General features: G+C 36.1%; 4 protein-coding genes, 1 non-coding gene and 1 pseudogene across 10 annotated transcripts; 4 read left to right on the top strand and 2 right to left on the bottom strand.

The window, feature by feature from the left end:
- Positions 1-6,375: 6,375 nt before the first annotated feature.
- Positions 6,376-6,482, bottom strand: LOC130842598 (U6 spliceosomal RNA). Its single transcript, XR_009050488.1, has one exon. It is a non-coding gene; the product is annotated as a U6 spliceosomal RNA (small nuclear RNA).
- Positions 6,483-57,664: 51,182 nt separating this feature from the next.
- USP1 (ubiquitin specific peptidase 1) lies at positions 57,665-68,864 on the top strand. Of its 2 annotated transcripts, XM_057717600.1 has the most exons (9): positions 57,665-58,291; positions 60,374-60,612; positions 61,879-61,999; positions 62,543-62,647; positions 63,185-63,345; positions 64,728-65,413; positions 66,075-66,245; positions 66,926-67,127; positions 68,073-68,864. In XM_057717600.1, exons 2-9 carry the CDS (start codon positions 60,443-60,445, stop codon positions 68,806-68,808), a joined length of 2,352 nt encoding a protein of 783 aa, XP_057573583.1. In that variant the 5' UTR covers positions 57,665-58,291; positions 60,374-60,442; the 3' UTR covers positions 68,809-68,864. The 2 variants fall into 2 exon arrangements, with proteins under 2 accessions (XP_057573583.1, XP_057573586.1); XM_057717603.1 differs by lacking the exon at positions 62,543-62,647.
- Positions 68,865-68,943: 79 nt separating this feature from the next.
- On the bottom strand, positions 68,944-277,008 carry DOCK7 (dedicator of cytokinesis 7). Of its 5 annotated transcripts, XR_009050226.1 has the most exons (50): positions 276,825-277,008; positions 256,117-256,222; positions 244,697-244,872; positions 244,443-244,511; positions 239,781-239,910; positions 239,474-239,686; positions 239,073-239,158; positions 238,754-238,820; positions 237,761-237,910; positions 229,446-229,526; positions 221,638-221,803; positions 216,750-216,892; positions 213,038-213,131; positions 212,196-212,358; positions 178,348-178,465; positions 175,053-175,123; positions 171,151-171,289; positions 170,127-170,228; positions 162,181-162,267; positions 156,968-157,199; positions 153,962-154,126; positions 152,079-152,248; positions 144,913-145,005; positions 143,656-143,745; positions 142,609-142,704; positions 139,952-140,092; positions 139,746-139,859; positions 138,096-138,266; positions 135,975-136,114; positions 130,366-130,535; positions 129,187-129,341; positions 117,340-117,522; positions 117,099-117,234; positions 113,422-113,518; positions 110,787-110,883; positions 110,320-110,454; positions 109,242-109,394; positions 104,429-104,587; positions 103,664-103,764; positions 102,569-102,761; positions 99,647-99,790; positions 97,086-97,217; positions 85,939-86,073; positions 84,315-84,404; positions 83,964-84,200; positions 83,104-83,247; positions 81,789-81,895; positions 75,216-75,383; positions 70,629-72,179; positions 68,944-69,889 (listed from the first exon to the last, which is right to left on the bottom strand). XR_009050226.1 is itself a non-coding variant. In XM_057717585.1 (49 exons), exons 1-49 carry the CDS (start codon positions 276,860-276,862, stop codon positions 72,137-72,139), a joined length of 6,390 nt encoding a protein of 2,129 aa, XP_057573568.1. In that variant the 5' UTR covers positions 276,863-277,008; the 3' UTR covers positions 70,611-72,136. The 5 variants fall into 5 exon arrangements, 2 of the variants coding, with proteins under 2 accessions (XP_057573568.1, XP_057573577.1); XR_009050227.1 differs by lacking the exon at positions 144,913-145,005; XR_009050228.1 differs by lacking the exons at positions 256,117-256,222; positions 276,825-277,008 and adding an exon at positions 254,593-254,660.
- On the top strand, positions 124,531-125,025 carry LOC130841455 (peptidyl-prolyl cis-trans isomerase A-like). Its single transcript, XM_057717616.1, has one exon. The coding sequence runs from the start codon at positions 124,531-124,533 to the stop codon at positions 125,023-125,025; it is 495 nt and encodes a 164-aa protein (XP_057573599.1).
- ANGPTL3 (angiopoietin like 3) lies at positions 193,570-202,148 on the top strand. The gene is made up of 7 exons (XM_057717608.1): positions 193,570-194,142; positions 194,789-194,899; positions 197,324-197,438; positions 198,983-199,096; positions 199,537-199,632; positions 201,301-201,567; positions 201,916-202,148. The coding sequence occupies exons 1-7, from the start codon at positions 193,648-193,650 to the stop codon at positions 202,098-202,100; spliced, it is 1,383 nt and encodes a 460-aa protein (XP_057573591.1). The 5' UTR covers positions 193,570-193,647; the 3' UTR covers positions 202,101-202,148.
- On the top strand, positions 233,610-233,963 carry LOC130841466 (40S ribosomal protein S26-like; annotated as a pseudogene).
- Positions 277,009-288,358: the final 11,350 nt, after the last annotated feature.

Here is a 288,358-nt window from a genome sequence, read left to right as displayed (position 1 = left end):
CAGATGACATGATACTATACACAGAAAAACCTAAAGATGCTAGAAAACCAGAAAACTACTAGAGCACATCAATGAATTTGGTAAAGTTGCAGGATACAGAATTAATACACGGAAATCTTTTGCATTCCTATACACAAACAATGAAAGATCAGAAAGAGAAATTAAGGAAACAATCCCATTTACCATCGGGTCAAAAAGAATAAAATACCTAGAAATAAACTTAACTAAGGAGGCAAAAGACCTGTACTCTGAAAACTATAAGACATTGATGAAAGAAATCAAAGATGAGAAAAACAAATGGAAAGGTATACCCTGTTCTTTGATTGGAAGAATTAATATTGTCAAAATGACTATACTACCTAAGGCAATCTACAGATTCAATGCAACCCCTATCAAATTACCAATGGCATTCTTCACAGAACTAGAACAAAAAATTATAAAATTTGTATGGAAACACAAGAGACCCCAAAGAGCCAAAGCAACAATGAGAAAGAAAAATGGAGCTGGAGGAATCAGGCGCCCTGACTTCAGACTATACTACAAAACTACAGTAATCAAAACAGTATGGCATTGGCACAAAAACAGATATATAAATCAATAGAACAGGATAGAAAGCCCAGAAATAAAACCACACACATATGGTCAATTAATCTACAACAAAGGAGGCAAGAATATACAATGGACAAAAGATAGTCTCTTCAATAATGGATAGCTATATGTAAAAGAATGAACATTCTCTAACACCATACATAAAAATAAACTCAAAATGGATCAAACACCTAAATTTAAGGTCAAACACTATAAAATTCTTAGAGAAAAACATAGGCAGAACACTCTTTGACATGAATTATAGCCATATTTTTTTGGATCCATCTCCTAGAGTGATGGAAATGAAAACAAAAGTAAACAAATGGGATCTAATTAAACTTAAAACCTCCTGCACAGCAAAGAAAACCATAAACAAAACAAAAAGACAACCCACAGAATGGAAGAAAATATTTGCAAATAAAGCCACTGACCAGGGATTAATCTCCAAAACATAAAAACAGCTCGTGCAGCTCTATGTCAAAAAACAAACAACCCAATCCAAAAATGGGCAGAAGGTCTGAACAGACATTTCTCCAAAGAAGACATATGATGGCCAAAAAGCAAATGAAAAGGTGCTCAACATCACTAATTGTCAGAGAAATGCAAATCAAAACCACAATGAGGTATCACCTTACACCAGTCAGAATGTCCATCATCAAAAAATTCTATGAACAATAAATGCTGGAGAGGGTGTGGAGAAAAGGGAACCCTCCCACACTGTTGGTAGGAATGTAAATTGGTACAACCATGATGGAGAACAGTATGGAGGTTCCTTAAAAAAACAGAAATAAAACTACCATATGATCCAGCAATCACACTCCTGGGCATATATCCGTGAAAAACATAATCTAAAAAGATATATGCACCCCAATATTCATTGCAGAATTATTTACAATAGTCAAGACATGGAAGCAATCTAAATGTCCATTGATAGAGAAATGGATAAAGAAGATGTGGTATGTATATACAATGGAATATTACTAAGCCAGAAAAAAGAATGAAATAATGCCATTTGAAGCAACATGGGTGGACCCAGAGATTATCATACAAAGTGAAGTAAGTCAGACAGAGAAAGACAAATATCATAGGCTATCACTCATATGTGGAGTAGAAACTAACACAGCATTGTAAAACTATACCCCAATACAAAAAATTTTTAAAAAGTTACAAATGAACTTACTTATAAAACAGAAACAGACTTATAGATATTGTAAACAAATTTACAGGTTACCAAAGGGGAAACGCGGGGTGGGGTGGATGGATAAATCAGGAGTTTGGGATTAACATATACACACTACTTAGTATTTATAAAATAGGCAGCCAATGAGGGCCTACTGTATAGCACAGGGAACTCTACTGAATATTATGTGATAACATATATGAGAAAAGAATCTAAAAAAGAGTGGATATATGTATAACTGAACCACTTTGCTATATACCTAAAACTAACACAATATTGTAAATCAACTACATTCCAATAAAAAAAAATAATGAGGTGAAATGAAAATGAACTGAGGAATCAGGCAAAAACAGAAAGATAGAGAAAGTCACATGATGGAGAAACATGTCTGCCCTCCAAATTTTATACACAAATATTCAACACTTAAAAACATCTTTGCTGTAGAGACAAAGAGAGGATTACAAAACAAAAAAGCACACTTTTGAGAACAAGTAAGAGATCATTTTCCAAAATCTGGCTAAAAATTGCCAGAGAACTTTATAGAGACAGATGAGAGGATGAAATAAGTGATGACCAAGGCGTAGTGTAGCCCTGTTGTCTGATCCCATGAAATGGCTGAACAATGTTGTGAAACTTCTTGCTATTTCTAATACCAAGTGCATTTCCTGCTTTTTCTATTAAGGCACGCCCTCTTGTGGTGAAATTACAACGTTGCAACCAACTGCATTCCTCTTAAAGCAATAACTTTTCCTTCTCAAAATAGTAATAAAAAAAGCCTGTAATCTCTGCTTATTGCCAAGTTTGGCACTAAGTGCTTTATATATTATATAAGGTAGAAACTATTATACCCAACTTATAGGTACTCCAACTTTCTTATGGTCACACAGCAATTAAGTGGCTCTGAGGATTTCAAAAGAGGTCTGCTTTAAACCATTTTGGGTTGCATTAGGTACATAGTAGCACTTTAAGTAACCATCTGTTAGAGATTTAATTAACAAGTTATCAATAAATTAAATGGTTTATGAATTAATAAACCACCCCATTCCCTCTTTTGCAGCATGAACTTCTATTTGCTCTGCAGCCATCAGAAATTCTTTCATATGACTGGGAAAATGTTATACTTTTTTGGTGTATATATTAATTTAAAACTTTATTTTTAGGATTTAAATAGTTACCGGATAGGCCCCTCACTTATCATATGTGCAGAGAAAAGCAGGACCTTGTCTCTCTTCCTTTCTTTCTCTCTCTCCCCCTCACACACAGGCACACACACGCAAAGCTGAGTATCATCTAAGATAGTGAGGTTTATTTTTATCATTTTCAAGTTTACTATTTGTTTATAACTTGTTCCATGCTCACTTCTAACCCTAAATCCTTTCCAATATTAATAAGAAAAAGTCCACTCGTAGTATTCATTCTACTGGGACTGTTAAATCTCTGGCTTTCAGCCCATTACATTAAATAAGCACCCAGGACAGGTAGGTTCTTCAGCACACAAGTTCAGCTGTGGACATCTGAAGGTGTGCGTGTCCTGCTTAGGCTTTTGTAAGAGACAGAGTGGGGACAGGCATCACTGCAAACTGGAGGATGAATCCCCAACAGGATCTGTGCTTGCATGTGGAAATCTACATGCTCATGAGCACCAGGCTGGGACCGTCTGGGATGGTGAGGTGGCAGGTGGACAAGGCCCTTGCCGGGCATCCTCAGTGTCATGGGGTGAGACACAGATGGCCAGGCAGGAAAGTGTCTGGGAAACTGGGAGAGGTGCCTCTAACAATGCACAGGAACACAGGGCAGGGGTGCTTGCAAAGCAGGTTTTGTTTCATGGAGCAGTGGAATCAATATAATTTATAGGAAGATATTTCCAAGGGTGATAGTCTCTAGAAGGTCATAAAAATAATAAACAGAATAATCACGTATTTCCCAGAGTTGTTAGCATAAGCATGGTTTCAAGGGTGTAACAGAAGAAATGAAAGCATTGCAGCACCAGCTCTGGAGAGGGCCCATTATCCCTCTCCTCATCCAGAGGCTCCTGTCTCTCCCCTCCAGTCCACGCTGGAGGCCTTAGACTGGGGAGACTCAGCTGAAGAGAAGGCAGGCGAGCAGAGCATTGGCCTGCCTGTGTGAGAAGGAGAGAAGCTGGTTCCAACCAGCGCACAGCAGGATCATGTACCACCATCTGCCCATCCTGAGCCAGGAGCAGACCTACAGGGTGAGGCAGAGTTAGCGCACGAGGTCCTGCCTCCCCAGCTGACAGATGTGTGTTTGTAAACTGACCGGGTGGCCTGACCCCAAGCAAAACTGGGAGGTGAGCCACCTTGCTCCCCCACATCCCAATGGCATTCTTCCTCTACCCTCTCCTGCCAGGAAAGGGCCTGAAGTTTATATGCCCACTCACTAGACTGTTTGTATTTTAATCCTTCTCCCAAATGTGGAATCAACGGCTTTGTTACAATGTTGGGCATCAGTGTGCTCCAAGGGGCAAAGCAGGATCCACACACCTGTGACCACCACCATCAATACTGGCAGTGCCTGGGAGCAAGAGCCCTTTGTACCTGCAGACCCCTCCTGGACACACCAGGTGAATGGCCACATGTGTGGGTAACACTAGGCAGGGTGTGGGCAGAGCACGGGGTTGGGTAAGGAAATCAGAGTGATCTCCAGCTCTATGCGTTACCACTGTCATCCTGAGTGGACAACTCATTCACCTGTGACTTAACCAAGATACAACCCAGCTGGGTCTACCTAGCAGGGTGGCTCCAAGAAGAGCGCAAGTGAAATGCTTTGCCAATGATGAGCTTTCCTACTACTATGCTCGTAGGATATCGCCAGTGAGAAATAAGTGTGACCCTCCACCTGGGGTCCAAAGACCTCAAGAAGAACCTGCCAAGCCAATCATACAGAGAACAAGAAGTGTGTTTTCTTACCCTAGTGAGAAGAAAAGTATAAAAGAATGATGGGAAGGGAGGAAAAGTAATATATTGAAACAGGCAGGAAGGTAACATGAATTTATGAGCCAAATAATAATATTTCTGCTCTATGTATTCTGGAAAGTTATATATAGTTATATCTTCCTGTCTTATAAAGGAATTAGGTGATTTTTTTCAGAAAAACAATTCCATCAAATCAATAATACCTAAGAAGCGTATGATATAAAAATACTGTACCAGCTCTGTAAACTGTTCTCTTCCTTATTTCAATCAGTGGCATCACCATCACCTCCTCATCCCAGTCAGGCTCCTCCCTTTCTCTCAACCCCCCCCCCCCCCCACACACACACACTCCATCAACACCAATTTCACCCATTTCACCTCCACCTTGCATGCACTGCACCTCAGGTTCCCTCCCTTCTCACCCCTACCTCTCTACCCGCCCTCTAGCCCGGAGGCCCTTTGAAGGCACAGACCACACTCAGCTCCCTGTGGGTCTCCAGGTCTGGAAGGTGGTGCAGGAGCCGCACGCCAGGGGCAGCCCAGCAGAGCGGGAGGAGCGGGCCTCCCCCAGCAGCACGCCAAGGGGGAGGCTGCGGGGGTGGGGGGAGACGTGGCGCTCTGAGCCGGCCTCGCGCAGGCAGGAGGGCGGCTGCAGGAAGAGCTGCTGCCCCCCACACGCACGGTCCCTAAACGGCTCGGCCCTCCCTCTCCCCTCCCCCTCACGTCCTCCGGATGCCACCTGTGCCACCACCACGGTCCGGACCTCGAGCCCTAGCGTCACAAAGAACTGACCGTGACACCCGATGGCCGTATAACCTGGGGCAAGTTATTGAGCATCTAACCTGAAATGAGACTGATAATACCAATGAAATGGGGGGTGGGGGTGGAGGGAGGGCAGTGTGGGGAGGAGCCAGTGAAATGAGGCTTGTAAACAGAGGACCCCCTCAGCCTTGAGTCGCCCACGGGAAGCTTCTCCTCACCTTTCCCTGCCCGCGGTGCCTGCATCCTCAGGAAACCCAACTCCAGTCAGCTTGGACGTGGCCCCATGTTGTCCTGAAGCCAAAACCCGAGAGTCCTAAGGAGACTGAGCTCCTGTCAGCAGAGATGCTGACCCGGCGTCCCTGCCCAAGCCCCGGCGGTTCCTGCGGAGACACCGCTCCCCTCACCTGCACTCGGAGCCCAGGCCTGGAGGGTCGTGCGCGCGCTGAGGGCCAGAGACGCGGGCTCGGCCCCCCGTGGTCAGTGCGGGAAGTGCCGGCCGCGCCTCCCTCACATCCCTCACAGGTGGCTGGAGACGGCGCTCCCGCTGGCAGCACCGCTGAACCCATTAACCTGCGGAAATTCAAGCTGACATGGCGACTATATCCCATAACTTCTCCAAAAAGAGTTAACGAACAATTAATTGGAAACCATTTAGCGTGAAATGAATGGAGACGCAAAGTTTACAACCTACACCAAATTCACTCAAAAATTATTCACAGACAAATTTTAAATGCAAAATGATTCAAAATTATAGGAGAAACCATAGAAAGAAAAATACATGAGCTTGGGTTTGGTCATATAGATCATGAGCGCTGAGTTTTGTTTTTAATACAGTCACACATCTTAGTTTTTTAAAAGATTTTTCGATGTGGACCATTTTTAAAATCTTTATTGAATTTGTTACAATATTTCAAAAATACAGAACACTTCACGACTCTGAGTGTCATCCTTGTGCAGGCGCCATGCTCATCCTCTCTGAATGGATCCAATTTTAGCATATGTGCTGCTGAAGCAAGCACCATGAGCACTGAGTTTTAACACACAACACAGGAAGGGCAATCCACAAAGAAAAAAAAGTAATATTGTGAACTTTATATAGTTAAAGATTTCTACTCTGTGAAAGACCTTATTCTGAAAGTCAAAAGACAAGTCACAAACTGGGAGAAAAATATTTGCAAACACATATCTATTAAAGGATTTGTTTCAAATATACAAAGACATCTAACAAAGACCATTAAAATTAGGTAAAGAACTAAACAGACACCTGGCCAAAAAAGATATACAGATAGTACACACAAATATGCTCAACATCATATACCATCAGTAATTACAAGTTAACATAGGAATGATATATCACTGTTCACCTGTTAGAACTGTTAGCTGAAAACTGGGTTCCCCTCTTGGTGGGTGCCAAGCCAGAAGACAAAACTGAGCCACAGAAGGAAGGATTTATTGCTTAGAGCAAGTGAGGAGAACACTGGGGATCTTTCCTAAAGCAGTGTCTCCCTGAAAAGGAAAATGGGGTAAGTTTTCAACTGAGGATACATGCATATTAATGGAGGGGCTTGGGCAGTCTGTAGATTCTAAACTTCAGTTGCTTGAAGTCAGGAGGATCAGAAAAGGTCAACATCACCCCTTAGGTTCCAGCTGACCTGGTTGTGGAGCACTTCAGGCTAATCTTTACATTGAAAGAGAACTGGGAGTCTTTACAGCTGATATGTTATCTTTGCTATTGTTACTTCTCTTGCCTGATTAATAGTCATTTGTTTCTGCATTCTTTTGTCCTTTTAAGATAGTGATTACTGAGGGGTTTCTAGGTGGCGCAGTGGTTGAGAATCCGCCTGCTAATGCAGGGGACACGGGTTCTATCCCTGCTCCAGGAAGATCCCACATGCCGCAGAGCAACTAAGCCCGTGTGCCAGAACTACTGAGCCTGCGCTTTAGAGCCCGTGAGCCCCAACTATTGAGCCCACATGCTGCAACTACTGAAGCCCACGTGCCTAGAGCCCGTGCTCCGCAACAAGAGAAGCCATGGCAATGAGGAGCCCGCGCACCACAACGAAGAGTAGCCCCCACTCAATGCAACTAAAGAAAGCCCGCGCACAGCAGAAAAAAAAGACCCAACACAGCCAATAAAATAAATTAATTAATTTTAAAAAAGGTATTAATTACTGAGACCTGTTCAAGGGCAAGCATTGTGACCAGGCTGAGATCACAAAATGGCTTGGGCCAAAAATGGATTCTCTGCTGTCAAGAAAGTCATGACTGGTTTTCTTCCTCTGGGGAAACCTTACCCTATCTGCTTAAAAGCTCCCCCCTTGAGATATTTCACCCCTCAGTCTTGAGGGGTATGGTATTTTTTATATATTCTTACAATGTCAATTACTTAGCCATAAAGACAGATTGAACTGCTTATCCACACCGAAAATTGGATGGCACTCAAAAACACTACGTAAAAGTGTCAAACATAAATGTGTACATTTTGATTTATTTCATTTTTATGAATTTCAAGAACTGGCCAAACTGATGTATGTTTATACAAATCAAAACAGAGGCTGCATATGGTGGGAGTAAGAAGGTTTCCTCCCTAGGTTTACGAAATTCTTTAACCATAGCCCTTAGTTCACCCTTGGACCAAGGGGTAAAAATCCTGAAGCAGTTAGTCTGCAGCCTCAGGTAGCTTTGTTGTAAATGATAGCTGTGTAATAGTCCCTTCAGAGTAGAAATGCAGTTCGGACAGAGAATTAGTAAAACATGAGTACTCAGGGGAAAATGGAAAGAGGGAAGCAGTAGGGTTCATGTCAGTCCCTTGTATTTTGTTTTAGGTACCTTTTGTGTCTTTAATTTTACATCAGAATTTTGTAATGAGTCATTTAATGAAGCTATTGGGTTTCTTGGAGCCAAACCAATCAGCTTCCAGTATATCCGAGATCTCCATGAGCAACTAGCTTTTACTAATATCCACCCAAGGCCTCCCACTTGACCCAGTCTAGCTCAAATTGGATCCAATTTGATCCTGGACCCAGTCCATCTCCAGCGGTAACCACCAATAACTGCCATGGAACTGTGGACTGAGGGTGAGGACTGACCAGCATACCTCAGAGAAAGGGGGCTGCAGGCTGATTCCACATGAATGGAGCACTGCAGCTGCCACCCACAGTTCCTAAGGTGGAATTCAGGGAAGAATTCCAAACAAATGGGGAAATGCAGACAAAATGGTCACCAGTGCCCAGCATGGAATCCAGGGACAGTGCTTAGGGCTGGAGTTTTTCCCTGGGGAACCGTCGTCTAAAGCCAGTTAGATCAGGGGCTCAAACACAAAAACAGCAGAACTCAACCAAGAACTTACCAAGGGCTCTTGAAATGGCAAGAAAGACAGTGAACTCCAAATGAATTTTGTGTGGCATGATGCCTGTGATACTCCTGTCTCTGAATGTGGTCAGAAAACCACTTCAGAGCTTGTTGCTGCCACCAATCTGTTAGAAAATAAAATTCAACCGAGTACATTTGAAGATGTCATTGGCTTTGTTAAGTGATGCATGAATTGAGCAGCCTCCCATCTAGAAACCAGGAGAGTCTCCCAGGGATTGTACAAAATGATAAAAAGAATTTATGTAAACCAGGGTGAGACAAGGAAGTGATTAGCAAAAGAAAAGATTATTTTTAAAGGCAGAACAACTTTTTCAGGGGGAAGGGCATGGCAGCTGTTTCATCATGCAGGTTGTTTCTTCCTCCTCTAAGGGCTGGAAAGGACCTACAGGGCAGTTTGCTTCACTGGTGCTGACCAGAATATTCCCGACTAGTTGACTAAGTATACATTTCTGGTGAAGGCTGAAACTGCACTTAGATTAGGTATAAAGTCTAGGTTTGGTATTAGGGCTTTAGCGCTAATGATGCAATGTAAGGCCTGTGATTTTTTTGTTTTGTTTTGTTTTTGTTACCACCATCTACTTGCAACCTATGAAGCACAATTATCTTTCAGTGATTGGAAGCTCACCCTTGGGTAATGCACATAGTGTAGGATTTAACCAAACTTGTGAAAGAAAAATCTCATGCCACTTACTTGCAAGCTGTGTTCAGCAGAGCGCTGTTTCAATGACTAGAAATAATACTCATTTATGATATGTGTACTGAAGTGTTAAGAAAATTTAAATTACTTGTGTTAAGAAAACTTCTTAACAGTTACAATCTATGTTAGGCACAGTGTTCTCTCAGTGAAGTGTTTAATAAGACTTCTTTAAAGAAGTTTGTTACAAGCAAGTTGCAGTACAGCAGAGTGTGCTTTCAGTGAATGGAAGTGATACTGTTTTGCAAGGTGTTGTGAAGTATTTAACAAGACTTGTGAGGAAATGTTTCTTACAAATTCCTGGCAAATGGCATTGAACACAGAATTCTTCCAGTGCAGGGAGGTGATACCACTTCTGTCATGCATGGAGTGATGTGCTTCACAAGCCTTGTAATAAGGTAAGGTAGGTCATGAATACCCATTCTGTGAGCATGTACTGATGTGTTTAATAAGTAATTAAAGACATTTCTTATAAGCTACTTGCAAGCTGTGTTCAGCCAAGTGTTCTTTCTGTGCAATGAATTGATACTCACTGTGGAATGCATTTATTGTAATGTATAAGCAAACCTGCAATAAAGATTCTTCTGACAAGTACTTATAGACTGTGTTTAGCACAGCATTGTTTCAGTGAATGGAAATGATACTCGTCTAAGATACATGTACTGGACATGTGATTCACTGAATTTGTGTTAAGCAAACTTCTCACAGGCCAGTTACAAACTGAATTCGGCAGAGTGTTCTCTCAGTGAATGCATGAGATATGCTTTCTGTTGTTCATGCAGTCAAGTGCTTAATAAAAGTTCATTAGAGAAGTTTCTTATAAGCAAGTTGAAAACTGCTTACAGCAGAAGGTGCTTTAAGTCAATGGATAGGATACTATTCAGTGTCTGTGCAGTAAAGTAATTAACAAGACTTGTAATAAAATGTCTCTTATTACTCCTTGTGAATGGCATTGACTACAGAGTTCTTCCAGAGCAGGAGAATGATGCATCTTCCAAACTGCATGTAGTGATGGGCTTACCAAGAATTCTAATAAGATGTTTTTTAAGTCTATCTGCAAGGTGCATTCACAACAGAGTCCTTTCAATGAGTGGCAATGGTATCTACCCTGTATGGGAGGGAGTGATACCCATTCTGTGAGCATGTACTGATGTGTTTAACAAGGCATTGAAGACATTCCTCACACTTGCCAGCTGCATTCAGCTCACTGTTCTTTCTCCTAAAGGAATTGATAATCATCTTGTAGTGCATTTACTGTACTGTATAAGCAGAACTGTAATAAAGATTTTCTTACAAGTACTTGCAGTTTGTGGTCAGCACAACCTTGTTTCAGTGAATGAAAATGATTCTAATTCTGTGATATGTGCACTAAAGTGTTCACAAAACTTGTGTTAAGGAACCTTCTTAAAAGTCAGTTACAAGGACTTCCCTGGTGGCACAGTGGTTAAGAATCCGCCTGCCAATACGGGAGAAACAGGTTCAAGCCCTGGTCTGGGAAGATCCCACATGCTGTGGAGCAACTAGGCCCATGTGCCACAACTACTGAGCCCATGTGTCACAACTACTGAAGCCTGTATGCTGAGAGCCCATGCTCTGCAACAAGAGAAGCCACTGCAGTGAAAAGCCCATGAACCACAACTAAGAGTAGCCCCCACTTGCCGCTACTAGAGAAAGCCCACACGCAGCAATGAAGACCCAACACAGCCAAAAGAAAATTAATTTTTAAAAAAGTCAGTTACAAACTGCATTCCTGTTCTCTCAGTGAAGGGAAGAGATACACCCTCTGCTGTTCATGAACTCAAGTCTTTAATAAGACTTCGGTAAAGAAGCTTCTTACAAGTAAGTAGCAAGCTATGTACAGCAGAGGGTGCTTTCAGTCCATGAAAGTGATGCTTACTCTGTGATACCTGGAGTGAATTGTTTACCAAGATTCATAACCATGTGGTTTCTTAAAGTCTGCTTAGAAGGCAGGTACCCAGTTAAACCAGGTGAGAGACAATCGTGCCCTGCACTAAGGTAGTGACAGCAGAGACGACAAAGAGTTGAAGGAATTGAGGTAGTAGGATGTGTAGGGATAGGCTCCAGCTGTCAGAATCCTGTAAAGTGTGGTGGAGAGGAAGGAAATTGGGATGGAGAGTATAGGAGAATTGAGCATTTTGTACATGGGGGAAAGCAAAAGGGTAATTAAATCAGTGAGTGGTCTATTGAGCACGTTACTAGAGATTTCAATAGAGTTACACGTACAGGTGAAAAGCAAAGAGGGAGAGCTGGTCTGCAGATCCAGACTTGGCAGTTTGTTGCAATGTTGGCAGTCAGCTCCCTCAATCTGCAGGATTCAATATATCTTATAAATTGATAGTAGTGACATTTGGAAAACTTCTTGCTTTTTTTAACAAAAAAATGACTGCTGGGGAATTAAATTATTTAGCACTAAATTATGACCTAAATCAGGCAAAACCAATTGGAGATTTTATCAGATTCAAATCCTGAGACAAATAGAGACCAGCAATAAGGATCATGTCCTCGGATAGATTTTATTTATATATGTTATTTTCCTATTTTCTGATTAATCAAGCTGTGATCTCTTTCATACAGTGTCCAATGTTGCAGCTTGGATTAAAATGTAATTCAAAAGCTGTGAATAAGCATCAGCATTTTTCTTTTTTTATCTATGAACTTGGCTCAAAGAATAAGATTTTCATATTTTTTTTGGCAGAAGACTGTGAAATGCATTAATCATGTTTTTTAAAAAATTTCTGTTTTTATAATGCTTGACTTTATGACATCTTAAGAAGTGTGCTGGTTGAGGAGGGACTGCCCCTTCTGAGGCTAGCTGCTTCTTAACAGGGCTCAGAAGCACATCTTTCATGCGCAAACCAGTGGATTCAGAGTCTACAGCCCTAATCACCACCTTATCTAACTCTCACACATCAAGCCAATATTTCCCCTGCCCTACCTCATCTCAGGGCCAGGTCTCATGCAACTAGGGACCACCCCAGAGACTAAAGGCACTGGCATTGCTCAGACTAGGCAATCCTAAACATTTATTCTGCCCTGCCTTACATTTCCTTGGAAACCACAACAGAGTCTCTGGCTCAGGCTCTCCCCTTGCTCTTGACTCCTGCCCCTTGGTCAAGACCTGGTGCTTCCCCTGTGGCCCTGTGGGGCATGTGGTGAATCCCTCTCTGGGACCTGTGAGAAGAATAAACTCCTTTCTTCTAAGCCTGTTCTCATTTTTTGCTTTGGGCACACTGACTACCCTACCACATCGAATGTTTACATTCTTAGAACATGAAGAAAGAGTTATCATGGGGAAAATGGATTGTGGCAGATGTAAATAAATAATAATTGAGATGGGAAGTGAAAATGGACCAGAAGAAGAGCCCAGTGGGATATGTGCCTGTCATAGGGAAATGAGTAATTAAACTATTAAGATAATTTTTCTCCATCATTTCGCTATAGTTCCATAGATAATTACTTTGCCATTTTACTAATGTTTGAGGGACATATTTTTGTGAGTAAAACAGTTGCATATGAAAGACCATTTTCATGAATTTTGGCTGCCTGAAGCATTATCCAAGTAAGAATTATCTGAAGGCAAGATTGCATACCCATCTATTTACCTGCAGAAAAGTTGATGCATAAGTAATAAGAGGATAAAAAGTGAAAGATTCTACATTTCAAAGTTTGTGTTAATTCACAGATGTTAGAGTTGGAGCTAAATTACAGAATATCACTTAACAATGATTTCAGAAACGGGGATGTTAGGTCAATGACAAGTTTCTGAACTCATTAATTACACATTTACTCAACAAATCAATGTTATCTGTCTATTACATGTCAATCACTCTATCTATGGGCTGAGGATATAATAGTAAACAACAGACCAAATATTTTATCCCTAAAGAGCTTACATTACAGTGGGGTGGGACAGGTAAAAACCTAGTTACAGATAAGTACACTAAGAGATGTATGGTAAAGTTTTCAATGAAGAATAAGGGATTCATATTCTGGGCTCAAAATTAAATTTTAGACTTTCATTTTTGGCAATATGCTGGAGTAGGTTATCTCAAAAGTTTTTAGTGACAGTATTATAGAACACCAGAATAAGATATTTATATATCCTCTACCATCTAAAGACATAGTTCAGTTGACAAGAAAATAGTGACATTCTGAGGTGCTAAAAAGTGAACAGGGATTTGAAACACAAGGCAATTTTAATCCCTGAGTGGAGGGTGGGGAAAGTGGCTCTTTGTAATCCAGTAATTTAGGCAGATAGATAGGAGATGGACCCTTGCTTCTTTTGAAATGGGATGATAGAATTAAGATCCAGAAATAAAACTGAAACCACAAAAAAAAACTCTCCTCTCAGGTAAAATCTTTAGTGCAAAAACAAACAAACCAAAAACAAACAACAAAAAACAAAAAACTCTTTTGACTAATACAGAGAGACATAGGTGAACTTGTCAGTCTTGATTTAGATTCCAAGTTGGGATAATCATCATCCACATTTATCACTTTACACATTGGAGTTTTGGGTTGAATTTTTACCATCCATGACATTAGGAGCCCTAAGTGAAGGTACTAATAAGAAAATTTGTCTGTTGATGGCACTACCACTGGATTCCTTATCACAACCAAATCCAATGTCTCTGGATGGACAAGGCATCTATCTAGGTAGTACACTATTCCTACGGATTAAGCTCAGCTGAGTATGAGTTCAAAGTCAAAATTCCAAAAATTAATGCTGGGGGAAAATCCACCATAAATGAGATTCAGTAGCAAAAAAAAAAAAAAAAAAGCCCGAGTATTATAATCCACTTCTCCTCCCAAACTTGAGATAATAGAAGAGTTATACACTGAATTAAATGTTTGTTATTACTAAGGACACGAAAGACTTAAGTGCATAAAAATGTAGAGGCTCTAAAAAATGAAAAACCAGTTTTGAAAGAGAACCAACTCAAAACTTATGTAAGTAAAAATTGTTATTCATTCAAAATAAACAGAACTCTCAATGTATAAGCTTTACATGCAAATTATACACACGAAAAAAATTAATAAATATAGATCTGAAAAATATCTTTAATGAAGCATAGCGAAATTAAAGAGAAGGAAAATAAGAAACAGTGAAGGTAGAACGAGGAATGCACTATGCTTCAAGAAGTTATTTCAGAAAAAAAGCAATAGCGAACGGGCAGGACATACAATTAAAACAGACTATAACAGAGAGTTTTTAAGAACTGATAAAAGAAATATATCCTCAGCTTTGAAGATTTATGAGTCCTGAGCAAGATAAAAATAAATGCATATCTTGATATGTTGTATTGAAATCACAAAATTCAACAAGACAATATTTTACAAGCAGAAAGAAAAGACAGATTACTTAGAAATTAATGACCATGAGAATTATAGCTGGCTTCTCTTCTGAAAGAGTCAAAACTATAAGACAATGAGAAAATATCTCCTAAGTGGTGAGTTAAAATAACTGTTATATAGAATCATATGTTTAACTGTACCGTCATGGAAGAAGGGTGAATAAAGTTGTTTACAAACACAGACTGAGGGGGGAAAAAAAACCCTTACTGAAAGTAGTTATATTACTAAATGAATATACCTTACAAAATAAGAAAATGACCCTCAAAGTAGGGTGATATACCGAAAGAAATGGTCAGTGCAGAAATTGATGTGCATACTGGTCAATCTAAACAAGACTTGACAATTTAAAACAACGCTGATGCTGCCGACGGCCATGACAACAACGACCATGGTGAGCGTGAGAAGTCATCCGGAAGTGCAACGGTAAGAAAGACGCACCGTAATCCTGGACGGCAAAGGCCGGAAATTAATAGCAACAGTTAAAGAATTCACAAAAGACATTAACTGTAGACACGGTTTAGACTAGAAATACAAAAATGGAACAAAAATTTTAAGGATGAAGAAAGATCGAAAGAAAAAGAAATGATATACCTTAGCAACACTACAACTATCAGACTAAGTAAACTTGAAGACAAGGATAAAAAACCACCACATACTATCAAAGATATGGGTGCTAAACAATGACCAGAACAAAGCAATGTAATAGAATGACTATAATTTGTATGCATCTGAAAACATAGCTTCAAAATATCTAAAGCAAATATTGCACAATTGCAAAGGCAAACTTTGATAAGCGATGTATTAAAAAACGATAGGGCGACAAACTCATAGATTTGCTCTGGTGAACTGCATATAGGACCCTGAACTCAACATGTAGGAAAACACATTATTAAATAACTAAAACATTTACAAATTTGACCATATATTAGTTAATAAAGCTAATCTAAGCAAATATTAAAGCAAATATCATATACGCTATATTCCTTGATCTGAAATTAAACTAGAACTCAGTATAAATTAAGAACACCAAATAGTTTGCAAATTTTAAAGCAGACTTCAAAGTAATTCACAAGCCCACCAAAAAATCACATCGGATAAAATACATGTAAAATTCTATGTTTCCAAATAAAATTATGTTGAGATATTTATAATTTTAGATTTATTAAAAATAATAAAAACCTGAATCCATATGGCTGAATCCATAACACCATTGAAGGGATATGTTATAGCCTTAAAAGACATATATTAATGGAAAGTTTGCAACTTAGAAACCTAATCATTCAAATCATAAAGTGTGTCAAACAGCACACCTAGAAATGTACTTGGAAAGAAGTGCAAAAAATGAGAGCAGAAATGAATGAACTAGAAAATACAAATGAAATATAGGATCAGCATAATCAAAAACTGTTTCTATACAAAAGGACAAATAAAGTATTTTAAATGCTCTGTGAATAAAGACAGAAGAGTCTGTGATAGAATTATTGTGTGTGTGTATAAATATAATCAGTAGACGTTCTCCAGAGAAACAGACACACTAGGATACTTACATACACACACACAGACACATGATTTTGTATGTGTATATGTGTATACACATATATAAATTGTATAATATATAAATTGCATATATATAAAAATATTTTTTTATGGAATTTGTTCATGAAGTTGTGGCCAGTTCAAAATTTGCAGGGAAGGCAATATGATCAATATGCCTTAGGAAACCACAAATTAAAACTCAAGTGAGATACCAGTATTAAGTCATTAAAATATCTAAAATAAATGACTGACAACAAAAAACAGCAGTGAGGTAAAGTAAAACAATTCCTTATATATAGCTGTGGTAACATGAAATGATTTAATCACTAGGGTTTTGCAAGTATTTTTATAAAGTTAAACACCTATTCTTTGTGCCATAATTCAACACCTAGGTACTTACTCAAGAGAAATGAAAACATATATTAAATAAAAAGACTTATACAAAAATGTCCATAGCAATTACACTTATAACAGTCCCAAAGTAAAATCAACCCAGATGTCCGTTGACAGGAAAATGGATGAACAGATTGTGGTTTACACAATAATTACACAATGGAGTACTGCTCTGCAATAGAAAGAAACAGACTACTAGTAACTTCTGATACTCACAACATTAATAAATCACAAAATATAATAAGTAAAAACACTCACTTATAAACTATGCATACTGTACGACTGTTTATATCAAGTGCTCAAATAGACAACATTAATGTTTCAATTAGTGTAAGGCTTCCCTTTTGTATCCGTTTTGGTTCATTCTTGAGACAGAAACCACACAGTAATTTAAAGAGTGAAGCTTTAATATACAGAATCATTTTTTAGGGATAAAAGTAAATACTAAGCAGTACAAACACCTCTGAGACAACAGATAGTAAACATAGGGAGTGGTCCCTACTCTGGGGTTGAAGAGTAGCACCCTAGAAAGAAACACACGTAGAGAGGGTTCTCTCCTACGTGGCTGAGACCCACGCCTCGAGAGAAACACTGCGGCTCCAGCCCATGGAGGGTGAGGAAGGGTACTGAGATGCCTCCGGTCGGGGCTGGCAAGCAGGGACCCACTGTCTCGTGCTCGGTGTAACTCACTGGGAAGCCACCCAGTCAAGCTCCTGGGAGAGTTGCAGGGGTGCCAGCTGAACTCAGGAGGAGCTGACCTCTGGCATGATGGCAAAACTTGCTGGGAAGGTGCCCACGAAATTAACCCTAAAACTCACTACAAGTGAGCACGGATGCGTGTCCAGCGTGTGCCCCATGGCTGTGCACCATGGGAGCAAACTGGTGAAAGCACACCAGAGCCAGGGTGGGAAGACTTCTCCTTCTCCAGAATCCCTCTGGCTCCGCTGACTGATAAGGCTTCACACTGTGTGCAAGCTGGCAACAGAGAAAAGCATACAAAATCCAGCTCTGGTATTGCACCTCAGGGCAAAGAAAGGTGGGTTTGGAGCGGAGAAGCAATGAATTGATACCTGCCGAGTCCACCCCTTTGGCACTAGTCTTCCTATGCATCTGTCTATACTTGTGGTTCTGGTTCAGGGAACCAGTATTGGTCTCTGGCATCAGTGGATCTGAGACTCAGTGATAACATGAGGTGGAACATCTTGGAAAGGGGAAGTCCATGTTTTGACCCATCATAACTTCCATTCCTGCCACCATGGGCAATTTGTTCAAAGGCTTCTTGAAGGGTGACAGGGAAATGGGGCTGACTGACGTCCACAAAGCACATCACTTTTTTCCCCACCTGATTAACTAAGAATCTCTTTTGCAGTGGGTGCTCTTTGGTGCATATTTCTATGGGATACAATGTCATCGTGGTCTGTCCCATTCACCCACATAACTATTCCCTAGAATTCCTTGTCACTTATCTTATAATCCTATTCTTCCGGAGTCTTGGACATTCACCCAAACCGTTAGCAGTCGCCAATGAATCTGTGAGAGCTGTACTTCTGGCCATCTCTTCTTCCAGACAGAGGGAACCACCAACATACTGCTAAACGTTTTGCTTGCTGGGATTATTTCCCCAGGCATCCCTAGCTGACTGTAAATCTCCAGCTCTTCCCTTTCAGCTGCACCAGCATATCACGCAGACCCATGCACGTCAGGCATCGGGTCATAAGGAACTTGCATGGTGTCCTCTGCACAGGTTGACACAGAAGAGGCAATGCAGCAGGATGGTTGTAGAAGTGGTTGGATAGTCTCAACCTGCAAGTAAATTATTGATTTTTAAAATTTTAGTCTTGCATTGATTATTTTACTTTATTTTGTCCTCAATTTATATCTCTCCATCTTCCTGGAATGCTACATTCCGTCTGTTTCTTAAGATTTATTAAATTTGCTTGTATATGATGCTCCATAATTATTACAGTTTTACAGATTTTGCTTATAATTTTGTTGTCCATAATAAAAACTCCAATTTTTATTTCCTTCTCACTCTTGGTAATTATGGCCATTTCCAACTTAAGGTCTTCTTTATGGGCACATTACTCCACAAAGCATCAGCGTGAACAGCAGGTATTATTTCAGATCCCACAAGTTGTATTTTTTAAGGGTAACTGGCTACATAATTTGCAAAGTCCAGTGAAACATAAGAAAAATGAGGCCCTTGTTCAAAAGCAAAACATAAGGTCATTTCAAAGGTATTAAAATATAAAATGATCAATATTTTTCCTTTTTGCTCTATTCTCTCTCTCAACTTGCCATGGTTTTTAAAACTTGCTCTCTCTAGTGTCATTATAAGTAAAAAGTTATCATTAAGAATTGTTAGCATGAATAATATCATTCATCTTTATATTATGCAATGAGAATTTTAAATGCACGTATAAGGCCATTTAATTCAGATCCAGAATCACTAAACTTCCACAATTCATATTTCATAGCTTCTAAGTACACAGCTATTTCATTCCTATCAGAAGAGAAGAAATCCTGTATGGATCTCACTCTGCTGATTTTATTTCAAGTCTTGACACATGCACTTTCTACCGAAAGCTTTCTGCCTTCAGATTCCTCGTCAGTGAAGAAAAGGACCCCTGGGCTGTCCTCCTTCCTTCTGTCATCATTTTCAGTGTAAGTGGGTGGCTAATTTAGGGAAATAACAGAGAAAGGGTTTCTTGGGCACAGATGTGCCTTTGAATGCCATTTTCTTCTAGATTTGAAGCAAATTCTCTTTGTTTTTTTTGTATCTTTATTGGAGTATAATTGCTTCACAATATTGTATCAGTTTCTGCTGTACAACTGAATGAAAGAGCCACATGTTTACATATATCCCTACATCCCCTCCTTCTTGAGCCTCCCTCCCAATCTCCCTATCCCACCCCTTTAAGTCTTCACAAAGCATCAAGCTGATCTCCCTGTGCTCTGTAGTAGCTTCTCATCAGCCATCTATTTTACATTTGGTAGTCTGTATATATCGATGCTACTCTCGCACTACGTCCCAGCTTCCCCTTCCCCCAGTGTCCTCAAGTCCGTTCTCTCTGTCTGCATCTCTATTCCTACCCTGCCACTAGGTTCATCAGTTCCATTTTTCTAGATTCCGAATATATGTGTTTGTATATGGTATTTGGTTTTCTCTTTCTGACTTACTTCACTCTGTATGACAGACTCTAGGTCCACCCACCTCACTATGAATAGCTCAATTTCTTTTTCATGGCTGAGTAATATTCCATTGTATATATGTGCCACATCTTCTAGCAAATTCTGGTTTGAGTGCAAAGGGTTTGGTTTTCCGGATTGTTGGTTTCCGCAGGTATGGAGTCACAGACCTGACTTGTGCACCTTGGAGTCCTGCTGAGGGCCCAGGCATCTTGGGGCCAGCAGAATCCCGTGGCCTTGGAGCATCACAAGCTCTATGTGATGGTGGCCAGGCACACTGCACGTGTCCCCTAGCTCACACGTGGATGTGCTCGATTGTCCCGTCAGACTTCATGTACAAGACCTAAGTTCAGCCATCAAATAATTAAAGGTTTTAAGAGAACTACAAAAGCACACTGCACCAAGCACTGGACCCTGCGCATAGGCCATGTGCCGGGGAGCCAGCCCGTTGGAGAGGCACACGGCCTCTTGCTGTGCTGCTGAATTGTTTGAGTTAGGCGGCACTCAGAGAAAAAGGTGGCTTCTGCCACTAGGACTTTTCATCCACAAATTTCTTTCACAGACGTAAAACTCACTAAAATCCAAACTGTACAATAATTGTTTATAACAAAATATAAAGATGTCATTTTATATTAAGATTATAATTAAGGTAGTAATTTTGCTTTCTCAACCTATTTTACAAGTATATGGCCTTGAATCTTTTGTTTTTTATAAGTTTATTTATTTATTTTATTTATTGGCTGTGCTGAGTCCTCGTTGCTGCACACGGGCTTTCTCTAGTTGCTGAGAGCAGGGGCTGCTCTTCATTGTGGTGCGCAGGCTCCTCATTGTAGTGGCTTCTCTTGTTCTGGAGCATGGGCCCTAGGCGTGTGGGCTTCAATAGCTGCGGCACATGGGCTCAGTAGTTGTGGCTCACGGGCTCTAGAGCACAGGCTCAATAGTTGTGGTGCATGGGCTTAGTTGCTCTGTGGCATGTGGAATCTTCCCAGGGCAGGGCTCGAACCCGTGTCCCCTGCATTGGCAGGTGGATTCTTTACCACTGTGCCACCTAGGAAGTCCATGGCCTTGAATCTTTAAGAGATATATTGTTCTGTAAACCTGAAGGACTCATGTTTAAAAAGCTCTTTGCTCTAGTTAATGATGACTTTTTCAATGACAGATGTTTAATTTTTAAATTTATCAGAAATTTAATTTAAATGTTAGTGACATTTCAGTAAAAATTCCTGTTTTTCTTTTTACTTAACATGGAAAATAAGATTAATTTTATTTTCTTTAAAGATTGCTTTACCTATTGGCAAATCTTAGGTAAGAAATTCTTAAGTTCTACTGTTTTCCAAACACATTTAATTCTTTTTTTTCCTAGCCTGTAACGATTGCTTTCTTGGTATTTCCCTTTACTATGCTTAATTTCATTAAAAATTTTGTTGTCATAGTGTTGAGAAATAATTTCCCAGTGATTCTATGGAATAAGATACTATTTTTACAATAGAGGAATTGGGAGCCACTTCTCCTGAATCATCTGAGGTTTCGTTTCTCTACATCTATATTAATGTTTTGTGTATTCTCACTTGATTTAAACGCTGTCTGTGATCTGAGTTACCATGAAGGGAATAAATTTAAAGAAAATAAAGAAAGTAATTTCATATTCATAAATTCACTTACTATCTAGTAAGAGCTTTTCATATGATGGAGAGGAGATACTCCTTATTTAAACGAATACTTAATTAAATCATTATCCTGTAGTAAAAGTCCGATGTTAAAAAGAAAGTAAAAATAGAAAAATGAAAAAAGAAAAGGATAAAATAAAGATAGAAAACTTACAATACAGAGAATTAATCAAATATAATTTCCATTTTGGAAACAAGTTTGTTTTGAAAAAAGTTGTTTTTAGCAGTCATTACTTTTTCTATATTATTCTTTCTTATAGCATGGAATACATATGAGTTCTTGAAATATTGATATAATTTTCTGAGTATATTAAAGTATATTAATAAACATTGAGGGCTGAGCTTTAGCTTTTTTCCTATGACTTTTAAATTTAATAATTCCAATTGACTTGATGAAACAAATAAATCAGTTCAGCTGAACCTCAACTGCAATATGTATGTAAATATTCTTTGTATTCAAATTGTGAAAGGACCAGAAACTGAAGTGCCCAGAGCTGAGTTTTCTATTCTCTGAGGGATTGCTTGCAATAAACAAGGTATGTAATGAACTTTTGTAAAACATGTTGGAGACCCAGTGACCTGGGTGTCATGCATCTCAAATGGGTAGATTAAAAAACAACAAAAAAGTGGTTTTTTGCAGTAAGCTGTATGATAATATCAATCATCTTCATATGATCCAAGCTTTATATACAATTATTATATTTTGAATATTATGAGGCTTTTGACCATTTTCAATGCACATAAGGTCTCAGCACAAGATAACATTGGAACGTTCTAAAGAATGTCAGTTTGCAGAGGGGAGGGTTCTGTCACTGTAACTCACAGAGAGAATTAGCTGTTCTTCATGTGAAAGATGAAGAAAGGAGAGAAAAACTGTTTAGTTGCTGCCATTAGAACATTGTCATTAAGAGTGTTGGAAAAAGTCATCCAGTACCCTCTTGGTGGCAGAGTAAACTCTTTCAGTGGAGAAATTCAGAGTCATATCATTTCAGTATGTCTCCCTTTTGACCTAGAAATTCAATTTCCAATAATTTGTTATTGAAAAATATCACAGTCTGGCACAGTTTTCTTTTATGTTGAATACTCATTATAGTATTGCTTATATTGTGAAGACTCTTCAATGGGAGATTGAATAAATAAATTGTATGATGGGAAACTTGGGGGCCACAAACACATTTGTTGTAGATTAATATATAATACACAACACGTAATTATATAAAATATATTAACATATTAAACATAGAGCAAGTAACAAATAATGGATCATAATAATACACTTAATATTTATAACACAGGAAATACATATGTGATATAAACTGTTAAATGGGAAGATGATTATAAAATATTATTTTTACTATGTTTCAGAATGAGTAGAGATGGATCATATTTACGCATACCAGAATAATAAAGTGAGATGGACAGAGAAAAAGGTTTATGCACTACCCATCACAAGGTTAATGGTATCTGTATTTCAATAGGGCCACAGATGCCTTTTAATTTCTTTTTTATTCTCCAAATTTTTAAAATAAATGTATGAGGAATCAGACCAGTAAATGTTCTTTGTATAAAGGAGGAAAAAAACTGTGCCATAAACAAATTCTGGAATGGATACCACCAGAAGGAATTTTAGCTTCACTATGAACCCTCAAATGGGTCATGAATTTGTGTTAAATTCTTCATACAATGCTTACATCTTAATTATTAAATATATAACATTTTCCTGTTAATGCCCACAGTACTCTCCGCATAGGTGAGATATTGATAAAAGTTGAGATGTGTTGCTAATAAGAAAAAATAAATAAAGAAATGGATTCTCGTGTGACAAATTTTTAACGGTATTTAAGACAAAGCTTAACTTGACTTTATAGTGTATTTCCTGCTCATCTGTGTATCCCCCATGATCTTGTGCTCCAAAGTCAAAATGCCAGCAGCTGTAACTTGATTTCTGCTTTCAGTACTTATAGCTCTGTTAAATTCCTTTAACATCTTTTACCCTTCAGTTCCTCATATATAATTTAGTGTTATTAGCACTATTTACAATGCTTAAAAAGAAGTTATTTTCCCAAGGTCACATAGCAGACATTAGAGCCATCAACCCAATGTGGGTAAAGGGAAATTGAAACTGTGATGTTGGGGTTAGTAATTTTTTTTTGTTTTGGTGCACTCCGCAGCATGTGGGATCTTCCTGGAGCAGGGATTGAACTCATGTCTTCTGCATTGGCAGGCGGATTCCCAACCACTGCGCCACCTAGGAAGCCCAGGGTTAGTAGTTTTTATGCACCTACTTAAATGTGAGTAAAATATACTTGAATAGAAGAAAACTGAAAGAGAATAAAAGAAAAATCATGGTGTACATATGACAAGTAATCAGAAGTCCACATTTGAGAAAAATGTACCCATCCTCTGAACCTCAGCTTCTAAAGAAATATTTAAGACTATTTGTGTAATGCAATGTGACATCTGGGCCATGATTCTGGAACCAAAAAGGGACATTCATGGAAGAAGTCTGAAATCTAGATGAAGTCTTGAATTTAGCTAACAGTAATATATTAATGTTAATTTCTTAGTGTTGGCAAATGCACTATGGTTATGTACATGTTATCCTTAGGAGAAATTGGATGAAGAGTATATGGAAAGTCTCTGTGTTAACTTTGTAATGCTTTATAAATGTACAATTACTTTTTGAAGTTTATTTAATTAGTACTTCATAAATTAGCTAGCCATGCCTTTGTCTAATACCATACTGTCCTCTAATTTTATCTATCTGTATACTTAATTCTTTTTCTTTATTTAGTTTTGTCTTTTTTATTCTGGTAAATCCTATATAACATAAAATTTACCCTTTTTTAACCACTTGTAAGTGTACAATTCAGTGGCATTAAGTATATGCACACTGCTGTCCAATCATCACCACCATCCATCTTGAACCTGTTCATCATCCCAAGCTGAAACTCTGTAACCATTCATATATCTGGCTTTGATTTAATTTCAAACAGCAGGGGAACTGCATCTAACTGACTCTACCTTTTACCTAGGTAGATTCTTAAGTGCATGTATAGTAATTGATGTTTCCTTGTGGTAATGAGAGTGACTTTATTTAAAGATATAGAAACACCTCTGCTTCTAATTCTAAGCAAAAGAAAATTCAATTCATCCTTGATTTAAAAAATAATAAAATAGAAATGACCACTGTTATTTTCCCCCAAAGCGTAATTATACTGTATAAAGGAGTTATAGGAAATTTACTGTGCCGTGTGACTACCCTACACTTGCTATATCTGAGCCTGGTGTATCTTTGGGCTATTTTTTTTTCTTTTCTCCATTTATGTAGTGCAGTTTATCTCAGAATCGGAATATCTTGATTCCATTTGTTGGATCTGCCACAAACTAACTAGCTGTATTATACTTTGAAAGTCTATTGGGCCGCACTCCCCCCAACCCTGCCGCCCGCACATCCCAGCCGGCCAAGTCCTTTTCAAATTTAAAGGCGGTGAGGCTTTCAAGCCTCCCACCCCAGGTGACTTTTCAGGGGTCTCCCCGCTAGAGGTCTCCGCCGAGGAACATGGCGATTGTGGAGCAGGTCCAGAGCCTTGAGCTGCAGCACGAGCTCTATTTCCGAGTCTAACACCTATAACTCAAGGTGAACACATCCATGTAACCACCACCCCAGTCAGGACCAGCACATCCACAGCCCCCAAGAAGCCCCCCATTCTCCAGCCATTCCTCCTCCTGATTCCTGCCTCCTCAGTCCTCACCAAAGGTCACTGGGAAACTAATAATTTTGAAAATCTACATGGAATCAACAAATCCCTAGAAAATATAACAAAGAAAAATACTCAGGAAGTTTAAATTTTCCTATAAACAGTAAATAAACTGATTGAGTTTTCAAAAATATTCCAGCAAGGAGAGCCCCAGCCTCAGATGGCTTCACTGGAAACCTGTAAAAAAAAAAACCCTCAAAGAATGCTATACGATTTCTTCTGGAATGTAGATGCTACTGATCTCCTTTATGAGACTAACAAAACCTCAATGTCAAACCCAGTGGCGAGCATACTCATAAATCAACCAGTGTGATGCACCACATTAAAAAATTGAAGAATAGGAACTATATGATCATCTCAATAGATGCAGAAAAGCTTTTGACAAAACTCAACACCCATTTGTGATAAAAACTCTCTGGAAACTGGGCATAGAAGGAATATACCTCAACATAATAAAGGCCATATATGACAAACCAACAGTTGACATCATACTCAATGGTGAAAAGCTGAAAGCATTTCCTATACGATCAGAAACAAGACAAGGATATCCACCCTCTCCACTTTTATTCAACATAGGTTTGGAAGTCCTAGCCATGGCAATCAGAGAGGAAAAAGAAATAAAAGCAATACAAATTGGAAAAGAAAAAGTAAAACTGTCACTGTTTGCAGATGACATACTATACATAGAAAATCCTAAAGATGCCACCAGAAAACTACTAGAGCTAATCAATGAATTTGGTAAGGTTGCAGGATACAAAATTAATGCACAGAAATCTCTTGCATTCCTATACACTATCAACAAGAAATCAGAAAGAGAAATTAAGGAAACAATCCCATTTATCATTGTAACAAAAAGAATAAAATACCTAGGAATAAACCTACCTAAGGAAGAAAAAGATCTATACTCAGAAAACTATAAAACACTGATAAAAGAAATCAAAGATGACAAACAGAGGGAGAAATATACCATGTTCTTGGATTGGAAGAATCAATATTGTGAAAATGACTATACTACCCAAAGCAATCTACAAATTCAATGTAATCCCTATCAAATTCACAATGGCATTCTTCACAGAATTAAAACAAAAAGTTTTTACAATTCGTATGGAAACACAAAGGACCCAGAATAGCCAAAGCAATCCTGACAAAGAAAAACAGAGCTGGAGGAATCAGGCTCCCTGACTTCAAACTATACTACAAAGCTACAATAATCAAGACAGTATGGTACAGGCACCAAAACTGGAATATAGATCAATGGTACAGGATAGAAAGCCCAGAGATAAACCCACACACCTATGGTCACCTAATCTATAACAAAGGAGGCAAGAACATACAATGGAGAAAAGCCTCTTCAATAAGTGGTGCTGGGAAAACCGGACAACTACATATAAAGCAATGAAATTAGAGCACTACCTAATACCCTACACAAAATTAAACTCAAAATGGATTACTGTATTTGACCTACCTCCTAGAGTAATGGAAATAAAAACAAAAATAAATAAGTGGGACCTAATGAAACTTAAAAGCTTTTGCACAGCAAAGGAAACTATAAACAAGACGAAAAGACAACTCTCGGAATGGGAGAAAATATTTGCAAATGAATCAACAGACAAAGGATTAATCTCCTAAATATATAAACAGTTCATGCAGCTCAATATCAAAAAAAACAAACAACTCAATCAAAAAAAATAGGCAGAAGACCTAAATAGGCATTTCTTCAAAGAAGACATATAGATGGCCAAGAGGCACATGAAAAGATGCTTAACAGCACTAATTACTAGAGAAATGCAGATCAAAACTACAATGAGGTATCACCTCACACTGGTCAGAGTGGCCATCATCAAAAAATCTACAAACAATAAATACTGGAGAGGGTGTGGGGAAAGGAAACCCTCCTGCACTGTTGGTGGGAATGTAAATTGGTACAGCCACTATGGAGAACATTATGGAGGGTCCTTAAAAAACTAAAAATAGAACTACCATATGACCCAGCATTCCCATTACTGGGCATATATGCTGAGAAAACCATAATTCAAAAATACACATGTACCCCAATGTTCATTGCAGCACTATTTACAATAGCCAGGACATGGAAACAGCTTAAATGTCCAATGACAGATGAATGGATAAAGAAGATATGATACATATATACAATGGAATATTACTCAGCCATAAAAAGGAACAAAATTGGGTCATTTGTAGAGATGTGGATGGACCCAGAGTCTGTCATACAGAGTGAAGCCACAAAGAGAAGAACAAATATCTTATATTAAGGCATATATGTGGAATCTAGAAAAATGTTACAGATGAACCTATTTGCAGGGCGGGAATAGAGATGTAGACATAGAGAATGGACATGTGGACTCGGGGCGGGGGAGGGGAGGATGGGGAGAGTGGGACGAATTGGGAGATTAGGATTGACATATATACACTACCATGGGTAAAATAGATAGCTAGTGGGAGCATGCTATAAAGCACAGGAAGCTCAGGTCAATGTTCTGTGACCCCCTAGATGGGTGAGATGGGGACAGGGTGTTGGGAGAGAGGTCCAAGAGGGAGGGTATATAGGTATACATATAGCTGATTCACTTCGTTGCACAGCAGAAACTAACACAGCATTGTAAAGCAATTATACTCTAATAAAAAAATTTGGAAGAGGAAAAAAAAAAGTCTATTGAATCTAAGGAATTTTAGTTTCTTTAAACCTAAAATAAGGGAATAGAAGTCAATTACTAAGTGTATTTCCAACTTTAAAACTATGTGAATGACTTTTCATGATGTTATTCATTTATTTTGCTTTTCCCCATTTTGTCATAAATAGAAACTTTAAATGCTTTGGGAATTTTAAAACATATTTGCAAATCTTTTACATTTCCCATCATAAAGGTGGAATCGAATTCCCTTTCCCTTAAAGATGGATTGACTTCAATGATTCGTTTCTAACAAGTAGATTGGCTGGAAACTTGACTGTATGACTTCAGAGTCTGGGTCTTAAAGTCAAAATAGCATCTGCCTGGTTCTTAAGGGACCTAAGTTACTTGCCTTAGAATTCTGTCTAAGGTTGTTGTGAGGGAAACAAACAGCCACAAGGAAAGCGTGCTGGGAGGTGTTTTGGCCACAGTCTCCACTGTGGTCTCAGCCAGGAGCCACCAGCACCTGCCGGACATCTGATTGAAGGAAGCTTCATTTAATTCCAGCCCCACAGAGTCTAGCAGAGTAGAGAGAAGCCGACCCCACTGAGCCCTGCCCAAGTTACAAGCTCACAGGCAAAACATGCCACCACATTTGGAGATAGATTTCTATATAACTATAGAAAGTTGAAAACATGAGTGATAATCAAGTTTACATATTATATATTGTTAATATCATGCAAAAACAGTAAAGGTGAAAATGCATAAAGATATGAGAAGACATAAGAAAAAAGTGATATACAGAAAAAGAGTTATTCCAAATTGTGTTAAAGCTAAGACAGGGTGTGGTTCTGACAAGGCAGGGGAGAAGTACTACTTTCAGGATACTAGCTCAGTTTTATGACTGTAAAAATGATGAAGTAATAGTGAACAAAGAGCAGCCAACTTTTTATTAAATTCCAAAAACTGAAGAATGTAAGACAATTTTTTTTCTTGAAAAGTAACTTCATTTTTCTCCATTTGTGGAATAGCTTATTGAAACAGAGGGTTTTTTAGCTTAAATTAAAAACATAATAGGATTAAATTGTTTGACTAGTTTGACTACTAAGTTGCAAGTCCTCAGATATTAAATTATAAACCACTAAATAACTTACATTCAAAATGAAATATTTCTGGGACTTCCCTGGTGGTCCATTGGGTATGACTCCGTGCTCCCAGTGCACGGGGTCCGAGTTTGATCCTTGGTGAGGGAACTGGATCCCGCGTGCATGCCACAACTAAGAGTTCACATGCCACAACTGAGTCCACATGCCACAACTAAAAAAGATTCTGCATGCCGCAACTAAGACCCAGCACTGTCAAAACAAATAAATATTAAAAAATAATAAATTTAAGGGACATCCCCGGTGGTGCAGTGGTTAAGAATCCACCTGCCAATGCAGGGGACATGGGTTCAATCCCTGGTCCAGGAAGATCCCACATGCCACGGAGCAACAAAGCTCATGTGCCATAACTTGTGAGCCTGTGCTCTGGAGCCCGTGAGACACAACTACTGAGCCCACATGCTACACCTACTGAAACCGGCGCACCTAGAGCCCATGCTCCGCAACAAGAGAAGCTGCCGCAATGAGAAGCCTGTGCACCACGACAAGGAGTGTGCCCCGCCCCCACCCTACCGCAACTAGAGAAAGCCCGTGGGCAGCAACAAAGACCCAAAAAAAAAACAACTTATGCGAGGTCTCACTTTATATATTGGTTGGCCAAAAGGTGACTTTGGTTTTTAAGTAAAAATAAAACACACATTTTTCATTTTTACCAAGACCAAGAACTTTATTGAAAAATGTATCCACGATTTTGTTTCACTACCTTCTGCCATTTTTCAGGCAACTTCAAAATTTCATCTTCCCAAAACTTTTTATCTTTTTGAGCAAAGAACTATTCCAGGTGGCTTTTACAGTCTTCCAGGGAATTGAAATTTTTTCCATTAAGAGAATTTTGTAAAGACTAAAATAAATGGAAATCCAAAGATTCAATGTCTGGTGAATATGGTAGATGAGTCAGAACTTCCCAGCCAAGCTGTAACAGTTTTTGCCTCGTCATCAAATAAACATGCGGTCTTGCGTTATCCTAATGGAAGTTTATGCGTTTCCTGTTGACTAATTATGGATGCTTCTTCAAGTGCCACTTTCAGTTGATCTAATTGGGAGCAGTACTTGTTGGAATTAATTGTTTGGTTTTCCAGAAGGAGCTCATAATAGAGGACTCCCTTCCAATCCCACCATGTACACAAGGTCACCTTCTTTGGATGAAGACCTGACTTTGGTGTGGTTGGTGGTGGTTCATTTCACTTGTCCCATGATCTCTTCCGTTCCAAATTATCATAGAGTATCCACTTTTCATCATCCATCACAACTTGTTTTAAAAATGGAACATTTTTATTATGTTTAAGTAGAGAATCGCATGCAGAAATTTGGTCACGATGGTTTTTTTTTTACTTAACTTACGTGGAACCCAAACATCAAAGTGATTAACATAACCAAGCTGGTGCAAATGATTTTCAACCCTTGATTTGGATGTTTTGAGTATGTCCGCTATCTCCTGTGTGGTATAATGTTGATTGTTCTCAATTAATGTCTCAATTTGATCGCTATCAACTTCAACTGGTCTACCCCACTGTGGAGCATCGTCCAGCAAGAAATCTCCAGCATGAAACTTCACAAACCACTATGACACGTTTGGTCAGTCACTGCACCTTCTGCATACACAGCACAAGTCTTTTTTTGTGTTTCAGTTGTGTTTTTACCTTTCTTGAAATAATAAAGCATAATATACCAAAAGTATTGCTTTTTTCTTCCATCTTCAATATTAAAATGGCTACACAAAAATTCACCAATTTTTATGTTTTTTTTAAAATGCATGCTGATATGACAGCTGTCACAATACAATCTAAGGAAATTGTTTTGAATGAATTTAAAGACAACTAAGCAGTACTAGAGCCGTCTTACGGAAAACACTGAACAAACTTTTTGGGCAACCCAATATTTTCTCATCTTTCCTATCGTCCATGTTATGGTCTCTAACAGAATTGGGGCACTGTGGCAGCCATACACTGGACTACTTAGTAACAAGGATCTGTCTTGAACAAACCAATTTTTTCTATAGCAAATTTACAAGAATAGCAACATAAGCTATGGTAATTGGGTTGTTGTTAGTTCCAGATATGTTGATGATCTCATCATTCACTGAATGAGTTTACTCTACAGGCCATTTCATGTAGAAACATACAAACAGCTGTAGCTTTCCTGAAATCTCTTACCTACTTATGTCTCCTCTTCCTAAGAAAGGTACCCAAGAGCCCTTGGTAAATATTATCCTGTAACACAAGAAAAGTTGGCCAATAAATTTAAAACACGTCATCGTCAAAGGGAGTCCAACTCAAGGATGGAAGATGCCTTAGAGCACTGGGGCGGGGAGGGTGGGGGGGACTCGAGGGGGAGGGAGTCAAGGAAGGGAGGGAATATGGGGATATGTGTATAAAAACAGATGATTGAACTTGGTGTACCCCCCAAAAAATAAATAAATAAATAAATAAAACACGTCATCGTGCCATAAATCATCAACCCTCATGAAACTCAAACCACAACAAAATCTCAGCCAGATGCCTTTAACTTTTTGTGAAATATATTGGTGTTTTGGATTAACATTTGAGTTTATTTGTAACATATTTTAGTTGTAACAAGTGCTAGCAACTTTCCTCCTTTATAGGCATAATGATTATTTTTCCATAACATCTACATAACAGTCATATGTGTTTCTCTAATAGGTAGGGTGACCCAAACTCTGGTTGAAAGTATGAAGGCTCTGGTGGTAAAGCCGTGTGTGAGACACATAACACTACTGTTCTTATGGCATTATAGTTTCGCATGGAAGAAATAAACAAATTAATTATACATAACAATAAAAGAAACAAAGAATATTAAAGAAATCAATTGGACAAGGATTGAGGGGGTAGGGACTTCTCAGAGAGAAGAAAGATGGAACGGTGTGAAGGGGGCAGCTTCGCAAAGATTGGGAGATACTATTCCAAGCACAAAGGGGGCTGTATGAAAAAATGAGCCTGTTATTTGAGAATCAAAAAGAAGGCCAGGGTGCTGAGATACCCAATAGACTGCATGTGTGGTCAGGGAGCATCTCTACTTCTTTCTTCAAATTTACCTTAACCAGAGGCTTTGCTAAGGCTGTAGAGCAAGAGTTTTATTTTTGTTAAGATGCAGACCACCAGACACCAGAGAAACATGAGTGAATACGATGGAGACGATAGGTCTAGCAAAAAATTTTGAGCTATGTAACTAGAAAGGTGAATCCTACCTGAGCTACTAATGGACACATGTTATTGCCTACTTATACTGTAGTTTCATAAACGTCTAAATCATTAAATGTAGAAACTGACAACAGTTTCAACTATCTTCTTTGTAGCAAACTTCTCCAGCTGAATATCTATCTACTCATTCACCAGAGCTTCCCTTGTCTTTCTCTGTGCACACCCTTTATTCCTTCTTAAATGCCAATAACTCATGAAGAGGGAAGGTCCTACAGAGCTCTGACTTTCTTATGGAACAAATTATTCCTCATTATTCTTTAGCAGATTATGCCCCCCAAACCAAGCTCTTTTTCTTTTAATCCTAATATTATCACTTTGGAAAATATTCAATATATTTCCCAATTGAATAATGAAAACTGCTACCAATATTGCAAAAAGGGATTTAGAGAATGGCTTCCCCTTACCACATTCCACTTCATAAACAAAAATAAACCCATAAAGGAGAAACAATGGAAAGTGAATGTTGGGAATAGTAATAATTGGTTACATTAATTAATACCACAATCTTTTTTCATAGTCAAGTTTCTTGTTTTAATCTCATATTTATATTTGTTTCATTATTTTCTATATAGGCTGTTTTCTTAAATACAAAAGGAAATAAAATGAATATAAAAATTCACTGATGAACAAGTATTAACTTTTGACTCTGTGCTAACATTAGTGTTTCTGTATGTGTTTGAAGACAATTATTTAATGAATGAGTATGAGCGAAGTCTAGGAAATGTTCTCCAGAGAAATGTAGTTGGCCACAAAAATATTGTGGAAGTTGGAACAAGACTTACAATTCTCAGAGGGAGTTAATATATGTTACAATCATCACAGTTACATTGAGTTCCTCTCAGTCAGCTGAGGGAAAAACTGTAGGTAGCTGACATGTCCAAGCAGCGTCCAGAAGACAGCTACTTGGACATGTCAGGCAACTAATTAAAACGTTCCAGGCCCCCAAGCAGAGAAGGTGAGCTGAGCACGTGAAAACAATGCTGAGTGTGAGATGGCAGGAATCACAGCAGCTACTCTGCAGTCAGCAGCGGTTCCTTCATTACAAGGGCAATGACAGCCCACAAAGGAGCATGGAGCACAGAGCAACCGATGCCTTCTTTCAATCAGAGCCTCCACAACAGACACATAGGAGTGAGATTTGGGGGTATATATACCACAGATCATCATCATGACAGATAAACTCTCTGAAACTGTCTAGTGACAGATTGCTTGTTAATGACTAACTTGTTAATAAGCAGGACAACTGAGACTCGAGTGCTGATGCTGAGTCAGAGTTCAAGTCTGTCAATCTGTTCACCCTGAAATGTTTGTGCTGCACAGAATGACTACTGGTTTTCCTTAAATAAAGGTGAAAAAAATGCACATGCCATATTTGAAGCAGGTATTAATAGAGGAGTTTTCTTTTCAATAAGTCCTAGGAGGGCTTCCCTGGTGGCACAGTGATTAAGAATCTGCCTGCCAATGCAGGGAACATGGGTTCCAGTCCTAGTCCGGGAAGATCCCACATGCCGCGGAGCAACTAAGCCTGTGGGCCACAACTACTGAGCCTGCGCTATAGAGCCCACGAGCCACAACTACTGAAGCCCGCTTGCCTAGAGCCCCTGCTCTGCAACAAGAGAAGCCACAGCAATAACAAGCCTGCACACTGCAATGAAGAGTAGCTTCTGCCCTCCGCAACTACAGAAAGCCCACAAGCAGCAATGAAGACCCAACACAGCCAATAAATAAAAATTAATTAATTAAAAAAATAAGTCCTAGGATAAGGAAGTGCCATCTAAGCTCTAAAATGCCCTAACACATGTACTCTCAGCCAACATATACGTGAGACACATAAGAAAAAATGTCCTTTAAAATAATTTATCTTCTTTAACATGTTGACCCTATAATTACCATGGATAACTTTACTAAGTGGTCTGAGATGGTATTCCCAGCCAGGAAGTGAGTAGCAGAATTGGATTTCTGATGAGCTTTCATCGGGTTTTGAGCTTGAAGAGTTATTTAAACTGATGTTAAATAAGCAATTTCAACACAATGTTGTAAATCAACTACACTTCAATAAAATATTTTTAAAATAAGTAATTTCTGGACTTCCTAGGTGGTGCAGTGGTAAAGAATCTGCCTGCCAATGCAGGGGACACGGGTTCGAGCCCTGCCCTGGGAAGATTCCACATGCCACAGAGCAACTAAGCCTGTGCACCGCAACTAAGGAGCCTGTGCTCTAGAGCCCATGAGCCACAACTACTGAGCCCATGTGCCACAACTGTTGAAGCCCTCGTGCCTAGGGCCTGTGCTCCACAACAAGAGAAGCCACTACAATGAGGAGCCTGCGCACCACAATGAAGAGTAGCCCCCGCTCACTGCAACTAGAGGAAGCCCGTGTGCAGCAACGAAGACCCAACGCAGCCAATTAATTAATTAATTTAAAAAAAAAGTAATTTTAATTGTTTTAAGTCCCAAATAACCAGCAACCTCCACAAGGTCACTGAGTGAATTTCCTCAAATCTTGGGGAATTGTGTCTGGCTGTAAACGCGCAGCGCACTGTGGAGAGACGCCCTGTGGGCTCACAGAGTTGACTGTGGTCAGGTGCAAAGACGCATGAACACTTGCTGGCATCTGCCAGAAAATCAAGCTCTGTTCAGCTAGACCAAAGACGTATATAGAAGAAAGTAGGATAAAGAAGTGGAGAAAAAAGAAATCACCTTGAGAGAGGTCTAAAGAGAAGCCATGGACTATAAGATGAGGACATCAGTAGAAAGGCAAGCATCACGATGGTCACAGACTGTGCAGAGTGCCCTTGAACCCAACCCCACTCCCTCTGGTACATGTACATGCACTCATCTGCAGCAGCATCGTAGGTGTATGTCTTCTCTAACAGTCACACGTCTTTTACTACACAAACAGGACCTTTTTTTGTATATTGTAATAAAAAGTTCATGATACTTTATATTAAAGTGAAACAATATATATTTGATATATATTTTATTTTCAAGTGTGAAACGAGACTAAATCTGATATCCCCAAACGATTAAATTCATTCACAAAAATAGTAAATGTGTACCTGTCTTGGCTACTGACTGAAATGTTGTCAGAGGTAATCATGTCTTCTTCCTTTGTATTCTATTTCAGAAATCATTTGTTGCTGGTCTTAATTGCTGCATGAAGCAGGCACAGTACCCAGTAAAAATTGCTGAATATATGATTATTCTATGAGGTAAGCCTATCCCAACTGGGTTGGATTAGTGCCCATATTTGGAAAATTGCAAGTAGTCTTGAAAATAGCTTGTAATCTCCAATTACTGTCACAGACCTCCCCCGCTGCAAGCAATGGGGATAGGAGGCTGAAAACTTCACAGCCATGAGTAGTGGTTAGATTTTGACAACTTTGAAAGAGGATGCATAACGCATGTTTTTGTGGTTGGATATAACTGAAACATTTACTGATTATCTGTGATCCGTGTCTATTGGAACAAGACCTGCGCGTGTCTCCAAGATCAGAAATGAAAATAGGCACAAGAAAGACTTTTCTTCCTTTCGGAAGAGTTGATAAAAATTGCAAACAACTCTTAGAAGTCAATCAGTCAGATGGTGAGTTAGCCCATTTAAAAGGACACAGGGAAACTTTCCTTGGGCTTTCCTATGTTTTTCCCAACAAAGTAGTAAAGACTTAGGAATGAGTCTCTTTTAACAGAGCGCAAGCATGTGTGCACACGCGCACGCGCACATACACACACTACGAAGTAAGTAGGAAATGGATTTCAGAAGAGTTAAACTACTGATGTGTGTCAGAACTAAAACTCAGATCCACCTGTGACAGGCTCTAATACCTCTGCCCTTCACTTCTACTGCACTGTCGCTACCTGACACTCTTCAGATCTCCCAGTTTTAAGTGCTGACAGTGGCCAATCACCTTCTACTTACGATTACTAATCTACACACAAGTTTTACAAGGTGGCGATGGTTAATTCTGTGTCAGCTTGACTAAACTAAGGGGTTCCCAGGTAGCTGGGTAAAATATCCTTTCCAGGTGTGTCTGTGAGGGTGTTTCTGAAAGAGGTTAGCATTTGGATTGAGAGAGCACCTTTACTCATGCAGGTAATGGAACAAAAAGGCAGAGGAAGGGTGAATTTGACCTCTGTTTGAACTGGGACATCCATCCTCTACTGCCCTCGGACATCAGCATTCCTGGTTTGTGGGTGTTTAGACTCAGACTAGGACTTCCTCTATCAGCCATCAGTCCTCAGGCCTTTGTACTGCGACTGGACTTACACCACCAGCTCTCCTGGAGCTCCAGCCTGCAGAGGGCAAACCCTGGGGTTTCTCAGCCTCTGTAATCCTGTGAGCCAATCCCTCACAACAAATCTTTTTTTTTTAATATTTATTTATTTGGCTACGCTGGATTTTAGTTATGGCGTGCGGGATCTTTAGTGGTGGTGTGCGGGATCTTTAGTGTTGGCACGCGGGATCTAGTTCTCCTGACCAGGGATTGAATCCAGGCCCCCTGCATTGGGAACGTGGAGTCTTAACCACTGGACCACCAGGGAAGTATGTTGATGGAAAATTCTATTTGAGCCAAATTGAGGATTATAACCCAGGAACAGCCTCTCAGGAAGATCTGAGAACTGTGTCACTCATTAGAGGTCAAAACACAGTTTCTTGAGACAGAGGGCTATGTATTAAATGATGTATTATTGACAGTTTACATACTTGTCAAAACAGCTAAAGCTCATGGTACCATATTCTAAATGCAAAAATATTGCAGAGAAAGAAGCGAGTATATGAGTATGAGAATGTGTCATAGATAAGCTGGAGATTAGTGGACTTTAAGGGCTGAGTAGAATGTGCCCAGACAGGGGATATAAGGAGTGCAGGCCAAGGGTGAGAAGGTGAGGATGTTCCCCTAAGCAGGAGTGAGGAACACATCAAGCTCAGCTTAAACCTGCAGTGGGTGCACAGTATACTCCAGACCCTAGGTTAGTCTCTCAGAGTATGGTGATGAACCTAAAGGCTAGTGGTGGGACCAATTCATGTAAGTGGGAAGATATGAGGAAGGTCTGCTTACGGGTAATGGTAATATGGATATTCTTGAAAGCCAAGTAACAAAGTACAGTGCTGTCTTTGCAGGCAATAGGTTTGGCGCTAAGACTTTTTATATGATAAAGCCATGCAAAAAGGGTAAACGATCACAGGGTGTATGAATATTATTAGATATAAACAATTAAGAGGTTTATCACCACACACTTGTCAGAACTGCTATCAAAAGACAAGAAATAGCAAGTGTTGGCAAGGATGTGGCAAAAGAGGAACCTTAGTTCATCGTTGGTGGGAATGTAAACTGGTGCAGCCACTATGGAAAACAGTGTGGAGATTCCTCAAAAAATTACCAACAGAACTGTAATCAGCAGTTTCATCTCTGGGTTTGTATATGAAAGAAATGAAATCACTATCTTGAAGAGATTATTTGTATCCTCCTGTTCATTGTAGCATTTTTCACAAGAGTCAAGATGTGGAAACAACAGAGAGAGTGTTTCATCCAGATGAAAGTGTCCATCAACAGAGAGAGAGAGAGACTATTATATATAGACTATTACACAGCCTTAAAAATTGAAATCCTGGGAATTCCCTGGTGGTCCAGTGGTTAGGACTCTGCACTCTCACTGCTGGGTCCTGGGTTCAATCCCTGGTTGGGGAACTGAGATCCTGCAAGCTGTGCAGTGCAGCCAAAAAAAAAAAAACTTATCATTTGCAACTACATGGATGAATTTTGAGAGCATTGTGCTAAGTGAACTGTCAGACAAAGGCAAATACTATATGATTTCACTTATATGTGGAATCTATAAAACCCTAGCTCAGAGAACCAATCGTCAGGGGCAAGGGGTGAGAAAATGGGAGAAGTAGGAAGATGCTGGTCCAAAGATAGAAAGCTCCTTTTAAGGAGATAAATGTCTTGGGGTTATAATGTATAGCGTGGTAACCATAGTTAAAAATGCTGTGCTATATATTTGAAAGTTGCTAAGAGAGTAGTTTTTAAAATTTTCCCACCACATGCACAAAAAGTTACAACCATGTGAGGTGATAGATGTTAACTAACATTATTGAGGTGATCATTTTACAATATATACATATATCAAATTATCACATTATATACCTTAAGCTTACACAAAGTTATATGTCAATTGCATAGTGATAAAGCTGGATAAAAAGAAAGGTACCAGTTAGGAAACTCATTTCAAAGGATCTGAATAGGCATTTTTCCAGAAAACGCATACAAATGGCCAGCAGTCACATGAAAAGATGCTAAACATCACTAATCATCAGGGAAATGCAAATCAACACTACAAAGAGGTATCACCATGCACCAGTCAGAATAGCCATCATCACAAAGTCTAAAAACAAGAGATGCTGGGGAGGGTGTGGAGAAGAAAGAACCCTGCTATGCTGATGGTGGGAATGTAAATTGCTAACAGCCACTCAGGAGAACAGTATGGAGTTTCCTTAACAATCTCAAAAGCAGAGCTAAAGAGGATAAGGCACTTGCACTCCTGGGCGTATATCTTGGGAGAAACATAAATAACAAGACACAGGCATCTCACCGTTGAGTGCAGTCCTCTTTACAAGAACCTAAACATGGAAGAAACCTAAATGTCCTTGGAAGGAAGAAATGGATAAAGAAGCTGTGGTGCATATGTACAATGGAACATTACTCAGCTAAGGAATGAATAAAATATGGCCACTTGCTGCAACTCAAATGGACCTAGAGTTGTACTGCCTGATTCCGCACTACATGGGGCCCAAAGCTCTAGGTGCAGGAAAGCCTACCTACAGCTAAAAGATGCCTGGGACATCCAACGGGCAGGAAGAAATTTGCAAAGTCACCTAATCTCCACATCTCCTGGTGGCGGGCTTCCCCATTCCAGGGTGTTGTCCTTAGAGTCTCCCCACCTGGGGAAGATAGCACCCTCAACAGCCGGTTTAACACAGCTTGGAATTTGTCCAGGAAATGAAGGGGAAGGGGGGAAAGGAATGAGACACAAGCCCCAGTGTTTTTGGACAGGTACATGCTACTCAAATTTCCAGTCAGAAAGAGGATTTTCACGAAGGCTGAGATTGCCCCAGTAATTAGAGAGGGGAAAAAGCAATCCTGCTGCCTCGTGGCCAGTTCCCGAAACAAGTTGAAAACCAGTGCTCAGGGGCACCGCAATTCACAATGCCTAAAGAATTGTAAGTGCCCTAGAAAAATGTCTCGGGGTAAGTCATCAAAAAGCACTTGAAAACAAGGCAGAATTGCAGGAACCGGATTTCAAGAGGTGGATTGGACTAGCCATTAAAGCCCATGAAAAGCTGCTCAACATTGCCAGTGATTGTGCTGGCCAAAAAAGGCACTCAGGTTTTTCCATTAGATACTATGGAAAAACCTGAGCCCACTTTTTGGCTCACCAAATATGTGGGAAATGCAAATCAACAGGAGAAAGAGGTATCACCGTGCACCAGCCAGAATGGCCATCATCACAAAGCCTAAAATCAAAAAATGCTGGGGCAGGTGTGGAGAAAAGGGAACCATGCTACTCTGACGGTGGGAATGTAAATTGCTAATAGCCACTCTGGAGAATAGTATGGAGTTTCCTAAAAAATCTAACCAATAGAGCTACAGAAGATACAGCACATCCACTCCTGGGTGTATATCTTGGGAGAAACGTAAATCGACAAGACACAGGCAAACCAATGTTTAGTGAAGCACGTGTTAACAAGGACATTTAGGTTGGAAGCAACCTAAATGTCCTTGGAAGGAAGAAATGGATAAGGAAGATGTGGTACATATGTGCAATGGAGTATTACCCAGCCATGGAATGAATGAAATCAGGCCAGCTGCAGCAACTCAGATGGTCCTAGAGTTGTACTGCCTGATCCCCACTACTTAGGTCCAGGTGCAAGGGAGCCAACAACAACTAAAACATCCCTGGAACACTCAAAGGATTGTGGGCACTTTGGGCAGAAAGAGATTTAAAAAGTCTTCTAATCTCATCTCCCCTCTCTACTAGCCTCTTTCCTTAAAGTCTCCCCACAGAGGGAAGACAGCACCCTCAAAAGCCGGTTTTGCACGGCTTGGAATTGTCCGGGGGATGAACGGGAAGGGGGGAAGAAATGAGATACAAGCCCTAGTATGTTTGGACAGGAAGAGGCCACTCTCATTTCGAAAAAGCGGAGGACTTACCCAAAGGCTCAGGTTGCCCCCACAATCAGAGTAGGGCTCGAAGCAATGCTGCCACCTTGTGGCCAATTTCAGAAAAGAAGTTGAAAACTGGTGCTCAGGGGCAGGGCGATTCCCAAGGCCTAAAGGGTTGTAATTGACACATGCCCTGCAAAATGTCTTGGGGTAAGTCATCAAAAAGCACTTGAAAACAAGACAGAATTGCAGGAATCGGATTTCAAGAGGTAGATTGGACTCACCACTAAAGCGCATGAAAAGCTGCTCAACATCGTAATGTTTAGTTTGGCCAAAAAGGGCAAACGGATTTTTTCATAATTGAGTTTTTCCATAAGATATTATGGAAAAGCCTGAACTTCCTTTTTGGGCAGCCAAACATGCTGGAAACGCAAATCAACGTAACAGAGAGGTATCACCTCCCACCAGTCAGAATGGCCGTCCTCCCAAAGTCTAAAAGCAAGAAATGCTGGAGAGGCCAAGGGAAAAAGGGAACCCTGCTACTTGGATGGTAGGAATGTAAATTGCTCACAGCCACTCTGAAGAACAGTGTGGAGTTTCCTACAAAGTCGAAACCATAGAGCTACAGAGAATACGGCATATCCACTCCTGGGCATAGATTTGAGAGAACCATAAATCGATGAGACATAGGCACTCCAATGTTTACTGCAGGTCTGTTTACAAGGGCCTGCACCTGGAAGCAACTAAATGTCCTTGGAAGGAAAAAGTGGATAAAGAAGGTGTGCTACCTACATACAGCGGAATAGCACTCAGCCATGAAACGAATGAAATCAGGCCAGTTAAATAGCAACTCGGATGGCCCTAAAGTTGGATGCCTGATCCCTACGACCTGGCTCCCAAATCTCCAGGTGCAGGGGAGCCAACCTACAGCTCAGATATGCCTGGGACACCCAAAGGATGGTGAGCCCTCTAGACAGAAGAGATTGCAAAAGTCACCTAATGTCCACATCACCCCCCTCCAGCCTCTTCCCTCAGAGTCTCCCCACAGGGGGAAGACAGCACCCTCAGAAGCCCATTTCACACAGCTTGAAATTTCTCCTGGGGATGAACGGGAAGTAGGGGAAGGAATGAGACACAAGCCCTGGTGTGTTTGGACAGGAAGAGGCTGCTCTCGTCTCCAAAAAGCGGAGGACTTACCCGAAGGCTCAGGTTGACCCCCACCCCCGACCCCGCCGCCGCAACCAGAGTGGGGCCAGTTCCCGAAACAGCAAATTGAAAACTGGTGCTTAGAGGCACGGCAGCTCCCAAGGCCTGCAGGGTTGGAAAGGACACCAGCGGTCGAAAAGCACTTGAAAGCAAGGCAGAATTGCTGGAAACGGATTTAATGGCCAGTCAAATCTACCTCTTGAAATCAGGTTCCTGCAATTCGGCCTTGTTTTCAACTGCTTTTTGATGACTTACCCTGAGACATTTTTGGAGGGCAGGTGTCCTTTCCAACCCTGTTGGACTTGGGAATTGCCATGCCCCTAAGCACCAGTTTTCAACTTTGTTGTTTCGGGAACCAGCCATAGGCGGCAGCATTGCTTGAAGCCCCACTCTGGTTCCTGGGGCAACTTGAACCTTCGGGTATCTCTTCTGTTTATTGGAAATTAGAGGGGACTGTTCCTGTCCCAACACACTAGGGCTTGTGTATCATTCCTTATCCCCCTTCCAGTTCATACCCGGTCAAATCCCAAGCCGTGCAAAAACCAGCTTTTGAGGGTGCTATCTGCCCCCTGTGGGGAGACTCTAAGGAAAGGGTCTGGAGGGGGGGAGATGTGGAGATTAGTGACTGCCCAGAGGGTCCACCATCCTTTGGGTGTCCCAGGCATGTTTCAGCTGTAGGGTGACTCCCTTGCACCTGGAGATTTGGGACCTATGTAGTGGTGATCAGGCAGTACAACTACAGGGCTATCCGAGTTGTTGCAACTGGGCTGATTTCATTTATTTCACAGCTGAGTAATATTCCATTGTACATATGTGCCACATCTTCTTTATCCACTTTTTCCTTCCAAGGACATTTAGGTTGCTTCCAAGTCTAGTGTCTTGTAAACAGAGCTGCACTAAATGTTGGGGTGCCTTGTCTTGTCGATTTGTTTCTCCTGAGACATATGCCTAGGTGTGGCCGTGCCGTATCCTCTGTAGCTCTGTTGGTTAGATTTTTTTTAGGAAACTCCATACTGTTCTCCAGAGTGGCTGGTACCAATTTACACTCCCACCATCAGAGTAGCAGGGCTCCCTTTCTCCACGACCTCTCCAGCTTTTCTTGTTTTTTGACTTTGTGACGATGGCCATTCTGACTGGTTGAGGTGATACCTCTTTTTAGTGTTGATTTGCATTCCTATATTTGGTTGGCCAAAAAAGGGCATTTGGGTTTTTCCATAAGTTATATATTGGTTTGGCCAAACGCCATTTTTGGCCAAACCAATGACTGGCAATGTTGAGCAGCTTTTCATGGGCTTTAATGGCGAGTCCAATCCACCTCTTGAAATCCGGTTCCTGCAATTCTGCCTTGTTTTCAACTGCTTTTCAATGACTTACCCCAAGACATTTGGCAGGTGTCATTTACAACCCTGCCAGCCTTGTGAATTGGCATGCCCTAAGCACCGGTTTTCAGTTTGTGGAGCAAGAGTGAACTTCCTGCACTGTTGGTGGGAATGTAAATTGATACAGCCACTATGGAAAACAGTATGGAGGTTCCTCAACAAACTAAAAGTAGAGCTACCATATGACCCAGCGATCCCACTACTGGGCATATACCCAGAGAAAACTATAATTCAAAAAGACACACATGCACCCTAATGTTCATTGTAGCACTGTTTACAATAGCCAGGTCATGGAAGTAACCTTAATGTCCATCAACAGATGAATGGATAAAGAAGATGTGGTACATATATACAATGTTATATTACTCAGCCATAAAAAGGAACGTAATTGGGTCATTTGTAGAGACATAGATGGACCTAGAGATTGTCATACAGCGTGAAGTAAGTCAGAAAGAGAAAAACAAATATCGTATATTAATGCATATATATGGAATCTAGAAAAATGGTACAGATCAGCTGGTTTGCAAGGCAGAAATAGAGACACAGATGTAGAGAACAAACATATGGACACCAAGGGGGCAAAGTGGGGGGGGGGTGTTGGGGTGGAATGAATTGGGAGATTGGGATTGCCATATATACATAAATATGTCTAAAACAGATGACTAATAAGAAAAAATGATCAAATTGTACACTTTAAATATATGCAGTTTACTGTATGTCAATTATATCTCAATAAAACTCTTTTTGAAAGAAAAAAAATATGTCTGTCTTGCCTCTGGGAGTAAGAGACAATTTTGATTATGCAGATGTTCTCAGTTCTAATCTTTTTCATTCCCTCCCCAGCAATTGTTGAAGTGTTGGCCAAATTAAATTACGGCCCAGAAGCTGGTCTTAACAAACAGTGTGAAGCCTGGTGTATTTCAATAATTTATGGTCCTTTGATTGGAGTTACTTTGTTTAATAGATGGATAGTTGGATGAATATCCAGCATTGATGTCAAGAGCCTATGAAATCATTCTTGGGATCTTTCCATGGAGAGCCACCTGAGGGCCTAACTCCAGTCTAGGATCATGCCTTTTGCCGACAGATCACGGACTCAGTTTGAGTGTGCTGCTCTCTTGTGTAAACTGAGGAAATACCCTGGGTAAACCAAGGCTGAGTAGTCCAAAGGTACGTTTTTTCCTTGTGAGAACTGAGATGGAGGGCGGTTCCAAGGACATGTCCATTAACATATTAAATGTATACATAAATGTTCTTGATTCATGAATGTTGGAAATTGGCATACCATAGGGAATTTGTGACAAGATGTGGCTATCTTAGGGATGCATTAGAAACTCAAGGGAGCAGGACACTCCAAGAAAGCCCCAGTGGACTAGACTTTTTAATGTACGAGAAAATAATGACGTACCTGTAGAAATCTCAGGCAGGAGACTTCAAGAATAAAAGGGCCAGGTCGAAGTTCTTCAGAAAAACTGGATGTCAGCCCAACCTGCTTCTTATATCCCATTGACAAAAAAGACAAGAGAGTGACGAAGAGATGGCAGAAATTATTACAGATTTTATCATTCAAAATGAGGAGAAATTTTTAAAAAATTATACTTCTGAGTAACTTTTAATATAAGTTAATAAGTGTTTGCTTTTAAAGACAAGAAACTGAAAGAGCGTGACCTAAAAGCCATGTAATTCATGCAAATGTTCTGCTAAACTAATTGAGTTTTTAAGAGGTTTTTAAGATGTCTCAAGATCTCAAAAATGATTGCTTAGAAAAGGTTCCTTACGAGCAGCCAAATAAAATCCTTAATTGAAAACATAATCTTCTATTGTTAAAAGGCATAAAAACAAATTATTTTAAAATGTCTATTTGCAAGAATGAACATGCATAAGCATATTTTGCATTTTGTGCACAAATCTAAAGATATAACTTTTATTGGTATTGTGATTAAATTATAACAAATCCATCATCCTAAGGTGGTATGAATTAAATTGTTTTAACTACTAATTTTGTGTTTCAGCATAACCCTACATGAGAAAAAGAGTGACCATTTAAGCTCCAAACCAATGGCAGCATCCAGACAAAAAATTATGTTATGGTGTAATAATTATAAAATGCCAGTATACCCACATGTGCACACACGTAGCTACACATCTGGTAACTCATACCTCATTCTTAAGTGAGAAAAAAAGGTGTCACTTCGAATCTTGATTCTGAAGACCTTGGTTTCTAGGCTGATAATAAGGCAGTTAAGTTACTCCTTTATCTTTTTTGGTAGAGAGGAAAACTCAGAGCCTTTGGGTTTTTGTTTTTGATGTAAATTTTAATTCCAAATGTTATAAATTTCATACTAAATGTTTTAAGTTCAAAGGTAATAAAATATATGACACTGAATCTAGGAACATTAACTTTTATTACTGTGGAAATTGCTTTACTAAATGTTAATAAGTGAAATTATAAAGAAAATCTATTAGTAAAATTGTTTTTTTTTAATGAACTTTAATTTTTTAAAATTGACTTTATGCTTCACATCTGAAGGGAAAGTATAGATCCTACAGAATATAAAATTGGGAATACAGACATGGTTTATTTTATTCCTTGCAAAGAGCAGGATATTTTCCTAAAGTTAAAGTAGCTAAAATATTTTATGATGGTAAAAAGAGTAAATGTAAGGTAAATATATTACAGTTGAACTGTAATATAATCCATATACCCACTCTTTCTTAAATTCATTCTTTTTTATTGAAGCATAATTTTCTTTCAATATTATATTAGTTTCAGGTGTACAACAGTGATTCAATATTTTTATACATTATTAAAACGACCACTATGATAAGTTTAGTTACCACTTATCCCCATACAAAGTTATTACAATATTACTGACTATATTCCCTATGCAGTATTTTACATCTCTGTGACTTATTTTATAACTGGAAGTTTGTGCCTCCTAATCTCCCTCAGCTATTTCACTCATCCCCCCAACCCCCCTTCTAGCAGCCACATGTTTTTTCTCTCTATGAGTCTGCTTTTGTTTTGTTATGTTTGTTCATTTGTTTTGTTTTTTAGATTTCACACGTAAGTGAAATCATATTGTATTTGTCTTTCTTTGTCTGATTTATTTCAATTAGCATAATGCCCTCTAGGTCCATCCATGTCATTGCAAATGATAAGATTTCATTTTTTTTCTGGCTAATATTCCAGCATATATATATATATATTTACATATATATATGGTGTAAAATAGGTAGATAGGTAGATACAGATAGAGATACATCATCTATCAAAGGACACTTAGGTTGCTGTCATATCTTGGCTATTGTAAATAACGCTTCAATGAACATAGGGATGCATATATCTTTTCAAATTAATGTTTTTGTTTTCTTTGGAAAAATACACACAAGTGGAATTACTGGATTGTACGATAGTTCTATTTTTTTTGAGGAACCTCCATGGTGATTTCCCATAGTGGCTGCACCAATTTACATCCCCACCAAGAGTGCACAAGGGTTCCTTTTTCACATCTTCACCAATACTTGTTTGTTGTCTTTTAGATAATAGCCATTCTGACAGGTGTGAGATGATATCTCATCATGGTTTTGATTTTCATTTCCCTGATGATTAATGATGTTGAGCATCTTTTTATGTTGGCCATCTGTATGTCTTCTTTGGAAAAATGTCTATTCAGGTCCTCTGCCCATTTTTTAATTAGGTTGTTTGTGTTCTTGAAGTTGAGTTGTATGAGTTCTTTGTAGATTTGGGATATTAATTTCTTTTCATATATGTCATTTGCAAATATCTTCTCCCATTCAGCAAGCTGCCTTTTTGTTTTGTTGACAGTTTCCTTGACTGTGCAAAAGCTTTTTAGTTTGATGTAGTCCCATTTATTCTTTCTTTTGTTTCCCTTGCCTGAGAAGACAAATAAAAAAAAAATTGCTAAGACCCATGTCAAAGAGCAAACTGCCTATGTTTTCTTTTAGGAGTTTTATGGTTTCAGGTCTTACATTTAGGTCTTTAATCCATTTTGAATTTATTTTTGTAAAGTCCTGTTTGATTCTTTAGCATGGAGCTCTCCTGTTTTCCCAACATCATTTACTGAAGAGACAGTCTTTTCCCTATTGTATAATCTTGCCTCCTTTGTCATAGATTAGTTGACCATATAATTGGGGGTTCATTTCTAGACTCTCTATTCTGTTCCATTGATCTATGTGTCTGTTTTTGTGCCAGTACCGTATTGTCGTTGTGGTTGTTTTTAATAAATTTACTTATTTATTGGCTGTATTGGGTCTTTGTTACTGCACACAGGCTTTCTCTAGTTGGGGTGAGTGCAGGGTCCTCATTTTGGTGACATCTCATGTTGTGGAGCACGGGCTCTAGGCGCACAGGCTTCATTAGCTGTAACACATGGGCTCAATAGCTGTGGCACACGGGCTTAGTTGCTCCACAGCATGTGGGATCTTCCTGGAACAAGATCGAACCCATTTCCCCTGCACTGGCAGGCAGATTCTTAACCACTGTGCCACCTAGGAAGTCCCAGTACTGTACTGTTTTCATTACTGAAGCTTTGTAGTATAGTTTGAAATGTAGGAGTGTGACACCTCCAGCTTTGTTCTTCTTCCTCAAGATTGTTTTGGTTATTCAGGCCTTTTGTGTTTCCATACAAATTTTAGAATTATTTGTTCTACATCATGAAAAATGCCATTGGGGATTGCCATAGGGATTGTATTGAATCTGTAGATTACCTCAGGTAGCATGGTCACTTTAACAATATTAAATTAGCTCTTATAAGTCCCAGATAAAAAATATGAAATACAAACCCACAGAAAGCATTTCTTTAATCTTATTGGGTAGTTTTAAAACTGTGATATTTGTGATAATTTTTAATTACAATATTAATTTTATTATATTTTAATATTAAATTGTTTTTAAAATTCTTAATTGGCTTTTGAGGCTGTAGATGAAATATATATATGTATAAACACACACCAATATATACATATTTAAAGACTTTTTAAAGGTAAACAAATTTCAACACTGAACTGCCTTAGATAAAAGATTTAAAATGATGCTGGGAAATGTATTTTTGTATATAAAAACTACCTATAGTTAAGGGAATATTTAGACCAAATCTAATTTAAAATTCTGTATCAATATTAGGTCATCTGTCTGATACATGCATGAGTGGTAGGATTTATACTTTGAGATAATATTCACAGAAGACTGGAATAGGCTGTAACATTAATGACCCCAAAGACTTACCCATATTCATGCCCTCTGAAGACCCCTCCCATGTTGACTCTGGGCTTGGCCTTGGGATTTACTTTGGTCAAAGGGAGTGTAATACAGTAATACAGGCAGAGGCTTGTTACACGCTTGCACACTGGGGCCTGCCCTCTTGGAACGCTGCTGTAGCAGCCTAAAGGGAAGCCCCATGCAACCTCTTCAAGGAGAAGCAACCGGGGTAGTGGGAGGCCCCGCGGACCCCACTGAGCCCAGCCCCCATGTGACTGGCCAGCTGAATGCAGCCACCGAGGGAGCCCAGCAGGAGAACCAGTGTCCAGGCCATAAAATCTTGAGAAATAAGAAGTTGTTATTTTAGGCCGCCAAGTTTGGGGGTGGTTCCATACCAAGGGCTATTTAAAATCTAATGCCAAATTAGCTGGTTTGAAAGAAGGGGAAAATACATCATAGTTATCATACATTCTCCATATTAGAACCAACTGTATTCTTGTCTGACTGAAAAATACATGGGCTCTTTTCAGAGACCGAAATTAAATGGTAAAATAATGTACGGTGAACAGGAACTTAGGACATACTTAAATAAGATTTTGTAAAAATTACAGCTTTTAAACTTTTAATAATATTATGGTAAAGCAACATATTACACAGTATATTTAAATTAGAAGATATTTTTAAAGATGGACCTGGAATTTGCCAGGAGGCAAGGATGCTTTTCAAAATGTTGAGAGGACCTAGAAGCCTATTTAAAAACAGTCCACACAGGTTAAAAATATAACAGGTTTTGCTTCAAAAAAGAAATAAAAATTATACTTAATTTAAAAGACTGTAAAAAGCCATGAGTCCATAATGATACTCAAAAGAAAAGAATTAGAATTTATTTTCCCTTCAAGTACTTAGTACTTTATTCGAGTATATTTTATTCAGAGAAGGAAAAATATTGTTGTTGAAGTTTAAATGTAGGTCTGTTTTCAGGACAGGTTAAAAATTCAGAGGAGAAGAGAATCTTAGTGGCATTAGAAAGACATGACTCTCTTCCCGGGAAATATAAATAGGCTCATAAGTCTTCCTGTCACCCCCTCAGCACCCACCCACTTACCGGACATTCATCTACTAAATTGTTACCAAACATTAAGGAAGTGGGGTAAAGCATTCCTTTCATACGCTTTGGAGGTCCTCCCACTTGACCCTGGGGCTTTAAATTGTGGAAGAGAATTTAAAATTCTGAAGCCAAGTGGATTTTACCTTTTAACTAGACTTTAATTTGTGGAAAAGATAGTTTTTAATTTAAATTTAACTACTGGATAGTGGTCTTACCGGCTGTTTTGAGGTTGATTGCTGTTTGTGACTACTAAAGATGCTCGATGAAGGCCAAGGGTTCACATCCTGAGCCTTCCTTTACATTGTACCCGGAACCTGACGGCTGGAAGAATTGTCACCCCAATCCCAAATAATGCCCTCCTGTTGGGCCTGTTTGCTCTGACCTTTCCCAGGGTATAAAATCAGAACACAGTTCATTTACCATGTTTTTTAAAAAAATTTAAGTTTTTTGCTTTTTTCAAACTTGTACATGATTTAGAGTTAAGTGGTTTCTACAAGACTTCCCATTCCCTCAAGGCAGCCACTTGCAATTTTTAGCTCATTCTTTGGTATTTACCCCTATGTGTCTAGATAACATGTTCGTATTTCTACTTCTTGATGTTTCAGTTAGCCATCATCTATTGACTTCCCAAAAGGAAGGTAAGGATTTAGCACACTCCCCTGCACTTCCACTGCACATGTGTGCTTTTATTAGTCCTTTAATCCTACTCATACACATTTATAACATATTTTGCTCAACATGTGCAATCAGCAGGATATCACTGATGTCATAGATTAATGTGATGTTCTGCAGGGTGTCCAGAAGCTCCAGATCTCTCCAGGATATTTTATGACAGAGGGCAGGAATGTTAACATGACCTTGGGCCAAATTGTAAATGTTCACTTTTGTCTGTTTCATGGGAATGCCAACTGTTTCTGATCTTTTCTTATGATTGGAACAGAAAAGAATGCATTCACTAAATCAATGATGCATACCAAATACTGTATTAATCTACCCTAGCAAATATGCCACATCTGGGTATAGCAGCTGCCATCAGGGCTAGCAATTGATTGAGCTTGTAGTAATCTACTCTCATCCTTCAGGGACCATTTGTTTTTTGCAGGGCCACATGGTGAGTTAAATAGAGATGATGGGAATCGGCACCTCTGTATTTTTTAAATTCATGAGTGGCACTAATTTTTGCCACCCCCCCCTCCTGAGATACAATATTGTTTTGATTTCCCATACCATGTTTGACTGGAGAGGGGAGGCAATATCAGAGGCTTCCACTTGGCCTTCTGAACTATGATAGCTTTTACTCCACAGGTGTTTGTACCAATTGCCAAATAGGTCAATCCCTTTATACATGTGGGGACTGGGGAAAATGACCACGGGGTGGGGCCACACATCCAATGGGCCAGCTCTAAGTTGGACCTTGACATGATCCCATTTATTAATGGCCTCTCTGTGCCCCCACTCTGAGTGCCATAATGATGCTCTCTGGATATCAATGTCAGTTCAGACCCTCTGCTTAACAGTCCTTAAAATGTCTGGGTATTCCTATTCCCCAAGGTACAGTAACCCAAGTAAATGACCTAAGATACGTGAGGGATGGACTGAGGAAATTGTTACTGTTTCTACTTGTCAAAGTGTATCAGGGTCCTTCCACCTGGGGTCCTCTTCAGTTAGTGGGTTCTAGATGTACAAACTGGCTCAGCTGTGGAAACTCATTAAGGAACTGTAACTTTATTGGGTGACAGACCTTAACCTCTGGGTCATCTAACCTTGATTTTTTCTGCTGATACAAGCTAATAGGACCGTTGCTGGCTGCCTGTCTATTTTGCCTCTAAGAACACCATGTTCTATTAACCATTTCCATAACTGTGTGGGTCAGGTCCACATAATAATTGCAACCCCCTGGCTTCTGGTAGTTGAGTACTGCTATCTGGCCTCTATTTTTGAGGGTCTTGTCCCCATTGCTATTAGTGAGCCAAGTTCTGGGAGACCTCTGCTACCTTCAGCCATGACTTGCAGAGAGCCACCATTGAACTTTTTAGTGATGCTCATGCCCTTTGCACCAAAGCATTAAGGCATTCCTTATAGTCTTGGTAAATGGCGTGTCCTTTGGGCCATCCTTCAGAACGTAATTATCATAACCTTCCGGCTGTACGATGTATAGTACATTTTAGCACATCTACTTCCCTGAGTCTTTTAATCCCTTCTTGTCCTATCTGCTTGCCCTAACACTTCTAGCATTTCAGTTTCATTCAGTGGGGATTACTGTTTTTCCCATGTTCCTAGGAGCCATCGTAGTAGTATATATATATTTTTAACTTTTTATTTTTTACAATAAACTGCATGTATTTAGAGTGTACAATTTGGTATCCCAGTCTCCCAATTCATCCCCCCCCCCCAACCCTCCCCGCTTTCCCCTTTGGTGTCCATATGTTTGTTCTCTACATCTGTGTCCCTGTTTCTGCCTTGCAAACCAGTTGATTTGTCCCATTTTTCTATAGTCCACATATATGTGTTAATATACAATATTTGTTTGTCTCTTTCTGACTCACTTCACTCTGTATGAGTCTCTAGGTCCATCCATGTCTCTACAAATGTCCCAGTTTCATTGCTTTTTACAGCTGAATAATATTCCATTGTATGTATGTACCACATCTTCTTTATCCATTCATCTGTCGATGGACATTTAGGTTGCTTCCATGTCCTGGCTATTGTAAATAGTGCTGCAATGAACATTAGGGTGCATGTGTCTTTTTGAATTATGGTGTTCTCTGGGTATGTGCCCAGTAGTGGGATTGCTGGGTCATATGGTAGTTCTATTTTTAGTTTTGCAAGGAACCTCCATACTGTTTTCCATAGTGGCTGTATCAGTTTACACTCCCACCAGCAATGCAAGAGCATTCCTTTTTCTCCACACCCTCTCCAGCATTTACTGTTTGTAGATTTTCTGATGATGCCCATTCTAACCGGTGTGAGGTGATACCTCATTGTAGTTTTGATTTGCATGTCTCTAATAATTAGTGATGTTGAGCAGCTTTTCATGTGCCTTTTGGCCACCCATATGTCTTCTTTGGAGAAATGCCTATTTAGGTCTTCTGCCCATTTTTTGATTGGGTTGTTTGTTTTTTTGATATTGAGCTGGATAAACTGTTTATATATTTTAGGGATGAATCCTTTGTTGATTCGTTTGCAAATATTTTCTCCCATTCTGAGGGTTGTCTTTTCGTCTTGCTTATAGTTTCCTTTGCTGTGCAGAAGCTTTGAAGTTTCTTTAGGTCCCACTTATTTTTGTTTTTATTTCCATTATTCTAGGGGGTGGATCAAAAAAGATCTTGCTGTTATTTACGTCGAAGAGTGTTCTTCCTATGTTTTCCTCTAGGAGTTTTATAGCATCTGGCGTTACATTTAGGTCTTTAATCCATTTGGAGTTTATTTTTGTGTATGGTGTTAGGAAGTGTTCTAATTTCATTCTTTTACATGTAGCTGTCCAGTTTCCCCAGCACCACTTATTGAAGAGGCTGCCTTTTCTCCATTGTATATCCTTGCCTCCTTTGTCATAGATTAGTTGACCGTAGTTTATCTCTGGGCTTTCTATCCTATTCCATTGATCTATATTTCTGTTTTTGTGCCAGTACCATACTGTCTTGATCACTGTAGCCTTGTAGTATAGCCTGAAGTCAGGAAGCCTGATTCCACCAAGTCCGTCTTTCCTTCTCAAGATTGCTTTGGCTATTCAGGGTCTTTTGCGTTTCCATACAAATCGTAAAATTTCTTGTTCTAGTTCGTAGTAGTATATTTTGAGAGTAAGCTTTTTCCTACTTTTTAGAATGTAGACATGGTGGCTGGAACTTAAGCAGCCACACTGGATCATAGGTGGAAGCCACATGTTAAGAATGGAGAAAATTAGGTCCCCAATGGTCATAGAATCACCATACTAATCTAAACTGCCCCTGTACTGTTAATGTGATAAAGAGATAAATGTTCATCTTGGCTAAGGACACAAAATATTCTGCTTCTCATAGGTTAACCTATTCCTATCTGATGCAGAATTTGATCCCTATAAATTTATGTTACACATAACCTTAAAAGAAATATTGTTGACTTAGTGGAAGAATTTGGGCAGTGGGTGGTAAAGACTCAGATTCTGCAAGATGGAAAACTGGTGACCCTTGTTGTCCAGCTGCAAGATATTTGTGGCATGAAGAGAAATAATTGGAAAAATTTATGAACTTTACTGGCTTTTTCTTGCCACTTTTAGCAAAATCTTGTGAGCAATGAACTCAGACCTAAGCTAGCCGATTTGCAAGTAGAGATGGAAAGGAATATCACTTTGCTAAGAGGAAAACTCTGTAATTTAAGTGGATTAAGGGTCCCATAATTTGGAGCGTTAAAGGGCTAAAAAAGCCACTTCTTGTATACCTCCCAATCAAAGCACATAGAAACGGTGTGTGTGACTAAAAGCCTTGGAAGGAAATATGCCTGCCACTCAGTTATACAAGCCTGACAAATATTGGATTAAGAATGCTGTCAACCTGTTAAATCCCATTGTTTTAGTTGCCTCCAAGTTAACTGTCATTACGAGTGAGGTAGCTGCACAGCACACAGAAACAGGGAAATAAAAGATAGTCTTTGGCCTTGAAAACTGTATCTAGGCAAGAACTGTGGCTATACCTTCTCCTGGAAAGAACTGATTGAAAGCAAAAGGATCAGAAACCTTTAAACTTTTTGCATGAATTTTATTGGCAGAGATACACCAAGCCTGATATGCATCCATCAGCTTCCGTCATTGCTACTGACAAGCACAGTTGTGGAGGTGTTTGGTATTTCTGAAGCAGCATTAGCAGGACTCTCGGTGTCCAGCCACTAGTTCTGTGAGCCTTGACAGGCAAGACTTAGGACATGTATTGTGCTGGTGTAGATCACAGTGGGTACGGTGTGGTTCTGGAGTTGGCAACACAAGCAGCTTTCTGATGGCTGCAGTTTCCCAGGTATTGCAGGACCAGTGTAGTTTAGAAGTCATCATTTCTTGATCTTAAAACAGTCACTACTGCTTTGGTAGCCTGGTTCTGCAAAGACTTTGGGACTCACTCCTGAAAAACTATTCTTAGAGTCTGTTTAATCAACATCCCCAAGCACTGAATGCTCTTCCTGCTTATATCAGGGGAAGGATTCTACTCTTTGCAACTGAATGTTGACTGATACTGTAAATCATACAGGAAGAGTAGTGGCTGCTGACAATAGGACCTCAACTGAGGTTGGAAACTAGAATTAGGAAAATTAGAATAGGGAACTACAATTTGTTATCTATCCTGGTAAAGTTTGAAAATAGCAATGATTCTGTTAGTACCAGAGAAGAGACACTCCAGTTCATGGTACACAATGGCAAAGAGACTGACCTATAATTATATTTCTAATTCTGTTCTTTTGTATTTTGGGTAGCAACATTAGACTGGCCTTAGAATGAACTGGGGTGCTTTCTTTTCTGCTCTCAAATAGGAATTATCAATTCTTTGCAGGTATGGTAAAAACAAAAACAAACAAAAAACGGAACACCTAGTTTTGAGCCTGTTTTACCAAGTAATAGTAGCATTAACTTCTTTTTGGGTGGTTTAGAGATCACTGTGAGTGTCATACTGTTCCTTTTATAAACTCAATAATGAGAAGTGTCGATGCAAACTATGAACAATCTATACTAAGGAACAGAAGAGAGTTTCATTCAAGCCAAGATGAGGACTATAGCCCAGGAGACATAGATTCAAGAAGCACTTGAATAATGTTCCAGTGGATTACAAAATGGCTTAATAGGCAAAAACTGCAGTTACATAAATCGTTTGTCAAGAATTAGGATTGGAGCTAGCAAGAGGGCTGTCTGTTAAGCAAGGATTGGCTGGGGTCTGAAATGGTTGCATAGTTACAAGGAGAGACCTTGAGACCATAAGGTAGCAGCTGGCAGCAACTAGCAGATATTGTTTTAAAAACATGGTGGTGTCCTTGAGTTTGCTACAGTTCAGAAAATTCAAGTTCTCTGTGATGCAGAAACATGTCTGAAACCACATCTGCAATGGCCACCTGGCTCCATTTTGGATGCTTGAACCTCATTTACTTCATTTTGCTTTTTAAATGATCTTATATATGACATCAGGAGCTTTATAAGTCTCTCTCAAAATGAGTATTTGGGATGGATACTGATTCTAAAATGGGTATTAAGGAACAGTTTTCTAGGTTTAGAATTCCTGGTTTGGCAAGGGTAGAGGTCATTAGTGCCCTGCAGATTTTTTAGGATAAACATCATTCCAGGTGATTTCTTAAAGTCTTGTGGATTTAAACACTATTTGGTGACTCTCATACTATATCTCCTCATCTCAATTCTCTACTGAGCTCCAAACGAAATCTATTGGCTCAATATCTCTGTTTGCATGTGAAATACATATCTCAATCTTCATCTCTTAAGAACAAACCCTCCCACCAAACCCACTATTACCTCAATGTGCTCCATTTTAGCAAGGACCAACCACTATCCAATTGCTTTGGTTAAAAAACAAACACAAAGCAAAAAAAAACTTTGTCTTTTTTTTTTTTTTTGGTCTCTTTTTTTCTTATCCATCAGCAGATCCTGTTGGCTTTACTTCAAAATGTATCTTGAATCCTACCCGTTCTCAACATTTCCACTGCTACCACCTTATTCCAAGACACCCTAATTTATTCCTGGGCTGCTGGAATAGCCTCCTAGGTGATCTTACAGGTTGCACTTTGGAAGGTCAACAGTCTACCACCACAAGCAGCTGCTTCATACATTATGCCACTCCCCAGCTCAAAACCATCAAATGACGCCCATCTCCCTGCCGTGTTTAATCAGAGCCTCAACCATGTCACTAACCTCATTTCCCACAATCACCCCACCTAGACTCACTGTGCTCTGAGCACCCTGGCTCCTTGCTTCCTCCCAGAACACCAAACAAGTGAACCCTTCTAGCTTGCTTTTCTCCCTGCCGGGACCACTCCTCCCTCAGATTCCTCCAAAGCTGGCTGCGCTTTCATTCAGCTCTCTACTCAAATGTCAAGACTATAGTACGTAAAAGAGCATATACTCCTTATTTCCTCTCCCTATGACTAATGTCAAGCCCCTCTGGAGCAGGGAATGGCCAGGCACATACTAGGCACCTAAAAACAAGTTTGGTTAAATGAATTTGGACTGAACTTATCCCGCTTCACTGCCACACTTCTTTGTGAGGTCACCTCACCGAGGTAGGCATACAACAGACGGAAACAGAAACCTGAAGAGGCCTGCCTCGCCGTTAGTCAGAGCTCGTGCAGGAACCCCTTGCAGCTCCCCCAGCCAGAACTGGGCCTTAAGAATGGTCTTTCGTTTCCTTGTCTGGTCGGGAAGGGGAAGGGATAAATGGGAGAAAATGAGGCGTGCAGGGGCTCAGGAGGGAGCCTCAGCTCCGCAGCATTCGGTTGAGAATTTACTGGTACCCCTGGTGAACCTTGTTTTTACTGGATGGCCTAGGGGCTGGGGCTGCGATTCGGTACGGAAAGCCCAAGTCCAGAGCTGCAAGCAAGGCCGTCAGCCATTTTCCGAAACTAACTCCCGGGTAACCCCGCCCGAGTGTGTACGCATGAAACGGAGGCGGGACTTATTGTGAGGGCCTCTCTCCGGAAACCGCACCCTCGCGGGCGCCCCGCCTCCAAGGATTTACAAAACGCAGAGGAAGATTTAACAGTCTGCAGCGAAAGCGCGCACTCGAGCGCCAATGAGAGCGGAAGGAGGGCAACCGCGCCTGAGGAACACTCTGTATGTCCAACAATGATTGGCTGGAGCCCTCCCCTCTTCTTTTTGGTATTGGCTGGACTGCCTTTCCCCGCCCACCCAGTGGGCTTTTGTCTAGGTACTTCAGATTGGCTCCTCCTGGGCGGCGAGGGGCAGGGTAGGGGGGTTGCTCATCACGGATTGGTGGATTTGAGCACCTGCTGGCCCCTTTTCGAGAAAGGAGCCCATCCCATCTTGTCTCTGTCCCGTCTCCCGACCCGTACGCTCCTCCCTCAACTCTCGCTCACGAATGGTTAAAAAAAAAAAAAAAAAAAAAAAGGATGTGAGGCTCGAGCCCGCCAGCCAGGCCTCTAGCTCCGAGCGCGCGCCCTCAGCGAGGCCCCGCGCGAGCTGCCCGTGACGCTGCCTGCGCTGTTTGAAACTGCAGAACCCGTTACCAGCTTGGGGCAACTACCGTTCCAGCTGGTTCCGGAGCCCGTGCGCGCCAGGGGGACGAGTGGCGGGCGCGAGGTGGCTCTGGCCTTTCGCGTCTCTGCAGCGTGGAGACTAGAACCGGCACTTTCGTAGGACGCCACCTCCAATCGCAGCGCTGGCGCGGGCGGAGGCTAAAACACGGGGGTCCTGAGACTGAGGAAAACGCGCCAAGTTCCCGTCGGTGGTGGAGTGAGGAAGACCCTAGCGGTTCGGGCGCCCGGCGAGCGGAGCCGCTTCTGGGGCTCCTTGCCGTCCCGGGGCGGGGGCGGGCGCGGGCTGGCGCCGCTCCGGCGATGTAGTTGGTGCCGGCGCCGGGCAGGACCTAGCGGCAGCCCGGGTTCCCGCTCTTGAGAGCGAATGGTCACTCCCCCGCGGGGAGGACGATCCCGCCAGCTTTTCCGTGGGTCGACGGCCCCCGCGGGCTCGAGGCAGGGGCTCACCTGTCGCACCCGCACTCACCGCGATTGGACTCGCCGGCGTCGCCGCCGCGGACCTCGCTCTGGGCCATGACCAGGTGAGGGGGGGCCCGTGGAGGAGGGGCCGGTGTCCGGGCGCCGCAGCAAGTTGTGCCGGCGCCCGAGGGGGCCGCGGGGAGGACTCCGGCTCCTTCGGTGCTGCGCCTCTGCCCAGCTGCCAGCCAAGCCCTCCGCGCAGCGGGCGGCGCCCCCTCCTGCCGCCGCTGGGGACTCGAGGCAGGTGCGGGCCGGCAGTAAATAGGCCAGCTCCGCGGGCGAAGGGTCGGGAGCTGCGGTTCTGCTTAAAGACGCCTCCCGTCGGGTGGGTGCAGCGTCGGACGCGCACGGACATCGACACCGTCCCGTCATCTTCTCACTTTCTTTTCGTTCCTAGTGTGTGTGGGGTAGGGAGAAGAAATGTTTGCGCTTAACGTTGTCCTGTGTCGGTGATTGCTGAATTTTACCGCGCAGCTTAACTTTTATTTTTTCTACAAGTGTTTAGAACGCCACGTGTTTTAAAGCTTTGTCAAGCATGTTATCCTTGTTTTACATTTTTGCTGAAAAGTTGTAATTGAGTCGTGCCATCTTATGGAGGAAAGAACTTGAAACTGATGGCATTTAGTGTTCACGCTGTCATTTGTTAACAACATTTAATGTTCTGTTTATCGTGTTTTCTGCGAAACTTGATTTAGAGTTACGGGAGAAATATTTTTGATGTAACAACCCCCAGTGATAAGGACAGCCAGGAGCAAGAAACCGTATAGCATAAGATACGGCACCTGGTAAAATGTTATATTCTAGGCAGTATTAATGTTTCGTCATTGCTTTGAGGAGCCCGGTGGGTTGGTTTATTGATTAGGATTGATGATGTTATTTCAGCTGCTTGGTCATTTTTTTCTTACATTTAAGTCCGGTTGCTGTGTCTGTTAGGGAATCCAGTTTCCGTCATTTATTAGAATTGGTTCCCAAGAAGAATCTTTTACAAGAGTGACTAATGCTTAAGAGATCCCTGACACTGGTGCAGGCTGGTTTATCATTCGTAATAGCATTTCATCAGTAGCATTAAAGTGGCCAGGAGAGTAAATTGAGTTGCAGAGAGGATGGGGAAAAAGGTCGGCTTTCCAATTATTCCTGAGTTGTCTCGAAAAGGTGGTTTCACTGCCGAGTTCAGTGTTGTGAATTCCCAGTTCAGAGGCAGCGAATGACATGCTTAAGGATGAAATTTACTTCATCCTGTTACTCTCTACCTGTATTATAAAGTCATTGAGTTTTTGGACTCCTGCGTGATTTTCTGGTAATACTCCAGTGAGATAATTTTTCCTAACATCTTCCTAATGAAAAATAGGACTGAAGTGTAAAATAACTACTACAAATACAGCCTTTTTTTTTTTAAATCCAAAAGTTTTATTTTAAAACAGGGAAGAAAGTTTGCAGAAGGCAAACTTTTTTTTCCTGCTTAAAGCAGTATTTTTAAAAATTCTGTAGTTAAAAAAAGTTTGAAAAGTCAGTATATTTTGGTTTTTAATGCATCAGAATTTAGTATTTACAAAGTACAGCAGTTTTTTTACACCATTATCCCAACTTTGCATATGGTTTATTACTTCTCACACAAGTTTTTAGGTGTAAACTTAACACTAGACCTACGCCTTTCTTTGTATGCAGATTATACTTTAAACAGACTATTTCATACAACTAGAAAAGACCTTCGAAGGAGAACTCGGTCTCTTCTAGCACTCCTTTGATTTCCCATTCATCCCTCTGTTTCCCACCTTGTATTTTAGAATTAGAGATGGTAGTTGCTCAATGTTTTCTGAATGAACTAATAATAAAATTTTTACCCCTCAACGATACTACTTTACTATAGGTCTACTATTGAAATGGGGTATTTTGTGATGTAACCCTTAATCTAATAGCAGTCTAATAAAAGTTCAGTATCTGACTTTTTTTCGTTTAAGAAAGTTGAGGACAAATGGCAACTCCTTCATTTAAGCAATAAACATTGGCTGCCTGTTGTGGGCATTAGATTTTCAAATACAAAGTTCTAATTAGCACCATTCCTTGGTAAATTTGTTTTCAGAAATAATGATTTTATTGCCTACAGCTGATAATTGAAAACTAACAACCTTTTTTCTGGTTAACAGATATGATTGGTGATTACAAGGTCCCTGTATAAATTAATTCTTGTCAGCTCCTTGGGATTTGAAGAGAAAATGCCTGGTGTCATACCTAGTGAAAGTAATGGGCTTTCAAGAGGTAGTCCATCGAAAAAAAACAGACTTTCCTTGAAGTTTTTTCAGAAAAAGGAAACCAAGAGAGCCTTGGATTTCACAGATTCTCAAGAAAATGAAGAAAAAACTTCTGAATATAGAGGATCTGAAATGTATGTATGTTATTTTCAGTATATTTCTGTACTTTTAAAAATTCCATGAAAAAGCAGTGAATTTAAGATTGATATCTGCAGTCATTCTGACCTAATCTCCATAGAGGGAGATTAAAAAAGTCTAGCAGTGTATAGTAGAAACAGGATAAAACTGGTGGTTCCCCACAGGGATCACACCACAGTTAACATTATAACTCATTTAAATTGTGCTCAGCCAATTAGGCTTACTTAGAGAAATGTTTATTGACTAAAATTATTTTTCAATTTAAACTTCATTTTAGTGCAATACATTTTATGTAAGGGTAAAGAAATCTGTGGGGGGTTTTTTGGTTCAAGAGACGTGACGGTTACCTGAGATAAACTTTGTAGTCATATCTAGTACGTGAATTCTCAAACCTGTTGTGGGGGGTACAATTGCAAATTATATTTAAAATAAACTTAAAAAATAATAAATGCTTTTGATGCAAATCCTTCAGTGACTGAAAAGAAGTCAAAACAAAATGGAATACTTTATTCCACCAATAGTTGCTCTAGTTGGAGTCTGCACTTGCTCTGTATTCAACACATAGGCACTCTGCTATATGACTAAGGTAGATTTGATCCCCTGTGTAATTTCCTAATATTTACCAGTAATCAGTTTAGGAGATTGTGTGTGCACTTTTTGTTAACCAGCATTCATGCGTATAAATACCTTGAGGTTTTAGAGTAATAGCTAGCAGCTGTAAAATAAAAATGCTCTGAGGACTATTTGTTAAACTGAGGTAAAAGAATTATAAACTTGAACAATTCATTTTTTAAGTGACGGACAACTGTATAAGTATCTTCATAGACTCTGTTTCCTCTTTAATCTTTTATTAACAGAATCTGACTTGGATAGTGCAGCTTTTCCCAAATATTGTCATATTCAGGTTATTCTCAGGTTTCTATTCAGAGTTAAACTACTTGATTAAAATGTCATGTTGGCTTAACAAATCATAGTACCAGTTCTGCAATTTTCTGCTCTGTAAAATGGGATTAACAGTCTCTTAATGGAATTGTTTTGAAGTTTGTTGAGTGTAATATTTTTAAAGTGCTTGTAAGACTTTTATTCTGGGTATACAGCAATTTTTGCACCTGTATAGATTAATTCTCTTAAAATGCTATCTGAATAAAATCCACATACTTTTCAGGTCATACAACTTTTGGGAAAAGACTGAATCTAGGGAAGTAATATTTCCACTTTAAGATTCTACTTCATTATTCCTTTCTCTTCTCTGTACTTAATAGTGATCAAGTTGTTCCTGCAGCACAGTCCTCACCTATAAACTGTGAGAAGAGAGAAAATTTGTTACCGTTTGTGGGACTGAATAATCTCGGCAATACTTGTTATCTTAATAGTATCCTTCAGGTAAACTGACAGTTTTGCTATGTAATACAACTTTAGTAGGCAAAGAATGATTTAACACTTAATATTTTCTGAGAATTTAGGTTATTGAAGGATTTCAGTTGTCCATACTGTCTTTGTCTTTGATTGTAAATAAATCAGCATGGGGTAAAATAATCATGATTCTAAATTACACGTTACAAATTTCCTTTGAGGTGAGAGAAAGTGATATATTAAGTAAAACTGGGATAGCAAAATTGAGTAAACATTGGTTAAACTGAAGATGCCAAACTTTTAGTTTTTCTATGGTGATATTCATTTTAACCCTTGGAACTATCTGTTTCACGTTGTAGCCTTATATCTGGTCAGGTTCAGTGCTTTGCTGCACTGAGGGAAGATAGCAGGCTACTATGATGAAATAGAACAATTTTTGACACGATATCTTAATCTCAAAATTTTAAGTAATGCACATGTGAACATGCTCTACAAAAAAAAGCACGATAGTGTTTTAATGATTTTAGGTATATTGTTTGTTCAGTAAATACTCAAGACAATCTCACTTTATAGGTATTATATTTTTGTCCTGGTTTTAAATCTGGAGTGAAGCACTTATTTAATATTATTTCAAGGAAGAAAGAAGCCCTAAAAGATGAAGCCAATCAAAAAGATAAGGTAAAAAATAAAACTAATGGAAATTCACTTGCTCAGAAATGAAAAAGTAATAAATAGTTTTCATTTGGGAGGAGAATGACAAAATTATTTCTCTTAACAAATTACATCTGAGAATTAAATTTCTCATTGGCAATTTTTTTCATTCTTGCGGGGTAAGTAGCTAACTTGATTATCCCCTTTTATCAGTCATCTGATTTATTGTTTACCAGTAAACATTGTCTCACCATAATATATCGTACCTTTTTACCCCGTTACTTAGCTGTTGTGTTTTCAAACTGGCTAGCTTTTAGTATTTAAATAAATTTAAAGAAACTTTTGACTTACATAACTAGAAAACCATTATCACCCACATAATATGAAATAACCAAAAATATGCTTTAAAAATTTTTTTAAGTTTATTTTGTATACCTCCATAAAATTAGTGCTATGAAATTAGATTTAGAAAAGCTAAAAGTGGTGTCTGTTGAGAAGAAGACAAGAAGAGGGAAGGTACTTGATTTGTTCATAAATAAAAAATATTTGTGTGTTTCTTGACAGGGAAATTGCAAAGAAGATTCTTCAGCAAGTTATGAACTAATATGCAGCTTACAGTCCTTGATCATTTCAGTTGAACAGCTTCAGGCTAGTTTTCTCTTAAATCCAGAGAAATATACTGATGAACTAGCTACTCAGCCACGGCGACTACTTAACACACTCAGGTATAGTCTATTATATACTTTCAGGATTCCAGTTTAGCTACTTACCGCTTTCTTTGGAGAAGAGTGATATGTGAACAAAAGGCGGGAATAAAGGGCAAGGAAATTAGATACTACAGATCTACAGTCCTTAATATCCCAGAGGCTCCAAAGACTGGAAATTTTTTCATAAGATTGGTACTGAATTCATTGAATCTGAATTTGTAGGAGGCTGTTTATATGCTTTATTCATATTTATCTGTAACGTGAACATTCATACATGCTTCTGTAGACGTTGTGATGTGTGGGATTATGGGATGCTGTCCCTATCATGTTGGTGATACATATTTTACTTATGTGCCAGATTCTTTTTGAATCTGAAAAGTTCTGAGAATTACCACATTTGGTCCTAAGGAATCATCTAGGTCTGTGTTCAAAATAAATACAAGAACTGTAAATTCAAAGTGTTCTATTTTTGTTGTATGTACTTAGAAGAGAAATACTGGTTAACTGGATTAGATTTCTTTGTAGTATTGTCTTAAAAAATGAAACTTTATCCTATATACAGAACAGCTTTATTCAGAATATTACAGGGTTTAAGTCTTTAAGAAATTACTTAATCATTTACTTTAGGAATAGATCTGGATGTAATACATTGTCGTACATTTGTTAAGAGGCAGTGTAGTGTGGTGGCCAGGAGCAGGTTTTAAATCCTGACTTTTGCGTCTCTGTGACCTTGGGCAAGTTATCTGTAGATGGTGGTGATATAGTACTTACCTCATAGGGTTATTGTGAGAATTATACAAATAATATAAGAAGCATTTTGAGGGAATTCCCTCATGGTCCAGTGGTTAAGACTCTGCTTTCACTGCCAAGGGCCCGAGTTCAGTCCCTGGTTGGGGAACTAAGATCCCACAAGCTGTTAGACGTGGCCAAACAAAAATAAAACAAAAGTGAAAAGTTTGGGACTTCCCTGGTCCAGTGGTTAAGACTCCGCACTTCCACTGCAGGGGGCACAGGTTTGATCCCTGGTCAGGGGAACTAAGATCCCATATGCTATGTGGCAAGGCCAAAAAAAAAATTATACGTATATACATACGTATATATATATGGCATTTAGAATAAAGTGTGGTACATAGTACTGTATACATATTAGCTATTATTAACAGTATTTAGAAGATCAGAGTGTGATAATGAAAATTAGGTTAAATTTGTTTTTGTTTTTAGTTACAAGTTTAGGTAAGGAGTTTCAAATTAGTAGCTGAATAAATGTTTTTGGACTTTTAAATAATTTATGATACCCCTATAAATGAATTCATTTCTGTATGGAGAGATGGGTTTTTGTTTTTGTTTTGGTATTATATCTTCAAAACTAGAATAGATGAAATGGAAATTTTTATTTATAGGGAACTCAACCCTATGTATGAAGGATATCTACAGCATGATGCACAGGAAGTATTACAGTGTATTTTGGGAAACATTCAAGAAACATGCCAACTTCTTAAAAAAGAGGAAGTAAAAAACATGGCAGAGATATCTACTAAGGTAGAAGAAAAACATCAGAAAGAGGAAATGAGTGGTAATAACAGCACAGAGATGGACAATATGAGGCATTCTGAAGACTATAAAGAAAAACTGCCAAAAGGAAATGGGAAAAGAAAAAGTGACACTGAATTTGGTAACACGAAGAAAAAAGTGAAAGTCTCCAAGGAACACCAGTCTTCGGAAGAAAACCAGAGACAAACCAGATCAAAAAGAAAAGCTACAGGTGATTCATTAGATATTCCTCCTAAAATAATCCCCAAGTACATTTCTGAAAATGAGAGTGCAAGACCCTCACAAAAGAAATCAAGAGTTAAAATAAACTGGCTAAAGCCTGCAACTAAGCAACCCAGCATTCTTTCTAAATTCTGTAGTCTGGGTAAAATAACAAACCAAGAATCCAAAGGACAATCTAAAGAAAATGAATGTGATCTTGAAGAGGACTTGGGGAAGTATGAAAATGATAATACAACTAATGGTTGTGGACTCGAACCTCCAGGGAATAATGTTATGCCCGTTAATATTACTGAAGTTAAGCCCATAAACAAAGGTCAGTATAATTTATTCTTGGACATTGATAGGTAGGATTAACAGCTGCAGAACTGGGATTTTATCTTCTTAGATGCATATACGGTATAATATCTCACTAAAGTTTTAAGAGAAATTTAACACAGTGGTAACTAGTGTTTCAGGCACTACACTTAAAATATATTGTGTATGGATCTCACTAATTGTAAGGTAATAGTAATTTATGTTTATAAACTAGGGGAGTTCAATACATCTTAATGGCAAGAGAATATTTTACCACTTTATATATGTAGTATTTGACATAAACTCATTAAAGAAATTGCATTCACTAAGTAGTTATACCATACTTGAACTGGATTTCTACTTAGGTTCATACAGATCTCAGAAAATTTGTAGAATTGACGTGGTTAAATTTCATCCTTACTTTTAGGTATCTTTGGGAAGGAAGTTAAGAATTGACACAGTTGTGTTGAAACTTTTTAAGAGATAACAGTAATTCATTTTCAAAATTATCTTTACAGGGAGTTTATATTTCATGAGTAAGTCACCTCTTAGTGCCAATAAGCAAGTTGAGATATGAAAATCAGCCTTTTAGTCATGATATACTTTAAATGGAATAATGGTTATTCAGGCTATACTGAAATTCATCTGTATAGATTTGTGTTTTCCTTTTTTTGCTTTAGGTGCAGAGCAAATTGGTTTTGAGCTAGTGGAGAAATTATTTCAAGGTCAGCTGGTATTAAGGACTCGTTGCTTAGAATGTGAAAGTTTAACAGAAAGAAGAGAAGATTTTCAAGATATCAGTGTACCAGTGCAAGAAGATGAACTTTCCAAAGTAGAGGAGAGTTCTGAAAGTAAGCAAAATTGGAGTCTTACATGAACCACGGAATAATTATAGTTTTCCTCAACAAAGTGTAGTCTAATAAGTAGCTTGTATAATTACTGAGGAAGAAAAAGAAACTATCTTTTAGTATCTTTGGTATAATAAAATCTTGTTGCTTACCTAGCTTTGCTTGTTAATAGTTATTAGCATTTGGAAAGTTGTGGGATCTTTATTTTGATGTGTAGAGTATGTTATAATGGGAAAAGGAAATGCTTTAATGAGTTAATTTTTGGGTACCTAAATCTCTCAGAGCTACTGAGGATATTTTTGTTAACACCATATTGGAGCCAGTGTTTTGTCTTGTAATGTCATGGGACGTGATCATGAGACTGGTTTACTTGTTCAGATATTATAAATTGACTGTTAAAGGTCTGTCTCACATGGAGTTGGAGAGTAGGCTTATCTTGATTTTGCTGTCCCTATTGACTTCAAAAATGTTTTTTGGCTGACCAGATGTAAATATTTAGAGGTATGTGCACTGTTGAAGATGCACTTAAAAGTTTCTGAAACTTAAAAAAAATCTCTTTAGTTATTAGTTGGGAAGGATTAGTCAGTTAAAATTGCATGCTAATTCTGAACATAAAAATTTGTGACTTAAGTTTAATTTCTGAGAGATTTTTCATATGCGAGTGACAGGATTCTCTTGTATAGTTTCTCCAGAGCCAAAAACAGAAATGAAGACCCTGAGATGGGCAATTTCACAGTTTGCTTCAGTGGAGAGGATTGTAGGAGAAGATAAATATTTCTGTGAAAATTGCCATCATTATACTGAAGCTGAACGAAGCCTTTTGTTTGACAAAATGCCTGAAGTTATAACTATTCATTTGAAGTGCTTTGCTGCTAGTGGCTTGGAGTGAGTATTCTAAAGTTTTGTTCAAAATACTGTGATAGTAACAAAATAGTACAATAGTGTAATAGAAACTACTGAAATGAAGTAATTTTGGGAAAGTTCTTTAACAATTTCCCTGTAAAAAATGCATCAGTTTAAGTCCTTTTGGTATGAATGCATATGATTTGTTCACACATTTTTCATTTTCATTCCTTATTTGATTAATTAATTGGTTAAAGTAGGGAACAAATTTTGTGTATACATCAATATTTTTTTGAGGGCAGAAAAACAAAATTATTTTAATTTTAAGGTAAGGAAGCCAGGAAATAAAACTAGTCTGAATAATTTGAGTTGCAAATGTAAGTATCTGAAAGCAATTTTAAAATAGTAAATATAAAGATGCCAATTACATTTTAGATAGTCTCTGACTTTTTCTGACATGTATACATAATGTCATTGTAGGTTTTATTCCTTTTTATAATAATGAATTGTTTGGAATTACCATAGAGCTTCCCACACATTTTATTATGCCAGAAGATGACAGTCCTTTCTTTCAGTGGACTTTCCTTTGCTACAGTACAATTTTATTTATTTTTTTGTCCCCAGATCTTGGTTGTAGAGACAGACTTCAGATTAACATGATTTATTAAATGTAAAGGAAAAGGATTTTGAAGATCAGTATTTTTTTTTAATGCCATTTATTTTCTTATTGCACAAAATTAGAAAAATAAAGAAAACTAAGGGGGGAAGTGCCATATATTCTTCACAGAAGCACCTGAATATTAGTACTGATTTCAGTATTCTTTGTGTAAATGTTATACAAGATTGGGGTCTTCTTTGTATTTTGTGTTTTATTCATATGAGCAGTAAATATTAAGGATTCATTTAGACTTCATTTCACATTGTGTGTAAAACTGAATATATATAAAGTGGAATCCCAGAAAACTTTTTTTTTTCCCCTTTCCTAAGGTTTGATTGTTATGGTGGTGGACTTTCCAAGATCAACACTCCTTTACTGACACCTCTTAAGTTGTCACTAGAAGAATGGAGCACAAAGCCAACCAATGACAGCTATGGATTGTTTGCAGTTGTTATGCATAGTGGCATTACAATTAGTAGTGGGCATTATACTGCTTCTGTTAAAGTCACTGACCTTAACAGTTTAGAACTAGATAAGGAAAATTTCGTGATCAACCAGATGTGTGAAATAGGTAAGCCAGAACCATTGAATGAGGAGGAAGCAAGGGGTGTGGTCGAAAATTATGACGATGAAGAAGTGTCGATTAGAGTCAGTGGAAACACCCAGCCAAGTAAAGTTTTGAACAAAAAAAATGTAGAAGCTGTTGGACTTCTTGGAGGACAAAAGAGCAAAGCAGATTATGAGATATACAACAAAGCATCTAATCCTGATAAAGTTGCCAGTACAGCATTTGCTGAAAATAGAAATTCTGAGACTAACAATACTAATGGGACCCATGAATCTGATAGAAACAAGGAATCCAGTGACCAAATAGGCATTAACATTAGTGGTTTTGAAAACAAAATTTCATATGTAGTGCAAAGCTTAAAGGAGTACGAGGGGAAGTGGTTGCTTTTTGATGATTCTGAAGTGAAAGTTACTGAAGAGAAGGACTTTTTGAATTCTCTTTCCCCTTCTACATCTCCTACGTCTACTCCTTACTTGCTGTTTTATAAGAAATTGTAGAATGAGTGTATTTTCCCTGTGTATATATTAAACAGACCTGGACAAACATCGGTAAATTGATTACATCAAAGAGTCTTTAGCTTATCTTTTGAAGCTACTGGATATTATTGGTCTCTCTAGGTTTTTATATAAATAGTAAAATTTGAATTACTGAAAACCATGTTAATTTTTAGAATTCATTTTCCTTAGTAGAGACTAGTGATGCATTAGCTTCTGGGAGCAAACTTGTATAGGTTCTTAACTGAGTTATTCAAAATGGAAGCATTTAAACACTTTGAATTTACATCTATCTTTTGTGTTTGCTTTTTAAAATAAAGTGCTTGAATTTGTATCTCCATATTTTGGAGTAATTATCTACACGATGTTTATAGGTCCTTTGGTTTTTCAGCTAAGAAGCAGAATTTCATTTCAGTACATTTAGTTTTGTAAGTCATGAAGCCAAATCTTTGATGGGCTGGTAATCATTAGAGGCACAAAGTCTAGAATATGTATGCATTCACAACAGTGCACATTATGTGCTTTGAATCACTTTGAAAAGTGTCTCAGAAAACCTGGAGAGTCAGTCCTCTTCTATCTTTACAAGAATTTTATATGTATTTATGAAAATGATTCTGTACTCTAGTAAATCTTTTTGGGCATGGACTAATTTGTATCTCTTCATAGTCATACTCTGCACGGTCTGTGTATATATAGTACATCAAACTTAGAGGTGTGACCTTAAATTTAACTTTTTTTAAAAACCAGAAGGTCAATAAAATTTAAACTGCTTAACTATGTATACAAATGCTTGAGGATGTTTTTACTTGCATATTTTTTTTACCATAAATATAGCTGGATTATCTTAAAAAAACAAGTGTGTGTATATACACCCACAAACATACTATACACACACATGTATACATAAAAGAGAATAAACATGCATAATTACCTTTAATAATACTCAATACTTTCCAGCAGTTGGAGGTGAAAAAATTTCCAAATGGGAGAAATTGTGCTTAGTCCATCTTAAATTGTCATACCTAATTATCCTTTAGAGTGGACATATAACTTTATGGAATCCAAAACTGGAGAACATAAGAGGCTTTGGGCACACAAAAAACTTGGTTAAATTTTCACTTTAAATATATTAAACTGGTAAATGATTATGACTTGTTAAAGGACATTCTTGGTATTAAGGATATTAAAAATAATTCCAAAGATTATATAACTCTTGGAATAACACCACTATACCCCACTTCATCAAATAAAAGTACCTGTCAACTAATAAACAAACTATACAGTTAATGTCTTACAAATTCTTAGTCACAGTTCTCACCTCTTTCTACATTCAGAATCATTAACGGAACTTTAAAAAAAAAACACAGCCCTAAACACTACCCATAAGCAGCTGAGGGAGTAGGAGTCACTAATGGAACTTTTAAAATGAAACAGCCTTGAACACTACTCTTGCTTTTTATGAAGTAGGACAGTACTTGGCCTTCTGTAATATTCAAGAGACAGCCAAGAACTATGCTAGTTAAGAACTAGTATAGAGTCCTTATATGAGAAAGTTTGTTTTAAGAAAACTGAAGAACACAGTAAGCTAGGAAGTGCTCAGTTATACCAATGTGTTGAGAGGAAGCCTCTTTTGACTGAAGTCAGAGTTACTGCATGGTAAGTAAATCATAATTATATAAATCTTAAAGTTCTTGATACTGTCACTGAGGTGACAATCCAAACTCTTACATACGTGTAACCTTATGAGAAATGACATAGAAATTACTTAATATTCTTCCCCCCCCGCCCCACCCTAAAGAGGAGAGAGTATGTAAATAAGTTACCTTTTCTTGTTTGCTTTAAAGGATTTCTGTTCTTGACTGCCTTTCCTTATGGACCATCCAGATCCTCTGTTCCCAAATATGTTTTTGAGGTTATGCTTTTCTGACTCCCTAGTTCACCTAGGGGGTGAAAAACCTTTTTGATTTGGTCGTTGAATTCATGAGATAAGAGGAATCAGAAAATAATGCCTGTTGTAAAGGTAGGTTGGAGTGGGTAATAGCCATCATATCTATGCTCTCAGGAGAATGAACGTTATTAAGTGATTCGCTCTTAAGTGATTCATCTGGTCAGTAGATCAAAGGGATACATTACAAGGGATATCTTTCTGTAAGTTACAATACTGCACAAAGAGAAAATGTTCAGACACTTCCAGAAATGGTTAATATGTACTTCCTTGGAAAAACTTGCCGAATAATTGAAATATATGTTGAAAAATATCTGCATTAGTTTCTTATAAAGTTACAATTTTAAATTAACTCTTAACAGCTGATTTTACCTTTTACACGTGTACTTTGTAGAATCTATACAAGTATCAAAAAATAACTATAACTTCTTATTCAGCTGGTAGATTAAAATCAAACACCAGCTCTCTTGTTTTTATGGTGATACAAGTTTAAAGCAGATTTCTAATTTACCTGTTTAGAACACTAAACTGATGTAGTAACTGGCTTATTTAATTTAAAACAGAGGAATCATTCATTTTAGTCATGAAGAGTCAGCTCATACTACTATCATTACTATAATAAGGTTGAGAATCAAAGATCAAACTATTGTCACTCATATTAGCTATCCCAGTATGTATTTATTTATTTACAGAAGTTATCAGGTAAAGTTACTTCTGCAATTCTAAATCCCTCTTTTGGGTGTCTAAATGGAAAATACCTTAGAAACCAATTTTAAGACTTTACAAACCAGTTATCAATAATTTATTTCCACCCATTAATTTGTTCATTTATTTAATTTGGAGCTATTATCTGGGCCCATAAAATGACTGTCAATTATGATTTTCATTTTGCTAGTTCTGGAACTTTCTTGAATCAGCTCTAACTTATTCTTTGCTTTTGTCAATAAAAGTTTTTAAAGGCTCACTCAGTAAAATTAGTGTAAACATTCACATATTTAATAGTACCTTTAAAATAAGCATTACTACATTTAAAATGGTTCCAAAATGAATCTATAAACTGTAATATAAATTAAAAAATACAAACTTAAAAGTAAATAAATTTAACATTAGCTATGGTATAAATAATGGTAAATGTAAGTGTACCTTTGAGTCATTAAAATGTCTTTAAAAAGATAACAGCATATTACCAGAACATTAGAAACCACAGCCATGATTCTCAAACTTCAAAAATTGGCATTTGATATTGTTTGGCCACTGCATTCTTCCACGAGTAAATTAATGCAATAATTTCAAGAATTAAGTCCCAAGTCTTGAAAAAGCTCTTAAATTCTTTTCACAATGTTGAATACATGGCTTTTTTCAGTGAATAAAACAAGTGCATTTATATTAGAGATCCATTTTGCGCAGGCTCATTCGACTGAAGGAATCTCTGGAGAGAAAAGTGAACGGATATAATTATAAGTAAACAATTTTTATATAATCTTCTAAAATACGTTTACATGCTTTCTGCCAGTTATCTCAAAGTTTTGCCATCAAAAGCTTATTAACTTTAAAACTTTTTTCCCACCAAAGCTCTTAACTTACAAATTATATGCTCATCCTACACAATGCCTTATATATACTAACTTGTAGACTTCTCTATAGATCAGAAGTATTACAGTAGCCACTCTATCCAAGTCCACTGACCATTTATTCATTTGTCCACTAAATGTATTAGATATTGTGATTAAACAAGAAATAAGGGATAATGGGAGAGATTTCAGGAAAAGATTTACTTGGGGTTATTAAAAGGCAAAATGCAGGGGTTTTATTTTTTTTATTAAAGGTTTATTTTTATTATTTATTTAATTTTTTGGCTGCATTGGGTCTTTGTTGCTGTGCGCGGGCTTTCTCTAGTTGCGGCGAACAGGGGCTACTCTTCTGTTGTGGTGCTCGGGCTTCTTATTGCAGTGGCTTCTCGTTGCAGAGCATGGGCTCTAGGTGTGTGGGCTTCAGTAGTTGCAGTACGTGGGCTCAGTAGTTGTGGCTCACAGGCCCTAGAGTGCAGGCTCAGTAGTTGTGGCGTACGGGCTTAGTTGCTCTGTGGCATGTGGGATCTTCCTGGACCAGGGCTTGAACCCATGTCCCTTGCATTAGTAGGCGGATTCTTAACCACCTCAACACCAGGGAAGCCCAGGGGTTTTATTTAAAATATTAATTTCTAAGTCTTAAATCAGTGGTTCTCAAATTTGGGGGACTTAGGTCCTTTATACACTTAAAACTTGAGGACCCCCAAGGAAGCTTTTATGTGGATTATATATTGATATTTACCAAGTTAGAAATTAAAACTAAGAACATGTAAAATTATAAAATAACCCATTACATGTTACTATAAATAGCACTGTTTATTAAACGTAATTTGCAACAATTTTAGAAGAGTGGCATTCTTTAACCTCTAGCTTAATAGAAAACCTAGATTCTTATATCTGCTTCTGCATTCAATCTTTTACACTGCATGTAGTCTCTGGGAAACTCCACTGTACTCTCATGAGAAAATGAGTGAAAAAAGCAAATCATATTTGGCATTTAATGTGAAAATTTGTTTTGACTAAGGAACCTCCGAAAAGAGTCTCAGGGAACTCCTCTCCATGGGTCCCAGATTATACTGCAAGAACCACTATCTTAAAACCTCATAAGCTTTCTGCAAAATAATATTCCAGATTTTGTAGATCAGCAAAATTAAAAGTTCAAGTTCTATGGGAATTTTATTTTCTAAGTTCTAAAGAAATTAAGACAGAAGAGGATAATTCTTTACTACTTCTTAATGTTTTTTCCTTTTTCCTTAAGCTGGTTTGTTTTTGCTTATCTTCCCTGCCATTAACCTTAATAGTCTCTTACGGTTTACAATCTCCAGCAAAGGAGAGAACAGGTACAGAGAGATCATGTTCGGCTTTGAATCTCGAAGCTTGGTTTTTTTTGGAAAATAGCAGTCTTAAAAGATAAGACACTTCATCAAGAAAAAGGATCTTCTAAATTCCAAAAAACTGCCTGCAAATATTAAGAAATAAAGCTTGGAGGAATAACCATCATAAAGGAAGGCAAAACTCAGGATAAAGGTGTAAGAAAAAGCTTCCTTCAGATAGTAACAATACAGTCTTTCTATTGAAAGGAGCTGGAGAGATTTGATGTGAGACTAGCATTAGGAGACTTCCTGACTACTTCAGCACCCCAACCTAGGACCTTTGTCCAATGACTGTAAGACTGGTGGCAGTGGGTAGAGGCAGCAAGAAGTCAGAAATTCCAAAACGATTCAAAGGGAAGCCAAAAACTGGAGGGGACTAGTGTTGTTTCCCATCAAGAATTTCAAGAGGAAACCACCTAGGGTGTTTTGTATCATTGTAAGGATAGTGGAAGCAAAACATTTTCTGCCAGAGAAAGGATCTAAAACAGGTCTTCTGGTCTCCTCCTGTTCCTGTAGATGGTCTGTCTATGTGCTCCCTGTAGGGGACATGACATACAGCAGGCACTTGGTGTACAGTTTCAGAGGTCTAGAAGTACACAAATACTAGATCACTGAACAGCAGGGAATATTCCCAGATGATCAAATAGCCAGTTTAACTTTATTTTGTAGTATATTATACCTTGCATCTACATTCTGTTTAAGCAACTTCAAAGGCCTTCCAAATATTAATTGATCAAGTAAGTACAATTTAATAGCTTCACTGTTATAATTCAAAGAAAAGGGTGGTAAAATATTGTTGCCACAATAATTCAATAGGTGTATGCACATTTGGATTTCAGAATGCAAAGCAGGCAATATACTTTTAGCAATTATCATGCCCTGTCCAGGATTCAGGGGTTAAAAGTAAAAATGTTAAGCACTGTCCTTGGAACTTCACATGCCATTTAATTTCCACAAAAACCTCTTTAAGGTGAGTATTATTTTACAGCAGTGAAATCTAAAATTAGATTAAATTATCTTCTCAAGTAGAATTAGGGTCAGCTGTAGAAAATTCCAAGCTATTTCCACTTCTAATTTTATTTGTCACACTTAGAAAGTGAAGAAAAATAGTGAAGCCTTCTTGATACTCAGTGCAGTTATCTGTTTTAATACAAATCTAGAAGAACATACTATATACTATTTACTGTCAGGGATAAGGAAAATGAATACCTGGCTCCAGGTATGTTCTAGCAAATTCTCTCACAGAAATACCAGAAAGTGTGACACGATATTAAAAGAAGCAGTTCTGGGAGGCCAGACTTCTGTGTGGTGTCCTGGTTAGTATGAGTACTTAACACTACTCTTTATTACAGAAAGAACTGACTTTTATCTTGTAGGCTGATAAAAGGCTTACATAAGTTGAACTTGTTAGGTTTCAGAAAATACAATATTTGAAACCATTTAATAAAAGTTAAATTCCCTATTAAATAATTCAAGCATATTTCATTTTTCTGAAGATATCCAAAATAACAAAAATAAGCATACCTATGGCAGGTAACAGGTAATACTGCCTTGTATAACTGAGGGATCTTTCTGTTTATCAGAGGCTGTAGGGCCTCTTTAAGGCGATGATAGTTTCTCTCCAGTTCCCTTTGATACTCCTTTTGGTCTGTCCCAATTAAGCTCTTATTTTTTCTTAAGGCATCCTCACACCTAGGAAAAACAGTGTGTTATCAACAGATTTCTTCTGGCATAGTCTGAGGGCTTAGTGCTATATATATATTCACCACCACGAGGACACTCAGTTTTTCAGTTGTATGTTTAACATCCTCTCTTGCAATTAGGTTTAAGGCAGGAAACATGATCAGCAGAGTCCCTTTAAAATCTAACATCCACTTCCAGTTTTCACAATTGAAAATTATATGTTTTTTAATATTAAATCTGACACCCCTTTTTCCTCCCCATATCACCACTAGTCTAAAATTCTTTAAGGGATGTAATGGTACTCACGTAGCAACAATGGCATCTGGCACAGTGGTTTGCCTGTATTCAAATAAATGTTTCTTAATAACTGAATATATCTGATAATATCTTTTATCCAACTTATTTAGATATTTATGAAAAAAATAGTCTGGACTCCAAGGGATAAGTGGAAAAAGCGTGTTTAAAAAAAAGTATAGATATTAGTACTTGTAGAATGCAGCTAAAATGATACTTAGTGGAAAATGTATAGCCTTAAATGCTTACATTAAGGAAAGAAGGCTAAAACTGAAGAGCTAATAAGCAATTTAAAAAGAACAGAATAAACTCAAAGTATAAGGAAGGAAATAAAATTTTAAAGTATGATAGCTCTATATTAAAAAATGCAAAAATTGGTTGTTAGAAAACCTAAAAAAATTAATAGACTATGCTCTGGCAAGAATAAATGAGAAAAGGCCAAATCTCCTCCTCTAAAAATAAAAAAAAATGGGACATAAAGTCAAATACAGCAGTTTATAAAGGCACAGAGGATACTATGTACAATGTAATGCAAATAAATCTGAAATTCCACTTTTCTAGATTAATTTACCCAAACATTTATTAAGCAAAAATATGAATAATCCTAAAACCATCAAATCAGTCAAATCACAAATCTATCCACAAAGAAAACACTAAACATGCAAATTTTAGTAACCATTCTAAGGGCAGATAATCTCTTTGTAATACAACTATTCCAGAGTATATAAAAAATTATTCCAGACTACAGGGGAAGAAAGAACTACTCCTGAGAAGAGTTGCAAACTCATTTTTCAATGCTGGGATACCAAAACCTAATGGGGACTATAAGAAAAAACTTGAAATTCAATCTCACCCATGAAAACAGTTGCAAAACTCCCAAACAAAATACTAGGAAACTGTCATACTATATTACATCCTTACTCCCCACACACAACCCACTTGATAAAATTTTAATATGTGTCACGAAAAACTTTTAGCATAACTACAAATAGGTGGGAACTTCTTTCACCTAATTAAAAATATCTACAAAAACATGAAGAAAACATAATGATGAAAATTTTTCTTTTAGATCAGAAACAAGACAATGATGCCCTCTTATCATTATTCCTATTCAACACAGTACTGGAGGTCCTAAACATTACTGTAAGCAATGGATTCTAAAGATAAATTATTAGAATTAACAAGTAAATTTGGCAATATTCTCATGTAAAACATATAAAATTCAACTGCATTTCTGTATGCCAGCAAACAGAAAATAAAATTTTAAAAGATACCATTAACAAAATTATAAAAATATTAAATACCAAACAATAAGTCAAACGATACATAAGACCTCTACAGAAAAATTTTAAAAAAACATTTAGAAGATCAGTAAACGGAGAAATATACCGTATTCACGGACTGGAAGATTCAGTTCTCTTCCAACTGATCTATAGATTCAGATTCAGGTTATTATTTGGGGTGAGGTAGATGGAGGGATAAATTGATTCTAAAATTTAAAATTTATATCAAAGAAAAGGGCCAAAAGTAGTCCTTGAACAAAATGTGAGAGGAATTGACCTATCATATATGAAAGTTTATTACAAAGCTGTGGTAATTAAGACAGCATAATATTAGCTCAGAGATAAATAAAACAGTGGAAGAAAACAAAGATCCTAGAAACAGATGCACACAAAATAAGCACTTGATGTATAATAGTGTAAAGCAGTGCAGAAATAAGTGGTGCTGGGTCAACTGCACATCCTCATGGGAACAAAAATCTGACCCCATCTCACATCATATTCAGTTATCAGTATGGGAAAAAAACTGATCCCTACAGTGAAGCATATACAAAAAAATCAAGTTTAAGCAGATTTTTGTGAATAGTAAAAAGGCCTTTTCTGCCTTCTTCCCCTTTTGTTTAGGCTATATTGAATTTTAGAGATACCATTATATTGACTATTTAGAAGTCAACATAGAATGTTACTCTGACCTCGGGTAAAAAATTTCTTAAGAGACACAAAAAAAGTCATAACAGAAAGACTGAATCATTTAAACTATATTAAATTTAACAACCTCTGTTTATTTAAAAAAAAGTGCTAAGCCCCAAATTCAGAGAGATGTCTATGATACTTACAAATGATAAAGCATTACATATCCAGAATATGTAAATACTCTTAGAAATCAGTAAGGAAAAGAATCCAATAGGAAAATGGCAAAACAAAACAAAAGAAAACAAAGACACACCCCCCCCCCCAAACCCCTTGAACATATAACTTTACAGAGAGGAAAGAGAAATAGCTAACAAACACATGACAAGATGTCCAACCCTGTTGGTAATCAGGTAAATGCAAATTTAATCCATAAGCACATAATCCTTTCCTACCCACCAAACTGGTAAAAGTTAAACTGTTAGACAATATCAAATATTGGTGAAGTTACATAGCAACAAGAACTCTCTCAAACACTACTGGTGAGAATGTAAATCTGGCTTACACACTTTGGGAAAAGATGTGGCATTATCTCGTTGAAGTTGAACCTATGAAGCAACAACACTACTTTTAGGTATATAAGCCCTAGAATATCTCTTGTACATCCAAAAGTAGGTAAAGAAATATTTGAGTAGTATTCTTTGTAACTAAAAAAAAAAAACCAACAAAAAACAAAACCAGGAGACAACTAAGATATACATCAACAGAAGTATACATAAATCATGGTGTATCCATATAGTGAAACATATAAAATAAAGCAACATTTATTATAGCGACACCTCACAAACACTAAAACCAGCAAGTCACAGAAGAGTTCGTATGCTCCATTTGTGTAAAGTTAAAAAATGCAAAACTAAATAGTGTATTAAGAGATATATTCATTTATGATAAAACAATGAAAACAATAAGGGAAATCCACGTAGTGGTTACCTCTGAAGGAAGGGGGGTGATAATATCAGAAAAGGGCATTTCAAAGTAATGATAATGCTCTATTTCTTAAAAGCTGGGTGGTAGGTACATGATTTTTTTCTCCCTATTCTTTAATAGCAAGAAATGTTATAAATACTATTTTGAATCTACTCAAGATTTAATGAAAACAAGTTTTAAAAGATAAACCCACAAATATAAAGAGTAATACAAGAAAAAGTGTTTATTGTTTTTAGAAATAAAAGAATGCAAACTGAAGTACCATTTAAACTGATTAACAAGAGACATCCTATTCAAATGGCATTACTTATAGTAAGGTGTACTGTGACTAGAACACTTGCATTCTTGGCACTGTTAACACTTAGAGCCTTTATGGAATAGACTACATATTAGGGGCCAATAAAAATGTTCATGTACCTTGGCTCAGTCATCTCATGCTTAATATTTTAATTCATCAAAAGAAAAAAGATACATTTGATTAACTATACCACACTTAGATGCAACTTAAGTTCAGACATTTGATGAGATAATATAACTATTAGGATAATAGTTTTAACTTTAATTGAGAAATAAAAATTTAAGATTATATGTATATTATAACTGAGCTATGGTAAAACATGTATACTGGCATAAAAATGAATATATATACACAAAAATCAAAAAAGGCAGTATTTGCTATGACTTGTAAGGTTTATATCATGTAGTTTCTTTTGCTTTTTTGCCTTTTTGTAATTTAAAAGGAAAAAACTTTCTCTATAGTAACCCTTAAGGAGAACTACAGACTACAGGGACTCATTACCTTATAGTAAATATACACAAAGAGGAGGACATTTGTTTTAGAATTGTAGTCATAGTAAAAATTCCAAAAAAAAAAAAAAATAGCAAGAAGTATCTATTATTAAATGTCTATGACCTAAAGAAGTATGTATTATTCCAAGATCATCTGGCTCACAAACACAGAGGGGGTTTTTTGGTTCTTATTTGAAACCTCCCAAATAATAAAATTAATGCTAAAAGTCAGTCAATTCTATTCTTTTTTAAATTTTTATTGGAGTGTAGTTGATTTACAGCATTGTGTTAGTTTTAGGTGTACAGCAAAGTGAATCAGTTATACATATATATATATCCACTCTTTTTTAGGTTCTTTTCCCACATAGGCCATTACAGGGTATTGAGTAGACTTCCTTGTGCTATACAGTAGGTCCTTATTAGTTATCTATTTTATACATAGTAGTATGTATCTGTCAGTCCCAAAGGAAGTCAGTCAATTCTACAAGAACAAAGCAGCTTTCTTTCTTTCACTACGGCAGCTCATCTATACCATACATTATGAGCTATGTTTCCTATAACCAAACCTATAAGGTTGTCTAGCTCAATAATCAGATTACAAAATCCCAGACTTCCAATGAAGCTATCTGAAGTATTAGCTGACTCACTTCACTATACAGCAGAAACTAACACAACATTTTAAAGCAATTATACTCCAATTAAAAAAAAGATATTTACCATGTACATTCAGGAGAAACTGATAGAAATTCATGACAGCTATTGCAGTGAGAATAAGGAAAATACTGTCTCAAGAGACTTGAACGACAAAACTGATGTAAAATTACGTCTACCCCAATAAATCCTTTTAATGAATAATTTGATAAGAGAAACCATAGTTAATAATTTGATAAGCGAAACCATAATAGGGAGACAAAGACTGGGTTCTGACTATGGTTCTGATGCTGCTTTGTGAGGTGACAAGTCATTTTACTTAATGGTACACAAGGCCATTACAATCTAACTCCAGCCTACTTTCCCAGTGTTTGACTACTTGTCTTCATAGATTTCACAGTTCCAGCTTCACTAAACTATTCATCTTTCTCAGAACAGATTCTGAACTTTGCTCAGGTTGGTTAGTTGGTTTGTTTTTAGTATACCCTTCCCCCTCTTTTCTTTCTGAAAAATTAATACTCATCCTTCAAGGTCCATATGTAATGTTAATTCCTGTGTGAAATCTTCCCTGACATCATTAAGTAAAACTATCCTTCCCTCTTTGTGCTCACAGTGTTACTAAAGCAGGAATCAGTATCAAGTTGATGACTATTTTTCCCTACTGTTTCAAAATTTAGTATTTATTGAACACCTATTTATTATATGCCGAGTATTATTTGTGAAGAAAAGAGTTAACAGCAGGCCTGAGGCTGCTGTCCTTAGAAGGCCTATTTGCAAGGTGGCCCTTGGTTACTACCTGGGAATTTGGATTTGGGAAGGGCTGCTACCATATCCAGAGGATAAGAGTAGCTCACTGTGCCTGAACTACTTATATGAACACTATAAACACTACAGTTTCCGCTAAATACCTGCTTTCCTTTTGGGAGTCTGGAATTTTGGTACCTGTCAGGGAAAAGGTACCTACGTGACCAGCCTCCAATAAAAATCCTGGCTGGCACTTGAGTCTCTACTGACCTTCCCCAGTAGACAACATTTCACACGTTGCCACAACTCTGCTGGAACAATTAGTACCTCCTTTATGACTGCACTGGGAAGAGGACCTTTTGAAGCCTTCACCCCTTGTGCCTTTTCCCTTTGCTGATTTTACTTTGTACTCTTTTACTGTAACAAATCATATCCAGGTCTCCAAATATATGCTGAGTCCTGTGAGTCCTCCTAGCAAATCATCAAAACTGGGGGTGTTCTTTGGGACCCTGACACACCCATATATTATTTCACCTAATTTGCACAACCTCCCTGTGTGAGATAAGTATTATTATCCTTACTTCATACATTAGAAAACTGAGGATCATAAAGGTTAAGTGACCTGGAAAAGAGACATACAATGATAAGGATAAGATCTGAACACAAATTTTTTGCTTCCAAGTTTGCTGCTTGTATATTTTGTGAGGGAAGGGAAACAAACTCTCATGCTAAATGCTCACAACAAATAATAGCTTTCAAGTTAACTAGTTAAATGTTAAACTAATAATAGTTTCAAGTTAAAAAAAATTTCCTGAGTCTAGACTTTTCTAATCTTTAAAATTTAAAACATGGCATTATATAGCGTATTAGGGAACAGGGATATATATACATAAGGAATAGTAAGTTATACACAGACTACCTCTCATGGTGAACCATTTTCCTATAGTTTCTCTTTTCAATAGTCCCTTAAGACTCTTACATCAAACTGTGTATTGGACAGTCTCAATTTGAGTATCTTTGTGTAGGAAACCTTGAATACCTTTTAGTAAAATCTTTGAAGCAGAGTCGCAGTTTATTATGATGTCTGAAAAGCTTTGGGTCACTGGGTATTTCAGACAGGAAAACCTGGGCAACCTCCAAAGGTCCCTGTAAAATAAGAAAATAAAAAGTACGTTTTGTTTTCTATATAGTCATAGAGATAGAATTTACCAAAACCATTTTTCTTAGCACCAAGATGGCTGCATTTAAGCTTAATGCGTATATGTCTATTTCTATATTAAAACTTTTCAGAAACGATTCTGACAATACGTTTTTAGTTTTTCCTTATGCTCAATCTATATTCTTGCCCACGGCAACTGATGTCTCAGTTCACTTTTCAAAGAAAAAGAGTAGGAGCTAAAGGACTGACTATTGTATTCACTAATGCATTTTGCCTTCTATTTTTTATTCTTTAATTTATCCTAGACGTGAAAGATGTCAGGCTACTTACTGACAATCAGTTGTCAGTCCACTGATTATAAGACACTTGATTTTGCTAAAACAGCTTCCCTCAGCATTCCAAATGTGTTCCTAATACTGCGAAATAAAGGTGATCTTTTGTAAGTTATGTCATTTGGAAGTAAAACCTCCAAATCATGTATACTTTTGGGGGTAAAGGTCTTAAAATCTTTATTCTAGTTTTGGTAGGGCATTTTTTGGCTTCGTTTCTCTAACTCAAAAAAAAGGTAAGATATATTACATGAAATCTTACTGGAAGCTTTTTTGGATTTTCTCTTACCTTGGACTATTCACTAATTATCAGCTAAAGAAGCTGAATGAACCCCACAAGGAGATAATGAGGATGACTTTTAATCTGCATATGACAAAACAACAACATCTTGTGTACATACACTATTAAAAATTTCAAAATGATTTCACATTACTTATATACTCTTCTCAGCTCACTGTGAAGGAGATCTGGAGAAGATACTGTCAGGGAGGGTCTAAGAAAGTATATACATACACACAAATGCGTGTAACACATAGTTTTGAAAATGAGCCCTTCTTTTTAGATCACATTCTTTCAATACAAGCTTTTAAAGGAAAAGCCATTCTGAGTGAACCTATCCCTTCTTCATAGAATGTTTCAGAACAGAAAAACAGAGGCAGTATAGAAGACAGGTGTGAAAAATTTTTAATAATTGAGATTATACTAAAAGTTTTGTTTTTCAATTTATTTTATTTTCAGTGTCTTTTGCAACTACTAACATTTTCTCTTGCTTTGACACATTTCTTATCTCTGTAAAATATAATAATGAAATCATTCCAAATTCCATTTATAACTTAAATCGCACAGCATTAGCAAATGCTCCAACCTGGTTCACTGTTGTGCCTACAGATCCCTGGAGTACCATCTGAAGCATTTTGGGGTCTGCTGGATCCTGATGTGTTGCAAATGCCAACTCCTGTGTTTTTTTCTGCATGTCTTCAATAGCAACTTCAATTGGTGTTAAGATGATCTGAGTGAAATAACATCAGTGTATTGGTTGAAAAATATTTAGTGAGCTTTATATGTAACTATATACAGGGACTTCCCCAGTGGTGCAGTGGTTAAGAATCTGCCTGCCAACGCAGGGGATGTGGGTTTAAGCCACATCCGGGAAGATCCCACATGCCGCGGAGCAACTAAGCCCATGCGCCACAACTACTAAGCCTGCGCTCTAGAGCCCATGAGCCACAACTACTGAGCCTATGTGCCACAACTATTGAAGCCCTTGCACCAAGTCCATGCTCCGCGACAAGAGAAGCCACTACACTGAGAAGCTCGCGCACCGCAACAAAGAGTAGCCCCTACTCGCCACAACTAGAGAAAGCCCGCACGCAGCAACAAAAACCCAACAGAGCCATAAATGAAAAAATAAATTACATTAAAAAATTAATTATTATATACAATTAATTAAAATAAGAAAAAAGTGGTGACCAATTATAATCTATTATCTAATAATAAAATCCCAAAACTTTGGATCACTAAATGAAAAAAAAATCGACTTTTTAAAGCATAAGCTGAGGGTGAATTAGGGACTTAGAAGAGAAGCTGAAAGTTGATGACTTACAAATGAGTAAAGTTCTAGTATGTCACCATGAAAGGAAGGATACACAATGCTATATTCACACTGTTCTCACATGGCTCCAATGTATTTGCTCCGTAATTCTATTTCCCTATTCCGAGACCTACCTCCTCTTTGTGAGTGACATTGACCCTTGTCTTAATATAAGGGAAGGCATGAGAAGTAGTTAGAATGGTCTTCCGTTTGAATTGTTCATGAAGTTCCCCATGGGCACGACCATCTAAAGTGAAGGGTGTACAGTACATGAAACGACGAAGATTATAATTTTTGTCAAAGTATGTGATTCTGTCCTTCATCTCATATGTGTCAAAGTATGGCTCCACGTAGGTAATCTGAATATATGCCTGAGAAAGGAAAAAAGTCCTTCATTTTCACTGTTAAATCATCATTCAGTCTTTCTCCAACAAAATCAGTCTCAAAGATATACTGATGCGTCACTATAGTCTAATCAACCATACCTTGTTAGGGTCTAATTTACACTTGTCTACAGGATTAGAATCCTTGATTACTTCAACCACATCTTCTCCAAATCTTTCTCCATAAAATCCCTATAATAAAAAAAAGAAATCTTTCACATGAAGTTAACAGCAGTAGAAAATAGAGAAGACCTCTGAGGGAGACTCCTGAGAAAAATCAGGCCATTTAGTAAGCTCTTGTACAACCATGTCAATAGTTAGAAAATAATAATTATTCACATTCACAAAAGTTACATTTAGTCTACCAAATTAGCATGGCTTTAATCCATATTTATGTGATATTATTCCCACTCATTTTAAATAACACAAAATAGAAAAAAAAGGAAAAAAAAAATTTTACCAATGAAGATACAGGATTCCACAAGAGGTCCTCAAGAAAAAAAAAAAGGCAACAGAAAGCAGAGACGAAAGAAATTCACTATATTTGAAGTATAGGATATTAACTTTCATTGAGTTTGATGTAGCCTAATTTCTTGCAGACATGAGTCAATGAACAAGCATTCTGAATGACTAATGTAATGTTCTAGAATTTTCAAATAAAAGCATTGACTTGTTGAAGCTTTATATAGGTTCAGATTTTGAAAAGGTAACCCTGGGTCAAGCATGTAGTGACTTGTCCATATGACACTGAGTAGCGGCATAGGCAAAGGGTGGGGCTATTCAAAAGGAAAAATTAAAGCTCAGTCCTCAAAGGAGAACAGCTACTCCTCCTTCTAAGATAATTTTTATGACTAAGTTTGGGAAATAAGACTTACTTAATAGGTTCTTGAAAAACAAAAAGTCCAACTTATACCAATTTATGGAAGTTGAGCCCTGTGAAATCACTAATAAGAATATAACATTGAAGATATTAACATCAGCTGAGAACACAGACTAGCCTAGAGCACTTCTCAACCTCTTATGTCTAAACAATCACCTGGGGATCTTGTTAAAATGCAGATTTTGATTCAGACGGTCTGGGGTAAGGTCTGAGATTCTGCATTTCAAACAATCTCCCAGGTGAAGTCAATGCAGATTCTGTCCACAGACCACGCTTGGAGTAATGAGAATAGAAAAAAGTTGAAAAGGATAACTATAGCAGAAAAGATTGGTTAGTCTCATAAACATTAAAATTAATCATTTGTTGTGAAAATTAAGTAGCTGCATAAAGGTTAAGGGATTCTAAGAAGTGTTTTTAAAGTATAATTTCAAGTTCTAGTTCACTGGGAATCGGTTAAGCAAAAAGATAATGCACTTGGGTCAGAAATACCTTGGGGTTCTAGTTCTCCTTCCATGTTTATTAATTCCTTATACCTTTTTCAAAATGTGGATAATACCATTTCTCCACAAATCACAGTAATTCTGAAAGATAAAGGGTTTCTAAAATATGTGTGAAAATAGGCCCTCCAAAAAAAAAATCAAGTTAATATTATTTTTACTGTTGCCATAAAAGATTTGAAAAATCAAAAGACTATTACTGTACCTATCAAAAAATCCTTATACTCGAAAGGAGTAGTTTATTTGGCAGTATCAGACTTATTAAATGATTAGATCTGGATCCAAAAGTCTATTCATCACAGAAAATACAAATTAAAGATGATATTTTATGAACCACCACCGCATTCACCTCCAATCTGTGAGATATCTCTGCAAGTTTGGTTATTGCAGGCTCCTTATAAACAAATTCCTGTTCATCCAAATCCCCGAACTTGGTTCCATAAAAACCAACACGGAAATAGGTGCCAAACATCCGCTTACCATCCTAGGTATAGGAAAATAAAGAAACTTTAATACAAAGTCTTTTTGTTTTACACATTTTGTTTAGATTGCTATAGTAGAAAATTCTCAAAACATTGCAAAAAGGTCTAACTCAAAACTACAATATTTTATTATTTCTCAAATAAAAGTAAAAACAGTAATCTTTCTTTTTTTCATTATTTCTAACAAATAACATTGTGCAATTTGGGCTTTTACCAAATCACATGTGGCATATGTTTTCAAGGACTGTACCAAGTGATGGTCTCACATAGGTCTATGTGTTTTTTTTTTTAAGTCCACACGATTGAGATAAATCATTTTCCTTACTGCAAGAAAAGTTGCTTGGTATAAAACAAACTGTGTTTTAATTATCCTGAAATTAGAGCATACCAAATTTAAAAACAACACTAACATTTTCAGTTACCATTAGCCTTTATATTATCTCTTTACATGTATTAAATGAGATCATAAAGTTAGGAGCCAAGTATAGCACCTGGCACAGAACAGATGGTCAGTAAATGTCAAGACCATCCAGAAACACTGAAGCAAAATATTTACAATTAGTATCCCTCTGCTGATAAAAATATTGATATGTGGAAGAGTAACTAAAAATGAAATAGGAAGAAAAAAATGTATAAATGAAAGATAAAAAGAAGAAAAATTTTGAGAAGAGTTGGTTCTTCTAAAGCCCCCAAACCACCCACTACATACATTAACCACACATTCATCCCAAGTACAATGTACACTAAGGTCACCCTAACTCTTACACAGCACATTTGAAAACAAATGCCCTCAATAAAGATAATATACTTGGAAGTTTTCTACTCAATTCTTGCAATTTATTTACAAAGATGTTCAGAAGGATTTTGTGGTAGCGACCCTATACATAGCCACACATGAGTGTTTATATACCTCTGAATTCTCTTTAAGCCTGTAAGTTTGATACTTATTTTTCCTATATTGACTTCTTACTGCAAAGGCAAAAGGGTATGTAAAGTAAGTTACAAATGAAACAGATAATAAAGCAAAGTGGGAAATTCTGATTCTCAGTTTACCAGCCTTATAATAATAATTAAAAAAATACAGTGACTAAAAATATCCCCACATTTTTGTCCAGAAGAAATACAGTTTTAAAGAAAAATGTCTTTGGAGCTAAAGAAACTTGAGGTTGCTAATCAAAAAAATTTTTTTCAGTTATTTCAAAATATATTCAATCAAAATTCTGATTAAAAGCATCAATAAGCCAATGGAACAATATAATAATGTTTTCATATAATCAAGAAATGAAGGACCCACTGCATGGAAAATAAAAAAAGCATTTGAGAAAATTAACAATTTCTAACTGTTTTTTCCAAAATACTATACATGTACATATTTATTTTTTAAAACCACAAATATTAAAATACTGTTATTCTGGCTGTACTCCTCTCAGTGCTCCAATGTAAAACCCTATGCCAATCTTCCATATTACGACCTTTTAAATATTTGAAGACTGCTATTAGAACTTGTTTCTCTTAAACTTTCCAGTTCTCAACTCAATCATCTTCATATGATAGGAATTACTATGTTGTTTTCATTTTATTAGTTTTTTCATGCCACCTTTTAAAGTGTGGTATCCCAGAAATAGACACAATATTGCTGATGTGATATAATCAGTGTAGAGATCAGTGGGCTCACTGCTGGATGTAGACTTGAAGTTTATTAAAGGAACTTAAAACTGAACTAGTTACTGAACAACCATTTTAAACTCTTTAATTTCTCATACTGACATCCAGTTCAAGGAAAAAAAATTATTGAGCGCTTATATTGTGTTAGCCACTGTTCATCCTCAGGAACAGGAAAATAAAAATAAATAAGACTTGGCTCCTCAAGAAAGTAAAAAAATGTATTCAAATAATTACAGTACTTAGTACTAAGGGTTATATGCTATAATAAAAAGTGTATTGAGAAAGGAAAGATAAATCCTGTTGGAGCCAGGTCACAAAAGAGGTGACACACAGACAGGATTCTACAATTTAAAAGAATGGCTAAGTGGATGTGGGAGGGAAGGAAAGGACATTCCAGAGGAAGGAGGAAGGGAGAGGGAGGAAGGGAGAGGGTGAGAAACAGAGCTGGGGAGGGAGGGAGGGAGGAGGGGAGAAAGAGAGGGCGGAGGAAGGGACAGGAAGAAAAAAAGGAAGATAAAAAGTCATTAAACAGAATGTATGTGAGGGAAAACATTCATCCATTCACATACTTACTGAATGCCTACTATGTGTCAGCAAAGTGTTCTAGACATTGGTGAGAAATTAGTGAACAAAACAGAGTGGTCAGGGCAGGTCTCACTGAAAGGTGACATCTGAGCAAAGATGTGAAGGATGTGTGAGAGTCATCCATGTGGATCTCTGTGGGAAATGCATTCTAGGCAGAGGAAAGAGCCAGTGCATAGGTCCTAGGACAGGAGCCTACCTCGTGTGTTTGAAGAACAGGAAGGTGGCCAGAGTGGCTAAAGCAGAGTGTGCGAGGGGGAGGAGATCAGAGGAGATAAGATGAGAAAGGAGTTAATAGAATTGAAAATGAATGTGTGTGTAGTGTGGGGGAGGGAACAGTAATTTATTTTCAACTTAAAAAGAGTTCTCTAGTGTAAAACCACTGACTGTATCATATTCATGAAAGCCTAATCATATAGCTTTATCTTCAAGAAAAACATCACTGTATCTTATTTCCTCTTCAGAGTTTTGGACCACAGGATAGTACACTTTTTCCTTTGAATAAAAAAAAAAAAAAAAAAACAAAAAAAAAACACTTTCCTACAATCTAGCTTATATATTTCTAGCATTACCTTCCTTTAATGTCATGAATTCTTTCTGAATGTCCCATCATTCCCACACTCCAATTTATTCTTCCTTAGCAGTTCTTATTGAGTCCACCGTCATGTATATGATGGAACTATGTGCCAGACAAGGAAATCCATCTACTCATCTATCCATGTGTCTAGTGGGTGAAACTGTTTATGACAAATACTCCTTAAGTTTTTTCTAGTTTTGTCATCTTTATTTAGCAGGAAACTTCAGTTGGGCTATTTGTATATTTTCATAATGACATCACTTCTAAAACCTCTTCCATCTTCACCCATAGTTCTCCACTATGCTTCTGTAACAGGCAAGAGCAAAATCTGACTCCATGTTGGGTCTGTTTCTTTTACTTTAATCTTTGCTTTTCATTGCCTTTGTTATCATAATCACACATAATGGTCTGCCTCAGGGAACCTTGCCCCCCTGCCTGAATGTTAAGCTAACATGCCTTTGTTCAGCTCATAGGGAGACAATCTGACCCTGCCCACCTGTGAATGGCTGCAGAGAAGAAGAAATAAACACATCCCCTTCCTGGTCCTGGCCAAACCAGGAGATATTTTGTAAAACTAATGGCCTTTTTACTTTATTTCCTCACCTCCTCCCCCTCTCTGTTCTAGGAAAGAAACTGGCATCCAGACCCTGACAAGATGCTTTTGGGGGACAGAGGTCCATCATCTTCTTGGTCTGCTGGCTTTCCAAATAAAATCACTATTCTTGCCTCAACACCTTGTCTCCTGACTTACTGGCCTGTCATGCGGCAAGCAGAGCAAGCCTGGCCTTGGTAACACTTTCTTCAAGTTAACTGGTTTTCAAATAGGCATACCAGTATTTCACACAGTGATAATCTCCTTCTCTATTATAGTTATTCCTCTTAAAGAACATACACTTTTATCAGTTTATTTAGTCACAGATTTCGACCTGGGAACATAACACCTCTTAGATTTCATAGCTAAATTGTGTTAAGATTTCAAGTAATAGTGATGATGATGATGATGACATAATAAAAATAATAATCTCCAACATTTTAAAGTACTTACTATGTGCTAGACACTGATTATTCACTTTACAATTCTTATCACTGATTATTCACTTTACAATCCTTATCACAACTATGAATTACAATTATTTTTACCCTCTTTTTAGAGATGAGGAAAAGTAATCTGCCCAAGGTAACACTGCCAGTCAACAGCAGAGCTAAGAGTTAAATCCTAATATATTTTACACCTGAGTCCAAGCTCTTAATTAAGCTATGTGATCTTCATATTTCTATATACTGGTATACAAACACCAGGATATAAGTATGATCCCTGAACCATGTTTCACTTCTCTGATGTTTTCCTTGAGAATTCTTTAGAATTTCCTCGAGTTGTTGTTTGAGAATTACTGGGTACCTCCCTGCCTATGCTTTGTCTTCCTCTATCTTACAACACTGTCCTCTACTGTAATTGTTACTGCATGTTTGCATTTCCCTCCTGTAAACTCCAGTATGAAAATCAGATGGGTGGTTTACCTACCAGATATAGTCTTCTAAGACAGATCCTACTACATTTCTCATCAGTTCAATTTTAACCATTATATGTTCCAGTATAGAAAAAAAGAAATCATGTCCAATATCATCTACAAAGTAAATGTTTGCTGTCCATATTTTTTTCTCACCAAAAGCAACATACAGGGCAGAACCAAATCAGTGGTACAGCATCATCATGTGCTCAGTCATGGGTCTACACCAATTATTAGGGAGTCACCGACTATCAGAAAGTACCTCCTCATAGAGAAGTTCTTCTCACTTACTCTATCTTCCTTAACTTTCTTCATATCTAACTTCACCTCTTCACCTTTCTTGAGGTAAATACTCATGGATGTTTTATACCTACACTGGTCTAGTTTCTTCTTTGGAGTGTCATGTTTTCCCACTCAACTACTTGTTGTAAAAGTACTTGTTTTGACTATGCTCTTGGAATTTTTTTATGCCCTTCTTTCTGCCTCCTGCCCCCCAATCACCTATTAAAATCTGCTGTTTCTCATTCTGCTGTTTTACTCCCTTGGATGAGTTAATTTATCTCATGCAGCTTTAGCACAGATTAAAGCTTATAAAAATTCAACATAAGCCACTGCACCAGAACTATGGCTAGTACTTCTCAGCACATAAAAACCAACATATTGGCTCATATTCATGTCCATCCAATACAATGACAAGAGTTAAGATATAGTTACTTGGCATGCTTCAATCTCTAAAGTTAGGGTACCCCACTTCTCTTTAGTGACCTAGTAGAGAGAATTCAGCATAAAAAAGCTAAGCCCATCTTCTCAAGCCTTTCTGGAGACTATACTATATACCTAATAGGGTGGTGGTATTTCCCTGAGGACAGTGAAATATGTTGTAAGGTTTTAAGGAGAAAAATGGAGACAGTATTATATGACTACATTATCAATGGTTGGGGAATGATTATCTGAAAAACATAAACTTGCACTAATTTACTTCTGAATACAAATTTTGCCCTATTTGATAAACGGATAAACGTATCTTTTAAAATAAAATATATACACACAAAATATGAAATGGCTGTAGGTTTCCATACAGAAATTCAATATTTCTCTTTTTTCTAAAAATAATTTTAGAATACAATCATAAGAAAGAAATTACTAAACACACTTTATTTCCTATTATTTCAAGAAAAATAAATGGGTTTGGGAAACGAAAACATAAAGGTAAACATTAAACAGTTATTAAGATACTGAAATTGGCAGAGCAGATAACAGTCACCATGATTTAAGAAGGGTTCATGATTTGTTATTTTGCATGGTAAATACTTTACCAGATTACTATCAAGTTTTAGAGTTATCTTTTACACCCCCCCCCACACACCCCTAAAAAACTTTGCCAACTCAATTTGTACCAAATCAAGAAGCACAGTAAAAAATGAAATACAATGCTAATATAGAAGCCCAGAGAGCTTTCCTCTAAGTCAGGGAGGGAGTTTCAATTTAAAGAGCCTTTCTATAGTGTATCAGTTATCCTTATTGGATCTCAATCCAGTGAGAATTCTTTGAGAATACTAGGAAATTAGCTAGGAAACATAGCTTTTAGAAAAAATGAAATTACTGAAGTTTTCCCAGAGTCAAAAAAGAAAAATATTCACAAGATAGGAACTTACCACAATAGACAATAGTAAAAGTAGGGAGTAGGGTCAGCAACCAGGGGCAAGAGAGAAGAGAAAACAGAAAGCATTTTAATTAAGGAAATTTCAAAACAAATAAGCAGCAAATAGTAGCAATCATATTTTTAAAATGCAAGCATCCATTTAAGTTTTACAAGGGAAAAGCAAAAAAAAACGTGCAACAATTTTAGAAGCTACAAAGCTAAAGGTCCAGTGACAGGTAGTGACAAGAATATAAACAAGAAAATAAAGTCTGTGTGACTTTTACCATGCAGTAAACATGATGACAGAATATTAATGTCATAACCAGTGAAAATTATACCTTTCAGGGGTCGATTTAGCATCAAGCAGACTAGTAATAAACTGCTCAGAGGTTTCAATGTATCTTCTTTTAGGTCTACTTTTCACCTAATTCCATTTCATGTTAGGAAATCCATAAGGAACTTTATCACTCATAGATAACCAAGTAAAGTCTCTTTTTATAAGTCTTAATTGAGCCACAGAAATGAGAGGTTCTATACTAGGTATTAATAAGGTCATACACATTTAATCTGGAGAACTAAGGTAGATGTTACAGAGGTGGCTTCATCTGAAGAAAAACAAAAGGTGGCAATTAATTCAGAAATGGAAGAGAATGCAATAGCAACATTTATTCTGAAGGTTTTCTAGTTGGGTCTCAAAACAAGGACTGCAATGTAAAACCGAACAGAGAAAGCCTAAGCTGTTTAATCAACATAAAACTAACTACACAGTAAGAGGCAAAGCAGAAAACTTTACAAATATACTTAGCTTTAAAAAATCTTGGTTTATTAATACCTTGCTTTATACCTCATCAAAATATGTTGTTTTGTAGAATTTTATATTTTATAGAATTCTTTCCTTTACAGAAAGATTTAAAACAAAGGTAATCAATTCTTCCTGGCATTTTTCAGGTAAGATCTGATTTATACATAACTTCATGAGCCTAACTGCTTACTGCATAAAAGGAAGCACACATAGTCTTCACTGAACACTAATTACCAAACACTGTCAGAACATGAGGTCAAATTAAATTTCAAGTTGTCTCAATCTCTTTATCTCTCCCCTCAACAAAATTCAAATGACAAAAGTGAATTTCTTTCCTCAGTAGTGCTTACACTCAAGGGGAAGTGACTCAACCAAATTAACACAATATTTCATCAATTTTAAGATGCACATTTTTGGCCCATATTTTAGTATCTCTGAGGTTGGGCATTCAATCTTTCAACTGACAGGATGTTGTAGTTTAATACACAGGGTTTTTTTTGTTTTTTGTTTTTTCTTTCTTAAAGGCATGTAAAATAATGGGATTTCTTACAAATGATGGCATCTTAGATGAGATGAAATATTTTTTATTTATGCCTCTGAGCAATAACATATAAATCGACCTCTGTAAAATGAGGTGAAACAATATGGTTAAAAAAAAGATCTGTGTGTAAATGTTGATGAAAGAAAATGCTTCAAAGGATAAAAACAAACTAAAGTGATGACAAAGTGGCTCATTTACCAAAGAATCTCATTAGTGTAACATATGGATTTCCATGCACTGCCTACAACCTCTTAGTAATAAATTTCTTAACATAACTTACAGTATTTTAACAAAATTTCTTTGGTTAATGAATTCAGTTGACAGCAGACAGCAACAGAATGCCCACAGCTAGCACATGTGGGCAAAGCATTGGCATAAGAAATCTGATCAAATCAATCTATTAGTGTCTTTAACTAACTAAAACATTACCTACCTCCCAGCCAGTACTCTGTATAATAAAAAGTAAAAAAAAGGGCAAGTCATAAAAAAAAAAAACTGTTTAAAAAGAACAAAAAAAAAAAAAGCCAGAGGAAGCTCAGTACATAATTTTTTCTCCATACAGAAAACACCAGGGTATTTTCAATACCATATTCCTTCACTTAAGACCTGTGATAATTTTATAAATTGCTTATTCAAAACCTAGAAGCTAAAATTTCACCTTTTAAAACTTTTATAAGTGAAAAATACAAATTTGGGGAAAAGAAAATCAACTACTTGTTTCATTTGTGTCTAAATTATTGGGTTGGCCGAAAGGTTCATTTGGTTTTTCCTGTAAGGTGGCTCTAGCAGCACTTAGTTATCTTTAACTTCATTCAGAACAATTTTGTTAGATTGTATGTGACAGCTGTCAATCAGCCTACATTTAAAAAAAGATCTATCAAAAAAAAATCTATCAAAGTTGGTGAATTTTTGTATAACCATTTTAATATTGAAGATGGAAGAAAAAGAGCAACATTTTCAGATTATGCATTATTATTTCAAGAAAGGTAAAAATGCAAAAAAAAGGTTTGTGCAGTGTATGGAGAAGGTGCTGTGACTGATGAACGTGTCAAAAGTGGTTTGTGAAGTTTCATGCTGGAGATTTCTTGCTGGATGATGCTCCACGCTGGGGTAGACCAGTTGAAGTTGATAGCGATCAAATCAAGACATTAATTGAGAACAATCAACGTTATGCCACGCAGGAGATAGCCAACATACTCAAAATATCCAAATCAAGCATTGAAAATCATTTGCACCAGCTTAGTTATGTTAATTGCTTTAATGTTTAGGTTCCACATAAGTGAAAAATCTTCTTGACTGTATTTCCGCATGCAATTCTCTACTTAAACATAATGAAAATGTTTTGTTTTTAAAACAAATTGTGGGCTTCCCTGGTGGCGCACTGGTTAAGAATCCGCCTGCCAATGCAGGGGCATGGGTTCGATCCCTGAGTTGGGAAGATCCAACATGCCGCGGAGCAAATAAGCCAGTACATAAGCCTGTACACCACAATTACTGAGCCTGCACTCTAAAGCCTGTGAGCCACAACTACTGAACCCATGAGCTGCAACTACTGAAGCCTGTGCGCCTACAGCCCGTGCTCCGCAACAAGAGAAGCCACCACAATGAGAAACCCGAGCACTGCAACTAGAGTAGCCCCTGCTCTCTGCAACTAAAGAAAGCCCACGTGCAGCAACGAAGACCCAATGCAGCCAAAAATCAATGAATAAATAATAAAATAAATCTTAAAAAAAATTAAAATAAAACAAATTGTTTTATTTATTTCAAACAAATTGACCAGCGATGAAAGGTAGATACTGTCAATAATGTGGAATGGAAGGGATCATAGAGCAAGCAAAATGAACCACCAAAGGTCAGTCTTCATCCAAAGAAGGTGGTGATATATATATGGTGGGACTGGAAGAGAGTCCTCTATTATGAGCTGCTTCCAGAAAACCAAAGGATCCTTTCAAACATACTGCTTCCAATTAGACCAAATGAAAGCAGCACTCGATGAAAAGTGCCCGGAATTAGTCAACAGAAAACACATAATCTTCCAATAGGATAAGGCAAGACCACATGTTTCTTTGATGATCAGGCAAAAACTGTTACAGCTTGGCTGGGAAGTTCTGATTCATCTGCTGTATTCACCGACACTGCATCTTCAAATTTTCATTTATTTAGGTCTTTACAAAATTCTCTTAATGGAAAAAATTTCAATTCCCTGGAAGACTGTAAAAGGCACCTGGAACAGTTCTTTGTTCAAAAAGATAAAAACTTTTGGGAAGACAGAATTATGAAACTGCCTGAAAAATGGCAGAAGGTAGTGGAACAAAAGGGGGAATACATTGTTCAATAAAGTTCTTGATGGAAATGAAAAATATGTCTTTTATTTTTACTTAAAAACCGAAGGTACTTTTTGGCCAACCCAATAGATGTCTAACTCATGTAAGCTGCACTTCACTGAAATACCCAGGGTAAATTGGAATAAAAATTGAAATTTCATTCAAATGCCTTTGATACAAATGGATGAAAGTTTTTTGGAAGCTACTAGCTCTAGATGTTCCAGACCTGACATGTGTAATTTGCAATTTATAGCTCTGGAAGCTGGGATGAGATTTCTTTAATAGTATAGGTACAACTGATTATAAAAAGACCCACCTATTGTGATCAAGAATCCTAATGATCTTCTGCTACTTCAATATTTTAGTAAACCACAATAAAATTCTGGCTTAACAGTATAGTGGCCATATTTAAGACTGTTAAAGTTTTTCAGGTTATATCAATTCATCTAGAATAGCTTAGTCCAAGGCAAGAAAGAGGAGGTCAAGCCGATAGACAATAAAGTGGGACTAATACTGAATGCTAAAGTGGAAAACCAATATTCCACTTCCTTCTTTGATGATGGCAGTAGCAGACAACAGCATGGGTAGCACAGGGAAGGGAACAGAAAAGTACAGAAAGAGGAACCTCAATAGGATATTTCAGAGTATTTCAATGGAGCAGTGATTTAGCTTCAGGGAAATCAACTGTTAGTAGTCTACCTCATTTCTAAACCAAGTTTATTTTAATTTTAATTTTAGTGATAATATGTGGATTCCATGAACTATAAACAAGTACTGAAATCATACTATTTTAAATGAATAAACATGACAGCCATTTATTCATTATTTTCACTAAATGTTATTTTCATATTAGAAATATGTTAAAGGATGACTGAATAAAAATATATGGGAAAAGCAAACAAACAAAAATATATGGGAAAAACAGTTAAAAGTTCAGTTGAAATCATTAAAAATTATCAGGAGTTTATTAAGCTTTCATATCATTTAATAAAAAGTTAAATATAAAAACATTTTTGGCAGCAAATGAATAGAAATCAATTTAAAAATCAGATTCATAACTATAACTCACACTGTGAAACAGAAAATAACTCATAATTTAAAAAATTTAGCAACTAGTAATAATTCTAAAAAAGTGAAGAAAAAAAAAGAGAAGCTACATGGAAAGGTTATGATGATCATAATCTACTTTAGGTAAATTCATTTTTGTTAATGAGTCTTGCTTTGGCCATGAACAATCATTTTGACACTGTTCATTTGTAACCTGATTAAAATGGTCATTTCATGGGATCTAGTTTGACATTAGTACAAAGCAACACTAATGCTTGTAGACAGTTTTCTCCATTTATACTAGAGCTAGAAAGTACAATCATTACCTGATGAACAATTTTGCTGAATGCTTCTTGAAGTTTACCATGAATCGTGGATAGCTTCTTTGCATCCCGATTAGCTTCATGAATAGGAATAAGTACTTTGTAAACCTCGTTAACTGCTTCATACATGCCAGCCTATAAGAAGAATAAGAAATTGCTTTCTTTTACCTCCATAAGAAAGTGAATTACAATTTATGAATTCACAATATTTTTACTAAGACAATACTACTGTTTTCCAATAGGACATAAAAAACACTACTAATTTTTAATTTGATTAAGGCCTAATAAAATAATTTTGCACAATGTAATATTATCTCTTCTAGATGGATGAATAGATACGTGTGTGTGTGTGTTTGTATCTGTGCATTTAAAATATACACACGTACATATATGCATATTTATATTTCTATATAATTTGAAATGGACATTCTGCTTTTACTTACCCAGTAATTACTTAACTAAAATAAATGTGTGTATGTGTGTCTCCTTATAGATGCATATAAAATTTTGCAGAAACTGAATTCTGAGCAGAGGAATAAAAGAAACCCAATTATTACACTGGTCACAGATACACAAATATCAGATAACCTGTGGCCTCCTAGGACGCTAAAATTATTAACTTTTCCAAAATATTAAATTGGCACAGGAAATCTTATTAGAACTCTCCTACGGAAAAATCACTGATCTTTAACAAAACATAAGAAGGTTCTGAACCACCAGATTTATTCAAGTAGGGGCTAGCTGGCCAGTGGTTGGCCAAGGGCTGCTCTGGTAATAATCACAGTAAGGGACAAAATGTGTTCATACTGCTATCCCACTCGCTTGTCTTTAATAATGGATTGGTGGCTGTAGTCAAGGAAAAGAGATATTTTCCAAGAGCCACTGAGTTCCCACTGCCTCACACATCAACAAACGTATTTTCCCAAGGAAATAAACACGATTCTTATATTTTCTAGTCAGTTCACATGAGTATATGTAAGCAATCATGTAGCTATAATGGTAAAATATATTTAGTGTAACAAAAATGCCCTAGTAATTATTTTAATTAATATTAAGTAGATTAATTGAAAAAGAATGAAATTCATAATTATATGTATTGCAAAATACAGGCTTCTATAATATAGGCCACTGTACCCCAATTTAAATTCACTGCTTGTGAATTATTAAAATTATACACATATACACAGAGAATGTATATTTATTAAAATATCCCATTAATACCAAAAAAATTTTTTTCCTGCTAGTTCATATCACTTAAATTGAAACTCCAGGAACAGAGATTCAGGGTTAGAATCAAGACAATCAAGGTCTTGAAAAACAAGAAATTTTAAAATGGACCACCTTATATTCTTTGAGTTTCAGAATCATTATTAAACGAATTGCTTCTAAGTGCCAATAATGAAGAGAGGATGATAGAAAACACTCTAAAACTTACTTGGAGCCGGGCACTGTGATAAGCACTTTACATAGGTTAACTCATTTAACCCTGACAACATTCCTTGAAGTAAGTACCATTGGAACTCTTGCCCCCTGCATTGGAAGCAGAGTCTTAACCACTGGACCATCAGGGAAGTCCATGAAGTAGGCACTATTATTAGATGCATTTAATGGATAAGAAAAGTGAGGCACTGGTAGGTTGAGCAATTTGTGCCTGAAATGATTTAACTACTAAGGTAGCAGAGCCAGGATTTGAATTCTGGCTGTATGCCTTCTAAATCTATACCCATAACCAATATATTGCTGGGGAGAGTTAAGGCCAGGAGAAGCAATAACCAATTCCCAATAACAGCCCAATGGGGAAGGAGGGAAGCACTGCATATTATATCAAGCTTCCCTTTTACCCTAACGTGAACCTCACTGTCTCCCAAACCTTGGTGCTGGGACAGTAAACACTCCGCAGAAACCTCAGAGAAAGTAGGTAACCCTATCACCATGGTTCAAGAAAGCAAGCAGGGATTTGGCTAGCTATTTTTTCCTTCTCCAATAAACATCCCATCTCAGATCCACATGACTGCTTCAATTCTTCACATACAGATGGGCAGGGACAAGGATTAGAGTTATAGCATGGTAGGGTAGGTCAGACAGGGGATCTAAGATACAGTTCATAAAGCTCCTGATAACACTTCAATATCTACCTAATAGAGCTCACTATGCAACCAATGGGAGGAGTGGCCATAATCTTCCTGAACACCACAGGCTTTCTCTTTTGCTGTTTTTTATAAAATTTTAAGGTTTAGAAATGTTTGGTGGTAAAAGTTTTGTAAAGCAAAAAGAAAAATCTCTTATAGACTAAGTGTTGGTTCACAAACAAGTGGATGAAAAACACTGGAGGAAGTAACAGACTGTTAAGATAAAAAGGAATAAGCAAGGATGAATCTAGAAAGCAAATCTGTTACTAGACAGTTCTTAAGATACTTAAAGAAAACTATCATATAGTTCTTAAGGTACTCAGAGAAAACTATCCTAAAGGAAAAACAGGGCCATATGCAGAAAGCATAACTATACATGTCACTAATAATTAAGAAGTATGTAACTGTGGAAAGAAATGAATAAAAGTCATCTACCATAGAGAAAGAAGCAGCTGCTTGTTCCAGTAATCCCACAAGTCCTGACTCAGTAAAGTACTTTCCAGAGCAGATACCTTCTTCATCTGGAGATACCACGTCATCTGAGACTGCAGATTCTTCTAAAACATTAGATGAAATATTCTAGGAGGAAAAAATGTTTAAGGCTTGTGAAATGGAATTAATTTCTTAACATGAAAGATGTATATGAAGAAGTAATTGAAGATGAAATATAGTTATCAGCTTAAGTTAAAAAAGAAGGGGTAGTCAATGCAAAGATAAAAGACAAATCTCCAAAAACTTTTTCTGTTGTGAAGATGACAATAAATTGTAACACCACTGTTAGATAACTTTTCCATAAATAAAAAGCTGTAAGAAAGAAAATTAAGAAAAATCATGGGCTAAGGAAAATCATATCACACAGAACACCTAAGGAGAGTTAAACAGTCTTTATTTTTAATTTAATTGATCTTGCCAAAACTCCCTATCAGGGAAATTATGGTACAAAAATAGTCCCTTGGCTTGCCTAACATACATTAAGTTAATGAAAAAACTCAAGGTATAATAAAAGCCCTCTTACCCAGTGAGACTGGGATCAGCCACTATTTCTAAAAAAGAAATGATACACACATACCTTAAATATTTGATTTGAACCTAAATATTCACAGTTGATACTCAATTTTTTTAGATTTTATTTTTATTTATTTATTTATTTATTTAATTGTTGGCTGCACTGGGTCTTCACTGCTGTGTGCAGGCTTTCTCTAGTTGTGGAGAGTGGGGGCTACTCTTCCTTGTGGTGTGCGGGCTTCTCATTGTGGTGGCTTCTCATCGCAGAGCATGGGCTCTAGGTGCGGGGCTTCAGCAGCTGTGGCCTGTGGGCTCAGTAGTTGTGGCTCTCGGACACAGGGATCGAACCCGTGTCCTCTGCACTGGCAGGTGGATTCTTTTTTTTTTTTTAAGAACTTTTATTGCGATATAGTTAACAGACAATAAACTGCATATATTTAGTGTACAATTTGGTATTTTTTTTCTTATTAGTAATGTATATATGGCAATACCAATCTCCCAATTCATTCCCCCTCAATCCTCCCCGCTTCCCCCACTTGGTGTCCATATGTTTGATCTCTACATCTGTGTCCTACTTCTGCCTTGCAAACCGGTTGATTTGCACCATTTTTCTATATTCCACATATATGTGTTAATATATGATATTTGTTTTTCTCTTTCTGACTCACTTCACTCTGTATGACAGTCTCTAGGTCCATCCATATCTCTACAAATGTCCCAGTTTCATTGCTTTTTATAGCTGAGTAATATTCCACTGTATATATGTACCACATCTTTTTTATCCATTCATCTGTTGGTGGACATTGAGGTTGCTTCCATGGCCTGGCTATTGTAAATACTGCTGCAATGAACATTGGAGTGCATGTGTCTTTTTGAATTATGGTGTTCTGTGGGTATACGCCCAGCAGTGGGATTGCTGGGTCATATGGTAACTCTATTTTTAGTTTTGCAAGGAACCTCCATACTGTTCTCCATAGTGGCTGTATCAATTTACATTCCCACCAACAGTGCAAGAGCATTCCCTTTTCTCCACACCCTGTCCAGCATTTACTGTTTGTAGATTTTCTGATGACGCCCATTCTAACTGGTGTGAGGTGATACCTCACTGTAGTTTTGATTTGCATGTCTCTAATAATTAGTGATGTTGAGCAGCTTTTCATGTGCCTTTTGGTCATCCGTATGTCTTCTCTGGAGAAATGTCTATTTAGGTCTTTTGCCCATTTTTTGATTGCGTTGTTTGTTCTTTTGATATTGAGCTGGATGAACTGTTTATATATTTTGGAGATGGATCCTTTGTCTGTTGATTTGTTTGCAAATATTTTCTCCCATTCTGAGGGTTGTTTTTTTGTCTTGCTTATAATTTCCTTTGCTGTGCAGAAGTTTTGAAGTTTCATTAGGTCCCACTTATATTTTTGTTTTTATTTCCATTACTCTACGGGGTGGATCAAAAAAGATCTTGCTTGCACTGGCAGGTGGATTTTTAACCGCTACGCCATCAGGGAAGTCCCCACACTCAATTTCTTAAAGTAGATCTTAAGGCTTTTTCTTTGTGTATGAGTCTCGAGGTCAGAGTTCCATGTAATCTCTCTTGACTAAATACCCACAATGCAACCTTTATTTAAGATTTCCAGTTTTAGTTTCTTTAGAGTAAAAACTTGAACCTAAACGATTATCAAATTATCCTAGATTTCTAGGAGATTTTCCCCCAATCCTTTTGTATTTGTCTGATCTCTCTGCAAAACATTCAGCTCAGTTTTCAGAGAAACAATAACTCATTTTCTTTTTGCATTTAGATTTACCAAAGAACAAAACACATAATTAAATTTTTTAACTTCCCAAACCTGGCATTAACAGGTTCTGAAGAAACGCAAAGTATAACTTAACTCTTGGTGAGCAAAAAATTCAACTAGTGGGTCAGAGTATGTAACCCTACTAGAGCATAAATTATCATTTCTGAGTCATATATGAGCATATTTTATACAGGGAATGGAGAATGTTGGTTTACTCAGTATTTTAATTAAAAGACAATTGAAAGTTTCCACTAAATTCTGATTCTTAGTATTTTGAATGTATTTCACAGATGCTATAAAGTCCAAAGCAGTATAGGCAAACAGAATAAATATACACAGCAATGATAATTCAAAGGTAAGAAAACGTGGAATAGAATTAACAAGAAATACTCTTTAAAAATGTATTAATGAAAGTGATAGTGAAATGTTAATTCCTCTTGTGAAGTATCACCTTCAGTCTTCATGCTTTCCTTACAAGCTGAATGAATCTAAACACCAGTGAGAAAAGTTAAATCCAAAAAAGGACATACCTTGATTTAATGTAAACCTGGCAGATTCCTACCTGAAATGTTACACATCCCACAGGAAGATACTTCCGGTCCTCCAGCATGCTCAGATATTCAGCAACAAGTGCTGCGGAGTGAACGAGGCACTGCGCAGCTTCAGCATGGTTGCTGCGTTCCGAGTGTTTGCCAGCCATGTTCTGTAACCAGGTCAGCCGCAGATCTGGAGAGGTCTGGTAGCCCTTGGCAATTCTAGTTAAAACAGAAATTCTTCTCAATTAGCATTTGCTTCCCAAGCTGGAAGGGAGTTCAAATTGCTTGTTCATTGTTTAGGTTTCTGTTATTGAACACAATCTATTAAGACCAGTTTTTGGGTGGAATGAAAATGTCTTTGAGTATACTTAGAGAAATAACTGGGCCCATGGAATGGGTAATATCAGTTTTTTGCAGCGGGGGGCTAAAAAAGGACATTTTATATGAAAAGCTGGCCATTAAGGGAACAATCAGTAAGGGAAAAACTGTGGGAATTTACATGCTTACTATAGGAATATAAATGTTTTACATTCAAGGAAAAAGTTTATAAAACACTGTTTCATTGTATCATCTTTATTTTAAAGAAAATATTTGTTATATTTGCGCCTTTAAGAAGCTCCAGAACTGTAAAAAGAAGTCAAATGGCAAAGAAAAAGTCAAGTTTTACATACATCTTTTAAGATACAATAGGAATTACAAAATTCTCAAAATATCCTATAAATAATATCCTACAGGCAAAGCCATATTTAAAATCAGCAAAACTAATATTGTAGTAAAATATTAATACCCTGTATTTTCTTCCTAAAGAACTGATTTTTACATTTAAAATATGGGTCTTTGGCTTTCCTAGGAAATGTAGGGCCCAGGATCCCAAGGTGTTAGATGTGTCATTATTTTTAAAAATCTTCTTGTTTTTGATCATCAGTAAATATGCTGAATAATTATTCATAGTTCTTAAGAGAAGAAGTAACACAGGGGATCTGATAAAGCGCACTGTGACTTTTCAATTAATATTAGAAAATGACAAACAATTTTTGTATTTTTTTAATCTCATGTTTTGTGTGTATCGTACTAATTTAAGCTGCATTATACAAGGTACAAGTGAATCAAACAAACGCTACCTGTACATTAGATCAATCAACATTTCAGGATCCTCCTGGTGTTCCTTCATTTTAACAGTATCAGAAAGGATCATATGGAGATTGAAAACCAAATCTTGGACCTGTAGCAGAGAATTGTACGAAAAACATTCTTCAACTGTCATTCATTCACAACCATTAAATTAGTTTGGAAGATATTTCAGATAAGCATCTAAAGATTTCAAAACAGATAATATGATTTTCATACAGTTCTAAAGAGTGTGGGTATGCTGGGGTAAGGTGGGGGAAGGCTAGTAAACTTTATACAAATTTCTCAACAGACTGTTTTTTCAGTTCTGTCAGCCAGAAACAAGTAGAACTATCAGCAGAAACAAAATACATATAGGGATATGGGGAATATAGGAAAGGAACACAAAAAGAAATTCTATCCTATGTTTCAGATTTTCCCAAAAGGTAGCTTGTAGAAACTTTACTTTTTGAGGTAAATTACTGTTTCATTAATCAGTGGAAATAGTTTCATCATAAAGCTTTTTGTTTGTCCATACTGCCTAAGTTTACTTTTCTTCCTGGTACAAATTCACAGAATTAAACACCAAAGATATTAACCATTCTGAGAAGGGAGGGTGGCTTATTAAAACAAAGAGAGTCAGCCCTATCTATGACACATATGGAAGAAAGAAAAATATAGGTTCCTCCAATAAAAACCAAAGTTTGATTTAACAATTTGGAAAATGCCTATTTACAATTCCTACTTCAGTTAATGCTCTAAAAACTAGGATTTCTGACCTGATCAGGAAATGTTGTTTCTCTCAATTCCAAATCTTCTTCAGCATATGTCAGTATAGTCTTTAGAGAACGTCTTAAGAATTCTTCATTAAAATTCTGAGATGTGCCCACCAAGGAAGACAGTGACATGGTTACCTGCATTTTAACCCTGGCAAAGTTCTGTAACAGAGAAATTGCCAGGTAAACATTTCATACAGGAAAGCTTAAAGGGAAAAAGTATTTTTTTTAACTTCCTAAAAGGAAAAGGTTAGTGAAAAAAAAAAAATACCATTCTAGGCAAAATATTTTTGGGAAAGCAATGAAATGTTTATATTGAAATCTTATTTTTAAAAGGACATAAAGCTTAGAATCTTGCTCTAATAACAGCCTACACAATGGGGTTAAAAAAAAAGAACTGTGTGTTAGACTTGAATTAGAAGTGGTACTTAGACTTTACACTGATCTATTATGAGGTATATGTTATTAATAATAACACCATTTTCACGGGTGTGTTAAAGAAACTTGACCAACATCGCAAAATTCTTAAGTGTTAGATGTGGTCTTTGCACTCTAGCCCCTTTCATCAGGTTCACTAACAACTCACATCCTGTATAAAGTAACTTAAATCTTTGGAGTGATGAGTATAAGACTTTACAGTCTTTTTTTTTTTTTTTAGTGTAAATTCATCTCTGTTCCACCATTCCCCACTATGACACCACTCTTAAAGAGGTTATCAGTGACAACCTAGTAATCACCAAATCCAAAATACTTTTTTGTCAATATTCTTCTTGACATCGCTGTATATTTAAATGTATTGATTACTTTTTCCTTGAAAATGCTCACTTTATCTTCAGTGGTACCCCTTTATCCTGATTTTTCTATCCTTTATCCCCTCTTGTTCTCAAAGATTCTGTCAAGAAACCTTTTCCCTTGTCATACTCTAAACAGCCTCATCCATGTCTCTGCCTTTGACCAGTACAGATATATGTCTATGTCTTCAGTTCATATTTCTCTCTGGAACTTCAAGCTGTTATATTTTACTAGTTGGCTCCTTACGAATGCCACATGGGTACCTCAATTTTAACACTTCTAAAATACCTTCCTCCCCTACTGATTAAACAAATGGTGCTACTATTCTTGTAGTCAGTTACTCAGGCCAAAAATCTAGGAGTCATTCCATTGTCATTCTCCCCTCCCATTATTCATACCGTAAATCCAATCCACACTATCCTCTAGTCTGTTCCAATCTGTTCTTTTTCCATTCCCAATACCATTGCTTTAGTTTATGCTCTTACCATTTCTTACCTGGATTACTATAATAACTTCCCAATCAATCTTTCTGCCTTTTTTCTCACCCCCTAAGTATCATCAGGGAAGTTTTTGTAAAATGTAAATCTGAACATGTCAGTCTTCTTAAAATATTCCAACGGCTGCTCACAGCTTTGAGGATAAAATTCAAATATTTGACCAAGTAAATGTGTCAAATTATATGGTGGGAACTGAGAGTACAGTATTAAACAAGTATCTGCCCTATGACAGCTTAGTACAGACATTTCAATTACAGTTTTATCTCTTATTACTCTCTCTTTGAGCCATAACAATTAAGACTTCTTGGTGGCATAGGAAGACTTCCTGGGGGCACAGGTGGTTAAGAATCCTCCTGCCAATATAAGGGACAAGGGTTTAAGCCCTGGTCTGGGAATATCCCACACACCGAGGAGCAACTAAGCCTGTGCACCGCAACTACTGAGCCTGTGCTCTAGAGCAAGAGAGCCACAACTACTGAGCCTGTGTGCTGCAACTGCTGAACCTGCGCTTTAGAAGCCACCACACTGAGAAGCCAGCACACTGCAACAAAGAGTAGCCCCTGCTCACCACAACTAGAGAAAGCCCACTTGCAGCAACGACAACCCAAGGCAGCCAAAAAAAAAAAAAAGTGCTAAGAAGTTTTTCTCTTTTTGCCTGTTTCCTACTCTCATCTGAATGCATTTCTAATTATGTATTTGCCATTTTCTTTACCTAAAAAGTTCTACCTAACTACCTACCCACCTGATTGGGCAATTCTTCATCCTTAGTTCAAGCATCTCCTCTTTCTGAAAACCCATCCTTGAGAGCATAAGCTCTTTTTCTCTGTGCTTACAGTCCCCTGTGCTTACCTCTCATTATATTAACAGCAAACACTTATTGAGCATTTGCTCAGAGCCACTTACTGATGTGTTTTACTTAATGTGTTTTACTTAATTTATATAATCCTCACAAAACCATCTGAAGTAGGTACTTACTATTACTATTATTACCTCAACATTACCTGTTCATCTCCTACCCTAGTAGATGCTAAGCTATTTGAAAATAATGACTGTCCTTTCATCTGTTTTTGCCCAATGCCTACGACAGTACCTAGAACACAATTCAATACTTAGTTCTAATATCTCTTGACTTATAAACTATATAAAATCACTGCCAGTTATAAATTACCTATTCCTTTTTAGAGACACTACCTGACACTAAGATGATAAATTACCTATTTTTATCTTATTATATAAAGCTTCTGTAAAATAACAGAAGAATGTATCAAGAAAACTCCAAGTGTAGTCAAATTTTAGGGACTTTATTTCAAAAACTAAATAAGATCCATAAAGTAACTAGATTCTTCTGTTCTGAATTAGGAAAGAGGACTTGGCTTCCAGTAAAAATAGGACAATGTGGGATAGCAAGTTCCTACTTCCCCTGTGTTTCATATAAAAATAAAAGATGAACAGAAAAAAAACCCCATAAGCTCTATTTCAGCAAAATGAGGAGACTGTTATAATCTATACATTAGAAAAATGCATAAGGGTTGCCAAGAGAAGCTAAATAGGAAGCAGTTTCAATAGAAGGCAAGGAGGGGATAGTAAACAGTGAGGAATCCTAGGGTGCAGATTTAAGAAATAATGGGGAAAATACTTCTTTTAAATAAGAAACTCGCTGTGAAGTGATAAAACTATCTGTTTTGAAAACAAAATAACCTAAAAATCTGGAAGGACTGATTAGAAAAAGATTGACCAGAAACTTCAGGAAATTAGGTAAGATGTGTATGCAACAGCAAAATCCCATGAGAGACACATTCCTGAAGGAATGTCCTACAAACACCTGGGCCAATATAAACTATCGCATTCTGTGTTGACTAACAAAAAGGTAAAGAAGATCAGTGAAATACCAGATAACACTTAATAGGAAAATGTGGTCATGAAACAGATGAAAATTCTAATAAAATATTTTGCCTTAAATTACAAAAATTTTATGAAGCCAGTAACTTAGGGAAAAAAATTGCAGAAATAAAAGAACTCAAGGGAAGCCATTGTGATAGCTAAGATTTTTTTTGACCCCCAAGAACCAATATTCACTAGCTTGGTGGCAATACTGCCTTCACTGAGAATGCATGATTAAAGAAATAGAGAGCTGAAGGTAATACATAATCATAAAGGTAATCATTAGAGCAGTAAAAACTTTCTTAAATATAATAGAGACTACACCCAAAAAATAAGGTGAACTGACCATAAAAGTGCAAGATGAAAACAACCAACACATTTTTTAAGGAGGGAAGTGGGGAAACATAACAAAATAATACAGCACAACTGTATTCAAATTTCTTTCAAATTAGAAAGAAAGCAGAGGTATCAATACCATACAAGGCAGAATTCAGGCCAAAAATATAAAAATTTTAAATGAAACCAATTCAGGGTCTTTTTCAATTCTAAAGGAATAATTCACAGTAAGATATAATAGCTATGAATAGTAGTTTTCAATATACTAAGTAATTATCATATCAATTTACCAAATAAGACCTAAAGGAGGACAATGTGTAAGCTTTAAATTACCTCCTTTGGTCCAAAAATAAAGAAAAACAGAATAATGTAATTAATAAGATATATTTGTTTAACTCAATACTCTGAAAATAAAGAGTATCGCTTCTTTTTAAATGCTTGTATAACATTCATAAAAACATTATGTGATTGGATACACAAACACACACATCCACAGTACCAAAAAGGAGACACAGTATATTAATTGTATGATCACTTTGCAATAAAACTAAAACTTATCAGGAATTCCCTGGCTGTTCAGTGGTTAGGACTCTACGTTTTCACTGCCGAGGGCCTGGGTTCAATCCCTGGTTGGGGAACTAAGATCCCGCAGGCTGCAGTGCAGCCAGAAGAAAAAACAACAAAAATCCCCCCTAAAAATTATCGTCGTAACTTTAAAACCTTGGGTTAAAAAGAAAATATAAACTGAAATTATAAAATAACTACAAACCAAAAATACGGAGAATACTATATATCAGAACCAATGAGACACCAAAAACAGTGCAAAATGGAGTATTCTAGACCTGAAATGCTTACATGAATAAGAATAAATGCACTAAACATTTGACCCAAAAAGTTACAAAAAATACAACACATAAATCTATTATCAAAGGAAAAAAAAAACGAAAACATGGAATTCTTCAAAGACTGGGATATAAGCATAAAATATCAAGCCAAGATATTTAAACTTCTAATTTTTCTTATTATTACTTTCATTTCCCTTAACGATAATACTTAAAATTTACAATAGTTCAACATACATTTATATTCTAAATCTGTTCTATATACATTCTTTTTAGTATAGGAAGTAAAATTGGAGATTTGGTCTTTTATGAGATATGCATAGAATGAGAAATAGAAACACAGTCTAAGATTAGACTCAAAATATACCCAAAAATTTCCATGCTCTCCCTGAACCCATTTAATACATATCTATAGAAGTTCTATTTCATTATGAATCCAAAGTTACAATCCTGAGATAAAACACTTACATTCCCAATCTCAAAGTTCTGTCTCATAAGTAGGTAAAGGGAGGCACTAGCGTGTGACCGTATTGTACTGATGCTACTGCTACAGTGCCGGAGAAGCCGGAGGCACAAATCAGCACACTGCTCTGTCTCTTCTTCAAACAAGAGTTCAGGGAACTGCAAAGAAACAACACCAACACTGAATTTATGCAGTAAAAGTTCCAGAGATATGTTAATATAGACTGATGCAGAGATCTGTTGGTGTAGCCCAGGAATTAAAAGAATGGTTAAGGAGTAATATTTGCTAATGGTTAATAACATGGACCACACAGCCAAACAGACTGGGTTCAAATATGGATTATGCCAGTAGTGTGACCTTGGACAGATTTTCCCATCCATAAAATGGGCCTAATGATGTTATCTACATGGGATTTTATGACTACCTTAGATTAAATAATGTGCATAAAACACATACTAGAGTAACTAATGCATAATAATTCTATGAAATGTTTTCATTATTACAAAATAGTATATGTTATTTTCACTGGCTAAGTTTCATCAACAGCTCTGTATTTCATCTTATAAGATGACTAAGATGAAATATCTACCTTTACGAATTAAGAATACACATTTCTAGAGGAAAACACAGGAAATAAATATTTGAAGTAGTTTAACAAACAACAAAAATACCTTCCTTTCCATTTAACATAGGATAAGTTAATTTCAATGGATTGAACAATTATATATTTAATTCTTGATATATCAAGTCAATAAGGAACAGACAAAATAAGATAAAGAGAAAGCACAAAAAGCCCCATATTTAAAATATGCTATTAATTTCAGGCCTTTCTACACATCAGAAATACTCTTTTTTTTTTCAAAGCCAGAAAAACTGGTTAAAGGTAATTCTAATAAGAAAGAAATTCCAAAAGGCAAGCAGTAGGGAAAAGCCAAAAAAGAATCAAGAGTCTTATTAGGTTATTACTAAAATTTTAACTATAAATATATTTAAAATATAATCAATGAATGTGTCAAATGATCTTAGACAATGTCAATAAAGAAAGCAAGGTCTGACAAGACAGCAGGTACAAAAATAACCCACCTTTGAAACCAGGGCTCTCTGGGTAGCAAAACAGTGTTGTAAATAAACTGCACTTTGGTTACAGGCCATGCTATGTAGTAGCACTTTTAGCACCCCACCAAGGATGCTCTCTTTGGATTCTGTTACAGAAACTGTCTGCAATTTAAAAACAGAAAAATAAAATAGAGACGTTAATTGCAATTTGGTTAGAGAAATAGAATATGTATAAATAAATAATTTTAATGGGAAAAAGATAATGTAAGATCTAGGATGACCTCAAGGAAAAGAAGCTGAGAAGGATGCGGATAAAAAAAGAAAAGGGGAAAAAAGAATGGATAGGTTTTAAGAGAAATAAAGAGAAGCAAGGATATAACTTTTAGGATCTACTGATATTTAAATGTAATTATATGGTTCAATAACTACTTTTTCCCCCAATCCTAATTTACCAAATCTATACTACTTTAAATTCCTCTAATTTGTGTTCTTACCTGGACAACAATCTCTAATGTATCCAAAATGATTAGATTTGCTTCAGTAGCCAGATTTCCATCAATCAGTGCTTCATGTTCAATCTCTGCTCTTGACCTAATACAAAATATTATAAGAAATTATATTTATCTTTTAGAAAAGCCAATACCTCTACAATTCAAGAAAGACTTAAAGATGTACAGAAATAAAAAACCTTGGAGTCATTTTTCTTTTTCAGGGGAACCATTTTTCAATATTTGCCTGAATGCAAAGTTGCAAGAAATAAGGAAACAGTATTTGCATATTTAAAAATGTTTTGTTTTAACCTACATTTTGTCAACGATGCCAGTACAGACCTTCTCACCCCATTATAGTACTACAGTGCTACTAAAGGCAAAAATATTTAGTTTTCAGAGATGCACCAAACACAGGAAAACATTGTTTTATTCTGAATGATATGCAGACACTAGGTGGTGCTATGTAGGTTTGTATTTAGGGCTGCTTTCATGTAAAGCAACATCCAAAATGTTTAGTATTCATATTACCGTTTCAAGGATTTTCAACATATTTATTTAGGAAAAAAGACCTTTTTAAAAAATTGTTTTGTCTAATTTCCCCAAATTTTTGATACAAACATTTTAATACAGAAAATGATTTAACTCTTCAGTGAGATTCTGGAAGGAATCACTCATTAGAAATAAAACAACTTCATGTAATAAAGTGGTTTACTTGAATACTAATATTTCCAAAGTATTATTTAATGAAAATTAAAAATTTAATAACTACATATGATTTACGAGTAAAGTTGACATTTTAGTTGCAATACATATATAGAAACTATATATTACATCCAAGTAGCAAAAAAAATAACTCAAAGCAAAAATATAAGGACATATTAAATGCTAACTTTTCAAAGTTCTTAGATGTTAAAGTCTGAATCTTTATTACTGCCACTAAGAGAACAGTTCGTGAATTTACAAATTAAATTTAAGGAGAAAATACAACATACTTAGAATTAAAGAAAATATATAATGTTCGAACTTAAAATTCCAGTGAGATTTTGTGAAGAAACATGACAAAACAAGATGGTTTAAACAAAAGAATCAGGAAAACACCAAAAAAAAAAAAGGCTTCCTTAAACACATTCTACAAATGAAGAAATAAAGCAACATACTAATAGCGTAGTATCTTGGTGCTTTTTGATTTCTGAAAAAACACACATGGAAAAATAACGAAACAAACATGAACAAAGAGGACAGAAAAGCAAAAACTCAAACTTTAAAAATTTTTAACACAGTTATATTCAGTATCTGCTCTGGTCCGAGTATGTGAGTTCCTGCCAAATTCATACACTGAAAATCTAATGCCCAAGGCAATTAGGTGTTAGGAGCTACAGCTTTTGGAAGGTGACTGGATAATCAGGGCAGGGCTCCTGTGAATGGGATTAGTGGCTCTATAAAAGAAGCCCCAGGGAGTTTGCTTGCCCTTAAACTACAAGGGGACTCAGCAAGAAGTCTATAACCCAGAAGAGGGCCTTCACCAGATACCAAATCTGCTGGTTCTATGATCTTGAACTTCCCAGCCTCCAGAACTGCTAGAGAAATAAACATTTCTCACAGCCTTTAGAACTGTGAGAAATAAATTTCTGTTGTTTAAAAGTGACCCAGTGTGTGGTATTTTGTCATAGCAGCCTGAAGAGACTAAGACATTTTCTGACAATTCCAAGCTCATCCATACGGTACTGACACTGCCGCTTCTCTCTCTGCTGGCTCCCACAGGGATTTGCTTCTCCTGTGTTTCATGATTTTACTGTGTGAGAGCTAATATTTCTGGAAGTTCATCTGTGAGACTCCTCTAAAGCCTGGGCTGAAGATAGTTCTCAGATAGGGTGGCCAATCTTGGTTCGCTTTAGGACAGGACTGGGAATTTCCCCGGGGATGTGGAACATCCACTGCTAAAATTAGGAGTACTAGGCAAACCTGAATGAGTTGGTCACCATATTCTCAAAGTTGCGGGGGCCCATCAAATTACTTGAGGGCTACCTTGTAATTACAAATTATCAGGAAAAAATTTTAGCCCCTTGATACAATGCCAAGTTTCAAGCCAAGCAATTTTACCTGTGGTTACCTGAGCAGTGAGAAGGGTTCCCCTTATGCTGAAGATGCACTTCTTTAGGATACTGGACTCATGAAAGTGCATTTTTAGTTGTTTTTGGCAGTAGGGTGGTCAGTTAGTGTACCTAGTTTGCCTCTGTGCTAGAAACAGAAGACTTGTAGTGTTTTGTCTTTCTTTAACTAAATTTTAAGCTCTAGGAGAGCAAAGATTAGTTTTCTAATTTTTTGTAATCCTTGAAATATTTAGTTCAGTGTGACACCCAAAATATATTTTAAAAATAGTTGCTGAATGCATTTTCCAAGGGGGATTGTTGGGGAAAGTAGAGTAGCACTTAAATATGTAACCTTTCGTTTTATTATACCATATGAAAAATTCTTACCCCAAATCTTTTTTAATCTAATATTTAAAAATGCAATATAACTATTTTGTCTTCTAAGATTTGAATACCTAATATATATAAAATAACACTAAAATTAATCATTTTTGTCTTGCATTTGAAATTCAACAAGCCCATCAGTAAGGTAAGATAGGTTATATTACTTGTCAAGCTTCTCAGTGTTTTGACGCCAGTGAGTCATATCCTTTCTCCACCTCAGATTTTCTTGGCTTCCAAAGGCACTTCCAGATGGGCTTCTCTCTGTCAGACAAGTTTCAAAACCTTTTTTAAATGTTATTTCAGTTAGACCACATACATGTATATTTGCAAACATATAAGAAATACTACATAATGTTATTAATTTTATACATAGCCACTTTATCCTTAGTACAAGTGGAAAAACCTGACAATGGTGCTTTTTATTAAAATTTTTCACAACAGTTACAGAAGAAATATATTTGCTAAGTGTAATATAAAAAAACCAAACACCCTTTTAAATAAGCAAACTTTCTAATACTGACTTTCCCAAAATCTTAACCATGGTTTATAAGACCCTGAATGATATGACCTTATTTCCTCCCATTCTTGCTTACACTACCATTAGAGTGTGTGTGTGTGTGTGTGTGTATGTGTGTGTGTTTACAGTTTCACTAGATATGTTACTGATTTAGGATGTGCGCAAAAGTGGTTATTCCTTTTAACTGATTGTTTTTCCCACAAATTTTCACTGGCCAGTTATTCAACTCTGCAGAAAGGCTTTCCTCAACTCTCCACCACTTCCTTTCCTCTTAATTTACTTTATGTCTCTCCATAGCACTTATGACCACAAAAATATAAGCTATTTAAGAACAGAGATTATGTCCATTTTGTTCACCACTTTATGTCAGGTACTGACAAAGTGTCTGGCACATCTTGAGAATTCAATAACTTTTTGTTTAATAAATAAACACATTAAGGATTCCAAAAGTAATTATTTCTTCTGGTCCACAGAAGGCAGGACAGGAGGAAGATAGGGGCTTTCTCCCAAGAGGTTTCTAGGATCGAAGGCAAAGTGAATAGTATGCGCTCCTTTAAGGGGCAGCAGCAACAGAGCTGATTCATACCAATCCAGCAGAAGTGGAGAAGGCATTGAGAACTGAGGAGAAATATAAACAATGGAATCAAGTCAGGACTTCAAGCTTTCAACTAGAAACCTGATATTCCTTTGTGAAAAACATGAGACTTTAAACTGGCTGGGAGGACGGAAAGAAAAATGAAAGTAAAAATTCAGAGTTCAAACAAAAACTTTAAAAATACTGAGAAACAAATATAATTTGACACACAATAAAAGACATGTCTGGATATTCCTTCTGCTTTCTCTCCCTTCCCTTCCCTTTCTGTCTCTCTTTACCTCTTTGATTTTGAAACCTCTGTCTTTAAGAAATTTTGTGAAAGAAAGTAAAAAGATATGTCTACACTAAGACAGTTAACAAAATAAGTATCTGTGATCTATCTTCATTTTTATCATTAACTGTTTTTCTTTCATGAAAGTGTCTCTCATCTCCTGAGTTAAAAATGTCTATCATTAGGTGGCCTAGCTTAATAAGTGTCCAAATATAAATAAGAATTGCAAAGGTTTAATTTTTTGAAGATGAGAACGTCAATTCTTTTTTTTAAGTTGAAATATAATTGACATATAACATTATATTAGTTTCTGGTATATAACACAATGATATGATATATGCACATATTACAAAATGATCATCACAAGTCTAGTTAACACCCATCACCACACATAGCTTCAAATGTTTTTCTCTTATGATAAGAACTTTTAAGATATACTCACTTTGCAACTTTCAAGCATACATTTGTTAACTAGAGTCACCATGCTATAAGCTACATCCCTAGTACTCAAGTATTTTATTACTGTAAGTTTGTACTTTTTGACCCCTTTCACCCATTTTGTCCATCCCTACCCCCCACCTCTAACAAACACCTATCTGTTCTCTGTATCTATGAGTTTGGTGGGGGGAGGCAGGAGAAGGGCAGGGAAGGGGTGGAACGGTTTGCTTTTTTTTTTTTTTTTTAATTCCACATATAGAACTTAATTTCTTACATTCAAACAGTGGTATATGTCCAAAGATCACATGTTTAAAAATGTAACAAACATTAACAGCTCCACTGTTTCCAACAGTAAGCCTGAGAAAGAGCTATGGTATAATATAAAGAACAGTAAATTGGAAGTCAAAAGATGTTGGTTCCATCATTTAGTTTATGACCTTAGGCAAGTTATTTACCTCCCTGAGTTTTATTTTATCTTAAAGATGAGGATAATTATTCATTAGGTTTTATTAATAATTAAATGACCGAGAAAGTTAATTTCCATACTTTCTAGAGGGCTGTTGTACATACTAAATGAGTTACAAGAAAATCAATAGGTACACTGTAAACTGTATGTAACTTAAGTGAAAAAACAGTGCTCAATTAATTCCAAAGGCAAAGACTTTGTCTTATTCATTATTTAATTCCAAACACACATAGCATATAAAAGATATTTAAGTTTACTTAGTGATCAAGTTAAATGGCCTATCAAAAAACATTAAAAAATATTCATGCAAACATACAGTCACATTTTAAGTCAACAAATATATATCGAGCTGTTAGCATATGTCATGTACACAGATGACTAAGCCATGTCCCTGACCTTAAGAAGGTCTCACCATCAATATTACTTTAGAATTTACGAAATGTTTACACACGCGGTCACTACAAAGATGATATCAATTAGTTATACTACCTTTTAAAATCTCAAAACAATCACAAGTGGACGAAGAAAGGGAAAGTGGGGAAATTAAGTGTTTTGGCCAAAGTTATAAGGCTAATGGGTAGCAGACTAGGAATTAGACTTCAAATGCTACTAAATTGTTTTCTCTTCCTAATATTTGAGTTTAATGGGCAATATCTTTGCCTTACATACAGGGTATATTAATTCACTGCAAAACTAGGAAACTTTTTTTTATACATTTATTTATTTATTTGCTGCATTGCGTCTTCACATGGGCTTTCTCTACTTACGGCAAGTGGGAGCTACTCTTCATTGTGGTGCGCCGGCTCCTCATTTTGGTGGCAGAGTTCTCTTGTTTCGGAGCATGAGCTCCAGGTGTGCAGGCTTCAGTAGTTGTGGCACATGGGCTCAACTGTTGTGGCTCATGGGCTCTAGGGTGCAGGCTCAACAGTTGTTACATGGCATGTGGGATCTTCCTGGAGAGGGACTGAACCCGTGTCCCCTGCACTGGCAGGCAGATTCTTAACCACTGCACCGCCTAGGAAGTCCCCTAGGAAACTTTTAAGAGTAAAAAGTGACGCTACATAAAACGGACGACTAAGAGTAAACCATAATGTAAACTACAGACTGTGTATGATAATGAGCGTCAGTGCCGGTTCATCAATTGTAACAAGTGTACAACTCTGGTAGCTGTGGTTGATAATGAGGGAGGTCACGCATGTGTGGGGACAGAGAATATATGGGAATTATCTGTATCTTCAGCTCAATTTTGCTGTGAACCTAAAACTGCTCTTAAAATTTTTTTTTTTAAATAAGGGATACTATTAATAATCACACAAGGGCAAGAGAAAAAAGCTGAGATTATCCAGAGCAAATTATAAGTATGCTCACCCTATTCACATAGGAATTCTAACTTGCAAACAAATGGCTATTCAAGTTAATTCATAGATACATTTAAAACACTATTTTAAAAGTATAGAACTGTCACTGAAGACTTGCAAAAATGATCACTGTAATATAGTGTTCAAGGAAACTGAAAAAAATTCTCACCAGAAGGAGAAGATATTGTGTACGTACCAAGCTGTCCTCGGCTTCGGCGCACCATTTCTTGCCTAGCACCTATGCTTCCAAGAATAGCTTCCTCAAGTTTTGCTCTCATGTCTTTTGATTTCTTAAAGGTCAAGCTATTCATTCTTTCAAATACTTTCTTTCCCTAAAATTTAAACATTAGAAAAGAAGACACATTGAGGAAATTTTCTTCTTTCCACATTGTATTTCCCCTCTTATTCTTCTTTGCAACGGCACAATGATCACTTACTTTGTACTCAAAGCAAGATACACAAAGATAAAGCAGATCTAATAGCCGGTTTAGCTGCAGGACCGAGAGATCTGTAAACCACTTTTGTAGAACTGTCTCATCTGCATTCTTGAGAACCCAAAGCAGACAGATCAATAGACTTCGACTTGATTCTGCTGAAAAGGTAGTGTGTTGCCTGCCACTCTGAAAATAAAAAGCAGTAGAATGAGACACGATGATCAAGACCATTTCTTTTTTACCAGTTGTCAGCTATTTTCTTCTAAAAGCAATATAACAATAATTACTTAAAAATCAAATATTTCAAATGAACCATTTGATTTAGACAATACTTGTGTAACTCATATAGAACCTTAAACTTAAGGTCCTGAAATTTAATGAACCTTTCCTAGTAATAGAAGATTATTTTAATCTATGACAAGGCTTCCAGCAGACTATAAACGTTAATAGAAAACATAAAAGGAAAAACTAAAAGGTCCTATTATTAAAAACTAAGATACCTACCGAAGACTAAGATATCTACTGAAGACTACCAGACACGATATAAACAACAGAAGAAGAAAACCCCAAAACAAATGACTGTATAAAAAACTTATATAAGAAGACATAAATAAGAAAGCAGTGGATGGGATGTTGAGAGGAAATACAAAGGAAAGCCATGACCTCAACTACTACCCTAGTCTCCCCTCTACCATGGATGATGATAACAACAGCAGCCTAATCCTACATAAAGCTTGCTCTGTGCTAGGCACTGGACTAAACACTTTATGTATTTTAATTTACTTATCCTTTGAAACCATCTAAAGAGATAAATGTTATTACTGACCCCATCCTACAGACAAGAAAACTGAGAAAAGAAGTAGTTAAGTATCAATATTTTGTGAAAGTATTTTGCAGTAAATGGTGGAACTGGGATTCAGATGCAGAAAGTGTGGCTCCAGAAACCAGGCTCGTATCCACTATGTTTACTGCCTTTCATGGATGCATGTGCACGTAAATATACTCACCTACATAAACTCACCTAACCACTATGCTATACTGCACCTGACCTGGACACAAATAGCTTTGACTCCCACCCCCAAATCCACAGTCTCTCTGATAAGGGAAATGCTCCTTTATTTTAAAAGCAAGCACTTTCTACAGCAGAACTTTTAGGTATGCATAAATAAATTGACTAAATTCTCTATGACTGATTTTTTAAAACAAAGTTTTAAAATTATACTTAATATGACAAACAGGTACACACTAACATATCTTATACCCCCATATAAATTGCCAATAACACAGTGACATAGTTTGAAGAAAGCTAGACAAACACGAAAAAGACTCAGTAATGGAGAGATGTCAGTTTTCCCCCAAATTGTTCTATAGGATCAATGCAATTCCAATCAAGATACCAGCCAGGTTTTTCCTAGAAGCTGACAAACTAATTTTAAAACTGAATGGGTAAAAGCAAAGAGCCAAGAATAACCAAGACACTCCTGAGGAAGAATGTAGGTAGGATAGGGGACAAACATGCTCTACCAGGTAGCAACATTTACTAAACAGTTAGAATAATTAAGACAGTCTGATACTGACATGTGGGTGGACAAATAGTCTAATGAAATAATAGGAAACACACAAAAAAATCCTATGCATATGTGAAATTGAGATATATAGCTGAGCTGGCACTATGAATCAGTGGTGGAAGGATGAATTATTTAATAAATGTAAGAGATAACTGATTTCCCTAGGGAAAAGAAGTAGACTCCTACCTTTCACCATTGTACAAAAAATAAATTCCAGGCAAAGAAAGAACTTAAATGTTAAAAGGAAATATAAGAGAACATATTTATAATCTTGGGAGTAGGAAAGAATTTCTTAATAAGAAATAAAAAGCATAAACCATAAATCACAAAAACATGATCCCATAAATCACATCTGCCTACACTGAAACTGAGACTGTGTGTTCATTCATTCAAATAATAAATAAATAGATACACAGAAAAGAACACAATAAATTAGTAGAAATTTGCTGCATATAAAACTAACCTGAGATTTGTATCCAGAACAGTCTTTCTCAATAAAGTTTCTATGAGAGAATTAAGCTCTACAAAAAATCAGAGGGGCTATTTTCTCCATTCTCCCAAAGCATTAAAAAAAAAAAGATAATTCTGGTCCAGTATTAACCATCAATGAATCTTCTGTGAAGGAAGAAACCACAACCCCAGGACTCTTATTATACCTACAAATAATAATGCAAATATAAAGTCCAGTACACAGTCACAAACTAGGCACACAAAGAAGCAATAACATCATGAGTGAGAACTGACAAAACATACAACAGAAAAAGGTACACTAAGACTTGAGATACTGGGCTTCCCTCGTGGTGTAGTGGTTAAGAATCCATCTGCCAATGCAGAGGACACAGGTTCAATCCCTGGTCTGGGAATATCCCACATGCCATGGAGTAACTAAGCCCATGTGCCATAACTACCGAGCCTGTGCTCTAGAGCCCATGAGCCACAACTAAGGAGCCCACATGTCACAACTACTGAAGCTCCCACACCTAGAGTCCGTGCTCCACAACAAGAGAAGCCACTGCAATGAGAAACCCAACACATCAAAGAGTAGCCCTTGCTCGCCACAACTAAAGAAAGCCCATATGCAGCAATGAAGACCCAATGAAGCCAAAAATAAATAATAAAATTAAAAAAGACTTGAGAAATTGAAATTATCAGAGATTATAAAATAACCACACTTTCTATGCACCCTTGTCCAAAAAATAAGATTAAAAATCTTGACAGGAAACTTGAAAATATAAAGAGAAATATTTTAATGGAAAGAAATAGCAGAAACAAACAGAATTTAGAAAACTGAAAAAAAATTTACCCAATAACCAAATTAAGAACTCCATGGAGGGACTTCCTAGGTGGCTCAGTGGTTAAGAATCCGCCTGCCAATGCAGGGGACATGGGTTCGATCCCTGCTCCAGGAAGATCCCATGTGCCACGGATCAACTAAGCCTGTGTGCCACAAGTATTGAGCCTGTGCTCTAGAGCTCATGAACCACAATTACTGAAGCCCACGTGCCTAGACCTGTGCTCCGCAACAAGAGAAGCCACCGTGAGGAGCCCGTGAACCACAATGAAGAGCAGCCCTCACCTGCTGCAACCAGAGAAAGTCCGTGTGCAGCAATGAAGACCCAAGGCAGCCAATAAATAAATAAATAAATTTATTTTAAAAAAAAGAAAAAAAAAAAGAACCCAATGGATTGGTGTAATGTAACATCAAGTATAGTTAAGGAGAGGATAAGCAGACCAAAAGATCAAAAGAAACATTCCAGCATGAAGTACAGATTAAAAAAAAGAAGCAATACACAGAAAAGTAGAGATAAAGACAATACAATAAAAAGGACTAACATAAGTTTAACTGGATGTATGAAAGAGGAGAGACAGAATGGAGAAGAGGACATATTTGGACAGACAATAGCTGAGAATTTCATAGAATTGAAGAAAGATGTTGCATCATAAATTTAAGAAGCCCCAAAAAACTACCAAGCAGAATAAACATAAAGAAATTCAGGAGACTTCCTAGGTGGTGCAGTGGTTAAGAATCCGCCTGCCAATGCAGGGGACATGGATTCAATCCCTGCTCCAAGAAGAGCCCCCAAGCCGCAGAGCAACTAAGCCTGTGAGCCACAGCTATTGAGACCATGTGCTGCAACTATTGAAGCCCATGCGCCTAGAGCCCGTGCTCCACAACGAGAGAAGCCACCACAATGAGGAACCTGCGCACTGCAATGAAAAGTAGTCTCCATTCACTGCAACTAGAGAAACACTGTGTGCAGCAACAAAGACCCAATGCAGCCAATAAATAAATAAGTTTATTAAAAAAAAATCAAAACTAGACAATAGATTGAAACCACAGAAAGCCAATTCTAAGGAGAATATCAAAGAAATGACAGGAAAAAAAAGCCAAATTATCTTCAAAGAAGTAACAGTTCACCATAGCTGACTTCCCAAAAACAGCAATGGAAAAGAGAGGACAATGGGAACAATGTCTTCAGCATGCTGAAAGATAACTGAGGAAACTCAGACGCTATTTCTTAAAAAAAAAATCCTAATGACGGTTAAATAAAGACATTTTTCAAAGAAACATAGGGAGTTCATCACCATAGAACAGAAAATTCTAAAGGATGTATTTCACAAAGTAGAAAAACATCCTTTACAGAAGGTCACAAATTCGAGAAAGAATCAAGAGCAAATAAAGTGATGAACACATGGGCAAATCTAAATGATAATTGATTCTATACAGCCATAAAAAAATAACAATAATGATGGTGTCTTGTGAGGTTTAATACATAAAACGAAAAATAGCATTTAAGTAGAGAGAAAGGTAAATAAAGCCAACCTGTTCTAAGATCCTTCAGTTAACCAATGTGAAAGTAAAGGTAATGATTAATATGAGACTGAAATTTAAGGAAGCATACTCTTCTTTGTAATACAATCACAAAAAGGATAGAAACACGATGTATAACTTCCAAACCAGTAGAGAGGAAAAAGCAGAATGAGGAAAAAACAGAATGAGAAAAAAATGATCCAAAAGAAGATAATAAATGAGACAAAAAGAAATACATAATAGGGTGGGAAAACATGAAGTAAAATTAAAATGTTAAGTACATTAATTTAATTGTACTAAATGTAAATGGATTTTAAAACTCTAATGAAAGACAAAGATGAATAGACCAGATTTTAAAAATATAAAAAACTCTAACCACATGCTGTTTACAAAAGACACATTTAACCATAAGTTTCAAATATTTAAAACATGAGAAAAAACCCTGAAAGTAAAAGGATAGCAAAACTCATGCCATACACACACACACACACACACACACACACACACACACATACTAAGCAAAAGAAACATCATAGCTATACCAATATTATACAAAATTGACTTCAAGGCAAATAAAAAATAAGTATTACAGCTCATGTTGACAAAAGGTATAATCCACCAAAAACATAACAATTTTAAATTATTAGATATTTCATAGTAAGGCCTCAAAGGAAATAAAACAAAATCTGACAAAATGACAAGAAGAAATTATAACACCACAATTGTAGTGGGATATCAGAAAAAGTGAACAGAATTCAGTAAAGAGAAAGAAGATTTAAACAATAGGATTAACAAATTTTATGTAATACACGTAATGGATAAATACAGAACACATAACTAACAAATGAAGAATATGCATTATTTTCAAATATGTGAGATATCTGCAAAAAATGACCACGTACCAGACCATAAAACAAACTGCCATAAGTACAACAAACGAATTATATGGGGTAAGTTCTCTGATCATTCAATAAGGCCAAATCAGAAACAAAAGGACTGCTAGAAATTTTCATATGATTGGAAATTCTAAAACAAGAACAACTTAATAGTTCAAAAGTCTAAAAAAGAAACCATAATGAACTTTAGATATATTTTGATGAATAATGAAAATGTTACCTATACATTGTGGTATATAACTAAAACAATAATTAAAGGAAAATGTTTATGATTAAAATATGGATCAGAGAAGAAAGGATAAAAATTAGTGAGTTAAGCATCCATGTCAAGAAGTTAAAAAAAAGGACATCAATATAAACCCAAAGAAAGAAGAAGACGGTAAAGATAAACATTCAAAAGTGAGGATCAACACTGACCCCAAATTAGTTCTTTATACAGACTAAAGAAATATACAAATTTCTGCTGAGACTGATTTAAGACAAAAGGTATGAAAAGGCAGTCACAGAAATGAAAATGTTTACATCTACTATAGATATTATAGACATTAAAAAGATCATAGAAGATATTTGAAACAACCTTGTATGCCAAGAAATTTGAATAAATTTCTACTAGAATAAAATTTACAAAAATCAGTGTAAAAAGAAATAGAAAACCTGAACAGTCTTATAATCTTTAAAGTAATTATATAAGTAATTTTAAAACTTTCAAAAGAGAAAACTGCAGGTACAGATGGATTCACTCACAAGTTCTCCAAATATTCCAGGAAGAAATAATATCAATTCTAAACAAGTACGTGCAGGGAACAGAATAAAAGGGGAAATTCCCTAGCTCATTTTAATTGGCTAAACTACCCCAGATTCCAAAATCTGAATAGAACACCATGAGAAAGAAAAAAAATCTTACTAACACAGATACACAATCTTAGACAATCTTACAGCAAACGAAATCTATTGATATACAATCATGAAAAAGTTGAGTTTAATTCAGGAATTCAAGGTAGATTTAACACTAGAAAATCAATTTAAAGGGGTCACAGTAAAAGATTAAAAAACAATGGGGCAAAAAGGCATGATAAAATTCAACAACTATTCATAATTACAAAATTAAAACTTAGCAAACTAGGAACAGAAGGCGACTTCCATAATATAATAGAGGGTATCTAAAAAATACCCCTAATCCCCAAACCAAAACCTTTAGCACCTGTGTTTAAGAATGAAATGTTGCAAGTTTTCCCTTTAATGATGCCAACTATCACTACTTCTATTTAACACTGTACTCAAGGTTCTAGCCAGTAAATAAGTTATGAAAAAAAAACAGAAAGGAAGAAACAAAACAACAAAACTGCCAGATGATATGATTGTGTACATAGAAAAAAAAACTATACCTATGTTATTAGTCTGGCAATTCTGCTGGAAATAAACATTATTGGTCAAAATCAATTCTATTCCACATAAAAGCAATCAACAATTAGGGCGTTGCCTTGTAGTCTACTGGTTAGGACTCGGCACTTTCACTGACGTGGCCCAGGTTCAATCCCTGGTCAGAGAACTGAGATCCCATAAGCCCCGCGGCACGGCCAAAAAATAAAGAAAAAAAGCTATCAACAATTAGAAAACAAGTTTGACAAAGATGACATTTATGAGACTATAAGAATATAATATTAAATACAAATTTTATATATATAATTTATATGTATTATATATTATCATATTATATAATATTACTAAAATATTTTTTAAATATCAAGGACCAACAAGACACCTAGAAAAGACATTCTGGGCCTCTGGTGAAAGCTGTAAAAGTTTATCTATGTATAGATATTAAAGAAGGCCTAAATAGTGGGGAGATCTAACATATTCAAGGATTTGTGCTGCCTTGCAAACGCTGCCACCTCAGAACCTCACGCACAGCCTAGCCATGGTCAACCCGACCATGTTCTTCGACTTCGCCGTGGATGGCGAGCCCTTGGGCAGTGTCTCCTTTGAGCTGTTTGCAGACAAAGTTCCAAAGACAGCAGAAAACTTTCGTGCTCTGAGGACTGGGGAGAAAGGCTTTGGGTATAAAGGTTCCTGCTTTCAGAAAATAATTCTGGGATTTATGTGCCAGGATGGTGACTTCACATGCCATAATGGCACTGGTGGCAAGTTCATCTATGGGGAGAAATTTGATGATGAGAATTTCCTCCTGAAGCATATGGGTCCTGGCATCTTGTCCATGGCAAATGCTGGCCCCAACACAAACGGTTCCCAGTTTCTCATCTGCACTGCCAAGACTGAGTGGTTGGATGGCAAGCGTGTGGTCTTTGGCAAGGTGAAAGAGGGCATGAATATTGTGGAAGCCATGAAGCGCTTTGGGTCCAGGAATGGCAAGACCAGCAAGAAGATCACCATTACTGACTGTGGACAAATCTAATAAATATGACTTCTGTTTTATCTTAACCACCAGACCACTCCTCCTGCAGCTCAGGAGAGCACCCCGTCACCCCCATCTGCTCAAAATATCCTATAATCTTTGTGCTCTCACTGTAGTTCTTTGGGTTCCATATTTTCCTTATTCCCCTCCAAGTTTAGCTGAATTGAAAAGTTAAGTTTACGATCATGAAATAAAAACTAAACAACAACAACAAAAAAAGGATTTGGGGATGCAACGGTGTAAAAACATTAATTTTCCCAAAACACTGATAGATTCAATACAATCTTATTTTAAAATAAGACATTCTAACCACCAAATTCACAATTAAGTATATGAAAAAGCAAGTCACAAAAAAAGAGAGATACCTTTGAACCACTTATAATTGACAATGGGCTTGATCCAGACATATAAACTACTATAAATTATAAACAAAGGCTGACAATCCAATGGACAGGGGCAAAAAACACTCTAGATACTTCAAAAGAAAAAATCCAATAGCCATTTATATGAAAAAGTGCACACCCTCATAAGACCATCAGGGAAAAGAATGCTAAAATGAGATTTAACAATGTATTACCAAATTGACAAAAATTTTAATATTTGAATATTCTCCGTGCAGATGAACGAACATATGAACGAATGGAAACTATCATACTGCAGGTGCAAATATAAATTAAAACAAACCTTTTGTAAAACACCATGGCATATCTAGTATAGAGGAAGCTACATATATATGACCCAGCAAATTCCACTCCTAAGAAATACCCTAAATAAAAGTGTATACATGTATACAGGAAACATAAAAGAATCTATAGGATTGCTATCTGTAATAACCAAAGATCAGAAACCACTTATGCATCTATCAATAGAATGAGTAAATAAATTGATCTATAGTCAGACAATGGAGTATCAAACTAAAATGAAAAATCAGTGAATTATAGCTATACTTTACAACATGGAAGAATATTAAAGATGTAATGTGAAATTAAGCTATAGTATTTAGGGATGCAAACTTAGATGGTAAAAGTATTAAAAAATTAAGCAATCACTTCATTAGTTAGGACAGTGGGTGGCTTGGTGGATAGCTGCGGTGAGAAAGAGTAGGCTAAGTATTTCTGGAAGGCAGCCAATGTTCTATATTTTGTTCTGAATGGTGGTTACAAAGGTATTCATTTTAAAATCTTTTGTGAACATTTACATTTATGTTTCATGTCCTTTTTCATGTGTGGTATATTTCACATAAGCAAGGTTTTAAAAAATGAAAAGCAAGGCCAATAACATTGAGAATAGTGTCATTTTGAGGGGAGAAAGGAACTGAATTGAGGGCAAACTGGGAACTTCCATGGAAATTGCAATGTTCTATTCCTGAAGCTGAGTGGCAGGTACACCGCTGTTTCTCCTATTATTATATTTTAACTATACATATACTTTATACATTATTTTGTATATAGAATAGCAAAAGCAAGTAAAAGAAAAAATTGATAAACTGGAATTCATCAAAATTAAAAACTTTTGTACTTCAAATGACATCAAGAAAGTGAAAAAATAATTCACAGGAGAAAATATCTGCAAATCACATATCTGATAAGGAATTTATATCCACAATATATAAAAAATTCTTTCAACTCAATAACAAGAAGATGAATAACACAACTTTAAGTCATTAAAGGATTTGAATGTCTTTTTCTCTAAATAAGACATACAAAAAGATGTGCCAATAAGCAAATGAAAAGATACTCTCAGTATCAGCAGACATTAGGGAAATGCAAATCAAAACCATAATGAGATATCACTTCATACACACTAAGGTGTGAAATCTATACCATAAAAAAGAGATAATAAAAAGTGTTGGTGAGGATTTAGGGAAACAGGAACTTTTATTCATCATTGGTAAGAATTTAAAATGGAGCCACTGGGACGTCCCTGGTGGTGCAGTGGTTAAGAATCCGTCTGACAATGCAGGGGACATAGGTTCGATCCCTTGTCCAGGAAGATCCCACATGCCGCGGAGCACCTAAGCCCATGCACCACAACTACGGAGCCTGTGCTCTAGAGCCCACAAGCCACAACTACTGAGCCCATGTGCTGCAACTACTGAAGCCTGTGTGCCTAAAGCCCATGCTCCGCAACAAAAGAAGCCACCACAATGAAGAGTAGCCTCCATTCACCACAGCTAGAGAAAGCCTGTGCACAGCAACGAAGGGTAGCCCCCACTCACCACAACAAGAGAAAGGGCAAGACCCAATGCAGCGAAAAAAATATAAAAATAAAAAAACAATAAAAAAAATAAAATGGAACAGCCACTTTGAAAGAATTTAGAAGTTTCTCAATATGTTAAAGACAGAGATACAATATGACCCACCAAATCCATTCCTGGCTATCTACCTAAAAGAAATGAAAACATATGTGGACACAAAGACATGTACACAAATGTTCATAGCAGCATTATTCCCAACAGCCAAAAAGTGGAAATGATTCAACTATTCATCAACTGATAAATGGATAAAAGTCTGGTCCATCAATATAAAGGAATACTACTTGGCAATTTAAAAAAAAGTACTGATACATGTCACAAGATGAATGAACCTCAAAAACATCATGTTTAATGAAAGAAGCCAGACATAAAAGATCACAGTGTATAATTCCATTTATATGAAATGTCCAGAATAGGCAATCTATACAGACAGAAAGTAGGTTAGTTGCTGCCCGGGGTTAGGGCTATGGGGAAACAGAGAGTGACTGCTAATAGGTCTCAGAGTTCTTCTTAAGGTGATGGAAATGCTCTAAAATTAGATTGTGGTGATGGCTACATAACTCTGTAAAGATACTAAAAACCATGAAATTGTACACTTAAAATGGGTGAAGCTTTTGATACATAAATTATCTCAATAAATCTTTAAAAAATTTGTCAAGTAGGCCAGCTTCCATAAATATGATTGCAGTTTTCTGAAAGAAAGTCATTTAAAACTTTTAGAAGCTGATCAATGTTGCTCTACCAGCAATATTTGTTTCCTCCCTGCCTCCATGTTCTTCCCTCTTTAAGAGGGGAAAATGACAGGGCTAAAAAATATCAATTTATTTAATATAAAACAATATAAATCTTCATAGATTAAAAGTAAATATTCTCAACCGTTAAACAACTGAGAATATTTCTTAGGGCTGACGAAGAACAAAATGAATTTTGAAAATGAGAAAACAGGCTATATATTGAAAGTAGGGCAACTTTCAAAATTCTGAATGACAGAATATAGAACTTTATACCATAAAGACTGAGGTAACTAATAACTAAAAAACAGTACAAGATAGGTAATATTCTCAAAACCTTAATGTTTCCACAAAATAAAACTCAAAGTACTTTTGCATCAGCTAATACAATAATATCAGTTATTGCCATATGACCTAGTAATCCCACTACTGGGCATATACCCAGAGAAAACCATAATCGAAAAAGAAACATGTACCATAATGTTCATTGCAGCACTATTTACAATAGTCAGGACATGGAAACAACCTAAATGCCCATCAACAGATGAATGGATAAAGAAGATGTGGCACATATATACAATGGAATATTACTCAGCCATAAAAAGGAATGAAATTGAACTATATGTAATGAGGTGGATAGACCTAGAGTCTGTCATACAGAGCGAAGTAAGCCAGAAAGAGAAAAACAAATATTGTATGCTAACTCATATATATGGAATCTGAAGAAATGGTACTGATGAATCTGGTGACAAGGCAAGAGTGGAGATACAGATGTAGAGAATGGACTTGAGGACACGGGGCTGGGGTGGGGGGCGAAGGGGAAAGTGGGATGAAGTGAGAGAGTAGCATAGACATATTTATACTACCAACTGTAAAACAGATAGCTGGTGGGAAGTTGCTGTATAACAAAGGGAGATCAACTTGATGATGGGTGATGCCTTAGAGGGCTAGGACAGGGAGGTGGGGAGGGAGTCCTGGGAGGGAGGGGATATGGAGATATGTGTATGCGTGCAGCTGATTCACTTTGGTGTACTGCAAAAACTGGTACAAGAGTGTAAAGCAAATTATTCCAATAAAGAGCTTAAAAAAAATAATAATCTCAGTTATTAAAGGGTATTATATCCTTGTAAATATTTGTCTTTCCAGATAAAACTTCTGTAGGAGGGTTGTTTTTACCGTTGATGTGAGGAGGAAACTGCCGGGCCTTGTTAGTTGAGGAACTGATGTTCCTGCAATTGCCATGGCAACCGTCTGGCTTATCATGCTTCCGCTCTCACTCTCATAATCATCGGCGGCTATACAGATCGGTCTTCCTCGTTGATTGTGAGTTTCTGGGGAAAAAAATCATCCAAAAATAAATAAAGAAAACTTCTGTTTAACTTAATTAACAGCTTTGGACATGCAATTCCCTTTCTTATTCTCCTTTACTCTTTAAAAGAAACACCTACTAACATATACTGCTTATCATTACATCTACTTCTTTTAAAAAATAATTTAAATATTTTAAACATTAACTCATTCCTATAGTAATATTTATAGCTTTGTAGAGAACTTTAACTTGCTAGTAAAAGAAGATATAATATATACTAATAATAATATAAATTTCAAGGAGGGAAAAAAAAATATATAAATTTCTGCCTTCAGATAAGGGAACCCACACTAGTGATCGAAATACTGGGGAAACTATTCAACTATCAGTCCCTCAGAGGGAAGGAGTTGGCTATCTTTGTATTACCAACACCTACTGATAATACATATTAGATACCAGCAAATTTTTTTAATTGAACTGGAAGTACTTTATCAGGTTAACTGCTAGTTCAAATGCAACCTACCGTGTTTTCTTTAAGGCAAATGAAGGAATTTAAGTAAACTCTAAAAATGGAAAGCCAGAGGAATAAAACTTTGCGGATTCCAGTTTTTTAAAAGTAACATAACTTCAAATTGTTACCCGTATTAGCAATAAACATCATTCTTGTTACGTGGGTGAATATTAATTTCAATTTTATGTATATGAATAAAATTGAGACCGAGGGTCGAAGACATCTGGCAAGTTTTCTCATATTTTTTTTCAGATGAACAGTATACACTCACACCAAAAAACCCCCTATTTCCTATAGGTAGGTATAGAAATGCTATAAAATCATTATTTAAAAATGCGAAAGAAGAAATACAGAAACCTTGCAGTGAATTTTCTCACAGTCAAAAGTTTTTCAGAAATGTTAAGTATTTACAGTGTACCTATGTCAGTAAGTTTCTTTGTATTTCTTTTCCTAAAATAATATCATCTTTGAGATATTTTCTAATACTTTTAAACACTGAGATTTGCCTTTAGTTTGTCTTAAATATACTAAGTACCTGTAAAATCATACAGCTGAGGAACAGTTTCCATGATAATGCCAATCAGAGGTAGATACAACATAGCCACCCGAGCCTTTATCTGGGGGTCAGAGTACCGTGGGTCTGAGTCGTGACTGGACAGTAAATTGTGTACCATATTGATGACTTTCTTATGCAATCCAAATAGTCTATTTAAAAAGAAGATGAAGAAGCAGCTGCAGTAAGGTCACAGAGATTAGTTAATATCTTTAGAGCAAACATTAAGCCATGGCACTGAACCAATTTGTTCAACTTCTTAACTTTGCCACATATTTGCATGTATTTCTATAAAACACTTCTCATTTTAAAATTAATGAATGCCCAAAAAAATAAATTAATTAATGAAGGTCTCACTGTACAAAATAAGAATTGAGGGAAAAGGAAATACGATATAAATTCACTTAGGAGTAAATCTGAATATTTTTTCATTAACTCCTTAGTATATTTTAATATTAAATAACTTAAGACTAGTTAATTTTAAAGCAAAAACAGTAAATTTCACGTAGCTGTAGATTTTACTTCATCAAATTAAATCCTTTCATATTTACCCAAAATAAACTTTTATTTCCTTTTTCTAAAAGAAAAATCCTTTACTTAATAGGTTACAGCTGGGGTTGCCTTTGACATCTCTATTTAAACCGAACTTCCTTATTCATTTGGGCCCTAATAACTTCACAGACTCCCAATTCTGAGTTTCAACTGGGCTAATACACTAGTAAGGATCACTCTCATCTTCACAATTTTTGGCTTCTCTTCTTAGATTGAAGCTGCTTTGACTATGCAAACCATTCTAATGAAAAATTCATCCAACTTCAACTGCCCTTAATGCTGTACCTGGCAACTGTTTCAGATCTCATTCTCTTTCCTTTAAGCCTTTCACCATCAATCTCAATAGAAGACCTTACCTCCAACTTCTTTCTTTTAGGAAAGAAAAGCTATTCCGAATTTGCTCTGGCTAGGTCTTTTAACATATCTCCATCTTTATAGCTACCAAATCATCTTTCCTTTCATCTCAGAAAAAGTTGTACCTTCTCTCAGATAGTAGTTTCCCCATATGTTCAGTGAATCCTATCTTTCTTCAACAGCTTCAATGTCACTCCTCACTAAGTTCTTCCTTTCTTTCCTATCTTGAGAATACATGTTCATTTGAAACTAATTTGCTCTGGCTTATATATAGTATTTCTCTTAGTAATAAACTATTATATGATTTCTCTAGTAATAAACTTCCTGAATATGCAGTCTACATCAAGTGTTTTTTTTTTTTTCCATTTACTTCCTAATGTCTACTCTCTTCCTTTGAAACTAAAAGTTTTTGAGGGCTTACCACATGGTACTGTACCAGTTTCATCATTTAATAGCTAAATGATTTTTCAAAGATACTTAACCTCTGTTTCCCTATCTATGTATGAAGGTAATAACCTACCTCATAAAAGTGGCTGTGAGAATTAAGTTACATAATTTGTGTAACATGCTTATTCGCAAAGTGTCTCACACACTACCTTCTTCAGTAAATATTAGCTTTTCTCTTTTAAGATCACATAGCAGGTTTAAAAGCTATGATTTGGAACCAGGTATTCTTCCTCCAGGGCTCTTGATCTTATCTACCATTTTACATAGCTATATATAAACTCTACCTGGAGATTCTCCTTCCATCCAGATTTTTATTCAGAAAGTATATTTTTAAATACTGTCAAGAACTCCATCTAATGGACATATCTCAGATTTCATTTCCTAGCTCTTTTTTTGACGTTCTGTCATATTTTATGTTTTCTTCTCAGTGTTTTCTCCAAATAGTTCCCATCATTCCTCATATTTTGTATCATTCTTCCCAAGTCTTGAATTTTGGTTATTTGCTTTTCATGTTCTTCTTTTCAACTTGTATTACCAGTGATGATTCCTGAACCTGGGTATATATTTAACAACTCTCAGCAGCTACCAGCCCCAGGCTTCAACCTCTCTACTAAACTCTGCCCACTCGTCTTCAGGAGCCTTTTCATATGTCTACATTACTCAGTCACATTCAGCCATTACACACACACACACACACACACACACACACACACACACGACCTGTCATATTCTATGCTAGATGTTGGAGATAAGACACTGTCCCTGTTCTTAAAGAGGCTTGCTTTAGCAAGAGAAAAACACAGACACAAAAATAATAATTCAGTGTTATAAATGCTATAATAAATGTGCTAATCTTTTTTAGAACTAGGTCTGTACCAGGAAATTTGTGTTTAACCATAGTATAGTGTTTCAAAGTTGTAACTTTCTAACTACAATAAAAATTTCTAGAGAGCAAATCTTTGGTCAGTATTAGAACATATTATTGCTACTCAAGGAATTCTTTTTGGTTACTCAGCAAGCAGTAGTAAAAAGAAAAACATTCCTAAGGGTTTAAGATAATGTATACTGTATTTTATCTATGTAAATATAAAAAGAATGTAAAATTTAGAGGTGAGTCTCTCATAGTCAATCATTCATTCACTGAATTAACATTTACTTACCAAGTGTCCACTCTGTGCCAGACACAATTCTAAGGCAGTGGGAATACAGCAGCGAATAAGAAAGAAAGTGCCTGCTTTCATGAGTTCAAGAGGGGACAGATAATGAACAAACAAGCAAATTTCAGGTAAGTGCCTTGTAGAAAATAAAACAGGCTTATATGGTTAAGAATAATTGTGGCAAGGGCAACACAACTATAATTCAGAGTGGATGGCCAATGACAGTTTCATTGAGAAGATACTGTTTGAGTGGAGACCTGAAGAATCACAAGCAGGAAATGCCTATGTGGAGATCTCAGGACAATTTCAGCATTGCTTCAGGCAGAGAAAAATCCAAGTGCAAAGGCCCTAAAGTGGGACTGGGTTGGGCTCATTAGAGAAACAGAAGGCAGGCCAGGATGGCTAGATTGGAGTATGTAAGGAGGGAAGAGAGAGGCAGTGTAGACAAGAGCTAGATACATAGGGCTCTGAGGTACATTATTAAGTATGGATTTTATTTTAAATGTTACTTTAAAAGCACACACTTTTAACTATTTTAAAAGTTAAAAGTGTGCGCTATTAAACACATTGAAGAGTTTTTAAGCAAGGAAGTGATATAATTTAATTTTCATTTCTAAAAGACCACTTAGGCTGCTGTGTCGAAAAGGGATTTTAGGGAGGGAAGAGTGGAAGCATGATTAGGGGAGTAGCAGTAAAGATGGAGAGAAGTAGCTGAACCTGGGATATATTCTGGAGACAGTGCTAAGGGACTGGGTGAAGGAAAGAGTGAAAAAAGGAGGAAACAAGGAACAGTAAAAGCTTATAATCCTGTATATTACTATTTAAAGCTCTTCCAGTTATCTTTTTTTTTTAACTCAGTAGACAAAGTAGTAGTGAACACAGTTATCATTGCTTTTGGACTTTACAGAAAATCTTTCCAAGTGTCAAAGGACCAACTTTGAAGACTAGCGTGAAGAGGTAAAAAAGCAGTAAAGAAGTCTTTCATAAGTCCTATACCAATCCACAGAAATGTATCTATTTTAATAGAATTGAACCTTCACGTGAGAAAGAAACATCATCACAAAAATAGTTGACTCTGAGAATTCCCTATTCTTTATCAGACACTGCTGAACATTTACACAACATCTCCTTCCCCTGTCTTCCTTCCTAACAGAATGCAAAAATTTTCAGATATACATTCCTGCACCTGTGACTCAGGGGAAGCTGACTCCATTCCCCCAGTTTCTGAAATAGATCCAATCAGACTAGCCCTACTACTTAAAGCAGGCAGTCAGCAAGCTGTTTCATTACCAGTGTGAGAAGAGATAAATGTTAATCAACTAATTGCTTCCTTAATTGAGGAGGTCTACAAAGAAAAAAAAAATCATATGAACTAAACACTTTTTTAGTAATAGTTGATTTACATTTAGGAATGAGGTCCTTATCTTTTGCTTTGTAACAAACCACCCATGAACCAAAACCAATCTAAGCACCACATGTGAGTAGAAGTGATCTAATGCAGCCAGGAAGGTGGCATTGCTCTGGTGACTGTAATAGTACAAAACCGGCAAGTGAGCCAAATCAGTCCAAAGGAAAGATGTGCATTGGATGCTTAGAAAGAGCGTTTTTTCCCTCTCTCCTCTGCTGGACGTGAACAAGTAAGAATTTAATCTGAACTGCCAGAGCAAGTATCTTACAGTCATGAGAGGCACACGAGTAGAAGTAAGATATATAAAGAAACAGAACCCTGATAACATCATTGAGATGATTATAGTATGCTAAAAAGCTTATCTTTCTTCCAATTATAGAAAAATAAATATCCTTCCTTTAATAAAGCCAGTATGAAGAAAGGTTTTCTGTTTCTGGTAACCAAAATTATCCTGATATATCAAGTAAAAATACTGGTAATATAAAACTGAGACATAACAGTTATTAAAGAAAGGCAGAATGTGTAAAAGTTGTTTTCAGAGTGACTTTTTTCCAACAATGGATCCTTTTCTCCCCCCAAATGACATTATATTCATTTACCAATGCAAAATATAAGAGTGGTGGCAAAGCAGGGGTGGGACAATCGGAGTTACTGTCCTCTCCATGCTCCAACGTCTATACCCCAACCCCATCCTATATGGAAACGCATTAAGGACCTTTCAGCACAGTGTGAAAAACTGCTTCTTAAAAATATATTCCTAACATGAGAAGTTGCTGTTATGAAAAAACTCATGCCTTTTATTTGCAGACGATTTAGCCTTTGACAATTTATTAAGCATTAACTATGTCCCCAGTGCTAAGAACTTTACAAGCCTCCTCTTTCATTCATTCAATAAACACATCATAGGATTCTTACAAAACCTGCTCAAAAGCATCTCCTTTTTTTCTCTGGAGCACTTACTTCAGGATAAACTGCATTACAAACTCCCAATGATACTATTATGAGAAAAGTTGGGGAAAAAAAAGCAATTATCACCCAAATGTGTTACAGTCATACAGATTTTTGAAAATAGCTATTAAGATAGAAATACCCTATAGCGATCTTAGATCACAACACATTCACAGAAAAGCTATTTCTATAAATTCAAATCCCCAGACAATATACTCTTCTTACTATTCAATTTCCAAAAATTCTTTAAAAGTGTACACAATTTTGGAACTTTTTAAAACCTAAGTATATTTGTTTATAGAGCAAATTTTGAAGTACATGCTACATAGTATGATGGCAAATGATAAATTTTCCTCACAAGGAATCAAACAGACTAGTCTACCTTCCTTAACTGAAATGTGCCTGCGGTATATCAACAAATCTAAAAGCCCATCCACTAATATGCACAAATATTTTATGTACTACTAAGAAGGAAAAAAATGCCACCAACTAAACCATGATACAATGTTGATTTCGAGACAAACATCAAATTCAGAGATGACAAAAAATGTCTTTCTTAAAACTGATGAAACACAGAAATAACATGAGTATGGAACTTAGTGAACAGAGAAGTAGAAGAGTGGTAAAGAGTATTCTTTTGGTTCCCAGGAAGTTAAATGGGATACTTATGTCTCACTGTCCAAAATCAAATTGATATTCTGCATGGCAAAAATGGGTCTACTCACCCTTCAGCATCAGGATCTAAAATGACAGCCAGCTCTGTTAACACAAGTCCTGCCAAATAATGCTGTTGGCGGAAAGGCACAGACAATTCAAACATATTTGCAATCTTCTGGTCTTGCACATTGGTGGAGAAGCCAGAACTCTGTTTGGGAGTGAGGTAGAACAAAACTATGATAGCTATGCAACAAAACATTCTACAGACAGCATTACAACAAAGATGTGAGCATTATCTGAGAGTGAGGTAAACTTTTTAAGTTTATTTTTATATTACTATTATTAACATTGGAGAGAGTATCTGCTCTTACTTTTGGTATAGGAAACTATGATGAAATAACATTTTTAATTATTTTCAATTTCCTTTTTCTCACATTAAAACTTTTCCTTTATCTGCTTTTTCCTTTATACTTTTAGCTGCTTAATGTTTCAATATCATACTCTGAAGGGAAAAAAGGAACTAAATCTATATGATACATTATGCACTCACTGCTGAGTACACAAGAGAAATATTCATAGTCAAGACTATTGGTTTCCAGAGAAATTTCAAACACTAATGAAGTTGTTTTTCAGGGAAAACACTATCTATAGAAAATTATCATCTTTTGTTTGTTCAGTCACTGAGTTTTTAAAAGTTTTTTAATACTACAAAATAGCAATCCCAAGATATAGTTTAAGGCAAGAATGTCCTCAACCTCATCACCCTTTAATTCATATTCAAGACCACCCACGTGAGGTTTCTTAGAAGAACAGACTTCAGTTTTCTCTATGGAGAAATCATCTTCCTAGTAAGTATATAAAACTATTCTTGCCCCCACCTCCCAAAGAGTGATGTCTCTGTCATCTATTAGAATCTGAAAATTATGCAGTTAGATGAGAAAGTAGGGAAAAAGACAATGGAAGAAATTCTATTAATTTCTTGGCTGAATGAGATGTTTAGCAGGGAGTCAGATGTAAACAAATGTGTTTCATTAAACGTTTTAGGAACTGTACCTATGATTAATTTGTCCTTGACTGTGCAGCCACATCTTTGACAGAGGATGGGGGAAGAGAGCAAAAGACTAGCCTCATTCGTTATTGGAAGAAGTGTGTCCTAGCCAGGTAAAAGTATGTGGAAATAGGCTGACCCTTAAGTATTTTTGCAAAGGAAAAATAAAAAGTTGTGGGTGTTCTCTGATGTTTTCTAATCTTTCTAAGTAAAGTTTAAAATCTTTATCAAGCATCTGAGATTGATCTAGCATAGGGAATTACTTTCAGGAATTAAATATCTCAAAAATAAACTTACAAAGAGTTCAGATCAACTTTGACTTCAGACATTAAGAACCTAAGGAAGTAGCTTGTTTGCCTTAGGAATTATATAGCAAAAAGATGTTTCACTAGGAGGGAACATCCAGGCTTCTCTGATACGAAAATCACAAAATCCCTTCATTTCAGTCTGTATGACAGGACACATAATGATGGCTACGATAACCCTTTGTCATCTTTAGAGCAACTACTAGGCACCCTGTGAAAACCCATAAACACCCATCTAGTTTCCTTTGGGTTCTCTGGATACAAGAGAGGCAGGTAGGGCTTTGCCAGGACTGCACTGCAGTTTGACTTCTTCCTCTGCTAAATTATGCTTCATTCCCCTTCCTTTCACAGGAATTGACACCTAATAAACACCTTGTCCCCCAAACTCAGTCTGTGTCTCTCAAAAAAACCCAACTTGTGAAAACATCAGGTGAATTTGTGTAGTTGAATTCATTCCCTTGTGCATGAATTGGTAAGAAGGATACAACAAAGTAGTTAGAACTTGGGCCCTAGAATAAAGACAACATATCCCATGGTTCAAAGCCTAGCTCTGCCAGCTTTTACTTTGTGACCCTGGGTTAAGTTTCTGACTTTTCTGTGTTTCAGTTTTTTCACCGGTAAAACGGGGATAATAGAACTTACCTCCTAGAGTTGCTGTGAGCAGTAAATGATTAATACTTACAAAGCGCTTAATCATTTAATACTTATAAAGCACTTAGTATGGAGCCTATCACACAGCTATTATTCAAGTGTTACTTTTCACTTTTTCCACTATTTAGAATGCTTTTTCCATAAATGTGGACTTTAAAAATATTTTTTTCATATATTTTGCATACCTGAGATGTTGCAGAAGAAACAGAAGGTGATGGTGATGCAGGTGGGGTTAGCAGGCTGCAGGGTAAGTTTAAGGTAACATAGTGCTCATGGCTGCAAATGATTCGCAGAAAATCCAGCCTCAAGGACACCAAGACACTTGGAGTTGGCAATGAATAAAGCTTTGAAGACACCTTGTAAGCATTGTATAAATAAGAAAACACCAATTGAACACACCATTTCTTTAATACCAACACCAGAATGATGGATTAAAGAATTAAAGAAGAGTACTCAGTGGGCAGTTTTGGGGTTTGTGGTTTAAATAACAGTATCAGCTTTTTCCAGAGTTACTGCTAAAATAAATATGTGGAACTACTAGATTTACTGTATAAATCTACTGACAAGGTGCATTCTTAAAGCCACATTCTTATATTTCCAATATGGCATTAATAGTTTCACTTCTCAAAGATACACTTTATGAAGAAAAAGTATACCACCAAAATAACTTTATAAAAGAAATTATCCATTCTTTTTACAGCACCTTGTGTTAACCTATATTTATAACTGTCTATTTTCTCAAATACACCATTAGCTACTTAAAGAGACATATATAAACTGATTTATTTTAATAGTTTTAGCATCCCTAGAGTCTAGTTTAATGTTTGGCAAATGTAGGAGGCCAATGTTTGAAGAATAAAGACAGAACAGGTTTTGAGAGAATACATGAAATTTCAGAGAAAAAGTAAAAATAATACATAGTGTTGCAAATACTTGCAAATAGATCAGTGCCCACACACAATTTTAACATCTCTATTAAAAGAAACATACAATAATGGCATCCAATAAAACAGATCTTCAAAATTCTAAGTACTAGACTGCCATATAGCACTTTTAACCAGTAGTTCCCCAAAACTAATCTGTAGACCAGCAGGGAAATACTTTATAAGCACTGTTTCCCACACTTCCCACCCCAAACATGAGGATTCAAACTCCTCAATAATGCTGGATGGGACACAGAGATCTGTATATTTTTAAAGCTCCTTTAAAAGGTAATTCTAAGATGATTATATAGCTTACTACCCAAATGGTCTATAAGGACAAATAACTAATGTCTTCTAAAAGCCAGGTTTCATTAATCAGTTGATAAAAAATTTAAAACACAACCAGCTGTTTGTAGAAAAGTTCCAGGATACTTTTAGTTTAGAAAAAGCAAGATAAATGATATTTGAGACTTGGGTAAACATCTACCTATGATTCTAAACTCTACAATGTCTAGGGCTTCATCATGAAGAATATATGGCAAAATGCAGCTGCTTTAAAAATCACTTAAGACAGAAAAGGTTGGTTTCGCGGTTCAATCAGTAGAAATGCTACTCTTGCATGGCATTTCGGGGCTGCTTTACCTTTAGCCTACTGACTTGATGGTATACTTCTGAATGGGAATTAAAGAGTCTTGAGTGGGCCAGCATAACTCAAGGAAAAGCCAGCTGTATTGACAGCTGCTTACCATAGTTCTGTGTCCTGACAACTGTATTTATTTTTTGCCTTACTAATATAAATATGCCACTTCTTAAAAACATCACTATATAAATGTGTTCTTGAAAATCTCTTAGCTCCAGCCCTAAAAGAGCAAACACAGCGTTTAAATTATTTCATTACTAATTATACATTACCTGTTTATAGCAGGTCTTTATAAGGTTAAAGACAAATCCTCTATCCATAACAGACAACAGATCATTGAGAAAAAATGCAAGGCTTGTGTTGAGTCTCTCAACCATTTCTATGTCCTGGGAAACAAAATAATAGGAAAAACAAAAGTATGAGAGTTTAATGTGTGCTTGAAAGACAGATTTAGTTTAAAAAAATAAGTTATCATTACCTTCTGAAACCGTGAAACTATATCACTGCCAATTGTGCTGACAAGAGCAGCAATGTCATCCATGAAACGTTCTGGAAAACGACTTTTCCTTGGTGCATCAAGTTTATCATTAAAGAATAAATGGTGTACCATACTCTTTACCTGAAAAAAGAAAAAGCCATTAGTTTAATTTCTTATGGATGTAATTAACAGTTACAGAGACTCTAAACATTAGGGCTATTTTTTTTTCAACATAGCATGTGATTTAATAGATGGCTAAAATACTTTTAACTCCTAAAATATTTTGAAAAAGTTCCCTACAATATTTTGTAAGCTCTAGAGAAATATCAAACACAATACAACTCAATCTCTGTATCACCTTCATAAAATTATCCTGGCTATCAATGGGAAAAAAATTCTGGAAATGTCCACAGAAAAAAAAATTTCATTTTAAAATTATTGTAAATTAAATCTTTCCAAGACTCAACAATTGTACCATTCCATGTCCCCCTGGCTGTCAGCTTTGAGAAGTTAGAAACTTTGACTGCATGGAGTATCTTTAGCACCTAGCATCTCATGGCATATGGTGGGTGTACATTAAATACTGACGACTAGCTGTTAAGAATAAAATGTTAGGTAAAAATTAAAGTGATTTCAATTTACAAAATGCTTTTAGATATAGATTCTTATCACAACAATGTATTAACAGTAATAAAGAATTTTAAATTCTGGGAAATTAATGACAAGGTTTTGCAGTTGATAAATAGCAGAGCCAGGTCAAACTGCACCCTTTTGACTATTTTATGTTTAAGAAATCTGAACATATATGTAAGACTATTAAAAAAAAAGTCAAATTACTATTTTGATCTTATATTAAAAGCACATGAATTACAACTTGATGTTTATTCTCCAGGGGAAAAAGATGAGCTGACTATCGTTACATAGGGTCCCTGATTTATTTCTTTGTAGATCAGCAAATCTCTAGAAGAAATGTTTTTTTTTTTTAAATGTTTTGCTGAAGTATAGTTGATTTACAATGTTGTGTTAATTTCTGGTTACAGCAAAGTGATTCAGATATATGTATATTCTTTTTCATATTCTTTCCCATTATGGTTTGTTACAGGATACTGAACATAGTTCCCTGTGCTATACAGTAGGACCTTGTTTATTTATTTTATATACAGTACTTTGTATCTGCTAATCCCAAACTCCTAACTTATCCCTCTCCCACCCCTTTTCCCTTTGGTAACCATAATTTTGTTTTCTATGAGTGAGTCTTCTCTATTTTGTCAATAAGTTCATTTGTATCATATTTTAGATTCCACATATAAGTGATATCATGATATTTGACTTTCTCTTTCTGACTTACTTCACTTAGTATGATAATCTCTAAGTGCATCCATATTGCTGCAAATGGCATTACTTCATTCTTTTTTATGGCTGAATAGCACTCCAATGTATATATATATATATACCATATCTTCTTTAGCCATTCATCCGTTGATGGACATTTAGGTTGCTTCCATGTCCTGGCTACTGTAAATTGTAAATTAAATCTTTCCATCTAACTTTTCAAATTAGATTTTTCTCTGGATATATGCCCGGGAGTGGTATTGCTGGATCATATAGTAATTCTAGTTTTAGTTTTTTAAGGAATTTCCCTACTGTACTCGATAGTGGCTGCAACAATTTACATTCCCACCAAAAGTGTAGGAGGATTTCCATTCTCCACACCCTTTCCAGCATTTATCATTTGTAGGCTTTTTAATGATGGCCATTCTGACTGATGTGAAGTGATACCTCATTGTAGTTTTAATTTGCAGAAGAAATGTCTTCTTATCCTCAATATAAGTAACATTCAACACTGAGAATGACTATGGCATTGTTTCTTTCTTTTTCTGTCTCTTTTTTGTTGCTGTTTTGCTCTCCTTTGTTTCTTATTTATTATTTTACACAATTTTTTTGAAGAAAAAGTTTCAACGATTTCAGCTTTCTAGAAGCTAGAGACGAAGGTCCCTAGTGCCAGAATGCCTGAGTTTGAATAACAGCTGGGCTATCTACAAGCTGTGTATATTTTAAAAAGTTACTTCATCTCTCTGTGCCTTGGTATTCCCTAGCCCATAGGTCTGTGTCACCATATTATATGTACTTAATAAATGTATTACTGCTTTTGTGTATGTATGTGTTTATGCTATGTGTATACATATTTATTAAAATATTAATTCATTTATTTGTTTTTAATATCATTTACTGAATTAAGCAAAAAGCGTTGTTGTTTTTTATTGCTGTGACTGGCATTTCCCCAAGAGCTTTCTAACCATAAAAGCAGTGGGTATCTATAAAGCTCTTTCTATCTAGTATGAAATCAATAGTACTGCCATTATACACTAGCATGTTCAGACTAAGAAAGAACGTATCACAGGCTTCCTTTAAAAAGATAGCTAGCTTCTCCAATTATCCCTAAAAATATAGTTAAAATTAGCTTTATAATGCCATTTAAATTGTGCTGATTGTCCACAGTGTTTATGTAGAGATGTAGCAAAGGTAATTTTGTCTTGGAGGCACATGTAAAACCAGAAGATGGGCAACAGAAAAAGATTTCCAGGATAAAATAATGAGCTAACACAAAAGTGTTTAATAAGAAAAGCAATATTAAAGAATGTGTTTGGTTTGCTCACCATTAACTCAAAAAAGAACCAGGCTTGTTGCAAAGCTGATTCCCGAACGCTGCCACTGCAAACAACCCACTGCAAAGCCAGCTCCTCATGAAAAAGCTATCCAGAAGTAAATACAAAGTTATTATCAATGTCAGGTCTGCTGATAACACAAACCAAATAATAATGCAACTACAAATGAAGATATAATGAGAATAAGCAAAATAAGGCATGAGAACCATTCAATGATGCAGTGAGGACACCCATTAACGAAACGGCTATTTATATATGTAAGACAGTGGCATGTTGAACAGCTGAAAAAATTACATGTTATCTTGCAGTAAAATGTAATTTTAAAGGACAGGTGGGAAATAGCCTCCTAAATTGTACCTACAAACAGAAACCAGACCGAATACTCATAGTTACAAATAAATTCTGGCTTGTGCCTTACATACATATTTCAACATATGCAAATACATTCATGAACTTTGCTGGTACAATTTAGGAAATATTTTTAAAAATTTAAACTTTTATATCAGCCATTAATTTTCAAGTTTTCAGGTATTTAAAGTTTTATTATTAAAATAGCAGAAATTTCCTGCCTTATAATGGATATACATACAAAGCATTTCCAAAATAGCGTATATTAATATGAAAAAGGACTAACAAAACTGTGCATAAGGGAAGCAAATCAACAGATCTTACTAAGAGTGATAATTTTTCTAACTCATCTTCCTTTCCCTGGAGATTTAAAACACAAAACAGAAGCAGTTACAGAAACAGAATTGAGTTGATACATTTTTTTGGTACTAAAATTTGAGGATCAAATTTAATTCACTAAACTCTAAAAACAGTCATCTGCAAAGATATAAACATTATAATAATGTAAAAGAGTCTGCAATGGAAAGGTATGCCCAACAAGGCATCAGACGAGCAATGCCTGCTCAAATGTATTTTTAAAAACAGTGCAATTATCGTAACATCTCATACTGGTTATGTAAAGAAACCTTACATCTACTTAATTGTTGGAATTATTTTCCCCCTACGTGGATCATCTTCATATGAATCTACCTTTTTAGTTGGTAAGCGTCCCGTTAATGTTTGTAAGAAACTTGACGTCTCTGTGTGCGAAGACATACGATTACAACTTCGATCCATAGCCTATGGAGTGAAGATGAATGAATGACGAGATAACATTAAAGTCTGCTATGGATGACTTTGCAGCTCAAGGATTACATACAATTCTGCAGAACGATTTTATTGTTCATCCCACTTTCACCATTTCAAGTTGCTTTAATGACAATGCAATAGAAGTATCAAAATGGCTTCTATATATTTTATCTTTAAAAGATAAGTATTTTAATTATATAAATACAGAGTGCTGCAAAGAATGAAACTTTTATCTGTGTGATCTATACACATGCATGTATCTAGTAAGAAAATGTAAAAAGTAAAAACATACTTCTCACTGGTCTTGGACCAAAAAGAGAAATCAAGAATTTTATATTTAATTAAAAAAATTAAAAGTGTAGAATGGTTTCCTTCCTGCTTCACCATCGTGAAAAATTATGATTCAGGTATGCTGTGTACTATATTAAATATAAATCATTTATAATAATAAATCTGCAATTAAATTTTTTCTTCAAGGACGAGAGCATTTTCCTCCAAAGCCAATACACAGATGAGAAGTATATTTTGAGGAATCATGCAGTATTAGCTGTCAAGCAACTAGATTTAAGCAAGCAAAACCTAGTACAAATAAGTTACAACAAATTTCATACTTTGCAACACAGTACAGATTAAAACAGATTTTTGCTTCTGGTACTTAATCTTACAATATGGGGATTATGTACTGTTCACATTTAATTTCAGCTTATTACCATATTTCTAGTCAGTGATTATGAAGAAAATGACAAGACAGTAAATGCTAAATGACAATGATACAATAGCTACACTTTAAACGAAAAGCAAATGGAAAACTGTCAGGTTTTTTCCACACAAAAATTTTTTAAATTCCTACTGAAGATGCACTATCCCAAAAGTAGAAATTGTTATCAAAGCCATCAATTGCATAAACAGCAGGCACTGAAACATCAATGGGGTGTACAAGGAGGGAAGGAGAAGGAGACAGGAAATAGGAAAGGAGAGTATTACTGGTGCAATTGGTGGTATTCATGCATAGCAGTTGGAAAATGTGCTAAGTAAACAAAAATACACACTTTTTAATGATTAACAAGCAAGCCACTGAAATCACAGTATATACTAAAAAGTAATGTTCTAAAGGGAAACATCAGCAGCCAATAAAGAAACCTCTAATATAAACACCACCTGTGTTGATTCTGCACTTGGACTGGGGTTGGATCCCCATGGGGCAGCTTTTGGACCACCAGTGTTAACCCAGGAATTGGAGCGATCTAAACCCTAAGCATATAATAGAAAGCAGTTGGCAAGGAAAGAAATATTACATGTGGCATGCTATATTCTTAAAGAAATCCAGATTTTCCAATGCAAACATGTTTTTAATTAGTACTGTTAAAGCAACCAAAATTTTTAGGCATCTATAGAATATTAGTTCATCAAAATTATCTTATTACATAATATTTTAAAAATCACAAAGAAAATTAAGTACAGCATTTAAAGGTAATTTCTCTTTATGTAAAGGGATCACCTTGAAGTATCAACAACTAAAGTTTCCACAGCAGCATCCCCCCCAAACTCTCTTTAAAGATGATACAAGCTAGCAACAATTTCCTCTAATTTTAATTAGGGTTTAAAAGAAAAAACAAACAAAAAAACGGAAGAAAAACTTTTCAATCTTGTCTTTAGACTTTAATTTTATTCCATCTGTCATAAATGAAAACTTCTGTGTAGCAATACTCCATAATTCTATCTGAACTTGCCTCCTCTTTTAGGGACCAATAAGAAAAATTAAGTAAAAATTTAAGAAACAAAAAGATGCCCGATATTTGCTCCTTTCTAAAAATGATGGTAGATTTGGAGTTTTGTTCAGTCTTATTGTGCTTGTTGAAATTAAACATAATGGGCTACTATTTTATATAAAAATTTTAAGGAAAAACATTATGCTGGGGCTGTCTGTAGGAATTATATCTTCATCATCACTATCGTTAATTTGAAGTTAATTTAATACACTATTAATGTGTATGACCAGAAGTGGATTACGTCTGTCTTCTCTGAGAGAGGTTATTATGATCCCAGGTAAAGGGAACTGAGGCTTTACCTCAGTTTCTTAAAACTGACTGATCATTAGAATCACCTGAAATGTAAAATTCAGATTCTGGACCCTACCCCCAGAAATCCTGATTCAGCAATCTGGGCTGGGCCCTGGGAATCTACTAACAGAAGTTAGCAAGGTGTAAGAGATTTTTAGAGGGCTACTAAAGACAACATGACAACTAAAAACATTAGGGCCTGAGTATGAACCCAAACCAGAAAGCACCAAAGAAGGATAGGTAAAAGAAAAGAGTAAACAATAGTAATCAACTCTATGTAGGCATTCGTACCACCTGGGAAGGTTAAGGACCACCACCACCACAAACGTGCAGGGCCCTACCTCTAAACAGTTAAATAAGAATCTCTGCGAGTGCGGCCGGCCCATGCATCAATATTATGGGAAGGGAAGGGGAAGGAAAAGGGAGGGAAGGAGGAAAAGTGGGGAGAAGGAGAGGGCAGGAGGAAGGAGGGAAGACAAACTACTAGCTCTCAAGGGCTTAGCTTTTAGGGGGAATATTTCTCCTCCTTTTTTCCTTATTTTTTCCAAAAATACAGAGAAGTTGAAATGATGATACAATAACAACCTATTTCCCCTCATTTTTGACACAATGTGTAAGATGAGAGTTAAAGTTCAAATCCAGGTTCTACTGCTTACTACCTGTAACACCTAAGGTAAGTTACCTGATCTCTTTTTCAGTTTCTTAGCTACAAATTAGGAATAATGATGTGTCTCCCTCATATTGTAAACATCAAAGTAAATAATGGGAGTAAATCACTGAATACAATGCCTCAAATATAGTAAACTCTTAAAAAGTAGTTTTAATAAAAACTTGCCATACATGTTTTTTTTTAAAATGCTTCCTAGCAAAGGAAACTGGGCAATATTCAAATACTCATAAAATTATGTAATCAGTAGATTTGTTTAAAATAAAATACACCATTTTATGAGGTATTAATAAAGATTCCTCAGAACCCCATTATATTATTTCAAATAAAAGCAAATCAGCACACAATACATTTTTCAGATAAGTTAAAACAAAAATTTTCAGTCTCCCAAATTACGTCACTACTCATGTCACAAAAGTAACAAAATACAAGCATCTAATTTCTGCAAAATTACAACTATGTTCTCTCTACCATAAATTTCTACAAAAAGAAAAACAATAACTTTGCTGTACTTTTAAGTTCACTTTTTAACTTCCTGCTTAATAATTTTCTTTAAAACTAAGGCACATGCTAACGGGTAATGTGAGAATAAACAATAAATCTCTTTGTGCCATTAATTATACATTATATCCACAATTCTAAGACTCTGAGCAGTTATAATCACATCAAGTCAAAACTAACTATTTAAAGAAAACCGGTGGCCAATTTATCTGTAAAGCAAATTAGTTCCATAATTTAAATGTCATAAAGCTAAGAATTATATCAAACAGTCCTTAGTTAAGCAAATTCATCACTAATATTTACTAATATAACTATGTTTACGTATCTCCAACTAACAGAAGAGATTAATCAGATGTGTGTACATATGCATGAAAATGTTTTTGTTCTTTTTGCCAAATCTCTGTAACATTATTATTTTGTCCCTTACATGTAGACAGGCTCCTTCCTTGAATAAAGCCCACAGTGTATTTGACTTGACATCAATACTCATGTTTCAATACAAAGATTTGGCTTTATACCCACAAATACTCAGCCTAGTGGATTTAGTAAGCTATGCATACAGTAAGCTCTCAGTTTTTGAAAAATAAGTGAAAAAATAGGAGATGATGCATTAGAAAAAAACTATCAAGGTAAAATTGCACTGGCATTTGATTAAAAGCAATAAAATTCAAATCTGATGTAACTGTATATTTAGATAACTGAATGTTAAAAAAACATTGCTAGGATAAAGAAAAAATCAGTTTTGGCAAAATAATTATGAAAAAAGTCTCACAAATACGGTTTTATAGACACTAGAGTAATAAAAGCCTATAGTCAGTATTTTTGAATTTTAGGAGTTCTGCATTTTGTACTAGGAAATGAAGTCTAACCAAAACTTCCATAAAACCAAATCTCTAAAGATCTTTAAGTATTTAATTAATCCTTATGACAAGAGGGAAATAAAAGCATAATTCAATTTTTTAAAAGCTGTTTAACTCTTGCTAGAGATACTCAAGGCCTACTAACATTCATTCATTGGATAAATATCTTTTGAGCACCTTCCATATGCTGGACATTATAGTTGCTCTGGATACATCAGTGAACAAATATCTCCGCCCTCATGGTGCTTATACTCTAATAAATGGAGACAAACACTAAAAAATAAACATGACAGGTAACTAATTTATATGTTACATTAAAAGGTAGTAAATGTTATGAGTCAAAGAAACAGAGTAAGGGGATGAGAAGTCCCCGGGACAAGGCTGAGGAGAAACACACACTTAAACATTTAAACAAGGTGGTCAGAGTAGACCCCATGGAGAAGGTAGTCCCCTGTGTAAAGACTTAAAGGAGATAAAGGAGTCAGTCATAGGATCTTGCTCAGAGATATGACATAATCCAACTTAAGTTTTGTTTGTTTGTGATTTAAGTTTTTAAAGCAGCATTCTGGCTGCTATGTTGTGAAGTGAGTGTAGGTTGGACACAGGGAAACCATCTTTTAAGGCTATTGCATTAATTCAGGAAAAGATGATCGTAGTTCAGACCAAATGGCAGTACTAGAGGTGGTGAGAAGTGGCTCTACTTTTAACATACATGCAAATCTGAACAAAAGGATTTAGAAAAGGCAGCTGAGTTTAGAATTCTAGAGAGATCTATACTTGAAATATAATTTTTGTGAGATATCAGCATACAGTGATACAACAACAGGACTTCATAAGATCACCAAGTGAGTGAGTGTAGAGAGCAGAGAAAACAAGACAAGAGAAGACAATAAATAAGGACAAAGGCCTGGGGCATTTCCAAATTAAGAGATCAGAAAAAGAAGAATCTACAAAGGAGACAAAAGGTGTAATCAGTAAAGCAAGAGGAAAATCAAGAGAGCGTAGTGCCCTAGAAGCTAAGGAAACAGAATAAATCAACGAGGAAGGAGATTTAACTGCATCAAAAGCTGCTATAAGGTAAAGAAAGCCAAGTGTTGAGACTTAACTTTCAGATTTAAGAACATGGAGAGCATTGGGGGCATTAGAAGGGCAGTAAGGGTGGAAGATCAAAGGAATATGTTTGAAGTAGAGTAATGGGAGTTAAAGAACGGGAGTAAAAGAATTGGAGATAGCAAGTACAGAAAAAACTCTTAAGGAATTCTACTACAAAACGTGGCAGAGAAATGGCGAAGAAGCTACCAGCAGAAACACTAGAGAGGAGATTTTTTTTTAATGGGAGAAATAACAGCATGACTGTATGTGGATGGGTTGACTTAGTAGATGGGGAGAAACTGATGATGTAAGAGAGAGATGAAAGAACTGCTGGAGTGAGGATCTTGAGTAGGTGAAAGGGAGTTGTATACAAACAGAAGGAATGGACTTAAATGGATAGCATATGTATAGCAGAGTTTTAAGTAGTAGGTAGTAGTAGATGATAGTGGGTAGGTAGATGTGATGGTCAAATGTTACAAAAGTTTTCTTCTGATGGCCTCAATTTTCTTTATGAAGTAGGAGATAAAGTGAGAAGGAGGATTGGTGCGGAGCTGTTAGAGGGTTTGAGGTACAAAAGAAGGCATGAAACCTTTTTCTGGGAAAATGGGAAAGTAAATGCAATAAAGAAATATAGTAAAATTGCTTGACAGCATTAAGGGCTCTCTTGAGGTTCATGGCCTTTAATTTCGAATGAGTCCAGTCATCATGGCATTTCTCAAATCATATTTAGCAGCACAGGTGCTGACATGCACAGGCAGTCACCTGAATTCAACTATGGTTTGTGGTTTGGCTAAGCAAGTAAAATAAAGTGAGAGAAAGATAAGGGAATTGACATTTGTTTATAATGGTAATAATTATAATGACTGATCATGGAATTTAAGCTGGCTAAATTGGAAGAAAGAACATTAAGGGCGTGAGGTACAGTAAGTAAAAAGGTCATAGGATCAAGTGACCAGAGGTTGCAGAGCAGAGAAATTGCTGGAGTTGGGGTACTAGACAGAAAAATATGAGCTAATGGTTAGAAAACAGATGCATGAAATTGAGATTATGAGGATTAAGGTTATCCATCATGACAAGACTAAGGGTATGACCATGGCTAAAACAGAGTGAAAGATAAAAATCATTAAAGAAGTTTCTTGAATTTCCAAGCCAATAAAATCAGAATAAATGAAGAGTAGCTATAAATAAACTTCAGATTCCTTATAATTTTTCAATGAGATAAAATTATATACCATTATTATTAGGGATTATGACTAAATGATAGTCCAAAATGAAGGTAGCTATCAAAAATTATGAAACCAAAAAAAAAAACCACTATATAAAAACCATTTAAATAAAATTTGATTAGGACAAGGCCGTATTGTCATAAGACAAAGTCTTATGATGGCTTTCTCAGAAGTTTATATATATCATAATATCAGAAGCAAGTTTACATCATTATTATGTCCCATTTTATGAACCACTTGAAAAAAGGCAAATAATCATTCCAATATACGTACACTTTTGTTCTAAACCGTGATGTTATAATCTATCAAATACATCATATATAAAGGAAAACTCTAGAATTATGCTACATGAAGCATAATGCAAATCTTACAGAAATTAAGAGATGTTTCAAAAGTAGCACCGTGAGGAAAATGGTGTCTGTAGCTCTTTAATAAGAAAATGTCTTATAATTCACAAATGAGATTCATTCTACTGAGGAACTGTATTTACAGTAAGTAAATTATGCTAAGTATTACCTCTATTTACAATGAGAAAAGATCAAGAATGAAGACAAGGATAAAAAAAACCTTCTTTTCCTAGACATGGAAAGATATGTGGGGGGAGAAAAGCTTTCTATTTTGCAGTTCTTATATTACTCAAGTTACTCTGCAGTATCCATGTAAATACATCTGCACAAGATTCTCTCAGAGAGTTCACAAAAAGTGCAAGTTTGTTTAGAGTAACATCTATTTGGATCTTTAAGTTATTGAAATTCATGTTTAATTTATCCTTTAAATTATAAGGCTACAAAATATTTTTTTATCTGTGAGAAATTACTTTAAAAAATATATTTTTGATCTGAGAAATTATTACTTAAAATTACTTTAAAAATTACTTATAAGGTACTTTAAAACGAACAATGCTAACGTTTATTAGAAGCTTCTGAATGCAAAATTTCTGTAACTATATGAATAGATTTAAGTAATTCTGATGTTTGATCAATATTCAAGTATTTCAGGTAACAAGTTCAGATCATTCATAAAAAAAAAAGAAAAAAGTCTATTATAGTTCAGGCTAAGAGTTAAACATAGACCCCAGAACACATTTACTAATTCTTCCTTATATCCTAATTAACAGAGTAAAATGTCAAAGAAAAGTTGGCTATGATTCCATAACAATGGTATCTTCCTCCTTTCCAATAGCAAAAAATCCATTTAGAATGGTTTGGTCAAAACCCAACATAATGCGATTTCTTGGCCTCAGTCTTGTTGTTCTTTTTTCCAGTTTGATTTTCAAACTCTGGGTTATTTTTGTACTTTAACTACAGAAAGGTAATGACTACTTGTTCCTTAAGCATATTGGGGGGGGGGGGGTAATAAAAATGGATGCTTAAATAAAACATAACTGGATCTTATACTGGCTGGCCTCTCCCTTGTTGTCTGGGATAATCATTAACCATGATTAAATAAATCACATTTTTCTAATCCTGATGTACCTTACAAAGAGTTCTGCATGTGAAATGTAGTTCTATAACCAATTAATTGTTAATCATTGTTCTTGACATTTTTGGAGAAGGGAGACTCATATTTTGTCAATAATATGTCCCCACTACATGGCAGTCACAGGTCTCTTTTAATCCCGTAGAAAATCAATCTAATAATTTCTCACATGATGATCATGTGACTGGTCACCCTGGACAAATTTTTGAATTTGGCAGATTTTCTTGAGCAGAGTGCACAAACCAGTTTGCAATAGCAAGCACATTTAATAGAAACATCAAACACTTATGTGTTCACTGACAGAACAGAAACGTACAATTTCTTTCTTATTACTAACTTAAATACATTTTAAAATTAAGAATAAAGTAAAACAACTGGACATTTCTCATTTGTTCATAAATTGAAAACCAAATTTATTAGGCACATGTCTTCAGCTTACCTTACTGCCGATGATTGACCGTACTTCATCATCTGGTGACGTGGGAGTCCCAGATATATCTGGATTACTATTACTAAGGCTCCGAGAACGATTTAAATTAAGGCTTGCAGGTCTCACAGCAGATCTAGCCATTGTGGCATAATGCACTGATCCTCCCAAACCCCCGGAACCTAGAGTTGTATGTAAAATAGCATATAATTAAACAAAATAATCAGGAAAGGACCTGAAAAAATCTCTTCCACTTTACAAAATTCCACAAAGATCATAAATTGCTTTTATTTCTAAATGACAATACTATAAATAAGCAAAGCACTCCAGAACTAATGATAGCTATACAAAGATAATTTATTTTACAGCAGCTGACAAAACCATGTGAATTATAAGTACAATCATTATCTCCTCAATGTTTCTATGATTATATATTACATATCCAAAAAAAACCAAAGTAATAAGAAACATATACAAACATTATCTTCACTTATATATGAGGGTATCTAGGACCTAAAATGCTCCAGCTAATATTTTTTCCTTTTTTCCCACCCTCCTGCTCTGCCTCTTGATACACAGTCACTGAGAGAGAGAGCCACTTTACTGCCAGTATCTCTTAAATGAAACTATGGCTTATATCACTATCTTCATCAGCGACAATTTTAACTATAACAAAATGACATCTTTATAATATACATACATAAATATATACTAAAGCTAATTCTCCGAGGAGCCCGGTTATACAAAAAAAGCAAAGAATCCCTTTTTTGTCTGACACCATCATTCAGCCAGGATCTATGAACATAAAATACCCTACAACTGTATCTCCATTTTTCTTATTTAAAGAAATCTGAGTGTCATATGGGCAAATGACATACACCTGGCAACTAGTTAATTTATAATCCTCAGGTCAGCATGAAAAAAAAAAAAAGACACTCTGCAAAATCTGTGAAATTCTAATCCTGTACTGAACGAAACAGTAAACAGAGCAGCATTATATATGGTCCACAATCACTTATATACTCAGAGACTCAAGTACTATAATTTTAGAAATCGAGATAGGAAATTATGAATAAGACTGTAAGAGTCAATTAGTTCTCTTTCTGCAATTAAGAATTAAATGTGTTAAAACTTAGATTACTATTATGCCTAGTTTTCAGAGTGATTGTCATAATTACTTGTCACCACTATTAATGTTAACACTGACAACAGCTTTGAAAAGAGCACTTACCATTATCACTAGTGATGAATGATGACTCATACAAATATGTAGACAGGTTGAAAGGTATGCACAACATAATCATTAACCGACCAACTGAACAACTAAAGAGTGACTCAAACTACTCCCTCACCACCCACTACCACCAATGTCACATAAAACACAAGTGAGTGACTACTTTGGGCTCTAATATTCAGAAAGGCTATATTATTTTATTGACCATGAAGAGATCAGAACTTTTCTAGAGGATAATCTTTTATATTATTGTGGGTTTCACAAGGTTATCAGGAAACTACTGAGCCACGATTATTTCTTCTTTAATGTTCAATAACACACTGAATAACAAATACAACATTCTATTTATCTTATCTTAACAAGGAATGATAAAATGCTTCCAGAGACATAAGTTATTTTCAAGGTTCACTGCCAAAAATTAATTCAACCAAGATCTCTCTAATTCAGTTTAAAGGAAGCTGTATAAATAATGATGATTTAAAATGTAACCTATTTATCCTTTTAACTCCAGTACCTAGCATAGTCCATGGCACTTAGCAGGCATTCAACAAATGTTTGCTGTTGAATAAATGCATCACACCATGGACTACAAGATTATTTCAATCCTGCTATGAACACATAATCTATGCAAGACAGTTCCTTAGTAAGAAGAATAAAATACCTGGTGATGGTGAATTAGGGTAAGTATTTGGTAGGCGAAAAACATAATAGATATATGATGCAAGAAGGCTGTTTCTGCCATGCTGGTCATGATTTCCTTCCAAGTTTTTGTGAAGCCGATTTATAATTGATGCCATGGCTTCAAACGATGCTTGACCTAGATTAACTTTTAAGAAGGAGGAAAATATTTTTGCATTAACTTTTTTAGACTGTAAGTTCCAAAAAGATCAAGGTTTTGCCTTCACTTATGCACTAAGTATAGTGACTACACACAGTAAGTGTATAAAGATGATATTTGATATTAATTTTATATCTATTTATGATATTGTATTAACTGAATCAAAAATATTTTTCTCAAAATGAGAAAAAACTAATTTTAATAATTTAACATGAAAATTATGTGGTTTTGCTTAGTCAAAAAAAAAATCATCAAACAGCTACCCACTATTTTGTAAAACAAAACAAAGCACACAGTAAGAAAAAAAATCTATCTTGTATATAACCTTTGAGAAGTAGCATTTTAAAGATGACTCTGAGAAACTAAATACCATACACTAAGCATGTTACTTTTGTTTAAAAAATAAAGATTAACAATAAAAGTGGATTATTAAAAATATTAACTTAATAAGAAAAGAGTTGATAAGCAACTTAACTGAAATGAGTAACTCTGTAAAAGGATTAGAAGGAAAAAAGGGTAGAAAACCAGGTTGAGGTAAGACTATAGCACATTAAATGCCAGGCTAAGTAAAACCTACCCAGCCATTCAAGCCAGTATTTAACAAGAATTTTGCGAAGACTGGGAAATTCTGGTAGCACAATGAATAAATGGATAATCCAAACAGCCATTCTGAGCAATAGAGCCTCAGATTTTATGATTTATTTAATCAAGACAGGAATTTATGAACAGATAATGAGGCCAATTAAGTTTTCCTGAAAGTGGAATAATCAGATGGAGTGGTCATTTAGGAAGATTAATCTATATACACAGAACTAGAGAAACTAGAGACAGAGAAACCTAAGTAGGGTTTAGCAATCCAACCTGTGTTCCCAGTTGACTCCTTTTCCTTTTCCTCATAGTAGCTATTCCAAACCATCAGAATCCTTCTCAAAACTAGGTCCACTTTACTCCTTCTCAGCAAATCTTGCTTTTTATCTCACAGTAGAAATTTATAAAGCATCAAAGTCCTGAAGTTTTTACTATACATTTATTAGAATCTGAAACAATTTTTACTTCCTTTCCAAAGGAAGCAGTGTTCGTCTCTTATATAAGAATGATCTATCCACCTTCATTTTTGTCCTACAAGCTTACTTCATTAATTAAACCCTTCACACCTCAATATAGATTCTCAAAGCATATAAACATGCTCAAATCTCTCCATTCTTAAACCTAATCAACCTTGCTTCCTCTTCTAACTAAATTTCTCAAAATAGTATACGCTTTTTGTATCCCTTTTGTATCTACTGTTCATTACTTAATTCTCTGTAATCTGGTTTCTACTTTCACTATTTGACCAAAACTATTCTTGTTAATTTCACCAGTGGACACTTCTTCTGTAAGAAGAAGAGTGGGATTCTGGAATCAGTTGCTTGGGTTTGAATTCTTAGGTAAATTTTTAAGTGTATTTTCATCATTTTACTCATGAGATCATGAAATTCATACCTATACCTAGAGTTGTAAAGACCATACGTTAATATAAAGTACATACCACAATTTCTGGCACAAAGGAAGTGTTATGGAAATGTTTGTTACTACTGTTATTATTTTACTTATACAACCTACAAAAATGAACACTGTTAACTTTTTTTTCTTAAAACCTTCTCTGACTTCGATAACATTCTTCTCTACAACATCTCTTCAATCTCTCTTAAACCACCCTCTCTTTTCTATCCCACTATCACTGTCTTTTATCAGGACCACACAGTTTTTTGTACAAAATTCAAGATTTCAAATCTGTCTTCCTGCCTCTAGATTATCTCACTTTCAATCTATCTCCACGCAAAACCATCCTTACAAAAGCCAAACTGGGTCACATTACTTCTCTAATTAAGACCAAACCCTTCAAAGACCATTGATTCTTTACAGAATAATAGTTCAATTTCCTAATGTGTCAAGGACCCTACTTCATCTCCCCTACCACCAATATCATCTCTAATCACTAACCCTCTAATTTATAATTAATTACTTATAATTCCCCTGAAATTTCCAGATTAGTTTATCTGTTTGTGTACTATACACATACTGTTTCATCTCCCTGGGCTAGTTATTTACCTGTCAAATCCTACTCATCTTTAAATGCTCAATCCAAGAATTACTTCCACTTACAAGTCTCCCTAAAAAAATCTCAAGGAGTTGAATACTCCTCTCCCTTGTGCCACCACTTAATATGAAATTTCTACAACAAGTTAGCTGGAATTTCTTACAAGCTCAACTACTTTGCAGGATCTGGGTGGAAGCCGTTAGCAAAAGTAAAGGGATAAATCTTGGAAAAAAGACAGGAAACAAGAACACCTCTCCTTCCAGAACAACTCACAAGAAAAAGATAGAGGTTTTGAACTAATGAAGAAAAATAATAGCTATATTAAATAAAGGAGAGCGGATGAGTGAAAAATGTAAATTATAAATCAGGTAAAACACAGTATGATTTATTGGTTGCATGTTTTCTTAACTAGTCTATGAGATCCTTAAAATCAGGAACCATGCCTTGGTCAGTGTCTATCAGTGTATAGAACACATTAAGTGCTTCATAAATATTTGGTAAGTGAATAAATAAATTTGTTTTCATGATTTGGGTAGGGTCTATAAGACACATTTTATAGAAACAAACAAAAGAAAGTTTTCATTTTCCAGCATTAGAAACAAATATGTAACAATACCCTCCCCCCCGCCCCGCCCCAAATCAAACACAGTCCTTATAGAGATACCAAATAGACATCATGGTTCTATTTCTATAAAAGTCAGAAATGTCAAATGATAAATTTCATGATTCCCCAAACACAGGTAAATTACCTATTTGGCCAGCAATGACAGGAGGTCTAACAACTAAAAGTATCAGTTTATCAAGCAGAAGATGAAGAAATCGGACCACTGGTTCCAACTGAGATGAATTCAATGCTGAAATACTGCTCTTCAATTCATTCTCTAAGTTATTTTCCATGATTCGCATGTCTCCAATTCGGACTGGGAACATGTGTTCATCCAGAGCATTCACCAGAGCAAAAAACTTATCAAGATAAGGATCCTAAAACAAAGAATGAACAGAGGCACTAGACGATTATAACTCTGTACATTCCCCAAACTATGGACCACCGATACCTCATATTAATTGATAATACAAAAAAGTACACATTAGTCTAAAAAAACATTGTTTCCAATTAAATACTACATCTACACCCATCTATTATTATAAAGTAGCCACTTCAAATACTATTGATTACTCAAAAAAATCTATTGATATTAGGATTTTTTTTTCCCCACTGTGAGTCTGCCTTATTGTTTTAAAGCTCAATTATTATGGCAGGTGTCTTAGTAACATACCTCTGCCCAATATCAATTTATTACCTCTTAACTCCATCCAAATCCACCACCTTTTCCACATTTTGTAATCCTGGAGCTAGACTCTTCCAACTACATATGTCCTTTGTCAGCTGGCTTGTGGTAGGCTCTGACAACAGAGGGTATGGAAAACAGCCTGCTAGGCTTGAGGAGTTAGAAGCGAATCTTCTTCCTATTTGCTTTCCTGATGGTGGTGAGTAGATGTGCACATTATGGCTCAGCAGTGAGGGATGTGGACAGCAGTGGTCCCACAGCAGGTGCCCTCTACCAAGTCTCCTCAATACCACAGCATGGCAGGCACTGTGTTCCTGTGGCAGCAGTGTCCTCTCCTCAGAGGTCTGATTCTCATCCTTCAAGATCTTCTAAGTTTCTAAGTTCCTTCCTCCCTTATCACTTTTGCAATTGCTATCTTGTTTACACTCAGAATTCTCTTTTAACCCATTTAGTAGTGAATCACCTTTAACCTGGTTAACAATTATTTATTCACATAATTTCTCCACTCAAATTGCTGTCAGTTTCCATATCCTGACTAAATCCTAACTGCTATTATCTAACCTCCTTCTATACTGACTGAACCACAATCTTATTCAAAGCAGTATTGTGCCTGCTCTTCGAGCCTCCTTTATACCTATAGATGACTGTGTGCTATTGTTCTGACCAATGAAATGTGAGAAAAAGTCTACTGACACTCTAGGAAGACTTTTACTTAGTTAACAATGAAAATAAACTTTAAGAAAAGGTAGTAATGCTAAACAGCTTCACATTTATAATTTTAATATTGTTCTAAGTTCATATGTTTTATTATTTTTTTAAGATTATTTATTTATTTATTTATTTATTTATTTATTTTTGGCTGCGCTGGGTCTTTGCTGCTGTGCACAGGCTTTCTCTAGTTGTGGTGAGCGGGGGGCTACTCTTCATTGCAGTGCGTGGGTTTCTCATTGCAGTGGCTTCTCTTGTTGCAGAGCACAGGCTCTAGGCAAGCGGGTTTCAGTAGTTGCAGCAGCACATGGGCTCAGCAGTTGTGGCTCTCGGGCTCTAGAGCTCAGGCTCAGTAGTTCTGGAGCACGGGCTCAGTTGCTCCGTGGCATGTGGGATTTTCCTGGAGCAGGGATGCTCTGACCCGTGTGCTCTGAATTGGCAGGCAGATTCTTAACCACTGTGCCACCAGGGAAGCCCTAAGTTCATATGTTTTAAATGAATAAAAAGTTATACTGAATTCTAACTATATAGCCAGTAAATTTCAAAGAGCTACAAGCAAAACATCATAAAAAAATTCATTGTCAATTGATCCTTTAAAAAAGATTATAATAGATGATAAAGTTATATTACATAGTTATAAAATTTATAAACTTCTGAGTTTCAGTCATCAGGACTGTGAAGGTCAGGGTGCTACCCACTAGACACTTCTACTCTACCCTCCCTACATTCTATAGATTCTAAATCATCTATGTGAAATATTTTTACCCCAAATCCTTCTTTGTTACATTAAGACAATACATATATCTGCCTCCATAAAAACAAAGTCAGGAGTAAAAGACAAATATATTACCAACACTACAAAAAGAGAAAACTAACAGCAATCACAGGATTCAAAAAAACATGAAAAATAATGTACTTGTACACTTAAGAAGATATTATGTGATATTAAGAATAATTTTATTAAGGGAAAAAACATATTTAAACAGTATACCTTAATGTCAACCTTTTCATTATCAAAAGAATATGGTCTATGGAAACAAAGGACATATCTAATAACAGAAAAGTAGAAACTCCACTGGAGCATTATTTTACTGGGACCTACCTGTGTACTGCTAAATAAAATGTATATGCTATCTTTCTTGCTGTTGTTTTAAAACATAATATAGAGACACTGTGACTTCTTACTTTTCCACACCTCACTGTGCAGGAAAGAGTTAACACAGCAAGCTCAGGACAGCTATCATTTCAAAGGCCTGCTTACAAGGCTGGCCCTTGGCTGGCACCTGGGAACCTGGATTTCAGGAGGGTTCCCACTGACAGGCGACTGCTCACTATACCTAAATTGTTTGTGCAGGCAACATGGTTTATGCTCAATATCTGCTTTTCTCCTGCGAAACTAGGATTTTGGTATGTGTTAGGCAGAGGGTGTCTATGAGATAAGCCTATGGCAAAAACTCTGGGAACTGAGCTTCCCTGGTAGACAACATTTCACATATGCTGTTTCAACTTACCCTCTGTGACTCCACTAGGAGAAAACTCTTAGAAGCCTGTGTCCTATTCCCTCTAGACTTGATGTCTTTCCCCTCATCTGATTTTGCTTTATACCTTTCACTAAAATAAATCACAGCTGTGAATATGACTATATGCTGAGTTCTGTGAGTTCTGCTAGAAAATCATGGAACTTGAAGGTGGCCTTGGAAACCCCTGCACACCACCCCTTCCCTTTTCAAATTGGAGAACCCACATATTCCATTTTAAACACTCACCTCTTCTCACTCTACATTTTCTCCCTGGAAAATCACATTCACGAGTACAGTTTCACCTATCACATTTATTCTGTTATCCCCAATCCTAAACTCCTAATTAATTACAACTGACTATAGGACACCTTCATCTGAAGTGCACAGGCACTTCAAACTCAAAAATAAATTCATGATAGCCCCATAATTTCTTTCCCTTAGTATGCTCCCCAATTTACTTCCCTCATGTTTACTATTTAGGTTAGAAATCACCATCCACTCTAAGTTCGAGGTCCTTCATAGTCTTTCACCAGCTGGTCTTCTATGCTCATATATCTTGGTTTCCCACGCACTTTAAATCGCATTCACACCAGATTATTTGCCCTTCCTTCAGCAGATTACTGCCTCTTTGCACTTGCTTTTTATCAACTGTGTTGTCTACCCTCTCTCTGTGTATGGTAAATGCCTACTCACTAATGCAACAACTCAGTCCCCAGCAAAACAGACAACTGTTTTTGTACTTGAAAGGATTTAGTTCATATAACTAACATAGTACTAGTTTTATTGTATTATAATTATTTTTGCATTTCCCCCTATTTCATTGTAAGGTACTTGAAGGGCAGGCTCTTTCCTTCACAGGTAACAATGTACCTGACCTCACAGAGCTTACAGTCTAATGGGGGAAAGAACTGATAACTAAAGGATATGAATGCATGTATATGTACACACACATACACACACACACACACACAAACACAGAGTGAGAGAAAGCAAAAGTGCAAGAGCATGCAAGCAACAGTAAGAAGCAGTAAGGAGTGCAGAGTAAGACGACACAGAGTGACAGAGCTGTTATGTTTGACAGAGTCACCAGCAAAGGCTTCTCTGAGGTAAGGAGAAGCCTTAATGAAGAGAAGTCAAATGAATGTCAGAAGGAAAAAGCATTCCAGCTAGAGAAAGAGTAAATACAAGGCTCTGAGAAGAGCTTGGCACATTCCAGAAATATAGTGATACATATGTAGATCCCTAAGAACCCTTTCCATTTAAAATATCTAAGTCTATGAGAAATAAAATGAGCTGGATGATAGTTTTTCAACTCTAATTATTTTGCTATATTCCAGAAACTTAGGGAAAATAATCATTTAATTGTTCAAAATGAAGTCAATAACATTTTGAAAAGCAAAATATTTGTTTTTGTTGACATCAAATGATATTTTGTTGATTCCTTTAAAAGGTAACTTCCAAAACTATACATTTTTATTTTTTTTAATTGCCATATGTTTTCATTTTTATTTTTTTAAGCTCTTTATTGGAATATAACTGCTTTACACTCTTGTGCCAGTTTTTGCTGTACACCAAAGTGAATCAGCTGTATTTATAAATATATCCCCATATCCCCTCCCTCTTGCAACTCCCTCCCTCCCACCCTCTATCTCGCCCCTCTAAGTCATCACCCATCATCGAGTTGATCTCCCTATGTTATGCAGCAACTTCCCACTAGCTAGCTATTTTATATTTTGGTAGTATATATATGCCAATGCTACTCTCTCGCTTCGCCCCAGCTTCCCCCAGGTCCCCCCACCCCATGTCCTCAAATCTGTTCTCTACATCTGCATCTTTATTCTTGCCCTGTCACAGGGTTCATTAGTACCATTTTTTTAGATTCCATATATGAGTTGGCATACAGTATTTGTTTTTCTCTTTCTGACTCACTTCACTCTGTATGACAGTCTCTAGGTCCATCCATGTCTCTACAAATGTCCCAGTTTCATTGCTTTTTACAGCTGAGTAATATTCCATTGTATGTATGTACCACATCTTCTTTATCCATTCATCTGTTGATGGGCATTTAGGTTGCTTTCATGGCCTGGCTATTGTAAATAGTGCTGCAATGAACATTGGAGTGCATGTGTCTTTTTGAATTATGGTGTTCTCTGGTTATATGCCCAGTAGTGGGATTGCTGGGTCATATGGTAGTTCTATTTTTAGTCTCTTAAGGAACCTCCATACTGTTTTCCATAGTGGCTGTACCAATTTACATTTTCAGCAACAGTGCAGGAGGGTTCCCTTTACTCTGCACCCTCTCCAGCATTTATTGCAAAACTATACATTTTTAACTGATATTAGTCTCAAAAATCTTACAGCAAACAAAACTGATTTAAGTTCTAGACAATATGTTTAATTCATTTAAGTGAAATCTGATCACAAAAATTATTAAAACTCACTTACCTGTGTATGGATAGATGAAACAGCAACAACTTCAACATTAAAAACACCTTTGTGATTATCTACCCATTTCATGCCAGGTAGAGGAACCTAAAAGATATTGAATACAATGATTACAGATACTTAAGTTGATTATGAATTGTGAAATAAAATTATAATATCTCAATGAGAAAAAAACACTGTGGAAATATATTTTATGCATTACAAATAAATGCAAAATTTATATTTTGTTTTTATTACAAAATCAATATGTTTCCTACAACATAAAAGGCTCAAGGAGAAAAGGCAGGAAATATACACTCAAAATTCTATCTTCCCAGAAACCTACCCCTTTATAAAATCATTCTAAATCTTCCCTTATGCACATATACTTTTATATACACCCTTATACAGGTGATAGCAAACCTATTATTTTGAAATCTGTTTTTCATCTATTACATTGTGAATCCCTTTTCATGCCAATAAATTCACATCTACAATAACTTAATGGTTTATAATATCCTATTTTCTTTATTTTAAACATTCCTATCATGTTTTAATTGGGCTTTAAAATATTCATAGGCAGTCTGTTATTTTAAGGATTAGAAAACATTTCTTTCTGATGTAAATTGCTAGGAGTGTTAATTAAAATAATATCAAAAAAATTTTTAAAAGAGAGTACATCAGTTCTTTCTATTCTTCCTGCTGAGTACAGCTAAAAACGCTAAACATGATACATAAAATAAACGTAAAGACTGAAAGGGGAGAGAAGGATGCAGACAGGCTAGGAACCTCAGGATACAAGGAACTATAAGGCAGTGTTTCCTGGGTTTTACTTTTGCTTGATGTATCCTGGACTAGTTGCTAGAGAAGCTGGCAACCCAGAAACATCAAAAGGAACAGACAAAAAAACTGCTCCCTCTAGTCAAATGCAACAATTGTCCTCATCTGGCCAAACACAAGGAAAAAAAAGCAGCCCCATTCCACCTCCACAGGCTGAGTGAGGCGCCTAGGTGCCCACCCTCAGCTGGCTATAAGGAAGTGCCTCAATCCCTACTCCACCCCCACAAATACTGTCTGGTATCAGAGAAGACATAGATGGGAATTGGCCCCAGTCCAGTGATAAAAATTACCCCCACCAACTGTGGTGTCCGTGGAGGCCAAGCAGGGAGCAGTAACAAGGTTCCCCCTCACTCTCACAGACAGGGAGGTGTCAGCTGAGGCCTGAAATCCCACCTGCACCCAATAATAAGCCACCCCCAAACCAAGGCAGAGTGGGGAATGTGAATCTTTACTTCCACCTGGCAATAGGACCTCTCCCTCTGCTAAAACACAAGACTTTATAAGATCTAGAGTCATAATACCCAAAATGTTCAGGATATAACAAAAAATCATGCATCATACCAAGAACCAGAAAAATTTCAACTTAAATGAGAAAAGACAATCAACAGACATCAATATTTAGATGACACCAATACTGGACAGACCTGACAAGGAGTTTAAAACAGCCACCAGGAAAAAAAAACAAAAACAAAAAAACAAAACTCCACAAACAATTACAAACATCCTTGAAACAAATGACAAAAATAGAAAGACTCAGCAAAAAGAACCCAAAAAACACAACTATATATAGGTAGATAGATAGGATTTCTTTCCTATGGCTTCATATTTTTCTTATTTGAAGAAAATAAAACCAAATAAAGTAAGTTTCCTGTAACAAAATTCAACACTAACAGGTAACAAATGAACTGAGGCAAATAACACAGGTTTTGAAACTTCTTTTTTTTTTAAATGCTGGTGGAGTAAATTAAAACTACTCAGCGTTAATACCAAAAAAGCAAATAACCCAATCCACAAATGGGCAGAAGACCTAAATAGACATTTCTCCGAAGAAGACATACAGGTGGCCAACAAACAATGAAAAGATGCTCAACAACACTAATCATCAGAGAAATGCAAGTCCAAGCCACAATGAGGTATCACCTCACACTGGTCAGAATGGCCATCATCAAAACATCAAGAAACAATAAATGCTGGAGAGGGTGTGGAGAAAAGGGAACTCTCCTGCACTGTTGGTAGGAATGTAAGCTGGTTCAGCCACTATGGAAAACAGTTTGGAGGTTCCTTAAAAAACTAAAAATAGAACTACCATATGATCCAGTCATCCCACTACTGGGCATATACCCAGAAAAAAACAAAAAGAAACATGTACCATAATGTTCACTGCAGCACTATTTACAATAGTCAGGACATGGAAGTAACCTAAATGCCCATCAACAGATGAATGGATAAAGAAGATGTGGCACATATATACAATGGAATGTTACTCAGCCATAAAAAGGAATGAAGTGGAGCTATACGTAATGAGGTGGACAGACCTAGAGTCTGTCATACAGAGTGAAGTAAGCCAGAAAGAGAAAAACAAATATTGTATGCTAACTCATATATACGGAATCTAAAAAACAAATGGTACTGATGAACCCAGTGACAGGGCAAGAATAAGGATGCAGATGCAGAGAATGGACTGGAGGACACGGGGTTGGGGGGGGCAGGGGGCGAAGGGGAAGCTGGGACAAAGTGAGAGAGTAGCATAGACATATTTACACTCTCAACTGTAAAACAGATAGCTAGTGGGAAGTTGCTGTATAACAAAGGGAGTTCAACTCGATGATGGGTGATGCCTTAGAGGGCCAGGACAGGGAGGGTGGGGGGGAGTTGCAGGAGGGAGGGGATATGGGGATATATATATAAATACAGCTGATTCACTTTGGTGTACCTCATAAGCTGGTACAAGAGTGTAAAGCAATTATATTCCAATAAAGAGCTTAAAAAGAAAAAAAGAAAATAGTGTCATGGATTACCACAAGGAAAAAAAACCAAAAAGCCAAAACACACAAAAACAAAAACAAAACAAAACAAAAAACCAAAAAACTACTCAGCACAAGAAACAGTACTAGCTCTTTCAACCCAAAACACCCATTTTCAGCTTTAAAAAATAGGACACCCAAATAAAATATGAACACATACTTCTTTAAAAACAGTCTGCAGCATCAATATCATCTGGGCACTTGTAAGAAATGTAATAATCAAGCCCCAACCTAGACCTACCACATCAGAAACTCTGGGAGTAGGGCTAACAACTGGTGTTACTAAAAACACTCCAGGTGATGCTGACACATGCTAAAGTAAGAACTACTCTCTTAAAATATTCTAACAAGCAGCGTAGTAACAGGAATGGCATAACAGTAGCAGACACTTCTTTAGCACTTTTCATGTGCCTGGCACCATTCTAAATGCTCCACAAACTATTAATCGTTCAGTCATCAACATAACTCTTTATTGTAGGCATTAATTATTCTCCTTGATTTACAGATAAGAAAATTCTGGCGAAGAGAGTGTCTTAGCTTGGGTTGCCATAACAAAATATCATATACTGGGTGACTTAAATAACAGAAATGTATTTTCCCCCAGGCTGAAGACCAGAAGTCCAAGGTGCCACCATGGTCAGTTTCTGGTGAGAACCCCTTCCTAGCTTGCAGATGACCACCTTTCATTGTGTCCTCACACAGCTGAGAGAAAGAAAGCTCTCTGGGGTCTCTTCTTGCAGAGCACTAATCCCAGCACGCGGCCCCAACCCTCATGACCTCATCTAACCTAATTACCTCCCAAAGGCCCCATCTCCAAATGCTATCACATTGGGGTCTAGAACAATTTAGTCCATAGAAGAATAAGAAACTTACCTGAGGTTATACAAATAAGTAATGGAGCTGGGAGTGAAATCTTGGAAATTATGCTGTACTGCCTTTCAAAGGTATATGAGATTAGAAAAAAAAATAATCAACAACAAAAAAAACTTTCATAATCTCACACCCCTTTGAGAGCTAACTTTGCTAAATTTGGTATATATTTTCCAAACCAGCTCTACCCAATTGCTGATATACCTACATACTGAGTTTGGTTGTCACTATATTATTTATTTGTTTTTATATTTTTATTACAAATGTCCCACTAGGATATTTCAATCTACATCATTCCTCTTAACTACTGCACCACTGTATGGATATACACAAATTTAATTAAACATTAAACTCTCAGTCAACATCCAGGTAATTTCCATTTTTTATTTTTTGCTAATACCAATAATCCTGTAATTTTCTCTTTAAATTCATATAATAATTATTTACTGAAGTCTCTACACAGTTTTCTAAGTACTAGGGTTTCATGATAAACATAACATCTGCTCTCTGGGTGCTTACTATCCATTTCCTGTAGGAAAAAAAAACAAATAATAAGATAATTTCAGATGGTAATAAGTATTTAGTAAATAAAATTGGATTAAAAATGAGAATGTATCAGCAGTGTGGAGGAAGGAAGAGCTGAAAATTCATGGAATGAGGGAAAGACTTCTCTGAGGAAGGGCTATTTGAAATATATAATGAAATAAATATAATAAAAAGAATCTAGCCATGAGGAGATCAGGAAGGAGAAAGACAAAATTCAAAGACTGAGAGACTGGAAAAAATTTGGAAGAAGCTACAAATACAGCAGAAGGGGTGTGGTGATAGTAGAAGATGACGCTGAAGAAGTGGAAGAGCCCAACTCTTTCAGAGATTTCCTGTAGGTTAAGGGAAAAAAAATCTCGATTATATTCTAAGTACAGAGAAATTTCAGAAGAACATTTTATTTTGATAATAAACACTAAATCTTAGTAATATAATGCTGAATGAGAAAAGCAAGTCCCAGAGGATTATTTACAGCATAATAACCTTTTCATTAAGTTCATAAAATAAGCAAAGTAAACAATGTACTTAGGCATACATATACCTCAATTAAAGAGTAGTTTTAAGAGGCTAGTTTTCAAAACAATGTGAATGTACTTAATACCACAGAACTGTATACTTAAAAATAGTTAAAATGGTAAATTTTATGTTATGTATATTTTACCACTTTTTTTTAAAGGCTAGTTTTTTGTAGTTAGAAGGAAGAAGAGTGTAGAATACAGGAAGAGCACATAAGTGATGTAAACTATTGTCAGTGCTCTTGCTCCTCGATTGGGTAGTGGATTCATGAGTGTGTGTTATATTATTAAATAAAAACAAAAAATTGAGAAGTGTAACTAGCCATACACAGGTGTAACCACTGTTAAGTTTAAAAACATCCTATATGCTGATCTTTGCATATATATCTATGCAAATATATGTGTAACATAAATATTCAGAAATATAATTCATGAGATACAGGATGTGTATATTTTTCACCGTGACATATTTCAGGAAAAAACAATAAAGCAAAACTCCTTTAACATCCAGGTGATTATGATGAGCGCCCCAGGCTGAGGGCCATAATCCTACAGAGAGAAAAATCTGATGACAACCTGCCATGCTAGTCTATATGCCAATCTTCCATCAATCTTGTAAAGATGAATCTGCTTCCTGCAGCCCAGTAAACACTCATCCTGAAAAACTGACGACACTGAACTGAGACAAATTCACTAGAATACCATCACTCTGTTGAGGCATGTTGGTGGCCAAGGTTTTTCTCTCACCATAAAGTTCCAACAGTATTCAACGAGAATGAGTCCGGTTTTGGACCTTTTATGTTTGAGATATCTATGGAACATCCTGGTAAAGACATCACTAGGCATTTTAATTTACCAGACAAATAACTGGCAAAAGAAGAGTGAGCAGAGACGCAGATTTAAGATTCATCAATTAGCAGCAGGAGTCAGGAGCATCTTGACTTTGTGTAAGTTATATACTACACTACTGAAGGAGTACCGTTCAGAGAACTGCAGTCAGTGATCCTACCTGAGAAGAATGCTTACAGGTTCAGAGTGAAAAGAACATGAAAACGTAAGGGGGAAACACCTGAAAACCAAGAAAACGTGGTAAAACAAAGCCAACAAAGGTTTACTTTCCTTTTTACCCTGTTTTAAGAAAAAAAGATGATCCATTTATCACTGAAAATGAACACTGAGTGAAATCAATAAAGCACTAAATAGTTCACTAGCTACAGAAATTAGTTTCTCAGTACCTAAGTGGCTTGCTTATATGGCAAGCTTCATATTCTAAGGCCCAAAGAACTGCTGAAGTTAACATATATCGGAAGTTCTTTGACCTTCTGAATCAAAGAGCACTCAACCTCAACCAGTAAAGTAAATACAAAATTGCATTAAGCAATGATCTATAAAAGTCAAATATTTAAATATTTATCTCTCACTTGATTTAAGTTAAGCACTAAAACTAATATATACTATTCTTTAAATATAATAATGAAGTTAAGGATATATTCTGTTCTTTTAATATAGTAACTAAAATACACAAAAGTTTAAGCACTTAATCAGGTGGTTCAATCTCACATATCAATCAGTCATACTATATACCTATAGTCAAATCCAAATTATCACCATATTCTTTATATATGAACAAACACGTAGCGAGAAGAAAACCATCAGCCTCCCTTTAGAAAGCTGACCTTGCATTTGCAAATCAATTAAGAACAAATGTAAACTTCCATAAAATTATATTTTCTTTTAAAATACTTCCTTTTGAAATACAATGCTACCCCTGACAGAAGACTAATTTATTTTACTGAAAAGATGTGTTCCTGGAAAACCAAATGAAAGATGTGGGGGATGAGGGGGGTACAGTCCTATTTCTTTCCTATCGTCTTTATTCATTTAATAAGTATTTATGAACTGCCTACTACGAGCCAAGCACTATTCTAAGCACTTGTAGATACAGCAATGTATAAGAAAGACAAAGTCCTTAACCTGATGGAGTTTATACCCTGCAGACAATAAGCAGATAAACAAAGATATATGAACTATGAAGTCAGTGATAAGTTTTTTGTTGTTGTCCTGCTTTGTTTTTTGTTTGTTTTTTGGCTGTGCCCAGGGCATGCAGGATCTTAGTTCCCCGACCAGGGATCGAGCCCGAACCACCTGCAGTGGAAGTACAGAGTCGTAACCATTGGACAGCCAGGGAAGTCCCAGTGATAACTATTATAAGGATAAAGCCAAGGGATAAAAGTGAAGGCTGCTACTTAAAGTAATCACAAACGACTTCTCTCAAGAGGGGATATTTGAGTGGATATCTGAATTAAATAAGAAGCAGGTCTTATGATACAGCATTGCCAGCAAAGGGAAGTACAAAGGGCCTGAGATGGGAATGTGCTCTTCATGTATGAGGAACAACAAAGGCGCTGTGCTACATGGTTAGGGCAGAGTGACAGAGAATGGTGAGGGAGGAGGTTAGAGCAGTAGCCTTATACTGCCTTTTTTTTTAAATTAAAAACAACACAAATTTATTTGTGAAAACTTTTAACGTTCTATTCTGAAAATAAATGCCACCAGGAGATCATTCGCAAGACACATTTCAAATGAATGTTTACAAACAGTTATGGTCAAAGCATTAAGAGACGTTGGTAATCATCATGCAACAGTTCTCTCAAAAGGCACTTTGGTTTTTGAACAGTGGCTACTGATTCTTGATTGAGATTTTCCCAATGTTTCTGTTTCTTTCAAGTCACATAGGTCATCATCAAAGCTGCTAATGTCTCTTGTATTGCCTATTTATAGCTATTCTATTTTTATCAACATGATCTTCAATTACAAAAAGATTCTGAAAAAATTAGTCTGTTCTCCTGCCTTCAGCCTTTTAGTGAAATATTGTCTACTAAAAGAAAGAAAGAAACATTTATTTAAAGAAGCTTCTCATGCTACAATACAAAAGTTCTCCAAATTTGAGCTTACATTTCATATATTATTTTGGTTTTTAAATGAATATACTTTAAAGAAGAGTATAAATGCTTCAAAGTATTCTATAGAGTAATTTTAATTATAGGAGAAAATGATATTGTTACTTCACTATATACAGACTTAGAAGAAACAGCAAGTTTGAGAAAACTATTTTTGTAATGAAAAACCCATTTCATCCAATCTGGAGAATTTCAATGTGAGAGATACTGACCTCAGGAGACAGTACAGAATAAGCCTGTGGTGGTTTCTCCAGTGAGACCGGCAGGCAAAACTGCCCAGTCTTTAATCGTCCATTCTGAAGCATTGGTATCCACTTTTAAATAAAAAGGAAAGAATATTAATTTAAATATGTTTGTTATAAAAATAATTACTTGGAAAATCTGTTTTAAGAACTTGGTATGAGCCAAATTCGTCTCATATCACTAAACACCAAGGAGATTTAATTATGAAATAATAATAATAGGCCTTCATAATTCCTCTAAAGAACTTTCCCTAACAATATTTAAGGAGGATCTCCAAAATGTTATTACTAACTGTGCAATATTTAAAACTATAGCAGGTCTTTATTATCCAAGGGAAAGTTGGTAGTAGAGAAGTCCACAAAGTGAATCAATTTTAAACTGCGGTAATAGTGTCAACTTAATAGAGAAAGAAAGATTTGATTACACATGAATGTTGAGAACAAAACTAAAAAGTATGAAAAGTATGACAAACTTATTTTCTTACATTTAGCAAAATTCATGCCATAAACTGAAGACAAAAAGTATGAATCAAATGTTAGTTTTTCTCTTTTAGGTGAAGGCAATTATGCCTTTCTGACAAAATTATGATAGCTCACTACAATGTATTTCATCTTAGGTTTACTTTTGTAATTCAATAGTAATGATTTTCAAAAAATACTCAAGGGTTTTAATTGTGCCAAGGGTCTCTTTCAATCATTTGATATTCAAACCATTTTCTTCTGAAGAATCCTTAAAACTGTGATATTTACACAGTATTGTTGGGTAAATATACAATAATCAGGACCAACAGCTAAGTGTTTACACCTGTTAGTTAAACAATGACATTAGGTAACTACATTACTGAGCATTTTCTCGTTATGATGACCCTTCCTAACCAACACGGGGCATCAGGTAAGAAATACTCAAATTTAACAATGAATTACCAACTGTATCTTAAATATTGTAATTATTTTTAAGATCAAAGAGCTAAATATTTAACAAAAATATACTTACTGTGTATCCAACAGGAGTTTCAAGGGGAGTATTTTGTTTCTGTTGACAACTAACATGATAAAAAGTAAAAAGCAAGTGATGATGATCAGTTAAAGTAGCAGGAAGTTTCACCTTGATTTCTTCATGAAAATCAGGAGACCTTCATACAAAAAACAGAACAAAACAGATCAATAGTCAATAAATAAATACGTATTGCATTTGTATATTTAAGTAATTTTTAGATTAATTTCAGGATTCATGCTTAATTTTTCTTCTAGTCCAAAATATTTTTATTTCCAAACTCTAAGTAACTAACTCCTGCTTCCATATGAGGGAGCTGCCACTGTTTCTGAAACTTCTCATCCCATTTTTATTAACGGGTTGAGTAATCCTACTATTTGAAAATTCATTAATAATCACCACCTTCATCTGAGATCTTCTTTAGATTGGAAACTGTATAAGAGAGGAGACTAGGGCAAAGCTTTCTATATTTATATACCAATTTGGATACATATTAAATAGAAAGAAATAATATGAGCTTTTAGAAGTGTATATCTTATAACCATACCACAGAAAAGCATTTTTCTTATATAGGAGTACAGCTTCATAGTAAGACTAATTTGTATTATCCTTTTGTTAAAAAAAAAAAAAAGAAAGAAAGAAAAAACGAACGAACAAACAAACAAAAGAAAAAAGTATCTTAGACAACCTGGTATCAAGATGAGCTCTCTATTGAATGCCTTATATCTATTACTCCATTGCAAAAGAAAGAAATGTTACCAAAACATGGACTAGTCAGTGTATTGACTGACAGCTTTAAAAAAAAAAAGGGGGGGGGGGGAGGAGAGAAAAAAGAAAAGAAAAAATCAGGGAACACCCACAAATTGCATGTGTCCCACAGTTTAGAACTGCTCCCAGTTACTAAAGAATACAACAAATATCATATTTGATCAAACTAATGGCACTTGCATCTCAAAATTCATTGAACGTGGCCCCCAGGAGCATTTTTATAGGATAGCATGGCTGTTATTTATGATATAGACCTAAAAGGGATAGAACCTTAGCATCCCAATATTCCACATTCGGTTAGTATCTCTCAGAGTTATATTCAATGAAAATATGTCCAAACCATACAGTTCCAACTGCCTCTAAAGCAAAGCCCATCCCACCAATTAGGGATTTTTCTTTGATGCTAAATATGACAAATATTCCTCTATCTCAAATAAGCCTCAAAAATGCTAACAGGTGTAGATCTGATCACAGAAAAATCAAGTGGCATAAGGCTTTTATACCCATAAGAAAGATAGTTAATGCTAGCCACCTGAGAATTTGATGACTTTGGTAAATAAAAGATGCTATAGATTTTATTACTGATCTCACTAATCACCACTGAATTATGAGAAAGTTGAATTTACTAGTAATGTTAGACTGAATCATTTTAATTCTACTAATGCTGAGAGCAACAAGATAAAGACCTAGTCACAGACTGCGATACTTTTAGAAAATACAACCTTCTTTATCAGTATCTTTCCTAGCATTTAGTGTTTTAGTTCATTTCTTTCCTGAAATCGTATTATGTGAAGGCTCTTATGGAAAATTAAACATCTATGAGTTATTCACCAACAAATATTTTTAATTACCCACCGTTAGGCTAAGCACTGTGTTACTTCTGTGGTGGTTTTAAAGATGAACATTAAAAAAAAACCCTCAAAAATACATAATTTAGTAGAAATATAATTAAGATACACATATATCAATAGCTATGCTATAAAGCAGGCGTTGGCAAACTATGGCCACAGGCCAGATCCAGTCCACTACTTGGTTTTGTATAGCCTACAAACTAAAAATGATTTTTATATTTTTAAGTGCTTAAAAAACTCAAAAGAATATTTCACTGAAATATTAAATGAAATTCAAATTTCAGGGTCCATAAATAAAATTTTATTGGAAGATAGCCATGCCCATTTATTTGCAACTTACTGTACATGGCTACTTTTGCACTACACCAGCACAAAGCCTAAAGTATATACTATCTGGCCCTTTTTAGAAAAGTTTGCCAACCCCTGGTATAGAGCATATAAGGTTAAGTGCTTCAAGAACAGAGCTGAACAGATTACCTCAAGTTTTAGATCAGAGAACTGTCATTTAGGAAGAGATATATAATACGGGTGTTAAAGTATGAGGAGTTCAATAAAAGAGGGAGTCAGTGTTATAATAGAAAAAAGAGCCAAGAAAGGCCCAGAAACAGGACAACACAGGACATGTTTGGTAATGAGGCAGATATACAATCATCAAGATTAAAAGATAACTAAATACTAGAGAAAATAAGAAGGAAGGCAAGAATGTCTTACATTTTGAGTCAGAGTAACTGGAAAAATGGTGGTACGATGAATAAAAACAGTCAGACAGAGATTGGCTTAGGAAGAAGAGTCAAGAATAAATACACGGAAATTGAGAAGGCAGTAGGCACTTGAATGAATATGCCTAAAAGGCCACTGAAAATACATGTTTGTATCTCAGAAAGAAGGTTATGACAGAAAATAAAGAATGGGAACAATCCACTTAAAGGTAAAAGTAGTAGTATTTTCATTGAATGTAACTCTGGAAATACATATAAGATTATTTAGGGAGAGAATATTATAGAAAAAGAAGGTTAAAACTTTCATGTTTTGTGTGGAAGGCCTAAGTTTTAAAGAAAAAGAAAAATTAGAATAATTACTATAGAAAAAAAAAGTGTTCAAAAGGATAAAAGGAAACCAAGAGAGGGCCATTAAATAAAGGTGAGAAAGAAGAACCTTTTAAGGAGGGTAAGGAAAAATCACGCTAAACAACAGCACTGAAGAAAGACTTTTGTTTTTTTTTTTAAGTATAGGAAACAAATTTTACGGCAATAAGAGATGGAGCCAATGAAGCAGAAGACTGATGATGCAAGAAAAGAAGCAACTGATGGAGTCACATTCTGAAGAGGCTGGATAAGACTGAGAGCAGAGATGAAAAGATCCACACTGAGGAGGCTGTGGGCCATTACCACCTTTGAAACTGAGGAAAGGCAGATCCACACGGAGATAATCTGAGGTGAAGGGCATAGAAATTGATAGAACTCAAGTTAGATGGCCTTCATCAACTTCATAAAGTAGGAACACTAAGAGTAAAGCAAACAGAAAAGAAGTAGGAACTAGAGGAAGGGGAAGAAAAGCTTAAAATAGCTATTGCCAAATGAGAGAGATACACATAAAAAAGGAATGACAAAAAAATTTACCAAAGAATAGTGGGACCAAAAGAAGATAAAATAAAATAACATCAATTTCTGACAGCCCTGATTGGTACAATTTTGTGATTTTTCTCCAACAGCATTCAAAAATCAAAAAAATGAAGAGGAGGGAGGGGGAGGTGAAGGAGGGGGAGGAGGAGGGAAGGTAGGAGGCAGAGGAGGAAGAAGAGGAGAAGGAGGGGGAGGAGAAGGGGAAGGAAAGAAGAAATTAAAGGTTATCCAGAATTAACAATCCACTTCCCAAAGAGGTAAAATGGAAAGTCACGAAGTCAAAGATTTATTGGATGTTGCACCAATTTAACTGACTTATGAGTGCAAGCTTAGGAAAGAGTTAAGTAAAAATACAAAGTGTCCAATGAAAATAATAGGGAAAGACCAAAGGACCAGAGGCCACAATGATAATCAATAACAATATAATAAAAATGAAAGGATCAGAGAATTCGACACATAAGATGTTTTGTGCATAAAGTTTTGTATTTGAGACGTCTATGGAGAGAATGTGCCTCTACAGGTTGAAAATTATAACTCTGATGTCAGCTATCTTGAATTTGCACATTCAGTGCAGCAAAGCATTTGGTAAACACACTAACGTGACTGCTAACAATGCCACTGAGAAGTGAGTAACTTTGAAAGAAATATTTGAATTCAGTACCTGTTATGATATACTACGGCTGTATAGGCTTCCTTTGAAAATTCTGAACAGCTAGATTTACCAAAGATTACCTGTAACAAATAACAGCATGTTGAAACTTTGTTGTAATAAATGCTGGATGTTTCATATCTATGTAAGAATTTGTCTGATTTAATAACTGAGAACAATGGGCAAAATCAGCCCAATGAAGAACAATGTGCCTATACGTTCAAATGCTTAACTGTAAAGTTCTTTTCAACTATAAACCCATCTGACATTCAAACATTCAAAAAGCTTCTATCCATTATATTTATATCTATTGGGCAATAAGGTACATTTCTTTCCTTTTTCTTAAAGAAGGTAAAGAATTCATTTTAAAATCTAGATGTAGCACATCATTTGGAATTTATATAAGAAATACAATCCTAGAATGGTGGCATATATCTATTGGTGGCTTCTTCACTAAAACAAGTCATTCTAAGTGTCAAATAGAAATTATTCATAAACGATAATTAAAATATCCTAATTTAGGTCAGCTATGTATCCTCTACTTTCAGCACTCCCTGCAAGCTACTCTACAATGGAAGAGGAGCTCCATTCTTATATTCTTAACATACGTGTGTTTTTTTTAAATCCACCACGTTAAAAAAAATACACTACTACAACACTTTTGGAGAAAGTTTAGAGGTAAAATAATTCAGTCTTGTATATCTGCCTCTTGAAATCTACCAAAGCAATACTATAGTTAATTAGGGCAGCTGATTAGATAAATGGCTTAATGATGTCAAGGTCACATCTATGATTCCTATGTGATAGGCTTGCAATGTTATCTAGCTATAGATTAAACTTTTAAGTCTGGCCAGTCATCTCTAAACATGCATGAATAGGTATGTGGACATGTCGTCATATTTCTATCACACAACTGGTAAAACAACTCAAAAGTGTATTCCTTATACCAAGGGGTTAAGTCACACCATCCTTAAATAAAAAGAACATAATAACAGATATTTGTGTTTCTTTTTGCAACATTTCAAGCAGGCCCTTTAATTTTAAGGGTATCTAAAAGTGTAATAATTATGACTCTCCTAGATATATCTAATTTCATCAATTTTCTAAGAATTCCTTACCCTGTTCTTACAAAAATGCTGTTCCAGTGTCAGAATTATGAAGTTTATGATTTTATCATATCAACACTATATGATCAAAAAATTATCTTAAGACCCATTTGAACAGTCTTCATTTTTAAAGCATAAGCAGAACAGTCTTCATTTTTAAAGCATAAGCAAACACAATATGTCTGTGTTCATACATTCTTTAAAACCAGCCACTCACATAAACATAAAAGCATTATATTTTCATATCACTAATAATACACAAGTGAAAGGAATGCAGTACCTTTTTCCCTCTACGGAAGCTACTGTTTTTCACAAAGTAACTTATTCTCATAACATACATGATATAAAGTGGAAAGTGTTCCTTTGACCATTTAACATGTACTTTCAATCATTCATCAACATGGACTGAGCATCAATTATGTCAAGCACTATGACAGGCATCAAGATATAGATATGAGTAAGACATGATTCTTGCCCTCAAGGAGCTCACAGTCTAGTGGACGTGTTAAAGAAATAAACACATAACCATAAAATGAAATAGCCCATAAAAGAAGTGAGAAGACACTATGGCAGCACCAAAAGAAGGAGTGGTCTAACTGACAGTATGGCTGGATGCAGCTGGGGCTCTGTAGAGGAGGCCATATATATGCTAAGACAAGCAAGAGTTTGTTAGGCAAAAAATAAAAACAAATTATTTTACATATACTACATTTGTCATAGGCTCAAGTTCATGTGGCCATTCAGATATAAGATAACAAAGCAATTATTTTCACAATCCAGTATCTTTTCATCAACTGCGATAGTACATCCATTCCTTCAGCAGAAATGAAGAGCTAGTAAAAAGCATGAAGTGCTCATTCCAAACCTCAAAAAACAAATTCTACATTTACCGAACAAATGTTTGTTCAGCATGTATCATATGCAAGGACCTGAAACAGCTGCCACAGAAGAATACAAAGATGAATAATTTGTGCTTGCTGCTATCAAGATCTATAAATGCTGATGAAACTGAGGCTATAGTGGAAATGAAATGGTCATCTTAGTAAGTAATGTAGAAAATCAAGAGAACTTGATTCAAATGACTGACATAGAATGCTAAAATAAAACTCTGTAAATAATGCACCTGTTCTTAGCTCATTTTCATTCCACTAGGGTTCTCTCAGAGGTTGACAGTGATAGGCGTGCTCCTACTCCGTAAGTTAAAAATCTATTTTCATGGAACTTGTATTTATTAGTGTCCCATAAATCCTAAATGGCAACGTGGGCAGTCAAGAACCTCCCCAGTCTGGCCTCAATCCACTATTTCTGACTTATCTTGCATTGCTCTGGCTCAGACCACTCACCACTCTTCCTGTGTTGAAGGGCATTCTCCAACTTGAATTGCCTTCCTTTCCCCACAGTCTAGAGCCACTACTATGAACAATTTAACCACCTTTGAGGCATTCTCTCCTTCTGCTGAACACCTATACCTTTGAATCCCTATACTACCAATCTTCTAATCATTAGCACATACCTTGGTTCTCAACATTGACTGCAAAATGTAATCCCTTGGGGAGATTTAAAAATACTGATATCTGCCCGGTATGCCACCCCAGAGACTCTAATGTACTTGGAATGAGACTCAGTCTGGGCACTGGTATTTTTAAAAGCTCCCCAAGTGAGTGTAAAACGCAGCCAAAGTTGAGAACTATTGCCAGAGTTTCTCAGCAAAGATGGGAAGAATCACACAAGTTAGAATCACCTGGGGAGCATTTTCAAACTATACCACAAGCCCATATACTACCCACCACTTTCCACTTCCCTTACCTGGCCACTCATTCTTAAGGAGGGCATTCAGAATCACGGAAAAGTAGAGAAGAGGTATCTGTGCTTTATTAGAGTACCTAGATGATTCTGCTCTGGCCCTCTTCTGAAGTTCGCTGTTTTAAAATTTTATGTATTCTTCTTATATCCTCCAGATTCTAAGTCTTATTCATCTTTGTATCTCTGGGAATGCCTAGCATATACCAAGTTCTCAATAAATAGGACTTCGAGTAAACTCATTACTACCTGTACAGGAAGTAATGAAGTCAGAAATTTGGTTTACAAGATCACATTAATTTCCAGTTTAGAGCTCCCAACCAAGTGATCCCCCCCCCCCTTAAAAAAAAGTCTATTTGAGCCATAAATAAAGAACAGGAAATATAAAGAACATTTCTTACCGGCATGGCATTGCTAGGGTCCTCCCCATACATAAACTGGACTTTAACTGTTATATTTCTGGCAGAACCTTGACGGTTGGCAAAATTGAGACTCTGAGGGTATATGTAGAGAAGGTTTCTGTGAAGGCAACAGTATACATGATGATGAACACATATCTAAAAACACTGTTCACTACCACACACCACAAAGAAATAGATGAACAAATAATTATTAGCATTTGCTAGACACTACACTATTTTCACATACAATGTTTGATTTGATCCTTAGAGTAATCATTCAAACAGACAGCAGCTGAGTCCCAGTAAACATTCCAAGAGGCTAAAGAGGAGCTGATGTTGGTGTGTTCCTCAATGGTGAATTTCTCTATGTGCCTTTCAACACCTTCCATCCATACAGAAGCCAACCTATTCAAGTCAGTACTTGTCATCTGTGAACAGAGGATGAGAGTTCCTGTTGCTCCCCATTTTCATCAGCATTTGCCATTGTCAGTGTTCTGCATTTTGGCCATTCCAATAGAATCTATTTGACTCAACACTCTGCTATTAGTCTGGGACTTCGGCAGTCTTCTTTAAACCCCTTTATTGCCAGGAAAAGCAACCTCTGAAGTCTGGATTACTCCATCAGAAGTCAAGTAGGAGGCTCTGGGGAGGGAGCACTGAATTCAGGATGCTAGACTACTAGGGAGTCCTCAGACACAGGGGAGATTAACTGCAGAGAACTCTCACAGAGCCCTGTATCAGAGTCTAAGACTCAGCTTCGTCCGACTGTCTGCAACTGCCAGTGCTGGACATCTCACATCAAACTACAAACAAGACAGGAACACAAACCCACCCATCAGCACACAGACTACCTAAAGTCATACTAACCTCATAGATACCCTAAAACGCACCACCTGACATGGCCCTGCTCATCAGAGAGAAAAGACACAGAGCCACACACTGGAAAGCAGACACCAGACCGCCCCCCACCAGGAAGCCTACTCAAGACACTGGACAAACCCACCACAGGGGGCAGAGGGCAGAAGCAAGAAGAATTACTACTAGGCAGTACAGGGAAAGGAGACAGGAAATCCTATAAATTAGACAAAATGAGAAAACAAAGAAACACCATGCAGGCAAAGGAGCAGGAGAAAAACCCACAAGACCAAATAAATGAAGAGGAAATAGGAAAATTGCTTGAAAAAGAATTCAGAGTAATGATAGTAAAGATGATCCAATATCTCGATAACAAAATACAGAAAATACAAGAAACAGTTAATAAGGACTCAGATGAACTAAAGAGCAAACAAACAGTAATGGACACCAAAATAACTGAAATTAAAAATACTCTAGATGGTATAAACAGCAGAATAACTGAGGCAGAAGAACGAATAAGTGGGTTGGAAGATAGAATGGGGGAAATAACTGCCACAGAGCAGGAAAGAGAAAAAAGAATAAAAAGAATGGAAGACAGTCTCAGAGACCTTGGGGACAACATTAAGCACACAAACATTTGAATCATAGGCATCCCAGAAGAGGAATAAAAAAAAGGAAGGGTCTGAGAAAATATCTGAAGAGGTTATACTGGAAAATTTCCCCAACATAGGAAAGGAAATAATTAATCAAGTCCAAGAAGTGCAAAGAGTCCCATACAGAATAAACCCAAGGAGAAATACACTGAGGCACATATTAACCAAACGAATGAAAATTAAACACAAAGAAAAAATATTAAAAGCAGCAAGAGAAAAGCAACAAATAACATATAAGGGAAAACCCATAAGGATAACAGCTAATCTTTCTGCAGAAACTCTGCAGGCCAGAAGGGAGTGGCAGGACATACTGAAAGTCCTGAGAGAGAAAAACCTACAGCCAAGAATACTCTACTTAGCAAGAATCTCATTCAGATTTGACAGAGAAATCAAAAGCTTTACAGACAAGCAAATGTTAAGAGAATTCAGCACCACCAAACTAGCCTTACAACAACTGCTTAAGGAACTTTTCTAAGCAGGAAACACAAGAGAAGGAAAACACCTACAAAAATAAACCCAAAACAATTAAGAAAATGGTCATGGAACACACATGTTAATAATCACCTTAAAGGTAAATGGATTAAATGCTCCAACCAAAAGACACAGACTGGCTGAATGGATACAAAAACAAGACCTGTCTATATGCTGCCACAAGAAACCCTTCAGACCAAGGGACACATACAGACTGAAAGTAAAGGGATGGAAAAAGATATTCCATGCAAATGGAAGTCAAAAGAAAGCTGGAGTAGCAATACTCACATCAGACAAATTACACTTTAAAGTAAAGACTATTACAAGAGACAAGGCAGGACACTACATAATGATCAAGGGATCCATCCAAGTGGAATATATAACAATTGTAAATATCTCTGCACCCAGCATAGGAGCACCTCAATACATAAGGCAAATGCTAACAGCCATAAAAGGGGACATCGACAGGAACACAATAATAGTAGGAGACTTTAACACCCCACTTACATCAATGGACAGATCATCCAAACAGAAAATAAATAAAGACACACAAGCTTTAAATGACACATTAGACCATCTCGACTTAATTGATATTTATAGGCCATTCCATCCAAAAATTACAGAATACACTTTCTTCTCAAGTGCATGCGGAACATTTTCCAGGATAGATCACATCTTGGGTCACACATCAAGCCTCGGTAAATTCAAGAAAACTGAAATCATATCAAGCATCTTCTCTGACCACAACACCATGAGACTAGATATCAATTACAGGAAAAAAACTGTAAAAAATACAAACACATGGAGGCTAAACAATACACTATTAAACAACCAAGAAATCACTAAAGAAATCAAAGAGGAAATCAAAACATAGCTAGAAACAAATGACAATGAAAACACAACAACCCAAAATCTATGGGATGCAGCAAAAGCAGTTCTAAGAGGGAAGTTTATAGCAATTCAGTCCTACCTCAAGAAACAAGAAAAATATCGAATAAACAACCTAACCTTACACCTCAAACAATTAGAAAAAGAAGAACAAAGAAACCCCAAAGTGAGCAGAAGGAAAGAAATCATAAAGATCAGAGCAGAAATAAATGAAAAAGAAATGAAGGAAACAATAGCAAAGATCAATGAAACTAAAGGTTGGTTCTTTGAGAAGATAAACAAAATTGATAAACCATTAGCCAGACTCATCAGGATAAAAAGGGAGAAGACGTAAATCAACAGAATTAGAAATGAAAAAGGAGAAGTAACAACTGACACCACAGAAATACAAAAGATCATGAGAGACTATTACAAGCAACTATATGCCAATAAATGGGATAACCTGGAAGAAATGGATAAATTCTTAGAAAAATACAATCTTCCAAGACTGAACCAGGAGGAAATAGAAACCATGAACAGACTAATCACAAGTATAGAAATTGAGACTGTGATTAACAACACAACAAACAAAAGCCCAGGGCCAGATGTCTTCACAGGTGAATTCTATCAAACATTTCGAGAAGAGCTAACACCTATCCTTCTCAAACTCTTCCAAAATATTGCAGAAGGAGTAACATTCCCAAACTCATCCTATAAGGCCACCATCACCCTGATACCAAAACCAGGCAAAGATGTCACAAAAAAAGAACACTACAGGCCAATATCACTGATGAATATAGATGCAGAAATCCTCAACAAAATACTAGCTAACAGAATCCAACAGCACATTAAAAAGATCATACACCATGATCAAGCGGGGTTTATCCCTGGGATGCAAGGATTCTTCAATATACACAAATCAATCAATGTGATACATCATATCAACAAATGGAAGGACAAAAATCATATGATCATCTCAATAGATGCAGAAAAAGCTTTTGACAAAATTCAACATCCATTTATGATAAAAACTCTCCAGAAAATGCGCATAGAAGGAAATTACCTCAACATAATAAAAGCCATATATGAGAAACCAACAGCCAACATAGTTCTAAATGGTGAAAAACTGAAAGAATTCCCTCTAAGAATAGGAACAAGGATGCCCACTCTCACCATTATTATTCAACATAGTTTTGGAAGTTTTAGCCACAGCAAGCAGAGAAGAAAATGAAATAAAAGGAATCCAAATTGGAAAAGAAGAAGTAAAACTGTCACTCTTTGCAGATAACACGATATTACACATAGAAAACCCTAAAGACTCTACCAGAAAACTGCTAGCACTGATCGATGAATTTAGTAAAGTAGCAGGATACAAAATGAATGCACAGAAATCTCTTGCATTCCTATACACTAACAACAAAAAAGCAGAAAGAGAAATTAAGGAAACTCTCCCATTTACCATTGCAACAAAAAGAATAACATACCTAGGAATAAACTGCCTAAGGAGGCAAAAGATCTGTATGCAGAAAACCATAAGACACTGATGAAAGAAATCAAAGATGATACAAACAGATGGAGAGACATGCCATGTTCTTGGATCGGAACAATTAACATTGTGAAAATGACTGTACTACCCAAAACAATTTACAGATTCAACGCAATCCCTACCAAATTACCAATGGCATTTTTCACAGACCTAGAACAAGAAATCTTACGATTTGTATGAAAACGCAAAAGACCCTGAATAGCCAAACAGTCTTGAGAAGGAAAGATGGAGTTGGTGGAATTAGGCTTCCTGAATTCGAACTATACTACAAGGCCACAGTGATCAAGACAGTATGATACTGGCACAAAAACAGAAAGGAAAATCAACGGAACAGAATAGAGAACCCAGAGGTAAACCCATGCACATATGGGCACCTTATCTTTGACAAAGGAGGTGAGAATATACAATGGAAAAAAGACAGCCTCTTCAAGAAGTGGTGCTGGGAAAACTGGACAGCAACATGTAGAAGAATGAAATTAGAACACTTCCTAACACCATACACAAAAATAAATTCAAAATGGATTAAAGACCTAAATGTAAGACCAGACACTATAAAACTTCTAGAGGAAAACAGGCAGAACACTCTATGACATACATCAAAGCAACATCCTTTTTGACACACCTCCTATAGAATAATGGAAATAAAATCAAGAATAAACGAATGGGACCTCATGAAACTTAAAAGCTTTTGCACAGTGAAAGAAACCATAAACATGACAAGAAGACAACCCTCAGAATGGGAGAAAATAGTTGCCAACGAAGCAATGGACAAAGGATTAATCTCCAAAATATACAAGCAGCTCATACAGCTTAATACCAAAAAAGCAAATAACCCAATCCACAAATGGGCAGAAGACCTAAATAGACATTTCTCTGAAGAAGACATACAGAAGGCCAACAAACACATGAAAAGATGCTCAACATCACTAATCAGAGAAATGCAAGTCCAAGCCACAATGAGGTATGACCTCACACCGGTCAGAGTGGCCATCATCAAAACATCAAGAAACAATAAATGTTGGAGAAGGTGTGGAGTAAAGGGAACTCTCCTGCACTGTTGGTGGAAATGTAAGTTGGTACAGCCACTATGGAAAACAGTTTGGAGGTTCCTTAAAAAACTAAAAATAGAACTACCATATGATCCAGTCATCCTACTACTGGGCATATACCCAGAGAAAACCATAATCCAAAAAGAAACATGTACCATAATGTTCATTGCAGCACTATTTACAATAGCCAGGACATGGAAGCAACCTAAATGTCCATCAACAGATGAATGGATAAAGAAGATGTGGCACATATATACAATGGAATATTAGCCGTAAAAAGGAATGAAATGGAGCTATATACAATGAGGTGGATAGACCCAGAGTCTGTCATACAGAGTGAAGTAAGCCAGAAAGAGAAAAACAAACACTGTATGCTAACTCATATATACGGAATCTAAACAAAACAAATGGTACTAATGAACCCAGTGACAGGGCAAGAATAAGGATGCAGATGCAGAGAATGGACTGCAGGACACGGGGTTGGGGGCGCAGGGGGTGAAGGGGACGCTGGGACGAAGTGAGAGAGTAGCACAGACATATTTACACTACCAACTGTAAAAGAGATAACTAGTGGGAAGTTGCTGCATAACAAAGGGAGATCAACTGGATGGGTGATGCCTTAGAGGGCCAGGACAGGAAGGGTAGGAGGGAGTCGCGGGAGGGAGGGGATATATGTATAAATACAGCTGATTCACTTTGGTGTACCTCAAAAGCTGGTACAAGAGTGTAAAGCAATTATATTCCAAAAAAGAGCTTAAAAAAGAAAAGCAAAAAAACAGACAGCAGTCAAATATACCACAATTTTGCAGATGAACTAAAGCTCAGAAAAGTTAAGAGATTTTCACATACAAGCAAGTAAGTGGCAAAGCTGAAATCAGAATACAGTTCAGTCAGACTTCAGAATGCATGTTCTTTCCTCTAGATGAGGTTTCTGGGAAATAAACAAGCGTGGACAAGAAATATTAATAAGTTAAAAGACAGTTCTAATATTATCTTAGTTTCTCCAAGCAGATACAAATAGGATGACATTCATCAATCAGGCTTTTTTGTATAAATGTGATCAAGGTTTTAAGAGGCACAATATTCTATATTATTGTTCAAAAACACATATGACAGTATGTGTTTTTGAACAACAGTAACTACCTAATACTGTTACTATGAAAACATCACTTTTCACTCTACAATTATTTGACTTCATGTCCAGATGCATCTAACACAGCTTTAATAGTCCCTGCTGCCAACACAGAGATGAGAATAATTCAATAAAAGGCACCAAAAGAGATGGCTAAAAAATAAAAAGAAAGAAAAAAGAAAAAGATTGAGAGTTACTCTACCTGAAGACTAGTGCTTGCTGAGAGCTGATGGACAAGACTTCAAGTATAATAAAACCCTCCTAATCAACTGCTCAGATAATGAAAATAAGTCTAAATTTTCTAGAAGGTGGTAGGGCAATATAGAAATTGTAAATGAACATACGCTTTGACCCAACAAACCCACCTCAAGTCTAAGGCGAGAACTGCACATATGTACAAATGGGTGTGTTCAAAGAAATTCATGATATTATTTATATTAGGAAATAATTATAAATAATTATAAAGGAATATGTTCATCAGTACTGGACCAATTAAATTAAGGTATATTAAGAAGAAGAACACATTTTAGAGTCCCCAAAATGACAATGTGCAGCAGTATTTATTAATGCAGAAACAGCCAGCATGCTGGATGAAAAAAAGGTTCCAGAGCAGGATATGTAGTGGCATTAACCTACTTATGGAAAATTGTGAAGAAATAATGACTGAAAACTTCTCTAATCTGAGGAAGGAAACAGACATCCAGATCCATTAAATTCAGAGGGTTCCAAATAAGATGAACTTAAAGAGACCAATGCTAAGGCACAGTAAAATGTCAAAAGTTTAAAACAAGAAGATAAAAAGAGGTAAAATGTGACATCACATATCTAATGGCACGGAAATATCTATAAACAAGACCATTTCAAAACAATGCTGTGTTGTAAGAGAAGTAAGCAGAAGCTATGGGAGGAAGAGACAGGTACTCAGCTGATCATGGTGAAGTCTTCATTTTCTACCTTTGCAATATATTTGTTGAAGAAACAGAATGACTGATATTTTTGTGTAGATTTTTCTAGAGTCTAGAGTTTATTGATTGCATCCTGTAGTGACACTTAACATGTTCCTCCATGTTTTCTATAAATTGAGAGTTGAATCTAGAGCCTTGGTCAAATTTGGGGGGCAAGATCACTTCATAAATGATACTGTGTCCTCCTATCAGGAGGAAAATATTTCTCTTTTTGCGCAATTAGTAGACAATGATGATCAATGCCTAAATCCATTAACTCATTAAAGGTTGCCAAAAGGTAATATTCTATCATTGCTTCTTTATTTAATAGCTGGAATATCTCAATGAAGAGCACTTTTCCTTATCTACCATTTGCTTTGCCAGTGAGCCATTATATGAGAGGCAAGAATAAATGCTTGATTCTTTTCCGTTACCTGCCAGTTTTCAAAATAATTAGTTGGTACATTACATTCCTCTAAAAGGGATCAACTGCGTCTTTTTTTTTTAAAGCATCACTTATAAAACTTATAAAAACCTCATGGACCAAACCTATTAATGGGTTTCAATATTTTGCAGTTATTATCTTTATTGGTGTTATTCAAATTGTACCACCTTTGACAAGTGAAAAGGTCAATTCAAACTGGCTCATGATTCCTTTTGATTCAGTCATAATAGTCTTTGATGGCTTCTTGCTATCTGTTACGACATGACATTCTAGGCTCTTCTTGTACATTTTCTTCCCAAACCTGGAATCTGCCATTTCTCTAAGGAGCTGTGGTTTCTTAAACAGGAACTGTTTTTCCAGGCCACTCGTTGTGTATTATTCATTGTTTCTAGGTCTTTTAAAGTTGAAAGAGTTAGGGGAAAATGCTTTTAACATGAAATACATCCTGAGTTCATAGTGATAATTCATATTCAAGAATACAAGGTTTTTATTTACTATTTTCTATTTTGCATCTATTTATCATTTTTCCTATGCTGAGAACCATTCTCAAGGACATCAACTATGAGAGAACTAGAATTTTTTTTTTTTTTTTTTTTTTTTTTTGGGCACACGGGCTTAGTTGCTCCGTGGCATGTGGGATCTTCCTGGAGCTGGGATGGAACCCGTGACCTCTGCATTGTCAGGCGGATTTTTAACCACTGCGCCACCTAGGAAGCCCTGAACTAGAATATTACTTAATTACTCATTGTGTGTTAGTTCAACAAAGGAGTCTTAAATAACTCTGAGATTATGTGGTCATCCAGAAGAGGATGAATCTGCAAAGACTGATAAGACATCCACAAAGAAGTAGAAGGAAATCCCTAAGAGTACAGTGGCATGGAAGCCAAAGGAAGAGATCACAAGCAGAATTAAAGTTAAGTGTCAAGTGCTATTCAGAGATCAAATGAGGTAAGAACTGAAAAATGTCAACTGAATTTAGCAACATAAAAGTCACGGATAATCTCAGGCTGAAAACAGACAAAAGTAGGTTCAAGAGTAAGTGAGGTCAGCAATGAGGTTTCTAAGGTTTTGACAAATTTTATTTTTTTACCTTAGGTGGCTAGTACGTGGGTCTGTTTTATCATTATAATTTAAATTGCACACATATAGTGCCAAAAATCATATGAAACAAATAAAATGTAAGCTTATATGGTACTCAAAAGAAGACTCCCTACCTTTCATTTGTGAGCAATACTATTATGCTAAGGCTATGTTACCATCATGGAAGTGTGGAAAATAAATACATTTTTGGTGTTAAAAAAAAAAAAGAGTAAGTTAGGAGGTAAGAAAATGAAATAAGTGAAATTCTGAAGAGTGCAGCTAAGAAGGGGCGAAAGATAACACAATAGGTGGAGATAGAACATGGGGATTTTTGAAGCTTTTTAAGATTGAAACGGTTTAAGTTTGATTAAATCCGAATGAAAAGAATTTAGTTGAGATAGAGTTTGCATACACTAGAACAAGAATGTAAGATTCCTGAAATGGTGGGAGAGAAGAGGATCCAAAGCACATGATAACAGACTGGCCTTTATTATGTCTATAATTCCTCACTGTGACAAATATTTATTGAGTATGCAGTATACTAGACACTGAGAATACAGAGATAAAAGACCAAGTTCTTAACTTCATAGAACTCACAGTCTGGAGGGAGAATCACACAGGCAAATAATTATAATGTAGTATGATAAATGCTATAAACATAGAATATCACTGGGGCCCACAAGAGGACCTGAAACCAAAGAATCTGCCTACAAATTTCAGTGAGAAATTTGCAAGTAGGATAGACATGTAAAACACAAAGAAAAGCAAAACACATCATGCTTTCCCCATCCCTCAATTTCTGCATTTGGATTGCTACAGCTTTAGCTTTGTGGATATGGACATAACTGGCCCCTTCCCATCTTAGAAAGCCTCACTTTACCTCGCCACTATCCCATCACTTTGCTATTCCATTCACAACTCTTAATTTGCTTAAGATAATCCTAAAGTATCTTGTTTGTTTATATTTTGGCAAGGACCTTACCTGTCTAGTTAACTGCTATGTTTCCAATGCCTACAATAGTTCCTCATATGAATAAATAGTTGATTAAACGAATGAATGAACAGTACAAAACTCACATAAATATTTAGTCACTTAACTCGTCTGGAGTTTGAATTTTCAGGTGAAATGGAAATTAACTGAACATTAAACTATGCTTGATTTCTAATATAAGCAATACAATTTTAAATTCACCTTGTCTCTGAAGGTGAAAGGCATATATTTAGCCTAGATTCTTTTTCATTTGACTACTAACTCCACTAATAAAATTCCACATAGACCCAGTAAGTCTTTACACTGCGTTTATAATACTCCTTCAGAGGAATTTTAAATCAGCAGAGAGAAGGTAGATCAATGAAAAGTGTTGAGTTGCTGAGATAGCTGACTAGCTTTTTTAAGGCTGAATTTATATTTCAACAACCTCCTCAAAATAAACTCCAGATTAAATCAAAGTTTTAAATAATAAAAACAAAACCTTAAAAGTACCAGAAAAGCTTTAAAGAGACCACATTTTATAGGTGAGGAAGGCATTTCTGAGCATGAGCCACAAAAAATCATAAAAGACAAACTTGAAAGCCTCTAGCAAGCAGGGGATATCATAAAAACACAAGTGGAAGACAAAGGACAAATCGAAAGAACACTGTTACATACATGACAAAGAGTTAGTATCCATCATATGTAAGTAATTCCTAAAATTAGTCAGAAAGAGAAAAAAAGGTTGGGGAGTTTGATGCGGGGAGGTAGACTTACATAATACTCAGGTAATTCACAAAGAGAACAAGACCGACAGACAGCAAAATAAATTAGATATATTTGGCTATTAGGTTTATCAATATTTTTGGTTTTTCTCATTCAAAGTATTGGTAAAAATTCATGGGAAAAGAGAAACTCTCATATACTCTTGGTAGGGGTATAAATTGGCACAGTCCCTTTAAAGGATAATCTGACAAGAAAAATCTACTTTGAAAGTTAACATCTATGAACTTATCATATGAAAATACTTATACACAAATATAAATACATTTTCTATGCCTATTGTTTGTAATCAGAAAACTGCAAGCAATGTAAATGACCACTGATAGGGAGATGATTAAATTAAGGTGCATGCATATAATAAGAGACTGTACAGCCATTTTAAAGGATATGGAAAATCTACAGGCACTCATACGAAAACAAATTTTTAAATGTTAAGGTCTTGAATCAATTTATATATATAACATACTCCCATTTATGTTAAAAAAAAATTGCATTTAGGTAGTCATCCAAGGGAACTGGTATGACAGACCCCAAGATGTTAACAGGGAAGAGTCAGGATTTTTATTTTTTATAGGATTTTCAAATATCTGAGTTTCCACAATAAGTACTTTCAACATTAAAAAATTAAGATTTATTAATAGTAAACACGAGAAAAAAGCTAAGATAAGTAAAACGATTCCTTCAAAGGTCACTCATCTTCTGGATCTGTGCTGTCCAATAACACGGTCTAGTGTGCCTACAGAGTGCTCCATGTGTGCCTGTTCTGAGATATCCTGAAAGCATAAAATGCATACTAGATTTGGAAGACAGTATGAAAAGAGAATATAAAATCCCTAATTAATATTTTCATATTGATCACATGTTGAAATGATAATTCTGATAAATTGGATTAAACAAAACATACTATTAAGTTAATTTCACTTGTTTCTTTTCAGTTTTTTATGCATGTAGCTCACACTATATTCCCATTGGACAGTGCTGTTCTGGACACAGAGAGAAAACGGAAGCTAATGCATTGATATCACTCTGGCATTATTCTTTAGTTAATACAAATATTTCTATTTATAAATATGCTTTTCTCAAACAGTTACTTTTAGAGTCTTGCTACCAAATATATTAATTCAAAAACAAATGACCTCAGTTCCAAAGGAAGAAATCAATAGGGATACTGTATTCAACAGATCCAAAATGCCTTGTGTTTTATTTGGAAGTCAAATCTCCATAAGATTGCACAACCTGGGGGAGGATAAAGGACTTTGCTTTGCTAAGAATTTAAACAAAGCTCCTAGATGATATAAAATTCTATGTAGCTAAGACGTTTTGTATATTACTTCTTAGAAACTAGGAATCCTTAAATTAGGTATTAATTTTGCTTAGTTTCTTATTTTCTTTGGCATAGAAATTTTAAGTTTTTATAACATTACTGGTTACATCTGATCAGGGTTCTATTTAAACAGGCACAAGTTTAAGCAAAGATTAGATTCTGCCTTTAACAATGTGCACTCAAGAAGTGTTAAAAGGTAGATGTAAAATCATTTACAAAATTACCACTTTCATTACATTTCCCATGCTGACACTCTTCCACAGCTTGTAATTAGGCAAATTATTTATTTTAATTACATTCAATAACATGTCAAACTACTCTAAGAAAAAAATTATCCAGATATTTCTACCCAGAGACAATATACTATAAACCAAGAATATGAAACTATTGCCTCTAATCTATCTTTCAGTGTTACATGTGAGGAATTATATAAATTGTGCAAAAGTGTTAATATTCCAGCAGAGTAACCAAAATAGAAGGAAATTTCCTTCCCACAGCCTTTCTTTGGTATTAGTGTTCAGTTACTTTCATGCACTGGAAGGGACTACTTTTCAAATTCCTTTTTCTAAAAAGAACCTCCTATATCAAAAAGGGGTGAGTATCTACCATATGAAAATTTTGTGTTTAAAAAACTCCCATGTAAAGACTTTATCATTAACTTATTCATTCAATAAAAATTTATTGTTTCTCCAATATGTAAGGCATTGTACTAAAGTGCTGTATGGGATATAAATTAAAAATAGATATAAATCTTACAAATAAACAGCTTATAGTATAATAGAGTCAAGAAGCTGGCCCATCTCAATTCCCCCTCAACTAGAAAATGGATGAAATATCAGGGTCAATAGTTTTAAGCCAGAAAAGCAGACAGTTTAGTTAGGAGAAGTTTCGAAATATGCCCTTCATGACCAGTGATCATGACACTATCATAACTCTTTTAAAAAGAGGGAGAAAATTTCAAATTTCTTCACTAGTTTAACATACACTTCTATAATTCCATAACATGCACCAGTGGTAAAGGTAAGATGAAAATTAATAAGGAAAAATGTTTTGTTTTTCTTCTTCATTAGTGGAAGTATTTGTATATTTTTATTTACTTACATTCTTTATTTCTCTTACAAAGAGAAATATTTATGTGGTTCTGTATTGGACACTTAGAAAAAGTATACATAGGCTAAACAATAGAAATAATTCCTTGTACTTAACAAGGTCCAAGAGACCAAAACACAGAAAACCCAGATGCTAGCAAAATTTCCCAATTTATGTCATCTTAACATAAGATTAGATAGCACTTACCAATAAAATATTACAGTAATATTACATAAATGCATCGACTTTTGAATTACAAAAGAATAGCTAATACATAACGCTGTGCAGTGTTTACTAAACACTAGGTAGTGCTCTAAGTGCTTTAAAATATTAATTTTTAATCTTTATATAACTCTATAAAGTAGATACAGTATTATCTTCACTTGATAGACAAGAAAATAGAGGTACAGAAGAGCTAAGTAATTTGACCAAGGTAAAGAAAAGCTAAGCAATTTCACACAGCTGAAGAACAGCAGAGCCAGGATTCCAATTCAGCTAGTCTCTCTCCAGAATCAAACTCTTAACCATTATGGTGTACTAACTACATCTACTGTATCTATTCTATCCAAAAGCTTTTAATCCTAAATCATCAAAAGAAAGGGTCTCTATTTTACACCAGGAAGAAGCATTTCTAAGAATGGATTTTTGGAAATGGTAAATTTTGTAAAGTTTTGCTTGATAATTTACACTTTAAACTGAAATTGATTATATTAAAAGTTTTCCCTTTGCAAAAAAGCTATTGGGTTTATGAAAAATTTCTTTAGATACAGTTAATCATGCACACATATGCACAGACAAATTAAAAGGTCCCTTCATGGATATAATTTTGAGTACTTCCTATTTGCCAGATACCGTTCTAAGTGCTTTACACATATTATTTTTTTGCTTCTCATTAAGTATGTACTAAAAAATACCCCAACATACAGAAGAGAAGACTGAGGTGTGGGAAAGTTAAGTAACTTGTCTAAGGCAGCATAGCTAGATCTGGCTTCTGGACCAGACCATGCTCTGATTCCAATGACCACACTCTTAACAATTTTACTACATTAATTTGTCAAGATAAAACATTTTAAAAGGATGTATTATTTTCTCAAAAAGCTCTTAAAATGAACACTCAAGAAAAATAATCACTTTTAATTGAAACCAGTATTTTTTCTTTTACATTAACACAAGTTAGAAGCACAGTGGAACATTTACTTTTAATCATACTATTAATTTTTTGGCTTTGTTAAATTTAGTTCATGAATATTGTGATCAAGCACACAAACTTCAGAAAAACTTGCAATAGGCAAATACTTTCTGACATTTTAAGTATTTAATCCTGGCTGACCTTAGAAAACCACATAATCTATTGGTCTTAAAGTAGGCACACAGAAACGAGACTAGAACATAGAGACGTAGACTATAACAGAGAAAAAGAATGAAATATCTTTTAATGTATGGGATTTTGTGATAAAATATGGTTTAGATAGATCATCTGAAGCAAAAAGGTATACTAACAAATAATTACAGTGGCAAATAATAAGGAATATATAATCATATGTTAGCTTATACAGAGTACGATGGGCGTGCACCATTAACACCACCTGCAGACATGGAGGAAGGCTTCACAGAGAAGGCATTCTTTTGGATCAATCACTGTTTCCAAAAAAAACTAAACTACAGTTAGGAAAACATATACTTAATTCATTAATTTTTCCTCACCTTAAAGATGAATTTATCAGTCAAAAGAACTTGGTATTTACTTGTAAATCTTAAAAATCATGACAAATTAAAATGGGCTTTTTAAAAACAGGTAGATCTCATAACACTGAAAGTACAGTTTATAATACAGCAAAATTAAACACAGTAACCATTTTAAATGACCTATTAAGTTCACTGCTCATTTCTTTGATTTCATTTAGCACTGATCCAACTCAGTGTGGAAGGTTACATTCATACAAGTTTACACAGCTTAATGATTAACTATATTCACCTGCCAACCTTACTGTTTATGTGGCAAATAGTGTTATATAGAGTTCAGAAGTCTAGGTATGCTTACAGGGAGAAAATCGAATTTCAAATCACTTGAAAGTGAATAATTAGGGTAAAAATGTACACTATTAAGCTCTTTCTTTTTATTGTTCCTCTAGTTATTTCCTCCAGAATTGACCAAGACTCTTCATCATTTGATTCTGTATCTTCAGAGCCAACATCAAGATTTGCTATGTTAGATGATGTAAAAATTTTAGCCAATGGCCTACTTCAGTTAGGACATGGTCTTAAAGACTTTGTTCATAAGACTAAGGGCCAAATTAATGACATATTTCAAAAACTCAACACATTTGATCAGTCTTTTTACGACTTATCACTGCAAACCAATGAAATCAAAGAAGAAGAAAAGGAACTTAGAAGAACTACATTCAAACTGCAAGTCAAAAATGAAGAAGTAAAGAACATGTCACTTGAACTCAACTCAAAACTTGAAAGTCTCGTTAAAGAAAAAATTCTACTTCAACAAAAAGTGAGATATCTGGACGACCAGTTAACCAATTTAATTAAAAATCAACCTGAAATTCAGGAACACCTGGAAATAACTTCACTTAAAGTAAGTAGAAACCAAAGAGGGTTCATGATTATGTTTTCAATGTGGATCTTTTTTAAAAAATAGTTTAAGATGCTACTTTGGAATACTTTGCTGAACTGCTGAAACACTGTATTTTTCTCATGAAAAAAAAGCCTCCAGGAAATAAATTTTCCCATTATAGTTTCTTTTTGTTTCCCTAACATTATTTATGAAAATAACTAAGCTTTGCATTTCAGATGAAAATTACAAGTCAGTTAAGCAATGAAATTTAGAACACTAAATTATTATAGTATTGCAAATTACTGGAGGCAAGTAAAAAGCTAAAGGAAAATAACTTGTGTAACTATTCTCCCATCTTTAAAATGTATAAAAGTAATATAATAAGTGGGAAAGATATTAAAATTCTGGCTTTTTTTTTTTTCATTTAATTTAAGTAGTTTAAAATTCAGGAAATCAGATTTTAGGGATGGTACATTTTAAATAAAACATGAAAACTAAAGTATATGCTATGTGAAAGAAGCATAAAAGGGGAAAAGGTTTGCCAATATTCATTTTCCTAATCCAGTGTTAGTTCAAAAAAATTAGATTGTGATAGTTATAGGAAATAAAAAAGTCTAATTTAACAAAAAAGAAAGAAACTTCTAACCAACTTACAATCTATGTCCAGACTTTTGTAGAACAGCAAGATAACAGCATCAAAGACCTTCTTCAGATTGTGGAAGAACAATACAGACAATTAAACCAACAGCATAGTCAAATAAAAGAAATAGAAAATCAGGTAAGTCAATATTTTAATAGTATGTCCAATCTTTTACATAAAATTTAGATTTATAAAAACAATGGACCCTAAAATTATTTAAAATAATCATAGTTGGACAGTGAATAAACAGATCACATCAGGTGATCATTAAGTTTGAGGGCTCTGAAGCCAATAAACTACCTGGGTTTGAATTTTGGCTCTAAAACTTCTGAGTGACCATGAATAAATTACTTAACCCTTCTCCGTTTCATAATAAAAGACTTGTCTTATAGGATTGTTGTGAGAAAAAAAGAATTAATTCATGCAAAGTATATCCTCGATATAGCAGCCAAAGAGATTCGATTAAAACTTAAATTAGACTACGTCTCTCTTTGTTCAAAACCCCACAATGGTTTCCCATCTCACTCATAGCAGCCCACATGACCCAGATGACTCTTAATCATCTCACTGACTTCATCTCCTCTACTCTAGTCATACTGGTTTTTACTGTTACCCAAACACATCAAACAGGCTGCTATCTCAGGGCCTTTGCCCTTGTTGCTCTCTGTCTGGAACGCTCTTCACCCTGGTATCTGCATGGCCCACTCTTATTCACTTTATTTTGCTTTTTAATATTTATTTATTTATTTGGCTACATGGGACCTTAGTTGCAGCACGTGGGATCTTCGCTGCTGTGTGCAGGATCTTTGTTGTAGCATTAGAACTCTTTAGTTGCGGCATGTGGGATCCAGTTCCCTGACCAGGGATCGAACACAGGCCTCCTGCAAGGGGACTACCAAGGAAGTCCCCTTATTCGCTTTAGGTCTTTCTCAAATACAAAACTCTCAAAGAAGCTTTCCCAGATAACAATCAGAAATTACAATCCCCTACGCCCATGCCTGAAACCTCCTTCATTACTCTCTTTTCTTTGTTAACACTTACCCCTATTTAACATAATATATATTTTAGTTATTTATCTTGTCTGTCCCTGCACTAGAATGTAAGCTCCGTGAGTACAGAAATTTTCTTCCATTCTTTTAAACTGCTGCAGCTCCAAAATACAGAACTCTGTATGACACATAGTAGGCGCTTAATAAATACATGTTGAGTTAATAAAGGTAACGTCACATTTAGCACAAAGAAGTCAATAAAAACTTGGTATGATTAATATTACTATTAAAAGCTATATGCCTAATAATTAAAGTTTAATACCCAACAATATAATTAATCTACAATGTAAATAACTGGCTAAGTGAGGAAAGGAGATCCTTGTTTGCAATACAGCTATATATTAGCTTTATTCTAATATATAGCTACTAAACAGCTGTTTCAAAGAGTTTCAAAAATAATACAGACTTGAAGAAACTGGTATAAAAAAAAAAGATGCCAAGAACTAGAAAGCAAATATTACCAATTTCCATAACACATTATGTTTCAGTAATTTTATGACTCATAATTTTAGTAGATTATTTTTGCTAATTTATGAATCATTATTTAGAATATTTCTGCTAATTGTCCAAAAAGGGGTTTTTGCCAACTAGTTTTGATTTCCATAATTTCCTTCTTACTATATGTTATTTTTCTAATTCTTTTCCTATATCTTTCATTATGAGTAAATGAACCTACTCACAAAAACAAAAATGTCACTAAAAAATAATATACATCCTGTCTAATAATAAAATGTATAAAGAATTCAAAACAATGAATTTCTAAATTGGAAGAAGGCTTCAATCATCTGACACAACTTACTCAAATTAAGAAGCCAAAACTCTAAAGTTAAGTTACTGTAAGATCACAGTTACTTAGCACAAAAGACTAACATTCAATAAGTGAACTTTACAACAGATCTTTATGAATTATATCCTACGAAATGCCATTTATGCTGGCATCAAAAAATTAACACTAATAACACAAGATATTACATTCTCTGCTTTTCTCAACCCATCAATAAGAAAAGCTATCCGTCAACAAATTGCAAACCCAACACAACAGACAATGAAATACTGAATATACTGAAAGTAAACAAACTGCTAATTTGTTACCTCTAAGATACGATTACATGTCAAAAACCATCAAGAAAGCATCCATCTTCAAATTATGTGCTCTGTCTTAAGACCTACAACTGACAATTATGAAATTTAAAATCTGCTTGTGTCACTGAATAGAATATATATTACATTCTTATAAACAAATAGAACATATTAAAATATTCTAAGTAAACTCTCTGCCTTTGGTCTTGTTTTTTGATCAATTTCTGTTTTTTACCGTGTTGTCTTTCTCTGTTTTTTGAACTCATTAAATACTGTGCCTGATTAAATATTTTGAGAACAAGTAGTCTGTATAATATGTATAGCATTGTTTATCCCTCTTAACATCAAAAACAATAACATATTATGAACTCAGATTTCCCCTAGTTATATATTCAGCACCATTTTTAAAAGTAGATTTATATTCTTTTATCAGTTAAGAAGAACTGGTATTCAAGAATCCACAGAAAATTCTCTTATTGTTAAACCAAGGGCACCAAGAACTACTCCCTCTCTTCACCTGAATGAAACAAACAATGTAGAACACAATGGTAAGATAATTTGGTGGGTTTCCTTCTTGAACCTATTATCATAAAATTTTTGTTCTATCTCTGACATTTCCATCAAAAATCTCTATTCTCAGGGCCTGCTCTAGACTAAAAGAGAATAAAAAGAGAAATCCAGCAAATATAATGTGTCAACCTAAACTGGATCTTAGTGATTTTTTTTTAAACCCTATAAAACATTCTTAAGACAATCAGGGAAATATGAATATAGACTTGATATCAGATAAAATTATTGTTAACTTTCTTAGATATAATGATGGTATTATAGTTAAGTAAGAGAATAATCTCATTTAAAAGATGCATGCCGCCCATCAACAAATGAATGGATAAAGAAGATGTGGCATATATATACAATGGAATATTACTCAGCTATAAAAAGGGATGAGATGGAGCTATATGTAATGAGGTGGATAGACCTAGAGTCTGTCATACAGAGTGAAGTAAGTCAGAAAGAGAAAGACAAATATTGTCTGCTAACTCATATATATGGAATCTAAAAATGGTACTGATGAACTCAGTGACAAGACAAGAACAAGGATGCAGATGCAGAGAATGGACTGGAGAACTCGAGGTTTGGGGGGGCGGGGGGTGAAGGGGAAGCTGAGACAAAGTGAGAGAGTAGCATAGACATATATATACTACCAACTGTAAAATAGATAGCCAGTGGGAAGTTGCTGTATAACAAAGGGAGTTCAACTCGAGGATGGATGATGCCTTAGAGGACTGGGACGGGGAGGGTGGGGGGGAGTCGAAGGAGGGAGGGAATATGGGAATATGTGAAGAAATACAGATGACTGAACTTGGTGTACCTCAAAATAAATAAATAAATAAATAAATTGCTTTGGAAAAAAAAAAAGATGCATGCCAAAATATCTAAGGGGTTAAGGGGCATGGTGTTTGCAAATTACTTTCAAATAGCAGAGCAAAATACATATTTGTATGTATTTGTGTTTACAAAGCAAATACGGCAAAACATTAACAACTGTTGAATATAGATGAAAAGATTATGGCATTCTCTTCAATGTTTCTACTTCTATAAGAAAAACAAAAAGATGTGGGGACAAGTATCCATTCCCGACCAAACTTCAACAAAATGATATACTTTTAAAACACATTTATTTTTAATGTAATTCATAGAGGAAAAAAGTTCTCTGTTGGTTTCTACGTATGTCCACTCTTTCCACATGTATCTGTTGACTCCCTGCTATACACCAAGCCCTACACTAACATCTCATGTGATATTTTATTTATGCTTTTCCTAGATCTAAGAGAAAAAAGTATTTAAAATTCTCATTTTGTTACTTTTCCTAAAAACAACTCAGTTTGAATAACTATTTTGATATTCTTTGCATAACATGCCATTTAATAAAAATGCTTTAGCATAAAGTACTTTTTTCAATAACACATTACTGAAAAAGGCTAAAGGCAACAGTCACCACAATTCCATAAAATGTCAAGTAAAATCTCAAGCTCTAAAGATATCATTCTTTATTACTGTATCTTATGTAATAATATTTTGTTGATTCTAGACATTCCTGCTGATTGTACCATCATCTATAACAGAGGTGAACATACAAGTGGCATCTATTCCATTAAACCCAGGAAATCCAAAATTTTTAATGTCTACTGTGATATTAAATCAGGTAAAACTAGCCTAAGAGAAAATAGACAGTAGTTAGCTCAGGTTACTCGCCACCTATTAGTAGGACTAACCCTGTTACTTTTGTTCTGAATACATAAAAAATGAAATATATTTAACACAAGCAGTTATATAGATCTAGTACTTAAATCTGTCTTATTTATTTATGTATTTACTCATGCATTTATTCAATATTCTCCATCTTTTTCTATAAAATAACCCAAAATGACTACTGTCAATAAGTTTATTAAGACAAATTCATTAGTTTCCCTTCACTTAACTTCTTGGGCCCGTAATAAGTAATTAAATGGTATTACCATAACAACATTAATAACTACCTTATACAGCTACCATTTAAAAACCAAACAAACAAAAAAAAAAGCATTTTGTTACAACTATCAGCATCAGTCTACTGAAAATAAACAATTTGTTCATTATATTCAGGTAGTTCATGGACATTAATTCAACACCGAATAGATGGATCACAAAACTTCAATGAAACTTGGGAAAACTACAAATATGGTTTTGGAAATCTTGATGGTAAGGTGACTTCATTCACTTATTAACTTAAAAATACTTATTAAGAACCTGTTATGGACTGGGCATTAGAAATACAACAATGAATGAGGAATACTCCCAGCCTTCATAGAAATGATTAACAAATAACTACACATTTATAAGTACTGAACTTAAGTGTCTTTATTTGAATTACACTTGTCACAATTACATGTCTGTTCAATGTCTACTTACCACAATTTAATTGGATGGCTTCTAATTATCTTAACTTTAATTACCAAAGATGGTTTTGATTAAGTGCTATGTGCTTCAAATAAGTGCTAAATGCTATGAAGGAGCTACAAAGAAAACCATCCTTATCATTGGTCATTCTACTTTGTTATTAACATTTTAGATACCAACTACTTGGAAGTTGGAAGGCACAAGGAAGCTGTCAGATGCACACTACAAAATGTTTAGATTGCAACTATTTAAATATTACAAATGTATACTATACAATGTGTGGTTTAAGATAAATTTAGTTACTTCAGTGAAAATTATTATATTTTGATCACAAAATAAATAAGGTAGAAAATAAAATAAGCAAAATAAAAATAAATGACAGGTTTAAAATCCAAAAAGCACATTACAAAAATCCATGAATGATGTACATGTACTCATTCATAAAGTGGATAACATCCATTATTATGTTGAATTTTTAAACATTCAATACTATTTTACCATTTAAACAATTCTGTATTCAAACTATCAGTTAAATCCCTAACTAAAAGGTAGAATCAGTGATATGTTTTGTAGCTCCAAATCTTCTTCTAAGAGTAAGAGTCTAGACTACTCATTTATTTCTACAAGAAAGTAAGCCATTTGTATTTTGCAATCCTTAAAATGAAATCTACTAATTCAACAGCAGTAAGAAAATTCTGACTTTTTTTCATTAAATGCTTTAATAAAAGGGATAATTAAAGAGAGAGTAACTGTGATAATTAGAGAGATTTATTTGTATTTACTGGGTTGACCAAATAGTTCGTTCAGGTTGCTCTGTAAACCCAAATGAAATTTTGGCCAGCCCAGTATATTATGTATTTAATTCCAAATAAAAATTTTTTAACTATAAAGTTTTAAAAATTATGCTTTTTAATTTAAATTTTTTAAAATTTTATTTCCTTCTTTTTCTACAAAGAAAACATATATATCAAGCAAACATCAAAGGCCAAGAATATATTTGAGTAAAATTATATTATTATTCAAGTCTCTGGAAATACTTAAATGTCTTGATACTATATGGGGTATTAATAAATAGCCAATAGTAAATCCAGTACATATAAGGACCCAGAAGTTAGTTATTTTACCAATAACTTCCCTAAAAGTACTTATAATAGCCTAATATGTTTCACCTGTGAAATATGCCTGATAATATCCATTTTAGAAAGGATAATCAGACTTTAGGTAGGTCTATTAATATTTTAACACTTGTAAATACAACTATCTTCAATAAAATTGTTTTAAAAATAAATATTTTAAGAGACTCTTAAATAACCAAGGGATTTTTTAAGACTAAAACAGCTAATCTACTTACTTACACACACACACACACACACACACACACACACACACACTCACACTCAAAAAAAAAAAAATGGTCGCTGCTTAATCTGCAGTTAACAATACACAGATTCTTACAACTTTTCTTTTCAGGAGAATTCTGGTTGGGTCTAGAGAAGATATACTCCATAGCAAAGCAATCTAACTATATCTTACGAATTGAGCTAGAAGATTGGAAAGACAACAAGCATTACATTGAGTATTCTTTTCACTTGGGAGATCATGAAACCAACTATACACTACATCTAGTTGAGATTGCTGGCAATGTCCCCAATGCACTCCCAGAACACAAAGATTTGATGTTTTCTACTTGGAATCACAGAACAAAAGGACACTTCAACTATCCAGAAAGTAATTCAGGTATTCTTTTCTTAATATAAATACTTTATTTTCATATGTTCAAAACATCTTGCCAAAGCAATAGCTAATATCTTTCAATGTCAACTCTTTAAAATCTGAATCCGAAATAAACATTTTCTTTATAGGTAAACATCTCTTAACATAAGTGTTAACTTGATTCTAGTTTAATTACGTATCTCAGATATTTTTTGCTCAGGTATATGAGACGTATAAATTATTGTAAATTGGAATATATGCATACAACGCTGTCATATTTATAAGAAATGAAAATATACTCACAAGGGAAATACAATAACAGTAACTGCCTATGAGTTTGTGTCTATTAAACTGCATACCTATTCTTTTTAGGAGGTTGGTGGTGCCATGATGTATGTGGGGAAAACAACCTAAATGGTAAATATAACAAGCCAAAAGCAAAAACTAAGCCAGAGAGGAGAAGAGGAATATGCTGGAAGTCTCAAAATGGAAGGTTATACTCTATCAAATCAACCAAAATGTTGATTCGTCCAACAGATTCAGAAAATTCTAAATGAACTGAGGCAAATTAAAAAGCCAATAAACATTAAACTCATCACAAATTACTGTGGTTTAAAAATCTGGTATTAAATCCCTTACAGAAGACTTTAGAAATAAATTCTTTATATTAAAGCCATTACCAACTTAATATTAAACATATCACCACATCACCTCAAAGAATACCATTTACCTTGCCCAATTCAAAGTGTTATGATGATCATTTATTCACATATTTTGTGATATGCAAATGAATTTTAGATGGTCACAATCTAAATTTTAACCAATGGGCGAATTTTTAAATAACCTTTCTAAATAAAAAACTTACAAAGAGATTTTTATTTTTAAAGTCATCATGTGAGCTAATTTCACAACTTTCTCAGTTTAAAAACTGCTTTCCTTGCTAAAATTCTAAACTTGAGTAAATATAAAGGATTAATGATTGTACAATTCTTAAATGCTGTAATATTAATTTCAAAACTAAAATTCAATCAGTTCAGAGTACATGTGAAAATCGATTATATGAATTTTAAAACTGATACTTCATCTTGCTACAAAATAATCTGGAGCAAATGTTTGATATGCTTTATTTAGGAAGCCAATGAAGCAGGATGAAATACTATACTGAAATAGGTTCATGGTCTTAAAACCCAGTAGATCATAACTACTAAGTCATATTGACTTTAAATATCAAGTATCCCTGTACCTTAACTTGTTTGATAACTTATCTGTACTGTATACATATTTTAACACGATATTGTGAAAACAAGTAATTTTAAAGGGATCTTGTCAGAATACAATAAGAATGAATGTATTTGTGACATCAAATTAAAGTTTAATAATTTATTCCCTATGGACACAGTGTAAGTCTAATACATATGTGTAGGTTTTTAAACAGAATTAAGAATCATAACGTTACTGAATGTTTAAATAGCCTGAGAGATGTTCATGTATGCTTCCAAATTCAATAAAGACTCAGTCCCCTAAATTATAGAAATTTAAACTCTTGTATTTTGTTGTTGTTGTTGTTGTTTTGACTGCACCGAGGCATGTAGAATCTTAGTTCCTGACCAGGGATTGAACCCATGTCCCCTACAGTGGTATAGTGGAAACTCGGAGTCTTAACCACTGGACCACCAGGGAAGTCCAATTCTTATAGTTTTTCATTGACGTCTAATAGAAGTATGATTATGTTATTTCTAATTTAAATAAATTAAATTCTAAATCCTCAGGATTATTAGAGGATATTTTGACCATAATATCACTTGTCAGTATTTATTTTTAAATAAGTTTTTAAAGAAACTACCAAAGAGAAATAAAATCTTAGTCCACATTCCCTTTGGTTTCTCTACTACTTACTAATAATATTCTTTTCTCAAACTTGACCTTCAGTTTGCTTCCATAATACTACTATACTCTCCAAGGATTATCTCTATCTTGAGTCCATCTTTAAAGCCCAATTCCATTCTAGTATTTGGCATTGTGGACCAATGTACAATATTCAGTCATCTCTTCTGCTCTGACCCTCAGGAATTCTATCTACTCATGGACTCATCTATTTTCCATGAATAAAGTTCCCAAACCTACACATTATTCCCAAATCTCTCTCGAGTTCCCCCACTTCCACTGCCTGTCATTTCTCCTTTTGATATCCTATAGCCTCTTCAAACTCAACTTATCAAATAACAAACTCATCAATACCTTATTGCCTCTGATGGTTCTCCCTTTTACCTTATCACATTCTACTCCTTATTTCCTTATATACATTAATGGCACTACCATGCTTCCAGTCATAAAAGCTTAGAATCCAGGAGGCTTTGCAATTAACTTTGTAAACCACCTCTCCTGCACCATAAGACGTGAATATCTCATTTAGCTGTGCCCTCACAAGAATGTGTACCCCAACTAGAAGAGCATAAGCCTACAAAGCAAAATCTAAATCTTTCAGGTATTCAAGTATTTCTATAACCTGACCCCAAAATACTTCTTTAACCATTTGCTGCCCAACACAAACCCTGAGATCTAATAAAAATTATTTACTTTGAAACATCCCCTGTACACTTTCCTAGTGCCATTCCATTTACCTATAATGCCTCCCCACACCTTTCTGCTTGGCTAGGTGCTATTTATACTTCAAGGAAGCACAGATAATCTCACTCCTTCCACAAATATCTTAGTAAATGGAGGCCCTTCCTCTGAAACCTTGCAGCATTGCTGTCCAGATCCCTTCAATTGGCACTTAACAAGTAAAGAAAAGATTAAAAAATAAATCTGGCAAATCATAATAATAAAAAGTGAAAAATAGTAATAAAAACCCCAAGAGCACCAAAGACAGTCAATCTACATGATTTTAGTGAATTTCTACAAAATTTCTATACCAAGAGTTTACTCTGAAATAGTGTGAATTTTACTGAGAGCAAGTATATACATTTCTCATGTCGGGATTACCTATTGTAGTATAATGTATTTACACGCTGTCATCCTAGAATCAGCATGTTTTCACGCTTGTATCTTTTCTTCCTAATAGCATAACTCATGGGAATCAATTAACTCATTTATTAATCAAAAATGTATTCATTAATCAGTATTTATGGAGTATCTACTATTTACCTCCTTATAAAACCTATCCGAAATACGTATTGTTACATATTCCACATTCTGTTATAGAATAATCTAATGTCCTTTTGTTTCTTTCCCATGAATAACAACCACAAGCATTGCACTTATGCATGTACTACTAAGTGATCATCCAATACAGTTTTTAAAATTGAAAAGAAAGTGACCAATGTTGGCCCTTTTATCAAAGTCCAAAGTGTTCTCACAACAAATCAAATAGGGCAAAATTACTCAATTACTATGAAATGTGCAGTTCAAGGTCATGAAAATAGGCCTTTATAAAATGAGGTTTCAATGACATTTTAGAAAATACAATATCAGAGACTCCATCTCAAACATAAAAACTGGTTTTCTAAATTTATATGTTTAATCCCAAGAACAATCATACATCTAACAAAATGATTATGTTTATCTGACAAAGCAATAACCTACCACTTTAAAGATGTAAGGCTCTGTTTATCTTCAAATAAGCAACTAAGCCTCAGTTTCCATATCCCATATATGGGAGTAATAATAACCTTGCCAAATCCACTGCATGGAGTTGTTGTAATTATCAAGTGAGATACTGTATTTGAATGGTTTTATGAACTATAAAGTTCTAAACAAATGTAATATATACTTGTAAAAACTGGATCTTGGGTATAACTTTTCACATCTCTAAGTAAACACTCTGTACAAATGCTTCCTAACAGAAAACACTCTCTCACGATAGGAGAACAAAACTGCTCTCTTCACATTCTGTTGCTGTTTCTGAATTTTACTCCTTCCCTTGGAGTCTGAGGTAACACTCCACCATGTTCAAGCCCCTAATTAAAAACTCCTTGGTGGCTATGTTAAAATGTTAGAGAACAGAGCTCTCAACTCGAGAATTTTTATAGTTAAAATAAACAAAGACCAATCAAATAGTATAAAAGCCAGAGTGTTATATCTAGGGCAAAACCAAAACAGTGGAATGTGGCAACAGTTGGTGATATTTATGAAAAATAAAAATAAAAACAAAGACCAATACTCTCTAAAGCAGAAAGCCATAAACTTGAATGGAAAAAAATAAAATATTCCTTAATTTTAACTGAAATTTACACTTCCTTAAATTTTGAATGTAGGAAACTAACCATACCAGCATTAGCAATACATGAGACTTTGTCATTAACAGAAACCATACATAATTTATATCACAACTGCTGCAGACATCTCAAAACACTGTTCATACTTATTACCACTTAGAAAATATGGTCGTTTTTAGACCTGCGGCTAGATCTTGTTGTTTAATTCATTAATAAAGAAACACAAATCACAACTTAAAATATTGATAACTGTAATTTAATATAATTGACTTCCTTTGTTATCCTATGTATTCCATTTTATGCATTCAAAAAGATTATTCCCAAACGAGAATCACAGGATGCACAAGACTGTCAAAGGGTATTAAGAACCCCAACTCTAAAGGGAGATGTACCGTCATATGATAACCTAGTTTAAGAAACATGAATTACATGGCTCTCATGTCATAATACAAGTAGTACAGTCTTCCCTTCGTATCCATGGTGAGTGGTTTCATGACCACTGAGGATACCAAAATTCGTGGAAGCTCAAGTACCTTATATAAAATGGTATAGTGGTGGACTTCCTAGGTGGCACAGTGGTTAAGAATCCGCCTGCCAATGCAGGGGACATGGGTTCGATCCCTGCTCCAGGAAGATTCCCACATGCCACGAAGCAAGGAAGCCAGTGTGCCACAACTACTGAGCCTGCACTCTAGAGCCCGTGTGCCGCAACTACTGAAGCTCACGCACCTAGAGCCCATGCTCTGCAACAAGAGAAGCCACCACATTGAAGAGTAGCCCCTGCTTGCCACAACTAGAGAAAGCCCGTGTGCAGCAACGAAGACCCAATACAGCCAATAAATAAATAAATAAATAAATTTTTTAAAAAATGGTAGTTTGTGTATAACCTATGTACATCCTCCCACATATTTTAAATCATCTCTAGATTACTTTTAATATCTAATACAATGTAAACACTATGTGAAAATTGCTAGTGCACAGCAAATTCAAGTTTTACTTTTTAGATCTTTCTGAAATTTATTTTTCCAAATGTTTTCAATATACAGTTGGTTGAATCTACAAATGTAGAACCCACTAATATGAAGGGCCAACTGTATACATTTACTTTGACTGACCAAGCTATTCCTAGAAACAGAATTTTAGGGAAAAAATTCAATCATGATACAAAAAGCTTATTAAACTACCCACGAGAAAACTGATACAGGGTAAAATCATAAAGCAATAATAAAACATTTCAAATGTTACTGTGGCTAATTTTTTTTAAGTCCTTATCTGTTAGAAATACATACTGAAAGACTGACTGGTAAAATAATATGACTAGGCTTCATTTTAAAGTACTACAGAAAAAAAAAGAACAAGTAATAGAAGAAATAAGAATGACAAGAGAGGCTAACTGTACTGTTCTTTTTACTTTTGTGTATGTTTGTAATTTTCCATTATAAAAAGTTTAAAACTATATTCAGGTTAATGTCACACATAATAACAGGTTTACCAAGGATTGTTAAGAGATGTATGGGGGCATATTACTAACTGCTAAATAAGGGCCAGATCAAAATGAACCACATTCTTTCATTTTGTTTCTCAGTGTCACCAGTTTGAACCACTGCATTCATTCGTATATTCCTGGTAACAGCATATTTGCTGGAAACAGTCTTTCTAAGAAATGGAAGAAGAACAAAGATATGAAAGTTCCTTAGGTGATTATAACTAAGGCTATTTTGGGGAAAGAGACTAATTCTTAATAGTTTTACCAAGCATAACATGAGCTCTATGACATAACTCTTAAAAACTGGATGTCAATAAAACACACAACCATTTGCTCCAGTAGATGTACCATGATCTTTATAACTCAAGTGCAACAGTGGTCATCAAGTACAAATTTGGACATGAGTAGCATTATACACAATCTACTATCTAACTTTCAAGTAATATCAGATATTCAACAAAAAAAAATTTTTTCCATGAGTATGGAAGAGTTCTTTATTTGATTATCTTACTGTAACAACTACACTAGTATTTCTTCTATGATACTATGATAGCATAAATATTATCTTGATAAAGCAAGCAACTGATATAAATTATCTCCACTTGTTTGGCACAATAAGAAATTTGTTATTCAGTTCCTAATTGCTAGAAATTACCATGTGTCTATGCATCCTCATTTACCCCTATAGAGGATCTGAACAGACCACATCTCTTCTGGGTTAACACGTTACAAGAATAAGTGAACACCCACATGTGGCAGCAAAAAAAAAAAAAAAAGACAGACTGTATATAAATGTGAAAATCTCTAAGTTTAGGTATAACTTAGTAACAGATTTTTTTAAAAACCTCTTTGAGAAATCTCAATAATATCTTTAAAAGCATATTTTAATGTAAAACATAAAAAACGAAACTAAAAAATATATTTCTTTACATACCTATCCTTTTAGACAGCTATTTCTAAGTTATTTGATAACTATAAAAATTGGAAGCAACAGGTGTTAAGTAATAGGAAATCTGCCACTTTCAGAATACAGTTCTTTTCCCTATGGTTTCACACCTGTCAAATGTTTGCTTCAATCATCCATTCATTCTCCCTTTACTCAGACAATAATGTTTTTAATCTTTTTTACCCCTTGAGACCCTTTAAAGCACACAAGTTTACTACTAAAAATAAATACAATGTGCAAATACTTTCTTAAAACTCACACTAAAAATGCTCAAATTTCTGGTTTATTCAGATATAAATTTGAACCCTATGGAATGTCAGCTTGGTCACTGATAAAATAGGGATTATTGTATTGGCTCTGTGCAGGCTGCTGTGCAGAGATAATGGCCATATATAAACTAAAAGGAGACCTAATGCCAACTTTACTTTCTTTTTTAAACATTATTCACTGGGAAAATGTACACATATAGATTGTGTAATGCCCACTAATATGTATTACGAGAAATTATGGCTTACCTTGAAACATGCCTCAGAAGGTAGAAAGAATTCAAACTGAGCTAGAAGAGTATTATTATGATCCAATACAACAATTCAGTCAGCAAGTATTTATGAAAATTGATGTAAAATCTTATATTTGTGTGTCAGCTGATATCTGTTGAGTACATCCCCTTCTGTCATTCTAAAATTATTTCTATCTATGCCAGATTTTTCTAGGTAAGTGAAAGGATTTTTTACAAATTATAAATTCCTAAAAAATATTAGCTGTCTGAGATTAAAATTTTTTAACAGTACTAAGCAGAAAAAGCAACCTATACAATTTGATATTCAGGTCTCATTGGGCATTGAAGGCCCAAGTAATAATACAAAGCAGGCCACTAGTGACTTTGATAACCTCCCTTTTTAAAATCATTCTCTTAGCCAATTATACTCCAAAAGCCCGATATCCTTATGCATTTGAACCAATCTCTCTCAAGTTGTGTAATGACTGGGTAAATGTAATCTAATAAAGCCAATGATAATAACAATAATGGCTAACTTCCATCAAGCATATAATATGCGCAGGTACTTTCCTACACCCTAATCCAGGCAGATACTAAAGGCTCTCAGTATAATGAGTAAATCAAGAAAGAAAATATATAGGAAATAAGAACTCCATTGCAAAAGAAATGCAAAGAGAATTTCTAGGAAAATGGTGAACAGGCTCTAAGATGACAACTGTACAGTAAGCCTAGTATGCCTAGAAAACTTCCCCTGCCATACTAACTTATAATTTAGTTGCAAAGGGACTAAGGAAGGTGCAAGAGAGGAAATAATTGATAATCCGATGTGTCTTACTGTACTGCAAGAAGCTTTACAGAGATGACAAGCATATTTTTTTTCTGGATTTATGCAAGTATATGTATTTTCTTTAAGGAGGAGGATATCAGAGTTAAATCTTGAAGAAGAATCAAGAAACAGCTGCATGAACATGTCATTTAGAAACAAGGAGTAAAATACCAAAAGAAGGAGCAAAAAGAGTTACTAGTGATTAAAAATAAAGATTAGACATTAGGGTAGGGAAAGGTTGGTAGGAACAAGATGAAGGACCTCTGTTTTTAATTTTAAGCCTTATGGCACTATGTGCACTTTAAGTATATCCATATAATTTGTTTAAAAAATATAAATATGTAAATAAATAACAAAGATAAGTAGAAAAATGAAAGAGAAGACCCCTCAAAGTCCCCAATTTCCATTTTGCCTGTCTCTAAAATAATCCAAGCAGAGACAAGATAGATAAACACAAGTTAGGAATGTTCTAGATGAGATTCCTGTACTAGATAAGAGATAGAGTTGACAACCTCTAAATTGCTAAGTGCAAACCCTTGGATCACTTCTTTATTCCATGTCCTTTTAAGGACGTGGAATATATACATACATATATAATTTCATATATATAAAACTTATAGGAGAATACTTATATTACCTGTTTCTTTTAAAAAAAGCAGTATATATTTTCTTCAGCCTATCTTCCAGGAATTTTACTCACACTAAGTGCCAATCACATGCAATGCTCTGTACTCTGTACCCTCACAAGAGAAGACAGGTATTATCAACTCACATTTTATTAATAAAACTGAATGCCAATAAATTCAGTAACTTGTTCTAAGTTACCAAGTAGTAAACAATGGAGTCAGAAGTCACACCCGTATCTGTATGACTCTAAATCCCATTCACACTACTGTACAGTGTCTTATTTCTTAACTCATTGAATAATTATTTACTGTGTGCTCTCCTTGTGTTTGCACAGTATTCTATATGCTATATAAAGTGATAAAACAGACAAGTCCCTGCCCTTTACAGTAATAACATTCTAATAAGAAAGAGAAAAAATGATCATATAATTACATATTATAATGCCAGAAAATGATAAATACAAGGAAGGGTAAAAAGCTAGAACAGAGAAGCAGCAGATCTTTTTAGTTAGGGTGATGAGAATGACCTTTAAGCAGATATGAATAAGCAGTTTGAATAAGGAATCAAGTCATATGACAATCTGGGGAAAAACATGATAGGTAAAGAGAAAGAAAAAAAATTTAAAAATCTTAGGCAGAATTGTTTGTTCAAGGATGAACAAAAAGGCCACTGAGGCTAAAATGAGCAAGGCAGAGGAGATTAGTAGGAATATGAAGTTAGAGAAAGGCAGGAGCCAGATCATATAGTCTTACAGACTATTAGAAAATTCATTCTTTTCCTGGTTATAATACAAGCCGCTGGAGGGCTTTAGGCAGAGGTTATAAATGATCTGATTCATAACTTTTAAAAATCTTTTTGACTACAACGTTGAAAATTGACTGAGGCGGGGTGGAAACAAGATCAAATTTTAAAAGGTACACAAAATTCAAGATCAACAGCTTTCAAATATTCCAGCCTCCAGTCTCATGTGACTATTGACCATTTGAAATATGGCTCATCTGAACTGAGATGTGCTTTAGGTGTAAAATACGTGCCAGATTTGAAGATTTTTAGTAGGAGTAGAAAAAAAGTAAAAGAATTTTTTACATTTATTATGTTATTATGTTAAAATACTATTTTAGATATATGGGGTTAAATAACATGATTAAAATTAATTTCACTTGTTTCTATTTTTTTTAATATAGCAACTATAAAATTTTACATTACAAATATGGTTCCCATTATATATCTGACAGTGCTGATCTGGATGGTAACTTGACAAGAATTTTAAAGGTGAAGGAGGTAAGAAGTATTGGATTTGGGATTCATTTTGAAGTAGAGCCTACAAAAGTTCTTGGAAGAGTAAATGTAAGGAGTAACAAAAGGAGAGGAATCATTCTGATTCCAAAAGTTTTGGCCTCAGGAACTGCGTAAATGGTGGTGAAATATACTAAGATGGGGAAGTCCAGGTAGAAACTTATGTCTGAGCTGCCCTGTTGGATATCCCAATAGCCATGTCAGGTCACGGTCTCAGCATTCACAATAAAGGGAGCCTCATTCATAGAGAGTACATGTAAATGGTACCCCTGCAGTTATGCAGTGTTCAGTCTAAAAGCCTGTCCAACAACCCTGTGTCAAGTATTCTCTGAGTAATGTAGAATCACCAAATATTGCTGACTGTTAGAACTAGTGCAGACACATTCTGCTAATAAGAACATGAGGAAATACAGTAACTAGTAGTTTAAATGTTTTAACCTAACAACCCACAATCCAAATGCTAGCTCCAACACAGTCAAGTATAACCTCTTTGGCCCTCAGTTTACTCACTTCTAAAATGAAGGTAATACCCACCTCAAGCAATGAGCATTAAATAAAGTAAGGTACGTAAGGTAATTAACATTATACCTGTTGCGCAGTAATAGCTTGATACATTACAGCTATTAATAAAATCATGAAATACGAAATGGGATAAGTAACAGAGCCACAAAAGATTTTTGAAGAGTTTCATTCTCTATTAATATTAGAATATACAGTACCTTATTTCAGAATTCTCCAAAATTAAAATGTGTTACCTGTAAGTAGTGTTTGGAACATAGACATCCCTTGCAGGAAACTCCAAAATTTCTCTGGTAGGTCTTACTCTACTGTCAGGGTAAAGCTTCACCTGAAGCAGCTCTGGTGTTAGGCAATAATGGGGATTTTCAGGTGCAGGAGAAATGTCTATTTTCAGCTGAGCTGCATATAAAAATATATTATAAAAACAATGTAAACATAATAAATAACTTCACACTAAAAGTTTTTTTGGAAGGATTTAGACCCTATTTTTGCAAGAAGTCTGGGAAGAAACCAAAATTGCTATCATCTTAGACCTCTAAATTATTTCGTCTTATCAAGTCTCAAAGTTACAAGTTACTAATACAGACATAAAGACATAAAATAATTAATGCTTACTGAATGAATGAATGAATGGAAAGAAAGGGGGAGGCAAAAAAGAAGAAAAAAGAGGGATCTAGTATAGAAACAAGCCAACATTTTGCAGACTAAATGATTTAGTTGAAACTTGGTGGATTTCAAAATAGTTTTACTCTGGAATGGTTTGCTCTGATCATAATATGAATGTATTTCTGAATATCTATTATCACATGTATATTTTTTCCTCTAAAAAATAATTTTAAGCCACAATATTATTCATCATTCTCATTTCAGTACTCAAATTATCCAAGGTACTGAATCCTGCATCCAATCTTTTAGGCTACATGAGAGTACAATAATGAAATGAAGAAGACTGACAAGTACCAAGCACAAAAAGACATATGGGCCAAGTAAGTGACAAAGAGGAATACATAATTACAAAAACTACAATTATTAATGATAATAATAGTTGTCATCACGTCTACACAAAATTTTTAAATACCTGTAATAGGTCTTAGTCGCCGTAAAACGGAAGATGGCCTTCTCATATCAGCAAGGAATTTGTACAGATCTTCATCGCTTAAGCGATCTCCTTCCTGATTTTAAAAATAGAGGAAAAAGTATTAGACTTAAAAAATATAGTACACTGAAAATAAGTTTATATTGCCTGTTAATACTCCTGCCTTCTTCCCTCAATTTAGTTTGAATGAAAAGTAAAATTAAAGTAATACAATTATGATTAAAAATAAATATGCTAACTTATTTTCTTCTTTCTATGCTTCTGAGCTGTATTAAGAGTTATAATATTGCTATCTATTTTTTAATTTTATAGATTCATTTACAGCCCATTATCTATATTTATCAGGTATTACAGGGCAGTCTAAAATATAGAAAAATTGATGCAAGTTAGAGGGAGAAGAAGAGAAGAAAAACAAGAATACAGACACAAAACAGATGTGTGTGTGTGTGTATATATGTGTATATATATACACACATATATATGACAATTATAAATTGTCACACTTGAATTTTCATTTGTCTCTTCAACTTTATATCATCAAATTTCTTAAATGCAAATATAGAGCACTGGCTACATTTGAAAAAGGAAAGAAGTAACAACAAAAAACTCCTCAAAAAAAAAAAAGACAACTATCCTGATAATAAGACCAGAAACAAAACTCTAAAAAGACCTCAATCAATGGGAAAAGAGACAAACAAAAAAACAAAACCAGGTCTAATTAACAAAGAATTTTCAATTTAATGTAATATTTTTCTTACAGTTAAAATAGGTAGAGATTGATTTTATTCTCTTATTCAAGAATCAGTCTTTAGATTTCACTAATCCAAAACTCCTGAATTTGACATCTTATTATTTTTAATGCACTGTTCACATAATGTCTTTTTATCTTATTTGGTAATAAACATACTTAGGGCTCCTTTATTACTGTGAGTTCACCTTGAGCCAAACTCCATTTGTTCACAATTGTATTCTAAACATGATATGGAACTGATCTTCTTTTAACCCATTATTTCAAAAAGTGATTTTTAATTTCTAAGTGACTAGAGATTTTTGTTAATACTTTTATAAATGGTTTTTAGTTTTACTGAGTTATACTTTGAGAATTTGACTTCAAGAAGATTTTTTCAGTGACGTAATTTACAACTAAGTATTGTAAATGTTCCATCAGTTGCAAAAAATAGTATATTCTCTCCTTTTGAGTACAGAAATTAATACAGATCTTCAAATGGTCCTTATTTAGAATACGTTCAGATTATCTCAAGATTCAATTATTTCTGGCTGCATAACTTAAATTGATTATATTAATGCCCTCCATTCTTTACTCCCCACCTCTTTCCACACCTTTTACTGGGTGGGACACAAATCTTTCCCCTAGGCTTGGCCATGTGACTTGTTCTAACCAGCAAGCAACATGATATAGAGACTTGAAAAATATTTGCGTAAGTAAGCTTGCCCCCCTCTCTGAAACGTCTGTCACTGCTATAAGAACATGATCAAGTTGGCCTGCTAGAGGATAAGAGTAGAAGTTGAGAGACATGGAAAAGGTCTGAATCACTTCAGTTTTCCCAGCAGAAAACAGTCTAGATCAGCTGACCCCAGTCAATCTCCAAACATGTGAATAAGCCTAGCTGACACTCATTCCTCCACACTACATATTTACCGCTATGCACTCCTGAAGCAACACAGAACTTCTATACATGTCAACAAATAGAACAAGTGTCCTTAAAACCAATGTATGGATTTAATTTTTGTTTTTAAATCACCATGTGTTTCCAATAATTTTGGCCTGACACATTCAAACCTGTACATAAACACTCCCGATTACTATATCCCAATCATGGACAGTAACATCTCATTAATTAAAAAAAACAAAAAACTTGCCTTCTGTATCTCATTTAGGAGAAATTGTACCTTGAATTCTACTTTATTATTAAAATTGTAATCTCTCCTTTTTACTTAATATGCACTTGCCTGATGCACAATATTCTAGCTATTTAAAAATACTTATAAAAATCATATATGCTAATGGTTAAAAAATTAGAGAACTGTACAAAAGTCAAGTGTAAATGCTTTCCATTGCTCCATATTTCCAGCAATCACCCTTTTTTAAGTTTTCATAATCACTTTGTTCCAGTTTCCAGTTACCGGTCTCCAACAGTGTCCAGTACATGATGAATGCTCAAAAAAATATTTATTGGATCAGTAGGTAGGTAGGAGGGTGGATTGATGCTTAGTACACCATGAATGCTCAAAAAATATTTGTTGAATAAACAGGTGGGTGGGTGGATGGATGACTTGTTCATTTCAGTTTATAATACTAGTTCAGTAATAAAGCAGGCTGAAGGGAGAAAAAAAAAAGAGCTGTGGAAATAGTGGCAGAAGCGGTATACCAGCTGAAGAAGAAGAAAGAGAGATGTTATAGCTACAAAGTTGTGTCACTGTAACAAGTGAATCTACTGCCCTGTTTCCATAGCTAAATTTGGCCTATCAACTCATCCAAGTAACATTGTGGCCTTTTATAGACTCCTTCTTGCACTATTACCTATAATAAAAAGGCCCTTACCACTTCAGACACTTCTCACCTGCTTTATTTTCCATTAGACTTTCTCAGAACAGCTGCCTGTGAAAGCTACTGACATGTAACTGAGGGAAGGGCTTCAAGTAGACAACTACCTGTCAAATTATAACACATTCTGACCTAAACACCTTGCTCTCTCAAGTTATATGGTGTCACTAGGCCAAGATTTTCTCCTCTTATTTACAATAACACCACAGAAAGAGGAATTCTGAGACAATACTTAGCATTTTCCTATCATCTGCTCCAAAATACATGCATGGTACCCTTCTACAGTTTATCACACTAATAAAAATTTTCTCCCATTCTTATATGGTTCTGCTCATCTGGTTACTTTAAACAGACTTTCAAAATTTTCTTATCTTGATTCAGAGTATAAAATTGATTTTACCTCAAAATCCAGTAGCATATACACCACATACGCACATATACACAGGTGTGAGTGCACACAAAAACTGGAGGGAAAAAAGCCTACTGAAACAATATTTAACTTCACTAAGTACAATGCCCTATTATTTTTCTATTCTACTAGTTTGTTTTTTTTAAACTGGGTGTTATCTACTAAATTTCCATTGCCATTATTGGATCACGACCAGCATTTGAAAACTACGGATTTAACTCAAGTACAGGAAATACCTTTGCAAAGAACAAAGTATCTCTCATCAAGAACTTTTTGGACCTATAAACTCACCTATAAAAATAATTTTAGCACAAAGATGTACTATTAGAGCCTGAAATTTCTATCCATATATCATGCATGTGGTATGTTAGGTGAAAAAAACACTTGCAGGGGAGGGGGTGGGGTTGGGGGAAACAGATGTAACCACACACCTACTCTGACTAAGAAAAAATTCATAAGCCATCAATGCTTAAGAAAAGTTAAAATATTAAAATTAAGAAATGTGGATGACTGATTTTGAAGCAAATAAATATAATGATAAAACAACAGGTATAATTTTTTCTTATACTTTTTATTTTTATTCTTAATTTTTTTAACTTCCTGAAATCACAATTATTATTACATGTAGATGTACTACATGGACAATTATGATTTTTCTAAAATCAAATGAAATTTGTGTACAAATAGCCCCCTAGAATTCCTCCATGACAGAACAATACCTGCTTAAAAAAATTTGTCACTGTGAGAGTAGCAGGTCGAAAGCTGGTCAAGTTGCAAGCATCATCTCCACTTGTTGTCCTTTCAAGTGATCTTCTGCCAACAATACTAGAATTTCTCCTCTCTGACCAAGACCCCTTTCGTTCTATCAAGGGAAAAAAGTAAAATACTTATTTCTATAATATTTAAAATGTGTTTTAAAGCAGCCTTCCAAACACTGGAAAATATTCACTAAAGTTGAAAATTATCCCCTCAGCATACTGATTACAGTACAAGAATTGCACTTCTGGAGAGATCTATAAGGAAGCATTACACCTCAATATTTGCATTCTCTTTTAAAACTTCTCCAGTCTCTACCACACAAAGGTTATGCATATAACCAAAGATGAGCTATGAAGATCAGCTATAGAGGAATTATGTATTTTATTAGGAAATATTCACACAACGTAAATTTTAGTCATCATATAATGGTCCCTCAGTCTTAACATTTGAATTTGAAACAGAATTTAAGATAACCTGCAGTCAAAGTCTTTGTAACACAACCTTATTATTCAAAACCAATAGAGCAACTGTGTTGAAGATCAACAAGGAAATAGAAAACAAACAAAACTATAAACAAACTAGACCTAACAGGCATCTATAATATACTCCACTAAGCAAAAGCAAAACACACATTCTTCTCAAGCACACACAGGAAATTCTCCAAGACAGACTATATAATAAACTATAGAACAAAATACAATAAATTCAAATGGACTGAAATGACATAAAATATATTTTCCAAAAACAATGAAATTAAGCGACAAATCAACAACAGAAAATTTGGGAAATTCATAAGCATGTGGAAGTTAAGCAGCATACTTTTCAATAACCAATGTATCAAAGAGGAAATAACATGGGAAATTAAAAAACACTTAAGATATGGGAAAATGAAAATACGAAATCCCCAAAGATCTGATATATCACTAAAGAAGCTCTTAGAGGGAAATTTATAGCTGTAAACGTTTATATTAAAAAAGAAGAAAGATCACAAATCAGTAACTTGACCTTACATCTTAAGAAATCAGAAAAAGAAGAGAAAACTAAACCCAAAGCAAGCATTAGAAAGGATACCAAAAAAGACAACAACTGAGTGGAAATAAATGAAATAGAAACTAGGAAAAAAACAGAAAAAAAAATCAATTAAACCAAAAACTGATTCTTCAAAAACATAAAATTTTTAAAACTTTAGCTAAACTAATGAAGAAAAAAATACATAGAAAGGACTCAAATTACTAAAATCAGGAATGAAAGAGGAGACATCACTACAGACCTTAGAGAGAAAAAGGATTATATTGCAATACTATGAATAATTGCAGGTCAACAGTTAGATTAGATAACAATTAGATACTTTAGATGAAATGAACATATTTCTAGAAAGACACACAGTACTGAAAATGACTCTCAAGATAAGAGAGAAAATATGAATAGACCTAAAACAAGAGATCTAATTAGTAATGAAAATATTTACCACAAAGCAAAGACCAAGCCAAGGTGGTTTCACTAGTGAATTCTTCCAAACTTTCAATGGGGAATTAATACCAATTGTTTACAAACTCTTCCAAAAAAAAGAAGGAAGAATTCACAACTTATTTTCTATGAGGCCAGTATTACCCTGATATCAGTACCAGATAGAAACAGGAAGAAAAACTACAGACCAATATCCCTTAGAAATATAGAAGCAAAAATACTAAACAAAATACTAGGAAACTGACTCTAACAACACCATATAAAAAAGTGTATACCATGACCAAGTGAGACTTCTCCCAGAAATGTAAGATTAGTTTAACACCCAAAACCAATCAATTCATGCAACACACTAAACTAAAAGACTACAGGACAAAAACTACACAAATCATCTCAATAAAAGCAAAGAATGCATTTTACAAAATCCAATATCCTTTCATAGTAAAAACACTCAAAAAGTTAGGAATAGAAGGGAATGTCCTCAAACTACTACATTACATCTGTGAAAAACCTACAACAAACATCACACTTGATAGTGAAAGAATGAACGCATTTCCCCTAAGGTCAGGAATAAGAGGACGATATTCACTCTTGCCATTTTTTTTTAATATTGTATAGGAGGTTCTAGTCTAGATAATTAGAAAAGAAAAATAAACAAAGACATCCAGATGGGAAAAGAAAAAGTAAACCTATTTTTATCTCCAGATAACACATGATCGTGTGTATGGAAAATGAATAGATGAAATAAACATATTTCTATAAAGACACACAGTACTGAAAATGACTCTCAAGATCTTAAAGAATCCAGAAAAGAAAAAAAAAATGGAATTAATAAACATGTTCAAAAAGGTTTCAAAGTTCAAGGTCAATATTCAAAAGCCAACTGTATTTCTATCACTAGAAATGAACATTATGAAAATGAAATTAAGAAAATCATTCCAGGGACTTCCCTCATGGTCCAGTGGCTAGGACTCTGTGCTCCCAATGCTGGGGGCCTGGGTTAGATCCCTGGTCAAGGAACTAGATGCCACATGCCACAACTAAGAACCAGCACAACCAAATAAATAAATAAATTTTTTTTTTTAAAAAAAGGAAAGAAAAGAAAACAATTCCATTTAAAATAGCATCAAAAACCAATAAAGTACTTGGATAATCATTTAACAAGAGAAGGGCAAGATTTATACACTGAAAACTACAAAATATTGTTTAAAAAATTTTTTAAGATCTAAATAAATGGAAAAACATTCCATGGATTGGAAGACAATATTGTTATGAGGGCAACATTCTCCAAATTGATCTACCAAATCAATGTAATTCCTATCAAAATTCCAGCTGCCTTTGTGCAGAAATTAATAGCTGATCCTAAATTTATTATGAAAATGCAAGAGCTCAAAGTAGTCAAAACAATCTCAAAAAAAAAACTGAAGAACCCACTATTCCCAATTTAAGAACTTACTGCAAAGCTAAAATAATACAGTATAGTACTAGCATAAATTTAGACATATAAAAAAAAGGAAAAGAATGGAGAGTCCAGAAATAAACCCATGTATCTACCATCGACTGATTTTCAACAAGAGTGCCAAGACCGGACTTCCTAGGTGGCGCAGTGGTAAAGAATCCGCCTGCCAATGCAGAGGACATGGGTTTGAGCCCTGCCCTGGAAAGATTCCACATGCCATGGAGCAACTAAGCCCGTGCGCGACAACTATTGAGCCTGTGCTCTAGAGCCTGTGAGCCACAACTACTGAGCCCATGTGCCACAACTATTGAAGCCCACACGCCTAGGGCCTGTGCTCCACAACAAGAGAAGCCACTACAATGAGGAGCCTGCGCACCACAATGAAGAGTAGCCCCCACTCACAGGAACTAGAGAAAGCCCGTGTGCAGCAACGAAGACCCAACGCAGCCAATAAATAAATAAAGTTAATTAATTATAAAAAAAAAAAAAGAGTGCCAAGACCATTCAATAAAGAAAGAATAGTCTCTTCAATAAACTGTGTTGGGACAATGAGATATCTACATAAAAAGAATGAAGCTGGACTCTTACCTCTCACCATAACAGAAATTAACTCAAAATGGACTATACCCAAATGTAAGAGTTATAACCATAAAACTCTCAGACAAAAACATACAAGTAAATCTTTTGAATTTTCGATTAGGTAATTTCGATCAATTTGCTTTCTTAGGTACAACACCAAAAGCACAAGCAACAAAAGAAAAACTGAACATCAAAATTTAAAACTTCAGTGCTGCAAACAATACCATCAAGAGCATAAAAGGACAACCCACAGAATGGGAGATAATATCTTCAAAACCTTTATTAAAAAAGGGACTTGTATCCTGAATATATAAAGAAGTCTTACAACTCAATGACAAGAATACGAAAAAAGCCAGTTAAAAAATGAGCATCAACTAAATAATAAGAAAAAAAGCCATTAAAAAATGGACAAAGGATATGACTATATATTTCTCCAGGAAAGATATACAAACAATAAATGCACACAAAATGAAATCAAACATCATTAGCTATCAGGGAAAGGCAAATCCAAACCACAATGAGGTACTACTTCACCTAGGATGGCTCTGTTCAAAGAACAGATAATAAAAGCACTGGCAAAGATGTGGAAAAAGTGGAACCTTCAAATGTTGCTAGTGGAATTTTTAAATGGTGCAGCCACACTGGAAAACAGTCTGGCAGTTCTTCAAAAGGTTAAACATAGAATTATAATGTTACCAGCAATTTCATTTCTGGCTATATGTCCAAGAGAAATGAAAGCATATGCCCATACAAAAGCCTGTACATGAACGTTCATTGCAGCATGATTCATAATGAACAAAAAGTTGAAACAACCCAAATGTCCATCAACTGATGAATGAATAAATAAAATGTGGTATATTCATACAAGGGACTCTTATTCAGCAATGAAAAGAAATGACATACTGATACAGGCTACAACATGGATGAACCTTTCAAACATTACGTTAAGTGAAAGAAACTACTCACAAAAGACTACATATTGTATAATTCTAACATGAAATGTCTGGCATAGGCAAATCCATACAGACTAAACAGGTTACAGGTTGATTAGGTTTGGGGACTTGAGGAGAATGAAGAGTGACCACTAATGAGCATGAAAGTGTTCCAAAATTAGATTGTGGTGACAGTCCCAGAACCTTATGAATGTAACAAAAAACACTGAATCATATATCTGAAATGGGTAAATTCAATTGTACTTATGTGAATCAGATTTCAATAAACCTATTAAAGGAAAAAAAGAAAACCCTTTTTATGCCTCATTACATTGCAAAGTTTACAAGTAAAACAAACCTATATAAGAAAAAGAAAAAATACACATGTAGAAATATTTTATATAAAATTCTTACCTCCAGTGCTTATTTCTACCTCTGTAGAATCTCTTTCCAAACTCCCAGCACTGCTAACAATATTCATTAAATGGATGGCAGTCCAAGCAAAAGGCATGCGATATTTCCCAAGTCTCTGGCAGAACTGATCAGCTTGACTTTTTAGCTTCTCCAATTTTTCCTTATTCTGCAAAACAAAACTTTATACATTATATGATTATGCTCAAAAGACATGAATTAAAGGCTATTTCATAATATATAAAGGAAAATATAAAGGTTAAGAATTCTCAATTCTCAGCAAACATGGAAAAACAATCTGTACCTTTCAGAGATCAATTAACAGTATATTATCTTAATTACTAAACAACCTCAACCAGTTCTACAAATGCATGTAGAAGCCTTTAAGATTTCTGTTTGTGATGATCTTATGTTGGGAGAAAGGAGAGCAAATGTCAAACATGTTTATGTACTACAAGTACTATTTTATAAAAGGAAACAACTATGTTCTAGTCATTAATTGCCAACCACAAAATATTCTAGGTTATGACTTATCAAATTTTATTATTCTAAAAAAGATGTAAACAGCTGAGCCATTTTGAAATAATCATTAACTTATGGCCACCATGAGGTGAGAGTAAGGGGCACAAATACACCAACAATAAATAAGCCCAAAGTTGGAATCAAAGAAGCAAACAAAAGAAGAAGGACAAGAGGACTAAACCCTGGGAAAAGACTATCCAAACAGAGAGGAATCAAGATGGTGGAGTAGGAGAACGGACGCTCACTCCCTCTTGCCAGAGCACCGAAATTACAACTGCTGAACGATCACTGACAGAAAGACACTGGAACTCACCAAAAAAAAACATCCCACACCCAGAGACAAAGGAGAAGCCGCAATAAGACGGTAGGAGGGGTGAAATCGCGTTACAATCAAACCCATAAATGCTGGGTGCGTGACTAACAAGCTGAAGAACAGTTATACCACAGAAGTCCACCCACTAAAGTGAGTGTTCTGAGCCCCACGTTAGGCTTCCTAACCTGGGGGTCCAGCAACGGGAGGAGGAATCCCCAGAGAATCAGACTTTGAAAGCCAGTGAGATTTGACTGCAGGACCTCAACAGGACTGGGGGAAACAGAGACTCCACTTTTGGAGGGCACACAAAAAAGTGTGCTCACCAGGACCAGGAGGAAGGAGCAAGGACCCCACAGGAGACTGAACCAGTCCTACCTGCTGGGGTTGGAGGGTTGCCTGCAGAGGTGGGGGGCAGCTGTGGTTCACTGAGGAGACAGGGGCACTGGCGGCAGGGGTTCTGGGAAGTGTTCACTGATGTGAGCCCTCCCAGAGTCTGCCATTAGCTCCACCAAAGAGCCTGTAAGCTCCAGTGCTGAGTCGCCTCAGGCCAAACATCAAACAAGGTGGGAACACAGCCTCACCCACTGGAAGACAAGCAGATTAAAGTGTCACTGAGCTCCACCCACCAAATTGGATTAAAGTTTTACTGAGCTCTGCCCACCCAGTCCAACCCACCATCAGTCCCTCCCATCAAGAAGCATCCACGAGCCTCCTCGACAGCTTCCTCCACAAGAGGGCAGACAGCAGTATCAAGCAGTATCAGCAGTATTTCATCTTGTGGAACTGAAAACCACAGCCACAGAAAGATAGAGAAAATGAAAAGGCAAAAGACTTTGTACCAGATGAAGGGACAAGATAAAATGCCAGAAAAACAACTAAATGAAGAGGAGATAGGCACCCTTCCGGAAAAAGAAATCAGAATAATGATGGTGAAGATGATCCAGGACTTTGAAAAAAGACTGGATGCAAAGATCAAAAAATTGCAAGAGAAGTTTACCAAAGACCTAGAAGAATTAAAGAACAAACAAACAGAGATATGCAACACAATAACTGAAATGAACGATACACTAGAAGGAACCAATAGCAGATTAACTGAGGCAGAAGGGCGAATAAGTGACCTGGAAGACAGAATGGTGATCATTACTGATGCAGAAAAGAATAAAGAAAAAAGAATGGAAAGAACTGAAGACAGCATAAGAGACCTCTGGGACAATGTCAAACGCACCAACATTCGCATTATAGGGGTCCCAGAAGGAGAAGAGAGAGAGAAAGGACCTGAGAAAATACTGGAAGAGATTATAGTTGAAAACTTCCCTAACATGGGAAAGGAAATAGCTCCCCAAGTGCAGGAAGTACAGAGAGTCCCAGGCAGGATAAACCCAAGGAGAAACACACCAAGACATATAGTAGTCAAATTGACAAAAATTAAAGAGAGAAAAGTTATTAAAAGCAACAAGGGAAAAACGACAAATAACATACAAGGGAATTCCCATAAGGTTAACAGCTGATTTCTCAGCAGAAACTCTGCAAGCCAGAAGGGAGTGGCATGATATATTTCAAGTGATGAAAGGGAATAACCTACAACCAAGAAAACTCTACCCACCAAGGATCTCATTCAGATTCGATGGAGAAATCAAAAGTTTTGCAGGCAGACAACAGCTAAGAGAATTCAGCACCACCAAACCAGTCTTACAACAAATGCTAAAGGAATTTCTCTAAGTGGGAAACATAAGAGAAGAAAAGGACCTACAAGAACATAAACAAAACAATTAAGAAAACGGTAATAGGAACATACATATTGATAATTACCTTGAATGTAAATGGACTAAATGCACCAACCAAAAGACACAGACTGGCTGAATGGATACAAAAACAAGACCCATATATATGCTGTCTACAAGAGACCCACTTCAGACCTAGGCACACATACAGACTGAAAGTGAGGGGATGGAAAAAGATATTCCATGCAAATGGAAATCAAAAGAAAGCTGGAGTAGCAATACTCATATCAGATAAAGTAGACTTTAAAATAAAAAATGTTACAAGAAGCAAGAAAGGATACTACACAAAGATCAAGGGATCAATACAAGAAGAAGAGATAACAATTATAAATATATATGCACCCAATATAGGAGCACGTCATTACATAAGGCAAATGCTAACAACTATGAAAGAGGAAATGGACAGTAACACAATCATAGTGGGGGACTTTAATAACTCACTTACACCAATGGACAAATCATCCACACAGAAAATTAATAAGGAAACACAAGCTTTAAACGACACAATAAATCAGCTTGATTTAATAGATACCTATAGGACATTACATCCAAAATCAGCAGATTACACGTTCTCAAGTGCACATGGAACATTCTACAGGATAGATCACATTTTGGGTCATAAATCAAGCCATGGTAAATTCAAGAAAATTGAAATTGTATCAAGCATCTTTTCTGACCACAACACTATAAGATTAGAAATCAATTACAGGGAAAAAACTGTAAAAAACACAAACACATGGAGACTAAACAATACACTACTAAATAACCAAGAGATCACTGAAGAAATCAAAGAGGAAATCCAAAATTACCTAGAGACAAATTACAATGAAAACACAACAATCCAAAACCTATGGGACACAGCAAAGGCAGTTCTAAGAGTTAAGTTTATAGCAATACAATCCTACCTCAAGAAACATGAAAAATCCCAAATAAACAATCTAACCTTACACCTAAAGAAACTAAAGAAAGAAGAGCAAACAAAATCCAAAGTGAGTAGATGGAGAGAAATCATAAAGATAAGAGCAGAAATGAAATAGAAACAAAGAAAACAATAGCAAAAATCAATAAAACTAAAAGCTGGTTCACTGAGAAGATAAATAAAATCGATAAACCTCCAGCAAGACTCATCAAGAAAAAGAGGGAGAGGACTCAAATCAATAAAATTAGAAATTAAACAGGAGAAGTTACAATGGACACCACAGAAATAAAAAGCACCATAAGAGACTACTACAAGCAACTATGTGCCAATAAAATGGACAACCTGGATGAAATGGACAGATTCTTAGAAAAGTATAACCTTCCAAGACTGAATCAGGAAGACATAGAAAATATGAACAGACCAATCACAAGGAATGAAATTGAAACTGTGATTAAAAATCTCCCAACAAACAAAAGTCCAGGACCAGATGGATTCACAGGTGAATTTTATCAAACATTTAGAGAAGAGCTAACACCCATCCTTCTCAAACTCTTCCAAAAAACTGCAGAGGAACACTCCCAAACTCATTTTATGAGGCCACCATCACCCTGATACCAAAACCAGACAAAGATATCACACAAAAAGAAAACTATAGACCAATATCACTGATGAATTTAGATGCAAAAATCCTCAACAAAATACTAGCCAACAGAATCCAACAGCACATTAAAAGGATTATACACCATGATCAAGTGGGGTTTATCCCTGGACTGCAAGGATTCTTCAATATATGCAAATCAATCAATGTGATATACCATATTAACAAACTGAAGGATAAAAACCATATGATCATCCCAATAGATGCAGAAAAAGCTTTTGACAAAATTCAACACCCATTTATGATAAAAACGCTCCAGAATGTGGGCACAGAGGGAACCTACCTCAACATAATAAAGGCCATATATGACAAACCCACAGCAAACATCATTCTCAATGGTGAAAAACTGGGAGCATTCCCTCTAAGATCAGGAACAAGACAAGGATGCCCACTCTCACCACTACTATTCAACATAGTTTTGGAAGTCCTTGCCACAGCAATCAGAGAAGAAAAAGAAATAAAAGGAATACAAATTGGAAAAGAAGTCAAACTGTCACTGTTCGCAGATGACATGACACTATACATAGAAAATCCTAAAGATGTCACCAGAAAACTATTTGAGCTAATCTATGAATTTGGTAAAGTTTCAGGATACAAAATTAACACACAGAAATCACTTGTATTTCTATACACTAACAATGAAAGATCAGAAAGAGAAATTAAGGAAACAATCCCATTCACCACTGCAACAAAGAGAATAAAATACCCAGGAATAAACCTAACCAAGGAGGTAAAAGACCTGTACTCAGAAAACTATAAGACTAATGACAGAAATCAAAGTCGACATAAACAGATGGAGGGACATACCACGTTCTTGGATTGGAAGAATCAACATTGTGAAAATGACTATACTACTGAAAGAAATTTACAGATTCAATGCAATCCCGATCAAATTACCAATGGCATTTTTTACAGAACTAGAACAAGAAATTTTACGATTTGTATGGAAACACAAAAAACCCTGAACAGCCAAAGCAATCTTGAGAAGGAAAGATGGAGTTGGTGGAATCAGGCTTCCTGACTTCAGGCTATACTACAAGGTTACAGTGATCAAGACAGTATGATACTGGCACAAAAACAGAAATATAGATCAATGGAACAGGACAGAAAGCCCAGAGATAAACTACGGTCAACTAATCTATGACAAAGGAGGCAAGGATACGCAATGGAGAAAAGGCAGCCTCTTCAATAAGTGGTGCTGGGAAAATTGGACAGCTACATGTAAAAGAATGAAATTAGAACACTCTTTAACACCACACACAAAAATAAACTCAAAATGGATTAAAGACCTAAATGTAAGGCCAGACACTATATAAAACTCCTAGAGGAAAACATAGGAAGAACACTCTTCGACGTAAATAACAGCAAGATCTTTTTTGATCCACCCCCTAGAGGAATGGAAATAAAAACAAAAATAAATAAGTGGGACCTAATGAATCTTCAAAACTTCTGCACAGCAAAGGAAACTATAAGCAAAACGAAAAGACAACCCTCAGAATGGGAGAAAATATTTGCAAACGAATCAACAGACAAAGGATTCATCTCCAAAATATATAAACAGTTCATCCAGATCAATATCAAAAAAACAAACAACCCAATCAAAAACTGGGCAGAAGACCTAAATAGGCATTTCTCCAAAGAAGACATATGGATGGGCAAAAGGCACATGAAAAGCTGCTCAACATCACTAATCATTAGAGAAATGCAAATCAAAACTACAATGAGTTATCACTTCACACTGGCAAGAATGGGCATCATCAGAAAATCTACAAACAGTAAATGGTGGAGAGGGTATGGAGAAAGGGAACCCTCCTTCACTGTTGGTGGGAATGTCAATTGATACAGCCACTATGGAGAACAGTATGGAGGTTCCTTGCAAAACTAAAAATAGAACTACCATATGACCCAGCAACCCTACTGCTGGGCATATACCCAGAGAACACCATAATTCAAAAAGACACATGCACTTCAATGTTCACTGCAGCAGTATTTACAATAGCCAGGCCATGGAAGCAATCTCAATGTCCATCAACAGATGAATGGATTAAAAAAGATGTGGTACATATATACAATGGAATATTACTCAGCTTTAAAAAGGAATGAAACTGGGACATTTGCAGAGACATGGATGGACCTAGAGACTGTCATACAGAATGAAGTGAGTCAAAGAGAAAAACAAATATCATGTATTAACACATATATGTGGAATATAGAAAAATGGTACAAATCAACCGGTTTGCAAGGCAGAAATAGAGACACAGATGTAGAGAACAAACATATGGACACCAAGTGGGGAAAGTGGGGAGGGTTGGGCGGGAATGAACTGGGAGATTGGGATACCAAATAGTACACTCTAAATATATTCAGTTTACCGTATGTTAACTGTATCTCATGAAAATTTCTTAAAAAAAATATAAATAAAAGACTATCCAAACAGTACGTGCTTATTGGGAAGACATCCTGAGGCTGGCTCCACTTTTAGGCTATCCCTCAAACAAACACTAAGGTGGCTTGCAATTGCCAATCAATGGCCCAAGGGTTAATACCTACACTAAAATTTCACACACAGTCTTTCCATGTAGGATGTTGGTGAGGTATACTCCAATGGCAGTGTGGTACATTGGGACTCAGGACTGAGAAAAGATGAAAGGATAGCTAAATAGTAGGACTGTTTATTGCTATATATATTATACCCCCAAAATAGGTTCTTGCTTTAAGAGTACTTAAAGAGAATTAAGGACCCTTATCAAGCTTATGTAAATATGTGAGAGAAGACTGAAATAAGCCACAATTACATACCTATGAGCTTCATATTGCAGGGTAAATTTATTTTGTAAACTACTTTAACCCTAATTTCAACCAGATATCCAGGAATCAGAGAATCATGTACCCATATTAGCAGAAAAGGCTCAATTCTTGTTTCAAGTCTTAGAAAAATAGAAAGCAAAACATTTTCTAGATTTTGGTGATTTGTCCAATACTTGTCAAGCACATCTCTCCTGACTATTTCACATATTAAATCATGTGTTCAAAGATCCAAAAATCACCTGTTATTCTTATAGCTACCACAGGGTATCTGGAATTTGGTAACAATTGTTCACCAATTATTTTTGCTTTATAAGTTTATCCAAGTTCTAGAAATTATCTGATGGCAAATGGAGATTGCATTTTCTATTTTTACCGTATTCCTTAATTATCTGCAGTTAGACAGAGGCCCAGAATACTTCTGCTTTGCTAGGAAAAGTTCCATCAAAATCACTGTTTTGTAAACACAGGAAATTTTTCATTATTTAGGAATTAAACCAAATTAATTTGATTCTCTCCAAGAAAAAAAAAAATTTAAGAATCAATTAGTTTGGGGGTGAGGGAGATTTTAAAGAACAGCATAGCACATGAGTCAACCTAGGTGACAAAGGAAATGAAGAAAGAAAATGCGTAGACCAACAGAAAAAAATGAATTAGCAGTAAAATTCTTTAATATCTTCTGTATAGTATTCTCCCAAATTATAATTTCAGAGATTAGAGGTTGGTTAGGGTTGGGTTTAGGGATCTGAGGGGAATGGAGAGTGACTGCTAATGACTATGAAAGTGAGGGAAATAAAAGGCATGATATTCTACCTTGGTGGCATCTGCTTCTTTGAATATCATATATGGTTCTGCACACTCGCCAATGTCTCCCTGCTGTAGCACTTTTTCTAGCTGTCAAAGGCAAAAAAAAGTAAAGATTAATTAAGCTTAAAAGTAAAGCAATCAGCCTGGAATGCAAGCATGGTTCAAAATACAAAATTCAATCAATGTAATACACCACATTAACAGAATAACAGAAAAAAACCACATGATCATCTTAACTGATATAGGAAAAAGAAATGGACAATTCGACACCCTTTCATGATATAAAAACTCAACAAACTTGGAAAAGAGCAAAGCTACCTCAATATAATAAAGACCATATATGAAAAGTCCACCTCTAATATCATATTCAATGCTGAAAAACTGAAATCTTTTCCTCTAGAATCAGGAACAGGATAACGGTGTTCACTTTCGCCAATTTTATTCAACGAAGTACTGGAAGTCTTAGCCAGAGCAATTTGATAAAAAAAAGAAACAAAAACATCCAAATTTAAAAGGAAGAAGTTAAATTATCTCTATTCACAAACAGGATCTTTTAAATAGAAAACCCTAGTATTCCACCAAAAAAACTGTCAAAACAAATAAATTCAGCAAAGTTGAAAGATACAAAATCAGCACACAAAAATCAGTTGCATTTCTATACCGTAACAATGTGCAATTCAAAAAGGACATTAAGAAAACAACTCCATTTACAATAATATCAAAAAGAATAAAATACTGAGGAATTAACCAAAAAGGTGAATGATTTGTAATCTGAAAACTATAAACAGTTAAATGGTTTTCTAAAAGGGTGCTAAGACTACTCAATGGGGAAAGAACAGTTTTTTCAACCAATGGCATTAAAAAAAAAACTGAATACCCAAATGCAAAAGAATAAAGTTGAACCCTTACATTATATCATATACAAAAATTAACTCAAAATGGATCAAAGATCAAAATAGAAACCTAAAACTATAAAACTCTTAGAAGAAAAAATAAAGGAAAAGCTTCATGTGATTGGATTTCATAATGTATTCTTGGATTTGGCACAAAAAAAGCAAAAGCAACCAAAGTAAAAATCATTAAATTGGATTACATCAAAATTTAAAACTTTTGACTATGACAGAACACAATCAACAGGATGAAAGGCCACCCAAAGAATGAGAGAAAATATCTGCAAATCATATAACTGAGAAAGAGTTAATATCCAGAACAGATAAAGAAATCCTACAACTCAACAACAAAACAACAAATAATCTGATTTTTAAATGGGCAAAGGACTTGAATAGACAGTTCTCCAAAGAAGCCATACAAATGTCTAGGAAGCATATAAAAAAGATGCTCAACATCTTTAATGATTATTAGGGAAATGCAAATCAAAACCACGATGAGCTATCACCTTACACCCAATCAGGATGGCCACAATTAAATAAATAAATAAAATCACAACGAGTTAGCACTTTATACCCACCAGGATGACCACAATTAAACAAACAAACAAACAAACAAATAACAAGCACTGGCAAGGATACAGAAAACTGGAACCCCAGTGTGCTTTTGATGGTGTAAAATTATAATCTGCCATAGAAAACAGTACAGACGTTCCTCAAAAAGTTAAAAACAGAATTATCATATAATTCAGGAAATCTATTTCTGGGTATATATTTCTGGGTATATTCAACAGAATTAAAATCAGGGACTCAAACAGATATTTTGCACACCCATGTTTGTAGCAGCATTATTCACAATAGCCAAAAGGTAAGCAATTCGTGTCCATCAAGAAATGAGTAAACAAAACTCATTTTTTCTTTTGTTTATATGGTATCTGTCTCTGTGTGTACACACATACACATGGAATGTTATTCAGCCTTAAAAAGGGAGAAAATTCTGAAATATGCTACAACGTGGATGAACCCTGAAGACATCACACCAAGTGAAACAAGCTAGTCACAAGAAGACAAATACTGCATTATTCCACTCAAATGAGGTATCTAGAATAGACAAATTCATAGACACAGAGCAAAATGCTGGTTGGCAGGGGCTGGAGAGAAGGGGAAATGAGGAGCTGTTACTTAATATATATAGAGGGTTAAGGTTTTGTTAGCAAGACAAAAACTTCTAGACACTGCTTGCACAATAATATGAATACACTTAATTATGAACTGTACACACAAAAATGATTGATGGTAAATTTTACGTTACATGTATTTTACCTCAATTAAAACTATTAATACAAGCAGTCTTAAAAGTCATCTCCATTTAATATAACATCAAAGTACAAAAGTACAATTAGAAAAGACAACTCACAAAATATTAAGTGGCCAATACAATAATTTCTACTTATTTTTTTCTTCAAAATGTCTCACTTTACCCCTGCAAGATTTTTAATGTTTTAGAAAAAGAAACATAAATAAAATAGGATGAAAGTCCAGAAATCAAATGAAGTGTATGCAGGAATTTAGCACATAATAAAGTTGATACTTCAAACTAGTGAATGGATGATGTATAAAGAGCTCTTATAAATTAATAAATAAATTATTAATATAATTAACTGGTAAAATAAAAACAATCCAATGAAACAAATATGATTACACAACTGTATTTTTTTTCACTTAAAACTTATGTATTCTACACACTTAAAATTTGTGTTTTTTGGGCTTCCTAGGTGGCACAGTGGTTAAGAATCCGCCTGCCAATGCAAGGGACACGGGTTCAAGCCCTGCCCCAGGAAGATCCCACATGCCACAGAGCAACTAGGCCTGTGTGCCACAACTATTGAGCCTGCACTTGAGAGCCCGTGAGCCACAACTATTGAGCCCATGTGCTGCAACTACTGAAGCCCATGCACCTAGAGCCTGTGCTCCGCAACAAGAGAGGCCACAGCAGTGAGAAGCCTGCACACCACAAGGAAGAGTAGCCCCCGCTCACCGCAACTAGAGAAAGCCATGTGCAGCAACGAAGACCCAACACAGCCAATAAATAAATAAATAAATAAATTTATTTTAAAAAAAAAGTTTGTTTTTTATATATACAAACAAGTTAAAAATTAGCTTACTATCTGAATAAGCACTTCACAAAACAGAATATCCAAATGGCCACTAATTCTTAGACATCAGAGAATTATAAATTAAAGACAAATGCACCAGAAATAAAATATATAATAAAATCAATGAAATTAAAATGTAAAATACAATAAAACTTGATAATAGCAAGTGTTAAGAAGGAAATGGAGCACATGAAATTCTCCAGCACTGAGGATGAGACTGAAACTTGGACTATGTCAGAAAACTGGTTGTTTCTACTAAAACTGAAGCTATAAATACACTATGATCCAGTAATTCAACATCTATCTACATACTCAACAGAAACACAAAAATCATATACAAGCATGTTTATCGTAGCATTACTTACAATAGCTAAAAGCTAGAAATAACCCCAATGTCCATCAACAATTAGAATGGACAAACTGTGATATATTCACATAACAGGATATTACATAGGATGAAAAACAACCAACTACTGCTAAATGCAAAAATAATGAACCATAATCATAATTCTTTAGAATGTCAGACACGAGAATATATATGACTCCTTTTCTATGAAGTTCAAAAAGAGGTTAAACTAACCTAGAGTGACAAAAGTGAGTACAGTAGGAAGGGACACAAAGAAGGCTGTTGAGTAATGTTCTACACCTTGATCTGGATGTTGGTTACATAACTGAGTAAGTATGTAAACGTTAAGGAAAGTGTATACCATATGCATGTTACTAACTATAAATAAAAGTTTACAAAGAAAAGATAACCAAATTTCTATATACCAGTGACGAATGAAATGACATTCTATATATAATTTTTTTGTATATAATTTAAAATGAAAAATCTTAAATGATACTATTTATAACACGGTCAAAAATATCAAATTACCAGAAGATATAAGAGGAAAAGACCTAAAAACAGGGAGGGATATACTGTGTTCATTGACTCAAGAACTCAACAGTTTAAAGATGTCAACCTTCCCAAATTGATCAGTATATTTAATGCAATCCCAGTCAATATCTCAAGTTCTTTCTTGAGAAAGAATATGCCTATATTGGGGGAGCAGGGATAGACTGACAAGCAAAAAGTCATACAAAAATGTGAAGGGTCAAGAACATCTAGCCTCTCTCGCCTCCTCGCTTCCAAGATGACCAAGAAAATGAATAATGATCCTGCCAGAAAGGGCCATGGCCATGTGCAGCCTATTCACGGCACCGACTGTACCCGATAGGTGCCCAAAGACAAGGCCGTTAAGAAGACTGTCATCCGAAACATAGTAGAGGCCACAGCTGTCGGGGGCATTTCTGAAGCAAGTGTTTTCCATGCCTGTGTGCTTCCCAAGCTGTATGTGAAACTACATTACTGCGTGAGTTGTGCCATTCACAGCAAAGTAGTCAGGAATCATTCTTGGGAAGCCCCAAAGGACCAAACACCTCCACCCTGATTTCGACCTGCAGGTGCTGCCCCACGACTTCCACCAAAGCCCATATAAGGAGCTAAGTCTTTAAAGACTGAAGAAATACTATTCTCTGAAAAGACAATAAAATGGAAATTATACTTTATTTTAAAAAAAACAAAACAGAACAGAAAAAAGAACATCCAAGGCAATCTTGAAGAATAAAGCTAGGAAAAAATACACTGTTTTTTAATAAACCACAATAATTACTGGTGCCAATTAAAGACAAATAGGCCAGTGGAACCAAAAAAGACTCTAAGAAAAAACCTCATACATATGAACACTTAATTTATGACATGGGAAACTTTGTAAAAAGCAGGAGAAAAGCAGTCTTTTCAATAAATAGTGCTCGGTCATTTGGTTATCCATATGCAGAGGGGATTAATCTTCATCTCAACTTCACTACAAACTTATACGTGTAAGGTGAAACAATTACTCTTGCCAGCGATCACTTAGAATATGTTTTTGAATTTGAGGGAGGCAAAAATTTCATATACAAAACACAAAATACCATTGCCATAAAGAAAAAGTTGATAAATTAGACAACATGTAAACTATAAACTTCTACTTATTAAAGGATAGCATTCTGGGGACTCCCCTGGTGGTGCAATGGTTAAGAATCTGCCTGCTAATGCAGGGGACACGGGTTGGATCCCTCGGTTGGGAAGATCCCACATGCCGCGAAGCAACTAAGCCCACGAGCCACAACTACTGAGTCCACATGTCACATTACTAAAGCCCGCATGCCTAGAGCCCGTGCTCTGCAACAAGAGAAGCCACTGCAATGAGAAGCCCACTGCACCGCAATGAAGAGCAGCCCCTACTTGCTGCAATTAGAGAAAGCCCGAGAGCAGCAAAGAAGACCCAAACACAGCCAAAAACCTAACATTAATTAATTTTTTTAAAAAAAGGGATAACTTTCTGTGAAAAAGCAAGCACAGAGTGACAAAAAAATGTGAATACAAATAACCAACAACAAAATAACATGCAGAATATATTAAGATTCCTACAAATCAGTAACAAAAAAAGCCAAAATAACCCCCCAAAATATGGGTAAATTATTTCAACGGGCATTTCACAAAGACAATATCCAATGACCAGTAAGTATGTAAAGATGGTTAAATAATTACTTGTCAAGGGAAATGCACAGTGAAAACCGGAATGGCTACTATTAAGACTGACAAATACCAGTATGGGTAAGAGCGGACAATGACTGAATCGCTCTGGGAAACTGATACACATATTTATGCTAAACATACATCAATCTTATTATCCAGCAATATCAAATATAAACGTGTGTACTCATATATCAAAGGACTTGTTAAAGAATTTACACAGAAGCTTTATTCATAAAAACCAATTGAAAATGAGTTGTATAGTAGGGGGAAAAGAACCCTATGGTCTACCAAGGTCTATCTATTCATCTAAGCAGGATAAATAAACTATATTACAATCAGACGAAGTACAACATGACAATAAAAATGAAAGAACAAACTACTGCTATACATAATATAGAGGACTCTCACAGAAATTATACTGAGTGAAACAAGCCAGGCACAAAAGATTACATACTGCATGATAATATTCAGATGAAATTCAAGAAGAGGAAAAACTAAACAATGGTGATTTAAGTTGGAATACTAGTTATCTGGTGGAACAAGGGGGTAGTCACTAGAAAGACAAAAAAAAGAACTCTCCAGCGTGATGGAAATACTGTATGGCTTGAGCTTAGTAATGATTACACAGAAAAATACATGTGTAAGAATTCATCAAGCTGTTTACCTCACGTTTGTAAGCTATACAGATCTCACTATATGTATTTTATATCTCAATTTTTTAAAAAACTGGTAAATGTGACTAAGTGAAACTCATTCACTCCTGGTGGGAAATACAACTATCACAGATACTTTGGAAACCTACATGGCAGCATCTATCAAAGCTTACATACAAATATTTTATGACTCTTCACCCTTCCTTTACCCCTCTCATGCTATATAACATGGCAATTCCTCCAAATAAAGAGCCCAAGTATACATCACAACTCCTAGGGTTGGGTTGTCATGTAACCTGCTTTGGCCAATAAAATGTTAGCTGGTGTGATGTGACCAAAGGCTAGAAAAAGCCTGTGAAACTGAGTCTGCTCTCTGGCACTTATGCAATCACCATGAGAATACTCCAGGCTAGCCTGCCAGAAAAGAGACATACAAAGAACAGCTCTAACTAAAGCAAGAGACCCTCAGCCAAACTACAGACACATGGAAGGAGCACAACCACCTAACAGAGCACAACCTAGATGGGCTGACCATCAGACAACTCAGATGCATGGACTAAAAAATGCTTCTTGCTGTATGCCACTTGAATTTTGTCTTTTTGTTCTTGTAGAGCAATAACTAATACACAGATCAAGGGGATTTTTCTCTCAAAAAACAAAATCTTCCTGCTGAACTATGATTTAAGAAAACCTCCTAAATACATTTTTTTTTAATTTGTATACATTCTAACTTGTTCATATTTTTGAAATTATATAAAAGCCTTTTCTAAGTATATACAAACACCTGTGTGTGTATAGGTGTGTGTGTACATACTTTACACAATTAGGACCATAACACGTGAATAGTCTCATTTTTAAGCAGCCAGTTTTCCAAACATCATCTCTCTTTCCAGCTCATTCTCACAAACATGTTCTATTTTATGAAAACTTACTATTTTCCCACGTAAAATAACTATGTATACACATCTGTCAATTGTATTAGTATCTAGAACTTTACTCTCGAGTTTCTGAGGACCACTGCTGCTAAATCTTTGCTTGTTGTATTGTTCATTGTAACTAAGATTTATTTTAACCTGAATTCATAGGAATCTGCCTACAAATTAGGACATTATTCCTGTGGGTAAATAAAATTCATTTCATGACAATCCACTTTATAACCTTATTATAAAATTCATTACCTTTTTATGATAATTTTATATAAAGATAAAATGATTAAAGAATATATTTTAAGCTACTCTCAAGTCAAGGTCAAGTTAAGGTAAATTATTCTTAAGTTACCCTAAGCTAAGAAGCTTAGTAATATTCAGATTTTAGAATCTGTAATTCTTATTCTTAATTGGCTGACACTCAAATCGTAATGCTCCATGATCTCAATGATTTAGATTTTAGTATTTATGTAATTTAGGAATTGAATGATAAAATCATAGTATAGCTCCTACGATAGTTAATTTTATATGCCAACATGGTAGGTTACCAAGCACCAGTCTAGATGTTGCTGTGAAGGTATTTTTTGTAGGTGATTAACTTCTAAATCAGCAGACTTTTGAGTAGAGCAGATTACTCTCCATAATGTGGGTGGGCCTCATCCAGTTAGTTGAAGACCTAAAGAATAAAGACTAAGGTTTCTCAAAGAAGAATTCTCAAGACTGCAACACAGCAATCTTGAGTTTCCAGTCTGCTGCCCGGTGGAATTCAGGGTCAAGGCTGCATCACCTCTTCCCTGGATTTCTGGCCTGCCCTACACATTTCAAACTTGCCAGCCCCCACAATCATATGAGCCAATTGCTTAAAATCGATCAATCTGTGTGCGTGTGCGTGTGCGTGTGTGTGTGTGTATCTCCCTCCTATTGATCTGTTTCTCTGGAGAACCCTAATAAAGCTCCCCACTCAAGAAGAACGTAGGCAGCACCTATAGTATTCATCCAATATTGTGTTAAGAAATATTAAGATGAAAAATTAGGTAAAGATAAAATCTTTGCCCTTGAAAAGCTTGCGATATTGATAGGGAGACAAGTATACAGACACAACACAAATATATAAACATATTTAACAATATTCTCACCTTTATTACAAGAAAGACATCTTGAGACGGATAAGTGATAGAAAAAATAGCTGATCTTGCCAGGGTGGTAATGGCAGCAGGTGGTACATGTGGACGTAATAATCCTTTCATCTGCTCAGAATTGAGGTCAAAATAAAAGTTTTCTGAAATCTAAAAAACATATGCATATATTAAATTTAAAACTTGTGTATTTTATAAAAGCTCACAAAAATCATACATACTCAGTCTTAAAATAGTAGAGACATTAGACGATTATATTAATACTAACATATGGTTTACCATATATTTCACTGACTGATCTTTACAAGTCTAAAAGCAAAAAAATTTAATGCAAAAAACAGATTCTAAAGAACCATACCCCACACTTTTAATCAGAAATTTAACTTCTAATAAAGTATACAAAGAAATTATTATTGAGATGAATTACCCCAAATTGAGTCCTTAAAAAATTATATGAATAACATCTCAGAAGATTTGATTTAGCAAATACAAGTTGCTAGAATAGAATTTCACTACAGAAATCCATAATATGTTGACAGCAGAAGTCACTAAAGGCACTCCAAGTTTCTACCAAACATTAGACTTAGAATAATGAAATGCTGAATGAGAAAGCCCTCTGAAAAACTCCTAAGTGTAATAAAGATATAAAGGGAAAACTAAGCAATATTTTAGACAAGAATATTTAAAATATACATAAATGATGGTTTAGCTAGCTAGAATTTGAAAATTACATCAACAAAAATTCACTGTCATCATCATTCTAATCCTTCATCATTAGCTGCCTAAAATGTTTTTCTTATATATTTTCTATTTCTTAAACTAAAAGAAAGCTGCTTCTGCTTTATAAGTCTTAAATTTATATTTTCTTTTTTAAAAAATCCATGATTAATAATATTCTCAAAAAATCATTACTTATCTTATAAAACAACTTAAAAACAGGTTTCTGAACCTATGATTGTGACAAAAGACTATATTCAAATTATATAACCTTACCTTTTTCTTTTCCTTCACATCATATAAAGCCAAACTTGCAAAAATGGGTTCAATTTCAATCTCAAACCTTTAGGAAGGAAAAGAATGAAGTAGTTTAAAAATAAAGTACACAGTCTGAGGGAAATTCTCATTCCATAAATTCTCTCAGTACCTTGTACTTTTCTACATCTGTGCTACACAATTTAAAATTATGTATAAAACAATACTTTTCAAAAGGACACAAACACAAGTATAAAGTCTACTAGGATTTTGTTATACTAGTGCTCAAAATATTATTCCAGAAAATAAAAGTTATATAGTAAAGAAAATAAATACTCACTTGAGCGATAAACATTTTACAAGAAGTCTTTGACCAAAATGTTCTTTGGGCACCTCAGGAACACTAAGTCGTTCTATTGGTTCTTCCTACAAATTGACAAGCAACACCAAAATGAACATGCTTCCCATATTTCAACCCTCTGCAATTTATTTTTTAAGGGCTTATTAAACTCCTACTTTTAGTCTTCACAAGTGAACACAGAAAAGAATGACCTATTTATCCTCAAACAGGAATCATTAGATCGTAAGTGTGCTCAACTATATTTCACTTACAAAAAGTATAGCTACGTTTCAGTTGTTTTATTCCCTACATTAACATAATACTATATATTGATACAATTCATCCTCCCAAAACATCTATCTTAACAATCATTTGCTTCTTTATATCCAAATTATCTATACCTCATCTGGTGATGGATGCAAAGCAAAGAGTTCCTTATGACGGTTTGATTTCCTTTGGTCATCATTCTGACGGTCTATTTCTTCATTTGGAGTTCGATCAAGTAAGTTGGGAAGCAAAGCATCAGGAAGTGAATTTTTCAAGTCAAAAATACTGCAGGCCCAGCTACCCCTTGGAGTATCGTCTATTGACACTGAACGTCTTTTAAGATCATCCTGTCATGCAAAACATTAAATACATTAATCAATGAATAAAAAATAAACTATTTTAAAATAAGTTCTTATAGTCATTTAAAAATAAAAGTATTACTTGTTCGTCCTGGTAGTTGTTGCCATCTGGAGCTTCATCGGATTCAAAGACCTGTTTTGGCAAACCTTTTTGCCTTTCTTTCTGTTTATCTAATGTATTAGGATTAAATCCTGTTCCCAGTTTATGATATCTATTCAAAATAAAATAAGGAAATATCAATTTTTGAAAATTTTTCACTTTTTCATCATCATTATGTAATAAAGCCAACTGTTCTCTGCATTATTTCTGTACATAATAAGAATATATTCTGGCAGTTTTGAGTGTATTAAACATTTAACCAGAGGTTTAAGAAAACTTCCATCCAAAGTTCCTTTAATCCAACTAGACAGCAGATTATGAGTTTCCAGAAGTGACTCATATTGTCCTTCCTTCTCATGACAATCATGCAGATATAATTTTAAGTTGTACTTTCAGTTCAGAGAACTGGTCAGTAAAAGGCAAGGATGGGAAGCCAGGTTAAAGAATAAAATGAGAGAGCAGAAAATATGTATTACATTCATAACAATATAAATTTTTAAAAGGCAAAAAATACATAAAGCATTGAACCTTAAAGTTCCAAACAGCCAAAAAAAAATTTGCTATACCTCATTATGTATAAAAGATCTTAAACAACCTAAAGCTTTAGACTTTTAAAATGAAAAATAGCAATATCTACACCACTGTATACATACGTTCTTAATTAACATATATTGTTGTATAATATATATATATTAGGCTAAGAACAACTGAAACTAATGTAAACTTCTTTCCTAACAACCCAATTTCCAAGAATACCAGAGACACTGCAGTCAAAGAGCAATTACTGTGCCATACCTCATACATTCAAACTGGCGGAAATTTTAATTGGAGCATAAACAATTATAATTACCAGAGGATGATATGGTTCAGACTATCAGTCAATTTATGACACAGTAAAGAACCACATTTAATATGAATTATTCACATCATGTCTTGCTGCTAAAGGTACTGAAATAGCAGCGACATGAGGTTCATATCATAGCTTAATCACAAAATAAAAGAAAGCATTTTTCTCTAGAATAACTAAAAGATATACAATACAGTAACATGAAAGGTATTACTCAGAAGTAAACATTTTAATCTTTTATGAAATGTATAAAGTGCCTTAATTTGTGTAAAAATGCTTGTAAGTTGACAAAGTTTGAACTCAACTCTTTACACCATGTTGACTAAAGACAAATAGACAAAACTTTGCAGCCACAAACCATTACCAGAAATTTTTTGAAAGATACTAAACTGTTTATCTGGTCTTTGTACCTTTTTTCCTCAATGGAAAGTATTTTCCTTAAAAGACAAAATACACTGTTGATTTTCTATATGAAAAAGGTTTTTTTTAAATAACATTTTATTACAGAACCAATCATTGCTGAAAATTTAAAAATACAGACTTGTAAAAATAAAATCATTATATTTCTACTACTCAGAGATTATCAGTGTTGAACACCTTGTATTTAACTAATTGGATCTTTTCCTGGGCGTATTTATTTTTTTTTTTTTTTTTTTTTTGGCACACGGGCTTAGTTGCTCCACGGCATGTGGGATCTTCCTGGAGGTGGGATCTTCCTGGAGCTGGGATCGAACCCGGGACCTCTGCATTGGCAGGCGGATTCTTAACCACTGCGCCACCTAGGAAGCCCATCCTGGGCGTATTTATAATCATAAGTATATACATATATGTAAGCATACACATACTTATAGTACTTGTATTTTTTAGTAAAAATGAGATAAGGTGAAAAAAAGTGCCTTAATTTGTGAAGCTGCATATCTAAGCTACCCTAATAAACCAGAACAGTGTTGCATTCTGCCTCTTTTATGTCTTAAAAAACTGACAGTATGAAATTCAAGAGAGGTGAGAATGACATGATTCATGATCGATACTCTTTTCTAGATTATCATTCCGCTCCTCTAGTCAGTAGCTACGATAAGGCTCCAGATGCTTACCCACCCATCGCCACCATTTCGATGACTTCGTATCTTGGCGTTCTCTCCCTCACTTATTCTGTTCCAGTCACGGTGACCTCTTTGCTATTCCCACCATGCTTCCAACATGGAGCCTTTGTGTGTACTGCTCTTTCCTCTGCCTAACACACGCATCCCCCAGATACCCAGAGGGCTTACTCCTTCACTTCCTTCAGGCCTTCACTCAAATCCATCTTATCAGAAAGACCTCTTCTGGCTAGTTATATAAAACAGAATCACCTCTTCTTGGCTCTCTTAAACCCCCCTCCCATCCTACTTTTCTTCTCTACAAGACTTCCCTCCACTACAACTATTTTATATTTATCTGTGTTTGTTTATTGTCTATTGCCCTCAACCCCAAGTAGAACACAGGCTCCATGAGGGCACGGAGTTAGTTTTGTTGACTGCTGTATCATCACTGCTTAGTATAGTGCCTAGCAGATCCTAGCCTCTCCGTAAGTATCTCTTGAATGAATAAATAAATTACCTTTTATCCTTTTACCCTTCTGTGCTGAATTATGGAAGAATTTTTTGGTTTCATCTTATAACTTACTATTCCACTTTTAAGTCACATCCACTCTGCCATTAAACCCATCTGCTGAGCTTTTAAAATTTTTTCCACTGGACAAAATTTTCACTTCCAAAGATAAACTAGTTGATTTTTTATATGGTTACCATACCTTTTCACATCTCTTTGAGGATATTAGTTACACATATGGGTCTTGATTTGTGTTACTTTACTTCCTAAATTGTTAGCTCTTTTATTTGTAGTTTAATAATTCTCTTTCAAGTGCGCTGGTTTTCATCAAATATTTGGCAATTCTATGTTCTAACACTCATTTTTTAATTAGTAAGCCCATATCTGTCTGGAAAAACTGAATCTGCTTAGCCAAGCATATATCCAGTGGTTGTGGAGAAGAGGCACCTCATGCTTCCAGGCAGAGTCCGCCAGTCTTCTGGGTATGAGGGCTCCTTCTTCTTCCAAGGTATGCCTACCCTGGGCACTATACTATGAGCTCAAGCCCCCATTATTAGTGCTCTTAAAACAGGCAGATACCTCTGCTCCCACTTCTGTGCATAAAGGGTATATACAGGAGGTTTCAAAGTAGGCAAATGTCCAAAATTTACCCCAGGACCCCCTTCCAATGCCTATATTCACTGAGCCTAAAGCTCTACTGAATCTTTGGCATATGTCTTCTCCTTAGATTATTCTGTACCTGTGGTTTTCTGTTATGTTCCAATCACACCTATCTTTTATATTTCAAGGGGTACTTTAAAACTGCAACTCTACCAAAAGTACCCTTTCTGTCTTCCATTTACCACTGAAGATAATAAATAATATCTAGTATAACAGAAAAAAATATAAGCATTAGAATCTGATGCCCTTAGGTTCTAATCCTAGCTATCCTACTTTTTGGCTATGGGACCTCAAAGAAGTTACTTAACTGCTCTAAGCCTGAGCTACCTTATCTGTTGAAACCTTAAATGAGATGAGTGTAAAGTACCCAATAAAATGCCCAAGATATAGCAAATAACTGTAAATGTTAACTATTGTACCCTCTTGGCTTAAATCAAGGTCAGCAACTTCACAATTAGAATTAATTAGCAGACTCCATGATTCTAAGGTTAATATATTTTGCAACTAATCTCTTTTTATTAAGATTTCTGATTACAAGTTTCCAACGTACATGCATAGAGGTAAAGACTTTTGAGTTATCTGACAGAGGAACAGTCTTCTTCAGTAATGTCTAAAATCTGGCCATTGAAATACTTATCAAAATTGTAAGCTCATAAAAAAAGCTCTTCTTTATAAAGGGTAGCAGACTGTGCTTTTATTAGGTCACACTAAAACTAAAAAAGCATGTCAGCAGTATCCCCAAGAGTGATGCTCAGCACAGTATTAAATGCAGTGAAATAAGACAGTTGCCCATAAGGACAACACAATAAACAATGGATACATCACTGTTGCTAGTACAATTTAGCACAGATAACTTCATTTCCCAAAACTGTAAAGTCATAACAGAATTTTCCACTACTTCAGTAACTACACTTCCTTTAGAAAAATAAAATAAGGCTAAGAAGATTTGGTATTAAGACCCTTCTTCATTATGCAAATTAGCAAAGGAAAAGTACTTTTATTTCTTAATCTGACTTGATATTTCAAACACTGTCCATTAGAAACATAAATTTTGCGGTAACACAAACCATTATTTTCACAAGTACTTACTTGATTGGATGTACAGGTCAAGAACCTGTAAATATTCAGTTAGTTAATAAAGGTCAGAAACTTTTCAAACAGCTTGATCTAGAAAACTAGCTATTAAATTTAACTTAACTAATTCAATAAACTGGATTCTTTTTGAGAAATACAAATTATTCACAATATTTACCCATGACTTCCCAAAAGAATTAAACTACAAATCATTATCATATATTATTATTACTTATTAATGATCTATGATAATATAGAAATCCTATCCCCATAAACCTATAATTTTATAAGGAAAGTAAGAGAACATAATTGTAGAACTCCTAAGGAGAAAATATCTATATGGAAAGGTTCTTTTACTTTTTCAGCTATTTTTTATATGAATTTTCAGGTCTCATAATTACTGTTAATCTACCTTAATCCATTTATAGATCCTACTCAGTATTTTTAAATGTCATAATGAATATGTAACTTACTTTCTGATCACAACTGCCCAGTCTTCTGTATAACTTCTTATACAATCTCTAACATGTGGATCCATTTCACTATTTTAAAAAAGAAAATATGTAATTTAGACAGGAAAGCACTGATGTTCATCAATTCTACTACTGCCTTCTTGTTCATATAATAGGAAACAACATTACCACAAGAAAAAGAATCTAAATAAAATAATGGAAGGTAGCCTTTTTACAGTTACACTAAAACCAGAAATAGGCAAATGCCTCCTTACCTTTCTTCTGGTACAGCTGAAACAAGGGTTCTACAGTCTCTAGGACTATAAACCACTTCAATATCATCTGGAGGGAATTCAATCAAATCCCTTAAAGGCCCAGAATCCACAGCTAAAGGATGAGTAATGAGGTAATCTTCCAAATCCACTGGATCCACTGCTTCAGTAAGGGGCACCTTAAACAGGGGTGGAAAGGAAGAGGTAGATACAAAAATTTTAAAACTTTAAATAGAAGAGATTTATTATTTTAAAAAATTTCTTTTCCCCCCAGTTATTTCTAAAATGTCAACAGATATTCAGCCAGATGCACTAAAGAAGCCACAAGTGTTGGCCGCCTTATATTCCTCTATGCTTGAGTCATACTCTCTTTGATCTTCTTGCTTAGATTTTGCCCATAACTCCCACACAAAAAAGTAAGATAATTAACAGCTTTATAAAACTTTACAGTGACAAAATGCTCGACGGAGGGATTCTTTTTTATAATTTGGAATTTTCCTTGCTAAGTTTCTTAATGGTGCTTTTACTTTATTTGTTGTTACTGTTGACTATCCCAATAAAAACATATAACCATACTGTGGTAGGCTGAAAAATGGCCCTCCAAAAGATCTCCACATCCCAATCCATGGACCTTATACGTCAAAATAAATAAATAAAATATAAAATAAAAGAGTGTCTGAAGACATCATTAAGGATCTTAAAATAGGGACATTATCCTAGATTATCTGAGTGGGTCCTAAATGCAATCACATATATCCTTAAACGAAGATAGAGAGAGATATGGGCCACACCGAAGAAGAAAGTCATATGAAGACACTAAAAAAAGAGATTTGAAGACTCTGGCCTTAAAGATAGAAGTGATGTGGCCACAAGCAGCCACCAGAATCTGGAAAAGGCAAGAAAGTGATACTGAAGGGAGCCTCTGAAGAAAGTGCGCCCTTGCCAAAACCTTGATTTCTGCCCAATGATACTGATTCCAGACTTCTGGACTCCAGCACTGTGAGAGAATACATTTCTATTGTTTTAAGCCACCCAGTTTGTGGTCATTTGTTACAGCACCCAAGGAAACTAATACACAGACCCTATTAAAAGTATTATTAGCGATAATAGAATATGTGTGGCATTCCTTAGACAAGCTGAAATTACAGTTTTTGATAGATACTCTGTTTCTTGTGTAACTCAAGAAAGAAAAACTATTCAAGCAAAACTATAAAGGATTATACAACAAATGTGCAACTGTGGACCAATGAAAATATTATGTTATTTTTTGAGATGTTGAACTGGGTAAAAATACTGAGATCTGCCTACTGTGCAAGATTACATTATTACAAACAAGGTGCTTTAATCTATATTCCTTTGGACTGAACAACTAGGTAGAGCAACAACATTTTAAAGATATTAAGTAACATAATGAATGACTATCACATCATAAACACTCAAAAGATAGTATCTATTATCATTATGGTGTTTTCTCATTTAAACCTCTCCCAAACCCTCTAAGTTAGAGATAATTACTATTTCAATTCTACAAATAAAGGCAGTTGGGCTCAATGAAGTTAACTTCTGAAAATAAAATGGCCACAGAATGATAGAGCAAAATTTCAAACTGGGTCTTCAAGGTCTAAACTTCATGGTTTTCTCTTATAAGCATTCTATTTTGCCTATTCTACCAAGTACATAATATACTATCACGACATTCTTAATGGAAACAAAAAAGTAATTCACCAGGGAAAGGGAAATCTTTTTCAATTATTGTTGCTAGAAAATTGGTTACCTATGTGGGGCAAAAAACGAACTTCAATCCTTACATCACAACATGTACAAAATTAAACTGAGATGGATCATAGATATAAACATAACTGCTAAAACTATAAAGCTGCTAGAAGGAAATATATGAGAATATCTTCAAAATTTAGAAGTAGGCAAAGGTTTCTCAGACATGACATAGAAAGGGATAATCATAAAAGAAAATGTGATACATTAAAAGACAGTTAAGAAAATGAATAGGCAAGCCACACTAAAAGATATTTAATATGGGACTGGCATCTAGAATATATAAAGAAGTCCCACATCTCATAAAAGCAAACCACTTTCTCAAATAAATGGAAGGGGGCGGGGGGATGGAGTTGGTAACACATTCAGAAAGGAAGATATAAGAATGGTCAGTCAAAGGATTAATCTCCAAAATATACAAGCAGCTCATGCAGCTCAATATCAAAAAAACAAACAACCCAATCCAAAAATGGGCAGAAGACCTAAATATACATTTCTCCAAAGAAGACATATAGGTGGCCAACAAACATATGAAAAGATGCTCAACATCACTAATCATTAGAGAAATGCAAATCAAAACCACCATGAGGTATCACCTCACACGGGTCAGAATGGCCATCATCAAAAAATCTAGAAACAATAAATGCTGGAGAGGGTGTGGAGAAAAGGGAACCCTCCTGCACTGCTGATGGGAATGTATATTGATACAGCCACTATGGATAACAGTAGGAAGGTTCCTTAAAAAACCAAAAATAGAACTATCATATGACCCAGCAATCCCACTCCTGGGCATATACCCTGAGACAACCATAATTCAAAAAGATACATGTACCACTATTTACAACAGCCAGGACAAGGAAGCAACCTAAATGCCCACCAACAGATGAATGGATAAAGAAGATATGGCATATATATACAATGGAATATTAGCCATAAAAAGGAACAAAATTGAGTTACTTGTAGTGAGATGGATGGACCTAGAGTCTGTCATACAGAGTGAAGTAAGTCAGAAAGAGAAAAACAAATACCGTATGCTAATGCATATGTATGGAATCTAAAAAAATGGTACTGATGAACCTAGTGGCAGGGCAAGAATAAAGACGCAGAGGTAGAGAACAGGCTTGAGGACACAGGGCAGGACGGAGAAGCTGAGATGAAGTGAGACAGTAATACTGACATATATACACTACCAAAGGTAAAATGGATGGCTAGTGGGAAGCTGCTGCATAGCAGTGAGATCAACTCGATGCTAGGTGATGATCTTGGCAGAGAGGATAGGGAGGGTGGGAGGGAAACTCAAGAGGGAGGGGATATGGGGATATATGTATAAATACAGCTGATTCACTTTGTTGTACAGCAGAAACTGGCACAACATTATACTCCAATAAAGATCTCTAGGAAAAAAAAATACAAATGATTCTAACATAGAAACTGTGTTATACATGTACTTCAATAGGTCCTGAGGGAACTACTGTATTGGAACTAAGTACAACTACTTATTTTCTTTAATGTTACTACTGTATGTTTTAAAGGACAGCCTCTCAGATATCTGGAAAACTGAATGGATTCTCCAGGATGAATCAACCTTTGACAGTTCTGGAAAGCTGATGTTAACCATAGTATGTTTTATTTAGCAGTTGTTTCATATGTGCAAATGTTGTGTTCTCAACTAGACTGAAGCTTCTTGAGGGGGAGGCCAAGTCACATACTTCCTTCCCTCTCACACAACCACCTTCATCTGTATCATGAGATTAATGCACCACCTTCACATGAGTGTAGTTTAGGTAAAGGCCCTAAGTGTCTAAACAGAGCCTGGCACATAGCTGGTGCTCAACTAATGTCGGTCAAAAGAATGATGTTAGTGTTTTGTGCAGTTCAAGAAACACTTGAATTACTATTGATTTTAGGGATCTATATATGTATAACTGAATCGCTCTGCTGTACAGCAGAAATTAATACCACAGAGTAAATCAACTATACTTCAATAAAATATTAAAAAAAAAAAAAAAAAAGAATGGTCAGTTAGTACATGGAAAAGTGTTCAACATCAAAAGTCACAAGTAAGGGCTTCCTAGGAGGCACAGTGGTTAAGAATCCGCCTGCCAACGCAGTGGACACGGGTTTGAGCCCAGCTCTGGGAAGATCCCACATGCTGCAGAGCCACTAAGCCCATGTGCCACAACTATTGAGCCTGCGCTTTAGAGCCCATGAGCCACAACTATGGAGCCCGTGTGCCACACAACTGAAGCCCACACACCTAGAGCCCGTGCTCTGCAACAGGAGAAGCCACCGCAATGAGAAGCCCATGCACCACAACAAAGAGTAGCCCCCGCTCGCCGCAACTAGAGAAAGCCCTCTCCCAGCAATGAAGACCCAACACAGCCCATAAATAAATAAATTTATAAAAAAAAAAAAAGTCACAAGTAAGTATTACTTCTACTTCTAGGAAGATGGAGTAGATATACTTTTCTCTGTTCTTCCCACTAATTAAAACTACAAACGCTAGAGATTATATGTAAAATCAACACAAGATGGTTCTGAAAGATGGTGAGAGACAGGCAGACCAACAGGTACCTTGGGACCCAAGGAACAGCACAGCAGTGAGTTATCTAAATTTTTTTTTTACCTTACATACTCCAGACCTGATGCTAGAAAAGCCCACAACCCAGAAACACCAAGGAGCACAGGAAAACAAAAAATGCAACAAAAGGCTGTTCTCCCCAGCCAAAGGACCAAGAGAGCAACAGCCTAGCAAAACAGAAAACTGTTAGAGAATAACCAGTTTACTCCAGCCAAACAACACATGAAAAACTAGTCCCACCCATATCCACACCAGCAAAGGCCAAATGGGGAGCTTCACCCTCACCAAGCCATCCCAACACTCCCCATCAGCATGATGTCTGAGAAGTCAGAATGTGGAGCTGAGATTTTCATATCTACTGGAAGGTAATGAATCCCCTACCCCCAGTGTCAGTGGAGACAGACCACACAGGGAATCTGGACACCCATTCCTATGCAGCAATAACAAGGAACTCCTTTTCCTTACTGCTAGGGCAGTTTCAGGTGAGGTCTATATAATTTAATACCTATAGGGTAAAGAGACATAAAGGTACATAAGATTTCCACACTTCACTCAAACTGGTAAAATGTCAACACCAGTAGTGTGACGTTACGTACATATAATACCTTAAGCAACTGCTAAAAAGGCTATACAAAGGTATGCACTCAACAACACTATAGATAAATCAAAATGGAATTCTAAAAAATGTTCAAGTAACCCACAGGAAGACAGAAAAAGGAAACTAGAGAAACAAAAAGCAGAGAGAACAAACAAAAAATAAAATGGCAGATTAAAGCTCTAGTTTAATGATAGTAACATTAAATTAAATGGCCTACATACACCAATAAAAAGATGAGATTGGCAGAATTTAAAAACACAAGGTACCTGTATGGTATACTAAAAACTCACTTCAAATAATATAAGGAGGCTGAAAATAGAAGGATGGAAAAAGATATACCATATGTAAATTAATCAAAAGAAAGCAAAAGTGGCTATATTAATATCAGATAAAGTACTTTGACTTCAGCGCAAAGAAAAGTACTGGATAAAGAGGAGCATTACCTAATGATAACAGCTATGATACATAGCAATCTTAAATGCACATGTACTAAACAACAGAGCTATAAATTATGTGAAGCAAAAACTGATAGAATTCAAAGAAAAAATAAGACATATCTGCAGTTATAGCTGGAGACTTCAAGACATCTCTCTCAACAACTGAAAGAAAACCAGACAGAAAATCAACAAGGATCTGGTAAAATTCAACAGCACCATCAACCAACAGGATCTAATCACATTCACAAAACAGTCCACCCAATGACAACAGAACAAACACTTTTTTCAAAGGCCCAAAAAGTAAATACCAGGATAGACCATATCCTGAACCCTAAAAAAACCTCAACAAATTTTAAAAAACTGTGTGTTCATACAGTGTGTTCTCTGACCATAATGTAATCAAACTAGAAATTAGCAACAGAAAGATAACAGGAAAACCTCCAAACACTTGGAAACTAAACAACACAGTCCAAATAATCCATGAGTCACAGCAGTCTGAAAAATGAAATCTAAAAATTACATTGAACTAACTGAAAATACAACATAAAATTAGTAGGATGAGGAAAATGCAAATCAAAAACACAAGATACTAACAACAACAACAACAAAAAATGTAAGATACTACTTCACACCCATTATAAGGGCTATTACCAAAAAATGGAAAATAACAAGTGTAGGAGAGATACTGAGAAATTGGAAGTGTTGTGCACTGCTGATGGGAATGTGAAGTGGTACAGCTGCTATGGAAAACAATTTGGTGGTTCTGAAAAAAAAATACCAAAACACAAAGAATTGCTACAAGATCCACCAACTCCACCTCTAGTACATATTCCAAAAAATTGAAAACAGAGACTCAAACAGATACTTGTTCACTCATGTTCATAGCAGCATCATTACCAATAACCAAAAGGTGGAAACAATCCAATGTCCATCAACAAATGAATGGATAAACAAAATGTGGTACACATATACAATGGCATATTATTCAATGTTAAAAAGAAATGAAATTCTAACACATGGTTCTAACACAAGGATGAACCTTGAAGACATGCTGAGTAAAATAAGCCAAACAAAAAGACAAATATTGTATGATTTCACTTATATGAGCTACATATAAAAGACAAATTCATAGAGACAGGAAAGAGAATAGAGGTTACTGGAGATTGGGAGGAGGGAGGGAATGGAATTATTGTTTAATGGGTACAGGGTTTCAGTTTGGGTGAATTAAAAAATTCTGGAAATGGATAGTGGTGATGGCTTGTGAATGTACTTAATGCCACTTAATTGTACACTTAGAGATGGCTAAACTGATAAAGTTTGTTAGCTACATTTTACCACAATATAAATACATACATACATAAATTTCAGTGAACATTTTTTTTAAACTTTATAAGTCAATGCTTCTCCACCTAAGAATTATTTCTGAGGCAGTATACCTTTCAGGATTCAAAGTGTCACAAATGAATATTCCATGAAAATAATGACAAAAGCTGGGAGTCCTTATTTATTTCTAGTTCAAAATTAACCTTTCCTCAAAGAATGACCAACCATATCAAGAGTAAGGGTTAGGGTAGGGAAGAAAGCTATGACATTCTCTTATAAACACTAAATCACAGAGATCACAAATGATCTTGTTTCCCAAACTCACATAGAAAGTCACTGATTTTCTATGTGTAATATTAGCTAGACTTGGAGCAAGGAAATAAAATTATTTTTGCTACAACTGTCTACACTCTTTGACTCTCATCAGAGACAAGTGCCTGAGCTAATTTTCAGACATAGTGATAAGCTTCTTACAACTATAAATTATTTTGCAAGACTCCAAAGTAAGATCCTGTATTTACAGATCTAAGGGAAGAGATTGCAACTGAGAGTGACTGGGCAGTAAGGAGTGTTAAAAGGTGACAACAAGAAGCAATAGTGAAGCACTACAGAATCCCTTACAGGCAATGTGAGACTTCAATGGAAGTAAGACTTCAATGTCTTACTTCAACAAGGATTGCACTGGAATTCTGACTATCATTTAGTATTAAGATCTCTTTCAGTCTTTTCTGATGTGCCATCAAAATTCTGATATTTGATTAGTGATTGTTTTGGGCTGGAGGGAAGGAGGATAAAAGGGAGATAGCTAAAGAATTTCATTTTGAGGTAATGAAAATGCTCTAAATTGACTGTTGTGATGGTTGCACATAACTGTGAATATATTAAATCCACTGAATTCTAAATTAAATGGGTGAATTGTATGGTTATATGAAATAAATCTCAATAAACCTGTTAAAAAAAAAAAAGTTGAACCAGAATCTAATCATATATAGGAAATACAGAAGATAAGAGAAACAAGTCTACAAGGAAGAAATTTCAAAAAAGTTGAACCAGAATCTAATCAGTTACAGGAAATACAGGAGATAGAGAAACAAGTCTACAAGGAAGTTATCATAAAATCCAAAAGGCAGGAAATTCTATAAGACAACTAATCCAATTTCCTCAACAAGTCAATAGCATAAAAACAAACAAACTTAAAAGCTGGGGGAGGAAGTAGTATTCCATTGCATATATACACCACATCTTCTCTATCCATTCATCTGTTGATGGACATTTAGGTTGCTTTCATATCTTGGCTACTGTAAATAATGCTGCTATGACCACTGGGATGCATGTATCTTCTCGAATTAGTGTTTTTGTTTTCTTCAGATAAATACCCAGAAGGGGAATTGCTGGGTCATATGGTAGTTCTATTTTTAGTTTTTTGAGGAAACTCCATACTGTTTTCCAAGGTGATTGCACCACTTTACATCCCCACCAACAGTGCACAAAGGTTCCCTTTCCTCCACATCCTCACCAGCATTTGTTATCGCTTGTCTTCTTGATGATAAACATACTAACAGAACTGAGGGGATATCTCATGGTGGTTTTAATTTCCAGTTCTCTGATGATTAGTGATGTTGAGCACCTTTTCATGTACCTGTTGGCCATTTGGATAACTTCTTTGGAAAAATGTCTATTTAGTTCTTCTGCCCATTTTTAATCAGATTGCTCGCCTTCTTGTTGAGTTATATGAGTTCTTTATATATTTCAGATATTAACTCCTTATCTGATACATGATTTGCAAAATTTTTCTCCAGGGATGCCTTTTCATTTTGTTAATTGTTTCATTAGCTTTTAAATTTGATGTAGCCCCAATCTGTTGATTTTTGCTTTTGGTTTTGTGCTTTCAGTGTCAAATCCAAAAAAATCATTTCTAAGACCAACATCAAGGAGCTTCTTCTCTACATTTTCTCCTAGGAGTTTCATAGTATCAGGTCTTATGTTTAAGACTTTGATCCATTTCAAGTTAATTTTTGCGAGTGGTGTAAAATAGGGGATCAATTTCATTGCTCTGCATGTGTTTATCTAGTTTTCCCAACACTACTTTTGTTGAAGAGACTATCATCTCCCTATTGAATGCTCTTGGCACCCTTGTAGAATATTAGACGACCATATGAGCAACAACATGGATGGATCTGGAGGATATTATGCTTAGTGAAGTAAGTCAGACAGAGAAAGACAAATATTTTATATCACTTATAAGTGGAATTTATAAAATAAAACTAGAGAATATAACAAAAAAAAAAAAGTCACAGACACAACAAACTAGTGGTTACCAGTTGGGGAGGAGGGGGCAAGATAATGGTAGGATATTAAAAGGTACAAATTACTATTATAAAATAAATAAGCTACAAGAATATATTGTACAGCAAAGGGCATATAGTCAATATTTTATATTAGCTATGAATAGAGTACAACCTTTAAAAATAGTGAAACACTGTGTTGTACACCTGAAACTTATTTAATATTGTAAATCAGCAATACCTCAGTTTAAAAAAAAAAGGGGGAGGGAGAAACTGCCTTTTTTTTTTAATGCAAGTGATCTAAGACCAAATTCCATTTGTGAATTTTGTTTGATCTTTATTTGAATAAACCAACTATAAAAAGATATGTATGACATAATCAAGAAAATTTAACATGCACTGGATATTAGATGATACCAAAGAAGTACAGACTGTTAATTCTGTTAAGTGTGATAACAGCATTGTGGTTAAATGCAAAACGTCAATGTTTATACTAGTCTTCTACTTTTGTGTATGTTTGAAGATTCCCATAAAGTAAACTTTTTTTAGAGAGAATACAAGAAGAGAAATTTAAGTCAGCAAGCTCTGACAACCCTTTGAAAGAATTTTGTTGCAAAGAAGAGCAAAGAAACATTGGAGATTGGATACTGATGGAAAAGTAGGGCAAAAAAAGAAGAATTTTTTTAAATGGAAGAAATAACAGCATGTTTGCATGTTTGTATACTGATGGGAATAATCCAGTAAATAGAGAGAAAAAGGGATGATAGAAAAGAGAAGGGAGAGTTACTGAAGTACCATATTTGAGTAACAGAGAAGTTGGGATCTAGTTCACTAGCAGTTCATCTAAAATAACTGGTGAATAGACAGACAATATGGGTACAAATGATAAAAGGTGAACACACATGGTGGTAGGAATATGTGGAAGTCCCTTCTGACTGCTTCAATTTTCTCAGTGGAAACAGGAAGCCAAGTCATCCTAAGAGTGCAATTGGGGAAGAACAATTAGGGTGTTAAGGAAAGAGTAGGAGGCATGAAATGAGTCAACTAAAACAGTGGGAGAATGAACAAACTAGAAAAATAAAATGCTTGCCTAGCAATGTTAAAGCCTTCATGAGTTAGTGGTCATAAATTTAAAGTGAGACCAGTCAATGGGATCTGTGGGGTTCTCTCCAGCCATACTCAGCTGCACAAGTGCAAGTATGAAGTAAGCAAAAGGTTGGATTTAAACAGCACTGAGGTACTGCCAATGACATGAGAAGAAGTTAAGGCAGTCAAGGGTATATGCAAAAGGATAATTATAATGATCAACAAATAATTCAAATTTGGTAAGGAGAGAAAAGAGGACATCAAGGGGTGAGAGACAGAAAAAAGTTAGCAGGATGACAGATTCTAGGTCCCGGTGGAGTTGAAGGACAATTGAAGCCAGAGCACCAGAACAAAAGAGCAAGAAAGATAAGAAGTGGTAGTCAGAGAATAGGAAGCATAAAACTGAGATTACAGAAGGCTTACAGCTATTCATAATGACTAAATCCAGGGATGACTATGGAAGTGAATAGTTAAGGTGTAACACAGAATGCAGGAAATCAGTTGAAAAGAGTTCAAGACACTAAGAGGGTATTGGAAGGATTATCTCCATGTACATTGAAACCATCCAGAAATCTATATACTCTAAAACTTCTCCAATCAGTATGTTACTGTTGTTAAAAGTAAACTCCATGTTTTAAAATCTTAATAACACAAACATTATAAACATCAGTACAAGTCAATCAAACTATTATGCTCTGGCACACTATGTTCAATAATTAGTAACATTTCATAGCTAAATAGAAAGTGTTACTACAACTTCATCTAAGTCATTCTTAATTTTGTTTTCAGTTTTTGACAAATGGAGTATGTTTTTAATTCATATTCCTACTATAACTAATAAGTATCAGTTTTTTATAAAAATTGATTATCCTCATGCCAGCCTCTTGAAAAACAAAACATATGTTTATATCTGACACAGCACCTGGCATAAAGCAATAATTCAATAACTATATATTCTTTTCTATTAAAGGAGATAGATAATAGCATGAATCTACATAATTATTTAACATTTACTTTAGAACCTATTATTTCTAGAATAGATTCCTGAATTTTCATGTATGAGCCACCTTGGGTCTGGGAAGTTCTAATTGTAAAATCCCAGAGTTGATTAAATTCTGAATGTAAAGTTTTGGAGTTGACAAGGAAATCAACACTTCCCTAACATCTTCCCAATACCCCCGGAAGCAAATTTCAGAAAAGAGTGAGGTAGCAACAAATAAGGTTGTTAATGAGACTAGTGATGGAACTAGCCAATCTACTGGCTCTTATCTTTCTGCTATTTTTTCATGGCCTAGTCAGAATACAACAGCAACATATCATATTTTAAATATGCTACTTACTGTGGTATGATGGGATATATTGCCAACAATGTTGAGGTTTTTGAGCAGCTGGGGAGAACCACTGTATTGTCCAGAGATCTGCTTCCTAACTTCAGCAGCCACAGTTCTACAACAAAAAAGCAAACACAGTTTTTAAAAAGAAAACAACCTAATATAAAATGGGAGAAAGTTAAGTATATTAAAAATTCATTTAAAGAACAACAAAACGCAGCATATCAATAAGGCTATAAATTCATTAGATATTTTGGTAAATAATTACAGTAGAACATCTTTATAATACTGATATAGGGTACAAGACTGACAGCCAACTTGCATTAAGGCTTTTTTTGTATATGGCATTTCAGGGAACATACTTTGGCTTATGATAGAGCTGGAAAGTATAATTAGATGTATATATTAACATGTATACATTTTAAGGATATAAAATTAATTCTAAAATACTATATAAACAATATTCATGCCCCAGAAAACTATTCCACGCTTTTACTTAAATAATAAAAAATGTCTTTATACTCTGGCATTAATAGCTTTCCATAATCTGACCCTAATCACCTTTTCAGCCTTATACTGTATATCCTTTCCCAAATTCTTCTCAATGAACATAAATTGCTTCCTAGAATGCTGTTTCTCTCTTGTATCTACAAATTCAACTCTTAACCAGTTTTAAGGGTAAAACTCAAATGGCAACACTTCCATACAAGCTTCTTGACTCACCACAACTAAAACACCATCCTTCTTAAAAATTCTTAGAGCATTTATCATAAACTAACTTGCATTTTCCTCCTCCCTAGTTACTTTTTCCACATCATGTGTGCCCTATATAAACAGAGGCAGTGGTTTCATTCACTGCTATTTGCCCTAAAATATTTAGCATGTGGCACTTAAAACAGAGAAATGTTTATTTAGTCCTATATAGTATAGTATTACCGACAAATATATAGTATTACCGACAAATTAAGGAAACCACAACAGCATTATCATAACATAGCTTGACCAATAAGTCTTTATTTGAATCAGGATTAAAGTTTAGAAGTTCCATGATATCAACCTGCTTGTGGACCCTTGCGGGCATACAAGTATTTCAAATTTACTTAAATAGCATGTCTAAAACAAAAATATTTTAGACATTCGAATGACTTTATAGCTCTATATTTCTTAGACTTCACAAAATTATAAACCAAAATATTCAGCAAGTCTTAAACCCAGTAATTAAATAACTTCCTCACATTAGTAACATTTTTACTAAGTAAAAAATGTAACTCAAGAACACAAAGACAACTATCTATAGATTTTGTACAATTATTTTCCTGATGTCAATCTCTAACCACTACCCTATGATCAACAACTGGTCACGTCTCTATTTTATAAAACTTGCCTTTTGTTCTTTTACTCTTTTCCGAAAAATAAAAACCCTATCTTCTTCCTATCATTCCATTGCACACAAAGTGAAATAGGCCTACTGGCTTCAATTCTGGGCCAGCTTGATGATACTTTTGTTCTGGAGTGTTCTCATACTAATGGTTGAATTCAGAGCTCTGAACATGTTAGTGTCCATTTGAATTTCCAGCTGAATTTCTAGACAATTTCATTTTCCAAAAATTATACAAATACATGATATAATCTTTGGCCTCCTTCTTCTCTTGCATATCCTCTTACTTTTTTCATATTTGATCACTCCACACACATCTCTTGGGCACTGTTAGGAGATGACTACTCAATTAGAAATTTTTGATACAAAACTAAAAGAGTTATTTGTTAAGGCTCAAAACACTGAATTAGCTCAACTTTTTCTTTATGGGTGATGAAGTACTTTAGATCATACACGCATTTTATAAAAGGCTAATCTGTTATTCATAATTGCCAAAACTTGGAAGCTTATCCTTCAATAGGTAAATGGATAAACAAACTATGATACACTAATACAATGGAATATTATTCAGCAGGAAAAAGAAATGTGCTATAAGCCCAAAAAAGACATGGAAGAACCTTAAAAGAATATTGCTATGTGGAAGAAGCCAATCTGAAAAGGATACAATACTGTATGATTCCACCTATATGATATTCTGGAAAAGGCAAAACTGGAAGGGGTGAAAAAAAGACAGTGGTTGTCCAGGGAAGAAAAGGAAGAGATGAATATGTAATGCACAGGAGATTTTTAGGGCAGAGAAACTATTCTCTATGATACTATCATGATGGATACATATCATTATACATTTGTCAAAACCTATGGAATGGACAACACAAAGAGTAAACCTAAGGTAACCTATGGACTTTAATAATAATGTATCAATATTGGCTTATCTATTATAATAAATGTATCACACTAATCTAAGATGTTAATAATAGGGGAAACACTGGTTGGGGAGTAAACATGGGAACTTTCCACTATTCTGTAAACCTACAACTGCTCCCCAAGGGGTTGGAGATGAAAGCTAAAGAGGGAATGTAACCTTTGAATGAGAATACAAATTGAGGAGAAGGCAAAGGGCAAAATCTGTAAAGCGTCTCAATGTGAGAGGACAGTAACATTCACTTCAATATATGACTCCCCTTAGGCCTTTTAATGACGCCATGCACTGTGAATGTTCATTATTATGTTTGGTTTAAAGGCCTTACAATCTCCTGATTCTGTTGTCAAGACTGAGAAGAAAATATGAAAAAGCCTTTAAAAAGAGAGAGAGAGAGACAGAGAACATATACTGTATGTCTATCTTCCTCAGTGCTACTTAACTCAGTCTACCAACCTCAGCACTACCTCAGTGTTTCTGTTTCTTAGTGTTTCTGGGGATAAACCATGAATAATTTGAACTGTAAACTGCTATATTTCCTCAAGTTCAAGATCTCACTAATTGTTAAGATTTGCTATTACTTCAGGTACAGCTAAGAAAGAAAAATCTCGCTAATTAACCTTACATCATCAATTAATTGAAAGGCATACCCTGATTTCAGAAAATGTTAAAAAGTAAAACAAAATTTAAAATGATTACTTCGAAAAGAGACAATCTTTCATTTAATACAGAGATATACAAAAGATAATCCCCATATTACAAATATTTGTTTTATTTGTACATGACTAAATTTCCCTCAAAGAGAAAATCAGCAGTAATTTGAAAATAAGAACCATTTCCAAACTGAGCTACAATGGCAATAAAACTATCTGCAACTCACACAAAGGATGTATTTATACGGAGACCCTCCGCATGAAAAGATTTCCTCAATGGTGAGTGAGGAAATTTCCGCCCCCCCCCCAAAAAAAAACCCCCACAATATCTCTTAATCATACTTTGGTCCAAAGTTTGTAAGACAAGAAATGTAATGCATAAATATAGTTCCTGATGTCAGTTAAAATCCTTTATCATAGATTAATTTATTAATAACAATTTTTCCTACTCCTAATGAAGCTCATATGTAAAGCAATACAAAGAAGTCTTTTTTACTTCTATTAAGTTATTAATATTAACAGCAAAGTGGAAAGAAGAGTAGGTCAAAAATTCCATAGTTACGTATGCTCTTAAATTATAATAGCAGAATATCTTCTTCCCCTCCCAAAAGTACATGATCCAATATTTGACCTATTTATCTCCTTACCAACTCTCTCCATTCCCACAAGCTCTCTCACTGTGTCAACATGCATTACAGTTTTTACAAAAGAAAGCACTCACTAAGGCCATTCACCATGGTATATTAGAAATAATCAACAAAGGATCCATATCTCGAGGGAAAATTATGTTGCATTTAACCTTTCCTCCAACCTCATCCCACTTTCAGAGCCCCCCAACAACCATGATTTCTAGAATGTCCCAAGGCCAATCTGGCCTCTCTAAACTCTAGCCATTCTTCATGGGACCAGAGGAAATGCCTGAGTAAAGATGAGTAAGGAGAGTTTAAACTAAAACAAAAGAGGTTATTAGTTGAGCCACTCCTATAAAGTCACAGAAAAAATCTTCAATGCAATATGTCAAATAAGAGAATAAGATCTCTTGGAACTGGTGCTGTTTATATTGAAGACAGAACTCAGGGGAGAAGAGTAAGGGAATATACCACGTAATATACCAGGTAAGGGAACATATCAGAGACAAGGCAAAAAAGGGCTAGCTAAAAATCCCCAAAAGAAAAAGGACAAGAACAGATGATACTCCAATGCTGTGACTATCCAAGTTCAAGACTGATGACTGATGGGTTGAATCATAGTTCTACCATTGTGTATAGTTGGTATTAAAGACAAAAAAAGGCAAAATAAAGAAAACAATAGATTAAAGAAAAGCAACACTATATCACCTTTCAAGTATTTGTGCCAAAAATGTTTAACCTGAACTGAATAAAACATGTATATCTAACATTCAGGTTACAAGAAATACAGAGAACAGTGTTAACAATACTAAAAAAAAGCAGTCAGACAAAAAACCAGAAGAAAGGTCATTCTATATGTCAAGTCTCTTCAACAAGTCAATGTGATGAATAAATAAAGGCAGTGGGCTAAGTTTTAGCATAAAAAAGACTTAAGACTAAAAAAGTAAAGTCTATTCAAAAAGGAAAAGAAAAAAGACTTAAGAGATATAACCAAATGCAACAAATGGTTCTTAACTTGATCCTGGTTTGAACAAAGAAGCCACAGAAGACATTTCTGGGGATAAGCAGAAATTTGAACATGGACAAGGTATTAGATAATTAAGAATTAGTGTTGTTTTGTTTTTTTTTTTTAATGTGAGAAGACAGTATTGTAATACTGGAGGAAAATGTCCTTATATTTTAGAGAGGCAAATGATGTCTATAATTTAGCGTAAAACTCTTCAGTTATTATCACTCTGCCTTAACAGAGAAAACTAGCAAACTAAATATGGAAAGCAGACATGGCAAATACTCCTCAAGAAGTATATCATATCCTCCATATATCCCTGTCCAATCATTTCTCTCCTGTTTTACTCAGGTTAGACACTCGTCCTCTGTGCTTTCAAAGCATTTTGTGGTTACCCACATTCATTTAAGGAAATGGGGTTTCCAGGAGGCTAGTTCAGACAGGCAGCAAAGTAGCCAGGCTGCTTTCTACAGTGGAATAAGAACTTGGCCTTGCTGACAGAGTTTGATTTCAGCAGTGGGAAAGCTCAGTGTTTGTAAACATTCCCTTTGATACAAGCACATAAATTGCAAAGTATGTTTTTCTAGAATAGTAGTAATGCAATCCACAAATGTAAAACTGTGGTAGTGAAAAAAAGGTGTGGTGAAGTATCAAGAATTTGGCTTCTCAGGCCTGCCACACTCTCACTCTTCAGAGGTACCTTTGCAACCTCCTTGAGTAATGAGGGAGCACAAGGAAACTACTTCTAATAGGAGTATGCGATGTCTCTTTTTTTGTATAAATGTCTCAAAGCAGGCTAATTTCTGCCATTAAAGAAAATGTATATTTTTAAACTCTGTCTGGTGGCACTTTCCTATCAAGAACTACCTAACTGTGATAACCAAGCACTACCTTAGTCATAGCATTTATCAAACTGTTCTAAAATCTATTTACCTATCTCCTCGCAAGGAACTAAGCAATTACTTTTACTTACCTTTGCACCCTCCATGAGAGTGCCTAGCACACTCTGGGTGCTTAATAAATGTTTAAAAAGCTGAAGTGAAAAAAATGAGAATATGGAGAAATTAATAATTCCTCCCCCAAAAAAGTAGTTCAATAAGAATGCTAGAATGGAACAAATGATATGAGTTTCTTGAGGGCAGGAACTACTAACACAATTGAGACAATGGTGGGGGCGGGGGCGGGGAGAGTAGTAAGAGGAATAGAGAGACAGGTGTAAGAGTAGAGAGAGAGAAAAGGAGGTAAGGGAAAAGGATGAACTCAGAAATTACCTACCATATGAACTTTCCAAACGTCTTTCAGAATAAATTAATCTATAAGTACTGTTGGTTTCTAATTGATTGGAAAGAGACAAAAAGCATACCTTTTTATCTATTCCTGTCAAATAGTCAGGTAAGTGTTTGCTGGGGGAAAAAAATCTGAATCAACAGAAGAGTTCTAAATGTATATAATCTTTAACAGCCCAGCTGACATCATTACTATCCCATTTGTTAACTGGTAAGTTTAAAAACTATTACTGAAACACAATGCTCTCCTATTCCACGTGAAACTCTTCTTTTTTAACAATGTCTTAACAAGATAACATGTTTACTTATCTCAGCGTAGTCTCTAATATGTCTTTAGCATATCTGCAAAGGGCTGGTTCCAGAACTACATTCAAGCTCTACAATTATGTAAATAAAGTTACTATGAGAAGCAGAGAAAATAAGATTTCTCCAGTATGAAGAGAGTAAGATTTTCCAGTATGGAGAAAAGACAAAACAACTGGATAAAGGAAGACACCTCAAAAAAAAAAAAAAAGTAAATGAAAGGACAATGTACATGGTATTAAAAACTCAAACTTCTCAAAGAAGTAAAAACAAAGGTATATCTCTCTACCATGTCCAATCCTTAATCCTATTTCCCCACATGTAACCACTTAATATTTCCTTAGGTATCCTTCAAGAAAAAGATGTGTGTATATAAGATATCCTTATTTTATAATGTTCACATATGACATATATAACCTTTTCTCAATATCTTACGTTACATACAACATATCTTGGGCATCTTTCCATATCAGCACATAACAATATTATTCTTCTAGCAATATTTATCACTTACAATCTGCCAGATGCTGTGTAAAGTGTTAAATTTGTTACACCTCATTTGATCTTCAGAGAAACTCTATGAAATAGGTACTATACTAGGATACTAAAGTTTCAAGAAGTTCAGGTCATGTAACTAATAAGGAACAGCACTAAGCTCTGAATTTACAGCTCCCACTCTTAACCACTGTTCTCCTTCCTTTTATCTGATAAAGAGTCTGTGAAATGGATAAACTGCAACATATTTAACCAGTCTCTATTGGTAGACACTTAAGCTATTTCTATGCTTTGCAAAGACCCTCACTGGAATGTAAGCTCCATTGAGACTTTTGTCTAAATCAAGAATTACGGGGGATTTTTACTTTCTCTTTTGGGCCTTTTATATTTCCAAATTTCTGCAGTACCATATATTACTTTATAGTAAGAAAAAACAGATATTTTTAGATAAACTTCAAAAATAGAGTAACTCCCCCAAGCTTATGAACAGTAGAGGCAGGGTTTGAATTCAGATCCATAAAACACCCAGGGCCTCTTTTCATGGAAGCAAGTTTCCAAAGGTAAATAACTCTAGTTATAGTTTGTATTAATGATTTCTCTATTCCCCAAAACCTAGCCTATGAGGTCAGTTAAAGATACACAGTGAAGGGACTTCCCTGGTCCCTTGTGGCGCAGTGGTTAAGAATCCACCTGCCAATACAGGGGACATGGGTTCAGTCTCTGGTCCGGGAAGATCCCACAAGCCACAGAGCAACTAAGTCTGCGCCACAACTACTGAAGCTGGCAAGGCTACAGCCTGTGCAACAAGAGAAGCCACCACAATGAGAAGCCCGAGCACTGCAATGAAGAGTAGCCCCCGCTCACCACAACCAGAGAAAGCCCGGGTGCAGCAACAAAGACCCAACGCAGGGAATTCCCTGATGGCGCAGAGGCTGAGAATCCACCTGCCAATGCAGGCGACACAGGTTTGATCCCTGACCCAGGAAGATCCTACATGCTGTGAAACAACTAAGCCCATGTGCCACAACTACTGAGCCTGCGTTCTAGAGCCTGCAAGCCCACACCTCTTGCTGTGGAGCCCGAGTACCCAGAGCCCATGCTCCACAACAAGAGAAGCCACCACAATGGGAAGCCCGCACACCGCAACAAAGAGTAGCCTCTGCTTGCTGCAACTAGAGAAAGCTTGTGTGCAGCAACGAAGAACCAATGCAGCCTAAATAAATAAACAAATAAATAAATATTTTTTTAAAAAAGACCCAACGCAGCCAAAAAAACAAAAAAATAATAAAAAATAAAAAAGATACCCAGTGAAAATGTCTGTGGCATATACTAACATATTAATAGGAACACTATAATAATTACTACCATTCTATGATCTGTTTCCTATCTTTCATGGACAGCTAAATAAAACTCCCATCTGAGGCACTGCCATTTTTAAGTTATCCTATGTTAAATTCTTTAGGAATTTAAGTCTAGAGTAGACCAGTAACCAAAAGTCCAAGAAAACAAAAATACATACAGGTTGACTTGTGAAATCAAAGAACAGAAATAATGCTTCTCTATAATATACTTAACATTTAAGACACAGTTCCTTTTGGGGGAGAATGGAAAAAAAAAAAGATGTCAGATGACTCATGTATCCCATCTGACACTATTTTGGGAAAACATTTAAGTTAAAGATTTTGAAAGCACTGTATTAAAGAGACTTGGAGATCTCCATCATTCTGATCTACAGCATTTCACCATGTCTCAATTTCCTCAACTAAAACATGGGGATAATAAGTAATGCTCCCTACTTCATGGAACATATTAAATTATAACCATAGAAAAAATATTTTAAAATTTAGCATTTGAAAAAATTAACACTAATCTGAAGTTGGCATCTAAAAAGAAAACTGAAGGGAAAAAACCTCCACTGCAAAAAGTCAACCCTCCCAAAACGAGATAAATATCCTTAATTCCACTCTACTTCAGAAAAATAAAGCCAGAATCTCCTGATCCACAAACATATAAATTATATCTTGATGTAAACTGTATACAATTAGTTGCTAAACTCTGTGCATCCTAAACCTTAAATATCCCTCAAATCTTTATCCCCTCCTTCCCTTTCCTACAGCATCTGCCTACAGATAGCATCGTACTTAATGTTGAAATGCTTTCCTCCTCAGACTGGAAAGAACGCAAGGATGTGTATTCTCCCCACTTCTATTCAACACTACAGTGGAGGATCCAGCCTGTGGAATACAGCAAGGAAAGAAAGAAGAAAGGAAAGGAAGGGGGGAGGAAAGGAAAACAGGGAGGGAGAGAAGGAGGAAAGGAAAAGGAAGAAATCAAAGGCATTAAGAGTGGAAAGGAAGAAATGAAACTATTTTTACTCACAGACAATATATCCTGTGGGTAGAAAATCTTAAAGAATCCACCAAAAATTACTAGAACTAATAAATGAGTTCAGCAAGGTCAGAGGATACAAATTCAATACTCAAAAATCAATCGCATTTCTATATACTAGCAACAAACAAACCAAAAATAATTCTTTAATTCCATTCATGATAACTTCAAAAACAATAAAATACTTAGAAACAGATTTAACAAAAAACGTATAAGACTTGCACACTGAAAACTTTAAAACTTTACTAAGAGAAATCAAAAAAGATCCTTGGTCTGGGAGGATCCCGCATGCCACGGAGCAACTAAGCCCGAGAGCCACAACTACTGAGCTCATGAGTCACAACTACGAACGCCTGTGTGCCTAGAGCCTGTGCTCAGCAACCAGAGAAGCCACTGCAATGAAAAGCCTGCACACCACAATGAAGAGTAGCCCCCACTCTCCGCAACTAGAGAAAGCTGGCACACAGCAACAAAGACCCATTGCAGCCAATAAATAAATAAATAAATAAACATTAAAAAAAAAAAAAAGAACAGTTTGATACTGTAAGGACAGACATACAGATCAGTGATTTCTGACAAGATATCAAGGTAATTCAATGAGAAGAAGACAGTCTTTCCAACAGAGTGTTGCAACAACGGAACATTCACATGCAAAAAAAAGAATTTAGACCTTCATCTCACACCATGCACAAAATGTAATGCAAAATGGGTCATAAACCAAAAGTAAGAGCTAAAACTATAAAAACTTCTAGAAGAAAACAGAGAAGGAAATCTTCTTGAGCATGAATTAAGCAGAGTCTTAGATAACACCACCAAAATCATGATCCATAAAAAGAAAAAAAAATTAATGAATCAGGCTTCATCAAAATTTAAAGTCTTTGTGCTTCAAAATTCACTACTAAGAAAATGAAAAAACAAACCTGACAGGGAGAAAATATTTGCAAATCACACATCACAAACCTATATCTAAAACATATAAAGGGGATTTCCCTGGTGGTCCAGTGGCTAAGACTCCTCGCTCCCAATGCAGGGGGCATGACTGTGATCCCTAAGGGGGATCATTGGGGGCACTAAGATCCCACATGCTGCATAGCCCAGCACAAACAAACAAACAAACAATAAACATATAAAGGACTCTTACAGGACTTCCCCGGTGGTGCAGTGGTTAAGAGTCCGCCTGCCAACGCAGGAGACACGATTCGATCCCTGGTGGGGGACGATCCCACATGCCACGGAGCAACTAAGCCTGTGTGCCACAAGTACTGAAGCCCGCGAACCTAGAGCCTATGCTCCACAACAAGAGAAGTCACCGCAATAAGAAGCCCACACACAGCAACAAAGAGTAGCCCCTACTCGCCACAGCTAGAGAAAGCCCACACACAGCAACTAAGACCCAACACAACCAAAAAAAAAAAAAAAAAAACCCAGAACTCTTAAAACTCAAAAACAACATAAATAATCCAATTTAAAAATAAGCAAAAGATTTCAAGATATTTCACCAATAAGATAGGTAACTGGTTAATAAGCACAAGAAAAACATCACTGATCATTAGGGAAATGCATATCAAAACCATAATGAAATGCCACTTCATAAGTACAAATACATACTACCACAACAAACCTTGAAATGTTATGCTAAGTGAAAGAAGTCAGACGAAAAGGCCACATATTTGTATGATTCCATGTATACGATATTTTCAGAAAAGGTAGGGGCTTCCTAGGTGGCGCAGTGGTTAAGAATCCGCCTGCCAATGCAGAGGACATGGGTTCGATCCCTGCTCCAGGAAGATCCCACATGCCACGGAGCAACTCCGTGTGCCAAAAAACAAAAAACAAAACAAAACAAAAAAAAAAAAAGAAAAAGAAAAGGCAAATCTAGAGAGAGACAGACAGACATAAAGTATATTAGTGGCTGCCTGAGGCTTGGGGTGGGACTAGGGAGTGACTATAAACTGGTACAAGGGATTATGGGGGGGAATGAAAATGCTCTAAAACGACTGTCGGTGATGGTTTCACAAGTTTATAAATTTATTAAAAATCACTGAATGGTGCACTCAAAATGAATTAACTGTATGGTATATAATGTATATCTCAATAAAGTTTGTTTGTTCGTTTGTTTGTTTGTTTGTTTTAAAAGAGCTTGGATATGGGGCTTCCTAGGTGGCGCAGTGGTTGAGAACCAGCCTGCCAATGCAGGGGACATGGGTTCAATCCCTGCTCCAGGAAGATCCCACAGGCCGCGGAGCAACTAAGCCCGTCCGCCACAACTATTGAGCCCATGTGCTGCAACGACTGAAGCCCAGGCACCTAGAGCCCGTGCTCCTCAACAAGAGAAGCCACGGCAATGAGGAGCCTGCGTACCACAACGAAGAGCAGCCCCCACTCACCGAACTAAAAAGCCCATGCACAGCAAAAAAGACCCAACACAGCCAATAAAATAAATTAATTAATTTAAAAAAAAAGAGCTTGGCTATGGTTGGAACTACTCTGTGAAGATAATGGTAAGAAATTGCTTATAGTCAGAGAAAGAATGATGGTGACAGGAAAAAGAGGAGAGTTGGAGTAGAGTCACTAAGAAAGTTTTGAACTCTAAGAGCCCTTACACCACCATCCCTGTATCTTTAGCAAAGTTTATGAAAATCATTAAAAGGCTGATAGGAGTGAAGGAGTTCAGTCTTCTGGTGTCACAGGACAAACATGGAACACCTCATGATGACGCAGGAGTGCAGGTGCAGAAAGACACATGGGAAAGCCAAAACCAGGAACAAGTAGAGCTCCTTGGGAGGCTCTGAGTTGGCATTAAGGTAAGAGCTAAACTCAACAGTGACAGGGGATCCACAGCTGGCATCAGGTTACCCTAGTTTTCTTTGTTTTTTGTACTTTATCAGTTACATTTAAATTTTAGCAGGTAGTAGAGCTGACTATACACCTATATATTTAAATGACTATAGTGATGCTATACAACTTCAAATGACTAATTTTAAAGAATAGAAGTTGTTTGGGGGACCAGCACTCTGATTCTCCTTCTTTTGGTTAGAAACTCCTTTTTGATAAGGAACTCATTCCTTGAGACTGGGCATTGCTGACACCATCACATCTCTCCCCAAAGCCATAGAGGACATATGACCCAGGACTAGCCACAGTCCCCTGTAGCCCTAAACACAGTAATTGATTCAAGGAAGGACCATGTGATGCAAGCCAAACCAATAACTGAGTTCCCGGCTCTTTTCTGCCACAACTAAACTTGTAGGATTTCAGCCTAGGGTTGTCAATTCTCATGGTAACCATTTTGTTACAATTATGTGGAAAATCTAGAAGATAAGAGGCCTACTAACATCTTCTGTATCCCTGGGCCCAAAGTACTCAGTTACATCAGGCAGCATGTATGTGCAAATTAATCTCATTTGAGTTTCTGTCACATGCAACCAAAAAGTCTCTTCTGTAAAAGGCCACTTTGAAAAAGCAGTAAGACATTTCAAGTGGTTGCCTAAGGTATCCAAAAGATGCAACCCAGAAATGAAAGGGAACTAACTCTGAGAAGATTGAATTGACTAACAGAAAACAGGATGCAGAAGAATAGCAGGTAGATAAATTTCCTCTTCTTCCAGAGTCCCATCTACAGATCTAAAGAAATGTTCCTCTGTCCAAAGATATCCTGTTTGGCCAAGCAAGCACACCTGCCAAACAATCCCTCTTTAGCTCTTTGTGAAGCAGAGGCTAACAAGATAAGGTATCACCTTACACTGTCTCCCATCCTTCTCTGCTTCACTTCCCTTTTCTCTTCTAATGCCCTGGGATTATGCCTCCCAGAAAAAGCCTCAAGTCTTAATCTTTGTTTCAGTCTCTGTTTTCTAGGGAACCCAGACTAAAAGAGTATCTACAAAGAACCTACAGTAACCATCAGGCTAAATATTAAGTGAAACAGAAAGCTTTCCCTTGGAGACTATAAACAAAATGAGGATGCTAAATATTAATACAACGTTGAACAGAAACGGTAGTAAAATTCTGTACAGTAATGCAATGTAACAGTCTGCATACCAACACAAAAAATAAATCAGTTACAAGGTTTGGAAAAGACAAAACAAAAATTCTTGATTTTCAGATGATATGGCTGTCTACATAAAAAATACAAAGGCCACAGGGCGGTAAGTAGGTTGATTGAAGCCTGATCTCCCCCGTCAGCTTGGTTCAGTCTGTCCTGTAACAGGAGTTTCTCAAGTATGGAGTTGGAATATAAGGCCTCCTGAAAAAGACTGACCCTATATTTTCCTGAGAAAGCATAATAGTTCTGGTTGAATCAATTCCACAAAGCTATTATGTAACCTGAGGACTGTCCAGAGTTGAAAAGCCTGTGCCCATTTTGAAGAATCAAAGATTATTATCAAACTTTGGTTTAAAAAAAGAAAAAGAAAAGAAAAAGAAAATACAAAGGAATCCACAGATACATTCTTAGATTTAACAAGAGTTTAACTAGGTATATAGCTGATACAAAATCATTATATACCTAGGAATAAATCTAACAAAAGATATATAAAAACCATACAGAAAAAACTACAAAATTTCATTATGTGATATAAAGAAGACCTAAATAAATGGAGAGAATACACCACGATCATGAGTCGGAAACAATATTATAAGAATATCATTTCTCCCCCAAATTGATGTATAGATTCAATGCAATCCCCATCAAATTCTAATAGGATTTGGGAGTTTTTTGTTTGTTTGTTTGTTTAGGTAGATTCTAAAATATACATGGAAATTCAAAGAGTTAAGAGCAGCTAAGACACTTTTTTTTAAAGGTGGAGAGAGTTATTCTACCAAATTCCAAAACTTATTATAATGAAAATTGTTTATAATTAGTGAAAAGATATATAACCAGACCAATGGGACAAAATAGAGAGCCCATAAAAAGACCCACAAATAAGGACATACACATCTATTATAGAGATGGCAGGACAGATCAATGCAGAAAGGAGAAGCCATTCTGAAAAAAATTAAAATTTCACATACACATATCAAGTCCAGCTGGAATATACACCTAAATACAAAGGAGGTAATTACAAAGTTTAAATTAAATTCATCTGATTTAAAGATAAATTGAATGAATACCTTAATGACCTCAGGGTAATAAAATATTTCTCAAACAAGATCCCCAAAATACTAAACATTAAAAAAAAAACACCAAAAAATGAAACTGACATACTGCATTAAAACTTAGTTTTCAAAAGACTCCATAAAAAGGATTAAAAACAAATCACAGTGTAGGAAAAGATATTTGCAAAACATATAATCAATAAATGACTAATCTACTGAATATATATAAAGTACCCACACAAATCAATAAGAAAAAGAATCCAAAGTGAAAAAACAAAGACGGAAAATGGAATACTGTTTAATTAGGTAATTTACAAAAGAGTAATTTCAAATGGTCAATAAACATACAAAACAGGGCTCAATCTCATCAGTAATCAAGTAAATATGCATTAAAACTTTTACAATAAGATAGCATCATGCATCCACCAGATTGTGCATCCACGAGATTGGCAAAAATGAAAAAGTTGGCAATACCAAGTGATGGTAACTATATAGCGCAAGACTGTGAGTGTAAATTTCTACAACTATCTTAGAAAACAGTTTGGCATCACCTAATAAACTTGATGATAAATAAAACTGCTAGGACAAGCAATAAAGACCCAGCAATTTCACACATGAGTATACCCTAGAAAAACTCATGAACATATGTCCAGAACATACAGGTAAGCATGCTCATAGCAACACTGTTTCTAATAGTCAAAAACTGGAAACACGGGACCTCCCTGGTGGTCCAGTGGCTAAGACTCCGGGCTCCCAGTATAGGGAGCCTGGGTTCCATCTCTGGTCAGGGAACTAGATCCCACATGCCGCAACTAAGAGCTTACATGCTGCAACTAAAGATCTCGCATGTCACAACTAAAAGATCCTGCATGCCGCAATGAGGATCCCACACGCAGAAACAAAAACCCCGTGTGCTCCAACTAAGTCCTGATGCGGCCAAATAAATAAATAAACATTAAAAAAAAAATGGAAACAACCCAAATGTCCATCTAATGTAGACTGGAAACTTGTGGCATGTTTATACAATGAAATAATATAAAACAATGAAAATGAATGAACTTCAACAGCTTGTAACATCATGGCTGAATCTCTCAGATATAATTTTGAGCAAAAGAGGACAGAAAAGCATACAAACATACAGTATGACTCTATTTAAATGAATTCAAAAATTAAAAGATTATATTGCTTAGGGATGCATTCATAGGTAGGAAAAATAAAGGAAAGCAAGGAAACGGTTATCCCAAATGTCAGCAGCTTGGAGTACTCTGAAGCAAAGGGTAAGATTTAGAAAAGGAGAGGCAGGATATATCAAAAACAAAAAACATCAGAACAGTTACAGAGATAGATGAGCAGAGCATTTGTGGGGGTAAAGTGAAAACATCAGACTGACTAGAACAAAATGTAAGTTGGAGAATAAGCAACAAGAAAAGGACCAGATTATAGATGACTTTAAAATGCAAGCAGGGGTTTGGATTTAACCCCGTAAGAAGCCACTACGTATATATTTTTGAACATAAGAATGCCATGATAAAAGCTGTGTTTTAGGGAGACTTCATTTGTAACACATTTGAATTAGAGGAGGGAGGGACTAGATCAGCTATGACCTTGTTGTGGTCATCTGGAAGTGAGGTAATGAAAGATGCTCCCAGATGGTAGGGTGGCGTTCATGTATACACTTTTTATGTGTCTGGTTTACACAAAAGACTCTGTACTAAGCACTGGAGATAAAAAGACCTAGACCAGCCCTCAAAGAGCTCTGAAAAGCAGAATAAAATAGGGGGAAAGGGGGAAGGAGGGCAAGCATGAGAAATTTAAAAAACAAAACTGTACCTCATGAAATCAGTGATAAAAGAAAAAAGTCAAATATTCCTAATTTTCAAGAGTTCTATAATTCGGGTACACATAAGGTAGCATGGTAAGCACTGCCATACGGCCCTAGGACCGATGAGAAGAACAAGCAGGAAGTAGTGGTGAGTATACCACATACATGTGAGAAAGGTGACTATAAAAGAAAAAGGAATGATTGGTTGGCAGCTAGAAATGCCAGAAGATGCGATGCTTCTTTGTTTTATGATGAGAAAGGCAGGATGAGTCTTATGGCTTAAGGGAAACATCCATTAAAAAGAATAGACTGAAGATGCTAAAACGGAAAGGGAAAATTGTGAGATCAAGGTTGGGAGGAGGTGGCAAGGTATGGGGTTCAAAGTACAATAAAATAGGTAAGTTTTAGGGACAAGACACCTTTCAGGCTCAAGAGAGACGGTTGAATGAAATACTGAGACAGTCATATGCCGAGGTTAAAATGAAGGACTCATGATACGGTCCCAAACTTTTCAGTAAAAGTTGGGATAGGGAAACAAAGATGATAAATAAGAGAAATTATTTGGGATAAACCTCATTTCAAATAAGACATTAATTAATAAAAAATCAACTCTGGACTATTCTACTCTCCCTCTAACACTGCTCTGCAGTTCAGGAGCAAGAAATAGGTTAGATATTCAGCATTAACAGTTAAATGAGTACAATAGAAGGTCAGGGAGGTGGTATATGTGTCCAAAGTGATGAAACAGGCAGCACTAAGATAGTTGATATCATGTGGAAAGGATTTACTTTGATCAGGAGTGAGATTATGAATTAAATTAAGTAGATTAAAAGATTGGGCCTACCCAGCCAGAGTCACGAACAGATTCAAGACTAGACACAATTAAGGTTATAGTCTATATCCAGGAAATCCTATTCATGTAAGAGTTTTCTCAGAAATGAAGATCTGATGAAAGCCTTTCATTAAATTCACTCCTTAGGCAGCAAAATGATACCAGATTAGCAAAGATTAAGAAAACAAGGGTAACTTTGGGGATACTAATAGTGGCACAGTTAGAAAATCTAGAACTACCACAGAAAATATTTTGTAGAAAGAAAATACAGTTGAATAATAAGAGTTTAAGATCTGAAATCAGAGAACTAGGGTTTGAGCCTCAATTAAGGCAAATGATATTCTCGGTAGGCCTCAGTTCTGCATCTGGATTATAGGAATAATAAATAATAGTAAATAATATAGGAATAATAGCAGCTAACATTTTTTGAATGCTTATTATGTTTCAGGCACAGTTCTAAGTGTTTTACACGTATTATCTCATTTAATCCTCAAATTAACCCTAGAGAGGTTTTTAGCTCCACTTTACTGATGAGCGAACCAAAACAAAGAGGTTAGAGCAACTGCCCAGAACTACACAGCTATTATTTGGTACAGGTAGAATTTCAATCTGAGTGATGTGACCTGGAGCCTACATTCTTTACTACGTTCTTTTGCCCTCTGGGTTATGAAGATAAGAAGGTGGTAAAAAGTGTTTTAAGTATACGCAAATGTTCTTCATTACAGCTGAATATCAAGTGATGAGACAAAATAATCCAAACAAAATCCTAGATCATTTATCTACAATCAACATTCCATAAATTATACCTATTATATACGAGGGAGTGATTACAAAGGTTAAAAAGGCACATGCCTTGACCTCAAAAAGTAGGAAGAACAGACAAGAGGCAATACTAGACATGAAGTCTGCTTTTCTACGATGAGCTGAGGTTAGCACAATCAGTGATACAGAATAAAGAGCTTCGAGAAAATCACCAAATCACAGCCTCAAAAAATAACAGAACCAAATGCAAAGGGCTGAAGTAACTGAGCCAGAAAAGAGATTAGTATAATTCTTTTTAAAGTAAAGGTTTCTAAAAAATCATAAAGCTTTAAAAAAGAAAAATAAGTTTTCAAATAGCAACAGGCTTTTCACAGAGCAACAAAGTTCACACATGTACATCATAAAAAGGATATTACTTTCAAGAAATGGTCCTAAGCCATATTATAAATCCTGTAGTAATTTTTTTAAAAGTGATACTTACTGGACACTTATCTAAAAAGCACTATTATAAGCACTTTAAAGGTATGGGTTTATTTAACTCTTACAACAATCCTATAAGGTGTGTCCTACTATTAACCCCATTTTATAGATAGGGAAAATGAGGCAAACGTGAGGGGAAGTAACTTGCCCAAGTTTACTCAGTGGGGGGGCAGTGCTAGGATGTCAAACCAGGCAGTTTGTCTCCAGAGTTGTGCTATACTTCCCCAAGTAGGAAACTAAGAAGCAGAACAAGAATTTATTCAGAGGTATTCAGCCATATTTGGTAACTATGAGGAAAGTACCTTTCATTCATGATAAGCAGATAATAATTCATCACCTATAGCAATTCTGTCCTTGGTCTTCCCTCCAGATTAAGTCTGTGCATTTCTCCTCAACTATCTCATTTGCTCCTCTGGCTTTAATTACTATCTACTTGCTGATGACTCCCAAATCTAAATCTCCAACCCAATTTCTCTCCTGCACCTTAAACCTGCACCAACAGCCTCATAGACATTTTTCTTTGAATGCTCCATGAGCACCTCAAAATCAACCTGTCCAAAACTGAACCACTATCCCCATTCCTCATTTTCCACCCTCAGACCCCCTCTTCCTCCTCTCCTCCCTTATCTCAACAATTGCTTCCATCCTGGTTGCCCAAGTAAGAAACTTGGATGTCCTCCCAGACTTTTCAGTCTTCCTCACCTTCCACATCCAAACAGTCATCAATCGCTGCCTTGCCTACTTCCTAAGTATCTCTCAAACAATGCATGTCTCCACATTTCCATTGCCTTGGTTACTTGTATAATTTTACAAGGCTGTATTAATTTGAATTTTTTTTTTGTTATTTTGCAAAACTGGTTATCTTTTTCTCTTGTGTTTCGTCATTTCCTATCTGAGGACAAATTCCATGAATGGAGTACAGACATTGTATACATTTCACACTTAACTCCCTAATATGTACTTTCTTGATCAGCACAATGTTCTCATAGATAAGCTTTTGGTTCTATTTAAGAGAAACTAATACTAAGCGTGCATGTCAAGTAATACATCTATTTTTAAATGGAACGGCCTTCAGAAATAAGACCAACTTATTTTACAAAAAAATTTTTAAAAAGAACAAAAGTAATAATTTCCTATTAAGTCTATCACAGCTTCCTAGGTTATGCTAATTACTGTAAGTGTTCAGTGACAGCTAGGCCATACACTACACTAAACCCTTTACACAAATTATGTTATTTAATGTTCACAACAACTCTATGAGCTGGGTACCGTTTTTTTACCCACTTTCCAGACCAGTAAAATAAAGCTTAAGAGAGCTTAAACAATTTGGCCATGGTACCAACTTAGAAAATAACAGCCAGGGTTTAAGTCTATGGTCCTAGTCTGAGCCTATGCTCTTGAGCACTTGCTATTTCGGGAGAACATGAAATATGCGTTCTAAAGCTCGAAGGAAAAAAAAACGCACAAAGCTTAAATGAAAGAGATGTTAGTTTTAAATGAAAAACGTGACAAAATAGAGTAATACTATGGAAGTTCAGGCAATTAAGAAAAGACCTGTTTGGTAGGTCCAAAAATCTTTAAGAAATATCAGCAAACTAAAAAGATCCGGAGTCACAGAATACAACTGTCGAAAAAGTAATACATTCGAATGTTTCTTTTTTGGTGACTTAAGGTTAACAGAAATATAGTCTTATTAAACAAAAAATGTCTAGTGTCATATACATTGGTATATTCCACAATGAAAGTCTACAAATAGAATCCTCCACTGTAATTCAATTTTTAGTTTTAGGGGGTAAAACGATGGCAACCTCTCCATCGCAAGTAGGTAAAAGGCGCAGAAACCTCAACCTTGATCCCTTGCTTACTCCTTAGACTCCTAAAACACGAGTCAAAGGACCGGTATATAAAAAACACTGCCTATCATCCATCTTCCTCTGGAGCTATGAGCAACACAGGCGTAATTTACATTCACAAGCTACTAGGATCAAGCTCCAGCCTACAACTCGTCGGACTGGGCAGCTGCACACCGAAGGTGCACACCACAAGCTCTCAACTTTTCATTCTGGCCGTACATTTTCAATTCTGGGTGCAGGATCCCACTCTGAATTGGGCCCCTGGGTGCAAAGAGGATTCCTGTCAGATTTCTGGGAAGGGTGAGAGGTGTGAAGGAAGGGCGGCCTCCCACCGGCCGGGAGCCCGCCGCGCACTGAACCTTTTGTTGGGGTGGAGACGAGGGCGGACCCCCGCACCCACTGGGGGGCGACGGGGGTGGGCGGGGAGAGGGAAAGGGCCGCAGCCAGCCCGGGGGTGGAGACACAAAGAATTTGGGAAGCTCCGAGCGGCCGGCCGACAAGCTCCCCCGCCCGCCCTTCAATCAGCCGCCGCGAAACTCCAGGCCCTGGCGGCCCAGGAGCCGGCGGAGGCGGGCGCGCGGGCGGGCGGGGCTCTCTGCGCCCCCGGGCGAGGCGCGGGCTCAGGGCCGGGGTCGGAGGGCGGCGCGAGGCCTCACCGGCGCCCGCAGCCGCCGCGAGCCCCCTCCGCCCAGCCGCCGACCAGGCCGCGGGATCCCGGCGCCCGCGTCGCCACACCCACCCGCCTCCTAGGCCTGGCCCGGGAGGACTCCCGACGCTTCCCCTGGCTGCGGCGGCGCGCCCCACGCCCCAGATTTACCTGCTGATCTTCTGGGCGAAGGCGCGGCGCTCGGCCATGGCTGCTAAGGCGGCGGCGGCGGCGGCGGCGCTGACGGTCTGGGCGCGGACGGGCGGGCGGGCGCGTGCCTCCTCGCTCGCGCTCCCCCCTCGCCGCCTCCGCCAGTCCCCGCTCCGGACCCGGGAGGCTGGGGCTGGCGGCCGGAGCCGGGAACGAGCCCGGCCGTAATGCTCCTGAGAGGCGCGCAGCAAGAAACCGCTCCTCCCCTCTGCGCGTCAAGCCCCGCGGGAATCCGGGCTTTGGAACGCAGCTACGGCCCGCGGGAGCAAAGAGGGAGAATGGAGCGTGGAGGGGTCCAGACGCCGGCCCCGGCTGCCGGGCTGCCGCGGGGCCCGCATGACCGAGAGGACGCAGAGAGAAGCCAGAATGGGGCCAGCGACCTGGCGAGGCAGGAAAATAAGAGCGCGTGGGGGGAGCCTGGCTTTCCCGAAAAGGAAGGGAAGGAAATGGAAGATGGGCTTTGCCGAGGGGGCTGTGCTCTGCCGCCCGGAGTGGCTGGATCCGCGTTCCAGCAGCGCCCATCTCCCAGCAGTTGAAAGCACTTTCTGTTCTGCGACCTTGTGAATGGGGTCTGACTGGAGAAAGAATAGGTTTTCTTATAGTAAAAGAGCCAGAAAAGACTGCAGAGGTAAAGATGATAAATAGTGGACTTCTGGTGCTAAGCCAGGCACTGGATTAAAGTTTTACATGCATGATTTTACTTAATCTTCAGAACAGCTCTTGGAAGTCAGTTGTTATTATCCCCATTTTAGAGAAAAGGAAATTTAGTTCTGAGAAACTAAGCGACTGGCCCCAGGTCACACAGATAATAACCTCTTCAACTTAAGTTCAAACCCAGAGTCTAGGCCTTTTCTTTGAGGACGAGTGTTACCGTCCTCATAAGAACACTCTTCCTGAGTCTATTTCTCACCCCTTTTGAATCTCGTTTCCCATTTATATATGTTGAACCAGATGAGCTCCAACGTACTTTACCATTTTGACGTTCTGTTAAGTAATCTGAATATTTACCAAACTGATCTTACACATCAAATCCTATAAAATAGGGACTAGCAGAAATCACGTTTCATTATTCTGTTGTAATCCCATAGTGTCTAGAGTGTTTGGCTCCTAATGCATATTTGCTGATTACTGATGTTATGGTGAAACTAAGAAAAATATCTTGGTTTCTTTAGTACCTTTCTCTTAACTGTTGCAAGAACTTAATATGTGTATTTATTTCTTTGTTACTATACTCTTGCTATTTCCTTGTGAAGTATGTCGGATTTTTCCTCTCTTTTACAGATGGAAAATCAGCAGCATGGAGCCGTTAGGTCATTTGCCCGGAGTCACACATTGAGTAAGAGGTGAAAGCCTCAATTAGTCAGATCCATAACTTCCTGTCAGATTTACAGTGCTCTAACCACTGTGGAAGACTTCATTTCTTTTGTGTAACAATGCTCATTCCAGTAAAAGTCTATTTTGGAGGTATATATGTAGCTTTTCCCCAAGTGTAGGACAAACATGAAACAGCTACTCAGAGAACTACAAGTCAAGTCTAACACTGTATCTTGGGCTTTAAGACCCTCTATGATAAGAACCCAATCATATGCTGCCACCTCCTTACTATGTGACCTTGAGCAAGTTACTTAACCTCAACTCTAAAATAGAGTAATAACCGTACCTACTTGAAAGGGTATTGTGAGGATTCATTGAGTTAATTCACATACAGTTCTTAGAACAGGGCCTGGGATATGTTTAAGTACTATACGTATTAGCTGCTGTTATTATTATCACTGTTATTATCATTATTTCTCCTACCCTTAAGCTTGTCCTGGGTGCTTGATAGTTGCTGAATCGTTTGTCTGCTCTCATGCTCCCAGCCAGATGTTATATCCCTTTATCTCTGCTCTCCAAACATCTTTTCACTACTCTCTCAGAGAACTGACCACATTCTGCTTTGAATGGTTCTTTGTGTACATGACTCACTAGTTGCCAAAGTGTCTGAAAGGACATTGCATGCACTGTGCAGCTTGCTGGGGACATTTAGAGCAGGAAGAGAACAAGCTGTAAGCAGGCTAGACAGAGTCTGGGGAATACTTCAGGCAAAAATGGTGGTCCCCACCTCTGGGGAAGAGCTGGCATCACAGACAAGTCCAGTGTGGGCAGATATCCATGTCCCACAGGAGTCCAATCTCAGGGATATGTGTGGAGCTGAACAAAAGGACTAAGAGGGGAATTGTTTTAGCTGACCAGCATTCATGCTCCCCATAATACCCCCAGTGTGTGCTACACACACACGCGCACACACACACACACACACACAGTGGTCTCAGTCACCATACTTCTGTGGGGCTGATTCTCCCACCCCAGTTTCAAGGATGAGCGTGTGGCCTTGGCCTGGCTGAGCCAAGCAGCACATTCCCCTGGCTTCTGTGACTGGTTTAGGGATAGGCACATGAGCCAAGCCAAGACAGTTGGGTCCAATCAGAACTAGAAATTGCATTTGCTGTAACAGTGGCCTCCATTTAAAGAAGGCCTTGCCTGAGAGTGAAGCCAGACACATCAGAGAGGAAAGCAAAAGTCTGAAAATGACTCCTCAAAACATTACTTGAGCCTTGGACTTTGCAGTTACATGAACTGATAATGTGCTGGGAGGAGTGGTGTTTTGTTTTTTGCTTTTTTTTTAGCTTTTGCTTAAGCTAATTTGAGTTGGGTTTTCTGTCATGAGCAAACAGGAAAAATTAGTGCCAAAACAGGAAAAATTCAGGAAGCTACATATAGGTTTTAGATTGTGAAGACAAGGTGTTCATTTCATATGAGCTAGTGAAAACTGGATGGAGTTTAACTCCATGTTTAACCCAGTTAAAGCTTTGTGGGGACTTCCCTGGTGGCACAGTGGTTAACAATCTGCCTGCCAATGCAGGGGACACGGATTCGATCCCTGGTCCAGGAAGATCCCACATGCCTCGGAGCAACCAAGTCCGTGTGCCACAACTACTGAGCTGCATGCTGCAACTACTGAAGCCTGTGACCCTAGAGCGCATGCTCCACAACAAGAGAAGCCACTGCATGAGATGCGAGCGCACCACAACGAAGAGTAGCCCCCGCTTGCCACAACTAGAGAAAGCCTGCACAGAGCAAGAAAGACACAACACAGCCAAAATAAGTAAAAATGAATAAATAAATCTTTAAAAAAACCAAACAAACAAAAAAGAAAACTTTGTGGAAAGGCCTGTTTGGAGCCACATCAGGGTTCTCATGTCACAGTACAAACGGGCAGTTTTTGTGTCATAAGAAATAAAATTTTGGCTTTGCAGGCAGAATGTGTTCTCTTTGGGGTTTTGGGGGAGGATAGGGAGTGGTTCCTTTTTTCAGGCTCGGGCTTTTACAAAGCACCACTGGATTCATGCAATAAGAGCAACATGGGGGAGTTCCCTCGTGGTCCAGTGGTAAAGAATCCGCCTTCCGATGCAGGGGACGCGAGTTTGATCCCTGGTCAGGGAACTGAGATCCCACATGCTACAGGGCAACTAAGCCGACACGCGCCACAACTCCTGAGCTCATGCGCCTCAACTAGAGAGCCTGTGTGCCTCAAACTACAGAGCCCACACAACCTGGAGCCTGTGCGCCACAACTAGAGAAGAGAAAACCCGATGCAGCCAAAAATAAATATAAATAAATAAATAAGAGCAACATGGGACTCACTCCACTGAAGGCTCTAGGAAGGCAGAAGGAGTGTGGCCTGGAGGAAGGGAAGACTGGGCCATGCCACTGGGGCTTGCCTCAGTCCCAAACTGAAGCCTGGGAGTTGGGCACAAAATCCAAGCTAGGGATGCTTTGGAGGCCTCGTCCTGTCATTCACTCTCTCTTAATACCTAGCAAATATGGCAAGGGACAATTCAGGGATCCTCAGCCTGCCCACACTTCACAACTAACAGCACCCATGTTTACCCTGTTATAATGTTTGATATGTTCAGTTATTGCCTATTTATCCGTGTACCCCATCAGACTTGATCTCCTGTTCACTATGGTATTTTCAACATCTAATACACTGCCTGACCCATTATAATTACTCAGTAAATATTTCTGAATGAATTAATGCCGTGGACTAAAGTATTTTGAGATCCTGCCCCAATTTACATTTCTTCCAAAGCAGAGCTTGAGACACAACTTGGAAGCCAGCAGTTTATTAGGGAAGATATCCTAAGAAGCTGGAAAGAGGGAGTAGAGAGAGTGGACTAGAGGAGAGAAAGCCAGTAAAGGAGGCACTATTAAGTGTTAGCAATGTGGGCAACAAAGCTCCATCCTGCCTGCTACCATCCGAAGAACTGTTTAGTATGCACTTCAGAATTGGCCCTCTGAGGTTGAGTTTTTAGCTACCCTTGGTTGAACACTGACCCTAGGGACATTAACTACTCCCAGAGCCCACACTGCAAAAAGCTGAGAGATATGGTAAGTGCTTCAGATGGGAAGCCATCCGTGTGCATAACTGTCCACCACAGCTACAGCTGAAATCAGAGATGAGCTGTGGGGAAGAAGTATGAAGCACCAATAGTTTCTATTACAGACCCCCTGAAAGTGACACAGAGACTGCAGTAACAATCCTCCTAGAACAGAATGTATTTGCCCCTCATGGTGCTTTAGCTTGGAAGGGCCAAAAGGCCAGGCTACCCCAATCAAAATGACCTGAAATGTAGTCTCAGTGCCCACTTTAGAAAAAAGCCCAGGACTTCCCTGGTGGCACAGTGGTTAAGATTCCACACTCCCAATGCAGGGGGCCCAGGTTCAATCCCTGGTCAGGGAGCTAGATCCCATATGCATGCCACAACTAAGAGTTCGCATGCCACGACTAAGACCCGGTGCAACCAAATAAATAAATAATTAATTTTAAAACAACAACAACAGAAAAAAAAAAAAGCCCAAGTTATGTCTTTTCTGAATGAGCTGTATTTCCAGGTAGTCATATTTGATGAAGGAAAGCTCTTTTAGAAAAATTCAAGCTAACAAATGCAGAGGTAGTGCGGACTCAGGTGAAACAGTGAATCTAGCCCTGTACTATCCATTAACCACTTGCCACATGTGACCATTTACATTTAAATTCATTAAAATTTATAAATCACTTTTCAGTTGTATTAGGCATATTTCAAGTATTCAATAGCCATGTGTACTTAGAGGCTACCATATTGGACAGTGTACAGATAGAACATTTCCATCATCATAAAAAGTTCTATTGGACAGCACTGAACCAAACATTACAGCTGATAAACCTTAAAATAAGAACCTGTTGGGGAATTTTAAATGGTTAGCTCAGACCAATAAACATAGAACCCACTGATTAATCTTAACATCAAAAAAAAAAAAAGTGAATCCGTCAGTATATTCCTCCTCATGTAATGTAAAGAGGAGATATTTAGGATGTATAGAGTACCACCTATGAAATATTTCTGTCAGAAGTTTAAACCCAAATCTGATCAAGCCTCTGGATCTAATTATAAGCCTATAGAAAATATAGGGGGTGGGGGAACATGTTGTTCAATACCCTAGGGTTGCAACTTAGCAAATTTGAGAATATGGTAACTTCTACAAGACATAATGACCTGGTTCCTTCAAGAAATAAATAGCAAGGAATTTTCAAAAGATTAAAAACAGAATAAAAGCACAAGCAACAAAAGGTGAATTGGACATCATCAAAATTAACAACTTTCGTGCTTCAAAAGACACCACCATCAAGAAAGTGAAAAAACAAACCAAGAATGGGAGAAAATTTCTGCAAATCATTTATCTCATAAGAGACTTGTGTCTAGAATATATAAACAACTCATACGTCAATAATAAAAATAGAAATAACCTAATTTTAAAATGGGCAAACAATTTGAATAGACGTTTCTCCAAAGAAGATATGCAAATGGGCAATACACGTATGAATAAAGTGTTCAACATCATTAGCCATCAGGGAAATGCAAATCAAAACCACAGAGAAATATCACTTCACACCCATTAGAATGACTACTATCAAAAGAACAGATATTAGTAAGTGTTGATGAGGATCTGAAAAAATTGGAAACCCATTATACGGCTGATAGGAATGTAAAATGGCGCAGCCATTTTGGAAAACAGTCTGGCAGGTCCTCAACATGTTTAAATATAGGGTCACCACGTGACCCAGAAATTCCATCCTTAGATATATACCCAGGAGAAATGAAGACATACGTTCACACAAAAACTTGCACATGAAATATTTACAGAAGCATTGTTCATAATAGCCAAAAAGTGGGAACAACCCAAATGCCAATCAATTGATGAATGGATAAAATGTGATATATCCATACAATGGAATATTATTTGACAATAAAAAGAAAGTACTGGGGCTTCCTAGATGGCGCAGTGGTTAAGAATCTGCTTGCCAATGCAGGGGACATGGGTTCGATCCCTGCTCCAGGAAGATCCCACATGCCGCGGAGCAACTAAGCCCATGCACCACAACTATTGAGCCCATGTGCCACAACTACCGAAGCCCACGAGCCTAGAGCCCGTGTTCTGCAACAAGAGAAACCATGGCAATGAGGAGCCCGTGAACTACAACAAGAGTAACACCTGCTTGCCACAACTAGAGAAAGTGCAGCAATGAAGACCCAACACAGCCAATGAATAAATAAATAAATATATTTTTTAAAAAAAGAAAGTACTGATACATGCTACAACATGGATGGAGCTTGAAAACATTATGCTAAATGAGAGAAGCTAGACACAAAGTGTCACAAGTTATATGAAACGTGCGGAATAGACAAAGCCATAGAGACAGAAAATAAATTAGTGATTCCCAGGAGCTGAGAGAAAGGGAGAATGGCGAATGACTGCTAATGGGTGTAAGGTTTCTTTTGGGGGTGATTAAAATGTTCTATAATTAATTGGGATGGTTGGACAACTCTGTGAATGTACTAGAATCTATATAAATTTTATACTTTAAATGGGTGCATTGTATGGAATGTGAATTATATCTTGAACTGGTTTTATTCACAACACTCTGAGACAAATATGTGGAGTTTTTTTTCCTCCACACCAACCAGTTCTCCAACTCTCCAAACACCAACTGAGTGTCTACAGTTCATTTTAGTTCTGACACTACCTACTGGGGGTTTACATAGACCCGACAAGTTAAGAGCTCAATCCTGCAAGATTACCCCTCAGATGACAATTACAAGTCATAGGTTACCACTTGTACTTCTGACCAACTGGCTGTAAATTCAGTGAGTTCCCACAATCCCCTTCCCAGTTTCAATAATTTGCTAGAATCTTTCAAAAAACTCAGGAAGACGCTTTACTTACTGTGACCAGTTTATTATAAAGGCTACAAAATGAAGAGCCAGATGAAGAGGTATTTAGGGCAAGATCCAGAAGAGTAGCAGCACAGGAGCTTCTGTCCCTGTGAAGCTGGGGTGCACCTGGCACGTGAATGTGTCTGCCACCTCAGAAGCTCTCCAAACTGTCTCATCTAGGGGTTTTCATGGAGGTTTCATTATGTAGGCACAATTGATTAAATCATTGGCCATTGGTGACTGGCCTCTATCTGCAGCTCCTCCCCTCCACAGAGGTCTGTGGGTGGGGCTGAAAGGTCCAGCTCTCTAATCACTTGGTTGTTTCCTCGGTCAAGCAGCTCCCATCCTGATGCTATCTAGGGGCCCACCAAGAGTCACCTTAATAGCATAAAATCTTAGGACTGAAAGGAGCTTCTTATGAATAACAAAAGATGCTCCTAAAACCTCTATCACCCAGGAAATTCCAAGGATTTTAGAAGCTCTGTGTCAGAAACCAGGGACAAAGACCAGATATATATTTCTTATGGCGTCACATATCTCAATAAATCTATCATTGGAAAGCAGAATAAAATAGACATAAGTGGCATACTATGTTAGGGTTCTCCAGAGAAACAGAACCAATAGAAGAAAGAGAATGAGAGAGAGAAAGAGAAGAGAATGGAAAGAGAGTTAATATAAGGAATTGGCTGGTGTAGTTCCAATCCAAAAACCAGGAGGCTCAAGATCCAGGAAGAAACAATGTTTCATTTTAAGTTGTCTGAAGGCAGGAAAAAGTCCTAGCTTGAAGGCCATTAGGCAGGAAAAATTCCCTCTTATGCCATGGAAGATCAGAGTTTTTGTTCTATTCAGGCCTTCAACTGTTTGGAAGAGGCCTACCAATGTTAAGAAGGGCAGTGTAGTCAGTCTTTCTATTTAAATATTAAACTCATCCAAAAACATCCTCAGGAACACCCAGAATAGTGTTTGGTCAAACATCGGGGCACCTGATGACCCAGTCAAACTGTCACATAAAATTATCCATCAAACATCACATCCTAAATACAATTGAAACCGTGCACCTCGGACTGGGACTTGAACCCACGTGCCGGGTCTCGAACCTAGCCTAAACCCAGATTGGGACTTGAACCCACGTGGCCAGGACACAAACCTGGCCAAAACCCTGATTGGGATTTGAACCCATGTGGCTGGGACTCAAACCCAGCCAAAACCCAAGATCTTCCAACTGAGATCACACACCTGGCTTCAGGGCTTAATGAAGCTCAGGTTCTTGGTGCCCCATCACAGAAAGAATTCACTGAGAAACAAAGTGATAGGTAAGAAGTTTATTTAGAGATTTATTTAGAGAGAAGCACACTCTGCAGACAGAGTGTGGGCCATCTCAGAAGGTGAGAAAGGCACCAGGTTATGGGGGTTGTCAGTTTTTGTAAGGGTGGGTAATTTCATAGGTTAATGAGTAGGCGGAGTATTCCAGAATTGGGCCACCGCCCACTTTTGGATCCTCATGGTCAGCCTTGGAACCGTCATGGAGCCTGGAAGTTGACTTGTCCGCCATCTTGGAACCATTCGGTTCTAATCAGTTTTTATGTTATGCCCTTGGGCTGTGTCTTTCAAAGGCTGTGCCCTGCCCCCTTCCCTCCTGTTTCACAATGTGTATAGTTTTAGGGTCCAAAGAAAGTGAACCAACTATAAAATAAAAGATTTTTGTGAGACAAATTTTGATCAGTGACTGGGTATTAAGTGATATGAATAATTACTATTAAATGGACATCTTCCATTTGTTCCTCCAGAACTGCTCTCCACCTTACTCTCTGCTCCAGAAGTCTGGCCTCTAGGGACTATATCTGTAGGGCTCCCATGCCCTTTAGCCATTAGATGGACTAGGCCAGTGAGAAATACTGGCAAGAGAATAGAAGGAGGGAGGAGAGTAATGTCAGGCTATCATTCCTGTCTCCCTCTCTGCAAGATCACCTTACTGTGTCGATCTCTTTATTTATTTATTTATTTATTTATTTGCTGCATTGGGTCTCCATTGCTTGCGTGGGCTTTCTCTAGTTGTGGAGAGTGGGGGCTACTCTTCCTTGAAGTGCACAGGCTTCTTCTGCTGTGGCTTCTCTTTTTGTGGAGCATGGACTGTAGGTGCATGGGCTTCAGTAGTTGTGGTGCTCAGGCTCAGTAGTTGTGGCTCGTGGGCTCTAGAGTGCAGGCTCAGTAGTTGTGGCACATGGGCTTAGTTGCTCCACAGCATGTGGGATCTTCCTGGACAAGGGCTCAAACCTGTGTTCCCTGCATTGGCAGGCGGATTCTTAATCACTGAGCCACCCGGGGAGGCCTTTTTTTTTTTAAAGATAGTTAATTTTATTTGTGTATTTAATTTTTGGCCATGCCACATGGCATGCAGGATCTTAGTTCCCCGAACAGGGATCGAACTTTTGCCCCTGAAGTGGAAGCAAAGAGTATTAACCACTGGACCACCACCTTACTCTGTTTCTTAAACGTCATTCCTTTTTTTCAGGGTAGCCTACTCTATAGATTCTTTCTCCTTCCAGATTCTGGTAACCACTCCCTCCTCACATCCTTATGGGTCTGCAGGTAGTACCACCTCAGTCATTTACTCTAGGTTAATGTACTATACCTTGTGGCTCCCCTATACCCACATTTAAATAAACCCTGTTAAAGTTATCTTATTTGAGTGTATCATCTGTTTCCTATTGAAACCTTGATTTAAGTGTGATAAGGGGTTTTGTTTTGTTTTATTTATTTATTTATTGGCTGCATTGGGTCTTTGTTGCGGCACATGGGCTTTCTCTAGTTGCGGCTAGAGAGCGGGGGCTACTCTTCATTGTGGTGCACAGACTCTCATTGTGGCAGCTTCTTTTGTTGTGGAGCACGGGCTCTAGGCATGTGGGCTTCAGTAGTTGTGGCACACGGGCTCAATAGCTGTGGCTCACGGGCTCTAGAGCAGGCTCAATAGTTGTGGCACATGGGCTTAGTTGCTCCTTGGCATGTGGGACCATTCTGGACCAGGGCTCAGACGTGTGGCCCCTGCATTGGCAGGCGGATTCTTAAACACTGCACCACCTACAAAGTCCCCAAAATGTGATAAGGGCTTTGTGGTTGTACAAAAAAAGTGGGGTGGGGGATTCCTTTAAGATACTTTCTGAAATGTTAATGAACTGATATAAGGTCTGGAATTTGCTTTAAAAATAATCCAACATGATTAATGCTTAGTGAGTATAGAGTTTCAGAATTAAAAGGTAAAAACTTTCAGAGATCTGTTGTACAAAAATGTGAATACACTATTGAACTTTATACTTAAAAATGATTAAGATGGCAAATTTAATTGTTACATACTTTTTACCACACACATACAAATGATAATCCAACTTGGGCTTACGCTGATAATTGTTGAAGCTGGGTGATGGGGGCATGGGGATTCATTACCTCATTCTTTCTAGGCTGAAAAAAAGAAAAAAATAAAGATTACAGAAGATAGAGAGTTGAAAGCTCAGAGAATGTACCTGTCATGTAGCCAGACTAAAATGCCTAAGAAGCTAGGAGTTAAGGAAATAAAGCAAGTAAAGGAAACATTGGGGCAATAGCCAGATTGAAACCAATGTCAGTGGTACCCTATTGTGCCATTCTTTTTCATGTCACTGGGCTAGGATCTGAAACATGCTGGGGATTATTGGTCTGGATCTGGGCCCAGCTGAGGCCAATGTTCTTTAGGAACAGTAGGGTGGAGAACAAGCAGGTCTGACACAGAAAGGAAGGAGAGGCACCAAAGTTCAAAAGAGTTGGAGTCATGGTAAGGCTGTGTTGGGTAGGAGACCCTGTGTGTTGTAGGTTGTGGGGAATGACTAAGAGGAGAGAGAACAATTGATAATCTGCAAGAGACACTTAATAACCTTGAGATAAAGAGGTACCTTTCATCTGCTACCTGGGGAGGGAAGAAGAGGATGGAAAACCATGCAGCATTTTAGAGGTAGAAATAAGGGAAATTGAGGGAGCTACCTTCAGATAGCATTCCATTTTCTCACTAAATATAATCATGTAATGCTGGTATATTCATTTTCAATCACTGTATGACCAAAGGTGACTATCATCACACATTCACCACATAACATAACCTATTAAGTGAGTGCCTATCTCATATCCACAGGTCCTGCCCACATGCTTGGGGAAGGCTTATGCAGAACATGT

The sequence above is a fragment of the Hippopotamus amphibius genome, chromosome 1 (genome assembly GCF_030028045.1).
Source record: "Hippopotamus amphibius kiboko isolate mHipAmp2 chromosome 1, mHipAmp2.hap2, whole genome shotgun sequence".
NCBI classification, from domain to species: Eukaryota; Metazoa; Chordata; class Mammalia; order Artiodactyla; family Hippopotamidae; genus Hippopotamus; species Hippopotamus amphibius.
This window is presented reverse-complemented; position numbering and strand designations above follow the sequence as displayed.

Coding starts and splice junctions, on each gene's coding strand:
- DOCK7 (XM_057717585.1), bottom strand. CDS start 276,862: ATGGCCGAGCGCCGCGCCTTCGCCCAGAAGATCAGCAG. Junction 136,115..138,095: donor TTTCTTCTGCAACATCTCAG/GTATGCAAAATA, acceptor ACTCCCAAACAG/AGTTCTGGCTTCTCCACCAA. Junction 81,896..83,103: donor TAGGCACAACAGTGAACCAG/GTTGGAGCATTT, acceptor CTTATTTTACAG/GGACCTTTGGAGGTTGCCCA.
- ANGPTL3 (XM_057717608.1), top strand. CDS start 193,648: ATGTACACTATTAAGCTCTTTCTTTTTATTGTTCCTCTAGTTATTTCC. Junction 194,143..194,788: donor TGGAAATAACTTCACTTAAA/GTAAGTAGAAAC, acceptor ATCTATGTCCAG/ACTTTTGTAGAACAGCAAGA. Junction 197,439..198,982: donor AAACAATGTAGAACACAATG/GTAAGATAATTT, acceptor TGTTGATTCTAG/ACATTCCTGCTGATTGTACC.
- USP1 (XM_057717600.1), top strand. CDS start 60,443: ATGCCTGGTGTCATACCTAGTGAAAGTAATGGGCTTTCAAGAGGTAGT. Junction 66,246..66,925: donor AGTAGAGGAGAGTTCTGAAA/GTAAGCAAAATT, acceptor TCTCTTGTATAG/TTTCTCCAGAGCCAAAAACA. Junction 67,128..68,072: donor TTTGCTGCTAGTGGCTTGGA/GTGAGTATTCTA, acceptor CCCTTTCCTAAG/GTTTGATTGTTATGGTGGTG.
- LOC130841455 (XM_057717616.1), top strand. CDS start 124,531: ATGGTCAACCCGACCATGTTCTTCGACTTCGCCGTGGATGGCGAGCCC.